Below are 288,358 nucleotides of genomic sequence, written 5' to 3'. Positions count from 1 at the left end.
AAAACATCAGGGGTTGGTGGGGGGATTCTGGCTAACCCACCTTAACAGGATTCTTGCCAAGGGCAGGCCGGGGTGATCAGATATTGCCTGGGGGTGGTGAAGGATGAGGATCCTGGTCAGATATTGAGGGTGATCAGATATGGAGGGCGGGGGATTCTAGCTAAACCAAATCAGCAGGATTCTTGCTAAAACTGGACAATGCAGAGATGAAGATGGAAGTCCTAAAGTTGAAGCCTGGAAAAGCTCAGGGGAGCCTGGGTAGGGTTTAAGCAAGGAGGGATCTTTGTCCGGATGTTTTCTCAAACTGTCTTGAGAAGCCCCAGGGGTTCTGAGGAGAGGCCTTGGGACTGTGGGTTGCAAGAGGGTGGAGCTGAAGGCCAGAGCAGACAGCCCTAGCCTCTCGCCCAGCCCCGCAGTTCCACTCGTACCTGTGTGATATACTGGGCTCTAGCCACAATTCCTTAATGAAGTCAGTAGAATGAAGAGCATTAATCTAGAAGATGTGTGAAGACCCTTGCAGACACATAGGATTTGGAGTCAGCCTCCAGCAAGCTAAGTACTTACTTTTCTCCCTAACAGACATCCCAGGGAACTTTGCATGAAAGGGAGAGAGGCTTTCTATGAGTTACAGAAACTCACGATGCTCAGCCTGCCCCTTCCTTCTGTCACACGCATCAAGGACAGACCCTTCTGAAGCACGTTGACACAGCCAGCACCGAAACTCTCTCGCTTCCCAGGGATAAGCGTTCATCGCTGCTCCTGACTTGCATTTTAGGGCATCCGTCCTCTGCGGGAGGCCCTGATTATTCATCCATTTCCACAGCACATGCTGTAGTATGATTTAGCGCCTGTTCTGCAGAAGAGGAAACTGGGACACAGAAGGGATGAACAACTGACCTCAAATAGCACGGATTGTTTCCCGGGGTGGAGGGCGCTTCCCCAAACCAGTTCCCTTCCTGCTAAATGCCACCCTGCTGTGGAGAGACTCATTTCTCTTTTCTCTTGATGGAACCCGGAGTCTTCTCTCATTTTATTTTCTTCCCCTGGGAAACCAGCCAATCACAGTTTGGCCACAGTGGCCAAGGAGACAGCCTCTGGGCTTGGAAGGCAGGACTCAGAGCTGAAAGACGCACCTTCTAGAGCTCTGGGAGAGCGATGACACCTCTCCCGTGTGGCTGAATAAAAGGAGGAGAGGGTCAGTGAGGTTTGGCCATGTTGCCCCACCCTGACCTCATCTTTCAGTGCCATGGGGATAGTCATGGGCTGCAACGCAAGGACATCATGGAATAACCTGGAGACAACCTAGCTGTTGACTGAGTCTCAAATAACATTTAAACTCATCATCATCATTCATGACTTGAAAGCCCAGGCCCATTTCATTTGCAAGAGCTGAGTTTTTGTTTTGTTTTTAAAGGGAAAGGATTCTAGACTTCCAAAAGTTTAACTTTTAATGAAGAGGCAAAGCCCAAAGAACTCAAAGAACAAGGGTTATACCATAAGAGCTTCCTCAACGTTTCCATTTTGTGGCACACATAGAAAACTATATAATACCATGTTTGTAGAGTATACTGGGCAATGCAACTGGCCACCAACTCAGGGTGACAGTCCACCTCGAGCTCCACCTGGCCACCGAGAGGCAGAGGGATCGACATCCTGTCCCACCCGTAAAGAAAAGAATGTTGCCTGCCATTCCAGTTCTGCAAGGATCAAGCCATTAGCCACTGCAGTGCGCCCTGGGAGGATTTCAGGATGTGAAAACCCAGGAAGCATTCTGTGCTTTGATGACACGGCCCCTAGATAGTTAAGATGCATATCTAAGGAAAATTTTTGATGCCCTTGGATTGTTGCGTCTTCCTGAATATAGAAAAGCACTAAAATCATTAACTTGAGGTATCTGGGGGTTTTTTGTGTGTGATTAGCAGGAATCTTTTACCAAGATGTATGTTCGACTATATGTATTTCCAGCCAAAAAAATTTGTACATATCCTGACTCCTCCTCTACCTCTTCAAAGCAGCTCCTCAGAGCTGTCTGAGAGGCTGTCCCCAGGGCTATAGTCCTCAGTTTAAGGTCCCCAGGCAAAACTTAACTCACCACTTTTACATTGCGCATTTCTCTCTCAGTCAACACACCCATCCTGGTAACAGCCCACCATCAGGAAGCTCTGCCAGATAAACAGGAGTTGGGGACAATCGTGATGTGCCCGTGACATTTCCCATTAAAAAAAAAGACATAAAAATAACATCTAGACAGCAAAGAATAGACTGAGACTCTGATGTGGATACCCTGGACAGGGCTTTCCCTGGGGGAGTCTTGAGGGGACTGGAAGTAAATTTTTTAAAATTCAGGATAGGACCACGGGGAGGCGGGGAGGGGGGGCATCACCTCACACCCATTAAGGTGGTTGCTTAAAAAAGAAAAACATAAAATAAAAAGTGTTGGGCTTCCCTGGTGGCGCAGTGGTTGAGAGTCCGCCTGCCGATGCAGGGGACACGGGTTCGTGCCCCGGTCCGGGAGGATCCCACATGCCGCGAAGTGGCTGGGCCCGTGAGCCACAGCCGCTGAGCCTGCACGTCCGGAGCCTGTGCTCCACAGTGGGAGAGGCCACAGCAGTGAGAGGCCCGCATACCGCAAAAAAAAAAAAAAAAAAAAAAAAAGTGTTCCTGAGGGTGTGGAGAAATTGGAACCCTTGTGGACTGTTGGTGGGAATGTAAAATGGTGCAGCCAGTGTGGAAAACAGTATGGTGGCTCCTCAAAAAGTTAAAAATAGAACTACCCTGTGATTCAGCAATTGAACTTCTGGGAATACAGCCAAAAGAATTATAAGCAGAGTCTTGAAGAGATATTTGTACACCATGTTCATAGCAGCATTATTCACAATAGCCAAAAGGTGGTAACAAACCAAGTGTCCATTGACAGATGAATGGATAAGCAAAATGGGATGTATACACATGGTGCAATACTATTCAGACTTAAAAAGGAAAAAAAATCCTGACACATGGTACAACATGGATGAACTTTGAGGACATTATGCAAAGTGAAATAAGCCAGTCCCTAGAAGACAGACACTGCACAATTCCACTTACATGCGGTACCAAGAGTAGTCAAATTCATAGAGACAGAAAGTAGAATGAGGGTTGCCAAGGGCTGGGGGAAGGGGGGTGAGTGGAAAGTTGCTGTTTAAAGGGTGTCAAGTTTCAATTTTTCAAGATGAGAAGAGTTCTGGAGATGGATGGTGGTGATGGTGTCACAACAACATGATTGTACTTAATGCCACTGGACTGCACACTTAGAAATGGTTTAAGACAGTCAATTTTATGTCACATGTATTTCAGCACAACTTAAGAAAAAATTCAACATATGGGATTAAAAAAACCAAGATAAGTTTGGGAGGATCTCAGACAGAAAGGGCTTGTGTCTTGATTTTCTAGAAAAGCCCAAGGAGGCTACAAGCCTTGGAGAGAAGTCACCTTTACTAAAGCAAGTGACATCTCTGCAGAGGCTCATAGGACAGAAGGTGGCCCCTTCTCTATCCCCCTACATCTTCTGGCCTAAGGACCTCCCCTGGAGAGGTGGAGAGAAGCAGGAGCAGGAAAACCCCGATGTGACTGACCCAGAGCGACTGGGAAGTCGTTGAATTGACTCAGGTCGCCTGGAATTGACTAGATCAGTTTCCGCTATGAAGACAGAAATGATGCTATAGAAACATATAGAAAGCACATCCTTCCACATTCGAGGTCATGATCCTAAAACACACAGAACAAAACAGAAGAACGTATGCCAGGAAAAAATAGGACCGTGGCTGGATTTGCCCCGGAGCTCTCAGCCATCTGGCCTTGACTGTAATGGTATCTGTCACATCCTTTCCTTCGTGTGGTCTTACCCAGGCGAACTTCCTCAGTAGAGGTGACTGGTAAAAAGGGGCCCAATGTGAGTTATCATCTGAGTCACCCATGGGTACAGAACCCTTTCCCATTTTACAGGGTCCAAGAGTGGTTGCTGTGTGTGGTCGATCCTGATAGAAAGTTTTAGATTTTGTGAACTTTTGTCAGAGCGTAGCAAATTTTTTAAAGATTATGTTTGACTGTTTTGTCACAACCGGTATGCCCCAAACGTCACCAAAGGGTCAGCCTCATACACATTCATGCTTATGCTGCAGTAGGGCTGTGCTTTTATCTTGCTTTTCTAGAAGAACTTCTTTCCTAGGGTTTCCCCCTGAGCATTTCTGGGCCTTTCCAAGGATCTGTGCTGGCTGGCCCACTTCCCCGGGCCTCGTGCAGGACTCTGAGGTGGGTCCCAGCCACTGCCACTACGGTTGCCTCCTCTTCCTGTGCAGGTTTCTAGAACAAGGAATTCCCTCCGCCTTCCACCCAAGGTGCGCACGAACTCTTCCCTTGCCCCCCTCCGCCAAAGTGACAGCTCGAGTCAGGTTGTCACTTTGGCAAGACTCTATTTTTAAGAGAGTATAACACAGAGTAATATCGGGATGGTGACAGGCACAGGGCGCGGAGTAGATATTGGTGGAATAAATGAATTATGCTCACAGCCTGTGGCAGAATGCAACCTGCCCTTGAACCAATCCTGACCCCCTGGTCTGGGCCCAGCTTTCTCCTTCAAGGGACCCGAAGGAGGAAGCTGTTTCTCCAGCTCTCCCTCCCTCCTTCTGGGCTGCTTCCAGGGTGATGGGCAGTGAGTGTGCCCACCCCTTACTCATGGGGGGGCCAGGGTTTTGCCCATTGGCCACCAAGGGGATGCAGTGGCCCAAACCCAGCCCCTTCTGAGTCTTCAATCTTGGACAACCTGGTGGCTTTCACAGCCTCTCCTTTCCTACCCCACTAAGAATAAACAACTCACAAATACAACAGCAACAAAAACACCACACATTCCAACCAAAGGATAAGCAGTAGTTCCTGTAAAACAACCTCTCAACCTATTAGCATTGCTCTCCAGTCACCATTTGTTGGTTCCAACCACCCCTTTCCCAATCAGTGGGAGGAAACGAAAGTTCTTAGCATTCTTTCCCTTTTCTGGACATCCTTTCCCACCTCCTTGTGCGCTCTCTCTGAGGTTGGGCTCGCTGCGTCAGGCGGAGGCCTTGATGCCTCTTTTGTGTCAAAAAGGAGAGAGGGAGTGTCTGCTGTGGAGGTGCTTAGGTCAAGGCCCTGGGAAGCCTTTTCCTTTGGCCCCTACCGGTCCCTGGCGCTGGGCCAGTGCTGCTCTGAGGGGCAGGGGTGGGGACGCTGGGTAGAGAGGTGGCCCCTCAGACGGCTGGACGGGGGGTGCCTGGAGCACAGACGTTCCCCCCTTGTTCCCAGCGCCAGCGGGGCCTCTGTCCCCTCACGTCCGGTCATGCCAGCTCCGTTTATGAAAGGACTTCTTCATTTGGGGCCAAGTAGCCTCCGCTCCACCCATCCTGGCTCCCCAGACCAGGCCATGACTGTGGGACCAGGTAATCACCCTGTGGTCTGGGGTGAATTTTAAGGCAAGTTTGCTGGGGGAGGGGGGATGGAGCCTGGGTTTCTGGCTACGTTTGTTCCTTCAGTTGACATCCCTACTCAGACCTGGAGCCAGGTGTCAGGCTAAGGCCAGCCTTTTGGGCCCTCTCTTTGGGGGCCAAACAGAGATGCCAGAAGGCGTCCCAGATTTTCCGGGCCATACGTCATAATGTCCCAGGCCGTTCAGGTACTGGGACGCAGGCCACTGTGGTAGCAATGGTTTTGCCTCTTTACTTCCTAAAACTCCTCCTTCCTAAGTTCAAACCCCAGTAGGAATCTTTTCCAACCAAGATCTTAAAGTTTATCAAAAGCATCTATAAGTTCTCCCTCCGCTGCATCCAGCAGTCGATGTGTAATGGATTCTGTGACCTCATGCAAGTGCTGAATGAGGGTATATGGAAGATCCAGAAGGTAAGGGAGCAGCGTGGGGTGCCCTAGCCTCGGTCCGCGGCAAACCGCCCGGAGAGCATCCTCTCGGTTGAACTTCCCTAGGCTTCCTTTTCCTCAGGCGCGATCGCAGTCTGGCGGATTCTTCTCGGCGTGTGAGTGGACGTTGGTGTGTGTGAACGTGTGGGCAGCCTTTTGTCTGGGTTGCCAGGCCCACTCAGGCCTTCCTCCCGCTAGCATTTGGGTAGGAGGACAAACAGACTCACTCCTGGCCGAGACTTCATACAGATGTCTCGTTTGCTCCTCGAGATGTCACGCCAGCGCGGTGCCTCGTCTGGCTTTTGTATAATGCCCTGAGTTCCGGAAACACAGACACCTACACCACAGCAGGCTTCCCAGAGCAGCTGGGTGTCTGTGGATGCCCCAAATAGCTATTTCTCAAACAAATAAAGCAAGGATGGAGTGATGTTTTAAAGGGGACTTTTCATCAGGAAAGAAAACATAAGTTGATGTTTCTACTGATTCGATGACAGAGATACTTCCATGCAAAGTGAAAAAATACAGGCATGGCGGGTCCCGCACATTTGGAAGGATGCAAGGTGGGGAGGAAGTGATGGGCTGCTGAGGGAAGGCCAGCAGGTACTGAAGAGAGTTAATGCTTTCCCTTGAGGAGGGAGGACCCTCATGTGCTTCTTATTCTGCTGGAGCAGCGCCGGGTATCTGGAAAGGGACAGGGGCCGAATGCAGAGAAGACAGTCGAGGCTGAATTCTAGTTGTTTCTGTTCAGAGATCTCCCTAAGATGTTCCCGACGTTCTCTCTCCAGCTGTGGTTCAAAATGCAGCCAGGTGACCCAGAGTGGGTGTGAGGTTCCACAGCGGCCCCCTCTCCCTACACCTGCCTTTCCTTTCTGGAGGTCAGAATGCCCCCTCATTACCATTGCTCATCCCCGCAGAAAAGCGAGTGGGAGAGAGGGTGTGACTGCCGAATTCCAGGGGGTCTCTGTTAGGAATCAGCCATACTCCCAACACTTTCTTACACAGTGAACAGTTTTCCTCCCAGCTGGCATGGCTTTGGGTGATCAAGGAGTCCTATTTCTAGAAGCTCCACATCTGTTCAGCAGGGCAAGGTTCTGCAGCTTCTTTTCCTCCCTCTAATGGCCTTTTCTCCCCCTATGAATAACAACAACGATCATTAAGATTATTCACTCAATCAGTGAATGTTTACAGGCACCTGATTATACTGGGCACTGTTCTCTGGGGAGATGCCTGTCATAGAACCCGACTCGTGCATAGCGCTTTACAGTTTACAGAGTGCGTTCAGTTCAGATTAGATCACCTGATCTTTTCTTTTCTTTATGCATTTTAAACATTCTGGTAAAGGACACATAACACAATTTACCATCTTCACCATTTTTAAGGGTATAATTCCGTAGGTGTGAAGTATATTCACGTTGTTGTGAAACTGATCTCCAGAACTTTTTCACTTTGCAAAACTGAAACTCTACCCATTAAACAAGAACTCTCCTTTGCCCCTCCCTCCAGCCCCTATCAACTGTCTGCTTTCTGTCCCTATGAATTCGATGGCTCTTGGTTCGTCATATAAGTGGAATCACTCAGTATTTGTCCTTTTGTGTCTGGCTTGTTTCACTTTGCATCATGTCCTCAGGGTCGTTCATGTTGTAGCCTGTGCCCTGATCTTTTCTAAACCTCTATAGCAACCCTTCCAGTTGGGGTTCCATGCTTCACAGGTGAGGAAATGGAGCCTCAAAGCAATTAAGCGATTGCTTGGGGCCACATAGGTAGTGTAGTGGGCTGAATAATGTCTCCCAAAAAGCTGTGTCCAAGCCCTAACCTGCAAATGTGACCTTACTTGGAAATAAAGATGCTTGTAGGGTCTTTGCAGATGTCATCAAGTTATGGATCTCGGGTTGAGATCATCTTGCATTTTGGGTTGGGCCCTGAGTCTAATGACTGATGTCCCTATAAGAGCAGGGAGAGGAGGACTGAGATACACAAAAACAGAAACACAGGGAAGAAGGCCAGGTAAGTGAGGGGCTGGTCACAGCTCTCCTGCAGCCCCGGCCTTCCCTACCCTACTCTCTGCTGCAGGGGGCTGACCTGTATGAACTGATCCACAGGCTCTCCTGTCCCCTGGCTTCCAGGTGGGGGTGAGGCAGGTGAGGTCAGCAGGCTTATCCCCCTGCTTGGCTCTCCTCCCACGAGGTCACTGCCCCTCCGAGCCTCTCTTCCTGGAGTCCGGCATGAAGTCCCTCCCTCCTCTGTCTGGTCGCCACTGTACCTCTTCTCCCTGGCCCCCGATCACACCTTTGAGCTAATCCTTTAGTGATCAAACCCTAATCACCCTTCTGGGCCACGTGACAGCTGTCTCCTCTTGGAACCCTAAGCAACACAAACCACTAGAATGTGAACTTCATGGGGGCGCCTGTTTCTTACCTAGTTTTGTGCTGTATCCCAGGAGCCTCGACTCGTTCCTGGTAAACCTTTCAGCAGGAAATCTTTGCTGAATGAACTGGATGTGGAATACTCAGGTAGGTGCCAGGCCTATCTGCACTGTCAGTTCCCAGCGTTTATTTTCTCCTTTATAGAGAGAACACTTTTAGGCAACTTCAGATTTTAAATATGACTTAAGCAGTATTGTTAATAAAGCTTATGGTCATTTTTGGGCCCCCTCACCCACCGTCCTGCATTTGGCTGGAAGAGCAGGGCCTACGGAGATCTGATGGGTCCACGATCGTGTGGCTGGAGAACACTGATGTTCCTTCTGCTATTACAATAGTCTGAACATGACCTGCCGCCCCACTGGCTTCCACACGTGTCTTATTTCCCTGCAGACTCTTAGATGGAGCGCCTGACACCAGCCATGTTTGTCTCCTCTCCATCCTCCCCTGCTAGGGCCTCCAATGTCCCTCCCTCGCTGGCACTAGGCTTCTCTTCCTGATGGTCCTGGACACCACCTTTATTTAAGGAGCCAAAGGTCTCTCTCCATGTCTCTTTCTCTGAGCTTTGTGTTACCCTTGACCTACTCTAGCTTGTCCTCTCTCTTCTGATGAGCTTTCTCCTCTCTCAGCTGTGGTCCTTTCAGTTTCCTTCTGCTCTTTCTGCATGAGAAGTCGTTGCCTTGAGGGCCAGGGTGCAGCCGCTGTTGCCCTGCACGCCCACAGCCCTCCAGCCAGGAGATGTTCATTTGTTCTGATTCTTCTCCATCCACCTGGTGTCTGTCCTTCTTTTTTTTTTTTTTAAAGGGCATATCCTTTTTTTTTAAAAAAAATTTATTTATTTATTTGGCTGTGTCGGGTCTCAGTTGTGGCACGCGGTATCTTAGTAGCGGCATGAGGGATCTTTCGTTGCGGCGCGTGGGCTTCTCTCTAGTTGTGACGCATGGGCTCAGTAGTTGCAGTGCATGGGCTCCAGAGCACGCGGGGCTCAGTTGTTGTGGCACACGGGCTCTCAAGAACGTGGCTTAGTTGCCCCACAGCATGTGGGATCTTAGTTCCCCGACCAGGGATCAAACCCGCGTCCCCTGCATTGGAAGGCAGATTCTTAAGCACTGGACCACCAGGGAAGTCCCATGGTGTCTGCCCTTCTTGCTCCTGGTTTCACGTGGATGTGGGCTGGCCCCACCACTGAGTCCTGTTCCCTCTGCTGTGTTCTAGATCTTGTGCAAAACTGAATCTTCCCAGGCAAGAGGGTCTGTTACCCTTGATGTTGTCCCTTAATGGGTACTTGGATTCCTCAAGCAATAGTTACCACTTGGTGTATTAGTCAGGGTTCTCCAGAGAAACAGAACCAGTAGGATCTATCTATCTATCTATCTATCTATCTATCAAAAGATTTATTATGTGGGATTGGCTTATGCAATTACAGAGGACGAGAAGTCCCACAATTTGCTCTCTTAAAGCTGGAGACCCAGGAAAGCCGATGGTTGTTCCTGTCCAAGTCTGAAGGCTCAGAGATAGAACCAGGAGTGTTGATGTCCAAGGGCAGGAGAAGACTGTTATCCCAATTCAGTCGGGCAGAGTGTGAATTTTCCCTTGCCTTTTTGTTCTATTCAGGACTTCAATGGATTGGATGAAGCCCACTGCATTGGGGAGGGGGGATCTTCTTTACTCAGGCCACCAATTCAAATGCTAATCTCTTCCGGAAACGCCCTCACAGACACACCCAGAAATAACCAGATATCTGAGCGTTGCTTGGCCCAGTCAAGTTGATGCATAAAAGTAAGCTTCCGACTGGAATATCTGCCTTTCTCCTCCACCTTGACTGAGAGTCAGACCCTGCCCTGGACTAGAATTCACAGTGGATACTGATTTCACTTTCTTCGGAAAAATTTTCTGCTTCCTTGGAAGAGGCACCTTTACTACTGTAGAAGCCAAATGATGGTGCTTCTGATTTCCAAGAGTCCTGGATTCTGAAGATCTATCTGACCTGAGAATGAAGGCTTGGGGATGATGGCAATATATTTATTTCTCTGATGGCAGAAGGGACCGTGAGTCAAATTTCTTTTTATCTCTCATAAAGAAACCATGTTCTGTTCTCTCTGGGACAGGGCTGCAGGAGGCATCAGAACCTTTTAAACTTGGGGCAGTCTGTGTGCCGCAGCACGGCACAGTTGTCTCCCCAGGTGTGCCCTTGTGATCTGGACAGTCTAGCTCCTCAGAGGGCCATCTCTCAAGAAGAGGGTTCCAGGCTCCACTAGGTCTGGGAAATGCTAAGTGAAAGCAAAGTTATATAGGTTGCTTTATTGCAGAACTTCTCAGAGTCCTTAATTTGCTAAATCAGCCATTGAGTCAGTACCTACCTCTCTACCACCCACTGTGTGTATGATGTCGTAGGTGGTGCTGGAAACCTGGGGATGAGAAGGTTGGTATGAAACTTACATGCCAGTAGCAGCTAGACAGGAAATGACTACCTCTCCACTGAGAATGCGGTTGTGATGACCGATAAGCGCCATAAAGGAGAAAAGCCCGCTGCTGTGAGAGCGCTTATCTCTAGGTCCTAATCGGTCTGGGGAATCCTGGAGCGCCTTTTCTGGGGAAATGACGTTCAAGATAAGACCTGAAGAAGGAAAGGCTGTGGACCAGGAGGAAGCCGTCTGGGTGCAAAGACTTTTAGACAGGAGGGCGGTTTATGCAAATGTCTTGAGTAGGAAAGGGCTGGGCGTCTAGGCCTTGTTTTGAAAACAAATCAGATCTCAAATCAGGGAACTCCTCCCTCTGCACCGCTTTCCACCCTCCCGTGTGTTGTGGGATCAGCACTTGGCTTTGGTTTTATAGAAGGATCCCTAGCAGGGGTTCGGGAGGCTCGGGCTGCGGTTGCCACCAGTCAGTAATTGGCAGAGAGACGGTGCCCTAACTTCGCTGAGCCTTGTGTTTCTTGCCAATAAATTCAGGGGTGGACAGCGTGATTCTGAAGATCCCTTCCAGCTGCGGTGTGCTGTGATTTCTTGGGAATGTGCCTCATTTTCTTAGGGTAGAGAGAGAAGGGCAGTCGAGCTCATATTAAACAGGGGAACTTTGAGGCTAGGAGGGAAATCGTTCAGTACTGTGGAGGGTGAGATAGAAAAATGCAGCATGGTGACCGTCCTAAGGCCTGAGGTGACCCAGTCAGGACGTTCTCTAGTCACTGGGGCCTCACTGTGCTTTTATCATTCATCAAAGAGCTGCTATTTACCAAGTGCTCTGGGGCATGCGGGGCCTTGCTGTGAGTCCAGAGGGCAGCCTGGAAGAGGTGTCCTCACCCCACGTGCTTTCTTCCTTCAAAGGCAGGATTGCCAGGGACATGAAGCCTCAAGGGCTCTACTGGGGACAAAGGACTCTGATGGACACTGAACAGGCCAGAGGGCTGCCCAGGAGAGACTAGCATCTTTTCCTGCCAGCCCAGCCCCCATTCTGGGAGACCCTGGGGTGGGAACAGTGACCCAGAATCTGGGAGAACCCAGCAGGAGACTTTCAGAGGAGCATTTATTTTACAAAGTAAGAGACGCGCTCCGAATGCCAACCCAGTCCTATTTTCGAGCTCCTGCAGGTCAGAAAAGAAGACGCCTTCTGTAGCACCAGCCTAGAAGTTAAGAACAAATAAGGAATGAAAACCATGATCTCCCAGGATCCCTGTTTCTCTCTTTTTCCACTTTCAATCTCTCTCTCCCCCCTCCCCCACCCCGCCCCTCCACACTTTTCTGCTTCTCGGAGTCAGATGCTTCGTTCCATCCTTCCTCCCTGTCCCAGAAAACAGACACTGGCTTTGCTGCTGCTCTCAGATTTCTTCACTGCAAGAACTTGGTGTGAAAAGCTTTCTCCCTGCTTGGAGGGAATTAGAGCACTAGTCTTCTCTTTGAGCTGTGGCTGGGAACATTCTGGGTGCCCACACCCACCCTGCCCCAGGCCCACGGCAGATACACGTCCTGCAAAGGTCCCTTTCTCCGTGGGGCCGGTGTGTTCATTTACTAGGGCCTCTGTCACAAAGTACCACACACTCTGTGGCTTACACACCAGACAGCTATGGTTTCACGGTTCTGGAGCCTGCAAGTCTGAGCTCAAGGTACCAGCAGGGTTGGTTCCTTCTGGGGGCGGTGAAGGAAGTGTCTTTTCCAGGCTCTCTTCTTAGCTTGTCCACGGCCGTCTTCTCTGTGTCTCTTCATATCGTTTTCCATGTGCGTGTCTGTGTCCACATTTCCCTTTCTTATAAGGCCACCAGTCACATAGGACTAGGGCCCACCCTAATGACCTCGTTTTGACTTGATTACCTCTTTGAAGACCTCATCTCCAAGAAAGGTCCCATTCTGAGGTACTGGGAGTTGGGACTCCAACATATGAATTTGCAGGAGATACAATTCAACCCATAACAGCCAGTACGTTTTTTTTTTTAATTAATTAACTTATTTATTTATTTTTGGCTGCGTTGGGTCTTTGTTGCTGTGCGTGGGCTTTCTTTAGTTGTGGTGAACGGGGGCTACTCTTCGTTGCGGTGTGCGGGCTTCTCGCTGTGGTGGCTTCTCTTGTTGCAGAGCATGGGCTGTAGGCGTGCGGGCTCAGTAGTTGTGGCTCGCTCTAGAGCACAGGCTCAGTAGTTGTGGCGCATGGGCTTAGATGCTCCGTGGCATGTGGGATCTTCCCGGACCCGGGGCTCAAACCTGTGTCCCCTGCATTGGCAGGCGGATTCTTAACCACAAGTTTAAGCCAGGAAGTCTTAAACTTCAGTGTACCTATGGCTTCCCTGGTGGCTTATTAAAAATTGGATTGCCAGGACTTCCCTGGTGGTCCAGCGTTTAAGATTCTGTGCTTCCAATGCAGCTTCCAATCGGGGGATGTGGGTTCGGTCCTCGGACGGGGAACTAAGATCCTGCATGCTGCGTGGTGTGGCCAAAAAGAAAAGAAAAGAAAAGAAAAAATAACAAAAAAATGGAAGTGTTAGTGACAGCCCCACAGATTCTAATTTGATAGAACTGGGGTGGAGTTCTGGACTCTGTTTTCACAGCCCCCTGGGATAAGTGTGTTGTGCCCCCTCTTCCCATAAACCCCTCCCAGATTTCATACCATGAACTCAGCACTTCGCTTACTGAGGGCTTATGACGGTGTTGTACCCACCACCTCAAGCTGCAAAGAAATGACTTTCTTTTCTCTCTAGCTTTTCCTAAGTCTCTACTGCAGGGCCAGGCCCCACTCACATGTCACCACACACCCTCTTTCATTTTCCGCCCTTGTCACATCTGGAGGCTGCCAAGCCCACTTTGATGGCCATCATCCTCTTACTGGTGGGTGGATGGTGTGACTTGGGCTTGGGACTTTGGGGCCCAGCTCTCCTGCTTATTGACTGGTTGATCCCTGGGCCTCTCTGAGGCTGAGTTTATGCACATCTGCACTGAGAAACTTCCTTGTCCATCCCAGAGGGCCCCTGACTGGATCGAAGGAAACAATGTTTGCAAAAGGCGGGGTACCTGGTATGTAGAGAGGGCAGAGTGGATACTGGTTACTATTATAATCCTCTTCCCGCTTCAGATGGCAAAATCCGATTTAACACATATCTGCAAGCCACATGTGCTATAAGGCAACAAGGAGAAAGTCTATCCCGGAGACCTCAGAGGCTGTCAGCTCTGGAAATGAAGATGGAGCCTCTCCTTCGAATGTAGCATCCAGTGTTGGCACGTGAGATCTGCAAGGTGTGCTCTGAAAACCTGGTTTGGAAATCCACTGCCTGATGACTTCTCGCCTGAAAAAAACCTGCCCCTCATCTCCAAACTGGAGGTATAATGGTTATACCAGGATGGCATAATGGTTACAAGCATAGGGTCTGGAGCCTACCTGGTTTCAAGGGGCCAGTACCATCATCTCCTAGTTGTGCCACCTTTTGCAAGTCACTTAACTTCTCTGTGCCTTGGTTTCTTCATTTGGGGAAAAGATTAGCACTTGAATAGGTAGACTGAGCAGAGAAGATCGCCTTCACCCACGCAGGGGGGCCTCACTCAAGCTGCTGAGGTCTGAACGGAGTAAGCAGGCAGAGGATGGGCGCGTTCACTCTCCCTCCTTGAGCTAGGCTGTCCATCTGCTCCTGCCCTGGGACATTGGGGCTCCTGGTTCTTGGGCCTTTGGACTTGGACTAGGACTTACACCGTCTGTCCCCTGATTCTCGGGTCTTCAGGGTTGAACTGGAACCACACCACGGGCGTTCCTGGGTCTCCAGCGTACAGAGAACAGGTTGTAGGACTTCTCAGCCTCCATCATCAAGTGAGCCAATCCCTCATAATATCTGTCTATCTATCTATCTATCACCTATTGGTTGTGTTTCTCTGGAGAACTCTGACTAATACGATTACCTTCCTCACTGTATTCATTGTGTTTTCCTGCTATATGACAAATGACCACAAAGGTGGTGACACCCAGTCATAATTCTGCAGGTCAGAAGTCAGGCAGGCTCAGTGGGACCCTCTGCTTAGGGGCTCATAGGCTGGAATCAAGACTGTTATCTGGAGGCTCTGGGGGTGAATCCACTTCCAGGCTTACTCAGATTGTTGGCAGAATTTGGTTCCCTGCAACTGGAGGACGGAAGTCCCTGTTCTGGGTTTACTGTCAGTCCAGGGCCTCTCTGGAGCGGGTTGAGTCAATGAGTGCATTGACTCATTCTTGTGCTTTGCAATTCTGAGACTTCCTCTTCTGCCCCTCATCTTAAGGGCTTATGTGGTTATATCGGGTCCACCCAGATCATCCAGGAGAATCTATTTTAAGGTCAACTGATCACATCTGCAAAGTCCCTTTGTCATGTACGGTACCACATTCATGGACAAGATAGCATACTCATAATCTCAGGAATTAGTGCGTGGAATCTCTTGGGGCGCCATAATTCTGCCTACGACAGGGTATTCCTTAAAGACTTTCCCCCTGGATCAGAGGTCAAGGTGTATTTTACATACATACAATTTCACCTGCAACACGTGCTGTAATATGTTTTGTTTTCTCTGCTCTTCAGCACAATCCACATCCGACTTGTGGATGCAGTGGATGGTGAAGCTGACCCCGAATCATCTATGTCAGCCTGCCTCTGTGGCTCAGTTCTTGCAAGGCAGTGCGTGGTTTGGGTGGAGTGGCTGTTCTACCACCCCGCTCCAGCTCCAGAAATGGGTCCTTGTTTTCTAAGGTAGTCCCACCCTACCCCCAGGCACACTGATTAGTTCAGAGATGGGCATGTGGTCCCTATCAGAAGGATGCTTAGGCTCTCTGATCCAGTTGGGGGAAGGTATTCTCTTCTTGCTCTGTGGGATGGAGGCGGCTTATCCCAGGAGATGCTCGTGACCATCTTGTAACCAAAGAGGACAGAGCCCTTGGTTGAAACCAATACCAGGAAGACAAACAGGGACAAGAAATGGAAAGAAATATTGGTTTTTGGTGGCATTGTTGAACTGCTGGATCAACCCCTGCCTGAAGCCCACTCCACATTTGGGCTTTTCATTTATGTGAACCAATAAGTTCTTACTGTTAAAACCACTTTGAGTTAGATTGGCTCTTACTTGCCACCAAAAGTACCCCAACAGACAGAACTTTTTTAACAATACGGTGATTTTACAGATTGGAGTAACAGATGGGGCCACCAAGAGAGGTGGGGTCTTCTGGGTTTTTCCTCCCCCCACCGCACCGCAGGGACTGCAGCCACGGGTCCCTCTGAGTTGTGGTCGACAGTGGGGTGAGGAGTGGCCCTGGCAGAGCAGGAGGAATGCCCAGCTGGAGAGGCAGTGGTCAGACGGGGCTCTGGACCCCATGCGGGCAAACCACCTCCTTCTGCTGTCACGCCTGCCCAAATACACCAGAGGGAGTGACACTGAAGAGGGAAGGAAAGGCCGGTACCTGATTAATGTGAGTGACGTGCTGGGCAGGGCCTGGCACGTGTAGCCCTGGGACAGAGCCACACACCCCGTGTCCTCTGAGGTGGATGGGGCACCAGAGCAGGGGGTGAGTCACCAGAGAATAGATGTTTGCTTTTTCTCTTCTTCAGCAAGATCTGTGTCTAAAAACCACCTCCTTGTTATGGGCTGAATTGTACCCCCTCAGAATTCCTATGTTGAAGCCCTAACACCCCGAACCTCAGAAGGTGACTGCATTTGGAGATAAGGCCTTTACAGAAGGGATTAAGGTTAAATGAGGCCAGCGGATGGGCCTCTCATCCAACATGACAGGTAACCGTATAAGAAGAGGCGATGTGGACACACAGAGACACACCAGGGATATGCCCACAGAGGAAGGACCATGCAAAGACACTGTAAGAAGGTGGCCGTCTGCAAGCCAAGGAGAGAGGCCTCTGGAGAAACCAACCTTGCTGACACCTTGATCTTGGACTTCCAGCCTCCAGAACTGTGAGAACATAAATGTCTGTTGTTTCAGCCACCAAGTCCTTGGTATTTTTTACGGCAACCTGAGCTGACTAATACACCTGGATTGAATGGTGCTCCCCTGAAAGATATGTCCAGCAGAACCTGTGAATATCACCTTATTCAGAAAAAGTATCTTTGCAGATGTAATTAGGTTAAGGATTTCGAGATGAAAACATTCCAGATTAACCAAGTGGGCCATAAATCCAATGACAGAAGAGCAGAGGCGAAACACAGAGACGGCCGCGTGAAGGAGGTGGAGATCGGAATCACGCAGCTGCCAGCCAAGGATTGCTGGCGGCCCCCAGAAGCTAGGAGAGAGGCATGGAAAGGGTTCACCCTCAGAACCCCAGAAAGACCAACCTGCCAACACCTTGATTTCACGCTTCCATCCTCCAAAACTGTGAGAGAGTAATTTCCATTGTTTTAAGCCACCCAGTTTGTGGTCATTCGTTATGGCAGTGCTAGGAAACCAATACACAGGGGGACTCACGTTTGGGGCCCTCCGGGCTAGATTTAGTCCCGAGGAAGTGGCTGACCCCACCTCTAAGAGCCAAGCCTCTTGTGCACAGCTCTTGCCAGGTGGTGGACGGAGATGGCTGGTGGAATCAAGCAGGAACGGTTTCCAGCAGCGGTGCTCGGTGGCCTTCAGATGCAAAGACATTTTAGACTTGATGTTTTTCTCTGCTCAGATGGTGTGGACCTCTTGGGGTGAGGAGGGAGAGGGAGAGCCCCATGAAGGAGATAAATGGGTTTCCTGACAGTTAGACAAAGTCTGAGTATTAATGGCAAAAGTAGAAGGGATGTGACCATATGTATGTGCACACTGATTGGAGCACTATTTACTGGTCACCCAGGGCTGGACTTGCCCCCGTAGGTCTGCTCTGGGCTGTCCTTTTGAACATGGAGATTCCTTACATCTCTATTTCTGCGATCCCTTCTCCAAAAAATGTAATTACAATTCAGGAATTCGATGTTTGAAAGAAAACAACTATTATTGGTTAAGCCAGAGACGGGGTGCTGGAAAACAGTGGGCACCCTTCCCCTCCCCCTGCTCCCTCTGTGCCAAACCCTGGACCCCACAAACCACACAGGCAGAGCCAGATAGCTCCATGGCACTGCCAGGGAGGGGAATCACCGCTTGTTACAGGAGCATCTGTGGCCAGGAATCAGGTGAGGAATTCCTAACATCTCTGGCAGACATGTGGGTGGGTTTACCAAATAGTGGCTCTCCTTCTTGCCAGATGCCTCCTCCGGCTGCAGGATGCTGGCAGCGCTCAGCTCTGGGTACCCTCATCTTCTCTCTGTTTGACAAATTCTTCCTTGGCTTTCTCTGTGCCCTGGTCCACTTCACACACTGTGTGGGTGTAAGTTAAGGAAATACATGATCACGGCCCATGGGGGTGGGGGAACCTGGTGCCGGGAGAGGCTGGAACTGACCTAAGGGCTTGGAGTCAACCAGGAGCCTTCCTGGGATAAGGTGAAGCCCAAATCAGGGCAGGGCGTTTGGGCTTTGCCACTGGAGGCCAAATGTTAGAGGGAGCAGATTTTTGAAATAATGGTTTTAAAAGACTGTAAAGTTGAAAGCTGGTGACTTTTTAAAAACATTTTTTAATTTTTTTGGCTCCGCGGCAAGTGGGATCTTAGTTCCCCTACCAGGGATTGAACCGGTGTCCCCTGTGTGGGAAGCATGGAGTCTTAACCACTGGACCACCAGGGAAGTCCCTTAAGCTGGTAACTCTTGAGGAAGCGCCCTACCATACTCCTTGCCTCTCCCATCCCCACCCGAGGGCAGCTCTCTGGCTGGGGTGGCCAGGTGACCCCTGTCCCTGTGTCAGCTACGGTGGACACAGGGGTGCAGAGAGGAGGCTTTGTCTATGTAGGGAGCACTCTCCCCTCGCCATCGGGCATATGGTTGTTCCATTGACCTGAGGGCACTTTTCACACTTTGATCTTCTACTGCCAAAATGGCTACTAGAGCTAGCTATAAACTTGGGGAGAGATTCTCTTTGGAGGAAGACGGACTCCTGTGCACCTGGAGAAGGACCAGGCAGAGGGATCGGAGAATGTGGATCCTAGACAAGGTCCTGCTGAGGTACCGGCCACAGAGGCCATCTCTCAGCTTTGAGGGTGGAGGCTCCTAACAGAAACGAAAGGCTTTCTTTTTCTCAGATGTCAGCTCAGTTGAAAGCAGGTCCCTGTTTTCTTGGCTCTGGTTGTGGCCAAGAGGATGTCCGTCTCCAGGTGGGGACTAAGGGCTGTCAGAGGTATTGTGGGGAGGGTGCCGGGGCCACCGTCCCAGAGCCACCACAGCCTGGGGGCCTGTTCTGTTCTCTGCTGCCCACACCCTGCTCTGTGGAACGCTGGTCTGTAATTTCATGGACCTGCATTTCCCAAGAATAAAGTCAGACCACAACTCTCTCACTCCCGAGAGCTTAATGAGATCAACAGGACGTGGTCGTGTCTAGCCCCAAACCCCACTGTCGGTCGGTGCTCAGACACAGAAAAGAATACAATCCCATACTGTAAACTTTGAAAAGTGGTCCCTGAGGAAAGAAACATGATATACTAAGCAGCTCCTAACTCCAGCTTCACCCCCTGCAAACATCCCCTGAAAGCAAAATATAAAAAGGAAGATTAATCAATAAAATCAGGAACATTCTCTAGTGAATGAAACAGTTTGACAATATTGATAGGGAAACTGCATGAGAACAAAAACTCTTACCCCGCCCCTCCACCCCCAAGCTCTCAGGATCTTAGCCCCTTTCCAGAACTCCACAAAATTTGGAGGAATGACCCTAAGACCTGAGGAATCCACACAGCAGTTAGAAATACTCATAATGAGGTAGTGTGAAACCTAGGACATTCCACACCATCTCAGAAGAGAAAGCTTGCCAGCAAAGGCTGCTCGGAACCCCACAGAAACCCTCCTCTGTCTCTTCCCTGCCAAGTGACCAGATACAGAAAGTGGCTATGACTGCAAACCCCCCGTCAAAACTATAGCTCAGAAGGGGAGACATAAGCGATCCGATAAGGAATGAAGTATGTCCCAGGGAATTCAACCACACTCTAAGAGAGAGAAACGGAAGCCTGGAACAGCAGACATGCAAAAATAATCAAGAAAGCAAAGGCAGGAATAAATAAACAGCCGTAAAGATGATGGACGAAGAAACCAGTCTGGAAAAAAAACCTCATCAAAGGAACACAAGTAGATTGGAATCCGTGTTTCCGGCTGTAATAGACACAGGTGGATCCCCAGACCGCCTCCAATAGGCCACGTTGGCTGCCAACAGCTAGCCCTTAGCTGCCCTTCTGCCCAGGACGCTATGCAGCCTCCCCAGCCCCAGGGCAGCTGGAAGCCAAGGCTGCCTGATGAGGAAAGGCTGGCCTCCTCGCCTTAAGGTGGACCAACCCCGTGTTCAGGCTCCAGGGTGCTGACTCGTGGGGCCCACAGCTCTACCCACGACTGTGTGGGCGGTGCTCGAGAAGCATGTGAAGGAGACAGTTCACACCAATTGGGACTCATGGCTCATCTATTTCTCAATGAGCACAGAAAGCCTTATTCTTTCCCCACCCAAGAAGAAACAGTTCTAAGCCCTTGATGTGGCTGTAAAGGGAGGATTTTCTGCCCAGAAACTGGGTTTCACTGAGGCTTTTCCTGGGCCTGGCATCCGAGCCCAGCGTCAGCAGGCTGTGGGCCGTGAGCAGGTGTAACTGGTTCTCTGGGCAATGACGGTAATGAGGTCACCAAGGAGCCATCCCTCCTGTGTGTTTAAATGGCACAAGCCCAGAATACCTGAGTTTCTCCTGGGGTGAAAAGGAAGGGACACACCTGGGGCCAGTCAGACTGCTGATGCCATTTTCTGTATCCAGATACTTTCCTCAACCCTGTGTATGAAGCCCCTTTGTAGAGAAGATCTTCTCCTCTGGGAGACAGAGCCCCTGTCCCCCAGCATGGAGCACTACTGAGGCCACACCAGATAGAGCTGGCAGCACCTGGGTCACTCTTGTCCCCTGGTTAAGTAGCCTATCAAAGGTGGTTTCTCCTGAACAACTGGTCTACCCCGTAGTACCTGGCCTCGTCCTGTGTGTGGCTCACGTCGGTGACACCTCCTCAGTGTGACTTCAGAGCTTCTCTGTGATGTTCCTCCCTACCCCTCATCTTCCCCCATACCTCCTGTTCCTTCTGACACCTGAAATTCCAGTTAGACCATATTCCTCTTTGTATTAAGTCAGGCCTCTCCAGAGAAACAGGACAAATAGGATATATAGAGATAGACAGATATACAAAGGAGATTTATTGTGAGGGATTGGCTCATGCAATTTTGGAGCCGGAGAAGTCCCCCAATCTGCCCTCTGTAAGCTGGAGGCCCAGGAAAGCCAGGAGTGTAGTTCCAGTCCAGACCTGAAGGCCTGAGAACCAGGGGGCTAGTGGGTAAGTCCTGGTCCAGGTCTGAGGGGGTGCTAATGTCTAAAGTCAGGAGAAGGTGGACATCCCAGCTCAAGCAGACAGAGCGAGTTCCTCTTTCCTCTGCCTTTCTGTTCTATTCAGGCTCTCCATGGATTGGATGATGCCCACACACATCAGAGAGGGAACTCTTTACTCACTCTACCAATTCAAATGCTTCTGAAAACGTCCTCACAGGCATGCCCAGAAATAATATTTTACCAGCTACTTGGGCATCCCTTGGCCGAGTCATATTAACAATTAAATGACCCAGCAAGAACACAGATGCTGCTCAGAGAGGCGATGGCTCAGCTGCCAGAGGTCAGCCATTGACATCTTGATGAAAGACCATCACATTTTCCCTTAAAACCTAAGGTTTAGGAGAACATAGGGCTGGGCTGGGACCTGCAAGAAGAAGGAAAGGAGTGAGGTAGACACTAGGGTGGGCAGGTGGAGGAAGCTGAAGATTCCTTTGTCTACTTTTACAGTTTGCCTGTGGGCTGGTCCAGCTTTGGGTCAGGTGTGGGAGAGAGGGCCATGGGGTACGGAAGTCCACCAGGACCCTACGTACTTCTTCCCAGACCTGTGCCAAAGCTCACCTTGCTTGAAAAATAAGATCAATGCACTGGTGAACCATGGTGAGCTCTGGGGACTGTGGAGGAACCCAGCCTTGCCTCCCCAACCTGTCCAGTTACAAACGAGGAGGAACCTGGGAGCACAGCCACCATTGGCTTCATGCTCTACGGAGCTGCCTAACGACTGAGGACTTCTCCTCTGAGTCGGGTTTGTTACCACGTTTCGCTCCTGGAATGCATTGTTTTCTTTCCTTTTTAAGACATTTGAAGTCGTTTGATGAGCTGACGTTTATATTTCATGTTCTCTCATGCCAAATGGGCACTTATTATTATCTAGAATTACAAAAGCATTTGGTGTTTTCCAAGCTTAGCTACCTTCAGATTCCAAGAATATCTTGCTTTTAATACAATATAGGGGGTCTGAAACAGTTGTATGTAAATCAGATTTCTGACAATGTAGTAATGTTGAAAATTCACTAGTGGCCAAAAGGAAACTTCTGATGGATCTGGGGGTGGTGCAAAATAAAATAATTATCATTCTGTAATGATTACAGTTGCCTCTGTGCTAGACAATGGAAGTATCGTAAGTTGAGATTCTGGGTTGGCGTTTTTTACAGGAAGGCATCCTGTAATATAAACGCTTACTTGTCTTATATCCTCTCTGTAGTTATCCCGTCTTTTCCTTCATTTTTTTTTCCTCCTCCACTTTTACTTTAATTGGGCTGTGACTCACATAACAAGTCTAGCCAGACCAAGACATTCAGGGATAGTCCCAAGAACCCTGGGGCTGGCAGGCACCCCAGCTCCAGGGGAAGCCATCCGTTTCCTCAACTGGTCCACCTGGCAGAAGATAATGACCGTTTGTGGTGCTTGTTAAAGCAGCTGGTGGAGTGAGAGCAGGTTGGGCTGCCCCTTTGCGCCCCAAACAAATGAAACACCTGCTGTTCACAGCCCCATCCTAGGTGTTGGTGCAATCGCCTTCCCTGGATTCCCAAGACGTCAGCCTTGAACATGAGTCCTTGCTGCCTTGAAGGCACATAGGCGGGTCCTGCCTGGAAGTAGGGGGGCGCAGAGGGGGGTCTCCTCCAGACCTGGCCCCAGGGTCCCCCTCAGCCTGGAGTTCTCTGATGGCAGCGGGAGCCCCAGAGTTCTGGTGACTTGGCAGGGAGGAAGCGTGACTCGTCAGGCTAGTTGCGATTCTAAGGTGTGAAGCCGCGGCTCACTTAAAGGAAATGCAGCCTTCTCCTCTCCCTTCCGAGAGGGAGCCGCCAGAGCCCTGGTTTAACACGAGTTAAACAGGTGCCAGAAAGAACAAAGAACTCTCGGCCTGCTGATCTGGTTTGAAAGCTGCTGTGCAAGCGGCCAGGGCAGGGCTGTCCCAGTGTCTCTCAGCCCAGCCCTCCCGGCTGCCCTGAGGTGGCCGTGCGTTCTGGGGTGAGGCCAGTGGCCAGCAAGGGTACGCTTATCTCTGTGATCGAGCAGGCCTGGGATCTAAGAGGCAGACTCTTTCCCTTCTTGTTCCAGACCTCTGTGTGTGTGTGTGTGTGTGTGTGTGTGTGTGTGTGTGTGTGTGTGTGTGTGTGTGTGTGTGTGAAATTGCAGGGGAAGGGGGGAGCCTGCAGGGCATAGAACAGCATCTCTCATGCCAGGTGCCCCGTCTGTTCCCCTCACGTTGGAGCTGGGCAGAGCAAGAGGCTGAAGTCGATGTTACTCCACTAACAAAGACAGAAGCTTTGAAACAGACCTCCATGATGGGAGGCCTCCATGATGGGAGGCAGAGGTTCTGAAAGGAGCCTGGTGGGAAAGTTGCTGTTTCACTTGGCTCAGTGGTGTGGGACAGAGAGGAGGGGAGATGCACCCTCGGGAGCTGGCTCTGCAAAGTGGAGATAGGACGAGGGCAGGTGGGCTTTTGCAGCTTTGTGCCTTTTTAGGAGGTCGCGCTATAACTGCTCAGTGCGTTCTCCAAGAAGCAGGCTGGGGAGAGCATCTCAGTTGCCTGGGTTGGGCATGGGACAGGGCATGGAGTGCCGGCAGCCATTTGGGGGGAAGTCAAAGCACAAGGCAAGGCCAGGCCAGGCCAGGATGGCGGGCTGGTTTCACCTTGTGAGCCAACTCTGACCCCAGGGTGCTGTGTTGAGAAGGATCCTAAGTCTCTATCTCAACGGTCTTTCATGTTCCACCAAGGCTGTCAGGGGCGCAGGAGGTCCTTAACCAGCAGACTGCCCAGCTCGTGGAGCTGTGCACCTTTCCTCATCTCTGACGTGCATGTGACCCAGGTCACACAGAACTCTGATTCCTGGGATGTGGGAGCCCTTTCTTTATGAGGCCAGACATATCTGGGCTGGGAGGCAGGGGCAGGCCAGGGCCTGGGAGGCTGAGCCCCGATCTCTTCCTGGTCGGTGAACTAAAGAGCTGGTAGCTGAATGAGGGACCCCTTCTCCTGAAACTCTGGCAGGTTGGGGCAGTTTTTTGACCATTGCCCTGGGGACAGGGGCTTACACATGGTGGGTGCACTCCTCCCAGAAAGGCCCGAAGTCCAGAATAGAGGGTGGTCTCTGGACACCTGACCTGCTGGCTGCCTTGCACAGAGCCTGGAGGAGTTTTGTGTGGGATTAAATAAATTGAAGCACATCAATTAGGCTGGTGCTGATATACACTAGGTGCTCCATGAATATAAATTCACTTTTCCTTTCTCTCTTTTACAAAAAATGTGGTAAAAATGTGCATAATGTGAAATTTACCATTTTAACCTTTTTTTAAAAAAAATAATTAATTAATTTTTGGCTGCATTGGGTCTTTGTTGCTGTGCGTGGGCTTTCTCTAGTTGTGGCGAGCGGGGGCTACTCTTCGTTGCGGTGCGCTGTCTTCTCACTGTGGTGGCTTCTCTTGTTGCGGAGCACAGGCTCTAGTCTTGCGGGCTTCAATAGTTGTGGCTCGCAGGCTCTAGAGCGCAGGCTCAGTAGTTGTGGAGCACGGGCTTAGTTGCTCCGTGGCATGTGGGATCTTCCCAGACCAGGACATGAACCTGTGTCCCTTGCATTGGCAGGCAGATTCTTAACCACTGCACCACCAGGGAAGTCCTGATGTGTCCTTTTGTGACTGGTTTATTTCACTTAGCATAGTGTCCTCAAGGTTCATCCATGTTGTAGCAAGTGTCCGAATTTCCTTCCTTTTTGAGGCTGAATAATATTCCATTGAATGTATATGTACCACATTGCTTTTATCCTTTCACCCATCAGTGGACAGTTGGGTTGTTCCCACCCTAGGCTATTGTGACAAATGCTGCTATGGACATGGTATACGTGTGTCCATTTGAGTCCCGTTCATTGAGTCCATTTCAGTGCTGTTCTGGGCACACACAGAGGTGGATCCTTTCTCCTTTGAAACACCTTTAGCAAATTTGATTTTCAAAAACTTGAATAGATATCATGGAAGTTGGAGTCGGCCAGCTGTTGTCTGTAGCACTGTCAGATGGCTTCTCACCCTGTGTTCGTCTTGGGGCCCAGAGATGAGGCCATCAGCCCAACTGGCTCCTGGCTCTGTATGGGTCCTCTCTCACCCCCGAAGAGCCTTTTAATCTCTCTAGGCCACTGTCCCTTCCAGTCTATAGCACTGATGGATCAGCCTAAAACCTGCACTTCACAAGTCCTCCCTGGAGCATGAGCCGTAGCAACAGCATCCCACCTGTCCTGATCCTGCAAGTCCATCTTTTCCATTGGCCCTAGTGTCATCCACTTGCTGTGCACATCTCACCCCAACACCTTCCACTGCCTGCAGGATACAGGTGAGGTCTTCCCTGACCATGCCTCCCCACTTTTTGCAATTTATACCATAGTTGCTCATAGTTTTGCACCTTCTATGCCTTTGCTCGTGTGGTCCCCTCTGAATGCCATCCACCTATTACGCCCAACCCATCCTTCGAATATCTACCTGATCCAATTTATCTTTGAAGACTCAGCTCAAGGATTGGCTCTTCCAGAAGGCCTTCCTTGTGAGGCCTGGCAGAGTAGGAATTCAGAACTGTCTGATGAATTGACGAGGGAATGGCATCCCCAGCGATCTCCCTCCAGGTGAAATGCGAGCGTCCTTTTAATTTTTGCTTTAGAGGTGGGGTCACGCCTATAAAGGGTGTGGGCTCCAGTAAGTCCCACTGGGCTTCCATCCCTTCCCTGGTTGGACAGTTCTATAAAGTTGAAGGTTAAGAGAAACACCAAGGGCTCTTTGAAAGGAAGAAGCCGCTAAAGGACACGATATAATTGGAAGTTGTACATGGAGCATAGTGGGTGATGGCGGCTCTTTAAGGATTCATTGTACAAACTTACACGCATAGATCTATGTGTGAGTCTGATGTGTAGACCTAGCTCTACAGGAGTCTTAGCGCTTTGTCAGTAGCCATGAAGACCACTGCCTCTCTGATTTGTCCCCTGGCCCCCGGGGTCCCCTAGAGTGGGGGAGCCAGAGCAGGGCTAAGCTTTGCTCTGTCCTGGGAACGTTGCTTGTTCCATCTAGGTTGTGACTTAGATATTAATAACTCCGTTTCTTGCTGTCCTCAATCTGGTAGGCTAGCCCTCCCCCATGGGATGCTTGCCCTACATGTAAGCACATTCTTCCTTGTTCTCTGCAATAGTTCAGGCTTAAATATCACCCTTTGCAGAAAATGTAAATGCTAGGGCGAGAAAGTACAGAGTTCAACTGGTTGTAGGTTATAGGTAGTGATTATACCCCTTTCTCGGTAATGCCTGCACGGTGATTAGCCCCGTGTATGTATTATACCCTATATATGGGGGCTGCTGAAATCTCCTTGGTAGAGGCAGACTTCAAATGCAGCTGCACTGGTTTTAAAACAACATCAGTTTAATGTGTGAGAGCCCATTCTGTCACCAGGAAGCCAAAGTCATTGCGACATGGATTGAACCACTTAACCTTGGAGTCATTGCAACAGGGGTTGAACCACTGAACGTTGTGGTGGCAGCAGCCTGTGTCTGATGGATATATTCCTGTCTTTGGGATGTTAAAAAAAAAAAAAAGTCACACAAAGCCCTGTGTGAGGAGGATAGAACTTCCCTTCAATTTTTACCCTCTCTCTGAGGCTGGGAAGGGACCAGAGAGAGCTCTCCAAAAATGGCTTCCATGCGTGCGCCAGCCCTGCTGTGGTCCTTGCCCTGTTCTCATTTTGTTGAAAGTCCCATCCTAGCTGGGATTCCATTCCCAACATGGGTCACCCCTCAACCTGTGGGATGTGCCTAGAGAATCCCCTCCAAGTTATACACAACGACTGTTCCCACAATATTTCTTCCCTCCACTCTTTATTCTACCTGGTCTCTGCCCTCAGGAAGTTTGCAGACACATAATAGATCGTTGTGGCATTGGGAGAGACGAATGCTGGGATGCTGGGGTTCCAGGAGAGCCAGATGAAGGCCCTCAGCCCAGCCCAGGGGAGGGGAGCAGAGCGGGCATTTAAAGGAGGTGACTTTGGGGGTGGGGGGCGCAGTCGGGAATGCTTCTTTTCAACTCCTGGTGTTTCCTTCCATGAAGAGGAAGCTTCATTAGTGTAATGCTTCTGGTCTCCTTCTGCCATGTTGCTTCCTAGAGGAAGAGGAATTCCTTACATTTGGAAAGAGAAACTGGGTTTGCAGAGTCCAGATATGTCCTCTCCTTTTCTTGGCGAGCCAGCCTACCTGCAGAGAGTGCAGGTCTGCTCTGCCCTCTACCCCGCCCCCGGCCCCACGGTAAATATTCCAGGGGCAAGGCATGGAGGTGTGCTCTGACACAGCACAGCCTGTTGCTGGGTGGGCAGCTTTATTTGAAGCTGGGGTTAGTGTCCAGAAGCTCCTTGTTTGCAGATAACATAAGCCACGTTCTCCAATGTCTATTTTGTCAGTCATGAAGATGATGTTTTGGTTTCCAACTGCCTGGCTCCTTTCACTTATCTCTCAAGGACTCAGAACTTGGATAGAGAAGAAGGCTGCCATTTGGGGGACCATGCTGCATTCCAGCAGTGACAGTCAGCTCAGCCCCAAACCCTGATCATTTAAAGAAAAAGGAGGTTGGGAACATGCTCTATCTCCAAAGTGGCTGCCTGTGAAGTATGTGGAGGTAAACTGTACAGACACAGGGAAGAGAAAACACAGAGCTCAGAGTGGGAAGGATTAGCGTCCAAAGACTGAAACACACCAGTGTGGATGGAACATTGTGACTGAGGAAGGAGTGATTGAGAAAAGCCTCGAGAAATCACCAGACCAGACCATGCAGGCTTTGCAGGCTAAGGAAGAAGAGTTTGAATTTTATTTTAAGAGTGATGGTAAGTCAGTGAAGGTCTTAACAGGGCAGTGATATGGTCTCATTTACGCTTCAAGAAGTCATTCTTTTGACCCTGGTAGAGAATGGTCTGTGGGCTGGGTGATGACAATAGGAGAATTGGGGATGAATCCTAAATCTGCCTTGATGCGTGGATGGAAGGCTATTTACAGAGTTGGTGAAGACCAGGAGGAGGATGGGGAAGGTAATTGAATTTCAGATGCTCCAAGACTTCCCAGTGGCAATGTTAGGTAAGCAGTTGGGTATGGGTTCTGGGACTCAGAGGGTCTGGAGGAATCCCAACCTTTAGAGGAGTGTGTATGTGCGTGTGTATGTGTGCGTGTGTGTGTGAGTGACCACGCAAAGGAGACAAATGAACACATCCCTGGCCAGTCCATATCACCCTGCCTGGACAGTCACTGACTAGAGAACACTAGCAAAACACTTTTTTTTTTTTAATTTAAATTTTTATTTAGCAAAGTTTGGGGCTGAATGATACCAACAATTTCCTTTGGAAAAACCCGTACAGAATACCTAGCCTTATAAAGAACTATCATATGATCTTATTTGGGGGAAATTTTCATAACTTCCAGGATATTTTTCTCTACACAATAACTAGTTGTCAATCATTTTCCTGTTGAGGGCAAAGAATGCAAGAGACTTTTCATTCATTACAATTGATGTCTTTTGCAAAAGGACCCCTCAATTAATGTTTATGCAGGGCACATAGCTTTTTCAAAGACATCCGGCCCTCCCTAACACACACAGCTGTGTTTGAGAGCCTGCTTTTTCACCCAGCCAAAGGACCCCGCAGGGATCCACTCTTCATCTCAACCTCTGCCTCTCCACATTTTTCATAGTGGAACCACTTTCCTGCAATGCTCCTGCTGGCTGAATTGCATTCATCGCCATGAAAGGGGCTGCCGATATTTAAAGTTCATTTCAGGAAGGTTTCATAATAAGAACTGGGGAAAATAACATAATCTCATTTTAAAACATTTCCTTCCTCTGTTCTGCTGATAGAATCAAACAATTCAGAGTTCCATCTGTCCTGTAACAGGTCCAGGTTGCATGATGTGGTTTTTGAAGTTATTTGTTTGCTTTGTTTCAGGGCACCTCTGGTGGGATTCCCTCCCCTCCTGGCTGCATTCAGCCAGTGCCATTTGATCCTTGGATTTGCAATTCCGGGAGCAAAAATAATGAGCTAGCATTGTAGGAAAATGTCACTCAGCCCCAACACAATCAGAACCTAGGTCTGGGGAGGGATGTCAAGCTCTAAAAGGCAGAGTGGAGTTTTGCTTAAAGGAACATTTTTAAAGTCAGTATAAAAACACACAAGCATGGAATCAGACAACAGCAATAATAATCCAAATGTGAGTCTATATGTAATGTGCTGACAGGCTCCGTGGTATGTTAATCTTTTTTCCCCTCCCTGGGCCTCTGAACAACCAAGGCATTTTATGGTGCTAAGTGCTACACTGAGAGACCCTTCCCTGATGTGATCTCAGTCCCAGATGAAGGTGGAAGGGGACCACCTTCTGCAGCTTTGCCTGACTTTTCCTTTCCTGGGTTTCCAACCTGCCCATCCCATTCCCTGTGGCTTCTAGTTTGAGGGCCGGCAAACCTTTTCTGTAAAGGGCCATGTCTTACTGGTTTAGGCAACTATAACAAAATACCACAGACTGGTGTCTTGGAAACAGAAATTTGCTTCTTACAGTTCTGGATACTGGGATATTCAAGATCAGGTGTCTGGTGAAGGCCCACTTCTCAGACTGTGCCTTCTAGCTGTAACTTAGTGTAACAGAGGGGTGAGAGCTCTCTGGGGTCTCTTTCATAAGGGCACTGATCCCATTCATGAAGGCTCCACATCCTAATACCATCACAGTGGGTGTTAGGTTTCAACATATGAATTTTGGAGAGATGTAAACATTTAGACCAATGCAGGCCAGATGGTAAATATTTTAGGCCTTGTGGATCACACATCTCTTCCACAACGACTCAGTTCTGTCACAGAGCATGGGAGCAGCCACAGACAACATGTAAACAACAAGAGTGGCTGTGATCCAACAAAACTATTTATGGACATTGAAATTCGAATTTCAAATAAATTTCACATGTCATAAAATAGTATTCTTTTGATTTGTTTTTAAACCATTTAAAAATGTAGAAGGCATTTTTGGCCCATGTGTTGTTCAAAAAAAGGCCGTGGGCAGGACAGATTTGGCCCATGGGCTGTAGTTTGCAGCTCTTGTGCTAGGTTATTGCTTTTGTGCTAATGTTCCTCCTGGCCACTAGGGGCACATGACTTCCTCTTGACCACACATCAAAATTCTTTCTCTACCAAAGCAAGGATGAGAGTAAAAGTTTCTATCAGATTGCAGTTGAAAAGTGAAAGGATCCTTCTTATTTTCATCTTTTTAATTCTTTTTTTCTCACTTTCCCCTCACTGCTCTCTCTGCTCACCTCTTCACCTAAGTGTTGATCTCCTAAGCTTTCATTCTCTTCCATTCCCCCTTCTCCATTATGTGCTCAATTCTCTTCCAGGACTTTCTCATTAAATTTCACAGTTTGTGTTACCCTTGTGTCTTAAGCCCATGCTGGGCAAATGCAAAACAGACGGCCTGTGACACAAATTTCACAGGTGTGCAGCCAAATGAGACAAAAGGCGATGATGGAGGGAGGTTTTCATATAAATTGATTTGATTTAAAGGAGTCTCCTTTCCTCTGATGGCTTTCATACTTTTTTTTGGAATTACAGTGTCTGGTCTTTTTTGAAGTGGTGGTACAGTAGATGATAATATATAACAAACAAAAAAATTAGCTATGTGAACTGCCCCCTTTTTTTTCTGAGAAATTTTACCAAAATTTGAAATTCAAAGATTGACAACAAATATAAATATGATTCCTACCCCAGCCTCTCTCCTGGGTTCCAGACCCATAAATCCGAACTGCTCACTGGACATCTTACCTTGAAATACTGCAGGCACCTCCAATTCAACATGTCTAACTTGAAATGTTTTACCTTCCCTCTCCTCCTTCTTCCATCCCTCTTTACCACCCTTCCCCGAAATGAACTCAGATTTTCCTTCTTCCTGAATCTTCTATCATGGTCAGGGCATCACTCTCCCCTTAATAACTCAGGTTAGAAATGTGCAGTTATATCTTACTCCTCCCCCTTCCTCCCCCTCCACGGCTGATCAGTTGCTAAATTCTGTTGATGTCACCTGAGATAAGTCTCCTGAATTGGTTCCCTCCAGCATCTCCAATGCCTCCTCCCCTTTCAGCCCTTAATGGTTTCTTGGTTTCCTACCAATTGCCCCCTGCTCCATGAGTCTTCTCTCCAGCTACCAAAATACTGTCATTAACAATCATCTTTCTAAAACAGATCTGATTGTGTGATTCACCTGCTCAAAGAAACCATCAAGTTCTTCTTATTAGGTACAAAATAAAGTCTTGGATTTCCTACAGCTGTTACTCAAGACTGATTTGTCCGCAGCCACCTTGCTAGCTTCATTATATATTTACCTTATAAATGTATTTATTTATTTAAATTTTCTATTCTCTGGTCAAAATGACTTAGTCACTTGACTTCCCATCTTTATTCCTTTGCTGATAGCATTCCTTCCATTTGGGATGCCCTTTACTCTTCTCCAAATAACTAAATCCTGCTCAATCTTCAAGACCTAACTAAAATGTCACTTTTTCTATGGAGCTTTTCCTTGTCTTTTTTCTTTTCTAATTAATTAATTTATTTTTGGCTGTGTTGGGTCTTGGTTGCTGTGCGTGGGCTTTCTCTAGTTGTAGCGAGTGGGGGCTACTCTTCGTTGCGGTGTGTGGACTTCTCATGGCGGTGGCTTCTCTTGTCGCGGAGCACGGGCTCTAGGCACACAGGCTTCAGTGGTTGTGGCGCGCAGGCTTCAGTAGTTGTGGCTCGTGGACTCTAGAGCACAGGCTTAGTAGATGTGGTGCGTGGGCCTAGTTGCTCCACGGCATGTGGGATCTTCCCGGACTGGGGCTCGAACCTGTGTCCCCTGCATTGGCAGGCGGATTCTTAACCACTGTGCCACCAGCGAAGTCCCAGCTTTTCCTTGTCTTTGTTCCTGCCTATCTCTTCCCTACATAGCAATCAAAGCAACCTCTTCCCAATATTAATCAGAGTATTTCTTTCCCTTTTTTGAAGCCCTTTAATAGCTACCCATTGCTCTTAGGATAAAGATCAAACTCTTAGCATTGCTGACAAGGCCCCTGAACATCTGCCCCACATCTGGCATTCCAGCTTCATTCCTCACCATCCCTGTGGTGGTTAATTTTATGTGTCAACTTGACTGGGCCATGGGGTGCCCAGATATTTAGTCAAACATTATTCTGGGTGTTTCTGTGAGGGTGTTTTGGATGAGATTAACATTTAAATGGGTAGGTTGAGTAAAGCAGATTGTCCTTCATAATGTGGTGAGCCTTGTCTGATCAGTTCAAGGCCTGAAGAGAACAAAAAGCTGATCTCCCCTGGGCATGGAGATTTCCTCCTGCCTGACAACCTTTGGACTGGGACATTGGGTTTTTTCCTCCCTTTGGACTCAAACTAAATCTTTTTTTTTTTTTTGCGGTACGCGGGCCTCTCACTGTTGTGGCCTCTCCTGCTGCGAGCACAGCCTCCGGACGCGCAGGCTCAGTGGCCATGGCCCACGGGCCCAGCTGCTCCACGGCATGTGGGATCTTCCCGGACCAGGGCACGAACCCATGTCCCCTGCACCGGCAGGCAGACTCCCAACCACTGCACCACCAGGGTAGCCCCTCAAACTAAATCTTTGACTCTTCCTGGGTCTTGAGTCTAATGGACTTGAGACTGGATGACACCATCCACTCCCTTGGGTCTCAGGCCTTCAGTCTTGGACTGGAATTACCCTCTTGGCTCTCCTGGGTCTTCAGCTTGCTGACTCACCCTGCAGATACTAGGACAGGCCCACTTCCATGAAGACAGGGACCTATCCCTTATAATAAATCGCTCTCTGTATATATCAATGCATCCTATTGGTTCTGTTTCTCTGGAGAACCATGACTAATACAATCCCTTCCCACCCTGATTATCTGCAGCAACCTAATCTTTCAGTTCCTTGAAAGCACTAAGTCCCTTCTCTCTGTGGGGACCCTCCATCCCTCCTTCATGTCCTGGCTAAAGCCAAATCCACCTCAAGCCTCAGCTTAAGCATCACTTCCTTAAGAAAGCCTGACCCCTCTGCATCCCCACCCCCACGGCTAGGCCAACTCCCTCTAAACTTCTTTCCTAATACTTACCATAACTGTAATTTAAATGTTTATTTGTGAATTTACTTGTTTAATGCCTGTGTTCCTCCCAGGACAGGGCGCTTCCTGAGGGCAGGGGCCACACCTGTCTTGTTCAACACTGTGGTCCCAGCACGTGGCACACGGCCATGCATGAATGGATGAATGATTGTGTGGACCCTTGTGCCCATGGCTGGTATTATACCAGAAGTGATTACGTTCTGCAAAAGACAACAAAAGTGTTAGGGCAAGATAAAGTAATAAACAACCTGCCTGCCTTCATCTGTGTCAAGAAGTGTAAATCCCAAAGAGAAAGACTGTTTTTCTTGTAGTTAGTAATATCACTATTGCTCTGTCATAGCTAAGATAAAAATCAATCTAATTAAAGCAACAAGGTGTTTTCTGGTTGGGTAATTTTGCTTGTTGTGGTTTTTAAAGTGTGTGTAGAGCTGGATGGTAATAAATGACTAAGAGTCAGGACAGATGAAATTTTAATTTTTGTTTCTTCACTTTTATCCTTCTCCCACTTTCCATAATGACTTCCGTATGGGGATAAACATGACTCATAACTTGTGTTTTTAAGTTAAAAATGTATAAATTGTAGCTCCCCGGTCTGCCTCATTATGTTCACTTTGCAGAGACTTCCTATTAAGCCAGGTTGTCCTTGGTCACTGAGCCCTCCCTGGACGCTGGGCAAAATGAAGCTGAACTCCCTGATGCTGGGTTTCCCACGGGCAGGCCCACCTTTGCTTCTGAAAGACCTTGCAATTCTCTTCTTCCATCTCTTCTGGCTCTTGTTTCCCTTCTTCCTCCCCCACACAGACTTGGCCAGTTTCCATCAGAGGTTTGGAGTAGGGTATTTCTTTTATTCCCCTATCGTGTGCTAAATTCTATTTACAATTCTCCAAAGGAAACAACATGCAATCAACGGAAGAAAAAGTTTCCAAAATAATGGTGAAGATTTTGAGACGTGGGTGGCCATCAATGAACAAATCAGTTGACAGAGATATTTTTTAAAAAATTTTATTGAAGTAGAGTTGATTTACAAGGTTGTATTAATTTCTGCTGTACAGCAAAGTGATTCAGTTATATACATATATTCTTTTTCATATTCTTTTCCATTATGGTTTATCCCAGGATATTGAATATAATTCCCTGTGCTATGCAATAGGACCTTGTTTTTCATCCATCCTATATATAATAGTTTGCATCCGCTAATCCCAAACTCCCAATCCTTCCCTCCTCTACCCTCCTCCCCCTTGGCAACCACAAGTCTGTTCTCTATGAACAGACATGTTTTGAGAGTCTTCTTTGAGATCCGTGCTGTAGTAAATGATTGAGAACTACAAAAGTATACCATTATCTATTTGTTCCCTACCTAATTAGTATTTATTGAATATTTGTCTTATGCAACTTGGAAGATAGTGTTGGAGCTGGAAAGCCCCATGTGCTACAGTGGGGCATGTCCAGAGGAAAGGAAAGGAGGAAGTCAGTTAGGAAATGTGTCCTCTGGTGTGAGATGTTGAGTGCCCACACCTGAGAGGTGATAAAGCCTCATGAGGCTCATACCTGATTGATTCCCTCTGCATGGCTGCCCTGAATGCTGTTTCTCTAAGTATCTTCATGGCCAACTCCCTCACCTTCTTCAACTGTTTCTGCAAATGTCACTGTCTCAATGAAACTTCTTTATCTGTTATGTTCTGATTTTTGTATTTGGTGTCTCCCCCAGAATTTATATGTTGAATCCCTAACCAGTAATGTGATGGTATTAGGAGGTGGGGCCTTTGGGAGGTGATGAGGTCATGAGGGTGGGGCCCTCATGAGTGGGATTAGTGCCCTTATGAAAGAGACCCTGCAGTTCTCCCTCATCCCTTCCTCCAGGTGAGGACACAGCAAGGAGACAGCCATCTGTCTATGAACTTGGAAGTATGTGCTCACCAGACACTGAATCTGCTGGTGCATTGAACTTGGCCTTCCAGCCTCCAGAACCATGAGAAATACGTTTCTGTTTATAAGCTCCCCCAGTCTGTGGTATTCTGTTCTAGCAGCCTGAAGAGACTAAGACACTCACCGTGCTATTTAAAATTGCACACCCTGTTCCCTCTGCAACGTTCCCCTGCCTTGTACTCTCAAATTCCCTTTAACCTTTCCAACTTTTTCTTCTTTTCGTAGCATTTGCCATCTTCCGATATACTATATAACACCCATATTTATTTTGTACATTAGTTATGTTTGCACACCGCCCCCCCCCCCCCCCCCCTGCCGACTATCCATTCCATGAGGGCTTATCTGTTTTATTCATTGGTGTATCTTAAGTACCTAGAAAAGTGCCTGCATATGGTAGATGCTCAATCGGTATGTTTTGAACAAATGACAGGGTCACATATTCTTAGCGAGTTTGCTTTTGTGTTCCTCTAGAACATCACTGCATTGAAATTGATAAATAATTTACCTTCCAACACCTGTTAGTTGATGTTTATTGCTTTTGTTTCCTGGTTTTTAAGTAGCTGAGAGGGAATCACGGAGGTGGTAATTTTATTGAGAATGGAGATGCTAAATTTGCATCCAAGGTGCAGGTGTGTACTCTTTCTGGATGTTTACGGTTCAGACTCCAGGCACTAAAGACAAGGAATGAGTGGGGGCAGCAAGACTTAGGCTGGGACTAGAATAGCTGGAACTTAGATCAGTGAAGGTCGTAGGAAGCACCTTCCTGGCATGATGCCCCAGGGGCACAGATGCAGGAGAAAACAGAGCGTTGGTGAGAAGACCAGCCTGTGGGATGATGGGGACTCAGGTAAAACAGGAAGGGAGGGGCCGGATGCTGAGAACCAGAAAAGCTGGGCAGAGGAGTTTTGACGTTTTGTGATGAGCCACGAGGAGATAGGAAGTGGCCCGATGAGAGCTTGTTTTAGCAGACTCTTGTAGCTGCTCTAAACAGGCTGGCCTGCATAGTGGAGCCGGAGAAGGTCAGAGCAACCTGCCTTGATGTTGTTACCCACGAGCCAGCCAAGGTCTGAACAGGTGGTAAGGGGTCATCTCAGAGATTTTGAAAGAAGCAACTGAAGTTCTTCTGATTTTTATTATGAAAAATTTCAAACATACAGAAACATTTGTAATATATTACTCTACATATATATGTACACACACACAAACATTGCCTGGATCCAACAACCAAAACAACAGAATTTTAAGTGGGTTTTATTTCATTTATCAAGAGTCTACAGATGGGTTACAGTATGGACATTATATACACGGAAGAATATTTTTCCAGTTATTGCAGTAAGGCCTCAGATTCACCATATGATCATGTTTTCTCATTATAGTTTCAATGGAGTCAAGACGGTAATGCCAGTTTTAGGATACTTAGTTCTCGAACGCAAACCTCCATGTGAGGTCACAGTTCATTAGATGAATGAGGAAGGCAAAGGGATGCTGTTTGGCTGACCGCATCTGTGATTGTAATCTCTGCCAGCAAAGTAGTTTTTAAATGTTCCTGTTAGTTGGGTTGAGATGGAAAATATTGTTTTGTTCCCCTCTAAAGAAAATAAAAGCTTGTGCGGTTACTTTTTGTTGTTGTTGCTGTTTTGCCAAGCATTCTCTGAGGATAAAGAGCTCATTCATGCTTCACCATCTTCACCTCTCGTGTGGGGGGAAAGAAAGTAAAAAAGTGACGTTTGAAGGTGAAAATACTGATGAAAATAAGACTTAGCAGCTTGACATATACTGTTTTTTTTTTTTTTTCTTTTTCCAGGTTTCTTCCTTTCCCCAGTCTTCTGTTTTAGGTTGTTTTCGTTGCTGTGTGTTTTCTTCAGCCTTTTTGGTCTGACCCAGTGTTACTTTCTGTGTCCATCAATTCATAGGTCACCGTTGTCACTCGCCAGTTCTTTCGTGGGTGACTTGTTAAAATTCCAGTTCAGTACCTTCAAACTGGTCCGCTGTATCTGTTTTAAAACCACAGATACTGCAGACTCACTGAGGTTGAGTAGTGCGATAGTGAGGGACTTTGAATTCTCTGTGTAATAAAGAAAACCCCCCTGGATGGGGTTCAAGGGAAATGGTCTGACGGTGAGTTTTGGAACTGTAGGTTATCGCATTCCAGCGAGGTTCCTAACTGTTAAGTTCCCACAACGATGGTTCTCAGGCCTGTGTCTTCCTCATTCTGTGGGGGATGAGGTAGTGGTTTGGGTACCACACTGCTTCAGAATAGAGTGCTGGGGCCACCCAGCCCGTAGAGATGGATGGGACCGTGTGCCAAACGTCCAGTCAACTCTGGAGGGAATGGGGGAGGGAGAGAAGGAGGTGGGTACTTTGCTTCGTTCCCTGGGAAGAAGTTCCACCCTTCTCAGTGGTCGACTCTATTTATTTGCCTGGCTTATGAAGACAGATGCTTTTGTTCCTTCTCCTCATTCTTTTTTTGCTTTTGTGTAAAAAATTTTTTTGTATTGAAATATAGTTTGATTTTACAATGTTGTGTTAGTTTCAGGTATACAGCAAAGTGATTCAGATATATATATACATACACATATATATACATATGTATATGTATTCTTTTTTTAAGATTCTTTTCTCTTCTTGGTTATTACAAGATATAGAGTATAGTTCTCTGTGCTATACAGTAGGTGCTTATTGGTTATCTATTTTATATATAGTAGTATGAATATTTTAATCCCAAACTCCTAATTTATCCCTCCCTGCCCTCTTTCCCCTTTGGTAACCATAAGTTTGTTTTCTATATCTGAGTCTATTTCTGTGTTGTAAATAAGTTCGTTTGTGTCCCTCATTCTTTTAAAATCCATTTTGACTTTCACAAGTAACACATGAATACATTCTCTTTGTAAAATACAGATAAAGACAAAAAGCTCCCTGAATTCCTCAATACCCAACCTACTTCCTCCCCCAGACGTAATTGCTAGTATCATTTTGGTATAAATGTGTCCAGATTTTCTTGTTTGCATTTGAGTGGCCATATGTACATAGAGAAATACATAGTTTTGTGTGTGTATTTACATGAATGGTGTTACGCTTTCTGTAGCCTTCTGCAACTTCAGCTTTCAGTGAACAGTATGCCTTTGAAATCTTCCCATCGATCATTGATGTGGTCTTTTCCATCTGAATTTACTTCATTCCTTCTTCTACTGCTACATTGTATTCCATGCATGTGCCAAAATTTAACCAGGCTCTCTAATGATGGTTTTTAAGTTGTTTCCTTTTTTTTTTTTAAACACTGCTGTAATAAACATTCTTTGCTTCTTTGTACATACACTTGAGTAATTCTCTAAGACAGATGGAAACCGGGACAGACATCCAGAAGTGATTGCTAGCTGAAAGGCACAGGCATTTCATAAAGATAGATCCTGACAAAATCCCACCCCGCAAAAGTGTTATCAGAGTACCGCCGGTGAATAGAAGACAAGTTATTTCTCCACCTTGTCTATGGGCAATCTTGACTCTTTATCGCTCTGCTTTGCAAAAACATAGTATCTCACTGTCGTAATTATAAATGGTATTTTATGAGAATTAGTGGCCATTGAGCACATTTATTAGCTACATGCCCTCCATCTTTTTTCCTCATTAAAATGCCTTAGATGTTTCTTTTAACAAATGTGCGTAATGACAGAAAGATGTGCGTTATTTGAGGGGGTTGAAATGGAAATGCTTCGATCTAGGACCTGGCCCCCCTCACCGGGTACAATATCTGCGTTTGGGGTCTGGACTGTGGTGGGACCAGGGATCCTGCCTCTTGTCTAAAATGACTTGGAAAGCTTACAGTTATTAGCTTACAGTTAACTATCTCTAGTTACAGCGAGCGGGGGCTACTCTTCGTTGCAGTGTGCGGACTTCTCATTGCAGCGGCTTCTCTTGTGGAGCACAGGCTCTAGGCGTGCGGGCTTCAGTAGTTGTAGCACATGGGCTCAGTAGTTGTGGCTCGTGGGCCCTAGAGGGCAGACTCAGTAGTTGTGGCACACGGGCTTAGTTGCTCCGCGGCATGTGGGATCTTCCTGGACCAGGGCTTGAACCCGTGCCCCCTGCGTTGGCAGGCAGATTCTTAACCACTGTGCCAGCAGTGAAGCCCGATCTGGCGGCTTTTAAAGAAAGAATTCTCTTTTACTTTGGAGGCTTAGTGACGCCGAGTCAGGTTTTACGGCTCACCCATATCCTTTGACGAGGCTTGATTCTAAACTACAGTCAGCTGGTCAACTGAAATGCTCTGGCCCGTTCATCCCCTTCTGAGTGGTTTTCATTCATCCACAGAAATACCAAGGGTTTTCTGGGGTCTTCTCATCCCCAAGAGCAGATCTGAAGACATCATTCTCCTAGTACGTTCGATCTTGTCACTTATCAGGACAGGGTCCCTCTGAGCAGGACATTTTCATGCCCTTCACTCCTTGACTCCAATCTACCTTTTTTTTTTTTTTTTTTTTTGCGGTACGCGGGCCTTTCACTGTTGGGGCCTCTCCCGTTGCGGAGCACAGGCTCCGGACGCGCAGGCTCAGCGGCCATGGCTCACGGGCCCAGCCGCTCCGCGGCATGTGGGATCTTCCCGGACCGGGGCACGAACCCGCATCCCCTGCATCGGCAGGCAGACTCTCAACCACTGCGCCACCAGGGAAGCCCCAATCTACCTTTTTAACCTCATCTAGACCCTCCTCTTCCCCACTCCCACCAATCACAAGCATTCTAGAATCCACCTGAGGTTTCTGAGCCCAGTGAAAGTCTTGAGAAACGCCTTGGACCCGAAGGCAGGGGTGGGGCTGCCAGCGGCTGCTGTTCTGTTGTGCTCCCTTCGCCTATCCCCTCAGAAGAGCTGTCTCTGCTTCGCTGTTCTCGGCTGGCCACACCCTCGCTGCTTGCCCTCTGCCCCTCCTCCTCCAGCCCAGCTGTTTACCCCCAACTTCTTCCCTCCTGCAGCCTTCTCTGACTACCAGGAGGACTTGGCCTCTTCCAAGAGGTGTGAGCGGTGTCTGCAATTGAACCTAAGGTCCCTGGGAAACTCAACAGCTACTCACTGCCATGTCCTGGCTCACCACCCAAGCAATGCACTGACAGGGACCAGATGAATGCTTCGGCTGGCAGCCACCGGTATGGTTTCAAGTTCCCACCTGCTGTCATTTTGTCCTACCTGTTTGTCCAGGTGAATGCTGTCTACCTTAGAAGGTAAGATCTTGGAAACAAGAGAGCAGTTCTATGCAATTCCTTCTGTACAGTGCTGAGCTCAGAAAAACAAGCAATTAGGTACTTAATAAGTGCTTCCTGGTGGTAGAACACTACAGGAAATCATTTCTTTAATTATGTATTTCTTAGACTTTCTTGGACTTATCTCTTGAACTAGGTGGAAAGTGGGTGGAGTGGGGTTAGAATGGTGGTGATTATTTTTTAAAACTTTCCAGGGCTTGAACTTCTAATTTGCATATGTGTGATTCCCTAGAGGGTCTGATCTGATGCATAATTCTGGAAACATAAAGCATATTTACAAAGCCAGGTCCCCAAATGAGCTGCCACACGCAGATCTGAACAAACGTGAGTGAGATCATCCCATTCTTGGCCTCGAGTTATTGCAGTTCTGCTTTGGAGGCTTGTCCCAAACCAAATAAAACACGAAGGGCAAAGGGTGTTTCCCCGTTGCCGTGACCCGCCCCAGATGCTCTAGAGTCTATGCAGCCAGGGCACCTTGCTTTATGCCCGCTTTTTCATTTTTAAATAGAACATTTCTACAATTTAAAGAATTGTTTAAACTTACCCAATTTAAATTTTAAGTGTAACTTGCTTGTTGGGGAGGGATGTGGGTGTATCATTTTATTTGAAGACTAGATAAATTAAAAGAGGTATATAGGATTGGAATCAGAAAAAGCTACAAATTTTTATTTTTTGTTGTCTGTTTTAGTTTAGCCAACCTGACCTTTCTAAGCTTCAGATCTCTTACAATAAGACAGGTGTAATAACATTTTAAAAAACATGTGAGTAGACTATTATACTATCTCTTATAGCTTTAAGTTCTTCCTCACGAGGCATTATCGGAATACCACCCCAACGATTGTCCTGGGCCTCTTTGGTAAGACTTAGGTCTGGGGACTGAGGCCTTCTAATCCTGGCTGGACCCAGTGACTCACTTTGTGATAGGGAGATGGTCGGTTTCCCTGTACAAGTTTCAGAGTAGTGAGATGGGAGCCCTAACAGCAGCTAGGATGCTGTCTGCCACTGTCTGCAACCCAGAGCTACTAAGAAGCAAAAGTTGCTACGTGGATGCAGAATAGAAAGTGACCCCGTGTTGAAAGGACTTGCCCCCAGACTGCATGTCACGGCTAAAAACAAGAGCTCTGGACTTCCTGCCTCATGGTCTAGTGCCCGGGCCAGATGTTTGGTGAGAGAGGAAGTAGAAGGGACCAGCTCCAAAACTCTGTCTGCTTTCGCCAGCTCCCAGTTGGCCTGGCATCCCGGCTACTGTGTGAAGATGGTTTCTACCTGGCTCCATCCATGAATAACCTTCTGGTGAGGACCAGGGACACTGCTGCTCAGAAGTTGGATGTTGGTGGAAGCTCGTGCCATCTCCCTGCTCACACCCCTGTGTGTGTCCCCGAGGCCTGCAACTTCCTGGGCTTGTCCATCAGAGCCAGGCACAGGGTTTGCTGGGAAGGACCCGTTTGAGGGATGGGAAGGGACAGGGCCCCACTTGAGCCTGTTGTGAACAGAGCTGGGATAGGAAATCCAACTGGCAGAGAAGGAGAGAAAGAAGGAGAGCAAGAGGGAGAGGTGTGTGCGTAGTAGAGGGGATGAAAAAGAGAAAAAAGAGGCCAGAAGACAGAAAGTGGGCTCTCTTGTCTCATTCAACTTAATTTTCATTTCAAAATTCTTTTCCTGTCTCTCTGCTCTGGGCTGTCTTGTCCACTCTGCTTCCTGATGTTCTGACTCTCAGCTTTGCTGTGTCTCATCTGCGGTCAGCCTGGCCCTCTGTTTGTTTCCCACTTGATCCAGGCATTTTTTCACTTTTTTTCCTTCTACAGTTTCCAGAACACACTTTAGAGAAAGCACACTTCTCAGGAATTGGGTGAAAAACTCTATTTTTATAAGAACATACTTTTTTCTTCCTCCTAAAAACCCTCTCTTTTTTTTTTTTTTTATAGTTTTTTGTTTTTTTTTGGCTGCGTTGGCTTTTTGTTGCTACACGCAGGCTTTCTCTAGTTGCGGCGAGCAGGGGGCTACTCTTCGTTGCGGTGCGTGGCCTTCTCATTGTAGTGGCTTCTCTTGTTGCGGAGCATGGGCTCTACGTGCTCGGGCTTCAGTAGTTGTGGCACGGGGGCTCAGTAGCTGTGGCTCGCGGGTTTTAGAGCACAGGCTCACTAGTTGTGGCGCATGGGCTTAGTGGCTCCGTGGCATGTGGGATCTTCCCGGACCAGGGCTTGAACCTGTGTCCCCTGTATTGGCAGGCAGATTCTTAACCACTGCACCACCAGGGATGCCTCTAAAAACCCTCTTGATCCCCCTCTGATTTCTCTCAGCCTCACAGTTCATTTCCTCCTACACTGACTTCTTCTTCTTCCTCCTTTCTCCTCACTGTGGGTTGTGTTTTGATAACAGCTTTATTGAGATACAATTCACACATCTTACAATTCGCCCACTTAAAACGTACAACACAGTGGTTTTTAGCATAGTCACAGAATTGCGCACACATCACCGCAAGCCACTGCAGATCATTTCCATCACTCCCCCAAAGAAACCCTGCACCCACCAGCAGTCACTCCCCACCCCCCTCCCCACCCAGCCCGTGGCAACCAGTATTCTAATTTCTGTCTCTGTGAATTTGCCTATTCTGGACATGCTGTACAAATAGAATCACCATAGAGTATTGTCCTTTGTGACTGGCTTCTTGCACTTAGCCCAGTGTTTCCAAGGTTCATCCCTGTAATAGCATGTGTCAATTCCTTGTTCTTCTTTATTGCTGATACCCGGAGATTTCGTGTGTCCATGTGGCATGGACAAGGCTGGGGCAAGAGTCAGATGTGATGATACGAACATGCGTTGCGAGGAAAAGAATGCAAAGTGATGGATTATTGAAATACAGTGTGGAGCTTTTGCCAGAAATAGTGCTGAAATTATATTAAGGACCATCAAATAACCCTGGCAGAAGATACGACAAACCCTCCAGAATTCGTGAGGGGTCCAGCCTAGAAAATCCTTTCCACGTACATCTCAATGCTCCCAAACTCCCTCCTCTTGTCCCTTTCTCCCTTTTTCCCTCTAGTCTTTTTGTTCAGAGGAGCAGCATCCCCCCACTTGGAATTGTGTGCCCATGAGGTTGTACCCATACCTGGGAATTTCAGTTCCAGTCTTGGTCAGGAAGGAGGGAAATGATTTCTTTCTTGGGAATTTGGATGGGCTCAAATGAGAAAGATCAATAGATAGGTTGAGTTGGCTTTTTAAAGGAGGAGATAAAACCGGCCCAAGATACTGATAGACAAGAGCTTGGAGACTAATTATCATTGACGTCTGATGTCATAACAAGACCACGTGAGAGCCAGCAGCACAGGAGCAGGGAGTAAATTTTGGTAGGTGTGGGTGGAGGGAATCAAGGAAATGGTGTCTTGAATTTCCTTCATTCTCCTGGCAGAGGTTGGAAAGCTTCCTGCAGCCTCCAGCAGGAAGGCTGTTCTCATACACAGAAACAGCTGGCCACGTTTAAAGTCAAGGAGTTAATAGGAACCGTAAGCTAAGAAAGGAATATAGGAGCAGGACGGGAAAGCTCTCCCCTTGGAAAAATATCTCAAAAATTATATTAATAGTTACAAAATCCATTAAAGGTAAATATCACGAACTTGATTCGTGTGGCTCCAAAACATTAATGCACAAAAAGAGACCATTTTAAAGCTCTGGGATGGCTGGCAGTAGGATATTTTGAGGTTGGGTTGGAAAGAAAGCAGAGAAGTCAGGGTATGATTTACCCTGTTCCACTGTCGGGTGATACGCTGCTGTGCACTCTGAAATTCTGAGACTCAAGACCATCCCAGACAGCCTTCATCCATCTGCCATGTTCTCTAAAGGGCCCAAGTGGTGCTGCTTATGCCCCTGGAGTTTTACAGAGTTCACAGAGACAGTTATTCTATTTATAATCTCCTGTGACCCCAGGACCCAGACGTGCCTCCCCAGAGCTGGGCAGGAACAGATGTGCTAACCACCACCACACAGTATTCCGAATTCATTCTCTCACTCAAGTAGGGAACAAACAGGTATTAGTACTACTGCCAGTGTAGTAAGCTGGGTGCTGGGGACAGAGCCATGAATAAAATAATCATGGTCCTGGTTATGAACTGAATGTGCTCACCCTCAGTGTGGTGGTGGGGTCTCTGGGAGGTGATGAGGTCATGAGGGTGGAGCCCTCATGATAGGATTAGTGCCCTTATCAAAGGGACCCCAGAGAGCTCCCTCACCCCTTCCACCATGGGAGGACAACTGTCTATGAAGCGAGAAGACAACTGTCTTTGAAGAAGAAAGTGGGTCCTTACTTGCCACTGAATCTGCATGTGCCTTTAAATTAAAAAAAAATTTTATACAGTTTTAAAGGTTACTTTCCATTTATAGTTATTACAAAATATTGGTTACATTCCCCGTGTTGTACAACACATCCTTTTGCCTTCCTTATACCCAAGTTTGTACCTTCCAATCCCTCACCCCCTCCCCACTGGTAACCACTAATTTGCTCTCTATCTGTGAGTCTGCTTCTTTTATGTTATATTCACTAGTTCGTTGTATGTTTTAGATTCCACATGTAAGTGATATCATACAGCATTTGTCTTTCTCTGTCTGACTCATTTCACTTAGCATAATATCCTTCAAGTCCATTCATGTCACTGCAAATGGCAAAACTTCATTCTTCTTTTATGGGTGAGTAGTGTTCTATTGTATATATACCACATCTTCTTTATCCATTCATTTGTTTATGGACACTTAGGTTGCCTGGCAATTGTAAATAATGCTGCTATGAACATTGGGGTGCACGTATCTTTTTGAATTAGAGTTTTTGTGTTTTTTGGATAGATACCCAGGATTGGCATTTCTGGGTCATATGGTAGTTCTATTTTTAGTTTTTTGAGAAACTTCCATACTGTTTTCCACAGTGGCTGCTCCAATTTACATTCCCACCAACAGAGTACAAGTGTTCCCTTTTCTCCACATCCTCGCCAACATTTGTTATTTGTGTTCTTTTTGGTGATAGCCATCCTGACAGGTGTGAGGTAATATCTTGTGGTTTTGATTTGCATTTCCCTGATGATTAGAGATGTTGAGCATCTTTTCATGTGCCTGTTGGCCATCTGTATTTCCTGTTTGGAAAAATGTCTGTTCAGTTCTTCTGCCCATTTTTTAATCAAGTTTTTTGTTTTTTGATGTTGAGTTGCATGAGCTGTTTATAGATGTTGGATATTAATTCCTTATTGATCATATCATTTGCAAATATTTTCTCCCACTCAGTAGGTTGTCTTTTCATTTTGTTGATGGTTCCTTTGCTGTGCAGAAACGTTAAAGTCTAATTAGGTCCCATTTGTTTATTTTTGCTTTTATTTCCTTTAGGAGATAGATCCAAAAAAACATTGCCTTGATTTATGTCAAAGAGTGTTCTGCCTATGTTTTCCTCTAGGAGTTAGATAGTATCTGGCCTTACACTTATGTCTTTTATCCACTCTGAGTTTATTTTTGTATATGGTGTTATAAAATGATTTAATTTATTCTTTTAGATGTAGCTGTCCAGTTTTCCCAGCACCACTTATTGAAGAGACTATCTTTTCTCCATTGTATATTCTTGCTTCCTTTGTTGTAGATTAATTGACCATAAGTGTGTGAGTTTATTTCTGGCCTCTCTACTCTGTCGCCCTGATCTATGTGTCTGTGTTTGTGCCAGCACCATATTGTTTTTATTACTGTAGCTTTATAGTATAGTCTGATGTCAGGGAGTGTGTGAATCTGAAAATGCCTTGATCTTGGATTTCCCAGCCTCCAGAACTGTGAGAAATAAATGTCTGTTGTTTATAAGACCCCCAGTTTATGGTGGTCTGTTACAGCAGCCCGCATGAACTAAGACAAGTGTACTCATGCAGCTTTGAGTGAGTGGAAGCAACAGGCATTAAACATGTCTTTAGCTATAACTGCAGGAAGGGCTATGAAGACGCTAAAAGTGAGGGTGTATTGCAGGGGACACTCCCTGAATTGGAAAATTGCTTTTCCCCTGTGCTGAGCCAGACTGTGTTTCTGGGTCAGCTTCCTGCTGCCTGGGTCTTTCTTCCTTTACAATGAGTTCCCAGCCCTCTTGCAAATGAACTTCTCTCAGGCCACCCCAACATTTTCCGAAACTTGCCTAGGTATATCCCACCACAGAACATGGTTACAGTCTAAACTCAAGCTGAGGTCCCTATCGTGTATGTGAACTTTAAAAGTCTTCTGTTTCTTTTTTTAAAATGGTGGTTAAAAAAAATGCATGACATGAAAGTTACCATCTTAACCATTTTTACATGTAGGTTCAGTACCATTAAGTACCTTCATATCGTTGTTCAACTATCACCACCATCCATCTCCAGAACTTTTCCATCTTTCTGAGTGGAAACTCTGTGCCCATTAAACAAAACTCCATACTTCCCTTTCCCCCAGCCTCTGGCAACACCATTCTACTGTCTGTCTCTATGCATTTGACTATGCTAAGAACCTCATATAGTGAAATCATATAGTATTTGTCTTTTCATGTCTGGCTTATTTCACTTAGCATAATGTTTTCAAGGTTCATCCATGTTGTAGCATGTGTCAGAAGTGTGTGTGTGTGTGTTTAATTCTAAGTATTATTGATGCCCCATTCCCACTGTGTTGTCAGGGTCCCCTGACATGGTTTTGGATAGGGACACGGATACTGAGCAAAATTTAATAAAGGAGCTATTTATAAGGGTGTGGGTTTAAGGAAACCAACAAGGCGTGGTGAAGCACCCCCCCCCCCCCAACAGAGCTAACAACCACTGGGGGCTGTTAACACTCCAAGGCCTGAAGGGCAATGGGGGTAATGATTACCAGAACCTGGAGAGACTATTGTAGCTGGAGACAGGGCCACCAGTCAGGAGCTGAAGACTTGGGGAGAAGGGAGAAGAGACCCCCACTTCCCTCATCCCCCACCCCCCAATCTTCTTCCTGTGCTTTACACTACCCAACCCAACCAGGAGCCAGAGGGTAAGACTGGCTTTCCCAGGCACAGAGCATGGGGGGCAAGGATGGAGACTGGACCTAGAGGAGCAAACAGTATATCCAGCCTACCACCTTCTACAAGGAGTTAAGTGTGGGGTGAAAGGGGAGGCAAGATGAGAAGCTAGCAACACGAGTGGGCTGAGTTCCTCTAAAAGAGAAAGGGTGTGGGAGATACTCAGAGGGGAAAACAGTCTGAAAGGAGAGAGAAACAGCCAGAGAGAGAAAATGAAGAGAAAGTAGAGAGATTTGACAGTTCCAATGAGAGACACTGGGAAGAAACCTTAGGAAGAAGAGATGTCCAAAAGGGATTTACTGTGTGAAGACCTAAAACTCCCCTTTCAGTGTTTCAAGGGACCTTTAGTAAAGATCACTTTATTTTCAAGGCTTTTGTAGAATTTTGAATGTGACACTAAGTTGGACCAGAGTTAGGAACAGGGAAGACCAGTTATATTTGGCATGGAAGGCAGAATAACGGGCCCCAAAAATGTCTGCATCTCAATTCCCAGAGCCCATGAATATGTTAGGTCATGGAAATGGGAATTGTTTGCAGATAGAATTAAGGTTGCTAATCAGCTGACTTTGAAATAAGAAGATTATCCTGGGTGGGGCCAGTGTAATCATGAGATCTTAACTGGGGAAGAGGGAGGCAGAGGAGTCAGTGTCAGAGTGACATGATGTGAGAAAGAATTGATTGGCCATCACTGGCTTTGAAGATGGAAGGAAGCCACAAGCCAGGGAAGTGGCAGCCTCTGGCAGCTGGAAAAGCCCTTCCAACAACCTGACCTCCAGAACTTAAGATAGTATATTTGTGCTATTTAAGCCACTGTGTTTGTGGTAATTTGTTACAGCAGCAATAGGAAACGAATACACTTGGGTTTTATGGGTGTGGAGTATAGGTAGCTAAATTTTGGATTGAAAATGTGAAGCTGCTTATAATTACCGTAAATACTGTATGTAAATTTATAGCTATGAATTTTACTGATAAGAGCTTTGATTAAACTCCTTAACTTCCTCACACTAGGTGAAAACACGCTAGCTAAAGTAGACTTGTCCTTTATACTTGCTTTCAGTGCTGTAGTTAATCTTGGTTCTTGTGTAGCTGCTCTCATCCTGATTCCTTGATCAGTGGAGTGTCTGGATTCTCAGTTTGTGGCTTCCTTGGTCTCCTTTGAGAGACCAGTGCTGTGCCCACTTCTGAGCCCCCACAGTCTGTTTTTAGGGTTCTCCATACAGGTGGTTTAATGTCCAATCCGTCATGAAAAGGTTTTGCTCTTCTTTGTAGCCTCCTTGTTGCTGGCATGAGCTTTCACTTCCATCTTGTTGGACACACAAACACAGCAGACTTGTGGTGGGAAGGTTTAAAAGACCAGCTTTCTGGTGATGACAATACCCACAGAATAAACCCTCCACTCTCAGGCACCTGCACCAGATAAGCTTCTCTATGTCAGCATTTCCACAGCTGAAAGAGGTACTTTCAGGCATTGCTGGCAAGAGTTCAAAGCAGCTTAATGACTGAGGAGGAGGACTTAGCAATATTTAATAAACCAACATCAATGGATCCCACCGAATTGAAATCAGGGTGTCAGCAGGGCTGCATTCTCTTTGATCCAGCAATTCAGCTTAGATTAATTTATTCTGAAGAAACAACCCCCAAAATGAAAAACAACGTATGAAAAAGGTTATTGATTGTGGAATTTCTTATAATAGCAAAACATTGAAAGCACAACCAAAGTTCTTGTCCATAAAAGACTGGTTGAATCCATCAAGGAACAGTCAAGTCATGGAATATTATACAGCCATAAAAAAGAATGACTGAATCACTACGAACTGATGTGTGAGGATTTCCAAGCTATATTATTAAGTGAAAAAAGCAATGTGGAAAAGAATATATAAAGCCCATTACCATTTGTGTAAAAAAAGGTTGCAGGGGGATGAGAATGTGTGTGTGTGCGTGCATGCTTGTTTTCACAAGAATCACAGGAAAGGTAAACCAGAAATAAATGAAAATGATTACCTGTAGGGTGTAGGTGTGAATGGAGTGGAAGGAATACAGATGAGGGTGATAGTTTTCACTTCTCTGAGTGTTCCTTTTAGGCAGTTTGGAATTCTGAATCATGTAAACGTTTTAAGTATTAAAAAATTACATTAAATCTAAGAGGAGTTAAAAAAAAAAGAAACCTTGAAGTTGAATGCAAACAGAAACAAAGGAATGTATGTGGTTAGCAAATTGATGGCATAACAACACAGAAATAAGAACTACATGTAGTTTTTTTTTGTTTTGTTTTTTGTTTTTTTGCGGTACGCGGGCCTCTCACTGCTGTGGCCTCTCCCGTTGCGGAGCACAGGCTCCGGACGCGCAGGCTCAGCGGCCATGGCTCACGGGCCCAGCCGCTCCGCGGCATGTGGGATCCTCCCGGACCGTGGCACGAACCCACGTCCCCTACACCGGCAGGCAGACTCTCAACCACTGCAGGGAAGCCATACATGTAGCTTTTAAACCCTGTGGTTTTGACTAGTGGGATATATTCTAAGGGGAAAAAATCGGCAGGAGGCTTATGAATTAGGCTAGTAATTGAGACTAATATTAGGGTCATCATGCAAACCTCTCTTGTGTATGTTGTAGGATACAGCAAATGAGTCAATATATTAATTGTGTGTGGGTGACCTAAGGCCCTCACTGTAGCAGGGGGGAGGTAATATAGAATGGAGGTAAATACGGAATGGTAATATGATCCTGCAATGAGAAGTGGGGTATAAGAATGAATTCATGATGTTCCAGTTCTATCCACTGTTAAAGACAAAGTGGGACATTAGTTAAAGCTGTGAAAACACATTTTATTCAGTAACTAGTGACAGTAGGGAAAAGAGCTGAGCTCTGTTCTGATTTGCACAGAGTGACTGGGTGTTTTAACGGGAGAAGGAAGGAGTCAGGAGCGGGACAGAGTAGGGCTCAAGTAAGTGATTACCCTGGGTCGGTCAGTGTAGATGTGATTAGGTCAGCTGTGTCTGTTAGCTGGCAATCACGGAAGTGAGAATTCTTCACCCCACAGAGATTAGGAAACAGAGGTACCTATACTTCTTGATGATTACATTTCAAAGGAATGGCTGTTAGGACCTTGAAAATGACACTCTTGGGTTGTAGGAGATACACATCTCAAAGGGACAGAGTAAAGATTCACAACTGTAGGTAAGTTTTAGTGAATGCACTAAGAAAGGCTGGTGAGGGGCCTGTCCTCAGGTGTTGGCTGGAACAAACAGTAAATTCTCCTGGCACTGTTGAGTTTTCCAGGCAGGTGTTGAAGGGAGGGACTGGGGTCATCCTACGGACATGGCCTTATGCTGTTTGAAGCCATGCTAGAGTTTAGTTGTCTTGGTGCAGAGGTTTCGATGGAGTTGTTACATGCAGTTCTCACCATTGAACGTGCCTTGAAGCAGTGACACCCCAGGACCAATAGACACAGTAGTACTCAGATCTTGGTTTCTAAATACCATTTCCCTCTAAAAGGAACAAGCCTCCTTGAATAAATTGTCTGACTATGAATCAGGGACAGGGAAGCTATAATGTGTTTGGAATGTCTTCTTGTGCCAGAAATCAATGGGTGGGACCAGCTACATAATTTGCAGGGCCCAGTGCAAAATGAAAATGCAGGGCCTCTTGTTGAAAAACTACTAAGAATGTCAAGAGAGAACCACATAGAAGGCTTTGTAAGAGCAGGGTCACAGGCCCACGAAGCCGGCCCTATTAATGGAAGATGTGTTAAAAGTTCAGAAGAGCCAGCTTGAAGGGGCTCTTGCTGGTGAATTTTGGGACAATTTGAGCACAAAAAAAAAAAAGAATAGTAATAACAGTGGATTATAAAACACAGAATTAAAGAAGAACCAATTTTGACTTCCCTGGTGGCGCAGTGGTTAAGAATCCACCTGCCAACGCAGGGAACACCGGTTCAAGACGTGGTTCGGGAAGATCCCACATGCCACGGAGCAACTAAGTCCATGTGCCACAACTACTGAAGCCTGCACTCTAGAACCTGTGCTCCACAACAAGAGAAGCCACCACAATAAGAAGCCCGCACACTGCAAGGAAGAGTAGCTCCCGCTCGCCGCAACGAGAGAAAGCCCACGTGCAGCAACGAAGACCCAACAAAGCCAAATAAATAAATGAAAGAAAGAAAGAAAGAAATTTATTTAACAAAAGCACCATGAATTTATAGTGATACTGAAAATGAGTATCACTATACTCCCTTGCACAGAAGGGAAAACTTTATGAGGAATGCCAGCCAATAAATGTAGACAGAATAATATAATTAGAAAATTTACCATTTTTACCACCAACAATGTAATAATGATACTAAAACATTGGGTTAAAGATTGTTGGGAAACAGGATATTCACACAATTTATGAAGTCTCCCCTTATCACCCAATAGATTACTTATTAATTACAAATGGGAAAAGATGCCTCTGTGATAGAGAGCTCTGAGAGAGCTCTTACCCAAGTGATCAGCTTAGCATGAGTGATAATGAGACAATGTTATCATGCATCTCTCAATGTGATGCAATGAAAAGTACATGTGTAGTATTTTGCTCAAAATGTTTAACCTGAATCTAAGCATGAAGAAACAAACAAATATGGACTGTGGGACATTCTACAAGGCAACTGGCCTAAGCCCTTAAAAAAAATGTCATGAAAGAAAAAAAAATCAGGGGGAGCTGTTGTAGATAAAAGGAGGGTAAAGAGACTTGAGAACCAAGTGAATTGTATGACCATTGATTGTCCTAGATTGAAAAAGAGCTATGGGAGACATTTAGGGCACAACTCTGGAAATTGGGATTTTGGACTGTAGATAATACTATTGTATCAATGTGAAATTTCTTGAGTGTGATGATGGTGTTGGTTATGGAGGAGAATGTTTTTATTTTTAGAAGATACATGCAAAAGACTTAATGCCCCAGTGTCTGCAACTTATTTGCAAACAAAAGGGAGAGAGAAAGGGAAAGGGAAAGAGGAAGGGGGAGTGGGAGGGGGAAGAGGGAGAGAGAGGGCAAAGGTGACAAAATGCTAATGACTGTTTGAATCTGGGTGATGAGTAAACAGCTATTCTTATACTATTCTTTCCCTTGGCTATAGGAGAGATATTTTTAAAATAAAAACTTGGGGGGAAAAGTTTTCCTAGCTAAAGTCATGTCTCAAGGAGGAACACGGTAGCATATCAAGGGCAGAAAGACTCTCTAGGTTGGTTGGCAGGACCCTGAGGCAGCAGACGTGCCACCTGGTACTTCAGCATCATTCACGTGCCTCCCAGTCTGTGTGCCCAGTATAGTCATGGTGAGCAGAGCAGAGCTGACAGCAGACAGTGGTGTGAGATGGGCACCTGTTCCCAGTGCGGGCTAACAAGAGCCAGGACCAGACCGGTAGACCAGCTAGTCAAGGGCTGAGGTTCCTTCTGTGCCGTGAGAAAGCAGGAAGTCTAGTGCCAGTTCAGGCTCGGACAACTTCTTTGGGTCTTATTGGAAAACTGGGGAGAATATACCCTCTTACTTATGCAACAGAGATCAAATAAGATCTTGTACGAGGCAAAACAGTCTTCATAGATTTTCTTATTATCTTATTTTCTAGATGATCTCATTTTATTTTATAGATTTTAATTCTGGAAATATAGATAGCTTTTTGTCACATATGAGCCGTTACAGATGTACTTGCTGTTGGTAGTTCTATTACAGTTTGTGTCCTATATGTACAGAATTTATGATCTTTCTATTTTATACAATTCCCACCAAAAAAAGAAAAAAAGAAGCAGTGCATCTAGAAGGGTCTCTGCTGCGTTACTGAGTCCTCCTAACTATTCAGGAGTCAGAAGCAGAGGACTTCTTTTCTGACTGGGGTTCATTGAGAACAGATTGCAAATTTCAAACTTGTTTTTCTTTCACTACCAGTATCCTTTCAGGACTGAGTGCAGTAGGACACATGTCACATCATGACATGCTTTCCAGGTGAATCAGCCTAATGGACAGTAAGGAATATTCCTGAAAGCCATTCCTGCACCAGGGTGGCTAGCAACAAGCGTACACCCAAGTAACTGTGAACCACATGGATATATCCCGCCAAACCCAATAAAATGCATCCCTAACTCAACTTCCCTTTGGCTAGAGTCCAAAATGCCATAGCCATTCCAGTGGTATCTGTGCAAGGGGAAGGAGGATGGAGAGAAAATCCAAGAGGAAAGAGACAATGGTTTTAATTGATTATAGTTGAAATATCTTACTTTAGGGCTTCCCTGGTGGCGCAGTAGTTGAAGGTCCGCCTGCCGATGCAGGGGACACGGGTTCGTGCCCCGGTTCGGGAAGATCCCACATGCTGCGGAGCGGCTGGGCCTGTGAGCCATGGCCGCTGAGCCTGCGCGTCCGGAGCCTGTGCTCCACAACGGGAGAGACCACAACAGTGAGAGGCCCACGTACCGGAAAATAAAAAAAAAATCTTACTTTAAAAAAAAAAGGAGAGAAAAGGAGAGGCAGAGACAGGGAGAGGGACAGACAGGGAGAATCTCTTAGTGTTACGTTAAACAGGAAATGGAGAGGTCCACTGGGCAGTCAGAAATGTGGGTTTGAAGAGATGATGGATGGTAATGTAGAGATTAGGGATGTCATTTCACAATCATAGCTGCATGGGTGGATGAATTCCCCCAAATGGAAGAAAAGAGGACAGAGGACAGAATCTTGGGTAATGCCTATATTTCATTGTGCGGTAGGGGAGATGGCTATAAAATGAGATGGCTATAAAATTTTAGACCAAAACACTGATTACAGCCCGGATATGAAGAATGAACCCAATCAGGTCGATCTGGGTTTTTGTCATTCATAACAGAAAGATTTTTGATAATACATACATTTAAATATTTAAAACCAGCTATAAACCTATGTTTATAGCTCTTATACAATTATAAAATCAAAACATATTAAGTACTAACAAAACTACAAAACTCATAAAAATAGAAATTGGCATTCGGTTTGACAGACGGTACTGCTTTGCTGAAATAAAATCACTGCTATTGACGTTAATAGTAGAAAATCTATTTATGTGGTTGAGATTTCACTTGCTGGTTTGGTTATTTTGATTTTGAGTGTATTTCCCATCATTTGAGTAATTGTCATGATCTCTGGTGATATTTTTCCTTGTGGACAGAATTTATTTTATATCCCCTATCCATTATTTAGAAGAGACCGTCTAATGGTGCATCTCAAATATGATGGCAAAAATATCAGTTAACAAAGTTTATTCACAGATTGTTCACTGTACCCACTAATGATCTGTTGTAAGCTGGTGTGTGTTTTCATCATGGACTTCTTACTCTAAATCACTTGCCATGTGAGCATGGAGCTGAGCTCTGGGACACACTCTTGAGTTCTGTATGCTTACACCACCATGTGTATTTTGATGACTTAATTCTCCCACCATTTTTCCCCAATCAAACTACTACAATACTTTCATCTCTATAGCATGGCTTCCGATGGCCTACAAATACTTCACCATATAAAGAAAAGAACTGAAAAATATATAATCAACTAAAATTGCATGGTGGAGGGAAGCAAGGGAGGGGGGAGAAAGGAGAGAGATACTAATTCACCATTGCTCAAAATAAGGTGTTAATACTGTCAAAAGAATGTTCACACCAACCTTTCCACGTCAAAGCCTTTATGGGAGTCAGTGTACCAGAAGCATGGGAGTAGGAGTTAGACAACTCTGAATCTGGTGATGGTCTTACCAGCTTTGACATTGGTAAGTTACTCAATCACTTGGTTTTCTCATCTGTAGAGAAGTGTTATGATGATTAAATGAGGTCATGTAACTAAAATGCCTCAAACTGCCTGATCCACAGTTGGTGTTCAATGATAGTAGTTATTATCAGTTTTTGACACTTAGCAGGGCTAGGATAAATGTGGAACTTAAAATGCTGGTAGATTAGGTAAGTAAGGCTCAGAGGTCTGATAGGTCTGGACCCACCAAGCTAAGGGCGGGCGTTGGCTCTTAGGACTATTTAGAGTCTGTATCCAGGTTATTGCTGGTTCTAAATGTTTACGATGTGATGTCCTGCTGTGTTTGTGTCAAGTTAGTGCACCTGTCCCCCAACTGTCCAAAAACCCAGTGTCACTTACTCATCACATCTTTGTGTAAATTTCATTATCAATTTGGGGAAAGGCTTTGGTACACAGTCCATTCCTGGGGGTTAAAATGATTATTTCCTTCATCTTTGAGGATGATAATTCTTTCAGTTTTCTTTGGAGCTTCTCCTTTTAGTCTTTCTTAAAGAACTAATTTCTGTTCTTTTTCATTGCTGTTGTTAGTATGAAGAATTCAGTCCTAATCACTGCAGGAGCAGAGGTTACGTTCAAGCAGACCTGGTTCCATCCTGGCTGTCACTTAGCTATTGCCTGATCTTTTTGAGCATGAGTTTCCTCTGCTGGCAGATGAGGAACAATAATGCTCACCTCCTGGATTGTTAGGAGGATTAAATGAGAAATGGCTCTGAAACCCTGGACATATCATCACTGTTCACATCTTCCCAGCTTCTCCCACCCCAGTTAAAGAGCTCTTTGCAAGATTAGCAGTTCTTTGGCATACAAAAAAAGTATTTAGTTCCTGCTTGGAAAATATTAAAAACTACAGCACCAGGCTGAGTCTTAACCACACTTGAGAAAAGTTGGAGAGGAGTTTTAAATTGGAAGCTTACTTTATTCAGGATGAAGAAATACTGAAATCAAGGGGGAAAAAAATCTGCTGTTAACTTAAATACGTGATTATTATCATAATTTCTTTTTTTTTTTAACTGAGGAGTACAGCTAAAACACAAATGATTTCCAAAGATTATCTGCAAATGCATTTAGTGCGAGGCAGTGTGGTGCAGAGGTGATGCTAATGAGCTCTGCTAATGAGCTCTACGGTATCTGCAAGTCACCCCCTCTCTCTCGCCTCAGTTTCCTCACCATAAAATGGGGTGATTGTGCTTAACTGGGGGAGGGGAGGGAGGTTGAGGGGTTGTGTGAGATGCTTCTGCTCTCACAGTGGTGATAGATATATGGTAGCCATCTTCCCAGAGGGCCCCCAATGACCCCTAATTTTGCGGTTCCCACCGCTGTAGACCCCTCCTCCCCAATATTGCATCAAGGTTGGTCTGTGTGACCCATAGAAGTCTTCAAAAGTGAGGGCCAGCCATTCGAGATAAGGTTAGAAAAGGCACCGCAGCTTCCGTCTTGGGCTCCTTCTCCCACGCCTCCCCCTCCCTTTCTCTCTGTTTTTCTCTCTCTCTCCCTCTCCTGCTCCTTTTCTGTCTCTCTCTCTCTCACCATTTGCTCTGTGGAAAGCCCTGCTGTGAGCAGCCCTGTGGAGAGGCCACATGATGAGAAACTGAAGCCTTCTGCAAACCAGCCAGATGCGTGAAGTTGGAAGCCAGCCCTCCAGACCCAGTCAGGTCTCAGAGGACTGCAGCCCCAGCTCATACCTTGACGGCAGGCTCGTGAGAGACCCTGAGCCTGGACCATCCAGCTAAGCTGCTCCCAGATTCTTGACCTACAGAAACTGTGAGATAATAAATGGTTATTGTTTTAGGATGCTAAGTTGGGAATAATTTGTTTTGCAGCAATTGATAACTAATACAGGATGCTACTGGCTTTTAATTAGCAGAGTCAGGATGCTAAACATCCTGCAGTCTGTGGGACAGTCCTGCTCCCAAAATTCATGCATTGGAACCTCATCCCCAATGTGATGGTATTTGGAGGTGGGGCCTTTGGAAGGTGATTAGCTCATGAGGGTGGAGCCCTCCATAAGTGGAATTAGTGCCCTTAAAAAGGGACCCCAGAGAGCTCCCTCACTCCTCCTGCCATGTGAGGACACAGGGAGAAGACAGCTGTCTATGAACCAGGAAGTTGGCTCTCACCAGACACTGAATCTGCCAGTGCCTTGATCTTGGACTTCCCAGCCTCCATAGCTGTGAGAAATAATTGTTTAGTGTTTAAGTCACACAGTCTATGGTATTTTTGTTAAAGCAACATTAATGGACTTAGACATACCCCCACTGTGGAGATCAGACCTCTCCCAACATTGGCACGATCTCTCCCAGCTTGAAATATGTATGATTGTCTTTTGCAAGTTAAAAGCATAAGGTCAAAAACAAAAGGTGTCCATAAATTGCTGTCTAATTCTACGCACATTGAAATGCAGGTATCCAATAGCCCAGTGATTCTTCTTTGAATCTGTCCTGCAGAAATCCTGGCAGATGTGCACAAAATTATGTACAAGGATGTCTCTTGCCCCTTTGTTTGCAATACCCAGACACTGCCAATAACCTAAATGTCCACCAATAGAAGATTAGTCAAATAAGTTGTAGTACATCCGAAATATTACACAACTCCTAACAAAAATGAAGTCAGTCTATATATAACGGCATAAAATGAACTCTAAAGTGTATTGTTAAATGAAAATCTAAATCACAGAATAATATAAATGGTATACTGTTCAGGTTTTAAAAACAGTATGCTGTGTGTGTGTGCACATGTATGTAAATGCATGTAAATAGATAAGATATGGACTGATTCACCTCAAACTCTTATCAGTAAATTTCTCTGCGGGAAGGAGCTGTGTGAAGTGGAACTTTGACTTTTGTTCTCCAAAACACTGTTCTGTTTGAATTTTTTACAAAAAACATTAGTTTTGTGATTATAGAATGTTCTAGATTATTATATTCAGTGATATTGGTAATGTCCTGTGTACTTTGGGTGCCACTGAGGTTGGCAGTGTAACAGGAATGGGGACGTTGCCATGGAGCGTATTTCACATCTCAGCCCCCTCAGCCCTGTGAACTCCGCAGTCCCCAAAGGACCCATCACCAGCTGGTCTGGAAACATTGGAAGCCGCTCCAAGTCCAGAGATGGAATTGGGGACACTTAAACTCAGAACATCCTGGAAACCCTCAGTTTCCCTTTGGCTCCTATAAAATGGAAGCTGTGCTTCTTCCATCATTTCCGATTTCAAAGCGGAGTCAAAGATCTCAAGTAAGGAGTATGACTTTACATAGGTTGGACTGGAATGCATCGACTCCTTTGCTCCCAGTACACCTCCCCTTATTCATTGACTGGCTGCATTCTTACCTCTGTAGGTCTTTGCCAGATAAAACACATGCTAATAGAGTAGACTTCACTCATTATCAACAAACGAAAGCTTGGTGTTATGTATCCAAAATCCAAAAAGGTACAAACAATGAGATGAAAATGAGAGCAATAAATATGACTAAGGAAACGGAAAGTTTGATTTATCTGTGAAGATAAAACAGTAAAGATAAACAGTACAGGGACTTCCCTGGCAGTCCAGCAGTTAAGACTCTGTGCTCCCAATGCAGCGGGTGCAGGTTCAATCCCTGGTCAGGGAACTAAGAGCCCGCATGCCATGTGGTGTGGCCAAAAAGTAAAGAAAAACAAAAATAAACAGTACAGACATCTTAGCCAATGACAAATAAGATCCAAAGACAAGAGATAGGGAAACAACAAAATAAAAAAAAAAAGAGAGAAAAGAAGTACAGTTTTAAAGGCTTGGTTGATCATTGCTTGACCACCACCACCACCACCACCACCACCACCACCACCACCAATTTATTTATTTATGGCTGCATTGGGTCTTTGTTGCCGCACGCGGGCTTTCTCTAGCTGCGGCAAGTGGGGGCTACTATTCATTGCGGTGCACGGGTTCTCATTGTGGTGGCTTCTTGTTTTGGAGCACGGGCTCTAGGTGCACAGGCTTCAGTAGTTATGGCACCCGGGCTCAGTAGTTGTGGCTCGTGGGCTCTAGAGCTCAGGCTCAGTAGTTGTGGCACATGGGCTTAGTTGCTCCACGGCATGTGGGATCTTTCCCGACTAGGGATTGAACCCGTGTTCTCTGTGTTGGCAGGCGGATTCTTAACCACTGTGCCACCAGGGAAGTCCCTTGACCACCATCATAGGAAAATAGAAAATCGCATAGTCTGGTTGAACAAAAACTCAAAGGACTCCCCAGATGCCCTTTTCCCCGGGGTTTGTTACAAAGAATACTTGTTCAAGACCTGTAGAGTCAGAGATGTTGTTTTTCCCCACAATCCACAAACCCCTTACTCAGGACAGGAAATGTACATTCAGTGAATGCCTATGTCAAAAACACAATAAAAGCATGGGAAAACCTTACTTTTTTCCTTTGTATGGAATTAAATTGTTGGAAGGAAGCCAAGGAAATGACACATCTCACCTCTGTTTCTGGCTAAACAACCATTTAATCATTGATAGTTCTTAATCAAATTGGGGTCTTAGATACTGTAGGTTAATGAATTTATTTTCCAGCAACCAATTTTGATTTTTTCGTATTTCCATGAGGAAATGAGATATGGTATCTTAATGTAGATTATAAATCTATACTACTTTTTAAATTAAAACTAGTGGAAAATTATCCTTTGTACCATCTGCCTGAGTAATAGTTTGGTTACTTGCATGTACAGGTTTGTGTTGATTTTTAATATCTTTATTTAAGTAACTTCTCTCCAACCAAGTCAAAGCAGAGATTAAATCTTTTATTCCCTTCATGTTTTTCTGAATATACTTGACTTTTCACTTCACCTCACAGAGTCTTAGTTTCCTCATCTGTACAAGTAAGAAAGTGGTCAATAAAAGGCTGTAAAGTGTAAACTGTATTAAGGAAAAATTTGGTGGGAAAGGAAATGTGATATTAAAGGGGGAAAGAAACCATATAAAATGCCATCTGTTAAAAAAGAGGTTGTTCAAATATTTTAAAATATGACGATAGTGGGTTATAACAAATCACCATGCTTCATAGATTCCATTAGATTTATTTAGAAGAATCATATAACAGTTTCATTTGAAAATATTCGTCTTTACACTGTATTAGAAAACTCATTCTTGTAGCTATTTAGACTTAAGATAACATTTTTAATATGCCAACTTAAAAAGGTACAGGGAGAGTGTATAATCTTTCAAAATACTTTTAGGAAGAAAAAAGGAAAAAAACACATTGATTTAGGGATGGGCAGAACAAAGAGGACTAAGAAAGAATAGTCAGAGAGAAAGAAAAAAACTCAGTGAGCACGTTCACAAAATTCAAAGGAGGAGAGACTTTGGAGGAGAGAGTTTGTTCTAGGCCTCAGAGAGCTGGAGCAAGGCAAGTGCCACGAGATAATCTACTGAGGCTTCAGTTCATGAGAACACAGATCCCTGGGAGACAGTTCACCCTTCCCCTGCCCAAGGGGGCTTTTGAGTTTGGAGATCAAGGATTTCCTTGTCCCCTGAGGGGCTCACAAGGAGTTGAATTCTTTGAGAGCAGAGGAAGCGCTCCAAGGATACTGCAAAATTGAGAATGGACTGTTTAGTGAGGACGGTGTCCTAAGGGATTGGGAATGAGTTGAAGCCCGTGGACTCTCAGAGCAGTGGGGCCCAAGGCCTTCCCCCTTAGGAACCCGGGGCATGGGGCAGGGGCAGTGTCCACCTAGGGGGGAACGAGGTTATCTAGTCTAGACAGCACCCCCTGTGCCCAGCTTAGAACAGAAGCAGGGGAGCTATTCATCCCCGATGGAAGCATAGGGGATGGACAAGAAGCAGGTCACTCCAGACTCTTGGGAACCAAAGATCCCACCCCCAGTGTTGTGTGCTGTGTAAAACCCTTTGGAATCTTGCATGACCCAGATCCCAGGAAGGGAACCCCAATAATGGCAGAGATTGGATTTCTTCCCTACCTAGTGGGAAAGGGAGCTTAGAAACAGATTAATTTTTAGAGGGGGAAACATATAAATAGAACATTTCTTTAAGTCTGTGTGTTATTGCATATTCAAAGCCACTCCATAAGGACTGAAAAATATTTGGTTGCATCTGACAGCTAGGAGGTAGGTCATAGGTGCAGTTTCAGCAGAGTGTGGGGCAAGATCTAGATTTTATGGAAGGAGGAATGAGTGGGAGGTGAGGAAGTGGAGGAAACACATGCAGACTGCTGTTCCTAGAAACTTGGCTATGAATAGAAAGTGAGATGAAGGGTGCAAGCTTGAGAGGATGCAGAGGAGAGGATTCTGCTGTGAGGCCCCGATAGCAGCTTCGGAACATCATTCTAGCTGACTGCGGTCCTCCTGTCCAGCTTCCTCAGGCATCTTTTTGTTATCTCCTTGGTCTTTATAAAGGAATGTATTATCATAATAAAGGTATTTAACAACGAGGTCCTACTGTATAGCCCAGGGAACTATATTCACTATCCTGTGATAAACCATAATGGAAAAGAAAAAGAATGTATATATATGTATAACTGAATCACTTTGCTGTACAGTAGAAATTAATGCAACATTTTAAATCAACTATACTTCAACAAAATAAATTTTGAAAAATTCTAAGGAAAATAGTGGCAGACCAAATTCAATAATAATAATAATAAAAGGTATTTATTGTAAGGTCAAGTGAGCTGCTTCAATAAATGAACTCCCAAGTCTCAGTGGCTTAACACAATAAGGTTTTGTTTCTCATGAAGTCAAAACCCAATTGGGTATTCCTACTGGGACCCAAGCTCATTCGATCCATGTCATCTTCCATGCGTGGCTTCCAGAGTTGCTCTGGAAAGGGAAACTAGAATAGAGAATTGCCTGTGGGAGGTTTCTGTGGGCCACGACTGCAGGAGATGAGCATCACCTCTGCACACTTATAGGAGAGTGCATTTATGTGACCACATGTAACTGCAGAGTGGCTGGAAATGGAATGTGAGTCCATGTAGAGGCAAGGCTGATGAACGTGCACTAGTCTCCACCACGTTATTCACCCACTCACTACTATGACCCACTTAGGCTGTATCTTAGCCTCTCAGGACCCCACCCTCAGGTGAGCCTGGTATCCCGACTAGGGTACTGCTCAGATTCCTGTCTTAACCTATTTCCAGGCTGATACATTTAAGTCTCAGAGTTTCTTATAGAGACAGTAAGGGAATCATCCCTGCTTAGAAGTGAAGTCACAAACCCCGTATTCTTGACTTGGGAAGTATCAGAGGGGAAGGCTTAGGTGTCTGGGGGCGGAAGAGGCAGCAGGACCAAACACCCTCCCTCGAAACATGGGCCTTTCACTTTCCCTTGAGAATCTCTACTGTGATGACCACTGTCACCACCATGGCCACAGATACTTTCTCTATGAACGTCCTACCCCCAATGTAAAAAACCCCGTCTTCACCGAGTTGAGACAAGATGGCATTTTCAAAGAGACTTTACTGCATTCTAAGAGAGGACAAATGGAAATAAACGAAGCTTCACCAGCTCTTCCTCGTGAGCATCCTCGTTAGCCTACCTTTTGCCTCCAGCTGTTATCCTCAGTCTCAGGGAGCTGCAACATTAAACAGTTGCCTCTAAGTGTTTTTGACAAATGGCCCAGGGAAAAGGCTGTTCTCACTGGGTGAGCTCCGAGTCATGTCAAAGACAGCCTTGCAAGTGGAGTCTTCTAGGTCGGCCAGACTGGTCAAATAATGACAATTCTCTGGTAATGAGGTGTTGAAGGAGCTCCGACCCTATTCTCCCCTTTTCAGTGGCTCTCTGGCTGCTGGGTTGTTTTTTTTTTAAGGCTACCATGGAGCTGTAGAGAGGGGATTGAAACAGGAAAAGTTAAAACACCTCAAGAATGTTAAAACATTCTGAGCAGAATTCTGCAATTTTTCTTGATTAAACACTTCCCAGATGGCTGTAAGCCTTGGATTAATTTCCAGAGTTTTGAAAATGCTGATTCTGTCAGTTTTTGCCAATTCTCTCATTGCTCTTTTGGAAGGAAGCATTTTCATAGGTCTTTACCCCACACCATTTCTGCTGACATCACCCTGTATTTATTCTTATTAGCCTCACGATCCTTAGAATGGAAAAGTTCAATCCTATTTGGAGCTGTTACACCCTGCGTCTAGCATATCAACTCCCTCATTCAATCATCCATTCATTCTTTTAAGAAAAAGTTGTCGGGTTCCTGATATTTGTTAAAGCTTTGTGTGTGGTATTGACGATGCAACAGTGAACAAGGCAGACCTACTTCCTGCCTCAATGGAGCTTATATTCCAGCGGGGGCAAAAATTCGGTGCTAGGGTGAGGGGTGTTGAGGATAGGGTGAGAAACGTGTAATAGAAAATAAGACTACAGTGTGATAAGTGCTACGATAAGAACGTACTGGGTTCTGTTGGGGGGCTTGTGGGAGAGGCATCCAACTTGAACTTGTCAGGGAAATCTGAGAAAGTTAAAGAATTCGTCATGGGCTTCCCTGGCGGCGCAGTGGTTGAGAGTCCGCCTGCTGATGCAGGGGACACGGCTTCGTGCCCCGATCCGGGAGGATCCCACATGCCGCGGTGCAGCTGGGCCCGTGAGCCATGGCCGCTGAGCCTGCGCGTCCGGAGCCTGTGCTCCGCAACGGGAGAGGCCACAACAGTGAGAGGCCCGCGTACCGCAAAAAAAAAAAAAAAAAAAAAAATGGGCAGAGGACAAATAGTCTACAAAGCAGATGGAGGGGAGATAAAGAGGGGGAGAAAAATCAGGAGAGGGAGGCATATTGGTTTTTAAATTTAAAAAATTTAATTGTGGTCAAAAACATAAGATTTGTCATCTTAACCATTTCTGAGTGTACATACATTTCAGTAGCGTTAAGTATATTTATATTGTTGTGCAACCAATCTCCAGAACATTTTCATCTCGCAAAACTGAAACTTCATACCAATTAAACAACAGCACCTCCAACCCCCAGCCCCTGCCAGCCACCATTCTACTTTCCACTTCTGTGGATTTGACTTCTCTAGGTACTTCATATAGGTGGAATCATGCTGTATTTGGGAGTGGCTTATTTCACTTAGCATTATGGCCTCAAGTTTCATCCACTGTAGCATGTTTGGTACATTGTTTTATAACCAAGAAAAGCCACAGGTATTTTCAGGGGGAAACAGTTTTAGAAAAAAGGTGAATATCTGTAGAAAAATTAGAATCACTGAGAAAAACTTTTGCACAAAGGCATTCTGGTAGTTATACCATAAAATTTACAACCAAACTATGTGAAGCGTGAGCGTTACTCTTAAAATGTAATTTTCATCGCCTTAATTTCTCCCATACATTTGTTTAGTTCCAAAAATATGTTCTTCCCTATGGTAGCAAATATGACATAAACATTCAAATTCATGAGAAATGTGCATTAAAGGTCTATACTCAGCTGTTCTATAAATTAAGTATAGGTTTAAAAATTCAAGTAACAGTGGCTTAGACAAGATAAAATGTTATTTTCTCTCACATATTATAAAAAACAAAGGAGGCAGGTCCAGGGAAGTATGGTGCCAGTGTCATAAACGTCCTCCTTGGAGACACAATATGGCTGCTGTAGAACTTATCAATGCATTGCTATCTGGATTTCTGGTAGGAAGGAAGGAGATGGGAAAAGAACAGAGTAAGCTGAAGCCTGAATCAATGATTTCTGCATGCTTTTCATAGGCTACTCCAATTGTAAGGAGGGTTGGAAAATGTGTTGTTTCAACTGGGTATAGTGTTACCCCAACAGTGTACGGAAGGAGGAAGTGGGGAATGAACAGCATGTGATGACCAGCTGTCTTTGACTCAGACCATTTTCAGTGAGCTCTCAGCTAACATCCAACTAAAATTGAGAACACTTTCCCTGTTAATGAACAGCTAATTGATGTCTCAGTGTTATGTAAAACAAATGGACCTATTTAATCAATGACATTTTGCCAGATAAGCAGTGTTTATGGCATGTGGGTACACATATGCTTTTTCATATACTTTTAAACTTCCTATGTTGGAGCATTCTAGCCTCTGGGAAAAAAAAAGTTTATGTTTTCTTTTGAAAAACAGAAAACTCTCATTGGATACATCATTGAGGGTTTCTTTTCTCTTGAAATCAGAAGTTGTCCTGGGGACTTTTGTCTCTGTTTCTGCATTGGTTATATGACTATAGGCATGTGACCCACATGCTTATACTGAAGGGAATCTCAGGGCAATAGCTCATCTCTGTGTGACAATTTTCTGGTCTTCACGCAAGATGGGGACTGTTTCCCTGGCCTCCTGTCAGTATTATGACTTAACACCCAGTGGGCTGCAGAGGGGGAATTTCTTTCTCGATTTCACCATAAAAGTGTGAAGTTCTATAGGCAGGAGCTGCTGGCCAATGGGATTGGGAGCTCTGGCCTTGTACATGGAACTAGATCAGGAGCTGGAAAGTAAGGAACTTAGGGGCCACCAGGGAATGTGTCAGCTCCTCAGGGTTAGAGTTTAGATATTGTAAGAGAGGGGGTGCAGTAGGGTCTGTGAATCCCAGGAGGAGCTACTTGTGTGGGGTCAGACCCCTCTACTTTGAGAACAACCTTTTTTGATAATAACAATTTATATATGTATTCTTATCATCTGAATTTAGTCATGGCAAAACACCAAGCTCATCTGAATTGAGAGATCTGTCTACAAAATAACAAGCCTGTGGTCTTAAAAAAATGTTAACGTTACAAAAGATAAAGAAAGACTAAGGAACTACGTCAGATTAAAGAGACAGATGTGCTAAGTGCAAGGTGTGGTTATGGACTGAATCCTGAGTTAGGGAAAATTTTGCTATGAGACATTATTGAGATCATTGATAAAATTTCAATATGAACTGTATATTCAATAGCACATTGTTTCTTGATTTTGATAATTGTCCTGTGATTATGTTAAAGCATGTTCTTATTCTTAGAAAATTCACATTTAAGTATTTGAAAGTAAAGGAACATGATATTTATACGTTATTCTCAAATGGTTCAAAATGGGTGTGTGTGTGTGTGTGTGTGTGTGTGTGTGTATGCGTGTGACTGATAATGAGAAAATAAATGTAAAATGTTAAAAACAGTGAATTTGAGTGAAGCATATACAAGAGTTCTTTGTACTTTTTTTTTCAAATTTGCTATACATTTGAGATTTTTATCAAAACAAAAAGTTAAAAAACAATCTTTACAGAGGATCTACTCTATGCCAGACATTGTTCTAAGCATTGAGATATAGCAGTTATCAAAAGAAAAATTCTTGTCTTCATGGAGTTTCCATCCAAAATGGGGAGACAGAATAAACTAAATAAGTATACTATATTGCATTTGGATGGTGGTAAGTGAAATGGAGGAAAATAAGCAGGGGAGAAGGATAATAAATTCCAGGGTGAGGTATTTGCGATTTTATGTAGGTGGTGGGTTAGGTATCTCCTTTTGTGCCACTTCAGATCTCTTGTGTGGGATCTCTGACCATCCTAACCCAGGTGCAATCTGGTAGCACCACCTTCACCTTGTCTCCCATTGTGGGGCTGCTCTATTGATGACAAGGTGTGGGACATGTCTCTCAGTGCCCATGGCCACGCATGCATGACCATGGACACTAAATCTCCCCATGGGGACTTCCTTGGTGGTCCAGTGGTTGGGACTCTGTGCTTCCATTGCAGGGGGCACAGGTTCGATCCCTGGTAGGGGAACTGAGTTCCTGCATGCTGAAAGGTATGGCCAAAAAAAAAAAAAAAAGTAGGATCTGTATAAAACATCGCCAAAACAATAATTCTATAAAAAAAGAAAGAAAGAAAGAAAGAAAATCTCCTCCTGGAGTTAACCTTTGACCAGTGTGGGACAGGAGCTGATAGCTACATGCTTCCTCCTTTCTCCTCCACCCCAGATGGCTGTAGAAGTCCCATAGGACCAAGTAACAAGTCACCAACTTCATAATGCAACCTTGCATCTTTGTGTTGGCTCTCCCCTCTGCCCTGCTTTCCTCCTTCCTCCCTTCCTATTTTGATCCCTGGGGTCACAATCCCCAACGAAGTACGCATACAAAAGCATCTTTCTCAGATTCTGTTTTCTGTGGGAACCTAAGCTATGACAATGGGTGAGGAAGCCCCCCCACCCCAGCCCCGCTGAGAAGGTATCTTTTTTTAAATAGGAATTTATTGAGCATTTAAAACAATCCAATGAGATAGGTTCTGTTATTATCATCTCTCATTTCATTGTTGAGGAACCTGAGGCTTGGGGAGGTGATGTAACTTGTCCAAGATCCTACAGCATAGCAGTGGCAGAACCCAGTTAGCTTGTCTCATGGCTCATGCTCTGAGCCTTTGTGTTGTGCCCCTTCTTTTCCCCCATTGTATTTATTAATGCCATTTCAAAAGTTCCAGTGTTTTATCAGCTAAGTCAACAGAAACCTAAGAAAGAGTTTTTGTCAATGTGGGGTTCTCGGGTTAAGGGAAAATTAATAATGAGGGTAAGGGCGTTAGTGATAGTAATAAGCTCACTGTGATTAGTCAGGATAGGCTAGACTTGGCTGCACTAACAAATAACTCCAAAATTCCCAGGGCTAAAACTAAGATTTAGTTCTTGCTCATGCTACACTCCTACTGCTGGACGACTGGGGGTTCCACTCTGCATTTGTTGTAAGTCAGGCTGATGGGGCAGCCAGCATCTGGAACATTGCTTTGCTGGTTGTTGTGGCAGAGGGAACGCGTGCTGTGGAGGGTCTCACACCAGCAATCACGTGTTTCACACAGAAGTTACATATGTCACATTCTGTTCACAACTCATTAGCCAGAATGACCCCACTCAACCCAAGGGGGCTAGGAAGCAATCCTACCATATGTCTGGGAGGCAGAGGGCCAGAAATATTTGTTAAGCATCACTAACGACTGTCACACCCACTGAGCAAACCCCAAGTGGAAGTGAAACTCAGGTGCAGAGGCAAGTTCTCCATTGTCAGCATCTTGTCCTCATAAGGAGCATCTTCTCTCAGAGATTAGGGAGACAGAAATCCCTTACATTTGTGTTTTTAAAAAATATATATATTTTAAAAATTGTATTCCAAGTGTTTGGCTTAAAATGCCTTTTTAGATTATTTTTACTATTATTATTTTTTTGAGGAAGGATAGCAAAGCCTCCAATATTAAATACACAAGCTTCCCTGCTGCTGAAACAAGGGACGACATTCTCTTTAACCTCAACATAGTTATGTCTTATTAATAGTTTTATTTGTATATCCTCTATTTAGTCAAAGACACTCACAGTTTATACCCAAATACATAAACAGTGTAGAAGGATTATCACTGGTCATTGTCTATAACATCAGCTACCACTCTGAGTCTGTCTACCAGAGCAAATTTTGTTATATTTTGGCCACTGATGTAACGAAAATGAAAAGAGGGTTTCTGTATCTATTTGCTTCTTGGTCCTAGATCTTGCAATGTTGGAAAAGGTGGATCTTAACATTTTCTTTGTCAAAGAGAGTATATTTGGTATTCTTTGAGAAGTGGCTTTATGCTGGTATCACAATATATATACATCTGTCATTAGCCATTCTTTGAGCTGCATCTTCCCAGTTTCTTGAGGATAATGCCACGTTGGAATCTTTATTGAAGAAAGGTGCTGTGGATCAGCGGTCCCCAACCTTTTTGGCATCAGGGACTGGTTACATGGAAGACAATTTTTCCATGGACGGGGGATGGGGGGGGATGGTTCAAGCAGTAATGTGAGTGAAAGGGAGCGATGGGGAGCAGCAGATGAAGCTTCGCTTGCTCGATGCTCACCTCCTGCTGTGCTGCCCGGTTCCACAGGCCTCGGACCACTACCCGGGGTTGGGGACCCCTGCTGTAGATTATAGACATGGTTCCTCCTTATCAGTGAACCCTCCACTTCATCCTAGAAGGAAATGAAATTGCCCTTGCATGGTTTGCTCTGTTCAAAGCTCTCTTCTTTTATACTTTTCTCTGCTCCTCAGTACTTTTTCTGGTTCATGTTCCTCCTTTTACTTGGAAATGCATTTTATTTCATAGTTGATCTTAGTATCTCCCAGGTAGCAAACATATAAATGCATGATATGTAATTCCCAAAGCTGTCTTTTATTTTTCCACTTTTTTTAAAAAATAAAATTTATTTGTTTTTGGCTGTGCTGGGTCTTTGTTGGTAAGCACGAGCTTTCTCTAGTTGCGGCAAGCGGGGGCTACTCTTCGTTGTGGTGCGCAGGTTTCTCATTGCAGTGGCTTCTCTTGTTGCGGAGCACGGGCTCTAGGCGCGTGGGCTTCAGTAGTTGTGGCACTTGGGCTCAGTAGTTGTGGCCTGCAGGCTCCAGAGCGCAGACTCAGTAGTTGTGGTGCATGCGCTTAGTTGCTCCGTGGCATGTGGGATCTTCCAGGACCAGGGCTCGAACCCGTGTCCCCTGCACTGGCAGGCGGATTCTTAACCACTGCGCCACCAGGGAAGCCCTCCACTTTTCAAAAGGACTTTTTTTCAGTTGTAGGTACTATGGGCCTTCCATTATATCCACCCAATAATTGTCATGACCACATAATATACTGCAGGGCTCCCCTTGTACTTCCTGCTGAAGAGTAAAAAATGAACAACTAACATGTAACAAAACTTGGGAAGAACATTAACAGGCAAGGGATACCTGTTTTGAGTCTTTGCCTGGATACCAACAGGGATTAGTTATTATAATAAAGGATTAGTAGTGCAAATTTATCCCAGAGGAGGAAAAGGTTGACCATCTTGCTCTAAGCTGAGTCATTCCTTTATTCAGTCAGTCTGTCAATCATTTACTGAGTGTTCACCGTGCGCTTTGTTTTGGAGCTCTGAACGGGCAGGTAAGTGACATGGTCAGATTTAAATTATAGGCAAATCATGCTGTTAGCAGTGTGAGGCATAGCTATGTGGGACGGAGTGAAGAATGGATGGAAGGTAAAGAAGAGATTTGTATTAATCCAAACACAAATTGATGAGAGATTGAATCAAAATGGTGGTGGTGGGAATAGATGAGGAGGAAATAGATTCAGCAGTTATCTGAAGATGGAATCTACACTTGTTGACTTGTTGGAAATGGGGACAGATGAGAAGGAGCAGTAAGGAGGATGCCCAGGTGGTTGGCTTTGACAATTAGGTGGATGGTGGAGCCATTTATTGAATATGAATACAAAGGAAGAATGGTGTATGTGTCTGTGTGTTTGTGTATGTGCATGTATGTGTGTGATTAAGTTAGTAGTAGACGGGTTGCTGCGAGGGATATGATGGGTTAGTTATGTGGGTCTGGCGGTCAGCAGAAAGTTTCATTTATTTAATAAATTACTGTGTGCCTGGGCTCCAGCTACAAGTGTGGCAATTGGATCATTCCCATACAGGTAGTAGTTAAAACCACGGTGTGGATGAGATCGCATTAGACTGTGAGTGGAATAAGAAGAGCCCCTTCTCTCCTGTATCATCAACCCCTCTCCTGTTCCTGGATGCTTTTATCAGCAGTGAAACATGCTCTTAGGTTTCCCACTTTGGAAAATCCTCTCTGGACTCCTCCTCCCTTCGGACCTGGCTTCGCCCCTCTCCTGAGCTGACTCTTGCTAAGGCATACGGGTTTTCCATGTTGCCACATCTAAGGAACACTCCAGTTTTCTGGCCTCGCAATATTAGGATATTCCCATAGGCCCTCACTGCTCCTCTGGCTGCTCTGAATGGAGGAGAATGACTCTTTGCCTTACTCAGGGTCACCTGCCATGTACCCTATCTGGGCATTGAAGTAATACTGTTTATGCCTCTTTGTCTCACAGTGTTCCCTGGGAAAACATCCCTTTCAGTCCTTGCTTGCAGCCTCTCTTGCCATTAAGCTCAGCCCTAATCTGGGAGTCTGAGCTGTAGGTTAGACCTTGACTGTCCTCTTCCTCCAGCTTCTCCATGCCCCCCATCTTCTCCCCATAGAGCCGTTCCCAAACTGCCTTAGACACTGTTCCTTTAGTGAAAATTCTCATGCAAATAGGTGTAACATGTCCAGATGTTTATTTCACAAAATGCAGAGTTTTAGAGGGGAAAGGATTTTGAAAGTAATACAAGCTCGCTGTAGATATTATTCAGGAAATGTAAAAATGTATAAACACAAGAAAATTTCCAGTAATTATTACCCAGAAATTACCACTCAACGTTTTCAACAATTTCCTTCCCACTTTGGTCTATGTGTCTCACACATTTTATTCAAAAATAAATTAGTCCAGTGGTGAAGACTCCACACTTCCAATGTAGGGGGTGCAGGTTTGATTCCTGGTTGGGGAACTAAGATCCCACGTGCCGTGCGGTGCGGCCAAAAATAAAAGTATACTGTATATGTAGTTTAAAAAAGTCAGTGAAAGGTATATTTCCATTGTTAATAAATATAGATGGACATAATTTTTTAAAAATTTATTTTATTGAAGTATGGTTGATTTACAATATTGTATTAATTTCTGGTATATAGCAAAGTGACTCAGTTATACATACATATTCTTTTTCATATTCTTTTCCATTATGGTTTATTACTGGGTATTGAATATAGTTCTCTGTACTATACAGTAGGAACTTATTGTTTATCCATTCTGTATATAATAGTTTGCATCTGCTAATCCCAAATTCCCAATCCATCCCTCCCCCACTCCCCCTCCCCCTGGCAACCACAAGTCTGTAGATGGACATAGTTTTTAATGGAATTGCCTTCCGTTAGATGGGTTGCTCTATTTTAACCACTTCTTTATTGGCATGGAGGTGGCTTCCAATTTTTTTATATTGTAAACAAGGCTGTGATAAACCACCTCCTTATACATGGATCTTTGTGGGTCCTTTTTGTATGTGAGTTATTTCCTTAAAAAATATGCCTAGAAAGTAAATTACTGGACCACTGTATTTACATTACAAAATCTAATACATATTGCCACAGTGCCCTTTAGTTAAATCCTACCAGTTTACATTCCTACCAACCCATATCACCAGATTCTCAACATATTCTGGGTGTTTTAAAATCTTTGCCAATATGATAGATGAATAATTACATTCTACTGGCCTCAATTTAGGTTTGATTACTTGTGAAGCAGAACAGGTGGTTATTCATTATCTGTGTTTATTTCTCATAAACTTCTTTGCCATGTACCTTGGTGGTTGCCCAGTTTTCTATTGGCACCTTCGTATCGACTCTTACTACAGGACAGGATAACAGCAATGATTACCATCATTATTTAGAGTAAAATTGACCACTGAATCTGATTAACACATTAATATAAGTTCTGTGAGGGGAGGAACCATGTGTGTCTTGTTGATTTTTGATACTATAATGTGTTGTACAGTACTTGGCACATCTAGGTGCTTAAGAAGTATGGGTTGAATTAGTAAACTCCCCTTTTTTTCATTGCTTTTTAAAAAATAGACTTTATCTTTTAGAGCAGTTTTAAGTTCACAGCAAAATTGAATGGAGGGTGCAGAGATTTCCCATATGCCCCCTGCTCCTACCCAGACACACTGCCTCTCCCAAGATCAACATCCCTCACCGGATGGTACATTTGTTACAATTGGTGAACCTACATGGACACGGCATCCTCACTAAGAGTCCATAGTTTACATTAAGGTTCACTCCTGGTGTTGTACATTCTGTGGGTTTGAACAAATGTATAATGTCACGTATCCATTATTAAAGAATCATACAGCATTTTCACTGCCCTAAAAATCCTCTGTGTTCCACCTATTCATGCCTCCCTACTCCTAGCTGCTGGCAACCACCGATCGTTTAACTGTTGCCATAGTTTTGCCTTTTCCAGAATGTCTTAGAGTTGCAATCGTACAGTACGTGGTCTTTCAATGTTTTATATACATTCTCCTTTAAATGTAAACTTGACTTCTAATAGCAAACTTAAGTTGGGCAGTTTCACTTCTGGACCAAGGCAAGCTACATTTTCTGGGTTGGAAAGAGAATCGTTTTAATTTCACATGCATCCTTCCCAGCTCAGGTAACATAGGGAAGAAAGGAGTGACACATACTAGAGGATGGGGAGTGGGCAGGTAAGGGACTTTGGTAACTGTTGTTCTCAAGTCCTGCCTCTTTGTAAGTGCTCAATAAGTGCTGTTGAAAAAAGGGAGGAAGGATGGGAGAGAGAAAAGAAGGAAACTTCCAAGTACATTATGGGTAATTTAACTTAATTATCCAGTCTCTGCTTTGATTTTAACATGACAGTATTTAGGTTTACAAGGCGGTAAAGCAAAAGTCACCTATTTTTTGAGTGAGTCTGTTGGGCTTGAGGTATAGAAGACCTTTAGGCGTAGCTCCTGTCCTTTCACCCAATTAGGGCTAAAGAGTGGCCTCTCTGTAGTGAAGTATTAACCAGACTCAGAAGACTCACAATAGGAATGGATTAACTTGGCAAGGGACATGGAGATTTTGAGAACATTGTTGGTCTCTCAGCTACCCCCGGTCAGGTGTGTTAACTATGATTTGAATGCTTTCTTACCTTGCTTTCCACTGGCTGTGAGTGATTCAGTGACTGTAACTCTCTTCTGGCCCAGAAGAGAGTTTAACCAATGTTTTTCAAAGGCAGATGAGACATTAGAATCTGATGACAGAATTTAACCAATGCTTTTCAAAGGCAGATGAGACATTAGAATCTGATGACATGATGATATCATGTATAAATTCTCCATTGGCTTATGACCGCCACAAGGGTGATGCTCTGTTTTTTTATCATTGAATCACCAGCTCTTGGCATCACAGTGCCCAGCACGCATTAGGGACTCAACAAATATTTGTCGATTGAATGAGTGAATGAATGATTTTCCATAAATGAATAGCTTATCAAATACCAAGTCCTAGCATTAAAATGAATTTTTCTAAATTCTTTCTTTTTTTTCTATTTTTTGGCCGTGTTGGGCAGCATGCGGAATCTTAGTTCCCTGACCAGGGATCCAACCTGTGCCCCTGAAGTGGAAGTAAGGAGTCCTAAACACTGGACTGCCAGGGAATTCCCTTTAACATTTTTTTTTAATTTTTAATTTTTTAAAGATAAATTCTTTCATCTCTATACAGGTTTAATTAGAGAAATTTTTGGGGGGGAAAATAGGTGTCCTTCCCCCCCGCCCCCACCCTTTTTGCTGCCTAATGAATTAAGTCTAGACTTCTTAGGCAGGTATTTGGAGTCCTCCATAATGATATGCTTTCAAGTTATGCTCCTAGGATTACTAATTTTCACCTAACACCAGTGGTCCAGCTAAAATGGATGATTATTCTTTATTTTTAAAAATGGACCTCCAAAAAAAAAAAAATGGACCTCCAAACTCTTCTGCTATTAGATTCCCTCTGACCAGGTCAAATCCCATCTCCTCTGTTATGACGCCTGTAAGATTACCTGAACGTTTACATGATTACATGAACGTTGTGATGACCCCCCCAAAGCCATTCCTCTTTTCTTTCTCACTGGCCCAGTTTTCCATGTGAAAACCATACCTTCCCCATGTGGGAAGAAGCCTAACTCCATATATAGATATATATATTTCTCCTATAGATATCTGTACAATCTGTACAATATCTGTACAATGACTTGTCTATAGTCATGGCTAAACAAACCCATTTATTAAAGAAACAAATGAGTCTTTTAAGGCTGAGTAAATTTCAGTGGTTATAGAGTTAATTTTGGTCAAAGGATTTACCTTATTTCTATGAAAAATTTATAGTGTGGTTTAAAATTCTTTTATAAATATAAAAACTCAAACATAAAACTCTTAGAAGAAAACATAAGGGTAAATATCCATGACCTTGAATTAGGCACTAGGACACTAAAAGCAGAACAGTAAGACAAAAAAATAGATAAATTGGACTTCATCAAAACTGAAGACTTTTGTCCATCAAAGGATATTATCAATTAAGTGAAAAGGCAATCTACAGAATGGGAGAAAGTATTTGCAAATCATATATCTGAGAAGGATCAGAGTACATAAAGAACTCTTACAGTTCCAAGATAAAAAGAGAAACAACCCAATTTTTTAAATGGGCAAAGCGATTGAGTAAGCTTTTCTCCAAAGAAGATTTACAAATGGCCAACGAGCACATGAAGAGATGCTCAGAATCATTAGTCGTTAGGGAAATGCAAGTCAAAACCACGAGACACCACTTCATACTCACCAGGATGGCTATAATCACAAAAGTAGAAAACAGGTGTTGGCAGGGATACGGAGAAATTGGAATACCTGTGCATTGCTGTGGGAGTATAAAAGTATATATCTAAAATAATGGAAAAGTAGGTACTGAAACAAATACATGTACACACATGTTTATAGCAGCACTATGTACAAGTCAAAAAGTAGAGACCACCCAAATGTCTATCAGTGGATGAATGGGGGTATATCCCTACAGTGGAATGTTATTCAGCCATAAAAAGGAATGAAGTAGTGACACATGCTATAACATGTATGAACCTCATACTAAGTGAAAGAAGACAGAGACAAAGCTCATGTATTGTATGATTCCATTCCATTTATAGGAAATATCTGGTGTAAATCCATAGAGAAAGCAGATTAGTGGTTGCTGGGGGCTGGGAAGACAACAAATGGAGAGTAACTGCTTAATGGGTACTGAGTTTCTTTTTGGGGTGATGGAAACATTTTGGAACTACATAGAGGTGGTGATTGTACAACATTGTTAGTGCACTAAATGTTACTAAATTGTTCACTTTAAAATGGTTAATTTTATGTTATGTGAATTTCATCTCAACCACATCCAAAAATCTTATATGAGTGAGTCAGTAGGAGCAAAACATACTGACATGCATTTAATACTCAGCTATGAAGTAGTTTTCAAAATTGAATAAATAAATACCTGGATTCTCAGCTAAACTTTCAGTATTGATATGGCAGAAGGCAGTGTTACCCAAAGTGTGGGTTGTGTTCTATTGATGGCAGGTAAGACGGACAAGGCTTTAAATAACATTGCCTTGCATAGTGAGAAATTTAATTTCTTTACTGAGATTTCAGTCACCTTTTAGTCCATGTGAATGTATCAATGACAGTCTCAATTTGGTGCTAGGATGTTTGCTGTTAGTACATTTAATGTCTCTAATACAAGCTAATCTCCCTTTACAACAAAGAGAGAGCAGGCTTCAGGCTCAGAGCCCTCTGGGCAATGTTATTCTGGCGGTTTTAATATCATTGTTTTCAGTGTGTTCTCTTTTACTTTTATCTTCTGTTTATGTCATGTGACATCTGTTTTCTACTTTAGTGACTTTCATTCTACTTTACATAGTGATGCAAAATTTCCTCTTTAGATTGATTTAAGTAGAAATGTGAGTCAGTAATAATATAAATGGTATGAAGATTTAAGGGATAAAGTAGAACCCAGATGATAAATAGGACACAACAGCATAAAGACACATTCTCTAGATTTCGAATTTAAGGACCTGAGTCTCTCCCTACCCAGGCAACTCCAGACACATCACTTAGCCCCTGTGCTACTGTTCCTGCCTGCCTCAGAGAGCTTTTATGGCAAGTGCTTTACAAATGTAAATTATTGTTATTAAATTACTGTTTATGTTGGGTATTGCCTGATCTCAGGGCTGCATTTCCCAGAATCCTTTGCCAGCAAGTTCTGATAAGGTTTAGGTTCTGCCAGTGAGATGCACTCGGGATTTGGACAGCATAAGGATGGTGCCATTCTTCCTCCAGGAGTGGCTGACACGAGGGTTTGATAGACATAAATTTTTGCAGTGAAGCCAGGCACCAAAGAGTGTCCCTGACAGTCACCAGCTTCTAAGCTGCAGGGCAGCTGTGACATTGGCCATGGTTTCCTGTCATTTCCTGCAAGTTCTGATCTCTGGGTGCAGCAGCTTCCTGACATTGGGTCCACAGCTGATGTGGAATAACCTGAAAGTTAGTGGAGGGTCACTCTCAACCTTCACCCATGCACTCCTTCCAAAGCCTTTGTACACATCTGATTTCATGGGTTAAATATTCAATATCTTTCTGCTGGTAATACCTTGAGTAGTTTCTTTTTCCCTCACTGAATCCTAACTGAGATATTATTTATTTCATTGAATTTATGAAAAGCTTACGTTTAATAATAATACAATAAGAGTGAACATTTTTTGAGTGTTTACTGCTAGTCATTGGGCTAAGCATTCTGCATGCATAATCTCACTTAGTCCTCTAAGTCAACACTATGAGGTAGTTTCTATTGCTGTCCTCATTCTGCAGGGGAGAAAACTGAGGCAGAGGGTTGCACACTAATCCAGGTCTCAGAGGTGGCCAGTGGTGGAGTTGGGGTTTGAACTCGGACTGTCTGAATCCAGAGATTCCTCAATGACTCTGCGGTAGACTGCCCTTCCCCCTGCAAAAAAAGTTTACTTTATGTCGTCAGTAAAGTCAACTTCAGGTCTGAAACAAGAAGTTTCCATTTCAAGGGTGACACAGCACATATACTGCATGTTACTTGAGGGGGGCAGCATAAGCGGGGTCTGGGACGGGACCTTGTAATCAAACACACTAATTGTTCTGTGATGAAGTGAGTGTTCATATGAAATAGGGTAAAGACCATCATAAATAGCCAAAGGAAAGTTCAGTTGCTACCCAATGAGTTTAGATGGCAAATTATTTAGGAAAAATACTTTTGGTTTTCAGAGCTTTGTGGATTTCAAAATTACAGATTAGGAATTACGGACCTGAATTTTTTTTTTTTGGCTGCCCCATGCGGCTTGTGGGATCTCAGTTCCCTGACCAGGGATTGAACCCGGGCCCTCAGCAGGGAAAGCGTGGAATCCTAACCACTGGACTGCTAGAGAATTCCCCTGGACCTGCATTTTTAATAAAGTATTACCAATAGAAAACATAAACTGAGCAGATAAAAAAAATTTTTTTTCCATCTATTGTCTTATTTTAAATGAGTCTTTGGTCTGGCTCCTTGTGACCACTCCTTCTTTCCTTTTTTTAGCCAAAGCATGTGGACAAAGACTATTGCATATCTATTTAAGTCAAATGTAATTGTGAGTATATTTACTTTGCAGACACCAGAAGGTTAAGGTCACTGTGTTCTTTCACAGCACCCAGCAACATGACCCCACTTCAAAGGAAAGAACCAGACAAAATCAGCAACTTAGTAGTGAAAAGCGTGCTCGGAATACGTTAGGATCTCTTCCAGCTCCCCTCATTCTTCTACAACTGGACCTTCTAATACAGCATTTCTACTAATCTTGATAAAGTTATTTACTTATTAAGGTTTTAGCTAAAGTATATCTAAGTATAGCTTTCACATTTTATTTTTAATCAATTTATTCCAGTTATCTGTAAGTGGGTAAAAAACCACCCTAAACTCAATGGCTTAAAATAATTCATTATTGCTCTCCTGGTTCTATGGGTTCTGTGGGTTGACTGAGATGTCCTCATTTGGGGTTTCTCATGGGGTTGCACAGTTGGGGCTCAAGACATCTTGAAGGCTTGACTGTGCTGGATGTCCAAGATGGGGCACCCACGTGACTAGCAGTCGATGCTGGGGGCTCAGCCAGAGTTGTCATTAAGACCACCTATGTGTGGCCTCTCCGTGTGGCTTGGGCTTCTTTCAGCATGATGGCTGAGCTAGGAGGGAGCCCATCAAAGATCAATATTCCAGAGACCCAGGTGGAAGCAGTAAGACATCTTATGATCTAGCCTTAGAAATCACTTAACATCACTTCCACCTGATTATTTTTGTCAACAGTGAGTCACAGGTCCAGCCCAGATTCAAGAGGAGGATAGTATAAAAGGATGTGGATAGCGGAGGCATTTTTCATTGGGGGGTCATCTTTGAAATCCAGCTCTCAGACAGTGTATATAGATTTATGTGTACAGAGTTTAAAAGTAAATTCAAAAATCACAGACACAGAGGCAAAAGTTTTATCGCCCTGCAACGGAGACAAAAATGCCTTGAAATTGTACTTCAATTTTTTTCAATATCTTAGAATACTTTTTAACACAACTCTTCTTGATGAGACAAATAAAAAACAAATAAATGTCATGAATGATATCTAAAAGGTGGTCAAACAGAGAGTTGAAGTATGGAAACTCTAAGTTGAGCAGACAGAAGAAATTCTCTAAAGCTATAAAAACATAAGGAGATGCTTTTCAAATGCTATGACATCATTATCGGTCTCTGGCAAACCATGACAGCCATTCTGGTGTGTAATCAGGAGCAGGTTGGCTTGTGAACCAAAGAGCAGAGGAGATAATGAGAGGCAGCCTTTGTAGTTGAAAACAAATCATTCCTACATTTTTTCCCCTTTGAGTCACAGACCCTTTGGAGCACATGGAAAAGTTAGGAAATATTTTGCCCAGAAAATAAATGTATTTTTTAAAATTGAAGTATAGGTGATGTACAATATTATATAGGAAAAATGTATATTTGTATACCTTTGTTCCTTCCTTCATTCTTTCCTCCCTCTCTCCCTTCCCCCTTTCCTCCTTCCCTTCCTTCATTCCTTCTACAATTATTTAGAGAAAGCTCATTCTGTATCAGACACTGATTTGGACTAAGGGATAAAGTAGGGAAGAAGACAGATCCATTCCCCAGTCTCACAGCATGTCCATTTTTAAGATAGACAGAAAAAACCCAAGTATACCAGTAAAAAAACAAGACGACCCCAGATAGTTATAAGGAACAAACTGTGTACACAGCAACTTGCATACAATTTTATGGGGTTCACAGTCGTGCCATGGACTCTCCTTCCTTGCTGTGCAATCAATAACTTCTCTTTTAAACCAAAGGATAACTTTTCAGTATGAGCATTGTGGATGTGGTTGTTGATTAGTCGTTGCTTTTTCACTTATACTGGGTACACAGGTGTTGACTGGCCTGAGTTGTGTTCAACAATGAAGCACAATTATGCACAGTGTCACTGGAGCTGACTTTCCTAACCAATGGGAGAGCATTGGCTCCTTATGAGATTTCAGAAAGTACTACTGCTGGTGAGCATGACAGTGTGCACTGCAAGGCTTTCCACAGGTTTACTAAAAAAAAAAAAAAACTCCCCCCACTAAGGAGCTATCTGCTCTCCCTTATTTTAAAAAAATTAAATGGACCCAATAGCCATGGATTCACATTTCAAATTCTCAATTTACAGGAGACTCTAGGAACGCACTCTTTCATCCATATTCTGATGATAGTGAAGGACGTATGATTTGTTTTGGAGATTTTTTTCCCTCTATGTCCTATGTTCTTCTGTTCTCACCACAAATTGTACTTCTGGCCTTAGTTACTATGGCATCCTGAGGATTTAAACATATACTTTTACCTTTGGCAACATTTTAAGTTTTTTTCATTAGCATAATGCATAACTTTTGCAAAAATGAAATGCAAATATCCATCTATCTTATTCCATCATAATGTGTGAGACATAGTTCTAAACCTTTGTTTTTTGTTTTTGCAGTATGCGGGCCTCTCACTGTTGTGGCCTCTCCCGTTGCAGAGCACAGGTTCCGGACGCACAGGCTCAGCGGCCATGGCTCACGGGCCCAGCTGCTCCACGGCATGTGGGATCTTCCCGGACGGGGCACGAACCCGTGTCCCCTGTATCGGCAGGCAGACTCTCAACTACTGCGCCACCAGGGAAGCCCCTAAACCTTTGTTATTTTTGAAATATTTTAATTGGTAACATAAACTGTTACTCCATACTTTTTTTTTTAAACTTTTTGGTGCTTTATGGATATCAAGCTTTTACACTTTCTTCAGTTAATATCTGAAATTTTATTGGAATGAATATAAAAGTGGAGTGAGCATAATCTAAATATAATTTTTAGGGGGTTGGTAAAGTATGCCCTGTGGGTCAAAGCCGCCTATTTCCATGATAAATTTCTAGTGGAATACAGGCACACTTATTCTTTTACATATTGTCTATGGCTGCTCTCATGTTCATTATCTTTCCCCTTTAAGAAAAAGTTTGCCCATCCCTCATTTAGAGGAAAAATGATTCTATCTTTATTTGCTTGCTAATCATTGACATAAATTCTATATATTTATCATATGCCATAGATAAGTGAATTTGCGTGCCTACCGCGTGTCAAGCACTATGCTGGGGATATAAAGACAAAACTTTGTGTTTACTGTTTAACAATAGCTCCAAGACGGTTAATAAAAAAAAATTCTGGGAAGCCCCTAAAGGTATACCTAAGAACAAATACAGGTTTTATACTGAGGTGACACAATTCATTGGTGACACCTTGACTTGGGGAAAATGTGGGTTTTTCTTAACCTTAATCATGCTATTATTGTAGTATAAAATTGAGTCAGTGGTGCTCATAATTAGGTCCAAAGTAAAGTTTTCAAAAAATTACCCATAAAATTTATGGAAAAACATATCTGAAATTTCCACTTCGTTTTGCCAAATAAGCCTGGGGCTGAGGTTGTTCATCCAAAATCCCATTAACTCATTAACTAGTAACTCCGGGTTCTTGTTTATGATGTTTGCGAGGATGTCCCTTGAAGAACATCTCTTGCGTGTCTCTGTGGTCCCCAAGGCCTCCTGAAATGATGAGAGCACAGCCACAAATATGGTGATTTAATTCAATAAATGTTTATTGAGGGCCTACCATATGTAAAGCAATCTGCTGGTCCAGTGGGGGCTAAAAGGCTGTATGAGAGGGGGCTCCTGCCTTTCAGAAATTCAAAATTTCCCAAGCTGGGGGATGGCTAATCAGAGCATTCCATAACCTTTGGAGAAGTGTCTTGAGTGTTGAAAAAGTTACCAATGTCCTGCTGTCCCGCCAGCTCCTGATCTGTTTTTACTCCAGTTCATTTCATGTATCAAGCTATTTATGGCTTTGTTTTGTTTGCTTTTTGTTTTTGCCTGCACCGTGCGGGATGCGGGATCTTATCAATAGTTTCCTGACCAGGGATCGAACTCGTGCTCCCTGCAGTGGAAGCGTGGAGTCTTAACCACTGGACCGCCATGGAAGTCCCACTATTTTTGGATCAGGATCATTAAACACTGGTCTTCACAAATCTGGCTTAAATGTATGTAGGAAGACCCAAAGGGAAGTATATACATTGTATTTTCTTAAAGAGTGTACAAAGATCACAACATTTGTGAGCTAGAAGGAGAAGCCTTAGAGACCATTTGAGACCTAAACTTATGCAAGGTTCTCAAGGTTGCATCCTTTGGAAGAGGCCGTGACCCCGCCTCCTTCCTCCCCTCCTCTCCCATAGTGCACACAGCTCCCAGTTTCTTGGTGTCAGTTTTCAGCAGCTGGAAAGAGAGATAATAGCCACCATGCAGAGTTGCCAGCTTTAGTAATTCTAGTTCCTGGAATCAAGGACAGGAAGCCTTTTAGTTATTTGCACACCCTAACTTTGCTAGCTTCTAGTGAATAAATCATTTAACTGCCAGCTAATTACAGTATTGGAAAGTTTACATCATTCATCTTTTTATGGAACCTCTTGATGGACGATTCTGGAGATTAAAACTCTTGACAATTTCCATGATCTAAAAAAGGAAAGCTGACCTAGAGAAATATGGGACAAAAGATCAGCATTTCAGAAGTCTCAAGCAGCAATGGGATCTTACACAGTAGCCTATTTAAAGTGGTGCTGATTTGAACACTTAGATTAAGTTCCTGGAAAAAGACAGAAATGTGACTTTTGTCAGAAGCAGTGCCATTTTATTGAATGAATGATAATTTTGCACTTTCTAAGTACCATGCACTTGCTTCCAGGTAACAACCCTATGAGGCAGGTACTATTGTTATGCCGCTTTACAGATGAAGAAACTGAAGAAAGTGAGGCATAGGGAAAAAGTGTCCAAGGTCCTGACAGCTGGTCAGTAGTTGAGCCAGGAACGAAACACGTCCATCCCTCGACCTGCCAGTTGACACCAGCTGAAGCCGGTCGTTTTCGTGCAATGCCTCGAAGCCCCGTTCCAGGTCCTGGCTCTCCAGTGCCGCCCGGGCCGGCCCTCCCTCCCTCTGGGTTCCAGACGACGCTTCTGGCCGCGCATCCGGGGGAACGGCGCCCGCACCCGGCAGCCCTGGCAGCGCGCCCCCGCGGCCGGCGGGAACGCGGGAGCTGCGCGCACGTGCCGCTGGGAAGAGGCCGACCGGGCCGCCCCAAGATGGCGGCGGCCGCGGCCGCAGCGGCGTCGGTTGGCAGCGGCCCGTGAGGCGGGCGGGGCCGGTGGCGCGGAGGCGGGGTCCCGGGCGAGCCGCCCTGGGAGGCGGGGGCCGTTTCCATAGCGGCGGCAGGAGGTGTCGCGCCGGGCAACTTCCTGGTTCCAGGGCTCGGCTTCGCCGGGATCCTCTTGGAAGGGAAACAATGGGGCGGAGGGCACTGCGGTAGCCGCCGCCGCGCCGGGACCTCCTGGGCCCCCGGGACTCCCCCTGCTGCCTCCGCCGACGGGACCGTCCGGAGGTAAGTTCATTTTCTCCTCTCCCCCCGCCAGAGGCCGGCGGCGGTGGGGCTCGGCGCGTTTCCTCCAGGCAGGGACTCGGAGTTGGCCCCGGGGAGCCGGACGCCGCCATTCCCGGCCCCGGGGGAGGTGGACGGAGCAGCGCTCCCCGTCCCCGCCCTCCAGGGGGACTGGCTCCGGAAACGAGCGCGGCCTGGAACCCCCTGGAACCTGGACGGCAGGGTGCTGCGGGTGTGATTGGCAGGTTGGCGGGCGCGATTGGCAGGTTGGCGGGCGCGGGGTAGGGGCGCAGGGGGGCGTGCGGGGAGGGTTTGGCGGGGCCGGCGCGGGAGGGGACCTGCCGACCGGTGAAGGGGGTCTCTGGAAGGGTCGGAGGTCGGCCAGGTCCGCGGGGAGGGGAGACCCACAGCCTCTCCCTCCCCGCGAGCAAGTTTCGGTCCCCGGGAGACGTGTCTCCCTTGCAAGTTTCAGTTGCGTCCTCCAGAGTCCAAGTGGGCAGGACTGAGGCAAACTTCGTTCTTTTAAATTATTGCCTTCCTGCCGCGGGACTTCGTTTCGACTAGGCAAGGGGAGGATGGGGTGAATGAGGGCTTTGGAGAAGCTGGAAATCTCTGCGCCTTTGCAGAGTTTGCAAAATAGTTTGGAGCTCACAGCCGGGTGTTGGTGCGGCAGTTGTGATGCGGCAGAATGGTTACTCGCAGGTATTTTAATGCCAAGAAATGTGAAGAGTCTATGAATCCACGGGTGGACATTTCTAGAAATTGAAGATTAAAGTCTGCCCGCGCCCCCCTTCATTTTAATCCACGGATGCTTTTTAGTCTGTAGATTTCAACCTGAGTTAAATGAGTCCCTTACGGGACTGGGAAGGAGTTTTGAATTGGGGCAATACCCAGTCATTGGAAATAAGGTGACACATAGAAAAAAAGTGGGGACATGGTCTTAAATATTTTGTTTGTTGGAAGAAAGTGATTTCAAGCCTGTATTAATTCATTTATAAATAGAAGTAAGTCTTTGGGATAGATATTTAATGTTTCGTAGCACAGAGAAGTTGGACAAAACTTTAGATATCACCCTGGCCAACTCCCTCACATGTTGAATCTATGAGAAGTTCTGTTACAGGGAAGTCAGGGTACTTTTTTCTTTTGTGCAGTCATCTTAACAAGAATCAAATTAGCCAGCATCAAATGGACAGTGGTTTATTTGCTTTTATTTCTCACTCTGTCAGACCCGAAAATTAAGAAAAACGTTTCTGGGCTTGCTGTTTTTTTTATAGTAAAGTCTGTAAACATAGTCTAGTTTATTACTTAAAGTGGATGTTGTTGACCTATGTTATATTCCACATAGGTAACTGAAATATGTCAAAATATGAGAAAAAAGCTACACTAATAAAGGTATAAATTAATTTAAAAAGGAAAACCAGAGCCTTAATTCCAAGTACAGGTATTCTGAGTTAAGAGAAATTCCTTTGCTGATTACCTATTTAAAGAATCACTGAGGTGTCACAAGGGCATTCAAAGAAGCATCATTTCCCAAACATTAAGAACTTGGGCCCTGAGCCTTGCTGTTGGTGCCTACTTACTGTTTTTAGCTAGTCTGTCTGACTCTCTGGCATCCTTGTTTCTGGTGAGAATAGCTCATTACCAGTTGTAACATTGTTTTGACGTGAAATAGCTCCTCTGGAGGACAGCTGCCATTGGTTAAACAAGCCAGTAAGTAGAAGTGTCGGCTTTGGCACCATCTGTTTTTTTTAAACATCTTTATTGGAGTATAATTGCTTTACAGTGGTGTGTTAGTTTCTACTGTATAAAAAAGTGAATCAACTATACATATATCCCCATATCTTGGCACCATCTGTTAATTGGCTGGTCATCCTTGGGAACCAAGACAACTTCCTGGCATGGCAGATCCAAGTTGGACTTCCAGTGCCAGGCAGAGGTTGTGTGTCAGGCTTTGCCTTCATGTTGCATCTCTCTCAGGTTACTGTTACCTTTTGTAGCTAGTGAAGATGGGTGAAAAAGAGGCCAGTAAATTTAAGCTAGTGGCAAGTTGTAATGAAACAAAATTACTTTGATTTGTAAATGCTAGGAATGTTAAGGCAGTTTGAAGCTGGCAAAAAAACTTAGCCACAATACCAAAACTTTAGGAATTGCTGCTTCAGTTAGAAAGTGGCAAGTGATTACATTTTCTGGTTTATGTTTGCAATTTCACTTCAACCATCCTTGTTTCGCTTTAGCACAATGGTATTGTTACACCAACAATACTCAGACCATTTATTCCCAGAAAGGTATAGTTTGTCCCTTCAGTGTGATTTTTGAAAGGCATATTGCATTGTTAGATATGATTTCCTTATATTTAGTGTCTCATTTTTTTTCCTTTAGAAAGTGTCTCAATTTTTACAGTGGAAGTCAATACAAAAATAATATACATTTGAAAGAAATCTGACTTCTAGTACACTTCCTTATAGTACATGGGCATTAGAGCACGGGAATTAGAGTCATAAACTTGGAGTCTCAGCTGGTCTGGTCTCTGCCATTTCCAGGTTATGGTATTTCATGCAGATAACTTAATTTTTTAAAGCTTGTTTCTTTGTAAAATCGGGGGGGGGGGATCATAAATTCACACTTGTTTGTTTATTCAACAAATATTTCTTGAGTGCCTTATTGTACCCATGACCTTGTGTTAGGTACCTTGTTTTCAACAACAGGAGGGATCAGTCCTTTGAAGTAAAGTACAGGGAGCTATAAAACCTGTCACCAGGGAACCTAACTTGATTGGGAGTGGCAGGGCAAGCTGTCCTGAGGAAGTGGCTGGTAAGACCTGAAGGATGAGGAGAAGATGGCAGGTGGAAAGGGCAAGTGGGAGGGTGGGACACTTTGAGTATGAGAGAGAGCGCGTACACGGTCCCTGAAGAGAATGCTTGTGTGTTAGTTCCCTCTGTGGCACATACGCCACCACTGTTAGTTGTGGAGGGAAGGTAGGCTCTTGGCCCCGTGCTCGCATCATCTAAACCAGGTGAGAACAGAGGTGGCTCAGCCTTTGTAGAAAGGGAGTTAGTCTAGATGACTCTCACCTCGCTAGACTGGAGATGAGTCTGCACACTTTGTGTCTACTTTTATAACTCTGGCACCGGTTACTTGATAGTTCTTATATCTGTTAAGTGGTAAATAAAAGGTTCTTTGATTTCTTTAGCGAGATGCTGTATAATATGAGGGTAGTGTTTTGATTTAATTTTGATAGTATTTTCCCTTGGAAGAGCTTAGACCCCCCTTATTTTTTTTTTTTTTTTTTTTTTGCGGTACGCGGGCCTCTCACTGTTGTGGCCTCTCCCGTTGCTGAGCACAGGCTCCGGACGCGCAGGCTCAGCGGCCATGGCTCACGGGCCCAGCCGCTCCGCGGCATGTGGGATCCTCCCCGACCGGGGCACGAACCCGTATCCCCTGCATCGGCAGGCGGACTCTCAACCACTGCGCCACCAGGGAAGCCCAGACCCCCCTTATTTAAAATATCTCCTCCTCACAAAATGCAAGTAGCAATCCACTGTAAAATTAAAAAAAAAATTAGTAAGTGGCAGGTAATTTCATTTGCTTATAGGACGCTCAAGAGTGACTCTGGAGTTTTATAGCTTGTTTGGTTAAGTATCTTTGGCTCTAAAGAGATTATTTAGTTATTCTCTGATAGAGGTATATGTTGCACCTGTGTCTTGCTGACATTGATACTAGTGTAGAAAAAGTTTTAATTTTATCCTGGGATTTCCCTTCACTGAATTAACAAGTGAATTAAAAAATATTAGAGCAATGTTTTTCATGAAATAAGTGAAAGAATATCATTTTAAGCTTCTTAATACATTAATTTTGGTTAGTACTATTATATAGATCAGTAATGGCAAATTAGTATTTTACTGCGGAATTAATGCAGCATTTATAAGCCAGTTGGTTCTCTGGATTTTTTGTTCCTGTTTCTTTTTGTTTGGCTTTTGGATGTTTTAATGCTTGTTAGCATATCTGCAGTTACATAAGAAAAGATAAGGTGAAATAAGACTTTGAAAAGTCAGTGACAATGGAAAAAAATGGAATAGATGTGGAGGTTAAAATTTACAAAGTTTAGGTATGTGAGTGGGGGCTAGATATTTCTGTGTATTTTGCTGATGGTTCATAAAAATGAATTGGCAGATAACTTGATATTAATGGTTAAAAATTAAGCATCTCACCTGTTCCATGTTCCTTTTCTCTTTCTAGATTTGTTTTGGATTGATTTTAAAAAATAATTATTCCATTTCCTCCTTTTTTATTAGCTTGGGATTATATATTCTTTTACTCTTTAGTATTTGCCTAAGAAACTCTAATCTTTTCTCTACTTATCAAAGTGTAGCATTAATTGAGACTTTCACCCTTTTTCCAGATAATGTTAAGGCCTTTAAAAACATGTAAGTCAATTTCTTTCCTATTTTTTAAACCTATTTCATTGTTATCATGTTTTTAAATGCATATATGTATTATACCCCAAAGACCTATTTCTGTTGTTTTGTACCATTATTATTCAGTTAGACTTAACTGTCTTTCTTTTCCTTTATTCCTTCTTGTGATACTGACCTGCCTTCTGAAACAATTTTCCATCTGCCTACAGAATACCCTTTAGTATTTTCTTTAGAGTGGCTTTAGTGTTGAAAAATTTTCAGTCTCTTAGTTTGTCTAAGAATGTTTTTATTTCACCTACATTCTTGAAAGATACATTTTGCTAGGTATAGAATTATAGATTGGAGATACATACATACATATATTTGTATATTAGTTCTTTGAAGAAGAGATTATTCTATAATCCTTATTTCTGTTGAGAAGCAGCTGCAGTTTATCACTTTGTTGGTAATTTGTTTCTTTCTCAGGCTATTTTTAAGATTTTCTTTTTGTCTTTCAGATTTTATTTAAGATGATGTCCTCTCCCTCCCCCGCCCCTGACCCCCCCCCCTTCCTTTTCTTGCTTGGGCGTATACGTGTTAATGCTGTTACCTGATGTCTTTCATCAGTCTTGGGTAGTTTTCAGCTGTCATCTCTTAATATATTGCTTCTCCCCATTTCTCATGCTTAATCTTTCTGGGACTTCGGTTCCAGTGTTAGGTCTCACTGACTCCACTGTGTATTTCACCTGTCTTCTAGGTTTTCTATTTTTTTCTTTTTTTCTGGACATTTTCTTCTGGCCTATCTTCCGGTTTACTAAGTTAGTCTTCATCTCTGTCTAATTTGGTCTTAAATGTGTTCATTCTCTGGGTTCTTAATTTTGGTTATTGTGTTTTTCATTCTAGAATATCAGTTTGGTTCTTTTTAAAATCTGCTATGCCGCTTTTATAGTTACTAATTCCCTATCAAAATGTTCAAGCTTTGCATATATCTCTGTGGACAGAGTAAGCATGTAACTCTGTCCCAGAGTCCTGCTGGTTTTTTCTGTCGTCTGGTATTTCTCAAGGAGTCTCATCTCCTTGTATGCCTGCTCATCTTTGATTGTGTACTGTTCATTGTATTTGAAAAATTATTTCTAGAAGTAATTATAGATTTAGATAAGGATTTTTCTGTTGCTTTTGCCAGGCACTTAGGATCACCTTGATCCAAATTGAGATTTTTTTTTAGCGTCTGTGCAAAGGCTGGTTTAGTTTACCTTTGTGTTACTCTTTCTTCTGGAATTCAGCTTTTTGAAGTCTTACTCCAAAGCACGGGATGGCTCCCTTGGTGGCTCTTGTACTCTGACATGTTGTCTTCCTAGGTTGCAAGGCTGCCTAAGTGCATTTTAGCCTCTCAGGCACCTCCCTTGATTGGGCAAACACTTCCGGAAGGAAAGAAGCCCCAGGGTACCATGGTCCCCATTTTGGATTCCTCTTCTTAGACTGTGGCTGGTAATTCCTCATTATCTTGTTAGCTCTTTGATCGCCCCACCTCTCCCCACCTTTTAAAAATTAAGGTGTAATATACATATAATAATATGCACTAATCTTAAATGTATACCCTGAAGAATTTTTATAAATGTAATTAAGTATATAATCACACCCAGTTTAACGTATAGAATATTTTTGCCACTGCGGTAGGCTCTGTCACACTCCTTCCCAATCCATGCCACCTTCCTCCCTTACCTCAAGTAACAACTACTCAGTTTTCTCTCACCATAGAAGTTTTCTAGTTTTTCGTCAAAATGGTATCATACAATATGTACTCTCTTGTCTGGCTTGTTTCATTCAACATAGTATTTTATCAGTGAGATGCAGCTATGTTGTTGCAAGTGGCAGTAGTGTTTCTTTTTTATTGCTCTGCACTTTTTCTAGTTTACTGTGGCCTCAAAAAAAATTGCTTCAAAACTCAGTGACTTAAACAATGACAACATTTATGTTTGTCACAAAACTGCAGTTTGGGCAACGCTTGTCTCTGCTTCATTTAGTTTCAAGTAGGGCAGCTGGAAAGCTGGGCCTAACGTTATTTGAACGTTTGCTCCCACAGCTGGTGGTTGATATAGAGCATCTTAGGTGGCCTGAGTTTGTCACTGGGTGGTGGCCGGTTGCCAGGGCGGTCGTCCTGCACAGGCAGCCCAGGGAGGGGGGGATGTGGAGAGCCAGATGGACGCTAGATCACCTGTTAGGAACCGACCCAGGTTTAGAGAGAGCAGAAACCTGTTGATGAGAGATGCAAGGTTCTGGAACAACATGTGAGTTGAGAAATATTACAGTGACTGTTATTGGAAAATACTGTCTGTCATAGTAGTAACCTAACATACGAATGTATCACAATTTATTTCTCCATTCTACTTTTAATAGGCATTTGCATTATTTCCAGCTTTGGGCTGTTATAATAAAGCTGCTGTGAACATTCTTATACATGTATTTTGTTGGACGTATGGACTCCTTTCTTTTGGAAGTATCCCTAGAAATGGAATTGTTGAGTAATAGGTAGATAAATATTTAGCTCTTGGAGTTATTACCAGTTTTTCAAAGTTGTTGTACCAATTTTTACCCTCTAATATTTTTAATAATTAATAAATATACTTTATATATACATTTATATATATATATATTTTGGTCTAGGTTTTTGTCTTTAAGGTTGGTGTGTAATATGTGGTTTACTTTTGTCGGAAATGCAGGTCCCTTATTTTGTCTTTTATGTAACTTTCGTGTGTTTGTGTTTTACTTTCCCAGCTGATGATTAGTTATTGGAAAATAGAGGCTAAGTAGAATAATGTGGTTGTGAAGTAATAGACTCATTTTGAAAGCAGCATTTTAGAATATGTATTCAAATTAGTTACCATTAGTAGACTACATTAGTTGCTGAAGAGAAATTTCTTTTTAGAAATTGCTTTTTAGAGATATGAAACCCTATTCATCATCAATTTATATCACATTTTATTATCAGTTTGAATTCTAAGCTCCTTCACCAGACTTGCTTGGGAAATATTTTTCTTTTCTTTTTTTTTTTTTTTTAAGAAATATGCCCTTCCAGACATTTCACTATTTTAAAAAAATTAATTTATTTGTTTTAATTTTTGGCTGCGTTGGGTCTTCGTTGCTGCGCGCGGGGGCTACTCTTCGTTGCGGTGTGCGGGATACTCATTGCAGCGGCGTCTCTTGTTGCAGGGCACAGGCTCTAGGCGCGCTGGCTTCAGCAGTTGTGGATTGCGGGCTCCAGAGCACAGGTTCAGTAGTTGTGGTGCACAGGCTTAGTTGCTCCACGGCATGTGGGATCTTCGCGGACCAGGGCTTGAACCCATGTCCCCTGCATTGGCAGGCAGACTCTTAACCACTGCGCCACCAGGGAAGCCCAATATTTTTCTTTTACAAAAACTTTTTCCTACAAAGTTGATGATCTGCCATCACTGAGGATTGCCAAAAGAATATCATCTGGATTCTCCCTTTGAATTTAGAATTACCTTTGATTACTTCACTGTTAGTAGTCATCTTGACTTTCTTCCAAGTGCCCTTTGAATCTGCCATCCCCCCCGCTTTTTAAAACATAACCAACATTTTAGACCAGTTTTTTTCAGCTCATACTTGGTTTATTGCAATAATTTATTAATTGAGTCTACTTATAATGCTGAGGAAGTTAGAACCTTTCTTAGTTATCCATTGATCTAAAATTAGTTTTTAGGTCACAAACCTTACAGTGCTAGAAAGAGAACTTAAAAATTATGTTTCAATTCCTTTATTTTATAATAAGACCAAAAATGGATCCATGCTCATGCATGTGTCAAATATATGAGATATTTAGTTTATGAAAGCATTTTTTTTGTCATGCATAATCCCTTGACAGTCTTGAGTGGTAGCCAGGTTGAAAAAGCTAACTTCTCATTTTATGGATAAAGGAACCAAGGCTCAGAGAAGTGAAGTGACTTGATCTGCATTCCTAGAGCTGGTTAATGGCAGAGCTGGACCACTTTCATCTTGGACTTGCTGTATGTTGAGTGATTTTCTTACATTCTGCCATCAGCTTGCTGAATTCCAATTTTATTGACATCTTACATGAATTTTCCTCTTTTTACCTGTATACATTTACATTTTTTTGCCCATACATTTACTCATTTTAACTCAGTATAGGGCCTTTGCATGAGCTGAAGCCCTTGACTCCCATCTTCTTTAGGACTTTTGTCCTGACTATGTTCTGTTAACGGCAGGGTGGCTGGGATCAGGTTTGTCTCGATTGCTGTATCTCAAGCCCTTTGAGAAGTTTTTACGTGTTGTAGAGCTGAATTAGTATTTATTGAATGGATGGATGGATACATTCTTGTGTTTAGAATCCAACTAGATGTAAATTCCTTAAAGTTGAGCCTGGAATCCTGTCTACTTTTTAGTCCTCATAGTGTCTGCAGCAGTGCTTATATTATACTTAGCTGTATGTAATTTTTAATTGACTTTTTAAATGAAGCCAGGCCCCTGAAAATCAGAGATACTGTACCCTTCATTCTAGCTTTTATCTGTAGACCTCAGGCATTATGCTTAGTTCTGGTAGGATGTATCAAGTACGTTAGGCAAATGTGACATGTAAGCAAATTATAAGCTGCTTTTGAAAGGCCCTGCGTCTCTGTAGCTGAGATAGGAAAGGAAGCCTTGGGAAGGACATTTGTTTTCCTGAATACCTAGAAGTTGACGCGTTGACCAGTGTAAAGCTACTAGAATTCGATAAGTCCTTCTGGAAACCTAACTTAAATTCTACCTGTAGAGGGGGAAATCAGACCTGGTTCTTATCTGATGCTTCATTAACATACACGTGTAAACAAGCCTAGGAAACCGAAGGATTTCTCATTTTGCCCATCTCCTTCTCTGATCTTATTAGCAGGAAGTACTTTGTTGATTGAGTGAGTGGGGTAAATAAACCTTCTACTCTACCTGGGATAGAAGATTTGCTTTACTTCTCTTGAGCAGGGAAAATACTGAAAGCCATGGGAATTCAGCATTGTGTTTCAGGGGGTGTAAACTGCAGAAAGAGCATTCTTTATAGAAAGCTCAAGAATTGTGAAAGTACAGTGGTGAGACCATCCATGTCAATGAATAATGACTTTAAATATTAACTAAAGTTTTCTTTATCTGGCATGAGAAGACAGTACCCTGGAATCTGCCCTGACATATTTATTTGAACTAATGAACTGTACATCTGAATTAAGAAGGGAAGGTACTAGAATTGCTAGGGTGTGAGTTCCATGAGGTTGGGGTATTTGTTTTGTTCGTGGCTGTGTATGCAGAGCCTAGAACGCTGTCTGGCTCATAATAGCTGCTCAGTAAATATTTATTGAATGAATAGTAAATTTTTATATTATCTGTTCATTTTAAATTTAAAAATTGAACATTAATCACTTTAAGTATTGGTTTATAAGCCTTTGGGGAAATACATTTAAGTTGGTTGAGGCATCATTTCTGATACTTCTTGCTGATTGTGAGAAAGTGGCACAAAGCACATTGGAGAGCATTCATTCACTCACTGTCATTAAATTTCTTTGCGATGTTTTTTAAATGGATGCATGAGACTCCATTACATATAAATTAACAATTCATTTAGTCAGTCCCTTATTATTGCACATTTAAGTTGTTTATACTTTTTTTTTTCTGTTACAAATAATGCTTCAATTAAGACAATTTTCTTAAGCTTTTTCTTGGGATGGTAGTTCAATGCATGGCAATTCAGCAAAACAGGACCTAGGAATTTCTACTAGAAAATGAACTTGTATTATACAGCTGTGAAGGTGAGATCAGAATCTTCAGTGATCAGATAGCTAAGAGCAGATGCACAAATGACACAGCTCTTTGGGAAGGCTAGCTGCTTCTACGTTTGGTTAATGTATAATCATCAGTTTTTTCATGTAAATTCCCTCTTGCATTTTATAGTGGACCTGGCTATCACTTGTATTTGTCTCTTTCTCTTAAAGAATAAGTGAGTCAGGGCTTCCCTGGTGGTACAGTGTTAAGAATCCGCCTGCCAAGGCAGGGGACACGGGTTTGAGCCCTGGTCCGGGAAGTTCCCACATGCCGCGGAGCAACTAAGCCCGTGTGCCGTAACTACTGAGCCTGCGCTCTAGAGCCTGCGAGCCACAACTACTGAAGCCCACGTGCCACAACTACTGAAGCCCACGCACCTAGAGCCCGTGCTCCGCAACAAGAGAAGCCACTGCAATGAGAAGCCCACACACCTCAACGAAGAGTAGCGCCCACTCACCACAACTAGAGAAAGGCCATGCGCAGCAATGAAGACCCAACGCAGCCAAAAATAAATAAAATAAAAAATAAATTAATTAATTAAAAAAAAAGAATGTGAGTCACTACAACTCTTTCCGTCTCTTAATTATGACTTAAAGATTATAAATGCATTTAACTCTTTTATACATGTGATTACTTAACATATGTTGTCAGTTTTATTTATAATCATTTCATTTCTGAATTTTGTTGGAAAAGTTTTGCTTTTTCATAATAAAATATATATTCATACGAAGGACTATATGTAATGTTATGTAAGGTCTAATAGAATGATATTTGTACTGTCCCCTCCCTCAGGTTAAGTGGTAGAATGCTAGCACTACCGTCTTGGCTCACACCTCCCTACAACTCCTCCTCTATCTTACTCCTGTCCCCAGAAACTCTGGGATCCAGCATTCTCTTGCTTTTCTTCTTCTTTTTTTTTTTTTTTTTTTTTTTTTTTTTTGGCGGTACATGGGCCTCACTGCTGTGGCCTCTCCCGTTGCGGAGCACAGGCTCCGGATGCGTAGGCTCAGCGGCCATGGCTCACGAGACCAGCCGCTCTGCGGCATGTGGGATCTTCCCGGACCGGGGCACGAACCCGTGTGCCCTGCATCGGCAGGCAGACTCTCAACCACTGCGCCACCAGGGAAGCCCCACCCTCTTTTTAAAAAAAAATCGTGAATTATATACTTATTTCTGTTGTATCTTGCTTATTATCCTTAGTTTTACAATTTGAACTTGTTTTTATGGTAACTTTATCTGTGGAAATTCTTACGAGACCTGGGTTAAGAGTGCTTTCTCCCAGAGAAGAATTGCAATTGAGGACACTGTCAACCCAGGGCCACTTAATTTCTAGGCTTGAGATTTTCACAATGTACAAGTAGTATGGATTTGAACTTGGTACCTGTGTGAAGGTTGGTTTTGGTTGCAAACTTCCAGGGAATAGTCCCCTTCTCCTCCCAAAACACCAATAAGCCTAGACGCAGGGGAGAATTTTTCTCTAGTCTCTGTTTGCGGTAGATTGTTTTTTCATAGTTTATTCTTTTTTATTGAAGATTTAGTTCTTCAGGGACCAGGCTTTAAGTGCTTATCTTTAGTCTGACTTCCCATGTTGTGTAGTATGAAGCTTTTGCTTTGTCCCATGCATGACTGTTAACACTGAAATCTCTTCAGCATTATCCAATAGAATTTTCCATGATAATGGAAATATTATATATCTGTGCTAATATGATAGCCAGTAGTCACCTTTGAAATGTGGCTAGTGTGACAAAGGAACTGAATTTTAAATTTTAGATGCTTTAAATTAATTTAAAATTAAAAAGCTACATGTGGCTAGTGGCTCAGTATTAGACAGTATAGCTTGGTTATAGGGGATTGTCCGTGCCTCTAGAGCAGTTGCTGGCATCATTGCCCACCTTCCACTCTCTATTTGTGCTCCTGTTTACTTTTTTGGTCTCTGAGGACATCCCTTAGTTGCTTGTGAGCTTTGCTATGCATTCAAAAGGATAATTCTTATATTTTTATCAAGCATTTTTAGGTGTCATGTAGCAAAAGGGTTCTCAAGCCGTTTGGACACAAGAATTGCAGAAAGGGAAGTCTCTTACAGCTTTATTTTATTAGTTAGTGAAGTACTTATCTTTTTTTTTTTTTAAAGAAGATGTTGGGGGTAGGAGTTAGTTTATTTATTTATTTTTGCTGTGTTGGGTCTTCATTGCTGTGCGAGGGCTTTCTCTAGTTGTGGCAAGCAGGGACCACTCTTCATCGCGGTGTGTGGGCCTCTCACTATTGCGGCCTCTCCCGCTGCGGAGCAGAGGCTCCAGACGCGCAGGCTCAGTAGTTGTGGCTCACGGGCCTAGCCGCTCTTCAGCACGCGGAATCCTCCCAGACCAGGACTCGAACCCGTGTCCCCTGCATTAGTAGGCAGACTCTCAACCACTGCGCCACCAGGGAAGCCCTGAAGTACTTATCTTGAATGATAAACATTGGAAAGTTCATAGCAGAGTGGTGGGAATTCTTTAGATAGAAACTGACCGTGAAATTAAAAATTATGAGAAAGAATTAATTAAATAATTACTTTGTCCTTATTCTACAAAATTTTTAAAGATGATAAAAATAGAACTGTGGGTAAAGTTTTTAAAGTCTTACGCATAATCTTCAGCTTCTTGGTGTCAGTGTTTTATGTATACAAGAGTGCATGAATGAAAAAGTATACACGTATTTAGAAGGAAAAATATTTTGAAAATGGATGGAAATAAACCAAATGAGTTTAAGAGATCATAGTGAATGTTGGTATTGGGGGAACAGCTAAATCGTCCTGGATTTAGCAGGAGCGTGTGTTAGTAATTTAGTTGTAGGGATTTTTTAAAAAATCTAAGTAATGAGTCCTAGCTATTTCTCACGTAGACACTTCTTTTTCTCTTATAGCCAAATATTAGAAACATGCAGTTGGTTTTTAGTATTTATGAATTAAAAAGTCTAAATTCTTTGTAATTTCTGTTACTTCAGGATTTGCTTACCCTTTCGAAACCATAGGTAACTGATTCTTTTTTTACGTTTCTATTTCTTATTGTAGTAAAATACACGTAAGATTTACCATTGTAACTATTTTAAAGTGTACAGTTCAGGTACATTAAGTACATTCACATTAATGTGCAGCCATCACCATTCATCTCCAGAACTTTTTTCGTCTTCCCAAAATGAAACTCTTCACCCATTAAACACTAACTCCCCATTTTCCGTTCCTCCAGCCCCTGGCAGCCACCATTCTACTTTCTGTCTGTGTGAATTTGACTTCTCTAGGTCCCTCATACATGTGAAATCATAGAGTACTTGTCCTATTATGACTTGCTTATTTCACTTAGCATAATATCTTCAAGATTAAATTTGATTTTTTAAAATTATAATTTGTGATGAGATTAAAAATGGAGATTACATTAGCTTTTAGTAGAGATTGGGAATCTTTGTGTATTTTCTTTGTAGAAGTTATTGTACAATGAAATAAATTAATGTTAATTTGATCTCCAGACAGAATATCATTAGAAACAATAGAATGTGCTACTGTATGTTGTGGTTTATAATTCTATTAAATTTAAGTTTTAAAATAATTTAAAAGTGGGACTTTTGAGCTAGTTTTAGAATAGATGATCTGGTGTTATAAAACCAGAAATCCTTTTAAATACTTCCGTAGGTTTTAACTGACTAAAAGTGACAGGAGGGACTTCTCTGGTGGCACAGTGGATAAGACTCTGCACTCCCAATGCAGGGGGCCCGGGTTTGATTCCTGGTTGGGGAACTAGATCCCACATGTGTGCCACAACTAAGAGTTCGCATGCCACAACTAAGGAGGCCACGTGCTGCAACTAAGGAGCCGGCAAGCTGCAACTAAGGAGCCTGTGAGTCGCAACTAAGGAGCACCCCTACTGCAGTCAAGACCCAGCGCAACCAAATAAATAAACTAAATAAAAATAAATATTAAAAAAGTGGGCTTCCCTGGTGGCGCAGTGGTTGAGAGTCCGCCTGCCGATGCAGGGAACGAGGGTTCGTGCCCTGGTCCGGGAGGATCCCACATGCCGCGGAGTGGCTGGGCCTGTGGGCCATGGCCGCTGAGCCTGCGTGTCCAGGGCCTGTGTGCTCCGCAATGGGAGAGGCCACAGCAGTGAGAGGCCCGCGTACCGCAAAAAAAAAAAACCCCAAAAAACAAAACAAAACAATAAAAAAAGTGACAGGGATTATTTTTAGGTCATGTTTAGTGCCTGCAGTAAAGAAAAGGATATGGTGGAGTTTCTTTCCTTTAACTGGTCCTTGAGTTCCCTGTCAGGATGGGTGTCAGCGGGCCTAAGGAGGCCTGCTGTAGCATTACCACTTGTGCATATCAAGTGTTATCACAAAAGTTGGAGGAACCACTTGAAAGAACCCATAGTAGGTTAGCATGAGGATAAATTCTTTGCTGAAAATAAACAGCAGTGGCTCAAGTTCCTGGAAAGTGCGTTGAAAAGCCAGATTTTGCAGAAATATCCCAATAATGCCTTTTACGTGAAACTCTGGATTTAAGACAGACTCTTTCCCTCTTAGACGGTGTGAAAAACAACAAGTAAGATTTTTCTTCTTTCTTCTTCGTATGTCCAGGTTGGTAGCATTTTGAGGAGGAGGAAGGGAATCTGAAAGTTTTATCATTTGTGCTTCTGAACTGCCCCATTGCTGAAAAGAATTGGTGACCACCTACTTGGGGATGGAGGGTCTGCATTTCAAAGCTGTGATTAGCATAAAGAATCTTGAACATAGGACTTCAGTTATAAGTAATTTAAAAATGTGTTTTCTAAGAACTACTCCATGACATTAATTCCAGCTCATGCATTGTTGCATATTTGTCAAGTACATTTACCACCTCAGATAGTAAGGTTATAAATCCAGTGTTTATAAGTTTTATTATCCTGGTTTTTTGAGGTTACTCTTTTTAGTGCTGAGAAAACTAATATATGAGGAACTTCAATCCTTGAATAAGTTTTTATCTGGCAGTTTATAACTGTGGGTAGGAGGGGTGCATGACTTAGTACAAAGTGCTTTGATGTTGCCATGTAGGAATTTTAAATTAAGATAAAAAACTTGATATAAGCATGAACAAAGAGAGAAGTCCCTGGGCGGAGAGAAGACCTCACAGGTGTGAGCGAGCAGTGCGTGAGCTCCCGGGGCCCCTGTGAGCGGGTAGTCTCCTCTGTGTCTCTGTGACATGGGGCCCTCGTCCTCGGCCACCTGTCAGTTTGCTCCTCTGGGCAGCGTGCGCCACCTCCTAGTCTCCTGGCCGGGAAACAAGTCTAATAGACTCGGCGAAGCACCAGGAAGAAAGTGTATTCATTGTGAGACCCTTTCGTCACGTGGATTATGTGTTGCTTTAGAATTTTCCCTACAGCTTCTCATTTTCTTTGGGATAATTGGGTTATCTGGAAATGGAAATCATTTAATAGTAGCCGCTGCAAGACGAAGAGGAGGGCGTGTGGGGTGGGGGCTAGGTGATTATGCGGTAGCCCGTCGGAGATAGGCCACTACTAATTACAGCGTGTGGACCCTGCTGGGCGTCCAGAATTTCCGTTCGGTGAATTTATCCTTCTTTTGTATATTACACAGTATGAGTAGAGATGTTTTATAGATGGGGCAAGCATTGTTTCTTCAAAAGATGGTTCCTGAACTGAAATCTGTTTCAGAAGCAGAGGTCCTTAGTATTATGCTATTTTCTTAATTGATCTAGAAAGTAATCACCGCTTCTGGTGATTACGAGAAGTAGCTTATCAGTTTATGAAGGCAGCTACACATGACTTAGCACAAATGTAAATTTTATATCGAATCTGATGTTACCTTGTTTGTGGAATTTCATGTATTAGGTTTGGGGAGGCATTTGTGCATCTGTGGTTATGTTTAAATGTAGCATTAGTATTACTTTATGCCTCATTTTGTTTAATATATTATCAAGAGAAGAAGATTTATAATGGAAATCTTGGCAGAGGGTTAAGTTTGTATTTATAATAATGCAGGGTGGTGCTTTACGTTATACTCAAAAGAACCAAATAACAAAATTTTGTATGTAGTATTTATAAAGTGTATTTTTAAAATATGTACAGAAAGTTCCTGGAAAGGAGATATGCCCCACATGGTTGGGTAGATGTAGTGGCATTGTACTGTGAGAGAATTTTTTTTCTTTCTACTTTGCTGCTGTTTCCAGCTTTTTAAAACAATGAAACCATATTACTTTTATAGTGAGGAAGCTGCCCATTATAAGGGAAAGTCCATAGCAATCACTTTGGTAACCTTTATTTGATGGTGTATATAAATCACCTGTGTGCAGTCAGAATACATTTAGCTCGCGTGATATGCTTAATTTACCCCCAATGGAGTGCTTCCTTCCTATGACTTATTTATGTGGGGGTGGGATGGGGAGGGACTGAAGACAAAGGGCACATGTTAATAAGTTTCTGTGTGGTAACTCCTTTAGACATACTATTTGCTTTTGAGGTAATGGCTTACTGAAAAAGGAAAATAGGAGCAGAATCATGATATTCCGAAGATTGGTAATTTTTTATATTTAGATGACGTCATGGGGTTCTTTTAGAAATAGAAAATTTTTATAAGTAAATTATTTTTATTTCCTTTTAGAAAACTTTAAACACTGACCTTTAGAAAATATGATTTCTTTCTCTTTGTTTTCTGACCAGGACATGTATTCCTCTGAGAAACGTTGGACAGCAGATTTGGGTGTAGTGCCTGATCGGGACCACGTACAAAGACATCTCCAGTCATGGGTAAGTGCCCTTCCTCCTGTGTATCATTTCAGTCCTCTTAGGAGCATCTGCGGTGTTGTCCTTAAAGAAAAAAATTGTTACTGAGCAGATTGGAATTGTGTCACTTCATCAGAGATTGGATAATCTGGTTCAGCCCAATACTGTGCACTTGCCTGTATTTAAACGAGGAGATTGATGTTTGATTTATTCTAAGAAGTTAGGTGTGGTGAGGATATCTGTGTCATTAGCTTCTTGGCTGGTTTAGTTCTACTATCTAAACTTTTCTGTTGACTAGCCATTGGAAAGTGACTTTTTGGAAATATGAAGAGGGAAAAAATTGCAGTTGACCATAATTAGCAGAGGTTTTATTGTGTGAAATTTAATCATTGGGTAACATAGGTTAATATTATATTTAAGCAAAAAAAAGAAAGAAATCTCTTTATCAATGTCTTTGATGGATCAAGGAACCAAGTCTATCCTATAGACCTGTCTTGATATAGATTTTATCTGCTCAGTTGTGAGGGGATGGTATGTGTAATATTTTCTGTCATTCCTTTCCACTTCTGTTTGTGAACAGAACTGGATTTTACTATTTTGTGTTGTTTACTTTTAGAGAGTGAGGAAAGAATTAAGATTTAATCCTGACTGGGATCCTATGACAGTTCTGATGTACTTTTAGAGTACAGCTTTTTGATTATGGAAACCTTGGGATGAAGTGAGCATTTTCTTATTGGAATATAATATTAGAGAGTTTAAAATTTTTCACATGTTATTTATATTAATTATATTTACCTTAATAGGAATAGAGTCGCTTTTCTCATCAGTTTGAATAATCAGGCAGTTGATAAGTGAAAATGAAGCTGTTATTGTGACATCTTTGAGTGCTTTCTGCTAAAAGTAATATTGCAGGTAGTGGTCTTTGGTTTTGGAGACTTTTCAGTGGGTTACTTTTTCGGTGGTGTGCTTTGAATAAACAAGGATAGTTGCCAGATGAGTTCAAATACAGATTCGGAAAGAAGCACCTTTGGTTATGTCAGCTCCATTCATATGAAGTTTTGTGAGAATGTTTACCTATCATAGAATGCCAACTCTAGTAAAGATGGTAATATGACTTCATGAACACTAAGAGCATTTTAGTTTAAAAAATGCTTACCTTTTTTGGAAATGTAACTAAATTTTGTTCTGCGTTGTAACCTTAGTGGTCTGGTAGATCACTGTTACAGCTGGCAAGTTCTTTGAGGACAAATACAGGGTGTCTTTGATTTTTGAATCTTGGTGTCTAACACGACTGCCCCCTAAAACTCAGAGCCCTGTGAGCGTGAAAGCAGAGGGAGGGATGGCTTACTAGGCAGCCAAGATACGTATCGGAACCACCAACAATTTATCTATAAATTACAATGGTTATACTTCATTTGCAAGATTAAAATTTTTTTTTTATATCTACTAGTTCATTTCTCATTTCTGCTCGTTTGTATTTAATATTTTTTTGGTTGTTATTTATCTCTTCGAAGATCTCTTACATGCTTATTTTAAAGTCTTTTTCAGATCATTTGATGATTTTTGTCTTGTCTGCAGTGAGTTTATGTGTAGTTGTTGATATTGTTGGTGTTTTCATCATGTTCTGTAATTCTGCAGGCAAGTTCTGATGGGAGTTTCTTTTTTCTTTTTCCTGTGTGTGTGTGTGCGCGTGTGTGTGTCTCTCTGTCTCTTTGTGATTTCCCCTGCTGGTCTAGCAGATTTGCCGTTGTCTCTGCCTGGCTTTGGAGTTCCCAGATCAGAATCAGGTCTGTGTTAGTGGACCAGAGCCCCGGTCCCATGGTGACGTTGGGGATATCACAGATTCAGTCACTGAGGCAGCTGGCATTAGGTCAGCCGCTTCCTAAGCTGTAGCCTGAGTGCAGTTAGCAGAAGTCTTTTTCAGTCTAGTTTCCTATCAAGGAAGAGTGCCAGCCCAGTCCCTGGTTTTGAGCAAAAAGCCTGGCTACTGACCCTCGTAGCCCTTGTGGAGCCCTTGTTACACCACACGATCAACCCATAGTTAATCCCCGAGGATCAGCTGCCTGCTGCCTTTTCCTGCTTTGGGGCCCAGAGCTCAGCAGACCTCCTGGCTTCAGCAAGGCTCACACGTTGTGTTTCTGTTAGATTTCTGATCTGTGGAGACGTTTAACATGTTTGGGGGCATAGGTATGTCCTTTTGGTCATTTGTCTTCATATTTTATCTGTAATTTCTCTGTGTTTGTTGGGAAGAAAGGGAGCTGCAAAGCATGAACAATGCCATTGGGCATTTAACCACTGGGAATACAGTGAAGTCCCCAATCCTTACTTCACATTTAAGATTTAAAAATAAATCAGTTTCTGCTTAGTTCCCTGCTTCCTAGAGTTCCTCCCCGTCGTCCATTACCACTTCACTCGCTAGGTGAGCCCCGTGGGGCTGTGCCTCCAGAGCATGCTGCTTGCCTCACTCTAGTAGCTGTCGTCCTCCAGTAAAATCAGCGGCCTGTTTACTCTGATCTTCGTCTGTTCTGTAAACTCCTTAAGGGCAAAGACTTATTCCTAGTGGTAAGTTCCTGGCACTGAGTAAATGCTCAGTAAATAGTGCATGGATTTGACGGTTCCTAAGTGACATCCTTACTATGTGGTAACTGTAGCTGTTCCATGTGTTATTATTCTTAGGTTGAAATTCGAGCTGCTCCCATGAAAAGAGTGTGTGTGTAGGATAAAGCGTTCCAAGTAGGGGAGCACTGTGAGAAAGGCATGAAGGTTTGACCATACAAGGATGTTACTGAGTAGTTGAACATTCTGGAATATAGAGCTGGGGAGGAGATGAAATCAGGGTCCGGGGGCATGTACATTTCTGAAGGTTTGGACTTCATATCTCAGGGCTTAGGAACTATTGAGGGACTTCAGTTAGGGGAACAACTTAAGATTTTATTCTGGAAAAATTCCTCTGACAAAGAGACATTTTTGTTAGATGTAAATTAAAAAGATGGGTTACAGGCAGTATTTGCTTTGCCTAGTTTTGTTCTTAGTTTTCAGCCCTTTCGTTGCTCGCTTTGAAATAAACTTTGAGTTTCTTTCTTGCCAACTTGATTTTCTGTAGTGATGGAAAGAAATCATTCTCGAGCAGAGAACTGGAACCATGGATTAGGGAGTGTTGTCATGGTCTGAGCCGTGTTGCAGTTTCTATGGGGTTGTAAGTTTTCATAAAGGTGGGAGGGAACTGAGTATATCAGAGTTCCTGTTTTTGTAAAAATTACTGGAGAAGCATGGTACAGGTTAAAAAATAGGAAGACATGTCATTAAAGATAGAATTTCCAAACCTAGATTTGGATGAGATTGACAACTAAAATTTTTTTCAGTATTTCTCTAGAGATTACAAGAAAGGTTGGATACTTGTATGTCTGGATGCGTTTAGCTCTGCAGGATTTCCTAACCCTTCCCATGTCATGAACCATGTAGGACATGGTAGTAGTTGTACAGCATGTGAGATAAACTAATGGAGATGTTTGGGGCTTGGAGGCTACCAGCTCTGACACCTCAGGCCGGGCCGAGGGATCTGTTTCTCTGCACATCCTGACACACAAATTGGGATGCTCCAACTGTAAGACCTAGAGAATTTGTTAGGTGCTTTAAGATGTTTTTCAGCTTTTAGTCTCAATTTTTATGTATTCTGTTAAGTTCTGAGGCCGAATATTGGTCTTGTGGAATATGTGTTATATGATGCTGCTATGCTGTGCATTTCATTGTGAATTGTTAACTTTATTACAATTTGCAAAAAGCCTTTTTCAGTACTTAAATTGACCTTAATTTTCTATAATGCATATTCAGCAATGTTTAGCATTTATCAGATTTGTTAAAGATTTTGTTTTATCAGATGGTGCCAAAGATGCAATAAAGTTGTTATATTTAAAGTCTGGCTGTCATTTAAAATGGATTTTTTAGATCTTTGATGAAGATTATAAAAGCAAGAGTAGTTTGTATAAAGAGCAGTGCTTGGGACTTCCCTGGTGGCACAGTGGTTGAGAATCTGCCTGCTAATGCATAGGGGACACAGGTTCGAGCCCTGGTCTGGGAGGATCCCACGTGCCGCGGAGCAACTAGGCCCGTGAGCCACAACTACTGAGCCTGCGCCTCTGGAGCCTGTGCTCCGCAACAAGAGAGGCCACAATAGTGAGAGGCCTGTGCACCGCGATGAAGAGTGGCCCCTGCTTGCCACAACTAGAGAAAGCCCTCACACAGAAACGAAGACCCAACACAGCAAAAATAAATAAATAAATTACTGAACTCTTACCCCCAACATCTTCTTAAAAAAAAAAGACTCCACCTGCCAATGCAGGCGACACGGGTTCCAGCCCTCGTCCGGGAAGATCCCACATGCCGCGGACCAACTAAGGCCGTGCGCCACAACTACTGAAGCCCACATGCCTAGAGCCCGTGCTCCGCAACGTGAGAAGCCCACGCACCACAAGGAAGAGTAGCCCCCTCTCGCCGCAACTAGAGAAAGACCGCGTGCAGCAACAAAGACCCAACACAGCCAAAAATAAATAAATAAATTTATTAAAAAAAGAAGAGCAGTGCTTAACAACTTCTAGATGATTATTTTGATGGAATATGTTAAAAAAAAAAGCCAGAAAAGCACCAAAAACCAAAAGTGATAATTTAGGGTACTAATTATTTTTCTTTTCCTAAGTTTTAAGTTAAAAAAAATAAAGCTTATCTAATCTATTAAAATTTTTAATCTTTACTTCTGTATTTATTTCATTTTCTTTGGAAAAGTTTTGCTCTGTAAGTAATTATATGAAATGTTTCCTAGGAGAGTCTTTTTGGATGTTGACTGGGCAATCCAGGAGTGAATCTGTTGTGTGGGAGAGTTTGATCCTGCCCTTTGGCCTAAATAGTGGAGTGAGTTTTTTGAGGTTACTTCAGGATATGAAATATTTCTCTTTTCTCTGAGGAAAAAGTAATGGCAGCGAATAATTTGGGATGTGGTGTATTTGTTGCTTTCTAATAAGAGTAGAAGTAAATATCATCATTCATTGGAACGGTAGACTAAGAGATGATGCTGAAGTGAAGAACACTTTAACATTTGTTAGAGCAGATAATGTTACAAATAATTGAGGAGATTACTAAATCCCTGAGTGGTGGGATAAGGATTCTTCTGAGTCTTTTTATTAAATAGAAAAAATCATGCAACGAGTAAGATAGGACTTTCCCTAAGTACTGGCTACATCTTCTCTCTATAACAATAGCCTATCTAGATGTATATCCTGTTTTATGGAATAGCTGTGTACCTCAGAAGTTGGGCAGAAGTTAAAGAAAAGAAAATTTAAGTTGAATTGCATTTTAAATACTGGCGTGTCTGCATTTAATGAAATCTGGAGAGAAATCCCCTTGAAAAGGACATTAATTTCAGAAAATAGAGTTTGAGTTTTACAATTTTTTCTTGAATTCATTTTATTATAACTGATGTACTGGTTTGAAAAATTTCCTATCTCTTTAACAAAAACTTCTCTAAAAACAAGAACTTCTCTAGTATATTCTATATGAAAATATTATAGGTATGACTTTTAGTATTTCTCATTCATCAAAAGACATATAATGGAAAACAACTTGTAAGTGATATTTGTTATATGGTCTACAACTAGTTTATCTACATATAATTAACATCAGTTTCTTTTTTTAAAATAGTGTCTGGACAGCTGTATATTATCACTTTTTGCATTTAGTCAAATAGACATTTTCTATTAAGAGAATTTGAGCCTGTCAGTGTATATGATGGATATCATTGTATAGTTGTCTTCTCATTTCCCAGATATGTGAAATTGATGTTAAAAATTTCCTAGCCTCGATCTTTCTCCCTTAAAACTGATCTAAAATGATATTTTGGTGTTACTTTTTTTTTCTTTTTTGGAGAGAGACAAGTGATTATGTAATAATTCTTTCTAGCCTCTCTTTAAAGCCTTGGGCTGAAAGGATGAAGAATATAGCGAGAACGTCTTCCCAGTTTCCCTTACCCCAGTCTCCCACTCCCACTTCCAGCACTGAGCCATAGTTAGTTATTTTTTTTAAAAAAAGGAAATGTTGTATAGGTTTCTATCATGATTGTGGTCCAGAAGTTAGGAGGGCAAATGGAACTGAAAACTTTTTATATGAGTTATCTCTTATTTAGCTTCAAAGATGGTGGTCATCGTATAGGCAGATGGTAGTGGAGTGCTATTTTCCCCCCTAAATTCAGAAGCTGACTTCTGCTGGCATTACCTAGGTACCCCTGGAATTGCAACAGTTTTCTTTCTGCTTACACATTTGGAGCATTCAGGTGTTAAACTTTAAACAGTGGGATGTAAAAAGATTATGGTCAGATACTAACATACACTCATATACATCTTATATTAAATTGTGGGGCATTTGGAATTGCAATGTCTTTTTAAAAGTACAGTTGCCTGTTTCAGATTCTAGAAGAATGGAACAGAACTGGAATTTATTGGATGCACTGATAAAAGCTTTCGACACTATATAGTAAAGTACTGTGATCTCCTCACTGGTTAACCTTGTTATATTCTAACAAATGCAAAGTAAGGCAAAATATGTTTGCTTGACTATAACTTAAAAGAAATTTGAAAAGCAAACATGTATTAAGTTTTTATGTAAACCTACAGTAGTTGGTCTTTTGTATTTTCCTTAGGTAATAACTTTCTGTTCTTTCCTTCTGTGATACGTAGATATAGATCAAGTAAGTGTATGTACCAGGAAAGGAGGAACTAGGTATTACCAGTGTTGGAAGAATATTACAAACTTGTTTCCTTGTGACAATTATGGCACAACAAAATTTGAATTTGATTTTTCAACCTGCTTGAATTTATTGTTTTAACTGCAGTAATACAAGGTTATATGCCAAATGATTGATTCAGACTGTTAGAATATGATTGCCAAGATATATTAATATTTCATTGGCATGCTTTATTATAAAAAATGTTGTTTCTGGTGGTAGAAGTAACCTAGAAGCTATATGAAAGGGGGTTTCCTTACTGCTAACTAAAGAGAAAGCTTCTTTTTTGTACCCTCTTTTGGGTTAGGAAAGATCCTTCTCTGTTGCCATGAAGGATGCACATGGTCTTGATCCATATTACCACACATGGAGGCCATAGGGCCATTGTGATTAAAAAAAAAAAATCAGCCTTAGACCTTTCATGGAACTTTGTACCTATATGTACCTATGGGTATATGTACCTATATGTACAGGGAACTTTGCCCAGGACCGGAGAAAAACCCCGCCCCAACTTTTTAGGTACCCAAACTGACTTTGTTAAAAGGAACTTGGATCTCAAATGATTACTTAGTAGAAGTAACTCTCCACTTAAGAAAGGTATACTTAAAAATGTTGACTTGTGTTTTAAAAGTGGAGTCATTATTCTCTTTTCCCCTAAAATGTGATGTAAAAAATTTTTAGCTATCAGGTTTTAGTCTAACCTTAAAGCTATGCTTTCTTAGCTCAGCGCTGAGCTGCATTCTGATGAACAATAATAACTTCTAGGTCTGCAGAATTTTCCTTCTTAAGTTATTTTTTTCTGTTTAGTGCCTATCTGTTCTCAGCAGGTGAAATTCTACCTCTGATATAGTGAAATTCTATCCTTCCTTCCCACCCAGTCCAACTTTATTTTTTCCATGGGATCAATACTTTATTTTATTTTTAAATATCTGAATGTGTATTTTAAAAATACACGTTATTTATTTTTGGAACCATTTGAGAATAGGTTGCATATATCGTGTATTTTGATGTGTAGTTCTGAAGAATAAGGATACTCTCTTACATGACTGCAGTAAAACTATCAAAAAGATAAATTATGTTTATCTGGTCTACAATCCTTATTTCATTGCTGACAGTTTCCCCAATAATGTCCTTTATGACAATTCTGTCCTTCCAGTGACGGGTCCAGCTGAGTATCGTTCACGCCTTGCGTTTAGTGTGAAGTCTCTTTAGTCTCCTCTAATCTGGAAGGTTCTTCAGATGTTCTTTTTTTTTTTTTTTTTTCTTTTGCGGTTTGTGGGCCTCTCACTGTTGTGGCCTCTCCCGTTGCGGAGCACAGGCTCTGGACGCGCAGGCTCAGTGGCCATGGCTCACAGGCCCAGCCGCTCCGCGGCATGTGGGATCCTCCCAGACCGGGGCACAAACCCGTGTCCCCTGCATCAGCAGGCGGACTCTCAACCACTGCGCCACCAGGGAAGCCCTCTCCTAAGATGTTCTTTATCTCACATGATGTGGTATTTTAGAAGAATACAGACCAGTTCTTTCACGAGTGTCCCTGAGGTTAGGACTGTCTGAGGCTCCTCTCCCGGGATCCGTCCTGGCATGTGTGACTGGTCTGGGGGCATTCCTTCAGGAAGCTGTCTGGAAGGGACAGGAGGACTGCGTGGTGATCTCTCCATTTCCTTCCGATTTGGTTCTTTCACAGAAAAATTTCCCATTTCTTCTTTAATTGAAATAGGATTCAAATCTCTTATATAAGAACAGGATTTATTATTCTACTGGTTTCTGTTTTGCTTTTATTGCAAAGACTTGAGAAAAATGGTAATGAAATATTTTCTAGAATGTGAGATGACCTTGAAAGGAGACATTTGGCTTTTATCAAGAGAAATTCCTTTCCGTATGATTCCTGTTTTGAATTACATTGACGAAAATCTCAAGATGCTCTTGAATAAGTACTATGAAGGTGTAAGGTATAGCGCTGTTGAATTTAGTTTTTTTTTAATAACAATAAAGCAGCTGCAGCTCTTCATATATAAATTGAATTTGCTTCACTAAAGGTTAGCCCTTCCCATAACTTGGTGCTTCTTTGTCTTTGTCCTAATAAATTTTCTTTAGCTAAAAATAGAATAGGTGAACGTATCAAGACTTTGATTCTCATTGGGTTTTTATGGGTTATATTAAATTTAATGTGAAATGGTCAGGATACTTACTATCTGTAGTTATAATTCTTAAAAGTTTAATAATTGAAAGGTATATTGGAAGCTAGAAAATTGACAGAATATTGCAAAGTATGAGAGATTCAAAACTTGTTTTTAGACAACATTGAGACAGACGATGCTATAAATTAATTTCTTAAAATGTTTTAAGAGTTGTGGTGTATGAGTCTGATTTTAAAACAAATTTTAAGGAAGAGAATGTATGATTTAGAATAAATATTAATAATGTTTTCTTTTTAGTACTAACATATTTAGTGAGCACCTCCCCGTGTACTGCTGCTATGTTGGTCTTTGGGGATATAGACAAGGACAAGACTAACATGGCCCTGGGCCTCATGGAGCACAGAACTAGTGGGGAGGAAAGATACCACAGCGTTGTTAATGCAAAAAGGGAAGCTGGTGTCTGCAGGAGCCAGGGAACCTCCTTCTGGGAGGGCAGGAAGACTACCCTTAGGAAATCATATTCTAGATGAGGCCTGGCTAAGTGAAGAGGAAGGGGGAGAGGGTTCTAAACAGAAGGAACATGTGTGAAGATCTGGAATTAAGAGGTTGAGATTAAGATTAAGAAATTAAGGAAAATTTAGCATTGGTAGAAGTAGGTGTTTGGAGGGGATTAAGTTGGTAACTTCAGTTTAGATAAACACCCTACTGTTGCCTCCATTTTATACTTAATTTTACCTAATCTCATCTAAACTAATCTGTTCTCTTCATTTTCTCTAATCCCCTTTTGTTGTTTTAAAGTATAACTGTAACATTAAAATAAATACATTTGGGAATGGGGGGGAAGTCATTGGTAACCCCACTTGTTTGCTTTTTTGCATATGGTCCTCTGGTATTGTCCAGATAGTATATATTTTGATGTAATTGGGTTCTTGGTGTATATGCAATTTTATATTTGGATTTCTAACATTGAATTGTGTTTAGATAGTTATCATATTTCCATAATTATTTTTATACTTAGAATTCATAATTATATTCCTTAAAGGTAATGATGCATAGTAACTTATTTAACTACGTCCCTATTTTTTTTTTTATTTATGATGGTTCATTTTTTAAAAAATGTTTGTAAAATGAATATCATTGATGACTTTGCCCTATTTCTTAAAAAAAACAACTATAATTCTTTAGGCTAGATTTATAGTATTGAAATGTTTTTGTAGATTTGTAGTATTGAAATGTTCTTCCTGTCTTTCTTAAAAGACTACATCAATTTACAGTGACTCTGGTAATTGGTGTACAAGGATACCAGTTTCACCATGACTAGCTCAGTAGGCTCAAAATGACATTATACTGTTGCTTTCAGTTGCATATTTGATTTTTAGACAGGATAACTTTCCAAAAAATTTGTGGTAAATATCCATAATGTAAAATTTGCCATCTTAACCACTTTTAAGTGTACAGTTCAGTAGCATTAAGTATATTCACATTGTTGTGCAGCCAATCTCCGGAACTCTTTTTACCTTGCAAAACTGAAACTCCGTATTCATTAAACAACTTCATATTCCCCTCCCCACATCTTTTGGCAACCACCATTCTACTTTCTGTCTCTGTGAATATGACTACTCTGGATACCTCATGTAAGGGGGAGCATACAATATTTGTCTTTTTGTGACTGGCTTATTTCATTTAGCATAATGTCCTCAAAGTTCAGACATGTTGTAGCATATATCAGAATTTCCTTACCTTTTAAGGCTGAATGATATTCTACTATATGGATTACATTTTGTGTATTCATCTGTTGATGGACACTTGGTTTGCGTCCACCTTTTGGCTATTGTGAATAATGCTGCTATGAACCTAGGTGTACAAATATCTCTTTGAGATTCTGCTTTCTGTTCTTTTGAGTATATACTCAGAAATGGAACTGCTGGATCATATGGCAATTCTATGTTTAATTTTTTGAGGAACTGCCATACTGCTTTTCACAGTGGCCACGCCATTTTGCATTGTACTAGAGTTCCAATTTCTCCACATCCTTGTCAACACTTGTTATTTTCTATTTTTGGATAGCAGCCATCCTAATAGGTGTTCAGGAGGTATAGCATTGTTAGGATATCTTTTTCATGTGCTCACTATTTACATTTTCTGTTGCATCATATCCTTCTAAAATAGTCTTTTCTTCCAAAATGCTTATTGAAAAATCACAGATTTTTAACCTTGGATGATGCTTTTTTGTCTCTCCAAAAATTTATTACGAAACAATATAGTTTTTTGTTTTTTTGTTTTTTTTTTTGCAGTACGTGGGCCTCTCACTGTTGTGGCCTCTCCCGTTGCGGAGCACAGGCTCCAGACGCGCAGGCTCAGCGGCCATGGCTCACAGGCCCAGCCGCTCTGTGGCATGTGGGATCTTCCCGGACCGTGGCACGAACCCGTGTCCCCTACATTGGCAGGCGGACTCTCAACCACTGCGCCACCAGGGAAGCCCAACAATATAGTTTTTATATGTTTATTGGAACATAGGTAATTTTGTGATGGTCGGAGGAGAGAGAATGCGCAGTATACAGAAAAGGCAGAGATGGAAAAAGGTTTCAGAAAGGGAGGAAGAGCAGAGAATGATAGGTACCATGGATCAGTTTTGCTCAATGTATTGTTCTGTCAAGGACTCTCTTAATGGTCTTCCTTCCCTGTTGTGGTTAATGTGTTATGGTGATTACAGATTTTATATTGAGGAAACGCTGGAAAGACCTTTCTGAATGTTGAAGAGACTGCTGTGTTTATGTACACAAGCACTTTTATGAACTCTATAGAAATCCCTATGTCTTTATGTTTGTATGTTATGTGTGTGTGTATATATATCTCCCCACATAGGACTGTTTGATCTTAAATGTGATGTTATAATGAATTATGATTTATTCCAAATTGAGTTATGATTTATTTTGAGATAAACATATACTTAAATGATTTTTAATATGTGTTTTTTTTTAATAGAGCATTAAATTTATTTCAGTTGTATCCTGATGTTCTTTTTTTTTTTAAAATATCTTTATTGGAGTATAATTACTTTATAATGGTGTGTTGGTTTCTCCTTTATAACAAAGTGCATCAGTTATACATATGCATATGTTCCCATATCTCTTCCCTCTTGCGTCTCCCTCCCTCCCACCCTCCCTATCCCACCCCTCCAGGCAGTCACAAAGCAACAGCTGATCTCCCTGTGCTATGCAGCTGCTTCCCACTAGCTATCTACCTTACGTTTGGTAGTGTATATATGCCCATGCCTCTCTCTCGCTTTGTCACAGCTTACCCTTCCCCCTCCCCATATCCTCAAGTCCATTCTCTAATAGGTCTGTGTCTTTATTCCCGTCTTGCCCCTAGGTTCTCATGACCACATATTTTTAATATGTGTTTTTTAATGGTAATGAATTTTTTAAAACTAATTATGTTATTTCATAGCTTTGTTAAAATCTGGAGTAGGTCAGATTGCCTGGATACTGTGTTTTCTTTGAATTCTTGATTTTGAAAATAAAGTCATATTTAAATTTCCTTATTATGACTAGAAAGTCTCTTTTCCTTCCATATCTGTGCATTCATCTGCATGTAGCTTGGGAAAGTCAAAAGAGAGGTCATTTCTGCACAAAGGAAAGCTTACTTTAAAAATTTAAAATGTGGTAATTCAGAAATTGGAATATGTTCAGTTATAATGTACTATGTATGGCCTTTAATTCACACCGTTTTTCCACTTAACGGCACATGCTCCAGTCATCCAGTGCTTACTCGCGGTAGTCATCTCAGTTGTAATTCAGTAATGAATTGTGTAATTATGTGTTTAATGCCAGTTTCTCTTGGAAGAATGAAAGGAGGTTGATCACACACCTGTAATAACCAGCACTGGCATTGTATCTACTAGGTACCTGCTAGGTATTGTACATACATATTAGATGCGTAATATATTTTGTATGGATGAACAGGATTTTATTGCCTTTAACATGCACTTCGGTGTACAATCAGTACATTAAGAATTTGTGAAGATGTATTGGGATAACATGTTTGTATTTCCCTTGCTTGTAAAGCATATTTTATACACATTTATGACAGTTTCCACTGAGCTACACAGTTGAGCAGTTTCTTGGTTGCTTTTTATAAGTAAAATGAATTGCCCTTTGGTAAAATATTTTTAAAAACTGGTTTTAGGGCTTCCCTGATGACGCAGTGGTTGAGAGTCTGCCTGCCGATGCAGGGGACACAGGTTCGTGCCCCGGTCCGGGAAGATCCCACATGCTGCGGAGAGGCTAGGCCCGTGAGCCATGGCCGCTAAGCCTGCGCGTCCAGAGCCTGTGCTCCGCAACGGGAGAGGCCGCAGCAGTGAGAGGCCCGCGTACCGCAAAAAAAAAAAAAAAAACAAAAAACAAAACTGGTTTTGAAAGAATTGCTAACTTAATTACATTAATACAGATACTTTGTTCATAAACAGTTACTGTATCTAATATACTTGGAGATTATGTAAAAGAAGGATAATATCAACATCCATAAACATATTCTGTGGCTCTTTCCACATCCTACAATTTCAGGACATTTACCTTCATATCTTCTTTATTTTGTTTTACTTTTTTTCTATGAAAATCTGTGAAGATAGTTGATGAGCTTTTGATAATGTTAATTTTTAAATACCCAGTGTGAATTATTAGGAACACTATTTGGACAGAAAACAGTATAGATTTTTAGGTATAGAAAAAATGTAAAACTTTTATTTTTTATAAACAGTATATGTTGTATTTTCTATTGATGAGTTTGTAGAGATTGATTTTCAGAATTCTAGAACAAAGTGACTATATTTCAGCCTTACAGTTAAAGTAGAATGACAAAGAAGTGAAGTGTATTAACTGGTTTATTAAACCAAGAGGAAACCAGTTGGAAGTGGTTTATAGCTTAATATTCAATAGTGTTTTTCTGTCTGCAGGCCGACTGACATCTGGAATATTTACAGATTATTTTTGTCACAAGAAGTGTGGCCTCTCACATTTTTTCTTCTCACTTATCTACATGTTCTGAAAAAAGAATGACAGTAGTTTAATTCTGAAATATATTTCCAGGAAAACCAAAGAAGTTTTCTGAAAATTGGGTAGAAAAAATCTAAATCATTGGCAAGAATGAAAAGATGCTGGGTTGTTATTCATTTGATCCAAAAATTTTGTGGACAGAGCACAGTGCAAATATCCTGGTCTGTGTTTATTTTATGAAAGAGATGATGAAATATTCAGAAGTGTGAAAACACATATCAATTCTAAAAGAGTATGCGTACTGTTATCTCATTTTTGTAAAATCAGCAAGCAAAAAGTACATGAAAAGTCTGAAAGGTTGTTGGGAGTGCTTATCTCTGTATAATGGGCCTAAGAGAGATTTTTATTTTCTTTTGGCTTATTTTTGGATATTTTTTTCTACAGTGAACATGCATTCTTTTTGTAAAGAGAAAAACTATTAAAGATGTAAATTGAAAAAAAGAAGCAAGCAGAAACCTTGTTAAATTAATTTGCAGTTCTTTAAGATTCTAAGGAGTTGGTTTGAAGTATCTATAACACTATTTTTATGGATAGTAATATAATTCTGCTTTAGAATATATGGCTTCTCTTGTACTTGTTTTCACTTAGGGCCAAGAAAGATGCTCCAGTGAACTTGTTCATGGTTTTATTAAATGAATGAGGGAAAGAATACAAATGAGATCAAATTCAATCTTGTTCTTTCTCTCTTCCTGTTTCTTTTCTTTCTTTCTTTTTTTTTTTTTTTTTTTCGGTGAGTGAGGAATGGTGGGAAAAGATTTCTTTCCTCTGCTGAGCTGTTTTATCTTTATGTCATTTGTCATACAGTTCCTGTTCTTGATCCCTTTTCATCTGAAACAAGTTGATTTTTGCCTTGTATTCTCCTCTGGAGAAAGGAAAATGGCACAAATTGAAATATCCAAACAGGAGTAGAGAGTGCTGTATTTCTCTCTTTGTCATGTCTTTCTTGTTCTCTCACGGGTTTTCTCCCTTGTGTCTGCTCTGGGAATGCTGGATTTGGAAGTGATGGGAAGGAAAAGTAAATCAGCGGTTTTGGGGCTTAGCCAAAAGTTAGTGGTTTTGGGGGTGGCTATGTATAACAAAAATACAAATGTAGGAAACAAGATTGAGGTAAGAATTTTTCTGTTAAAAAAAGAAGTAGCTCACAACTGTTTGCAGGCAGCCCATTGCAAGGGCAACTATAATAATATTCCTTGTCCTCCAGGCCACATGGATCTCTCATGTATGTAGGCAATTAGGATTTTTGTTTTAAGCACGCTCTCTCTTGTTAAACTCTGTCCTCTTTGGATTTATCTTTGTATTAAAGTCTGAAGAGTGGGATGTGGATTAAATATGTGTTAAATATAGATTTCCTTCGTAATTTTTTATAAAGACTATTATTTTCAGAACAGTTTTAGGTTTACAGAAAAATTGAGCGGAAAGTACCAAGAGTTCCCTCATAGCCCTGTTATTAACATCTTACACCAGTGTGGTACATTTACTGCAATTGATGAGCCAATATTGAAGCATTATTGTTAACTAAAGTCCATAGTTTACATTAGGGTTCACTCATTGAGTCATATGTTATATGAGTTTTGCCAAATGTATAATGACATGTATCTGTCATTACGATACCATACAGAGTAGTTTTCACTGCCCTAAAAAATCCACATATTCATTCTTCTCTCCTTCTTCCCAAATTCCTGACAACTACTGATCATTTTATTGTCTCCATAGTTTTGCCTTTTCCAGAATGTCATGTGGTTGGAATCATATACTATGCAGCTTATTTCAGATTGACTTCTTTCACTTAGCAATATGCATTTAAGATTCCTCCATGTATTTTTGTGTTTGATAGCTCATTTCCTTTTATTGCTGAATAGTATTCCATTGCCTGGATGTAGCACAGTTTATCCAGAATTCACCTACTGAAGAATGTCTTGGTTGCTTCCAAGTTTTGGCAATTATAAAGGTTTTTGTGTGGACATAAGTTTTCAGCTCATTTGGGTAAATACCAGGGAGCACAATTGGTAGATCATATTAGTATATTATATTAGTATATTTAGTTTTGTAAGAAACCAGCAAATTGTGTTCCAAAGTGGCTGCACCATTTTGCATTCCCGTTAGCAGTAGATGAGAGTTCCTGTTGCTGCACATCCTTGCCAGCATTTGATGTTGTCAGTGTATTGGATTTTAGCCATTCAGAGAGATGTGCAGTGGTATCTGATTGTCTTAGTTTGAAATTCCCTAATGACATAGGATATTGAGCCTCTGTTCGTATACTTGTTTTCTATATATATCTTTTTTGGTGATGTGATATAGACTTTTAAAAGAACCAAAATGTAATTCCCTTTAAAAAAAAAGTACTGATAGTATAATGTGTTCTCTTAGAAAAGTATAGCAAAAGGAGACAGTAAATATTTATAATGCCACCATTCAGAGGAAAAATCATTGGTAACATTTTGATAGTTTCCTTCATACACCCATCTCTCTCTTTCCCCTCATGTATGTATAAATAAATGGCAATAGGGCATTCATTAACATTTTGTACTTTTCATGTTTACTTATCCACATATAGTTAGCTTTTCCTGTGTCATTCTTCTGGAATAGTGGTTCTTAACCTTGGCTGAATGTTAGGATCATTTGGGGGAGCTTTTAAAATTTATGGTGTTCAGGCTGCACCGTAGGACAGGGAAGTCAAAATCTCTGTGGATGGACCCAGGCATCATACTTTAAAATATTTCCCAGGTAATTTCAGTGTGTATTGAAGATTGAGAACCACTGGTCTAGAATGTAATAGAATTACTTTTAAGAAAAAATATAATTCCCCAAACATCACATAAAATATGATGCCCTTTTTATAAAGTTCAGAACAACCAAACAGCAACACAAGGATTGTGTGTGTGTGTGTTTAATAAAATATAGATAGACATAAAGGAAATCAATGGAATGATAACTACTGGATTCAGGATGATTCTTACTTTGGGGTGAAAGCAGGGAGCTGAGTTGGTGTTTGGGGGCACTATAGGTTAAATGTAGATTATTGTTAACGTCCTAGTTTTTGTCTGGGTGGTTGCTTTGTGGCATTTATTAAATTATTGAAAATGATTAAATAATTAAGTGGATAATTAAAACTGGGCCATGCATGGACCAATGATAAGAGCTAAGGACTATGATTAAACCAATTCTTTGTGCCAGAGGCCCAATGAAGAAAAATATTAAGTAGATGAAAACTGTTACATCCCTCTTGTAAGTGTATACAGTAGGGTTTAAATATCTCAGTGGTTTGATACCCAGTGTCATCCATCTATAAAAACGAACAGGCTATTCCTTAGTAGCTAGAGATTTTACATACTTTCCTTTTTTTCTGAAAGTATACATTAATTCCACTTTCCTCCCAGAGTTTCATCCTAATGTAGTTGGTCAAAAACAACAAACGTGATAAAATTTGATATTCACTATAAACAAATACCTTATTAGAAACTCATGTATCTTAATCAGTTGCATGAGCTGATGTTACTTCTTGTGCCTTGATCAAAGGAGCTGCTGAATTTTCTGTGTCCCCCACCTGCCATGTTTTTACCCTTTGGAGCTCTGCACCATAGTAAGATGGGTGAGGGTTGGCCTTTTTCTCGTAAAATGGGAGAAGGGAGATTGTGTAAAGGGGTAGGAGTGGAGGACCGCTGCTTCAGGCATCTCCTCCAGCAGATCAGTTTTAGTGGCAAAGTTAATTCTTTTAAGCCTAACCATGCCAGAGTAAGCCCAAACTTGCCTTACAGGAGGGTTCAGAATGATCTCTGGGGTGAAGGAAGCAAGTATGAAAATGCACGTGCAAGCTAGGTAAATGTGTACATACATACATAGAGTTAACTGAAACACAGCCTATATACAAATGTGTAATTCTTATATTACTTATCTCCTCATCATTTTAAATTACTGTTTTGTATGATTTAAACATATATAAATATGAACACATACATATCTTTTTTAAACAATAAAATAATGCATATATTGGGATATGTAGTCAGAATTTAACTTATTTTGAAATAGTTTCAGACTTAGGAAAATGTTGCAAGAGTAACATAAACAGTTCTCATCTTCTCTTACCTGGATTTCCCAAATGTTAACATTTTACCACATTTGCTTTCTCATTCTAATAAATATTATTTTTGCCCCATCAGAGAGTAAATTAATGTATTGATATTTACCCTTAAGTACTGCAGGGTGTATTTCCTAACATCCAGGATATTCTGTCACATAACTGCCATGGAACGGTCATAGTCAGGAAATGAATACTGATGATCTATAGATTGTATTCACATTTTGCCAGTTGTCTCAAAATGTCATATTTTTTCCTTTATCCCTTTCTGGTCCAGTATCTAATCCGGAATTGTGTGTTCCATTTAGTTATCCCGACTCTTTACTCTCCTCTAGTCTGTAACTGTTCCTCAGTCTGTCTTTGTATTTCGTGATCTTGACATTTTAGAGTACAGCTCAGTTCCATATATTAGAATATATGCTCATATTTTTACTGATGTAATGTGTGATAAAAACATGAGAAGCGAATGAGAGAAACAAGAAGAAACTATTGGTAGGTTAGCAGAAGTTAAGGGCTAAAAGTGGTGAACCAGCGTGTTCAAACTGATCATTATATGATTTTCATTTTCAAAACCAATACTGATATCAGTGAGAATAGGGAGTTATGATACTTGAAATTTATGGAAACACGAATACAGATATTCCTCTCTTCACTGATCAGATATGGAAGATAGAGTTGACTGAGAGGATGGTGTCCTGTATATCCCCTTCCTTGCATGGAAAGAGAAAAATTATGAGAGAAAGCAAAGCTACCAGAAAGTACTTTTCACAAACATCATTTCTTTCCCAGAAAAGTGGAAGTAATTTCTCAGGAGCTGGACATGCAAAGGACTGGAAAATAAAGCCAGTAGATACTTAATACCTGTTTCATGTTCAGAACTGCCCTAGGAAATGGGGCAAGGGCTAGAAAGAATTAGGGGAACTTGATTTGAAGGGTTTGACTTAAATGTTGATTTGTCTATTTCAGGTCTTCAAAGGGATTCATTGAAAAACAGTTTTGATTTGAGGTTTAAAACTTGGTCTTTGACCCACCTGAACTCTTGATTTGGTTTGCAAGTACAAACTCTTTAAAATAATAGGTAGTTAGGATAATTGCTGTGTTTTGTCTTCATTTGCAAATATTTTCTCACCATCATGGATTTGTAGCACTTATGTCTTCAATTAACACCCGTATGGAGAATACATTATGGGCAGATATATATGCGCATGTTACAGCACCTCTTCTTTGAAGAGCTGACAACTTTACCCTGAATTTCAAAACTGTACATTTTTACAGAAGAGACTTGGTGTCATAGAAGGCAGAAGCCTTTGGGTTTTGGATCCTGTGTTTTGCTTCCAACCATAGTTGATTCACCATGTACCTCAGTTGTCCAACTGAAAAATGGGAAAATAACAAGCAAGCCTTTAACTGTGTGGAGGCAAAGGAACTGCCTTTGATTTGCTCTGGGATCTATTATTTTATGATACATTAAGAATATCAGTAAATGGGAAGGAAAGAAAACTAGGAAAGTCAGCAGTACAGTAAGAGGAACAGTTTGCTGGTGAAGAAATCACTTTAGTAAATGTAACATTTGACAATGTGAACCTGAAGCTCATTTTTCTCTTTTAATTAACTCTGTAGGTTTACTTTGAAAAGGGCTGCTATGTGCTAACTAGAACACATGACAAAAGTATTAAATATTAATTGAGCATGGTTGCAGCTTGGCTGTTAAAAATCATATGGTTATACTTGATTTGAAAGTCTCTGGCCCACGCCTCTGATGGTGAGACCAATGCATTTACAGCCCTTCTGGGGATTTCCAGTGTGCGGCAGGACCGAGACCTCTCTTCAGGGGCTAGAACCTCAGGGGCATGTGTGAGGAGGAGGGCAGGGAATCCTTAGGATATTTTTTGAGGGACCATTTCTTCTGTGCAGATCTGGGAGCTTGGAGTTAGCAAGATAAAGTTGTATTTTTATCCACATTTTATTTTCTGTATTTCAAATATGAGATTTTTGAGAAATTGGAAAAAAGTATCAGGGCTTTGACAGTGCAGGGTATTTTGGTTGACTGCTTCCGAGTGTGTTTTTAAAAACTTGCACACAGCATCTGCAACCCACTATATGAGAATTTATAGCGTAGCACTTTATTTTTCCTGTCGTGACTTTTGTCAGAAAATGTTTTCGCTGTGCTTAGTGCTTTAACAGACGATTACTCATGTTTTGTTTTGCTTTGTTTATAACTTGTTAATGCTCTGCAAAGTCATACATTTTGGACTTTGAGGACGGTGGTTTTCACATGTGCAAAAATCACTTTGAATCCATCATTTCAAGAAGATGCAGCCCATCCTTTTGTTGTTTCTTATTAACTGCTTCAGAGCCTTCAGGGAGAGCTAAGCAGAGCATGTACTTCTCTGGAGTTGAACCGTGCTTGTGCCTGAGCTTCCTGAAAGCAGAGATGCAGTGAGCTCGCGGTGATGAAACCTGTTGGATTCCTGGAGGAAGCAGCTGGAGCCTTTGGCTTGTTAACTAGCAATGATTCACGTCTTGCAGATTGTAAAGGAGCTGGTGACACCATCCAGGCAAAAAGCAGCCAGAGTGAAGGAAGGTAGGAACAGCATCAGGATGAACAATCAGAGCACTTTAAGGCACTTAGAGATTTTTACGAATATCGACCTAAAGAGCAGCTATAGCTGGTTTGAGTTATAGAGTTTAGAGTTATCCTGTGTGCTTTTGCTCTTCTGATATATTACGGTATCAGAGGAGGATCAGCTAATGACATAATTGTGAACATGCCTCATTATTACTGTTTTTAAACCACAAATTAGAAGCATTTCATTTTATTACAAGGTACGAAGAGTGAGGAGAGGTTATGACATATCTGCTGCGGCAGTACTTTTCATGCTGTAACGATCCTCTCGCATTATTTATTTTGGAGGTAGAAGAATAATCTGTATAATCCTCTTCTCTTTTAACTTTAAAATATAAATTTTCATGGCAGAAATCAGAAGAGAACAAGCTAGGATTCTGCCTATAGCAGAGCAAAAGAATTAGATGGTTCTTATTTATGTGAATAAGTGATAAATAATAGTAATAAATATGAATTTAGTCAAAGAAGGTAGATTTTATTGCCTTTTTCAGTGAATAATTGCTTTTTTCTGTCCATGATATATGCTTAATCAGCACTGTTTATATTTAAAATAGTCCTATATTTATAGCCTGTGACAGTTTGGGATATGCTGGAATACATTTTCAAAATCTTTTTAATTGCATGCCTGACTTACAGATCTTAAAACGAACTAATGCAGATACATCTTTGAAGAAATACTTGTATATTTTCTTTTTAAGCATTTGAAATAGTAAATCTCCAAAATAACAGGAATTAATTTAAGAAATGTAGGCCATCAGCTAAGTTTATAATACTGGCAATTTCACTAATTTAATCTAGGGTTTAAAATCAGTCAGTTGATAAATTTATATACCAGCTTTTTCATATGAAAGATATAGCTTTCTGTCTTTATATGATTAGCGTAATATGATAGCGTAATATGATTACCTCAGATGATATAAAATATAGAGTACTTTCGATTTTTTTAAAAACTTGGTATGATCTGTGTTTAAGGTGAAGCTTATGAGATTCCTCAAGTCCTATGTAAAATGATTTAGGGTAATGGTATTAAATAATATTGTAACATGTATACGGAACATTACAGCTGAAAGAAACCTTAGAAATCTTCTTGTCTGTTCTGATTTTATGGAAGAACATGGTATTTAAATGGACAAAAATGCATCTCACAAAGCAAAGAAACTTGTCATTTACCTTTGAAAATGTGTTAGTCTTATTTAGGATATTTTACAATTATTTACCTCCTGTTTTCTCCTTCACTTTCTTCTGAAGCAAAAGATTGTTTCTATCTCTGAATAGCAGGATTCTAACAATTAGGCATTTTTAAAAAAGCTTTTCGCTTTTACTATTTCAAGAGAATATAAATCAGTTAATTTAATCCCAATCTGTTTGAAAATGTCAGATTCATACAGTTTGACCTTTACAGACAGTCAGAATTTTTTTTTTATTGGAATGTTTCTTCTAGTTTGTATGTTTTCAGTCATAATCATAGTTACTTGGAATATACCTGGGGAAAGAATAATAATATTCTTCTTGCCTTTCATAATGCTTACACACACACACACAAGTAAATAATGTAATCATATTGACAGGAAATGCCTTATGAATATAGGAAAAATAGTACTAAAAGATACTAACTAACGTAGTAGAATGGTTTTTGCTCTTAGGTTTTTTCCCCTATATTTCAGACAGAATTTTCCATGACCAGGGAAAACAGAGGCAGCTTATACATAGACATTTTTCTTAGAAGCTTGTTTTTTTCAAACCCATTCTCATGGTGTTTTTAATCATTTAGCAAAAACATATTTACTGTTAGTTTTGTCTTCTTGCAAAATAATGTTATATTTTACCAATTTTTAACATCGATAAACTGCTTGAGAAAGGTAAAGTCCTACAGACAAGTATAAAACAATGGCCCATAGGAAGAGAGTTTTTAACTCAATTATTTAAAATATAGTATGAATTTGGATGGCTGCAGAGAGAGCAACATTTCAAAGTATTGTATTCACATTAGTATTAGTAAATAGTATGGAAAAATTGATTTGTGAGGGGAAGTATCAAAATTGAGGATGAAATAATTATGATAAATAGTTTGAGAAGTTTTCATCAGTTTTCCTTGGTATGAGATAGTAAACAAACTTAATATATTTTAAGTAAGATGCAAGGGTATGACTAAGAATTATTTTGGGGAAAGAGAGAAATTATGGAATACTCATGAATATTTTCTCCAAAATTTTCAAAATATTTGCCAAATCATTGCTTTGTCACTTAGTAGAAACATTAATCAAGTATCCCAACCTTCCAGAACTTAGTGAAATACAGTGCTAAGAGTTCATGCTAATGCTCTTTAAAGAACTTAGAATTTTGCAACAGTTAGCACTATAAGAAAGGGAGAGAACTAGTAACACTATTTGAAGGATAATTTTTGTGGATCCACACTCTATTCTGCTGATGTTGTGGTAACTGCTGGAAGTGATTGATGTTTGTGAGTAGTTGAAGTGGATAGGAAGAGATATTTTGTAGTACAGCCTTGGAAGACTAGGCAAAGGATAACTGGTCTTTGGAAAAGTTATGGGATGGAGGGTCAAATATGCATGTATATGTATTCATTCATTTGTTCATTCATCATTCTCATTTGTTCACCTTTATCAGGTGTCCACTATTTGGAAGACACTTTGCTAATCACTGGGGATACAAAATAAAATATAATCTCTGCCCATACCTGGGATATAGTAGATCCCAGCTATTTACTGAGTGAAGGAATGAATGGAAGAATATACATTTGTTAATACAGTCTAGTCTAAGAGGTGTTTGTATAGTCAGGGCAGTATAGTGAGTTGTTTGTTTTGCCGTGAGGTCATCATGTGCAGAGTTAAAGCAACTTAGTCTTGTGGACTAGGGAAAGGAATGGGATAAGTGATTCTGTGCTAAATGGAAAAATAAACTGTAACAGTTTTCGTCTTGAATGACCTGGTTAGCCTGCATCTCCAGGGCCAAGTTTGACTAGATTGGGAAGGAACCACCTCACTGAGTAGACACAGAGGTAAAACCCTACCGTCTATTCAGATGTACATAAGGCACAAATGTAATCATCGTAACTTTGTATTAGTAAGAAGCCTGGTTTTCTCCTTTAAAGGCCTCGTGTTTATTTGGACAAAAATGTTTTGAAAATATGACATGTTCTTCTATCTGGCTAAATAGAAGTATGCTAAATATAAATTAATCGTTTCTTAATGATTCAGGTTCTTTATTGAAACAATTTTTTTGTAGGTTACAAAACCTGATGACCATGTTTATCAAAATTATTTTAAAAATAAGAGTAGATTAAGAATGAAGCCCTGAAAGTCTGTCCTGTTAGTAAAACATATGAGCTTTGGCATCTGTCCTAACCTTTTCATTCCCACTTTCATGCCTTAGCACCTCTCCTCTAGATTATTAAAATAGCCTCATTTATTTTATTTGATAAACATGCATTGAACACTTACTGCATCTTAGATGAAAGGGTACAGAGATGTATCCTCAAGGAACTCATATGGGGGTGGTAAGAGACAAAAGTCAATGATTACAATAGTATGAGAGGTGTTGTAGTAGACGAGGTGTCGTGGGAACCCAAAGGGGGAACTGGCCCTGATTTGGTAATTAGGAGAGTGAAGGGATTAAACTCTTTGGTGAACTGACAGATGCCCTCATTTGAGCTAAGTATCAAAGGATGCATAAAAGCTAGGGGGAAAAGAAGAGAGTGTATAAGCATCTCAAGCAAAATAAATAGTGGAGGAGAGCTCAGGTGCCAAACATGTGAAGAAGTTTGGAAATATTCTTAAGGTGATAGTGGGAGAAGATGAGAAGACTGGTCAGTGGTATGTGGTCCTTTAACTCTCTATTCCATCCTTCCATTGCTGTCTGAGATCATTTTGTGAAATAATTTGCCATAAAACCTGGAATTGGGACTTCACCTATATTTCTAGCTGTGATGATCACTAACTAGATCTCCCCATGCACCCTCTATGCCAGCGACACCAGAATGCTTGCTGTTTCCCAGATGTGCTGCTCCATCAGGACGGCAAGTCCTTCCCTTCCTTCTCCAGTGACTATAGTCCTTACAGATCAGCCTCCAAGGCTCAAAAGCCACCCCGACCAAAAAGCATTCCCTGATCTTTTTCTCCTCTTGCCCTTTTAGGTCAGAATTAATCATTCCTTTCTTTTTATTCTCTTAGTATTTTGCTTTTGCCTCTATTACTACACGTTTAAAATTCTACTGTACCTTATGATTATATTTATTAAATTAACCAGTAAATGTTAATTGAAATAATGTTTTGGCTTACTGAACATTTTTGTTTCCATTCTGTTTTTTAGCTGTGTTTTAGATAGTTGAGATTGTCATAAACTGATTGTTAGATAAGTGAAATATTATAGCTAATAACCTAACAATGGACAGAGAAATGTGTGATTCCCCTTTAAGATATTTTGTAATGGTTTGATAGAAAATGGTGTTCAGCTTATGTTTAAACTATACCCATATTTTGCTTCATGTTGACTGTTTAAGCTTGAGAAACTGAAGTCGTAGCATCTAGTGTACTTTATTTAGTTGTTTGACTTACTGCTAGACTTCTTGGTTTATTACTCACGGTCAAAGCAATCCTCAGTAGTATGGTATCCAATGTGGTTAAAAAAAAAGTGTCTTTTAAAGGCACCTCAGACACCATTACAGTGTACTTTGTTCGGTGCTGGGGTTGGGCAGTCTTAATGAGGAGCAGCCTATATCCCAAGTTAAAACAGACATGTGGCCATTACAATAATATGGTGGCAGGACATTGATGATTTGGGAGCCAGAAAACCTGTGATCTGGTCATACCACCATGCAACTTTGGGCAGGTCAGTGAGTGTCTTTGTGTCACAGGGTTTTCCATCTATTATATGATGAGTTGTTCCCTAAGACCTCATATAGCCCTGACATTCATACTCTACTGGTTTTCTTAAAGCCATTTTTGTTTTTCCGTGGTAGCCTCTTAGATTAAAACATCAAATTCATAATGCCTGCCTGCCTACATCTACTCTTTCTGAACAAACACATACACAGAGTAGATTGGGTTGTGTAATTGGCTTAATTGTGAAGAGCTTTTAGAGATTTCCCACAATTTACTGCTCTGTGAGTAGCTGCAGCACGGGGAGCCTGATTGAGAACAGGATACCCAGTCGGGCTGATTGGGTCTCAGCCCTGGATTTGCTACTCACTTACTTATTAGCTGTGTGACCTTTGGCAAGTTACTTAACCTCCCTGTGCAACAGATTCTTTATCTGAAAAGTAGGGATAATAATAGTATGTACTTCACAGGAGTGTTGTGAGGATTGAGATAAGGCATAGGAAGGACCCTGCACAGTGGCTGGCACCTAGTAAGGGCTAAATGTAAGCTGCTGTTAATATTTTTGTTGGTTTTGTTATCTTTATTATTGTTATTATTGTTGATGCTGCAGTCCTGATCACTTAGATGGCTGATAGCTTGTTTGTAGGTGTTTATGTCTGAGACAGTGTACAGGGTTCTGTGGACAATGGTCAGATTCAATATACTGATGTTTATTAATATTTATTGTAGTGTTGGTTCATTTGTACTTGGAAAACTTTAAGCAGTGAATTTATTCTTTACATTTAGCTCTGTAATATTGGACGTCAAAGTTGTACGTGTCTTGTGGGCAAAGTTAATTGAGAAAAGTTTTATCAGAACTTTGTTTTAGGGAAATATACTTGTATGTACAGATCTTAATAACCTTGTTTTAAATATTATTTTAAAGAAAAATGGGTCCATTTTATTTAGCTCATAGACCCCGTGTATCTTTGTCTTAACTTTGGCGAAGAGTTTAAAAAGTAAAGAGTGAATTTTGCAATCACTTGTTGCTTGAAACTAAATTATTGGAAAGGTTTTCTTTGAATTGTTTAAACTTTAAAAATTGAATGCAGTGGACTCCCTGACTAGCATTCCTCTCTTGCTTGTCAGTAATGCAGTGCTCTGCTGTAATGAAGCGCAGAGTCTGAACTCCGTCCAGTGTGCTACACTAGCCACTAATATGTGGTTCTTTAAACTTAAATAATTAAAATTAAGTAAAATAAGACATTCGGTACCTCAGTCACGCTAGCCGCATCCTGAGTGCTCGACAGCCACATCACAGAAAGTCCTGTTAGACAGCGCTGGAGAGATTGTAGAGCCAGGCTGCTGGGTTCATTTCCTCAATAGCCATGTGACCTTGGGCAAGTTAGTTCATTTTCCTGTGCCTCAGTTTCCTCATATGTAGACTTGGACAGAAGTTCTCCTGTGGTTGTTAATGTGGATTAAGTGAGTCAACATTTGTAAAGTGCTGAGAACAGCACCAGGCACGTAGTATGTGTTTGTCAAATAAACAAATGTTCATCGTGTTCAGATTTATTACGCTTCATAGCTTATTAATGTGTAGTGTTTATCTTTTTGTCTTTTATGTATGTTTTATTGCCCTTTTGAGAAAAAATTTATATATACCAACCTGCTTGGATAAGTTTTTGTATTTGAGTTTTTATATTTAGCCGCAATTTACAGTAATGTCTCTGTCATGCACTCTGGCTTAAAAATTCATTGGGAGTGCTGCTCACTGCTTTCAGGGTGAAGCACGGTTTCCTTTGTCAGGCATTTTGGGAATTCCAGCCTGCCCTTCCCAACTCATTTTCACTGCCATCCAATTCTAGCCCTTTGTTCCATTTTTCAGTTAATCACTGCCTTTGTTGTTAAAAATATTTAATGGTGGTGGTTTCATCTCTTCAAATGGTATATAAGCCCTCCCAGAACGTGTAGCAGTATTATCCGTGCATTTAGTAAATGCTCAGGATATGTTCAGGTTGAGTAAAAGAATCTTGTTTTTGAAATGCAATCAGTATTTCTTTTAATATCAAAACTTAGTTATTCAAGTCATCTCTGAAGTGAAGGGACTTCAAAACCCATTCCACCATCTGTGATGTCAGCATCAGAAAGGTGCTCCATCTCTTAAGACTCTGCTACTGGGCTGTACTTGTCTCAGTGGGGAGGGGTCTGGACAGTGGTTCTCACCATGGTAGTCACTACCCTGCAGCATGGTGGTGCCGTGTAAAGCACCATTTGGTGACGAATTTGGTGATTTTCTCGATGACGTTTTCTAAAAGGATGATGATTTTATCTTGGTTTACTCATTTCTTTGGGTTATCTCCCATATTCTTTGGTCTGCTGTTCGTTGCTTCTTTCTGTGTTTTTCCTGATTATACGCAAATGCTTATCACATGAATGTAACAATGGGAAAAAAAGTCACTCAAAAGGAAAAAAAGTACCATGTATTATAAAAAGCAAAACTTAGTTTTTATGTTTCTATAATAATGACATTTAGGTACAATTAGGTATTTTTTCACTTTAAACAGGTTATTTTCTCCATATGAGGAAAAAAGTGTAAAAACTAAACCTCTTACCATAGAGTGGTGTGTGCTTGTGGTCTAAGGTCATACAGAATTCCCATTTGTTACTACAAGTTGCTTAATATATAACATCAGCGGCAAATCCATAATTATCTATGGATAGCTGCATTTTGGACTGCATGTACGGTATTGCATATATTGCATTTATGTTGTGCAAGTTGCCTTGTATTATGTTGATGGAGAAAAGAGTGGATATTGTAAAGCCAGTAATGTGAATAAAATTCATACATAAATGGTCTTGCATTATAACTGGAGATAACTCAGACATCTTTGAGACTTTGATTTATTATCCTGTGTTGTGGTCTTGGGTTTTTTGGAGGGGGCCTGGGGGATAGTTGGGAACTGTAGGACAGAGGCCCCAGGTTCTACTTGGGAATGATTTAGAGTCTCCCTCTGCATATATCACTACTTGTTACCCTATAACATGGTACTTCTGGTTACTTTTCAAAGTGCTGTGGCTTCATTACACTGTGAGCTTCTTGAGGACAAGGACCACAGTTCATTTATCATTTTGGAGAAAAGTGAGTTCTGAAGAATGCAGTGGTTTGTGAGCTTGTCTGGTATTTGTTTCTCTGTAGCTTACCATCAAAGTGATGAATACACCTATGGGTAATAGGTAATTGGTATACTTAATCAGTTACCTAATTATTGAGAGGACTCAATTCTCGCTTTATATTATTTTATTACTGAAACAGACTGCCCAGTAGATTTTTTAAAAAATAAACTTATGTATTTATTTATTTTTGGCTGCGTTGGGTCCTCATTCCTGCGCGCAGGCTTTCTTTAGTTGCAGTGAGCGGGGACCACTCTTCATTGCAGTACGCGGGCTTCTCACTGCGGTGGCTTCTCTTGTTGCAGAGCGCGGGCTTCAGCAGTTGTGGCACATGGGCTTAGTTGCTCCGTGGCTTGTGAGATCTTCCTGTACCAGGGCTTGAACCCATGTCCCCTGTGTTGGCAGGCGGATTCCCAACCACTGCGCCACCAGGGAAGCCCCCAGTAAATATTATAAACATTCTCTAGAGAACAATTAGGTTTACAGTGACTTATTATGCTTAGAATGCTACTTGGAATTAACTGTTTGTAACACTGTCTTGATATAATTTAGATGTAATTTAGAAGTGCTGCAATATCTTCATTCAGATAACTTGTTACTCTTTAAAAATTGGCTGCTTAAGTATTGTTTCTCTCCCATTTGGCAGACACCAGATGCAGTGATTAATAAAGGTCATTATGTTGCTTAGTTATGGAGAGCTTTTAATGACTATTACCTGAACATCTGCTGTTTTCATCACTGCAGTTACCCAGAAAACATCTGATACAATATAGAAGCTGTACTTTGAAAATGTGACTTAGGCTAATCTAATAAATTACTACTTTAGAACATTTAAATATTCCTTTACATTTTAAATAATTGTGAGAAAGCCCTTATCTTTCTGTAAAGTGAGCAATAAAAAGTATCAAGGACAGACTTTCGGAATGGTTGTACTGGATAGTCCTGGAGTCCCATGGGCTGAATTCTCAGCATCTAGGAGTTGTCTGTGTACAGAATTGGGTGGGAGAAGCAGTGACTTTCTCGTGCATTCTGACTGTCATGTGAAACCTTGACTGAAAATGAGGGGCTTGGAGTGGAATTGAAAGGAAGGAAAAAGGTTACCCAGACTCTGCTGGGAGAACATTGAAAAGTGAGAAAGGGTTTATTGATTATGGGGTTTTCAAAAATAGGACCAAATACTTTTAAAGTTTTGAAACAATTACAGTGCTTGCTTCAGCAGCATGTATACTAAAATTGAAATAACTACAGATTCCCAGGAAGTTGCAAAACAGAGTACTGAGAGGTCCCGTGTACCTTTCACCCAGTTTCCTCCAATGGTAAAACGTTACAGAATGATAGTCGAATATCAAAACCAAAATACTGACATTGATGCAACCCACAGACTTTATTCCGATTTCACAAGTTTTATATGCACTTGTGTGTGTGTGTGTGTGTGTGTGTGTGTGTGTGTGTGGTGTATAGTTTATGCAGTTTTACCACATATATAGGATCCTTGTAACCACCATCACCATTAAGATACAGAATCGTTCTGTCACTTACAAAGCTACCCCTTTATAGTCAGTCCTACTCCCTTCACCTTCCCTGCCCTTCTCTAACCCCTTGCAACCACTAATTTGTTTCTTGTCTCTATAATTTGGTCATTTTGAGAATATTATATAAATGTAATAATATATTATGTTACTTTTGGGGATTGGCTCCCCACCCCCTCCCAGTATCCATGTAAACTGTTTCATATCAATTATTTGTTTCTTTTTATTGCTGAGTAGTATCCCATAGTATGGATGTACCAGAGTTTGTTTAACCATTTATCCATTGAAGGATATTTGGATTTTTTCAAGATTTTGACCAACACAAGTAAAGCTGCTATGGGCATTCATATACAGTTTTTTTGTGTGTGGACATAAGTTTTCATTTCTCTGAGGTAAATATCCAGAATATGATTGGTGGATTGAATGATAACTAGATGTCTAGTTTTTCAGGGAACTACCAAAAGACCAATACTTTTATTTCTCCAAAACTTACTTACTAATGCCTAATAAAACTGAGACACTGAGAAATTAGTTCCCATATGGTTGTGTTCTATAAAATTCTGTGTCTACAGATCAAGAGACAACCAAATGGACATTTAGTAGATATAACAGACAAGTTATGGAAGAAGTACAAATGGCTATTAACATATGAAAGGATTTTGAATGTCACTGATAATCAGACAACTATTGTTAGAATTATGTTTAGATGCAAGTAATTTAAAAGCAGGCAGAATGGCTGGAACAGTCCAGGGTGGCTATATGGCAGGTACAGTGGGCAAGAAATGCCTTGAGCAACCCAGATCTTTTCATTTTTCTCCTCAGTCACACACAATCTTTGTCCTCATATTGGCAAGATAACTGCTGCTTCTCCATATTTGGGTGCAAGAGCCAGGCCAGAAGAAAAAGGAAAGGGGGAAATCCAGAATGAGTGTCACTTGCAGAAGGGAAGCAAAAACTTTTCCTTAAACCGTCAGCTAGAATTATGTCACGTGCTACCAGCAGCCGCAAAGGGGCCTGGGAAGCAAGTAGTTTTTTACTTGAAACATTCTTGCTGAAAAGATATGGGGTTCTCTTAGTAAGGAAGATGTGGAAATATTGCATAGGCAACTAGCAAAATTTGTTGGAGAGTGCAGATATGAAGTGTCATGTGTGCCTAAGACCCTGAAATTAAAAAATATGAATAATGCCCTGTGTTATGTAAAAGGTACTAACACATTGTTTGTAAGAGAACAAATTGGTATACTTTTTTTGATGGGCAATGTGATATTCTTTATCAAAATTAAAGGTTGTGTTTTATCTGGCCCATCAGTACAAATCTATGACTCTATTCTGTAGAAATGCTGTCCCTGCATATGTGCAGAAAGATCTTCGCTGTAGCGTTGTTTACACAATATCAAACCACTAGAAATTATCTGTCTGTCAGTGGGAGAAAGGCTCATACATCATGATATATCCATACAGTGGAGTACAGTACAGGCAGCCAGTAAAAATAATAAGCTTGATTTATGTAAACAGACCTGGAAAACAGCCATGAAATATAAAACTGCAGAACATTATGCATAATATGGTTCTACTGCCCGCCCTCCAATACATATGTATGTGTTTTTGTATGTGTTCTTGTGCATGTGTGTATGTGTGTGGTGTGATTATATCTGTTTTGGCCTATGCAGAAGAGAAAGACTATTGAAAAACACTGAAAACAGTTAACAGTGGGAAGTGGGTTTGGGAAGGGAGAATGTAGGAGGAGGTTTCACTTTTCTTTATATACATCTGTATTGCTTGAATAGTTTACAAGCCTGTAATAACTGTTCAATTAGGAAATGAAGTATTGTATAATGTGATTTTTTTTGGATGCTTGAAGCACATACTTTTATATTTTAACCATTCTGGATGAAACTGCATAACATCTTGTTTTGCCATTTTATGCATATAGTATACTAAATATTTTTTCTTAGTCACTCAAGGCCTAATGAGATAGTCAGGGCTGCTTAAATATACTCAAAATAGATTTAGATTAAATGAGTTTTAACGCTTCCTTATAAATGTTTAAACTTTGACTTCTTAGGCAGGCCGTACTTTTTGTGTATATCAATGTATCTGCCTCTAACAGTTCTTCCTATTTCTAATTTCTGCTGTAATCTTCTTTGACTTGGGAATGAAGCAACCAGCAACCTGGTTTAATTGTGTCTAAAAATAGTTCTGAATAAAAACAAGATAAATTAGTTCCGAATGAAGGTTTTGAGAGACTTTGTGGGTAAAGTACATGAACTTTAGCTTACTGCTATTTGAACATCTTTTTTTTTTTTTTTACTGTTTAGAGCTCTTTTTTTCTTCTTTGTTTACCTTTGTTTTCAGCTGTGTTTTAGTTGTTTGAGATGGCTTGATACATGAAGTTTGCCAAACCTAGGGATGTTTAAAAAGCAGATAACCCGTCAGTGTCGCTCTTTTAGAGAAACTTATTACAGCAGTAAGGAAAGGAGATAGGGTGTTTTAGGACAGGGTTATATAGGAAAAAAGCCCCTGAGCATCTGCATTTTCTTTCTGTTCCTTAATGGTAAGATGATTCTTGTCTTTGTTGACAAGTTAATAATTAACCCCATGTAACATAGTGTGCAGTGCATACACATCAGGCTGGGGTTTGAATCCTGGCTCTGTCATGTACTTAGCTAAGTGACCTTCCTGATCCTCAGTTTTCTTACATTTAAAGGCTTATTTTGCTTAATATTAGTACATATTTTATATAAATGCCTAGTTGACACATTCATAGATTAAGTGGAGAAAATTTGTGTAATGTATCTGGCCCACAGTATTCAAATAGTGACTTATTATGGAGGATAATGTGAAATTTGAGATTTGTATAATGTATTATACTTTTTTATAACAAAACATTTTATTTTTTCCTTTTATTTTTATAGAATTATTATCCTTAATGCGGAAAACTTGACGAACACACAAGGGGAAAATTTTTTTTAAAAATCCTCTATAATTTCCTTACTCAGGAAAGGTCTCTTAATATTTTATAGGTCTGTCATTCAGTCTTTTTGCCATGTTCAAATACTACTTGCTTTATATCAATAGACTCAATATTAAATCCTTCAAACAACCTTACAGGCATGGTGGTGTCTCAGTCTTCCCTTACTGGAAATGAGGCTGAGAGAGGTTAAGATCGAATTGCTGGTCAGTGGTGGAGCTGGTGTTCATGATCGGGAGTGAGAAGGGGCTCCCCTCCCCACCCAGTTGGAAGCAGTCATCTCTCTTCATAATCAGTTTGCAATAATCTGTGATTATAAGATGTTTGATTAAGATTGCAAAGTAGATTTGGGCTTAATGCATGGTATTTCCGTGTATTATTGTAGTATAACGTTACTTAGGTGATATGCATGTTTGTAGCTCCGTAAACATTAAACTCTAATACTTGAGGTCAAAATGAGACTTTGTATTTCTCCAGCGTGAGCCTAACTCTCTAAGCTGTAGAAAATCTGACTGTGGTGCTTGGAATACACTATGTGTTCACTTTGGATGTTGGATTCCTGAGTGGTGTGGAAAATGATCTTAAAGTTGCTGTTTTATTGTACTCAGAAAAGGACTAAATCAGCCATATCCTTATTTTTATGATATTTTTGAAATTGTAATTTCCGATCATGTGTTTTTAAGATAAGAAGTTATTATTTGGGTCAGTAAATGTTGCCTTTAATTTAAACATCCTGGAGCTTCCCTGATGGTGCAATGGTTAAGAATCCGCCTGCTAATGCAGGGGACACGGGTTCGAGCCCTGGTCCGGGAAGATCCCACATGCTGCGGAGCAACTAAGCCCATGCGCCACAACTACTGAGCCTACACTCTGGAGCCCGCGAGCTACAACTACTGAGCCCATGCGCTGCAACTACTGAAGCCCGTGTGCCTAGAACCTGCGCTTCGCAACAAGAGAAGCCACCGCAATGAGAAGCCCGCGCACTGCAATCAAGAGTAGCCCCTGCTCGCCGCAAGTAGAGAAAGCCCATGTGCAGCAATGAAGACCCAACATGGCCCCCAAAAATTAATTAATTAAAAAAAAATCCTAAAGCATTTACAGATTTATTTATAATCTTTAGAAACTCCCTGAAAAACTAGTTTGTATATTGTACTATATATACTGCCTATACAGTACCTGTAGGTACACACACACATAAATCTATTTCTTCGGGGGACTTTATCCTTTGTTACACTGTCATACTTGGACCTTTAGCTTAGGGATTTGGCAGCCTGTTATTTCAGATATTTTGAAAATTGTACTGTCATGATTATAAGTATGTAATGAAGCTTGACTTCATGTTTTTTTGTATTGCTTTTTCATGATTTTTTTCCGAAGTAGGTTAAAAAAAATAATGTTAGTAGTTGACCTGAATATATCATCTAGACAGTTACAAAACATGTACCAATATTAAGCAAAATATTGTTTGAATTTAGACATTGTTAAAAAAGAATTTGAATTTAGACATTGTTTGAATTTAGACATTGTTAAAAAAGAATTCCAGAAGAAATTCACTGTATTTGCTCTGTATTTGTAGCTGAGGGGCGTAGATCTTTTTGAGTTCTTTAGGTGTTTATATATAACTTCAGTATGCTGTAACTTTCAACTTGTTTAGGATTAAGTGGCTATAGTTTATATAAAGTTAATGAGGTGAATTAGATGTGATAATCTTAGAGGTGTGGAGTTGTTAAAGAGCTGGATGTGTTTGGAGAAGAAATACAGTGTGCCTTGATTATGGAGTCCGTGGATGGGCAGTGGTTTAAGGAGATGTGTTTGGAATTCCACAATCACAGATGAGGACCAGACTGTCAAGGGTTATTTTAGATACATTGGGATTTATCCTGTAGGTATCCAGTGTAGACATCCGGAAAGCATCAGGATAGGAGTTTAGCATCTAGGTGGTACCGGGGAGAGCGACATAGACAGAGGATTCATCATTTTGGGAAAGGATGTGATCACTCATGGGAGAACTTGATGACAGAGGGAGCGAAGACAAGGAGAGAGACCCAAGGGAACCCTGTTGGTAAAGGAGACCCTGAGATGGTGGTGTTCCTCTGTACAGGGGCTCTAGTGCTTATCCCTGTAGAAGAGGAATTTAGGCAGGGGCGGGGGGGTGGGTGAGGGGGTGGCAGGGGAAGAGGGGAAGAAGAGTCCAGGGCTTCAGAGTGTTTTTGGTGGCTGATCTGACCTCTTCCCAATAGGCTCTAGCCAGCTTTACACCCACTTTGCTTATACCCGGGCAGCTGGATGTGGCTGGAGAGTACACCACCTCTGAATAGTTGTACTTTAAATTCCTGATCATGAACTTTAGGTGGGCTTTTAATGCTGCCTGGCAGTCATACCATATTATTCCTACTTCCTTCATATCGGTGACTCTCTCAGTTCCCCTGCCTTTCTCAAACCTTCAGCATCTGTTTACCATATCAGTTCTCAGCTGATTACCATCTCCTTTTTTAACTGAGAAACTTGAAGCATATTGCTTCCACGGACTAACAGACTCACTGTCAGTTCCTCCATCACATCAGCTGAACGCATGACCTCTGCCTGTTCCTGCCACACGTGAGCTATCTGCTCCCATGTAAAGCTAGCCCCCTCCTTGTGCACTAAGCTCTCTCTCCTCATACGCTCATAAACATTGCTCACTCAGCTCTCTGTTCTTTCCCTTGTCCTCAGTTTTCTTCCTCTAATGCATCATTCCCATCATTATACCATGTGCTGTTATTTCTCTCATCAGATGAAACAATACTTCATTTGACTCTGCTCCTCTTGTCGGCAGCTGTTCCATTTCTCTCTTCCCTTTTGCAGTAAATCTCCTCCAAGGAGTTGTCTGTACTCACTGTCTTCAATTTCTCCTCTTCCACTTTTCTTTTAAATTCACTGTAGTCAGACTTTCAGCCCCATGACTTCAATTTAACATTGGCAGAAAGTCAATTTAAAATTTGCTTTTAAAATCATAAGTTTTATTTGAAGCGGAGTGTTATTCACAGCACTTTAATTTCCTTTGCTAAGTATAATATATTTAGAGAAATGTGTAGATTTACCATCCATCCATAGTTGCTATGGTTATATCATAAAGAGGTATTAAAATGGTAACAAATTTTAATTGCTGCTGTATCATATTGGGTACCATACTTGCTGGCTTTGTACTGTTGGGCTCCATATGTCTTTTTTGGTGACTGTTCCTTAATCTTTCCTACTACTAAGAAGTTGTCTAGTTTTGACCAAGCAGATGGTTTCAAGTTTCTCTCTAATATGTTGAATGAAGTTGTGAATGAATAACTGAGCTGAGTGAGCATGAAGACAGTTAGCATGCAGGAAGTTTAATGTAGAAGGACAATAAACTATTCAGCAAAGTTAATGTGGTGTATAATTAGTGATATCCATAATTGATAATGAGTTATATGCTTTAGCTTTAGTTGTCTGTTAAAAGTTCTTCTGAGGATATGGAGTTGCACTAGAATTCTTTTAAAATTCTCTAATTATGATCCCTCAAGGCCACCTTCTTTCATGCAAGGATTATAAAAAATCTAGGTCTTCAGTTGGTTATACCTATGAAACTGAGAGCCAGATTAGTTTGCTCAAAAATATTGAATATGATCAACTTGTTGTTGTTTTTCAGTCTTTTATATAATTGTAACATATATAATAAGAGACATTCACCTGAGTGAGTAGTCTTGTGGACAGGTTATTGGTTATATCTGACATAGTTGCCCAAATGCCATCACTTTATTTCCGGCACAAGGAAACATGGAAATCCAAGTTAGCCAGAGGAATGTTACTACAGGGAGAGATTTGAATTCAGGTGTTGTTATGCTTGGCAAGTTACTTATGACATACCTACCAAATGATCCCAATAGACCATACTCAGGAATTACTGGACATTGTCTTGTAACAGCATATTCTTTCCATTCAACAAATATAATTCCACGAACAAAATATGGTTGTAGACTAATGTGGTAGCGGGGGAAATGAAAAAAGCAAGGAATGATTGAAAAACAATATTCAGAAATTAGTGAGAAATTACATGTAGAGGGGTGAAAGAAAAAGAAACGTGAAAAATGACTCTAAGCTTTTGAACTTAGGGTCTGGCATGGTGATGCTATTGGTGGAAATAGGTAAATTAGGAAGCGTTTCTTGAAAGAAAAAAAATGTTTCATTACTTTAAGGTTAAGAATATGTTTAATCGGCATGCTTCCTCTTGGTGTGAATGAATTCTCTGCATAATGTGAATTGTATTACACCAACATAAAAGAATTTCTTTATCGTATTCCCACCCTAAAGGATATTACCAAACTTTACCAAACCTATGGTTGCTATTGTATCCTCATATATTCCATTTTATACTCCCTGCCTGCCCCTCTCCATAGATGGTATTTCAGGAACTAGTCTTAAAACCATGTACAATTCTAATGTAGGTGGCAAAACTCTAACCCCATTGAAAACAGGAATTCAACATAAAGTAGCATTATTTCCTTATTTTGACAGAGATTATAATTAGCATTTTAGGACTTACGGTAGTATCTGTTGACAGTTCTGAGGTATACACTTAAGAATGACTCACTATCCTGACTCACTTGTTCAACTTCACTGTCATTCAGAAGCCCTTTTATTCTGCTGTTCTTTTTCTGGCTTTTATTTTTTTCCTGATGAATAGAATTATTGTAGTAAGTCTCACATTGCTGAATATAACCTTTGTTTTCTCTTAATTGGTGTGTATATGCCACGCCTCTAGGCATAGTCAAGTCTTTTGCTTACGATGGCTGGCATTTTGTTGTTTAGTCTCGGCAGGAAGTACGGTAGGGTGAGAGTTGGTAGTGTGTAAGAGCCGTGAGACAGCAAGGTCTGTGGTTAATAGGGTGAATGTGTAAATACTGTATCATTTACTTCAGTGAAAATATGCACCTATTGTTTGGGAATGTACTATAACTTTAGTTGTACCCAATTAAAGCCTGTTCCAGGAAGTACCATCAAGTCTCATAAATATTTCTGCTCAACAATTGAGCTGGCCCATTTATTTCAAAGAATATTTGATCAAACAAAATTCCAGGGAAGTAAATAGTCCTTGAGTTTGTGATAGGAGCTGACCAGTAGCTTAAGACTAGATGAATAGACCTAAACAATCCATTATAGAACTACTTACAGATGTTAACATACAGTTAGATGCCCAAGATTTGGAGACTGAGAGGCCTGGGTGTGATTTGTGGCACCACCACCTTATGGCTGTGTAATGGCCAGTGCCACCCTCGCTAAGTCTGCAGTGGTTCCTATGTCACTAGGGTTTTGATTAGGATTAAATTAGGAAGTTCTCGTTCGTTCATTTAGTCATTCAGTAAGTTTAGTGAGCATCAGTTTGGTGTCAGGCACTGTATCGCCACTGGTTTACAGTGGAAAATAAAATGACATGGACTGACCTCTGGGTCCAGTGGAGAAGACAGAAAGCAAGCAAACAAACAGATAATTTACAGTTGCGGTATTTCTGTCAGGAAGATATCAAGGCACCGTAAGAGGATCACTGAAGGGGCAGCTTCTAGATTGACAAGGGAAGAGTGGCAGGAGTCAGCCAGCCAGTCAGCATAGAGGGGAGAGCTCCGGCTGGAGCGAACAGAATATTCCATGGTCCTGACGCAAAAAACAGAGGTGGGGTGGTGGCGGTGTTACTAGGAACTGAAAGAAGGCCTGCGTGGGTTGGAGTATTGCTTGCAGATGGTGAAGAGTGGGATAGCTGTGGCTGACCTGTGTGGTGCCTGGCCCAGGGGGCGTGATTAGTGTCAGCTGCTATCATTGTTCTTACTATAATGATCCTTTACTTTATGTAGAGGTTACGTTATGGGCTGTCAGTTAAAGCCTTGAAGGAAGCTAATAACTTCCCAAGTAGATGCCGTGAAGTCAGTGCATTAAACTTGTGTATGCTGTTTAGAGAGGGCTCAGGCCCTCACTCAGAGCTTGTTGGTGATGATTTTTCATACTGTTCACATAAATTTAGTTACTTGAGTTTTATAACAGCCTAGAAGTAACAAATTGGGGCATGAATTTAGAGGTTCTCCAAAAGACAGAAAGCAGTTACAGTGTAATAAAAATAAAATTTAAAGTGATTAGTGATGGTTAAAAATGTGAGATGATGAAATCTTTTTTCAGATTTATTGAGGTATTGTTTCCATACAGTGTAATGAATCCACTTGCAGCATAGCTTGATGAATTTTCATAATTATATATAGTCACATAGCCAACCATATCCTGCTATAGAAAAGTTCCATCAAGAATCCTAAAAATTCTTATTTTCTTGTGTTTCTCTGCCGTGGCCACCAGCCTCAAGCAGCCACTAATCTGCTTTCTGTCACTATAGTTTTGTGTTTTCTAGAATTTCGTGTAAATGGAGTTGTACACTATGAAGTCTTTTGGTTTGACTTCCTTTTGTTCATGTTATTGCATGTATTAGCAATGTGTTCCTTTGTATCATTTTGTCGACTGAAGAAAAATTGCACAACCTAAAAGTGGAGAACTATGTTTTATTCAGTGGACATACTGAGGACTTCAGCCTGGGAGACAGGCTCTCAGGTCGCTCTGAGGGACTCTTCCGAAGAGGTAAGTGAGGAGCCAGGATATGTAGGAGTTTTGAAGCAAACCAGGTATTTGGACATCAAAAGCTTTCAGCTAATTAAAGAAAAAACAAGCACCTCAAGTTAATGAATTTAGCCAGTCTGGGCTTCTTGAAGTCATTCCTTTGATATGCACCTTAACTAGCTAGGGCCAGTGTCCTGTTTTTCTCCATCCTGAATTCCCTCAGGGTACACAGTTGGGGGCTGCTGCAGTGGCTGATGGCTTGATGGCCGCAACATCCTTCATTTACTGATAAATCAGGACATTCTTTGCTGACAGTTTAGTAGTATTCCAAAGTAGAGATTAACCACAATTTGTTTATCCATTCACCAACTTATGGACATTTGGGTTGTTTCTCATTATTGGCTATTATGAATAACACTTGTATGAACATTCACATAAAAGTTTTTATGACTGTATGCTTTCGTTTTGGGTAAATACCTTTTGGGTAAATAACCAGGAATTGGATTACTGGGTCATATGGTAAAGTTAATGTTTAACTTTTAGAAGCTGCTTCTACTCTTTCCTAATGGGGCTGTACCATTCTGTATTCTCACAGCCCTGTGTGAGGGTTCTAGGTGCTCCACACCCTCTGCGAGCTTGATATTGTTCATCTTTTTAGCTTTAGCTGTGGTGGATCTCAGTGTGATTTTAATTTGCATTTCTCTGATAACTAGTGATGTTGAGCATCTTTTTATATGCTTATTGGCCCTTCGAATATCTTTTTTGTTAAGATACCTGCTTGGTATTTTAAGAGTCTGTTAAATCTTTTGCCCATTTAAAAAACGTGCTGTTTATCTTCTTATTTAGTTGTAAGAATTCTTTTTATATTCTGGGCACAAGCTCTTTGTCAGATACTTTACAAGTATTTTCGCTATCTGTGGCTTGCATTTCGTTTTCTTAACTATATTTTTTGAAGTTGAGATTTTAGCTTTGATGCTCTATTTTAATTTTAATAAGATCTATTTTATAAATATTTCTTTTATAGTTTGTGCTTATTTTAGTTAAAAGAAATCTTGTCTAACCCAGTGTCACAAAGATTTTCTCCTGTGTTTTCTTCTAGAAGTCCCATAGTTTTTGCTGTACGTATAGATCTGTGATTTATTTCAAGTTAATTTTTGTGTACTGTTCGAGGTAAGGGCCAAAGTTTATTAATTTCTCCCCATATAGATACCTAGTTATTCCAGCACCATTTATTGAAAAGACTGTCTTTTCCCCATTGAATCATTTAGACTATGAGACTTTGCTATCATTTGTAACCATCTTCTTTCACCAAGAATTTAAGCTTGACAACAGTGCTTATTCAAATATAAATAAATCCATCTTGTATTCTTACTGGTAAGTATATATTTTAGGATGTTATAAGAACAATGAAGGGAACTGCTTTTCAGGGCTAATTCAAACTAATGAGGGGGTGTTTGTTGGTAATGTAGAAGTGATGGTAACTTCTTAGAATCTGTCAAGTTCTAAGGAAGAAAGTTCAGTAACCAGTTATGATATATAGGAAAGTGATTTAGAAAAATATTAGTGTGAAGGTGGGCTTGCTTATATTCACAGACTCTAAAAGGAGACCTGAATCAATAAAAGAAAAATCTACAATGGCTACTGATTTTAATGAGAAAGAAAAGATAAAGGAATTTACACAAAATGAAGTAGCTGCTTAAAGGTGCTCTTTGAGTTCAAGGGCTTGAATGAAAGGTAGAAGAAAAGATTTGTAACCAGTGAATGAAAAGAGTAGTAGGTACTTACAAAACCAGTGTCAGGAAGGATCAAGCGCAGATGAATTGACATCTGTGAATAGTGTGGAGCATGTCAAAAACATCTTAAGAAGCATAATTTGGTACCTGAAGGTCACTAATGACCAGATAGGCCTGCTGTTCAGGGCAGGTCATGTTGTGTAAACGTGAGAGTGAGAGAGAGAGAGAGAGAGAGAGAGCGAGCGCATCTGAGTCCCAGACTCTTTTGCATCCAACTGCTTTTCTGTTTTGTCAAAGCAAAGTTATCTTCAAACAGATAAGGGAATGGACAGAAATGAGACGTAGTTGAAGCCCAGTGTAGGTTAGAAGGTGGTAATACCCTTTAAGTCAGGACTTTAGGTTAAGTCGAGTAATATAGTCTTGGACGGTTTTGTAGTAATTGTGAATAGTCTTGTAAGGGTAATAAAACATGGAGAAAGTACCTGAAGAATGGACTCAGAGAGGAGAAAGGGGAGACTCTGGTAATTAGAAATGATTGAGTTTCATGATAATTTGAATCAGAATTCTAGCTTGATTTTATTAAATAATGGCTTATGAATGCATTTAAAAGGAAGCGATCTTTAGGAGCTTTTCTGGGTATAATAAGAATAAACTAATGCAACCTCCTTCTTTGTTGTTGTCACTGAATAGACCACCTAAGGAAATGTTAGAGATAGGTTTTATTTGGGTGTTAGAAAGGTATGTGATAAAGTCTTCTAAGATGCCACCATAGACTAGAAGTAATTGGTCATGTAAGGATTTTATAATGATTGATGGATCATGTTTAAAGTAATTTATTTATATCAGAGTGAAGGTCTTTGCCAGTGTGTCCTAGGTTCTTAGCTTATTCAACAGCTTTTCGGTGGCTAGAATAAAAACTCAGTTATAATCATTGGATTTATGATGGAAGGAGGAGGGTACAGAGTTGACGAAGCTTATAAGATTATGAAATGGAGATTTACAAAGATCTTACAGGCTAGAATAGTGGACCAAAATGAAAAAAAGCTTGGCTAAAAAAGATAAAATGTCAACCTCTACATAGCAATTGAGACAGCTCCTAAGAGGAGGTTGAGAGATGTTACATATATGCTAAATTGGAGCGCATTACGTTGACTTGCCAGCCTGGTTTGGTTGCAGATCAAGGGCGGTTAATAGAGCTGTTGTTCTCCTCACCTCAGACTTTTTCTGGGCTGTCATGTTGGATTTAGGTGTCACATTTCAAAGGGGACTTTAATAAAATGTCATGTGTGCAGTGTGAATATATCAGTGATTTGTATTTATGGGTTGTCATGTGCAAAAGCCCAATTTTGTTTAGAACTAAAAGGAAAACATTTCTAATAATAATTAGAACGTTTTAAGATGGAAGGGGATGACTTGTGAGCTTGTGAGAGTTCATCTCTGGAAGCATTGAAGGTCACTGCATTTAGAGTGACCACTTATTAAGAATGTTATAGAGGGAAGGTCATCATTTGGGGAGGTTGAGCTGGATACATTTTGAGGTTCCTTTTAACTTTTCTTTTTAATTTTGATTTTTACTTAGGTACCTACACAATCAATTTTATCAATCTTAAAGACTTTATTCATAATTAGTGTCTTATGTTTATATGGCACTTAAAAGTTCTGGAATACTTTTATGAGCCTGATTAAATGGGATGTTTACAAGAATTCTACAGGTTGGACAGGAGATTTTTACAATTTTTAGGCAGCTGTATCTTAATTTAGAATATGGCTTCTGGGTTCTCGACAGTCTGGGCTCTGGCACCTGGCACCTGGCTGCGAGACCTTTGGAAATTTCTGAATGCCTTTGTTTTCCTCATCTGTAATTTGGTGATAATAATAGTGACTACACCGTAGGGTTGTTTGAGTTTACATATGATCATTGCTTGAGAATATACGCCTAGAACATTATGCTTAGCTTAGAGCAGTACCTGACACGTTGTAGACGTTTAGTAAATGTTAGCTAAGCGCTTGTTCTTATCACCGTGTATCTCTTGTACAGGTAAGGAGACTGAAGCTCACACAGGTTGTGGCCCAAGTTTACATCAATAATAAGTGGTAGAGAAGTTATTAAGAATTCTGTTGAATTGGATTTAAAAAATGGGGTAAAATTACTGGTATATGGACAAATTTGTGAAACAATATTGATTTCACTTTAATTTATTAAGACTTTTGTGAAATTATTGACCGTAGATTTTAGGAAAGCTAGGGTTTTTGTGGGTGTTTACGTATATACACACATTCCAGACATAATTCAGTAGGAAGGCCTTTTCTAAAGCATATTATAAATAAAGATAACCACATTTCCCACAAGATTTATGGTGCTTGATAGGGTTTGAAGGGAAGTAGGCAATTAACTTTGGTTTCTATTGGCTTTCCTAGTGCCAAGCAGCTTGAGCTTCTGATTTCTAGATGTGCTTAGATTTCTCGAGGAACATAAGTCAAACTGAAGGCATCTCCTAGAAGAAAAATCCACATCGGCTCTCATTTATAATATTGAAGTAAACAGAAGAATGATCTCACCAAAACTCTGTTCTATCTTTAGATAATCACCTCTTAGAATTAGTTCATTAAATGCTATGTAGTTTTCTGGTCTAGTTAGAAACAGTTTAAGTTGTGTAGTAACACATCTCTTAGGGTAAGGATACTTTTATTCATTTACAGGGTTGTAAACATCTTGAGGGCAGATACTGTGTTTCAGTATTCTATGCTCCTCAGTACTTGCAAAGAGCTTTGCACATAGTGAGTCTGTGAAGTTGTCAAAGCATTGATGGCTTTATTGGAAACCAAAGAACCCATTAAATTGGTTGTATTAAAAATGGTCAGTTAAAGTAACTTGCCATTCACAGTGATCTGTTGCCATTCACAACAGATTATAAATGTAATCTATTTGTCAGCAAGTTTATTAAAGTTATGTTCTTGAAAAGGACTGCAGTTGGCAAAAAAAGCAGTTGGCAAGATCAGTGTCATAAGGAAGATATGAGTTTAAATGAAAAAAATACCCTCTAAAGGGCTTTAAGGGCATTTCAAAAACATTATAAACACAAGTTTATAATGTTTTGTGGAAGAGAATTTTTCCCCGGCCGGGTGGAGGGGGGAGGGGGATGGTTCAGGCAGTAATGCGAGCCACGGGGGCAGCAGGTGAAGCTTCCCTTGCTTGCCGGCTGCTCACCTCCTGCTGAGCGGCCCGGCTCCTAACTGGCCGCAGACAGTCCACGGGGGCGGGGCGGGTTGGGGACCCCCTGGTGTAAGACATCCATTAAAAAACCACCCAGATTTGTCAGCAATAAAAATCCCCTCTGGTAAGTAACTGATAGGAAAGTTGTAGTGTGAGTTGCTGAGGCAGATTCTCCTGTCAGTTTTGTTGTTTGGCTTGTGCTTATTTTTAAAGTATGTGAACCAGCCCTAAATAGCATAAAATATAATGTATTATCCTTTGTTTAATTTTTGCAGTTCTCAGTAAAGCGCTGATCCTTTTACAGATTATTGTGGTAGAGGGCCTAGTCTTCTAGCCATATACCGAGAAAATAGAATATAGACCCTTAATCTCCTCTTCCTGCGCTGACACAGACCCCCTGCCTGCATGGGCTGCTGGAGGTGAAAGTATTCATTGGTTTTCATTTGGTCACAGGAAAGAAGAAGTTTTGCATTTGACAATAGTTTCTATCTCTTTGAATTTCTGTTCTTCCTTTCCTTCCTTTAGAGCAGTAAAGACAACTGGAAGGTGAATCCATTCCATCAGGAAAAGCTGAGGTGGCCTTGCACTTGAGAGGTCTCTGGAGACTAAAATAAGGGACCATCTGCTTGTGCAGAAGCAGCTATGTTGGAGCAGTAGTAAATCTTCAACCTTTTCCTGAGAAAGGATTTTTCTCCTATTAATTATCTTTACAGTTCTTAAAACTTTTATGTGTTATGTTTTGATAAGGTGGCACATGTACATGGTAAACAATTCAAGGTGTACTGAAGGTTATCCAGTGAGAGATAAGTGTCCTTTCCACTCATCTCCCCCAGGACAACCGCCGTTAACTTTGTGTATTTATGTACATCCCTGACCCCAGTAGTATGTTATACACACTGTTCTGAGCCTTGCCTTTTTTCTCCCCTCTAGTATACCTTGGAGATGAATCCAAATCAAATCAGTACAGAATATTGCTTCATGATTTTTAACAGCTGAATTGATGAACATTTATGTCGTTTCCAATCTTTTTTGCTGCATTGTGAAGTTGGTCATGCTTATTTACTCATAAAAGAGGAATTTGGTTTACTGTTCTAAATGCATTCTGTAATTTCAGATAGTTTACTCAATGAGTAGGTAATAGTGCTTTCTAAGAAATACTTTCCACAATGAGAAGGATGGCAGGTCTTTTATGTAAAATGTATTTTTATAGTCAGTCTCCTGGAGTATGTGGAAATTGGCATAACTCATCAAGTACAGTATTCTGGAAGAGGCTTTGTCCCATTTAATGACTCTTAAAAGAGTTTTATTCTTTGGCTGCTGTGTAAAAAAAATGACTTTGAACCTGTATATAAGTTTTTGAGGTAAATTGAGGGTGAGGCATTGGAGTGGGAATGGGATTTATAGGTTACTGTCAAGAAACCTTAAATGTAAATTTTCAGGATCTCCAGACAAGGTGTTAACTGGAGCCTAATGGCAGCCCTTTCCCCTTTTCTCTCATCAGTCAGTTGCATTTAAGACTTGTTTTGTTTTTGTCTTTAAATCTTGAATGTAATGGTGCAAGTTTCTTTTGGAAATCTATACGCTACTACTGCTATTTTTCTCAAATATGTTATATTCATTATTAGGAAATTAATGAATACATTATATAGGCACTTCATAATATTAAAGGAAAATATATTTGGATGTGATTAGACTTGTTTTTAAAATTTGTGTTTTGAGCAGAATTTTACATCATTAATAAAAGACTTACAATTACCATTCTCTTAGTCATTCAATTCTGAATGACCCAGGTAGTAATGAATGAATACCTCGGTAATAATGATATGTTAATGTATCAAAAGATGAGTTGTTGGTAAGTTTATTTCATTTTATTTATGGCCTCAAACTAATTTTTAATCCCCAAATCTTTTCCTTTGCTTATTTTCCTGTGTACGCTTAACTTTTGCACCAAGAGATTACCTTCTGTTCCAGTGGATGGGTGGGATATTATGAAAAGAGAAGGGGAAGGAAAAACGATAAAAGTTAAAAGACCTGTCTTCCCTGCCCAACATGACTGTTGCCATAGGTGCTATTGAAATAGCTGTACTGTCACCATGGACTCCAGCTTTTTATTAGAACGTCACGGCTTTCTCCACTTGTCCAAATGGTGAGTTTCCACCATTCTTGTAAGACCTGGGTCACATGTTGCCTTGTAGGTAAAGTCTTTTTCTGACTTTGCTTTTTTCCTGTTGGCTTCTCTGTAGCATTTAAAAAAGATATCTATTGAGGGGCATTTATCACATTATTTACAGTTGATTATTTTTCTGACTCAGAAAACTGATTTTTAAAAATAAATTTATTTATTTATGGCTGCGTTGGGTCTTTGTTGCTGCACGTGGGCTTTCTCTAGTTGCGGTGAGCGGGGGCTACTCTTTGTTGTGGTGCGCAGGCTTCTCATTGCGGTGGCCTCTTTTGTTGCAGAGCACGGGCTCTAGGTGCACGGGCTTCAGTAGTTGTGGCACATGGGCTCAGTAGTTGTGGCTCGCGGGCTCTAGAACGCAGGCTAAGTAGCTGTGGCACACGGGCTTAGTTGCTCCGCGGCATGTGGGATCTTCCCGGACCAGGGCTTGAACCTGTGTCCCCTGCATTGGCAGGCGGATTCTTAATCACTGCGCCACCAGGGAAGTCCTGAAAACTGTGATCTTTTTGAAGAATTATGTTTTATCCATATGTATTCACAGTGCAATGGCAATAAATTATGCTCAGTAATTTTTGAATTAATACATATTGGAAGACTTAATCCACCTCATTTTTCCAAGGGAAAGCTGGTATTTATATTCTTAATCTGACCTTCATTCACTTACATGACTGATTATTAGATATTTCAAATGGAATTTTTAGGTATCCATAGAGATACAGCAGAGTCATTTTGATGACTGTAGATGACTCTCTTCAAAAACTGTTTCATAGCTTTTCATCTAAAACCTCATAAAAAAGACTGAGGAGCAAGTCTTTTCTAGTCAGCATACTCTTTTATTAAAAAACTTAAAATGTGTTTGGAAAATTAAAAAAAATTTTTTTCTAACATATATAAATATTATATTTTTTATAAAAGCATATTTTATAATAAAAGTAGTATATGCCTATTATTGACCATTCAAAAAATACAAAAGTGCAAAGAAAAAAATAAAATTACTCATATTTCTTCCTTTCAGAGGTTAAAATGTTACCATTTTGGTGCATTTCATTTCAGTCTTTTTTTCTGTTCATGGTGTTTTTGTTTGTTTGTTTGTTGATGATTTGGTGCTTGGTGTTGGGATAACTGTAGGCTTCCGCTGGCACACTTCTGGTGAGATCCATCAGTTAAGACCTCTGTGGGTCACCTCTAGAGGGGCTCATGCTGTGTTACTGTAGCAGGCCCCTCAATTCAGAAGTACTTCCAAAATATTGCCAGGTTGTTTTCTTTTTGAAGCCATTCAATTTTTTGTTTTGCTCAGTTTTTCTTCACCCCCCTCCCCCCGCCCCATTTGATTTGGTGCGTTGGTGACAGTGCATAGGGACAGGCGCCGGCCAGGCAGTGGGGCTCCCTCTGCGGCAGGTGACCAGCTCTCTCACTCACACACGGGCTGGTTCACACTCACACCTCAGGGACCTGCTGGTAGTTATATGCCGTGGCCTTTAGGATAACTTGCTCCAGTATTGAAACTGAAATGTTAAAAACTGACGAATGCCAAGGATGAGCTGGGGCAAATCCTAGACAGCAAATCCTGAGGAACCTTGTCTTCGAAGAGTAGACAGAAGGGAAGGAATTAACACAAAATACTGAGAAAAAGTAGCAAGGGAGGAAGAAGAAGAACCGAGGGCAAGGTGTACAATGTAGGCAGAGTTTCAAGACCAGGGAAATATTTTGCATTGTTCAGTCCAGCTGAGCTGTCACAGGAACGATCCCCTCCTCTTTCAGGCCTTCCTCGACTCACTCAGCCAGCCTCGATTGCTCTCTCTGTTTTGCTCTCACAGCGCATGGCGTGTCCTTCTCCTGCAGCCTTTGTCGCCATGTGGCATGAGTCCCCCGCTGCTTGCCAGGCTCCCCGAGCGGCTCGCTCTGCGCCATGGTCCTGGGCACCTGGCTGGCCCTCCATCAACGCTGCTGAATAAACACATGGCTACATACACTGTGCCTACTTTCCCAATTTTTCAAATTTTGTCCAAGGGTAAAGCTAAGGAAACTTTATTACCTACTCTGCTGGTAGCCAACAAAATGCCAAAAATGAAGAAGATTTGTTTCTTGGTCCTAGATGGTTATTTATTGAAGATAGGGTAATATTAGTGTACTACTGTGCTGATGTTTCTCTAACTCAGCTTGAAAATGCTTTTACTTATATTTTGGTACTTGTATAAGTCAAGAGTTAAGAATTTGTGAAGGTGTTTGATCTTTCTTTAAATTATGCACATTTATGTTCCAAGATGATATTCAGATTGGATTGATAGAATGCTTTTAGTAAGTGGATGTTTTGTGAAGCATCTGTGCCACCATTGAAACAATGATGTGAGAACTTCACTGCCCATTCCTTTAGCTTTGGTGAACAATGTCTATTTTGTTTTATTAAGGTGTCTTTGTCAGGGAAATACTGAAATCTTTGTACAATGTTTATATACTACCAAATGCCAGTAGGAGATGTGTTGGGAATATTATTTTTTAAAGTTTGGTATACTTTAGAGCTAATGAATCTTTACTCTGAAGAACATCATGTGTTGTATATAGAAAAAAATAAAGACGTGGTTGAAAGGGTTTGTAAAAAAGAAAAAAAGTGTAGGACTGGATTATAGTGAGTAGACGGTATGAACGAAAAACCATGTAAGATGCGACTGGTGTGGAGCCCCTGCTTCCTTGTTTCCTGCCCAGGGTCTGGCAGTTGGTAACTAGTAAAGCATTAAAAAAAAAAAAAAAAAAAAAAAGCTTAATTGTATAATTGTATCTAGTTGTATATGAAAACAATAGTTAGCTGCCTCAATTTAAACTTTAGAAAAACTTGCTTCCTTGTTTATAATAATCAGATACTGTGAAAATGCATTTTATATCCTTAAAACTCTATGGCAGCTTTATGGAATCAGTGAAGTGAAACCTTGGAAGCTTGGGTATCTAAAAGTGTACAGGAATAAGTAACTTTGGAAAGTAATCATTTTCAGATCTAGGAAGACTTTTCTTTTTATTGGAGTAGGATATTCACTGTGGAAACACAAGAACAGTAGTTTCGAGCACACTGGAGTCAACTAACCCACTTCCTGGTGACTGTGCACCAGTTTCTAGGTAGTGTAGACCTTATTAGTTTAGACACACCACACACACACACACACACACACACACACACACACACACACATTTTCTCTCTCTCTCTCTCTCTCTCTCTCTCTGGCATAATGGGCAGGTGGACACAGACTTTGGAGCCTTTCAGATGTGGGTTTGAGTTGAGCTCTGATGATAATTTAGCCTTGGACAAGTTGCTTGACCTCTACGTTTCATTTTTGTCATCTGCAAAATGTAAATGATAATAGGGTTGTTTGAATATTAAATGAGGTTTTCTGTACACCTAGCACAGGTTTAATAGGTATTAAAAGCTCAGCAAACAAGTGTGCATTGGTAACAGGCAGGATAAACTGTTCTTCCTTCCTGAGTGATCTTCATTTTCTCCACAGCTTTTCTGGCCTCTTTTCTCTTCAGAAACACATTGGCTTCCTATTGACTGTAGGGTATTTCCTTGGCCTCTTGCCCTTGTTTAATGCTATTTTGATGATACCTGTTGACAAATCCTCTTGATAAACCTTTGTTCATTTGCTTGCTATTTTATTTATTCAAAGACCATGTGGAGTGATTAAGAGCGCTCTGAAGCCTTATTGTCTTGGTCTGAATGCCAATTCTCCAACTTCAAAGCTGTGTGATCCTTGCAAGTTCATTAACCTAACAATTTTCTTGTCTCTTAAATGAATGATAATGATACCTACCTCGTAGTTTAGATGTGAAGACATTAAATGAAATAATATACATAAGACTTTTAGATTGTGCAGAATAAGTGCTAGCTATTACTTATGAGCCTGGCTCTTTGTTGGTACTTAATGCATCTAGACTCCTGATCAATGACTACCCCTGTATGTATAGCAGTTTTGATGTTTGTTGTGTAATATGTATAGATCACGTTGCTAGGATTTGTTAGGTGAAGTGTGTTGTATGTTGTGAGAGTTACGTGGTGTTGTGTCAGAGTTTAGAGCTCTGTCTCTTTTTTTAAAAAAAATAGATTTATTTATTTATTGGCTGTGTTGGGCCTTCGTTGCTGTGTGCGGCTTTCTCTGGTTGCGGCGAGCGGGGGCTGCTCTTTGTTGCAGTGCGAGGGCTTCTCATTGCGGTGGTTTCTCTTGTGGAGCACAGGCTCTAGGCGTGTGGGCTTCAGTAGTTGTGGTATGCGGGCTTCAGTAGCTGTGGCTCGCGGGCTCTAGAGCACAGGCTCGATAGTTGTGGCACACGGGCTTAGTTGCTCCAAGGCATGTGGGATCTTCCTGGATCAAGGCTCGAACCCGTGTCCCCTGTGTTGGCAGGTGGATTCTCAACCACTGTGCCACCAGGGAAGCCCTGTCTCTCTTTTTAATGATTGTATGAATGACAGCTTCAGTGTGATATGAGCACTTACATTTATTGTATCCCACATTGCTGGCTTTTGATGGCCTTATGTTCCAATTTGAACCTAAGGGCCATTTGGGGACCAAATACTTGCATAGCTTATACTTTTGTTTATGTATTAATGCAGTTCTTCCTGTTTACTACTCAGTTGTTATAGGTAGTACTTAGTTCTTGTTTTCATGTGTCATTTTGGGCACAATTTGGTTTTTGCATATTTGCATTTTTGATTTAAAGAGTAGAAAAGTTACCTTTGGGTTTAGAATAAGGCTTGCCAAACTATCTGTGGAATTAGTTATTTGCTATTAGGGTGAGCAGTCTGTGAATTCTCTTTGTCTTATATCTGGTCTACAAGAATTTGCTGTAATTGCATCATTTGTTATTAATACCCATTGGGCTGAATTCAACACAAAGTTTTTTTGTAATTAATAAAACTCTACATGCTTACAATTCCGAATGAGCTGAAAGAGTTGTGAAAGTTAAGGAAATGAAGTGGATTCAACAGAATTCTTTCTGTAATCATGGAAATTAATCGTGAAGACATTTGATTTAGTATCTACTAAAACCATAAAGTATTTTAGTAAAGTTAGCTTCAGTAATTTGGTGATTATCCTGTCAATTTTTTTGGCCTGTTTCTTGATCATTTCCTGTTACTATCCTAAAGTATTGATACACCACTTAAAATGTAATAGAGGAGGTTATGATCACAAAGAATATTTTATATAAATGGTTCTTGGATTCTACACAACACCATTGGTCTCCATTTTGCACAAATAATTGACAATTTAGTGTGATAAGATTGGAAGGCTACTGGAACCCAGAAAACAACTGTTAAAATTCATAGGAATCACAAATAGATTTGTTTCTAAGAAAAGAAATGTAAGGACTAGCAGAGGTGAGAAGAAATAGAAAAAGATCACTCACTTATACTTTAACAAATAGTGTGGCGGTTAGAAACAGGGCTTTGAAGTCAGACAGCCAGACTCTGCTCTGCCACTTACTTCCTGTAGGACCTGAATCACTTCGCCTCTTCGAACATCACGCTCCCTGTGTGTAAACTAGGGAGGGTCATAAAGCTGACGGAGTAGGTTGCTGTGAGGTTTATGTGAGTTTATGCATAGTAAATGCATGGTAAATGTCTGGTACGTATTAAACCTGCACTAAGCAGGTTATAAAGTATCCACAAGCAAGGAGTTGTCACACACCAGTCTTGTGTCATCTGTTACTACAATCATGCTCTCATGCTGCTAGAAAAACTGCTAAGGTGTAGTCTTGAGTTTGCCAGCAATTGTAGGCAGGTTGAAGTGAGTAAAATGACTCATATGCTTGTCTTGGTTCTAGGTATCTGTTGTTGGCAATTTTGTCATTCAACCCTGCTGCCAAATGTGGAAATTAAACTCACATTCAACAAGTAATAATTATGTTTCTCATTAGTAGTAATGGTATTTAAACATTGTTACATCACTTCATATCCTTTTTCTCTGTGAATCATCTTACACATAAACGTTGGAGTTACTAGTCTGATTTTGGGAGTTCTAGGGAACCAGTAGTAATGCTCTTTCTTTTTGAGAAGTAACACAGGAGACATTGACAGATGGAGAGCAAAATCTTTTGGCTGATTGGAGGGCACGTTAGATCTGAAGTGGAAAGGGCTTATTAGCCTCTCTTGACTTAGATTTACCCACCGGGTGACTAGCACAGCCAAGCAACCCCAGGCCTCCCATCAGGGCAGGTGCTTTCCTGCATAGAGAGGATATCAGAAGGGATGTGCCCTTCTGATGGGGTGGCTGGGTGAGAAAGCGAGGAGCTCGGCCAAGCCCATCCCCAACTCCTCTGCTCCCGAGAGAGGAGTGAAGGAAGCGTGGGAGGGAGTTGGGAGTGTTTCTCTGGCTGAAGGCCCTCCATGTGAGCTTGAAGCATGATGGGGGCACACGGAGCTGAGTGAGCTGGAGCTTCCAGTAAAGGAAGTGAGACAGTGATGGTCTGTGAGTAGGTTGGGGAGCTGGAAAAAGGGGAAGTGTGAGGTTGGAACACAGACATAACAAACAAGTCTCTGGTTTCTTTCATCTTCCAGTAGCCACATAGTACCTACATACACTTATTCATGAATGTATTCATTCATTCCTTAATGAATATGAAGGTCTTGCAAATAATCAGAAGTGCTCATCAGAAATAGATTGTGACTTCTCATGTCTGAGTCCTAATAATATTTCAAATGCTACCTTGAAATAGACTTTACAAAAAAACAATAAAATGTATGAAAAAGGTAAGAGTCTTTAGCAGAAGCATATATTTTCTTTTTTTTTTTTTTTGCAGTAAAGCTATATCTGGAAAACAGCTTATAAATCTAATTTTTAAAATAAGTTGATATATTGTGTTTACCTGGTTGAATAATTCACATTAGTAACTAATTTTGAGTAATTTTTCAAAAGAAATACTTAGTGAGCAACTACTGTGTGCTGGGCACTGTGATGGATATAAGAGATACCAAGATGAATGAGATACTGTCTTTTGTTCATGGAGATTACAGTTTAATAGAAGTGACATGGAAGTAAGTATATTCAGTAAATTGTTGTGGGTAACAGATGGTAAATACAGTAGATCTAAAGGCCAGTTCTACCAGTAACCAATTCTACCTTTATGGCAATGGGCATTGGTAAGGTGGATCTTCTAGTAGGTCTGTAGTCATGATTAAATTTTAGGGAAAAAAATTATCCTGTTATAATGAGTCCTTGTCAGTAATTGTAGGACTTTAAAATTATTTTGTTTCTCATCTTTCTAGAATTCAGGAAGCAAGTAATAGAAGCCTTCCCTGGAATTGTTGTTAAAATTATGATTTAAAATATTTTATTAGTTTTAGAAATATTAAATATCTACCTCATGCTGGGTGCTCCGTGTTTAAAATATTGGAGATGTGTCCTGTTCTTACAGGTCTTAAAATATATATGCTTACAAACAAAACAACATACAGACAACCTACCAATTATAAAATGTTAATCTTTTTATTTGTAGAAGCAAGAGAAGGGCCTGGAGAATTGAGAGGACTCTATGAAAGGGAGGTGGCGATGGCAGTTGGGAAACTGTTGGAAGAGAACTCGTTTGAGCAGTAGATGACAAACGTGCTAACACGAGGACTTTGCTTTATCTCTCCTCAACCCCATCACTCTCCTTGCTTGAAAGTTGGGCTTCTATATAAGAATTTGTTTGAAGAAATGTGTTGTGCACACTGAATGAAAAATTTAAAAATGAAAACATGATATAATAGAAAATGCTGATATCATGCTACTAGTGAGATAATAGAAATATTTTGAATGGAAAGGTATAAATCATATTTACACTGACAGTTAAAAGCTAAAATTGAAGAGCACTTAGGCTTATTGTTTGAACACTTTTATTGTATCAGACAGTGCTTATTACCAGAGGAGTATGAAGATGTACGTGGAAGCTTGTGTGGCTCTTTTGAAGTGGAAAGTGGGGCATTTCTGAGGACTTTTGGGTTTATGGCATTGGTTCTTTCCTGTATTTAACTTTCAGCCTTTGGCTGTCCCTTCCTTGATCATGATTAGTTACACTATTTTTATAATTGCAGCTGTGATCAGAGTCTTGTTGTTGTGTTGTTTCCAAGTTAACATGGACAGAGGGAAGGAAGCCAAATGATTTTTCTGAGATTACTACTCGAGTGGGGGAAGGAAGAAGGAGAGAAATGGGTTTTTGAGGTTGTACATTTTTGATACGACACTTGTTTAAGGTGGAGTTAGCTGAGCTGTGAGAGGTGGAGGTGGGACTGTGCTGGAGGGCGCAGGAGCATGGATTAGGGTAAAAGGGACAGGAGATTTGGGATCAGTGCTCACAGGACCACCAGGTTGAGCTTTTGGCTAAGGATGTGAAGCTCTCCCAGGATGCTACCCAGTAATAAACTTTGTTGTGGGGAGAGTAGGTATACGTCACTTTTAAGTGTCCGTATTGAATTTCATCTCTCACAGAATAACTAGTTAAAATAAGTGGTATTTCAGGTTCTCTTGTGACTGGTGTGCCTTCCTTTATTTTGTTTTTAGTTGTGTTTTGATGTTGATCTGTTTAACTCGGCTTATTTCTCCTCTGAGCGTTCCCTTCAGCCTTGGATCTAGAGCATGGCAAAATAAATGCTGACGTTTTTAGCAATGGTGCCTTTTAAGATTTTATCATTAGAAGAATCTTTATAATTGGTGTATCTTAGTCCAGAGTATTCTACGAAAGCGATCACAAATAACTGAAACATTGTTTAGGCACCATCGATACTTAGGGCCTCTTTTGGTTGAAAGCTGAGATGGAATTAAAGAACTCAGATTATAGACGTGGGTAATTCACTCAGATCATTTCAGGAGAAGGCATTTGCTTTGTGTACATGCATTGAGCAGGAGAGGAGAGCCAGCAACCGCAGCAGCAGCTCAGAGGCGGGCTAGACTCTCTCTTTCTTTTTTTAGGCTAAAAGGTCTCTCTGATGGTGACTCTGCTTTGCTCTGCGTATTGGGTACCGTTTTCCTCTCTGAAGCATCTTTTTCTCAGCTTACTGGTAGTTTCTGCTTCCTCTTTTTTTTCAGCTTGCCTTTGGTTACAGTAACCTATTAAGCTCTTTACCTCATAATGTTTCACCTTTAACTCTCATTACAAATTGACTCTCTAGTTTATCCTAGTTTGAATTCCTAAGAAAGGACTAGTTGAATAAATTATGTTCGTGCATTGGGAAACTTTACAGCTGTGAAAAAGGTTGAGGTAGATCCACTGGTATATTGGACCCAGCCTGAACTATGCGTCTGGTGACATCACACTGGTACCTTGGTAAGTGGCTGCCACAGTGGGAATATTCGCAGCATAGAAATTGGCAGATGCCACAAACCAGGGCTCACAGCCTAAACTTCTTCCCTGCAGGAACTGGTTGCTAAGGCTTTATTGGTGTTGATATGCATAAGCTCGAAGATGTACTGTTAAGCAAAAAAGAGTAAGATCTAGAATTATTTATAGAATGGTTCTAGTTTTTAAATAGAAAAGGGACATTTAAATATATGTGTATGTGCATACATACATGCAGATTCTTGTATAGTGTGGAGAATAGTTTTGGGAGATAACGGTGGCTGCTTCTAGGAAGGGGGGACTTAGGTTTGGAGTGGGGTGTGTGGAAGTGTGCAGATCAGAGTTCAATTTTAGATGCTTTGTGTATAGTTGATTATGAACATTAAAAGCCAATAAAATCCTTATATAATCACAGTGTCAGTAGTCAATATAATTTACTTCAATCTCAAACATTATGATGAAGTATGTAGGAAGGAAATATAATCCTAATGTTGAAAGTGTCAAGGTCAGATGAATTCACTTTTCCCATATGTATCAAATTCATAGCCATGCCCCTTAGTACATTGCTTCATATTTGACCATGACTTTTATCACTCTCTACTTTGTTCTGAATTTTCTAATAGTCTTCTTATCCTCTTTTTGGTGTCTTTCATATGTAAGCTTTCACTGTATCGCTAATAATATCTGTGATCTACATGTTGCCTAGAATCCGCTTTCTTCTTGAAGACACCTTGTATTCCCTATTCTAATGCAGGGTGGTCACTCTCTAGGCAACTACACAGTTAGCTTCCTGAGATTGCATGGATCCTGTGTCTACCCCTTTTTTTGATTCTGTTAAAAAATTTTTCTGACACTTATTAAAACAATAAAGAAATCCCTATAAATAAGAGATTTATAGTCAGTCAGTCAAGTGAGGGCTTTGGTGGATAGAAAATTACTAAGAGGAGACTTCAAGGATGGGATTCTTGCTAAACCAACTTAACAGGATTTTTGGTAGAGGCAGGCCAGTGTTACCAGATATCAAGGGTCGGGGATGAGGAATCTGACCAGATATCAAGAGCAAAGAGATGTCAAGGGTGGAGGGACTCTCACTGAACTGACTTAGCAGGATTTTTGCTACAGCTGGGCTAGGCAGGCCAAAACAGGACTCAAGGCCTAGTAAAGAAGATGGTTAAAAGTTTGGACAAGGAGAGAGTCTTTGTCAAAGAAACATTGTTTAGGCAGTGAACTCTGAATCATTGTATTAGTTTCCTCTTGCTGCTGTAACAAACTATGACAAACTTGGTGGCTTAAAACAACAAGATTGATTCTCTTACTGTGCTGGAGGCCAGAAGTCTGAAATCAGTTCCACTGGGCTGAAGTCAGCAGGGCTGATTCCTTCTGGAGCCACTAGGGGAGAATGGGCATCCTTGCCTTTCTGAGCTTCTGGAGGCTGCCTCCTTTCCTTGGCTCATGGCCCCTTCTTTCCTCACATCACTCCAGCCTCTTGCCTTCATCCTCACACCTACTTCCTCCTCTGACCTTCTTGACTGCCTTTCATAAGATTCCTGTGATTGCGTTGTGCCCACCTTCACGATACAGGGTCACCTTCCCACCTCAAGATCCTTACTTAATTACATCCGCAAATTCCTTTTGCCATATTAGGTACATCCACAAGTTCCAGAGATTAGGATGTGGACATATTTTGGGGAGTCATTCTTCAGCTCACCCCACCTTGTAATATCTGTAAACGTTTTTACTTTTTCCTCATACCGAATCAGTTGTTTAGCTTGGTATAGAATTCCAAGCTCATGATAATTTTTTTTTTCTCAGAACTTTGAAAATAAGTGCTTCATTACCTTCTAGTTGATAAGAAATTTGATGCCAGTCTGATTCTCATTCCTTGGTTTATGATTTGAACTTTTTCCCTCTCTCTAAGCTTCTGACATCTTTTACCTGTATTGAATGTTACACCTGGCTTAAGCTGAGTGTAAACGTAATTCACTAGTGTCCAGTTAAGTGTAATTAATGTTCATAATCATGCCTCTAAGGTGGCTGTCACTTTTGCAAAGTACTTTCCATATTGTAGGTCCCAACCCTTTAAAAAAAAAAAAAAAAAAGAAAGAAGGAAACAGTGAAGGGAAGAAGGAAAGAATAAATAGGACATTTCACAGTGCCACCCTGCAGTAAGCTATGCGTTTTGTTTCATGAAACATTTATTTCACTTGTATATGTGTGGTGTGTTAAATATTTCCAAAACCCTCCAGAATTTAGTATGCATTTGCTTAGTGTCTGAAACAGGGGCTGAAGCTTTCACATTAAAAAGTATCATTAAAATTAAGTTATAAAATGTACTCGAGAAGAGTATTCCTACTTAGCTTTAGTATAATGTTTTAAATACAACTTTTCTTTATTGCTCCAAGACAAGTTTTATTAAAAGTAATAAGACTGTGGCTAATTTTGAAGTGCAAGATTAAGGCATATTCAAAGCCCCTGTTTGTTACTAGATGGAATGCTGGGTGTAGGCTGGTGTGGTTCATACTTGGGATCTAGCCTGAAAGGCATGTTTTTACCCTCAACAAACATCATCTTTGTTTGAATATCTGTAGTGCGTGTAACCACAGCAAGGTCTTTTTTTCCCCCTTAGAATATATCTCAGACCTTTTCTTTCTTGTGCCTGTTTCACAAATAGTTTAAAGTAGAGCTGCCTTCCGCTTTTCTGTTTCAGTTTGTTGCAGAATGTGTGAGGGACCACCTAACACTCTTGGTGTGCTTGCAAACTATAAAGCAGTAATGGAATCTTGGAAGAGATAAGTTTACTCTATGAGGACTGAAGCTGTTGTTAATTCCCAAAGCCAGACTGGTTATCTAACAAAGGGTAAAGTACTTTTTAAATTGAAATATATATTTATTTACATTCATCTGTCAAAATGTATACTAGGAAAAATGGTCTGTCAATTTTGTTTCATTGAATTTAAAATTTAGTAACTTTGAATGAATTGTTCATTACAATTTGGGGCTAACTTAGTGATACTAAGTTACAATCCAGGTGGATACTTGATTCTTTAAAGTTTTTGTGTTTAAATGGAATTAGAGGTCTTCTTAAAATGCTCTAGTTGTCATTTTCTTCTGTTCGTTTGTGCCCAGAGATGTTTTCTGTATACTTGAGTATTTAATCCAAATGCCTTTCTATCCTTACTACTTAAAATGTGCCTCTTGTACTTTGAAACATTGTTACATTAGATGTAAAGTCAATTAAGATAATTTGATTTAATTTGGCTTGAATACTGTGATATTTGAATACTGTGTTTGATAATGACAAGTGCCCAGGAACACAGCCTGGAAGTCAGTGCACACTTGCATAGACACAGACAGCTGCCGATACCTTCTGTGGTCAGTGTTTATAGGGCAAACTCTTTGTTCTGCAGCGGAATTTCTAAATAAGCAATCAGAACAAAACCAAAGGGAGTATTCTACTATAATTCTTAATAAACTTCTCAACTGTAGATCAGACAGTATGAAATATAATTTAACTATAGTGAATTCTGCATAAGGACACTGCTTCTTACTGGAAAGATGCTTGCTTCACAACGCGGATTAGTAAACAATGTCTCTAAACTTGGTGTTGGGAAAGATTGGCATTTCTATTTAGTCTCTTCAAAGAAGCAGGTTTGGCTATATTTTATAAAATTAGTTTGACCTTAACTCTGTTCTCTTTTACATTCATTAACATTACAAAATTTTCTCCGCATCAGGAAATACAAGGATAAGAACTTTCTAAAGGAATGTAAAGATTAGTACTGACTTGATTTGGAGTCAACTATTCTAATCATGTTAATCATTTTATTCCCATAAAATTAGGTACAGTTTCATCCAATTCCAGTACAACCCCTATTACTTGGCTAGGTCTCCTTTCTGGAAATCTCTAGATTGGAGGCGACCCATGTAAAGCGTTGTAGCTTACAGTTTGCCACAATGATGTTTTCTTGGGATACTTTGCATCTTCACTTCCGAACTCTATACTGTTTCCAGTTCTTGCCTTTACACTTTTAAACTTTTCATTGTTAAGTTGGAAATATAGTTGAGACTCCTAGGACTAGTAGCAGGAATAAAGGACTAGTATAAAATACTTCAAAGAAAGCACTCATTTATTGGATTTGGCCTAATCACCATAGAAATTCATGCTTAGCTGTTCTGGTAATGGAAATAGAATTTACTAAGTAGCCAAGTTTCCTAGTTTGAGTTTAATTTCTGTTAATTTGCTTTCCCTACCCTTTTGTAGAAATGTAATGTGTTAAAGCTGGGTAACAGGAGAGGGAAAAAGGAATTGATGAAGGCTCATACGTCTAAAATAGGATAATAAATATGTGTATAATTGAGTTGAGTATCCCAGACTTCTGATTGTATAAGTTAACTGTGAAAATCTGAACAACTAACCTGTATTTTTGTTATTTTATTGAACCATTTGTTATTTATTCACATTTCCCTCAAAGGATAGTATATTGACACTTTGTAGTCTGAGAAAAGCAGTGGCAGAAACATTTTTTTCCCAAATAAGCTTTAAGAAATTCACATATTCCATTCTGCTATTTTTACTATTATAAACAACCTTGTGCTTATTTGATTATCTCATTATCATAAATTCCTAGAGGTGGAATTATTGGGTAAAGGAGATGCCTGTTTTAAGATTTTAAAAAATTTTTATTGTTTTCTTTACTTTAGAAAACTTTTCTTGTCTTTTGTCCTTAATACTATTTAACATATAGACAGCACTTTGCTATTATGTGGGTATTTATTGGACTATAGTCTCTACCTATTAAGGTTTTTTTCTTTTTAATATTTATTTATTTATTTGGTTGTGCCGGGTCTTAAGTTGCGGCAGGCAGGCTCCTTAGTTGCAGCTCGTGGGCTCTTTAGTCGCAGCTCGCTGGCTCCTTAGTTGCGGCATGCATGTGGGATCTAGTTCCCTGACCAGAGATTGAACCTGGGCCCCCTACATTGGGAGTGCAGAGACTTAACCACTGTGCCAACCAGGGAAGGCCCTGTTTTTAAGATTTTTGATACATATTATCAAGTTGCTTTCCAGAAAGATTTTATACATTTGTAAGTCTACCCACAGCATAAGTAATGGCAGATTTCCCCACACTATATCAAGACTGAGTAATACCAGTGCATTTCTTGGTCAGTGTGAGATAGGTGCAAAGTGGTATTTTATTTATTTATTTTTATTTTTAGCTGTGTTGGGTCTTCGTCGCTGCGTGCGGGCTTTCTCTAGTTGCGGCGAGGGGGCTACTCTTCGTTGTGGTGCGTGGGCTTCTCATTGCGGTGGCTACTCTTGTTGTGGAGCATGGACTTTAGGTACACGGGCTTCATTAGTTGTGGCACACGGGCTCAGTAGTTGTGGTGCATGGGCTTAGTTGCTCCACAGCATGTGGGATCTTCCTGGACCAGCGATCAAAACCATGTCCCCTGCATTCGCAGGTGGATTCTTAACCACTGTGCCACCAGGGAAGTCCCTTTATTTTATTTTATTTATTTTTTACATCTTTATTGGAGTATAATTGCTTTACAATGTTCTGTTAGTTTCTGCTGTATAACAAAGTGAATCAGCTATATGCATACATATATCCCCATATACCCTCTCTCTTGCGTCTCCCTCCCACCCTCCCTATCCCACCTGTCTAGGTGGTCACAAAGCACCGAGCTGATCTCCGTGTGCTATGCAGCTGCTTCCCACTAGCTATCTATTTTACATTTGGTAGTGTATCTATGTCCATGCCACTCTCTCACTTCGTCCCAGCTTACCCTTCCTCCTCCCCATGTCCTCAAGTCCATTCTCTACGTCTGCATCTTTATTCCTGTCCTGCCTCTAGGTTCATGAGAAACATTTTTTTTTTTTTTTAGATTCCATAGTTAACGTATGGTATTTGTTTTTCTCTTTCTGACTTACTTCACTCTGTATGACAGACTCTAGGTCCATCCCCCTCCAAAGTGGTATTTTAAAATTTGTATTTCCTTAGTTTCTGATGACTTGAGTTTTTTCCCCCCATGTCTTGGCTTTTAAAATTAGCTTTTATTTTTATCAGAGCTGTACTTGGTGTAAAGATTCAGCAGCCTGTAAAACTTATTTTGAAAAATAAGCTGACTTCCACACCCCTCCCTCCGGGCTGCCCACCCCAAAGAAGTAATCACTCTCCACTCCCAGCTGGTTCATTATCCGTTTACTTGCAAAGCGCTAGATACCATGCCTATATTGCCGCTTCCTGTTCTGCAGATTTAGTCATTATCTCATGGTTTCCTGCTTTGGAGGGTGAGGATTTGGTTTTCTTCCCTGCACTCACTCAACCTCTTACATACACACACGCATCCCTTCAACTCTCGGGACTTGACTTCTTTAATCAACTCCCTGTTTTTAACCCCACCCTCACCTCTTCTCTGGAACCTCCATTTGCTGGGCCACCGAGGGCAAGGATTTAAAGAATCCCTATATTGTCGTTTTAGTGGGGTTTTAGGAGGAATGGATATAAAAGTGTGTGTTCCATCTGCCATCTTTAACTGGACATCCTTTTTCGTGTCTTTAGTGATCTTTTTTATAAAGTAGTGGTTAAAATTATGGACTGTGGAGTCAATACTGTCTGGATTTGAATCTGTCTTTGCTGTTTACTAGCTTTGTGACCTTAGACAAGTTGGTTAAAATCTCTAAACCTCATTTTTTTTCCATCTGTGTAATAGAATTAATACAGTAAAGTGCCATTGTGAGAATTAAGTGTGATAAGGCATGTGAAGTGCTTTCCCGCAGTATCTGGATGCTGACAGTATCTTATTATCTGCAGGTCACTCTGTGCAGAACACAGAGTTGTCACTGCTGTTGTTACTCCTGTGAATTTCTTGCATATGACCTTTGCCCAGTTTCCACTGGAATGCTTGTCTTTCTTCTTGATCAGAGGTGCCTTTTATACAGTCATTGATCTTTTATTTTTATTTATGGTAGTTGGGGTGTGTAATCATATCCACACTATTTCATGTTTTGACCTTTACTTGTTATCAGACTTAATGATTTTGAAAGATAACCTGGTGGTAATAAGAAAGAAAACTTTATTTGTGGTTGTATTGTGGTAAAAAACTGGAGATTATAATAGTCGTTGGGGCAGTTGATAAGGGAGACCTGAGAGGCTAAATGAAGAAATGATTATATTCATCATGTCAGAGAAATATTTTTTTTAACTCCTGAAGTCTATCTTGCACTGATTTATTTTGCGAGCAAATTACCTAAAATTTTAAAAGCCTTCTTGAATGCTCTTCTCATCATCTACCCAAGTGGATTTCATCTGAAAACTTAGAGCTCTCAGTTCCAGTTTCTACTTTAATATTTATTTCTATGAAACTAGATCCAAAATTAACTCTTGAGGGATAAGATTTACCATATCCCCTAAGTTAATGCTGTGTTAACAAATTTGCTTTCTTTTGAGTATGGTATTGTAATATTGAAATGGTAGATATGTTGATATTTCAAAGTTATAATTACGGATACTTTATTCGATTTTGCTGGTTTGTCATTTTAGGCAGCATTGATTTACTGTTTTATTTTCATTTGTTTTATCTTAGTTTTATAATTAATTAACTTTATAAATCTTTAAATAACAGTTCATTGAAACTTGATCTCTCCACAGATTCAAACCAGGATGTAGCAATCAAACTTGCCCAGGAGCGAGCTGAAATAGTTGCTAAATATGACAGAGTAAGTATTCATATTTACTCTTTGAGTAATTTTTATTTACAGAAGTATAAATAGAAATGGAGTTCCTTTTTGGAGAGCTTAAATTACAGCAGCATTTTGTTTACTTCCCGTGACTGTTGAAGTCATCTTATTTCTCTGACTTCATCTCCGTATTTTTTCTTCCTCCTTCCCTGTGCTTTAGCCACTCTGGTCACTTGTTATTCTTCCAACACTTCTTCCAGGCTTGCTCCTGCCTCAGGGCCTTTGCACTGGCTATTTCTTCTTCCTGGAACACTTGTATCCTGGATACCTTCATGCCCTATTGCTTCCTCTTTTTCTTTGCCCAGATGCTACCTCTTAGTGAAATCTTCTCTGACCACACTGTTTAAAAAATACACCCCTCCACCCCCTGGCTCTCTCTGTCCCCTTTCTCTTCTTTACTTTTCACCATAGCATTTAAAGTATCAGCATACTTTATATTATACTTTGTTGTCTGCTCTCCCTCCTAGAATGTAAACTCTCCGAGGGTAAGAATTTCTTTTGTTTGATTTGCTCTTGTATCCTAAATACCTACAATAGTTCTGGCTCATACTAGGTATTCAATAAATATTTTAATATATTAGTATATGGAATTGGATACCCATTTTATTTATAATGGATATGTGATGTTAAAAATTGAACATGGATCTGAAAATTTGAATTTATACATGATGTATAATCTCCATTAGCATTTTATCCTTAAGTTAATTATGGAATCTCTTTTTTTTTTTTTTTTTTTTTTTGCGATATGTGGGCCTCTCACTGTTGTGGCCTCTCCCATTGCGGAGCACAGGCTCTGGAAGTCCAGACTCAGCGGCCATGACTCACGGGCCCAGCCGCTCCGTGGCATGTGGGATCTTCCCGGACCAGGGCACGAACCCGTGTACCCTGCATTAGCAGGCGGACTCTCAACCACTGTGCCACCAGGGAAACCCTGGAATCTCATTTTTGATGCCCTAGAAAATCACAGTTGTTGATGATTTACATATATCCTTATTATTACCTTAGCTCTTGAGATCTACAATGAGTTGTAGCCATGATTTATAAATGTCATGTTTTATATTTATGTCACTTGGGTGTAATTTCGTATCTGTTATTTTTGATTACTTATGAGAATAACAGGAACATGAAATTATAGAAGGCCATCTGGACTGTGCCCTGCTTCCAGGGAGGCATACAGGCAGAGCTCAACTGAACAATCATGTTCCCAAGGTTTCTTTTTAAGTTGGTTGTTTGGAACATCAGACACCGTTTCCCATTATTATGATTAGGTTTTAACGTAGTCCGTGAAAAACCCAATTAATTTATTTAACTGCTTAACTAATTTAAAACCAATAGAACCATCGTTTGTTCATGCTCACGTGCATTTTTTTTTTTCATGCAGTTAACACTTAGTGACCAGGCCAAGTGTCATGCTAGGCATTGGGGTTTCACTGTACAAACGTGAGTTACAAGGGGTCCCTGCCCTCAAGATGCTCACGGCCTACTCAGAAAACACATGAACAGGCAGTTATAAAACATCCACGAGACAGTCGGGTACTAAGTGTGAAACATGAGGGATTAGTGCAGGCTCTTGCCCTGGGGCTCCTGCTCTAATCAGTGCTGCTTCACAGCTCAGGAGGGGAGTGTGACGGGCAGTGGGCTGAGGATGGAGCTCTGGGCACACGGACACTTGGTGGGGGCAGCCCATGAGGAAGCTGTCACAGAAGAGTAGGGGAGGGGCAGGAGAACCAGAGACGATGGTGTCATGAGGTTGGGCAGCACTGACAAGCACAGTGGAAAAGTACACTCGGTGAGGAAGCCAGAGTAGTGTCCACAGGATCTGACGGTGGGAGGCCGGTTTTGACCTTGGCAAGGATAGTATCAGGGCCAGTAGAGCTGGGAGCGAAGAGGAAGAGAGGCAAAGTAGGTAGCCTACTCTTCTGAGAAGTTAGGATGAAAAAGCAAGACATACTTTCTTCTAAGACGTTTTCACTCTAAAACCTTCAAGTTTGGCAGTTCATTCTGTTTTTAAAAAATAAATTTATTTATTTATTTTTGGCTATGTTGGGTCTTCATTGCTGCGCGCGGGCTTTCTCTAGTTGCGGTGAGCGGGGGCTACTCTTCGTTGCGGTGCGTGGGCTTCTCATTGTGGTGGCTTTTCTTGCTGTGGAGCACGGGCTCTAGGAGAGTGGGCTTAAGTAGTTGTGGCACGTGGGCTTAGCAGTTGTGTCTCGCGGGCTCTAGAGCGCAGGCTCAGTAGTTGTGGCACATGCAGCATGTGGGATCTTCCCGGACCAGGGCCCGAACCCATGTCTCCTGCATTGGTAGGCGGATTCTTAACCGCTGCACCACCAGGGAAGCCCTGGCGGTTCATTCTTGAGTGGCTTCTTGTCCTCCATTGCTCCCTCTTTCCCAGTCTGTTTCTCACAGGAACCCAGGTCTGATCACGGCTTAATGTCTTCCAAAGTTTGTATCAAAGAAATAGTGATTATTGCCAGAAAAATTTTTTTAAGTTAATTAGGGTCGATAATGCCTCAGTTCCAGCTCTTATTTTTAGCAAAAAATAAGTCTTGTTTTTTGCTCTTTTTAAGAAATTATTCAGTTTTATATATTCCCAATAACACCCTTCTTTGTCCCCTATTATAGGGACGAGAAGGTGCAGAGATTGAACCTTGGGAAGATGCTGATTACCTTGTTTACAAAGTCACGGATAGATTTGGCTTCTTACAGTAAGTTGCATAGTTTGAAAGCTAACTTTTAAAATTATGTTTCTATGGTCTCCTATTTCGTTGATTTTCTTTATTTTTAATAGCATTGCTCTGAATAAGATTCCAGGATTGATCCTGCAACATGCTTTTTTTATTAAATTCCTGGCATTTTTAACCTGTGTGATTGAAATTGAACTATAGTTAAGAATACAATCTTTAATATTCATTGTGTTTTAGTAAGAACATTAAGTGCAATGAATGTGTTATATTAATAATTTAGCAGAATTAAGTGGAAATCAATAACAACTTGTATTTCAAAAATAATTATAAAACATTTTATTTTATGTAAATGCATTTTAAAAATAATTAGCAGTTAGAACTTTAGTATCGTGCAGCCTGAAAATGAGCAATGAAAAGAAATGCCACTTATCTTCCTTATGGTGGGAAATGTATTCGTGTTATTGCTTCTGAAAATTAATTCCATTTATCCTGAGTATGTTATGTAAGGAGTCGAGAGAGGTCTAGAGCACTATAAAGTAAAGTAGTTAAAGTGATTTTGACTCTTAAAAACATCCTGAAATGATGTGAATTTGCCTGTTTGGTTCTGGCTTTGTTTAGTAAGATTCCCATGGGCTGGAGACTTTTCTGCATCTTTGTAGTTTGTATGGTTCCATACAATTTAGTGATTAGCCTACTACTTATTCACATTTATCCTTTCCCAGTCTCATTTATTATAAAGAGGAAGAAGCCAGGGATTTTTATGTTATGGTACATGATTAAATTTTGAAGGAGGAATACAATTTCTTAGGGAGTTCATAGCAGTAACTTTATAGTACTCAGACCTTCTTTTTCCTTTCTGTTCAGTTTTCTTGCATTTAGAAAGTAGTTTGTTGTATCTTGTTTTTCTCAGGGTGACGCAAGCAAACAGAAACAGTTCTGGGAGTTAGAATGTATGCTCTTCTTCTGGCTTTGCTGGTTTCAGTTAACTATTTCACGCCTTATCTGTGAAACAGAAATCATTAATTGCTCTACATACTTAGGGGTACTTGAAGCTTTGAAGAAATAAAATGATAGAATACTACATACAGGTCTAGACAAACGTAAGGTGTAATTATGCTACCTAATGATATCAGCATATCCGAAATGTTCTGCTGCCTAGTTCTAATTAGAAGACTTTGAATTTCAGCAGACCAACAGAGCAGTGTATAACTCTGATGAAAATACTGTCCCCAAGGGAAACCCCCACTTCGGCTTTTTTTTTTTTTTAAGTAAATCAAACTTGGCCACAAATGTGACAGGAAATGATTTTACGTTTGTGTGGGTTAATGTGCAGATCTGAGGTATGTGAATGCTGTTTGGAAGGACACTTCGAGCATTTAGCACTGTCAAGATCAGTGGGTCCCAAAATCTCCTGCACATTAGAATTAGTTGGAAAATGTTTGTTTGTTTGTTTAAATAGATAGCTGGGTTGTATCCCAGATTCTGATTCAGAAGGTAGGATACAACTCAGCTGATTTTGACCTCCCCAAGTGTTTGTGATAGGCGTGAACCACTACAAAGGATGTTATCATAAAATGGTCTAATACAGGACAAAATACGTATGAAAAATCAGTGCATTCCAGGAGGGTCTAGGAATTAGCTAAATTCTCTTTTCTCATTGCTTGAAACAACTAGGTTCTGGCCCAAGAGCCTAGCCTGTGTCTACAGTCTAAAAATCACACTCAGTTACTCCATGTTTCTTTTTACCTCTGTGCTGAGGTCCATTTGGCTCTAGTGGGAAAAAAAGCCAGTCAGTGATTTACCTTAATAATATTAGCTAATATTTATTGAGCGCTTACTGTGTGCCAGGCACTGTTCTAAGCTCTTAACATGGATTATTTCTCTCAAAACTTCTTTGGGATAGGTACTGTTTTTGTCTTTTTTTAGATGAAACTGAAGCACAAAGAGATCAAGCAACTTGCCCAGGTTGCGCTCGCAGTAAGATTGGGGAACTGACTGTGGCAGCCTCAGGGCAGAGCCTGAGTTCTGACCTTCTGCATTCTATTGCCTCTGTAGTTTTAATAAGAGAAACATCGAAGAAGCTCTTCGAAATGCCTAGAAAGAAAATTCAAGGGGGAAAGAAGAGTGCCTAAGGAGAGGGATCTGTTTGAAATGATCCCACTGGTGAGCTCACCGGTCTTTGAAAACGAAGCCCAACCAGTCCTCATACTGCCCCCCTAAATTTTGTATTAACTCCATGGTGCAATCCTAAAGCAGGCAGCACAAACAAAAATAATGAAGCATAGAAATGGATTTTAGTGTGATGTTAGGCTTTACTGAATTTCACCAAAGGCATTGATTTTTGTTACAGTGCTTCATTTCAGTGAGACACCTTCTCCCAAGGTTGCTGCTGGGTTTTTTTGCGCTATTGAATAAAGTCACCTGGCCTAGGCATTTAGACGTTGCTCCCTGTCACACCTTGATCAAGCGCATTTCTTTCTGCTGTCTTAGTTCTTTGTAATTTCTGATTGGTTCTGTGATAAACATGCGTTTTAAGTGTCAAGGTCAATAAAATGGTACAAAGTAACTTTGCAGCCTTCTCTGAAGGCTGCTGACTTCATACCTAATTACAGTTTTTGTAACTTAAATTACTTGTTATGATATGTGGAGAAGGATGACAGTAATTAACAAATACAGTATAGGACTAACTTGGTTTTATAGCAGATTTCACAATAAATATAAAAACTGTTGCCAAACCAGCCTGGCGTGATGCTGGAACAGGGTCGTCTTTGTTTAGTACGCAGAAATGGGTGGCTGTCCCTAGCTGCATGCCTGTGATGGACTTGTATCTGGAGAATGGAGAAATCGAGCTTATTTAAGAACTTAGAGAACTTTCAGTATTTGAACTTTCAACACTTTTTTCAAAAATAGTCACTGTCAGTCTGCTCGACAAAGAATGCTTGGTATTTGGATAATCATAGATAATGCTTTTAGGCCACAAGTTATTAATAGAAGAATTAGAAGGAAATTGTTTCAAAAATAAAGATAAAATTAATACCAAGCTTCAGATTTTCAACTACTTATCAAAATGTGTATATTTATAAAATTTAGCACATTGTCTGTAGTTTAATGTGACTATATAAATATTTGTAAGCCAGAATAATGGTGTTTTTGTTTTTAAAGAATATCTGTTTTAATGACGAGGCCTTGAGAACTCTTTCTACCCATCCAATAATTTTGACTAGAGTAAATCTAAACTTAGGCAAAATTTGCTACAAAATCAGAAATAAAATTTAGTCAGTATATTGAATAACTGATTTTCACAAGTTAACTTTTATGTTTCCAAATGAAAGTTTATCTCATAGTTACAGAAATACTCCATTTGAGCTATTGAGAAATTACAAGCACATACACTCTAATTAGTAATTCTTTTAAGCTTAATAGCAGATAAAAGAAAATAGATCCGGGTAAGGTCCCTGGGTTTCCAGTGATGACTATGTTGTTGTTTTTACTTTGTGTATTTCTACGAGGCGTAGCTTCTTGCTATCAGCTTGGTGTTTTCTTTAAGCAGTCTCTAGGTGCCTCTTTCCATTAGACGACAAACCTTCGTTTTCTAAAGCAGGGGTAGGAAAACATTTTCTGTAAAGAGGCAGATATTAAATACTTTTTGGCTTTGTGGACCATATGGTTTTTCTTACAGCTATTGAACTCTACCATGGTAGCCTGAAAACAACCATAGACAATATATAAATGAGCATGGTGCTGTTCCAGTAAAACTTCATTTACAGAAACAGGCCGACGGCCAGATTTCATTCAGGGGCTGTAGTTTGCTGATCTAAAGGAACACTGCAGTCACCCAGATTTTGGTCTTCCCTTTCTTCTACTTGGAGGATATTTAGGTGTCACGGTAAGGATGCATACATGAATGCAGGCATGCATTCATCCTTCCCTTCATACATTCATTCAGCAACATTAGTACACTCCTGCAGCATGCCAGCCATGGTGCCTGAGGCTGCCACAGTGTTTCACGTGTGTATGTATACATTGTGTATAGCTCTTGATAAGGCGTAGTTCCCTGTTTTCTCTTTGGAAGGCCGTGAAAGAGTGTATGCCAACACAGACTAGAAGAGGAAAAGTTCTTTGGAGATCAGTGTTGAGCACATAGCAGATTTTGTATGAAAGATTTTAGAAATGGAGCAATAGTGCAAGAAAATTCATGAATGGATCGCATTCTATCTATGAGGTCTTAAGACTTTATAAAGTTCAACATCCATTCAGGATAAAAACTCATAACAAAATGAGTATGGAGTGAATGTACCTCAACATAATACAGGCTACATGACAAGCTTGCAGCTAACATCATATTCAATGATGAAAAACTGAAAGCTTTTCCTCTAAGATGAGGAACAAGACAAGGGTCCCCACTCTCACCACTTTTATTGAACATAATATTGCAAGTCCTAGCCAGAGCAATTAGGCAAGAAAAAGAAATAAAACACATCTAAATTGGAAGGAAAGAAGTAAAACCAGCTCCATTTGCAGATGATATGTCTGTCTATATAGTCTCTGAAGACTCCACTAAATGTTGGAACTAATAAACGGATTCAGTAAAGTTGTAGGATATGCAATCAGCATACAAAAACCAGTTGTATGTCTATACCCTGGTAACAAACTATCAGAAAGAAATTAAGAAAACAGTCTCATTTACAATTGCATCCAAAAGAATAAAATACCTAGGAATCTCAAGTTAACCAAGGAGGTAAAAGACCTGTACACTGAAAACTGTAAGACATTGATGAAATATAAGTAGACACAAATAAATGGAAGGGTATTCCATGCTCATGGATTGGAAGAATTAATATTGTTAAAATGTCCATACTGCCCAAAGCAGCCTACAGATTTAATGCAGTTTTCATCAAAATTCCAGTGGCATGTTTCCCAGAAATAGAACAGTCAATTATAAAATTTGTGTGGAACCACAGAAGCCCCAGAATAGCCACAGCAATCTGGAGAAAGAAGAACAAAGTTGGAGACATCATGCTTCCTGATTTCAAACTCTATTACAAGTTACAGTAATCAAAACAGTATGGTACTGACATGAAAACAGACACGTAGATCTGTTAGAGTCCGTGCATATGTGGTCAATTAATTTATAACAAAGGAACCAAGAATATACAAAGAGGAAAGGACAGTCTCTTCAGTAAATGGTGTTGGGAAAACTGGACAGCTACATGCAAAAGAATGAAATTGGACCACTATGTTATACAATACCCAAAAATCAACTCAAAATGGATTAAAGACTTGAACATAAGACCTGAAACCATGAAACTCCTAGAAGAAAAAGTAGGTGGTAACCTCCTTGTCATTGGTCTTGGTGATGATTTTTTGGATTTGACACCAAAAGCAAAGCCAACAAAAGTAAAAACAAACACAAACAAACAACAAGTGGGGCTATATCAAGCTAAAAAGTTTCTGCATAGCAAAGGAAACCATGAAGAAAATGAAAGGCAGCCTACTGAATGGGAGAAAAGATTTGCAAATCATATATCTGATAAGGCAGGGGTCGCCAACCCCCAGTCTGTGGACTGGTACCAGTCTGTGGCCTGTTAGTAACCGGGCCACCAGCAGGAGGTGAGTGGCAGGCGAGTGAGCAAAGCTTCATCTGCTGCTCCCCATCGCTCACGTTACCACCTGAACCAATCCCCCCACCACCGTCCGTGAAAAATTGTCTTCGACGAAACCAGTACCTGGTGCCAAAAAGGTTGGGGACCACTGTGATAAGGGACTAATATCCAGAATATACAAAGAACTTATACAACTCTAGCCAAACAAACCCTCCAAACAATCCAATAAAAAAATGGGCAGAGGATCTGAATAGGTATTTTTCTAAAGAAGATGGCCAACAGGTACATGAAAATGTGTTCAGCATCACTAATCATCAGGCAAATGCAAATCAAAACCACAGTGAGATATCACCTTGTTCCCGTTAGAATGAATATCATCAAAAAGACAAGAAATAACAAGTTTTGCAAGGATGTGGAGAAAAGGGGACCCTTGTACACTGTTGGTGGGAACGTAAATTGGTATAGCCACTATGGAAAATAGTATGGAGGTTCCTCAAAAAATCAAAAATAGAACTACTGTCTGATCTAGCAGTTTCACTTCTGGGTATGTATCTGAAGGAAATGAAAGCACTAACTCAAAAAGGTATCTGTACCCACCATGTTCATTGCAGCATTATTCGCAGTAGCCAAGACATGAAACAACCTGAGCACCCATCAACGGATGAATGGATATGTGGTGAATATATTCAGGGGAATATTATTCAGCCATAAAAAAGAAGGAAATTCTGCCATTAGTAACAATATGGGTGGACCTTAAAGGCATTATACTAAGTGAAATAAGTCAGGGAAAGACAAATGCTGTGTGATGTCACTTATGTGTGAAATGTAAAAAAAGGAAAACCCAAACTCATACATATTGGGGACATACTGGTGGTTGCCAGAGGCGGGGGTAGGACCTGCCTGGCACAGACCATGTAGCCTGAGCAGATGATTCGCACCACTCCACAGACGTGTGCAGAACTTGGTTCTGATTCAGTGTTGAGAACAGGCACAGTTAGGTCTGTTAGTCTTGTTTAGTGAATAGGAGGACACTGAAGAGCTTGTCCTCTGGTGGCAGCCAGAGTTGGCACTTCATGTGCAGTTAGGAATGTTCAGTGTTCAGTGTTAGGTCAGGATCTGCTCAAATCAGCTGCACAGAAGGTTGCTCTTGCCCAGAGCAGCCCAACCCACTCACCCCAGAAATACCATTGTTGGTGCACACAGAGGTTGCCAGATGTTCTTATTCTTTCAAGATGTCCTTGCTGACCTCATCACCTAGCAAGTACATTCCAGTAGTGTTGACAGGCCTTCTTCTGCCAGTAAATGAAGAATGGATGGGTGCCATTCATGCATCACTGGTAATTCATGCATTACTAGTAATCAGGATTACAAATCAGCAGGGAAAGTTAGACTAAGAGCCTAACAAAAGCTATTTAAAAAAAAAAAAGGTGAGTAGGCACTTCAAAAAAAAAAACAACTTATATTTAATCCTCATATTCTTTTTCTTGAGAATTGGTTTCTTAGCCTGTTTTTCATATACTCTTGCACAATCTGAAGATAGATACTTATCTAAGTTTGAACCCACTGGGTTAGATAGTGCTGAACATGTCTGTACGAGGATGAGTGATGGTGTCTGAGTGAAAATGTTAGTTTTCTTATCTGTGAAATGAGGGAGTTGGACTATCTCTCTGAGATCTCTTTTGGCTCTTACACCTTTTGGTCAGTTTCATTGCTGTAGCTTCACGCTTCACCTAAGGACTCTCCAGAGTAGCAAAAGAGTGCTTTTGAAAACGTTGGACTCTTGAATACTAACATATTGTACTCTTAAAAGTGTTATTATCTGGTGTCAATAGAAACTAAGGGAAGAATATGGATAGTTCTTGTCAAAACATCAGTACTACTGATAGAGCAACTCAGAGTACATAGCACTGTTTACAGATAGTACATGGTTTTCATATTACTGACAATTAATTCAAGAGTCTCAGAATGTTTTATATTGCAGGTGGTATCACAAAATTACTGTATCAGAGAAATGGATTTGATCTTTTATTATATTTACATTTTTAAAAATTATTCCCATTGAAGTTTCGACAAATGAAGCTTTCCTTATTTACAGAATAAAAATTGAAGTTTTCTTTTTAATTCATAAATCCATGGGAGGCAGTTTTATTTCCTTATACTAATTTTTTTGAACAATCATTTGTTACAGGCTGTAGTTGAAGACAGAAAGTGGAGGTGATGGTCTAGGGTAGAGGTTGGCAAACTATGGCCTATAGGCCAAATCCAGCTCACCACCTATTTTTGTAAACGTTTCATGGGAACAAAACCACACTCTATTTACATGCTGTCAGTATCTGCTTTCACAGTACGACATCAAAGTTGAGTATTATGAAAAACACTGTGGGGCCCACAAAGCCTAAAATATTTACAATTCAACATTTACCTTTGCAGGAAAAGGTTGTTGACTCCTGGACTAGAGCAGTGTTGTCCAGTAGAACTTTCTGCAGTGGTGCAAGTGTTCTCACTGTATCTGCATTGTTCAGTATGGTAGCTGAACCATGGCTAATGAGGCTTATAACTGAAATTTTAATTTTATTTCATTTACATTTACATTTAAAATTAAACAGCCACCTGTGACAGTAGATGACTGGATTGGACAGAGTGTGTCTAGAGATTTGAAGACAGGGGACGTGGTTACAGAATAGCTCATTGTTTTATGTTAAATTCGGTGGAGTGGAAGCTTACGTAGCTCTTGAGATGATAAATAAATGGTTGTACATCATGTTTACCTACAGGTTTATAATGTTTTAAAAGTTTGCTCTGGTTTCAACTATTTCACATCCACTGTTTTTCCTCTGCAGCGAAGAGGAGCTCCCATATCATAATGCAGCTATGGAACGGGTAAGTCCAACTCTGCGTTTGTTTACAGTTACCGGGGAATTACATTCATCAGAGGAATAAAACCTGCTACCGTTGAGATTGTGAGTGCCGTGTTATATATGTCAGTGCTGTAGTCATCGTTAGAATTTGACCCTCATGTTTCTTACTGTAAGAAAGTAATTAAATTAATGGTGAAATAATTTTAGATTTTATGGAACTTCTGATAGGTACTTGGAAAAAAGGAGAGGTAGGCGTTAGCAGAGAGTGCATTGTGCGCGGGTAGTTCTCCATCGAGGATGCCTCAGGACTCGGGCCTGGTGAGAGCACAGAGCTTGGGAGCAGCGAGAGCCTGGGCCCCTAAAGTGTACAAGTTTCACGGGTGCCTCTAAAGCACCATGCGGCTCCTAAAGCCGTGGTCCAGACCAGCAGCTCTTCGGAACATAACTGTGCCGTGAGCTTTTAATCACATTTTCCACAGACAACAACAAAAAGAGTTTGCTGTAGTCAAATAAGTACATGTGCATTTTAAAGACTTAGAAGTCTTACATATAGTAAACTCATCAGGTTTTTTGTAGCTCAGTGGTTCCCCTTTCTTCATTGCACTTGGCTGGGGAGCTGACTCCATAGCTGGGTGTGCATGAGAACCAGCGACTGAATGTTTAAGGTTGCTCAGAGCCTCCCTCCCCCTCTCCATTGTTTTATGTACCTAAAAATGAATTGTAGAATTTATGATTTGAGAGGGAGGCTATTGATCGGGGGGATTATTCTCAGTTTGTTTATGTTTGATGGGGGAAGGAGGCTGGGTTTCAGACAATGGAGGTAAAATTGGAATTGGAATTTGAAAAATATTTTAGAAAAGCTTTCTAAAATAAAAAATTTCCTGAAAATTAGAACCGTAGCATAACTCTGGATAAAAAGTGCCATTTTACATATACCGTGTAGAGAGCCCTACGGGTACTTCCTGCGGTTAAATTCTCTTGTGACTGCCTGATTCTGTGTCATAACCTTGATGTTTGGGCAAAGAAGTTTCTTTCTCTTAATAAAGCTCTATTACTGCTTAGCAACTATATATCAAGCACGGGTCTAGAATCGAGGCCATAGCCTGGAACATCAGGATCAAATACGGCATAGTTTCTGCTCTGAGAGGCTGGCTGTTCATCCAGTGACTAGAGGCAGGTCAGGTGAGACAATAGTGGGAAATGATAGTGGCTTTCAGGGGCATGGTGTGTGCAGCGTGTCGTGGCAGTGGTGCTGGTGGAGAAGGCGGGCCCCTGCGGCCCAGGGATGCAGGAGAAGGAAGTGACGGCGCTTTCTACCAATTCTGCCCCTGGTGAACTTCTACCAGACCACTTGGAAGTGGGCACACAGGGATTTGCTTGTGTCCACGTTCCGGCCATTCTCTCTCTGTTAGTGCCCTGACTTGGCTAATCCGTGGACCCTCTGGATCCCACAACTGTTATGTCTTCATTCCCCTCTCTTCCCAGCTCAGCTCTGCCACAGGCTGGGACCGCCCCCTCCCCCCTCCTGCCCACTTCTCCTGGGCTGAACTTTGTGCCTCTGCAGCGCCTGCACCTGAGCGGCTCAGTGCAACTGGGAAAAGACTCTCAACTGGGATGACTGGTTTTACTTTACATCCATGTTCACAAACCTCAGCTGGATGTTTATGCTGCCTGGACATCATACCGCTTCCTCCTAGCGAATTTCTGCTCCCATTTTAACTAGTGCAGCTTCCCATTCCCTCTCAAACCTCCAGTACCTCCTTCTCTGGCCTTGCCCAGCCGATGTGCTTGCTTCGTGTTTCCTATTTCTTATCTCTGCACTGTCACACCAAGTAGTCAGTTCCCAGTGACCCACCCACGCGTGTGATTGGTTGCTTAGCCTCACTCTCACACGTTCCCACTTCTTGGCCTTCAGAACCCCCTACTCTCCACATATTCTTCTTTCCTCACTGGCTGCTCTTTCTCCATTTCCTCCACTTGTTCCTTCTCGTCTCATGACTTTATCCTGAGCCCATGGCTCAGGCCTGGAACTTCTCTTTCCTGTCTGGATCTCCTCCTCGGTCATCTCATCTAGTCTTTTGGCTTTAAACGCCAGCCCCCAGACTGTGTGTGCATTTCAGTGTCTAGACTTAGTGTCTGGCTTACTCCATACACTCAGATGTCTTAAAAATGTCCAAACTGGGGTTTCTGTTATTCTCTTCAAATCCATCTGTGAACAAGCTTCCCATCTCAACCAGTGGGAGCGCCACCCTTCCAGGTTTCAGTCTAAAAACTTCTGAGTTGTGATTGACCATCCCCACACCTCATGTGTCAGCTCGGCCTTCAGTGTGTGTCCACAGTCTGATGACTTCTCAGCATCCGCGCTTCTGCTGCCTGGTCTGCTGGAACCTCTCTTCTGGGGCTTCCAGCTCCTTTCTTCTGCTAGTGTCCACTGTCTGTTCACCACAAGAGCCGGAATGATCCTGTTAAAATAAGAGAGAGCGTGTCACTCTTGATGGGAACATCCTGCCTGCTCTCCAGCTTATCCACAGTAAAAGGGAAGGTCCTTAGAATGATCTCAGAACCCCTTGTGACTGGTTTCCATGAGTCTCTCCTCTCCTGCTCCCATCTCTTGCTCACCCACCGACCTCCTCAGTGTTCCCCGACCAGCCCACCATGTTCCCTCTTTCAGGCTTTTGCCTGGCTGCCTCCTCTCCTGGGGAGCCCCTCCTCCTACCCCCAAGAGCTACAGGGCATGGTCCCTCATCTCCTCCAGGTATTTACTGTATGACGCCACCTTCGGAATAAGGCCCTCCCTGGCATCTCAGCTCTTACGTTGGGAACTCCCTCCCCCCTGCATTTCAACTATCCCCCTCGGTCCTTTGTTTCTCTCTTTAGTACTCACACTGTTTCACTTACTCAGTATTTTACTTATATCTTTATTTTGTCTGTTTCCTCACTAGGATGTAATCTCTAGGAGGGGGGTTTCATCTGCTTTGTTCACTTGTATCCCCAGAACCTAGAGCAGGGCACATAGTACGTGCTTAATAAATGGTGGCTGAGTGAACGACCAGGTGAACATAAAGACTGTGTTATGTCATTAAACAGGTGAATTTAAAGTTTGGCGGAGCTTGTCCTTTCAAATGTTGACAGTGTGCTTTATTTGAGAAATGAGGGAGAAAAGAGTTGGAAGGTACCTTATCCATATTTGGCAGAATAAAAATCTGGCAACCCACTGTTGACTTTTCTCTCCAATGCCACCTCTCTTCCCCTTTCAAAACGAATTCCTGGTCCAGAAAATTTAGACATGTGGGAACCAGTAGCGTAGATGATTCAAGAAATGTGACAGTAAAGGAAAGAAGAAATATGAGACAAAACCTGGTTGGAGAATGCGTGCTTGAGGGAGGTTGTTTTTAATTTTGTTTTTAAAGAGATTTGCCTGTACAGTAAAAGACCTCTTATCCAATGCAGTTAAAGTTATAATTAATGGATTGTTTGCTCTAAACAGTTTAATATAACAGGGAATCACTATGAAATGATACGCACACCTTAAAAATTTAACGTAAGACATAGTTTTATATTCCCTTGTCAGGCTTTTACTGGGAGTGGGGGTTCTGAGGCTGCCGACTGAGACTCCGTCCTCCCCTTGTCTATAAACTGCACTCATATCGTGTGGCCCAGTTGGTTTCTTTAAAGTGGAATGAGAACTTTAGACACATGCAGAGCAGTCTGAGGCTGGAAGCTTTTTAGTTTATCAGGATTTCCCCCAATTTTTCTAGTTTCAGTTTAGTTCATATGTTCTTCAGTGATTGCCTAGTCCTAATGGCCAAGGTCTGCCATTTCTAGGAAATTAATAAAAAATTCTGCATATTCATATGCGGCAATAAAATCAGTGGAAAGGATAGCCTTGTGGAAGCGTACAAGTGTTCATCAGTCTTCACAAAGCATCCACTTGCAACGTGTACTTCCTGCCTGCCGTTCGGGAAGACTTGTACACTGATGCATAGTCAGGTCATCGGGGCTTTTGTTCCAACTTTGCCAGTGTACTCCTTTTACATAAGGTAATTCTCTGTTTAAAATAGGGTGTGGAAGGCAGGCAGTCCCTCGTAAGAGGAGGGGTGTTGGTGTTTGCAGACTGCTTTGGATTCCCCCTGACAGTCACTGAAGCAAATAAACACACACACTTATTATATTTACTCTGCAGAGAACACTATTAATAATGGATTATATTGTTTCTTTGAGCTTATTGATGTTTTTAATAAGGAGGAAAGGATATGTAAAGCTATGAATTTTCATGGATTCAGCTACTCCTTTTTGCAGTGCAGTATTTTGCTTGGCTTAACAGAATATTGGAGCCTTTTCAGTCTTTAAAAATTATATTTTAATTTTATGAGGTGTGAAATCTTGCTCAAAATACATGACTTTTCAATATCATTATTCTATCAAAACACGACTCTTTGCTTCTTACACTCCTTATCCTCTCCTGACCTCTGCTGGTGAGGTCTAGTTGTGCGTGCCTTGGGTCAGCTTTATCCTCAGCCACACATCCTAATATTCAAAAAAACATCTGAAGACTCGAACTTCAGTAGAGTTCTGAGCCTTCTTATTCTAGAAGAGAAGGCTATTTAATATCCATCCATGCACTGTGTATATGGGTAGCCTTTACTACCTATCTTATAAATCATTGTTGCTAGTGGGAGGAACATTGGACCCAATGCAAGGCAACTTCATACTGTGTGGGTGCTGCAGCAGTTGTTAAATACTTCCTATTCAATTGGTCCTGTATAGGATTAAGGTATAGTCTCAGACCACTAGAGGTTGAATGATCTCAACCAAGAAGATATTGGTCCCATTTTTAATCGTTATACCCTCCTTACCCCAATAGGAGGGGCCAGTCCTGATTCAGAGGGGATGTGAATTTAAGATGATCAGGTATCAGGTTGCAAACTTCAAATGGAAGTTTAGTCCTTTCCTGAAAACAGCTCCTGGGGAAGAGTATACAACACCGTACCATTTCCTAATCAGTGGAGGTAATGGAGAGATAACAAAGGGAATATAGGATGGAGATTAAGACCTCTGCATCATTTTCCTTTTGATATATGTTGTTCTGACATTCTCAGGGGAGTAGAATTTTCTTATACTAGGGTCTCCTATATGATTTAAAAAATTTCAGTGATGAGCATATCTAGTACCCAGATCTGTCTAGTACCCAGATCTTAGTTTTGGAATACCATTCCCCATTAAAAAGAACCACTGTTTCTTTAAAGAAATGGATGATCTAGGTCTAGGATAGAAAAAAGTATCAAGTGAGCCTGAATTACATTGTGCCAGATGAGTCATGTCTAAAGGATCTGCCTGAAGAGGGGAAATCTCCAAGCAGGTAAGAGGCAGTCCAGCCAAATTGGGGGCAATTTGAGCTTCAAAAAGAATAATGATGATGATAATAATGGATTTTAACACATTGAATAAAATAGTCCTTTATACCTTAGTGATATTAAAAATGGGGAGGGACTTGAAAGGAAAAACTGTTTAATAGAAAAATATCAGTTAATAATATAGACAGAATCATAAGGAAAAAAAAATCCACCATACCATTTTACCACCATCAGAATCAGAATTGACTCAGACAGAGATTATAGTGGATGAGAAGACCACTGAGTAGAGCTATTAAGGAACAGGATGTCCGTACTATCTCAAAGTGCACCACCCACATTACTTATCAGTTACACAAAGGAATTTCTCTATTAGTTAGTGGGAAAATTGGGCAAATACCACTTAACCAAGGGATCAAAAGTTGTATCATTGATAATGGTACAAATCAGCATGATCTGTCGCTGGATGTGATGCCGTAAGAAGGACACAATCACCTGTGTAATAGTCCCACCAAAATCTAGGGGAAACAGTTAGCAAAGCCAGATAGTGTGGACTAGACTCTTCAAGAGTCAACATCATGAAAGACAAACAAAGGCCAGGGGACTGTTCTAGAGCAAAGGGAACTTAAGAGATGTGCCAGTAAAGGCAATGTATGTTCCAGGGTTGGATTCTGAATTCCCCTCCCCAACCCACCTAAAGGAAACAGCCTTAAAGAACGATTTTGGGACAAGTGGGGAGTTTGGTATATGGACCGTTTATTACCAAGTAACGGACCAATTTTAAATTTCTTGAAAGGGTGTAATAGTTGTACTGTGATTATGTAGGATAATGTGTCTTGTTCTTTGGTGTTACATACTTGAAATATTTAGAGTGTTCACGACGTCTGAGATTTTCTAATAGATCAGCGCCCCCCACCCCCCTGCAAAAAAAAGCCCTAATATAAATAGATTAAATCTGGCAAAATGTTAATAATTGATGGATTTTGGTGAAGCATATATAAGTATATGGTGCATTGGTCTTCCACTTTTCTGTAGGCTTGAAATATTTCAATAAAAATTGGGAGAAGTAAGATGTCAGTGTATAAAGGCAACAGAGTTATTTAATATCAGCTTTGTATAGATTCCTAACATCAGTAGTTTCACATTTTAGCAGCACTTTGAAAAGCATTGCCAACATGATGGAATGATCCATATCTTTATTATGCTACATTAGAGATACTGTTGTACTTATGTTTACTTCTGTATTATAGTGATCGAACTGCTATCAAAAGTACTTAGGATTTTGGTCGGTCTAGTCATATTCATTCTCCTTCCCACCCCTCTGCTTCCAAGACCACAAAATGCTATTACATAATTGCTTCATAGTATTGTTTGCTTGTCTCTCCTGATGTAAATTATGTTTAAAAATGTTTATTTAACTTTTCTTATACACCAGTCACAGTTTTAGGTGATGAAATTAAGAGTATATGAAATGGTTCCTGTACTCAAAGGAGTTCATCCTTTAATAATAATAATAATAAATTTGGGCATTTAGACCAACTAGAACACAAGTGGTGTTAGGTGCTATAACAATAATCATAATAATCCTCATTTTATAGATAAGGAAACTAAGATACAGAAAGATTACGTAACTCGTCCCAAATGAAACAGATAAGAAGGGGCAGAACTCAGGCCACCTGAGTCCTTAGTCCATGCCATGAAATGCTGAAGAAATAGTTTATTTTGCCTGGAGGATGGAGGAATTTGGAAAAGGTTTTGGACATTTGACTGGGTCTTGAGAGGATGCATAGGGTTTTGCCAGATGATGGTGAGGAAGAGCATCACAGGCAGATGAAAAGCAAACACTGGTCAGAGAGGCATGAAAATACATTGTGTGTTGGGAATGACAAATAGTTCAAGGTGGCCAGATCATAAAAGTAGCAGGGGGGAAAAAAAAAGTAGCAGGAAGTGAAACTAGAAGGTGAGTTTGGGCCATATTGTGAAGGGCCAACTGTGTAGAGATTTGAACTTTATTTGTAGCTACTGAAAGATTTTAAGCTGGGACTCACTTTTTAAAGGTCATAGCAGCGTGGAGGCTGGCTTGAAGCTATCCAGGGCTACCTGTGAGGAGTTACTGCCCTCATCTAGGGATGAGGATTGGCAGAAAAAGGGCAGAGGGTGTGATGGAAGCGGAAGTGGATGGGACCAGCAGAGTGTAGGTTGGGTGTGGAAAGAAGATACAAGGAAGACTGAAGACAACCTAAGCTTCTAGGTTGATTGACTTAGTGGGTGGTGATGCTCTTAATTCGTAGTAGGAAAGGGAGGGGTAATTAGCAGCATGTTTAGGGAAATCGTTTTGGGTGTGCTGAGTTTGAAGTATCTGCTGAACTTCTGGGTGAGATTCTAACTTGCTGTTATATTCTAGTCTGTTTTGGTGTTACTGAGTCCATGGCAAGATGATGTTCCTTAGCCTATTTTTCTAGAGCATTTAAGTTTACATTTGTCACATGTGTTTTCAGTTACTCCTTACCTCAGAATAAATTCTGGAGTTGTTAAGCTATAGCATGTTTGCTGATAAAGTATATTGTATCCATTTATTATAGATGCATGAGTGCATGCAAGTCTGGTGTAGTTGATCGGGCAGAGTTATGGAGTTAACACTGAAACCCGATTGAACTACTGATGTATAATTTAAAAATCCTACAGCCTGGGAGCTTTACCGAAGTGTATTTTTTTCCTTTTTTTTTTTTGCTGTAGGGGAAAGAAATGTATACTTAATGATTCTGAAAATTGTGTGCGTCTTTTTTATCCTTGCATATGAGAATGTGTAGCATTTAAAATAACCTCTCTATATATATGATGAGCATTAGAATACAAAAATGTGCCTTTAAAGAAAAGAATAGCTATTTCTTAAAGTGATTTATTGACAATTTAATAGTCATAAGAATGAAAGATAGCAAAAGACTTGCTAGATCTCAGCAGGGTTTTTCCTGGCAAAGTGTATGTTATTGTACTCTTGGATGGGCTTGAATCATTTGGTGTTTTCCTGTTGGTGGAGAAAGGGATTGTGGTTTGAAGAAGTCATGGGGGGAAGTGCAGAAGAACAAGAAAGTACCAAATGGCATCTTAGATCAATCTTAATTTTTCACAGCTTGGCTTTCTGTAAAGTAACATTTAGCAGAAACATTAATTAGATTTCAGAGCCCCACTGAGTTTTAAAATTAAACGTATTTCTGGAACCATCTGTAAGATTTTATTACTAATAATATAATGAAGAATATGCTTAATCTTTTGAAAAATGAGAATCATAACAGGGTATCTTTTGCTCACAAGTGATCATCTTTGGTTATGAAAAAACCATCAAAATTTTTAAGAGTAAAGAAGTAATTAAAGAGTTTTAAGGATATGCCTAAAAATAAAATTTCATAAAATTATTCTGATTGGTGAGAATCTTTTCCTAAATTCAGGACTTTCTTTGGGATTTTATGCTTCTTTTGAATCTAAAAATATCGACGGTGGGCCCATGCCATCTGCCTGTTTGAGGCTGGATTGAAGACCGTCGATGAGGAACTATTGCTTCTATCCAGGAACTGTGATCCCCGACGAGAGCAGGGACATGATGGAGGCAAGAGCGTAGGATATGGCGGCCTAGAGCGCAGGTCCTGGGGCCACGCTGCCTGGCCTTGAACTCACCAGTTGCGGGAACTTGGAGAAGTTGATTAGACCCTTTGTGCCTCTGTTTCCTTATTTGTAAAATGGGGGTGATTGGGCTTCCCTGGTGGCGCAGTGGTTGAGAGTCCGCCTGCCGTTGCAGGGGACACGGGTTCGTGCCCCGGTCCGGGAAGATCCCACGTGCCGAGGAGCGGCTGGGCCCGTGAGCCGTGGCCGTTAAGCCTGCGTGCCCGGAGCCTGCGCTCCGCAACGGGAGAGGCCACAACAGTGAGAGGCCCACGTTACGCAAAAAAAAAAAAAAAAAATGGGGGTGATTATACCTACCTCATAAGGGTATAACAAGCATACTTTTTTTTTTTTTTTTTTTTTTTGCGGTATGCGGGCCTCTCACTGCTGTGGCCTCTCCCATTGTGGAGCACAGGCTCCGGATGCGCAGGCCCAGCGGCCACGGCCCACGGGCCCAGCCGCTCCGCGGCATGTGGGATCCCCCCAGACCGGGGCACGAACCCATGTCCCCTGCATCGGCAGGCGGACTCTCAACCACTGCGCCACCAGGGAAGCCCATGAGCATACATTTTTGAGCATAAAATGTATCCTCAGAACCATTTTCTTTCCTGTGTAGTCTTCCATTTCATTTACTTTTTAGATGCACTTAATACACTTAGGCCTTCTGAAAAGACAATGCTGGGATTGAGGAGAATTAACAAAATAGCAGAATCTCAGCTCACTCATAAGAAAGAATTCTGTTGAGTTTTGTTCTCATGAAAAGGTCATCATTAGTAGTGGACCCTGCCGGGCTCTGTTCTAGGCAGTGGGGAAGCAGCGAACATCTCGGCCTTCGTAGATGGAGTAGTCAGGGGGGAGGAGGTTAGGTGTGCGGCAGCGAGGGGCCTCCTAGGCTGCGCCCCCAGAGGAGAGGACTTGCTCACCTGGTCATGGGCACAGGGGTCACCCAGACTTCTTGGCTGAAGAGGATGTTTTTCCTGCCTGAAAGGACAGAGTACACATGGATTTTCTGAGGGTAGCTGGGCTCCCAAAGTAAAGGGACAGAGGGCTGTGCACACCCAGTTTTTTCTAAATGTATGAATCAAGTAAGTCACTCTACCACCATAGGAGTGAATAAGAGATTGGAGAGCCCACCCGAGTACTTAGGAAAAATGCCCCTTCTCCTTGAGACCAAAGAAGTGCGGAAGAAGCCTTTTCTCTGCCACCTTCCCCGTTTCCAACTTTGCCCCAAATCTTAATTTAGTGTGACAGCCAAGACCCCCACCTGTGTGTTCAGCCTCAGCTCCGGATGGTTCCTTTTTTACCCCCTACACTGCTGCATTGTCGAAGAAGTACATCTGTCCATGCTTCTCGGAATGTTCTTTCCCATGTTGCACTTGATAAAAACCCTAACCCTCTTCCAGTCCTTCATTTATACTCGCCTCCTCTGACGCCCCTGGGTGGGTTCGACTGCTCCCTCCACAGGACTTGAGTCACCATCTCTGCCTCTAGGTGACAACACTGCATATTCCATGTCGGGTACCCTTAGCAGGCGGTGAACTTGCCTTGGGACAGCAACTATTACTTATTTTTGTACAGTTTTTCACTAACGTAGTGCTAGTTATATGATGATCTCCCCCCAGTAATACCCAATTCTCCTTTACAAAACCACCTTTGTCACCGAAAACATTAAGATGCCAGAAATCGGTAAAATGTGAAAGAAGAGAATGGAATTTTGAAGTTGTGTTTTTGATGCTTCATAAAAATATTTCAGACTGTTTTAAAATTTCTTTTTGGCTTAAATTTGTAGAGTAGCCAGCGTTTTCAGTGATTAAAATGTTAGAAAATTTAAGTGATCCCTTTCTCTTTACCTGTCCCAATGGAGCACCTCCTACGTGTCTTAACGTCGGCGGGGGGATACTGTAGACACAAATGTCATCAATTATACAACTTTAAAAAAAAGTTAGGATATTTGCTGTCCAATATAGCATAACTTTTTTAGTAGTCCTTTTTCAGCAGCATTTTCCTTGACAGTTTTTTGTAATTTGTAAGTAAAAGAAGCCTGAAACAAACAGTAACAATGAATTTCAATTTTATTTTTAGCAAAAGCACCTGGAAATTGAAAGAACTACTAAATGGTTGAAAATGCTAAAAGGATGGGAAAAATACAAGAACACTGAAAAGGTAATTAAAAATGTTACTTCCTTATGAAACTATACAAATTCAATGTGGATTTGCCCAGTAAAAGTTCCTCTTTAATTATAAGAGTATTATGTTCATATTCTTAAAAAATTTTTAAGTGTAATTTAATTGAGTGGAATGCCTCAAATTAGGAGTCTTTGTGCTGTCACAGAATAGCCAGTTCAGATGGGTTGCAGGAATTGAGAGGATGTGGCGGACAGTCCAGAGGCCAGCTGGCTTTCGGGGATGATTGAATTCCGCCGCTTGGTTATGTTGTCTGTGATTTCGTTTCTTTCCGTCTGTCTTCTCTGCCTACTTCAGTGTCGGCTTCCTGCTGAGCTTGGCTTCCCTTTGGGATCAGGATTATTGCCGTCATTCCAGGCTTTGTATCCCCCTGTCTCTCTGCTCAGAAGGAGAGAGGCCTGGCCTCTGAAAGCTTTCCGTGAAGCAGGAGCGTCTCCTTGTCTAAAGCTTCTAGCAGACCACCCTCGCACCCCGCCCCAGATCTTTTTACCCCGCATTGACTCTGTGCTGTTTTGAATCAATTTGTAAAAATGCATATATCTATTAATATTCCTACTAATCTAATCAGTAGGAATTCCTACTAATTCCTACTATTCTTCCTTAAATATTGGGAAGCTGTGAAGTTCCTAGTGGTGTAAGTTTTCCAAAATTCTAACTTTTGCTTGAAAGGGCAGATGTTATCAGGGGCAAAAATACTGTCAGGTATTTTCCTTAAAGTGGCTTACTTCATTTATTTTTGAGAAGAATGTCTGCTAAGTACCCAGTGTCAACAACCACGATTGGCTGGTCAGTCGTTCTTTCAAGTAATGACGGTGTCCGTGACCAAAGCAGTTGGTTCAGATCGCGATTCATACAATTTCATAAATGCTCTTTCTTGAGGCCGACACTCTGCTCTGTGTGCGTTCCACCTCATCTCTCAGAATATTAATAAGACGTGTGTGTATTCAGGATTGAGATTGAATGAAATTAATAGTTTCTACTGCTTCGTCAAGGGCATTCCTAGGCGAACTGACCTCTTTTTTAAACTGTGAGGAAAGAATGCAGTGACTGCCAGCACAGTGCTTCCTCTGCCTTAGTTTGTGTTGAGGTGCCAGGGGCTTCACCACCATGGCTTTTGTGCTCCCAGTGCCAAAGTCAACATAGGGAAAGAGGCAAATAATGGTTTAGTATCATTACAAAAATAGTCTTGACCTCATGGCCCATGCCTTGAGAACAGCTGACATCTAAGCCTCGGTTTCCTCATCTATAAAGTGGAGATAACAATACCCATTTCAAAGAGATGAAGATTTAATGATTTCATGCATATAAAGCACTTGGCATTGCACCTTGCATATAATAAGCATTCAATAGGGTTGATTACTGCTATCAGTTTTTTGAAAGAAGGTTGGGCAGTAAAAAATATTTAAAGGGAAAAAAGAAATCTTCCATAATCCTACAGCAAAACACTGAGCTGTTAGGATTTTTGTCTGTTTCCTCACACTTTTTTTCCATGCATTATGTATTTTTTCCTTTTTACATAGATATAAACTGTTGTGTGTCAGCCTTTACCAACAAGAATTCCAGGGAGCAGCAGTTCCTTGGGGTCTAACGGGTATTACACAAAAGCATTGTTGCCTAATGGTTAAGCAATAGACTATCCTAGGTTCAATCCCTAGCTCTGCCACATTACTAGTAGTATGACCTGGAGGAAGGTATTTAACCTTTTTCTGCCTTAGTTTACTTGTCTGTAAAATGGGGGTAATCACAATCCCTCCTTCACAGAGTCATTTTGAGAATTAAATAAGTTAATTCATGTAAAGCACAAAGAATAGTGCCTGATACTTAATATGCAGTCAGTAAGTGTTGTTTATTATTACATGAGAAAGGGGCTCTCTGGTTAAATAAAGTTGGGATAAGGCTGAACCGAGGTAAGCAGGTTTCTTTACTACAGGATGCCTCATCAACTTTAATATTATAACGTGGTAGAAATTTTCAAGAGGGACCTTAAATTGCATGACACTTATTCAGCCATGGAAATCTTTTTGTCATGGGGTATCTCACAGGAATAAGGTCACTCTTCTTTTTGAGCATCCTAAATATCCCTATTTAAATTCCATTAGACTCTTACTATTTTATTTCATCAGGAGTAAGTTCATTTCTGGGTTGCTGATTTCATTAAGGTGCTTCAAGAAGAATCCGTTCAGAGTAGGATGTTGGTCATGACCCCTGTGCTCTTGTTTAACACTCTGCTTCTCAGACTGGCCTAAAACTGACAACTACTTCACCTGACATCTTTGTGGAAAGGTCTCTCAAGCGCTAATTACAGGATCAGTTTTGATGTGTTGCACCTACACTTTCGTCTCAGCTTCAGTTCAATAAAATATTTGTAGAATTGTGTGGCTTTATACATATGTCTGAAAGTATATAAGCCTCTGTAAAAATGAACATTCTACTGGGCTGTTACGCTCACAGCAACTCTGGCTAACATACTTCCCAGTAAGAGGGATTTTAGTAGAGCTCTTCCTTTCATGAATAATTTTAAAGTATTTTCCCACAGCTATAATGCTAGTTATTTGATGATATATATGGTCCAATCTGGTATGAGGTAGAATGTACCTTCTAAAAGAATGCTGCTCTCAGTTCATACCCAGTTTTAAGTTGCATTGAAGTTAAAAAGTAGTATATATTTTTCTTCTCTTCCAAAGGGAGGTATAAGTTTTCTCTCAACAGACTCCTTACTTATGTAGTAATGGTACAAAGAAGTATCTAAAAATATCTTGAAATAAAAATATATAGCTCTGATAAGAATATTTGGATTTTTAGAATATAAGATTTAATGAAAAATAGTTGCCATTACGGTTGCCTGTGTTTTCACAGTGACTGCCCCCTATGTACAGTCATAGTGTATTTTTAAAATACAATCTATTAAATGAAGAGGTGAAGTTATCTCTGCTAAGTAGAGGCCATTCTGATTTAACTAGCCATTATTAATTGTGTCTAAGCTCTGTCACAGCAGAGTTCCTACTACAGATACACATTTTTTTTTCTGGTTAAATAACTGAATGGACCTTTGTTCGTCAGGTAACTAACAGACTCATATTAGCCAACATTTGATTGTACTGATGTGAAAATGGAGGCACGATGTTTAGAAATAAATTTCTCAAGGCCATTATTAGTGACAAGCAAGAGATGCTACGTCCAGATACCATCTGTTTGCTAGCTCTCCCTTTCGGTGTTTGTCAGTAAAAGGCCGGAAGGAAATAGAAAGTGGTTGTAAGAGGCATTAGGGCCTTGTGGATTCTAAAGCTTTCAGATCCAGACTCAGGAGACGTGGGCCTATTTGGAGACAGAGACGAAGGGACCAACGGAGCAGGGGCGACTGATGGAAATGAAGCCAATGAAGAGCACAGGCAGCTCAGAGAGTAAACTTTTGTCTCCTGGAGTTCACTTGCAGTTTTGATAGTCCCACCAAACTGAGCCAAACTTGCTGGGCTGAAAAGTTTACTCCCTCGCAGCCATGCTGGCACGCACTGCACATTTATCACTATTTTGAAACCAGTAAGGTTAGAAAGACGTGTTGAAAACATTAGGTCAATTGATGGAAAAAAAAAATTGTTTTTTTTTAGTTGATGGATTTTTAAATTTATCTGTGTGACTGAAATAGACCGCTTGATTTTATTGGCAGGTGAACAGAGATCATACCCATAAAATAAAATTGTAACAGAATTTTAAAGGTAGTACTTTTCAAATTGGAATATTAAAATCCAACATATAAAAGTTCTATATATATCATGATTGTTCAGACTATGATCTATGAAATCTGACTACTTGAATTTCAGTTCTTCTTCCACAGTGTATTAGTTATGTGACTGAGCTTATTACTAAACCTTTCTACACCTGATTTTCTCATCTGTAAAATGGACATGATAAGCACTGTACCTACCTCTTTAGGAATGTAAAAATACTACGAGGAATACTTTGATCTAGAAACATATCTCAGCTCCTAATAATCATAAAATGTTAGTTAGTGTAACTGGTGTTACTAACATTGCTATTACTGTTTGATTTATCACTATCTTTACCCTCGTCCCCATCCTCATTTCTCCTTCCTGGAAAATTCCTGCATATCCTTTATGTTGAGTTTGTTGTCATCCTCTCTAAAGGAAATCTTTCCTTACTCTCTCCCGCAGAACTCACCCCCCTTCCTCCATTATAGTATCTCTGGTATAGTCTCGGGATGAGAGCCCCGGTGTTGGACCAATAAAGAAGTGACCATCACAGCAGATACACTGCCCCTGCCCCCAACACCTTTATCCCTAAACTGCTTCTGGTTCCCCTTAGAATCTCGTGTCTATTCCGTAAGGGCCAGCTGCCCCCAAAATCACTCCCCCAGATTAGACAGCGTGGCGCCTGCCATTCTCCCATTACCACCCAGGCCCACCTCTGGTGGGGGTGATGTCTATCACGACTTGCCCCTCAGGGTGTGATACTCAGCTCTGATAGGAATTAACATATGTGACCTTATTACAAAGGATTATGTTTATAATTATATGATTCTATGATTATCTTCCCCACTACACTGTGAACTCCACAGAACTTTTTCAAGTTTGTATCCATAGTACCTAGTAAGCATTGGCCACAAAGCAGAAAGTCATTACAGTTTCTGTTTACAATGAATGAACGAATGTTGTTCACTTTTGAGTTGGGATGACCAGCTGTCCCCTTCTACTGATAAATTCTACTACTTTAATAAAGTTGTGATCTCTAAGGGGCAGTGTGATTTGGCAGAAATATCCTGAAGCAGGAGCAGGAAGATGGAATTCTTGGCCTAGGCAGGCCACTTCTTTGTCCCTTGATTCCCTTCCTTTTAAACTGGAGTAGCACCTGCCCTGCCGACATTACAGAGCTGTCCTAGAAGGTGTGAGATACTGCTTTGTCAATTGACAGATTCTCAACAAATGAAAACTGTGCTACTGTTCTGGAGAATAAGCAGATTTTATTATAATTGTTGTGCTTTGATACGATTCCTACTTTGTTTTACAAAATTTCCAGAATTTCTACAATAGTTGAAAATTTGTGAGGAAAGATCTGTAACCACAGTGTCAGTCTGTCATGTAACAGTAGAAGTATTTGAAAAATAGTAACTATAATTTAAAATGCTTATTTTAAGATCTCATAATTTGATTCTTTTTCTACTGTATCTTACTTTGTATACATGTTTCATCTCTTTACCTTTCACAGCTTGAATCCAGATACATCCCTTTTTATATTCCTTTTGGGTTTTGATTATAATTTTATTTTATTTTACAATTTTATAATTTTATTTTTAATGCTTTCTGCTCTTCAATTTCATTAATATTTTCCATTCCATGTATTTTAGTAAGTCCAGTTAAGCAGGACAGTAGATATACTACATAACACCATGGTTTTAGAAAGATGGTCTTTGCTTTTTATAAAATATAAAATCAGTATCTTCTACTAACTGGTAACATCTTCTGTGTGTCTTTGGGCAAGTTACTGAATCTTTTTGTGATTCACTGTCAGCATTTGTAAAATTGGGGTAATAATATCTCATAGAATTATTAATATCATTGAATGAGACAACATATGTAAATAGTTTTAAACAGTTTCCTGTACATAGTAAATGCTCAGTAAAAGTTGGTTTTAACTGTTACTGTTGATGATGATAATGACAGTGCATCAGAGTTTCTTTTTGAGCCTTTTCTAGACATGCCTCATTTTTCGTTTTATCCCTGGAATAACACTAGGACCATTAATTTTTTATTTCTACCTGAAATCTTTCTATTATTTCTTCTTCATTGAATCATGGCAATTTAATGTTTTGTTTTTCTAAATCTAGATTTAACTTTAGGATAAACAATGAACGGTAATTTTTGTACAGTTGGTGAATACAGAATTGAATGAAAGCAGTAAATAATGTCCAAAACCTTTGTAAGTGATACAGTATAAGAAATGCATGTGGTTCCTATCTTACTCATTGAAAAACATCCATCTAATGGACATTCAGGTCCATCAAAGTTTATCTGTTTACCTGCCATCATGTTTTACTTGACTATCAAAATTTCACTTTTCACATTTGCAATAATTCCCACATTCTGCTATTCATATTAATTGCTTTCAGTTTAACATCCTTACTCTAGAAATTCAGGAGATAATTTGAAGTTACTTTTAGTGGATGATATTCCTTTAAAAAGTTAAGTTTAGGGGCTTCCCTGGTGGCGCAGTGGTTGAGAATCCGCCTGCCAATGCAGGGGACACAGGTTCGTGCCCCGGTTCGGGGAGATCCCACATGCCGCGGAGTGGCTGGGCCCGTGAGCCATGGCCGCTGAGCCTACGGGTTCGGAGCCTGTGCTCCACAATGGGAGAGGCCACAACAGTGAGAGGCCCGCGTACCGCAAAAAAAAAAAAAAAAGTTTATCATAATTTTGAAATGAATATAGATGATAAACTTTCTTTGGAAAGTAAATCTTAAATTCACTTTTTTTTAAACCACACTGTTTGCAGTTAATGGTGGTAAATGTTTAGTACATGGGAAATGTTGAAGAAGCAGAGTCCAGTTTATACAAAGCCTTTCTGTACATATTCTTCCAGTTACATCTACCGCATAAGTTAAAACTTCAGTGTTTCTAATCACTGTCTGCTGGAATTTCAAATTTGAGACTTACTGTGTTTATACCAAGAGAACAAAACTGAGATTATGTATGTAATTATCTGATTGAATCAACTTCACAGTATTCAGTGTTTCACAGGAAAAGTTATTCTATAGTGTCACTGATTTAAAATCACAGTTTCTGGGGCTTCCCTGGTGGCGCAGTGGTTGAGAGTCCGCCTGCCGATGCAGGGGACGCGGGTTCGTGCCCCGGTCCGGGAAGATCCCACATGCCGCGGAGCGGCTGCGCCTGTGAGCCATGACCGCTGAGCCTGCGCGTCCGGAGCCTGTGCTTCGCGACGGGAGAGGCCACAGCGGTGAGAGGCCCGCGTACCGCAAAAAAAAAAAAAAAAAAAATAAAAATAAAATCACAGTTTCTTAAAGCTACATCATAATTTAGTTACTAAAGGTTTCATTTTTAAAAATCTAGTATAATTGTAGAAGTTGAAGCTCTGCTTATTAGTTCATAGCTCGTCAACATCTCAATTATTAGAACTTGCATCTTATTTTCTTGGCCGTACTACTTCAATATATTATTTTGATCATAAAGGTAACTATGTACTTATTCTTACCTCGCTCCTGAAGTTTCTGCCGTAATTTGTTTAATCATTTCCTTTTAAGTTTCATCTACTTTTAAGTTTCAAAGTTTCCTTATGCACAACTTTGTAACGAGCATAATAGGTTTATATGTTATTTTGAGTATGTAATTAGCCTTGAGAAAAAAGATATAATTACAAGAAGATGGAGAGGTATGGTGAGTCTTAAGATTCTTAGAGTGATGGCAGTGTACTTTCAAGGACCCAGAGTGTTAATGATGCTGATGATTTATACCTGATTTCATTCAAAGATGATGATGCTCCTTCTTGATGGAAATTTATCACTATTTTTGTCTGGTCAGATAGGATCAATGTCATTAAGAAGAGGACAGAGGTTTTCCTGAAGAAACGCTCCAGAATTGGGAAGAGGAGAGGGAAGAGGGAGAGAGTGTGTGTTTGGGGGGTGGAGGTGGACTTGAATGAAGACTGTAGGTCACATTGAGTTATGAGAAGGTTCTAGAGAGACTCTACCCTCCTTGAAGGCACTTTGACACAAGAGAACCCTTTTGCTATTTGGAACCTTTTAGATGTAGGAGGGAAAAAGAAGAAAATGTGTATCTAGTTAGTTATATCAATGGGGAGTGTGTAAGTCAGATGTTCACAACTTAAAGAACACTGATTGTGGTCTCGTGCCACTGAAGGAACACCTTTGCAGTGTATGAAAATAACTAATGTACTGGGCATACTTAACATTTTCTTGTTTATTCTGTGCTTTCTCTGTATATGCCTCCCTGTTTGGATCTGAAAAGTAGAGATGAGAGGATCCAAATGTGCCATGTTAAATTGTATCAATTATGAGGAATCCTTTGAAAAGACAAGACTAACAAATATTCATTAGTTTGATTTAAGGGACTAGTCTAAGCTTTGTCAGTTTGTAACTTTCAATTTATGTTTCTTTTAATAAGTTTCATAGGAGAATTTACAAAGGAATCCCACTCCAGCTCAGAGGGGAAGTCTGGGCCCTCCTCCTGGAGATCCCGAAAATGAAGGAAGAAACCAGAGACCTATATAGTGTGAGTACCGAGAGCCAGCCTGTTATTTTGCAACTATCATTCAATGTTGGGGCATATTTGTAAGGAAAATTGACTAACACCTGGTTGTAGCTACTCATTTGCAATGTAGTATTAATAATAAAGAGATTTACAATGTCACTTTTAGAGTTTTTGGGAAAATAACAGCAGAATTCAGTTTATCCAATGGCTGCCTGTGTATGATTGACTGTTTTCTTCTTCTTTCCCCTAAGATTGTTACAGTATTCTAGGTTTTATTTTTTATTTATAAAAAGTTAAACGTTTCACTCAGTGATCAGTAATGCTTTCTGTATATTAGTCAGGGCATTAAATTTACCTCCTTGTCATCTCAGCTATACCCTTTCTAAACCTAAATTTTATATTAACCTTTGAAAGGAATAAGAAACATATATCTAAAAATAACTTTGTGCCTTAGAAAAAGTGTTCAATGTCACTAATAAAAAAGGAAATGTAAATTTAAAAAAATTAAAAATAAAAATAACTTTGAAATCTCAGAAAATGTATATAAATAGAATAAATTAAGATAGAATAACTGAAATAAAGACAAATTATAATAAAAATAACTTTGAAATCTGTTCCTCAGAAATTGTATATAAATAGAATAAGACCGAATAACTGAAATAAAGACAAATTATTTGTCATTTAAACCCAACACCAATTATAAAAGGGGCTTTGGAATGCTCTTTTGATATTTTCATATTTATGTATAAATAAGCAAAATTTCATCAAGATGTAAGGTAATAGGGCTTCCCTGGTGGCACAGTGGTTGAGAATCCGCCTGCCCATACAGTGGACACAGGTTCGAGGCCTGGTCTGGGAAGATCCCACGTGCCACGGAGCAACTAAGCCCGTGCACCACAACTACTGAGCCTGTGCTCTAGAGCCCGTGAGCCGCAACTACTGAGCCCGCGTGCTGCAACTACTGAAGCCCGTGCACCTAGAGCCCGTGCTCCGCAACAAGAGAAGCCACTGCAGTGAGAAGCCCACGCACCGCAACAAAGAGTAGCCCCCGCTCACCGCAACTGGAGAAAGCCCGCGCGCAGCAACAAAGACCCAATGCAGCCAAAAATAAATAAATTAAATAAATAAATTTTAAAAAAGATGTAATAAATATTGGTTAATTTAAACAGTTACTTGTTTTTTATGATGTAAAGAGTTTTTAAATTAGTTGTTTGGACCCTGCACAGAATATAAGTTTTGTCTCAGGATTTTAGAGTTTCAAATTATTTTAGATGGTTGATTAGATATTTGCCTTTAATGTCATAGTTTTAGAACCAGTATTGAAAAATGATATCTGAGAGAAATATTTAAAATCTAACCCCAGCCCCTAGTATAGTGTGCCTCTCATAGGGTGGGTGCTCAGTAAATAATTTATTTAATTAATAAAGAAGAAAATTTTACTTAGCATGCTGTTTTGGTTTCCTGGGGCTGCCATGACAAAGTCCCACAAACGGAGTGGCTGAAAACAACAAACATTTATTCTCCTGCAGTTCCGGAGGATAGAAGTCTGAGATCAGGGCGTCAGCAGGGCCATGCTCCATCCCAAGGCTTTAGGGAAGAACCTTTCCTTGACTCTTCCTAGATCCTGGAGTTGCCGGCATCCCGGGTGTTCTTTGGCTTGAGGCTACGTCACTCCAGTCTCTCCCTCTGTCCTCAAGTGGCCTTTCCTTGTGTGTGTCTCTGTCTCACCTTCTAAGGACTCTAGTCATTGGATTTAGGGTCGACCCTAATCTAGTATGACCTCCTCTTAACTTGACTACATCTGTAAAGACCCTATTTCCAAATCAGGTCATAGGCCCAGGTTCTAGGTAGACAGGAATTTGGGGTGGATGCTATTCAACCCAGTACATATGCTAATATTAGAACTGTGGTTCAGGCTTTTTCTACATAGAATAAAATTATCCAGTTACTGTATATCCAGTATACAGTAACAAGAAAAGAAATGACTTGCCCACCAATCATTTCAAGCTTGTAATTTTCAGCGCTATCATAAGCATTATTTTTACTACTTGAGATTCCTCTAGCATTTAACCAAGTCTTCCTTTCCCAGTTATTTTCTTTTACTCTCTCTTTGCAAAAGTAGTATAAATTGCTGTCCTGAAATGGGAAATTCAATGGGAATAAAACTACTTTTTCTTAATCTATTGATACTAAGATTTTTCTCAAATGGTGGAATTGTCCTGATTCCTGAGCCAGTGCTCTTATCTGCTATTTCTCCTGTTCTTTTAATTGTATCTCATTGTTATCTGTCTCTCTGGGGTATAGTGCTCTCTCTCACAGGTGGCAGAGGTCCAGTGACAGTGGATAACAACCTCACCTGCAGCCTTAGCAAGACTTAGTAATCTTGTTGGCCAAACCCACAGTGAAATTGCTAGTTTTTCATCCAGATACTTTCCACTGTACTTCTGCTCTCAGGTTTATAGGTTCATTACATTCCTATTTCTTTTAAGTAAAATGTTTATTCTTTATTATTGTGACACTCATGGATCTTAACCCACCCAATCTCAGAGTAACCTTAGAAGTTGCTTACACCTCCTTTCATTAAGATAAGAAATATGCTTGATTTCCTATATTCTGCACATTGGCTTGTAACCATTCTAGGACATAAATAATCTTTCTGCTCTATTATTTTTTACCTGCTTAACTGGGCTTTGTTTCTGTTATGAGGTCTTATGTTGAATTTTCTTGTCCTCTAGAGTAATTTTTTTTAATAGATCTTTATTGGAGTATAATTGCTTCACAGTACTGTGTTAGTTTCTGTTGCACAACCAAGCAGATCAGCCATATGCATACACATGTCCCCATATCCCCTCCCTCTAGGTAGCCTCCCTCCCATCCTCCCTATCCCATCCCTCTAGGTCATCATCACAAAGCACTGAGCCGATATTCCTGTGCTGTGCTGCTGCTTCCCACCAGCCAACTGTTTTACATTCAGTAGTGTATATATGTCGATGCTACTCTCACTTCGTCCCAGCTTCGCCCTCCCACCCGTGTCCTCAAGTCCATTCTCTATGTCTACCTCTTTATTCCTGCCCTGCAACTAGGTTCATCAGTACCATTTTTTTTTCTTTAGATTCTATATACATGCGTTAGCATATGGTATTAATTTTCTCTTTCTGACTTACTTCACTCTGTATGACAGACTCTAGGTCCATCCACCTCACTACAAGTAACTCAGTTTTGTTTCTTTTTATGGCTGAGTAATATTCCATTGTATATATGTGCCACATCTTCTTTATCCATTCATCTGTCAGTGGACATTTAGGTTGGTTCCGTGTCTTGGCTGTTGTAAATAGTGCTGCAGTGAACATTGTGGTACATGTCTCTTTGAATTATCGTTTTCTCAGGGTATATGCCCAGTAGTGGGATTGCTGGGTCATATGGTAGTTCTGTTTTTAGTTTAAGGAACCTCCATACTGTTTTCCATAGTGGTATTATCAATTTACATTCCCATGAACAGTGCAGGAGGGTTCCCTTTTCACCACACCCTTTCCAGCATTTATAGTTTCTAGATTTTTTGATAATGGCCATTCTGACCAGTGTGAAGTGATACCTCATTGTAGGTTTGATTTGCATTTCTCTAATAATTAGTGATGTTGAGCATCTTTTCATGTGCCTCTTGGCTATCTGTATGTCTTCCTTGGTGAAATGTCTATTTAGGTCTTCCACCCATTTTTTAACTGGATTGTTCATTTTTTGATATTGAGCTTCATGAGCAGTTTATATATTTTGGAGATTAATCCTTTGTTGTTGCATTTGCAAATATTTTCTCCTGTTCTGAGGTTGTCTTTTTGTCTTGTTTATGGTTTCCTTTTCTGTGTAAAAGCTTTTAAGTTTAATTAAGTCCTATTTGTTTATTTTTGTTTTTATTTCCGTTACTCTAGGAGGTGGGTCAAAAAAGATCCTGCTGTGGTTTATGTCAAAGAGCATTTTTCCTGTGTTTTCCTCTAAGAGTTTTATAGTGTCTGGTCTTACATGTAAGTCTTTAATCCATTTGGAGTTTATTTTTGTGTATGGTGTTAGGTAGTGTTCTAATTTCATTCTTTTATATGTAGCTATCCAGTTTTCCCAGCACCACTTATTGAAGAGGCTGTCTTTTCTCCACTATATGTTCTTGCCTCCTTTGTCGTAAATTAGGTGCCCATATGTGCGTAGGTTTATCTCTGGGCATTCTGTCCTGTACCATTGATCCATATTTCTGTTTCTGTGCCAGTACCATACTGTCTTGATTACGGTAGCTTTGTGGTATAGTTTGAAGTCAGGGAGCCTGATTCCTCCAACTCCGTTTTTCTTTCTCAAGATTGCTTTGTCTATTTGGGGTCTTCTCTGTTTCCATACGAATTTTAAACTTTTTTGTTCTAATTCTGTGAAGACTGCCATTGATAGTTTGATAGAGATTGCATTGAATCTGTAGATTGCTTTGGGTAGTATAGTCATTTTCACAGTATTGATTCTTCCAATCCAAGACCATGGTATATTTCTCCATCTGTTTGTCATCTTTGATTTCTCTCATCAGTGTTTTATAGTTTTCTGAGTACAAGTCTTTCGCCTCCTTAGGCAGGTTTATTCCTAGGTGTTTTATTCTTTTTGTTGCAGTGGTAAATGGGAGTGTTTCCTTAATTTCTCTTTCTGGTTTTTCGTTGTTGGTGTGTAGGGATGCCAGAGATTTCTGTGCATTAATTTTGTATCCTGCAACCTTACCAGATTCATTGATTAGTTCTAGTAGTTTTCTGGTGGCATCTTTAGGATTTTCTATGTATAGTATTATGTCATCAGCAAACAGTAACAGTTTTACTTCTTCTTTTCCAATTTTTATGCCTTTTATTTCTTTTTCTTCTCTGATTACTGTGTCCAGGACTTCCAAAACTATGTTGAATAAGAGTGGTGAGAGTGGACATCCTTGTCTTGTTCCTGATCTTAGTGGAAATGCTTTCAGTTTTTCACCATTGAGTATGATGCTTGCTGTGGGTTTGTCATTTATGGCCTTTATTATGTTGAGGTAGGTTCCCTCTGTGCCCTTTTTCTGGAGAGTTTTTATCATAAATGGGTGTTGAATTTTGTCAAAAGCTTTTTCTACATCTATTGAGATGATCATATGGTTTTTATTACTTAATTTGTTAATATGGTGTATCACCCTGATTGATTTGTATATATTGAAGAATCCTTGCAAAAAAAAGAATAACAAAGTAAAAAAATAAAATTAGTCTACAAAACTAACAGATATGTTAGAAGGAATATAAAAATAAAAGTACAGATAAATCAACAACCAGAAGGTACGTCAGTACCACAATAGTAAAAAAAAAAAAAAAAAAAAGAGGAGGAGGGAAAAGAAAAAACAATAAAAGAGGGGGTTGGGAAGGCCTTGGCTGTGGAGGGCAGGGCCTAAGCAAGGGTGAGGTTTGGGCAGTGGGCGGGGCCAATGCTCAGGACCCACAGGGCTGGAAAAGGCTGTGAGGGGTGAGGCTTAGGCTCAAGGAACAGAAGGGGCCCAGGCGTGCCCCCCGCCCCTGGTCTCAGCTGTCAGGGGACCTCACCTGGGAGCCCAGCAGGCTCCCCGTGCCTGAGTGGGCGGGGCAATCGCCCTCCGCTCCTCTCCTGCTCCTCCCGGAGGGCCCCTCCCACCTGCCTCTCCTGATCTCCCCGGCCTCCCTCCTATACCCCCAGCACCCACGCGGCCTGGAGGGGGCTTTGGAGCGGGGGATACCGGCTTGGGAGCTCAGCAGGCTCCCCGGCCCGTTTGGGCCAGGCGATCGCCCTCCGCTTCTCTCCCCTCCCGGTCTTCCTGGAGAGTCCCTCCCAGCTGCCTCTCCTGATCTCCCCGGCCTCGGGGGTGCCAATCCTGTCTGGCCTCCACTTCTCCTCCCGCCTCAGTCCCCCTATGTCCTACTGGTTCACTTTGGGGTTCCTCCCGTCTCCTTGGGTGTCAGAGCCCCCCACCAGCGGCCGGCAGGTGCTTTAGTGGGGAGGTGCTAACTCCGCGTCTTCCCACACCGCCATCTTCAGGAGAAGTTTTCTAGAGTAATTGACATTATAGATGTCTTTGGGTGTTTTTCTCCCTTTCAGCTAAATTTTATTTTAAAGCATATTTTATCATGTCTTGTCAAACATTTTCTTTCTGTGTTTTGATACCTCATCTTTTACCAGGGGGCCTGCGGAACAATAATTGAAACCTCTTTGCTTGCCGACTACCTTATTTTTTTTTAAAGATATTTAAAGAACAAATATGTAAAGATTATTATTTTTAAAGCTAAATTTTTGTAATGTCTCTTGGACCAACTTTTATCAGAAATAGCATACAATACTATTTTAGTGGTTGTACGGTTCTCTAGTACAATAGTATAAATATCTTCCTTGGTCTTCAGAACTCTGAAGTGTTTTAAAACACTGTGGAAGTGCTCATGTTTTTAAAAGCTGCAGAAGCTGCCCTTCTCTGAGTTCCTACCTCAAGACACAAAACCCACATACTCACAAAACATTTAACATACAAACATATATTCCAGGAAGCCTTGTTTTTTCCACTTTTAGCTTAAGTCAGGAATTAACAGTTATATATATTTACTAGAATTGGTTTTAACAGAAATATATATTTCCAGTACATGGTAAATAGGTCAATATAACACATGTATATAGATGTTTAATTACAATTAAATCTGGTTAAGTATAAATTAATATAAATTTTAATCTCCCACCTGGTTAAACATACTCATTTTGTTCTTTTCCCCCTGAAATGCTGCTTAATTGACAGCAGAGAGGGTTTTTTAAACAGACAAAAACTGCAAGGAATAAGAAAATGGGAGAAGAGGTAACCCCTGCCAATGTTTGGAGACCAGAATTCAGACAAACATTTAGTAATTTTAGCAACCCTGAGAAAACTGGAGGAGGACCTGATTTATGTCTCAGAATCCCCAGCAGGCTTCATAATTGCCAGCTCCAGGTACCTCTGGAAGTGGAAGTGAAACTAAAAACAGTAGAAGTGCTTGAAAGTCTGTTGCAGAAGTAGTTAGAGTCCCTGAGTTCCCCCACCTGCTCCCCACCCCTGCACGAGACGGGGGCAGGGTGTGGGTTACTGTTTGGAGAGGATGAAACAGAAGGCCGGTGGGCTGGAGTGGACACAGACCTGCGGAGGAAAGCACAGAGGGAGTGAATGTCCTGAATTTGGGGCAGCCCCGCCTTTCCCTCCGCTCAAAAACACCGGCATCCGGAAGCTTGTCCTCCTGACAGGAGCTCAGAAGAGTCTTCTCTAGGAATCTGACCAGCCCAAGAAAATACCCCCAAACTCCTGACTTCAAGGGAAGCCCAGTGAAACCAGCCAGATCACTCTACAGTGAAGACAGAGCTTGAAGCCCCACGTCTGCACATAGCGCTTTCCATCAGCTTTCTCATGTCTTCTTTCAAATATGAGTGAGGAGAAGAGCTAGGAGATAACATGGAAAATAAGAACAAGTAGAGAAAGCAATTTGTGAGAAACAAGACTATACAGCAAGAAGAAAACGGAAGAGCTATTGCTGGGGTCTTCAGAGGGATAAAAAGAGATATTGTGTCCATAAAACAAGTATAGGATGCTATAAAAGGAACATTAGAGAACAATAGAGCTTATGAATATAAAAAATGATAATAGAAATGAAAAGTACTAGAGGAGGGTTTGAAAATAACAAGTGAAGGAATTTCCCAGAAAATAGATTGTGAAGTCAAAACTCAAATCAATGAGTTTTTACGATTGAAAATATCCATCAAGTGCCCAAACCTGTGGCTAAAAATAGATCCAAGCCAAGCACAGAAATTGCAAGTTTCAAAACTTGAAGATAGAAGCTCCTATAAGCTTCTAGAGAGGACAAAATAGATTTCATATAAAGAAGAAAGAATTAGAATGGCAACACTGGAAGCTAGAAAACAGTGAAAGCGGTGCCTTTTGAGCAAAAATATTTTCTGACTTAGAATTCTAAAATAGCCAAATAGCTAAGAAAGAAGATAGATTTATCAGACATTCAAAGTGTCACAAAATTTATCTCCCACACGCCCTTTCACAGGAGCTACTGGAGGACAAGCTCCTCCAGAACAAGGGAATAAGCCAAGAAAGATGTGAGATGCAGGAGAGAGGGGACCCAAGCAAAGGAAGGCCTAGCCGATGGTGAAGGGAGACCCCCGAGACCCCCGCTGAGTAGCGGGTCCAAAAGCTCTGGAAGCCAGGTCTGCAGGGAGGGTGCCGGTTCTGTTAGAATAGCACCAGGAGAGGTTGATGCAACTTAAAGTGAGTTTGGATTGAATTAGTGACACATATGTAGAAAATGAAGCAAATCAAGAAACAAGGCAATGATAAGCCCCAAGGAAAACAAGAACATTGTGCTAGAAAGAAGAAAGGGAGCATAGTGAACTGCATGGCTCAGCTGTGAAGAGTCTTAGGAACACAAACTCCAAAACGCTCTCCATCCAAAATGAAAGTCTAACTGTACTGGCAGGATGGGAAGGAGAGGAGGGGGTGGGAGGAGGGAGAGGAGGGGTTGTGGATGGAGAGAAACCTTTCATTGCACACCTTTTCATATTGTTTTCATTTTTGAACCATGGAAATGGCTTTCCTAAGTCAAAAGTTTTTTAAAGAGAATTATTTTACCATTTGTCATAGGCTTTTTGACAACCGATTTCCATAAAAATGTGCTTTCTTCCCCTCTTTTTCCTCTTCAGAAATTAAAACACAGAGCACGGGGTTGTTCACCTGATATCAGACAAATAGACCTTGATGTCAACCGCACCTTTAGGGACCATATCATGTTTAGAGACAGATATGGTGTGAAGTAAGTAAAGTTTAGTATTATGAACTATGAATAGCATGTACAAATAGTCTTTATCAATTTGAAATGTCAATGTTTGGAATGTCTTGTATAGACGATAATTTTGATTCCAATTCTAAGGGTTTAAGTTTTGGTGGATCATTTGTTCCATATTGTGTACAATTCAGGAGCTAATTTAACTTAAATTTTTAACCTTTGACATAGTAGGTGCTATAAAATTGCTATAAATCATTTTATGATCTGGGAATTCTTAAATATATGGTAGATACTTTTATTAAAAGTGTTATCAAAGAAATGAGAGATTGTGTTACTTTTTGAGAGCCATGTCAGCAATAAATATATTCTTAGACCCTTGACTCCATGCAAAGGTGAAACTAAAAAAATGGAAAATACGCAAATGAAATGACTGTGGCAGTTTAGGAATGAAAGGTACAGTTTTGCTGACCTCCTATCAGTTAAGGTTCAACCAGAGAAAAAGAAACCAGTAAGAGATGTAAACTAAGGGATTTATCGTGGGGAATTGGCTTACACAGTTGCAGGGACTGACTAGGCAAGTTCAAGATCTGTAGGGCGGGCCGTCAGGAAGGGCAGCTGGAGCTCTCGGGTGGGCGCGAGTGAAACCGCGGTCCACAGGAGGAGTCCCTCCTTCAGGGAACCCTCGGATCTGCTCTTCCAGCCTTTTGACTGCTCGACCCAGGGCTTCCCAGATCATCTAGGATACTCTCCCCTACTTCAAGTCAATTGACTGTGTACTTTAATGACATTTACAAAGCACCTACATTAGGGTTTGAATAACTGGGGGTTGTAGCCCGGCCAAGTGGACACGTAAAGCTAACCATCACAGTCCACCCTCGTCAACTTAATTTCCGCATAAAGACGATAAAGGCATGCTCTGCCTGACATGGTACAGCTATTCTACTTACGACTGAAAATATGCTAACCCCCTCTGCACGAAAAGATGCAGCGCCCTTGGGCAGTGTTTACTCTTTTTGCGTTGATATGTGTAACCTAACTTCTGTGATAAAAAGTCAGCTATTATTAAACATTATGTTAGATGATAAGGAAAAGAGAAGGAAGAAGACACATTAAAATATATACACAAACATATTGATATCAAAATAAGGAAATGCTCAAAACAGATATAGTCAGCAGTTCTGCGACTGGGCATGTGGTCACTGCTGGTTGGTTACTTACCTTCCCACTGCCTACCCCATATTCCCTTTGCCCTCAGCAAGTGCCTCGGCTGGCTGTGGTTCTTTGCCTGGTGGGGGGACCTAAACCTTTATTCCTGAAGAGTCTGGACCATTAGCAGTCCTGCCTGAATTTGCTTGTGGAGGTTATCCGTTGACTTTAATCACAGGGTTTGGTTATACTCAGAGGCACCTTAAGTGTCTCCTGTGTTCTAGACGTGCTCCTGCTTACGTCCACTGTGTCCTAGCACCCCCTTCCCCTAGTGGTCGGGAGCAGTCCCTCCAGCCGGTACAGGCACCTCCTTCTTTGCCTGTTGATTTGGAGGCATGAGGAGCCCAGAGTGGCCGGGTGGCCGTCTCGGCTTCCAGTTCAGTGGAATCATTGTGTCTCCTGGTGGGGACATTCCTCTCTTTGGAGCCAGGACCTCTAGAGCAGCAGAGCCAAGCATGTTGTTAGTGGACCCAAGAGGTAACGGTGTGTGGAGCCACTCCCGTTCCCACCCCTGGATCCTGGGAGAGGCAGCGCTGGTGCTGGAGGCTGATTTCGGGTGTATATACTGCCTCCTGGGGGACATGCCCCCCGCCCCCCGCAAGGTACTTTTTGGAGCTGGCAGTGTGAGTGAGTCTTCAGAAGGCCGGTCTGCAGCTCCGTCCAGCCGGCTCCTTCTATGGGGATGATTCTATAGTGAGAGTAGTTCAGTGAAAGAGGGGAACAAATTGAAGAAACTGTGAAGCCCTTCGTGGTTTTTGCTATAAATCCTTTCTGTCAAATTTAGCCTCAAGTTTAGACTGTATTGTTTAAATTTGAGCTCGGGGATCATTTCCTTATAGTAGTAGTTTTATCTGCATTATCTGTTTATCTTCAAACTGTTGTTTTTTTAAGTTTATAATTTTAAAAATATGTGAAAAAAACTAAATTGTGTTCAATGTAAATTTCTTTTTCTAGGCAGCAATCCCTGTTCCACGTTCTTGCTGCATATTCTATCTACAATACAGTAAGTTGGAGCACGCCTGCCCACAGCTTTTTGAGTTGTGCTCTGAGCACCTGGAGGAGATCTTTGGGCCTCCCTCCTGACAAGACCCTTTTGGCCTGCATTGCTTCATCTCAGGACTGGATGGTCTCCAGGTCTCTCTGGATCTTCCTGAGGCTCCCGTGGCCCCCCTGGCATCTTAGAGCAGAGCTGGTTGGGAAGTGGAAAAACCACAGTATGACAGCGAAGCTCACTTTCCCCCTCTTTCTCCAGACTGTTTTGTTACGTTTTGTGTTGTTGTTTGTCTTGTTTTTATTTTAAGCAGATAGGACTGGAATGAGCAGGCTAGGAGGACAGGAAGTGGTAGCTAGGTTAATTTCCGCCTGACTCGTGGTGACTCCTCATTGCCCTGGGAGGTTGCCTTTCAGGATCACCTTTCGTTTATTCAGTGAGGTCCAGGTGGGAGACCATATGTACCTACTTGCTGTCTCCTGGAGTGGGCCAAAACGAAGCTTTTAGGTATTAGAACATGTTATTCTTAAGGCATTGATTACTCTGGGGGGAGAACGATTTGGGGGGAAAGATCAACTAGTGTCGAAACCAGTGTAGATGCCAAATAAATGCTTGTCGACTAGATTCCAGGAAGGACACCTTGAACCTTGGGGTATATCATTTCTGTTACAGTCAAAACCTTTAAGTTACAAGGGACAGAAATTCACTCAAACAAGGGCAAGTTAAAAAGGGATTGATTAAAGGGACTTCTCACAGAAATGAAGCTCAGGGGGGTTGGAGCTGGAGAGTGAGAAGCCTCCAGTGAGTAGAGCTTCCCTTTCTCTCTCTTCCACTCTGTGGCCATGTGGTAACTCTAATTGTCTCTGGGAACTGTTCGTTCCACTGCTTCTCTTTCCAGATTGCTTTCTTTATCTGCTTATCTGTTTTTCCAAGGCTAGTATTGCACCCATGGACTCACCATGACCATTCTGTTCAAGCACATACCACCATCGGATTGCAGTCTCTGTGGCTTTATTCAGTTTTCTTAGAGAAATTAGTAAATTAGTCTTGCAGCCAGTTAATGGTTCCCTGGGGCCAGGTGTCCTCTGCTCCAGCAGCTTTGGTTCACGTGGCACAGACATGAATCTCTAAGGCCATGTTATAAGCAGGGATTATGGGGAGAGTGGGCAGTTCGCAGGGAAGGAGCATAGGCTGGATAGTACCCCGCAATGTGTCCGTATAAGGGTCCGGAAGTGTAGAGGAGAAAAGACAGCAAATTTGGGAACTATATGAGGAGAGAAATTTGCCAGCATCTGAGCAGAGAAGAGGACTATTGAGCTGAGAATCACACACAAAACAGAAAAATAAACAGCCTTTACAGAAGGTGTAATGGTACTTACTGAACAGGGCTCAGTAAAATCCACGTAGGTTAGGCTTGCCTGTACTTCTTCGTTTATTCTCCAATACCAGGTGCATTCTTTGATAGTTTGTGGCTCAGTGCTGTTGAGATTGTAACATTTCTCTATAGAATTGCCATTAAATAATGCGTTTAGGCATTTTCTGATTATTTTCTACATCAGTTTTTTATATGTGCATGTACATGTAGTTCGATCTGAAAACCCCCAGTTTCTCTGTTCTCGTTTTCTCTTTAGGAAGTTGGATACTGTCAGGGGATGAGCCAGATCACAGCCTTACTCCTCATGTATATGAATGAAGAAGACGCCTTCTGGGCCCTGGTCAAACTGTTCTCGGGCCCCAAACATGCTATGCATGGTAAGAAAACCCCATAGTTGATCATCAGCAACAAACAAGGGAGGGAGAAAAAGGCAAATTCAAACAAAGTCAGACTTTGGAAGATGATCGGTAGGGTTAAGTACAAAAAAATGTTTAGGGGCTTCTTTAATTCATTAGTGTTTGTTACTAGTTTCTCATTTAATTCTTCTCTATTTCTAAACTTTTCTGTTCACGTTTATATTCCTTCGTGTTTACTACAAAGTATACTGTTGACATTTTAAAACTCTTTCCTTACTTGGCCCAGTCAGGAGAAACTAATTTAGGTTTAGAAGAATTTAGGAAAAACTGAATTATTGAGAGCTTTTGTTCAGAACTTTTGGACAGTCGTGCATTCAGTGAGATGTCTCCTATTGACTGGATGTTGTGATGTCTGCTTCTTTGTCAAAGAGTATTAATTGAGAAATGACACTTAGGTGTTTAAAGGAAAGGTACACCATAATTAAGTAGTTTTGTATTTCATGTGTGTGTTTCAGTTGTTTCAGCCGTAAAGTTGAGTCCATTTTACAGTAAAAAGGCTGATAACATATTCTGGCCACTTTATTATTTAATATTTCAAAACTTGCATAATTTTTTGGTTTTCAAGTTAGAAGGAGGTTTTTAATAACGTTCTCGTTATATTTGCCAAGCATATGCAGTAAACTTTACTTGCAAGAGTTTGGATTGCAGCTTCTCTTGGAAATGAAAGTGGCATTTGTCCGTATAATGCAAAATTATTTTCCCAGTGCCACTGCGTGTGATAATACTAAATTAAAAACAATTTTAACACTAATCACTCTGAGAATGGACCATCTTAGTTCTGTTTGTGAATGTTAAAGCTTTACGTGGTAGGGAACCTGCCACATATTAAAGTAATATTTTAAATTTTCAAAAGTATGACCTTCCATAGACTATAGTTTATTAAATCTCACATTCTTACCATGTGGTTATTGTGGGGACATTGTGTGTGTGTGTGTGTGTGTGTGTGTGTGTGTGTGTGTGTGTGTGTGTGTGTGTGTGTCTGTCTCTCTGTCTGTCTGTCTGTTTCTCCCTCAGTGTTCCCTGTGAATCTTTTAAAAAATAAATACTATCTGCATGATAACTGTTTCTGGTCACTTTGCATCCCATAAAGAGACTCCAGTAGTAAGACACATTATATTGAGCTGCCATCCAATAGACAGTATCATTTCAAAAGACATCTTGAAGAAGAATAACTCTTCTTTATCAGTCTTCATTTTGCTTTACCCTGAGATGGTGTTGCTGATATATCTTGAAGTACAGTGGAATGTTACGGTTTAAGTAGTATGTAATTATGTGGAATACCGCCCAATTTTAGAAAATTCATTCTTTTAAACAAACCTGATAGCTTGCTTTCAGTAATTATTGTCACCAGTCTAATCTATAAAGCAGTATTAATTTTACTATCCTAACATTTACATTACCAAAGCAGTTTAGGTCATTATTATGGGTAGGTTTGTACTTAGAGGTATTTGTTTCAGGGTCTGCCTGTGAAATTATGTAACTGAAGGTTGCCTCAGTTCTTTGCATTTCCTGTATGACAGTGGTATCACTTACAAATGTGTAGAATAAAGTGAGGGCTGAAGAAAGTGAGATTTGAAACATCAAGTCTGGGACGCCACTGAAAAGTGAAGCAGAGTCGGGTATCTTAGCACCCTTGGGCACTTGTGTATTACTGAAGGGATTGCCTTTTTCAAAATCAGACTTTTTATTGAAATTCTTCCAACTCCCATTCCTATCAAATTGACCATGAAAGTGGCACAGAAAGAGAGACATGGATTTTTTATGGACTCACTTCACTGGACAGTGTTACGAAGGGAGGAAGTTGCTGTCTGGGAAGTTCTACACGCGCCTTAGAAAGCGGAGAATTAGCTAAGAAGTAGCCCTTCCCTGAAGATTATAAAGCTGTGTTTCCCAGCAGTGTGTTCTTTGGGTTCTTGGAGGGACGTAGTTTCACTTTTTGGAAACAGGTGTGCTGTGCGGAAAAATGGACTCCAAGAGCCAGTAAGGCTGGGAGATGAGCTAAACGAAGAAAACCAGGTTTCTTTAGTCCATAAAGCAACTTAGAAACATTCAGAAGTTCATATGCCTCATGAACATAGGCAAGAAGGGTACATATAACACACAGTATTTCTCCTGGATTCTTTCAAAAACAGAACATTTAGTAACATCTTTTGAAGTTAAGTAGAACCCAGGTTGGAAAACACTAATGTGGATAAATGATAAATTCATTGTGTGTGCATCCTTTTTAACAGATTATATAGAATATCTGAAAGGAAATTTTTGAATGAAAATAGATGTAAAGTTCCATGACTTAAATACACAAAATGAATACTAACTTCCCATTTACAGTTACTTCCTAGAAATCTTATAGATTATATTGTATAATCAGTTGGGATAGAATATATTAACATCGATCATATAGTGGCTGTATGTTTTAGCTGATGTTAAGTATCACTTATAGAAAGGATTAAAAAGTGGTAATAACCTTGGCATGGTATTGGAGTAAGCCTGAAAAGGGTAATAAAATGTTTGTTATGTAATGTATTAATGGTAAAACAAAATAAATAATCAAGATTAGAATAACTTATAAAAATGTATACATATAAGACATGACCCAGTACTTCAAGGGAACAGATAATTTTGATAAATGGCCTCAGTTTCCGTTTTTTCTTAGTTTCCCTTTTAATTCAGAAATATTCTGTCCTCTTTTATACTTTTACAAGGATATAGGAGATCCTTAGCAAACACATACTAGACTGTAAGTTTCATTAACCAATGCTTATACACAATTGTTTCCTTGGAGGGGAGGAAAAATATTGGGGTGATTACTGGATTCGTTGTTCTTGTTGTTGTTGACAGTTAAAAGATGAAAGAAGTATGTTGCACTTTAAAATAGAGATTTCTGTTGGTATTGTTTATGAAGTATTGTTTTTATGTTTATATTCTAGGATTTTTTGTCCATGGTTTTCCCAAACTCTTGAGGTTTCAAGAACATCATGAAAAAATACTGAATAAATTTTTGTCCAAGCTTAAGCAGCACTTGGTAGGTAGATGTGACATTGACTTACACCCACCTACACCAAGAATAAAGCTAGAGGACTTGAGTGCAGCCATTGGTCCCAATTACCCTATTGATTTATAGTCTTGTCCATGTCATCTACTGAGCAGTTGCAATTCCCAGTTGTTCAGAGGACGTTAGATTTGTGAAATTTAGTATGGATGAACTATCACAGCCCTAACTCATAGGATCAAACTTTGAAGCTGATATATACGAACAATATAGTTTTTAAGGATGTGTGATTTCTCAGTGATTTGGGAGGTTTTTTAATCACACTGAAGTATTTTAAGAGTCCTACAAACTCATCCTCAGTGAACCATATACATGCTGTCCTGTAAAACACAGTAATTTAGTAAAGCAAGGATACATCCCTTTAGAATATATTAAAGAGAAGCAAAGTGTTGTATTACAGTCCTATCTTATGAAGGGTTTATTCTCAGGGTGATTTTCAAAAGTAAAATTGAGGGAGAAGAGGGAGTCAGGAGAGAAGAAGTGGAACTACTCCAGCACGAAAGAGATTTGTAATGAATGGTTTTGTTTAGCTGTGACAGCTACCTCCAAAAACCTGCCTAACTTTTAGTATTATATTGTCATATTTTGTGTGCTGCAATCCAGAAGTTGTGAAGTCTTTGTTTTTTCCAGGATTCTCAAGAAATCTACACAAGTTTTTACACAATGAAATGGTTTTTTCAATGTTTCCTTGATCGGGTGAGTATTTATTTACAAAGCCCAATGATAAAATTACAAATTCCAGCCAAGGGCAAACTGTTAATCTTATTTCTGTTTTGTTTTAATTGTAGACTCCCTTTACACTAAACCTCAGAATATGGGACATCTATATCTTTGAAGGAGAACGAATTCTTACTGCTATGTCTTACACAATCTTAAAATTACACAGAAGTAAGAAAATGTTTTAATTATAAAGATTTCACAAAAACCTAGCCTTGTTTTAACTTTGATTTCTCATTACCCACCCAAATTCAAATTCATTTTCTTTCAGTAATGAGTTTAAAAAATTCTTGGGAATCAGTGAAATTATCTTCAGTTGGCACTTTACTTTCATTGGTTCTTCCTCATGACCAGAAGCTTACTACATTGGAAAACGTCTTTGATTTTTTTCTCTATGTCATTTTCATCTTCACACTTCAGTAGAATGCAGTGTATATGTTTCACTAATAATAATATTCTTGTTAGTTATTTGTTTCCAGGGGGGATCCCTTATTTCTTTTCATTGGTCGGAATCTCAGGTTTGTAGTAGGAAAAGGGAGAGACTAAAGAAGCCAGGCCCCTTAGCTAAAAGGGCTAGTGAGGACGTTTTCCTTTACTGTGTCCTTCACCCAGGAAAAAAGCATCCAGCCCCACGCCGTAGACCAGAGTTGGGGAACCTCCAGCTCATCTCCCTGTTTGGCTGCTTTGCGGCCTCTGAAGCAAGTACAGTCCATGTCCACAGTTGCCCAAATGTAACGCAAGGCTTTTAAAAGCCTTCAATTGCAATATTTCAAGGGCTCTGTATATTTGATATGCCGTGCCTTAAGTCAAGGAATTCCTTAAGTCAAGGAATGAGAGTTTCTCTTTATGAATATGAAGAACGTTTTTTGTCTTAAAGTCTCAACCCAACCTTAAAACTTTGGTGACTCGTCTTGTAACAATGCAGAGAAGAGAGTCACTGGAAGCTTTGGAACCTCACACAACACTTCCAGCCTAGGGCACAGCCTAGGTTCACGTTCATTGTATACTCTGCATCCTATCTTGAATGATCATCTCTTCAGTTGCCCCCATAACTTATAAGCTAATTGAGTGCTTGGGGTCATGTTTTATAGTTTTTCTCCCTGCTGTGCTTGGCTTTGTTCTAAGAATGTGTTAGGTGCTTTGATATGAGATTGCTTACTTGAAAAGCGTGGCCTTCAGGAGCATCAGATTATCCAAATTCTAGGTTGGAATGAAACTTTGAAATCACGACTGTATACTTTACTCTGAAAGAAGAGGATTCAGAAGTGTTGTGGTCCATTTCCCTCCCTCCCCCAACACGCAAACCACAACACCAAGATGAAACAATTTGGCAATGAATTATCTCCCAAGACTCAGGGTCTGTCGTAACCACAGGAAATCAATCAATCAGTCTCTCCTCTCACCCCCTTTACTTCTTTTCTCTCTTTCTAGATTATGAACTGACAAAAATGTAGAGCAAAAGTATACTCTTAGTATACTAAACATCATTAGTTTACATTAGTTAGTTTAAACATTATTAGTTTAATGTTCCCTAAGCAGTGAGAAAGTAAAAACATGATGTTATATTTCCCTGTAGCTGTCTTCCTCCTCTTAAATTATGTTTTACTTCAGACTCTTACTTAACTTTGACAAGTAAAAAGTTTCTCTACCTTTTGTAAATAAACTTTAAGCATAACAGTTAGTTTATATCCTACCATGTCATTAGATTAAATAAGCTGTGGAAAACCTTTGTCTGCTGCTGTGTATTTTTTCTTGTTAGGAAGACACAGCTCAAGGACTTTCATGAAGTTCCTTCACCATATAAACCTTCAAAATCTGGACCAATAGTTAGCTGAAGCTCGTAAGATTTTTTTCTTGTTTTTTTCCCTGATGGCCTTACCAATATTTAGAGACATTGTTACTAATAAAAAAAAAAAAAAAAATCACACAGTGATTTTAAACAGTAAAAAAAAATTAGAAGCAACCTAAATGCCCAATATTAGAAGACCAATTAAGTAAAGTATAGAGCGTACAATACAATGGACTCTTATATAGTTAATGATGGTGGTATAAAATGTTTGTTGAAGTGAGAGGTATCAGTGATGTACGCCATCGAGTGGGGGAAAAACAAGGAGGTGAATAACATGGAGGGTATCATTTATTTTTGTAAATTGATACACATGTACATACATCTGCTTGTAGGTCATTGGCTAGTGGATCTTAGCTGATTTTTACTTTCTGCTTTGTATCTGTAATTTGAATTTTTTCATAAGTAGAAATACAAATAAAATTAATAATCCAGATTTTTGAGAAATTCTGAGACAGTTAAAATACAGGCCTAGAAGTGGATGTGCCTATAACAGTTGGAGCTCCGTATCAGTGAAACAGAAAGCGCACATGTCATCCTGGGTGGCTCTGGGGGAATATTAATACCCAGGTCCGGTTATTCTTACACCAACGAGAACGTATTTAGCAGCATTCGCCTCTCCCCAAGCCCCCAGGAGTACCTGCTTTTCTCTGTGACTGCTTTAATATCAGAAAAGATGTTCGTCTTACTCAGTTTCGGTGAAATTCACAAGGCCATGTATAAATTGTATGCTGTGCCCTTTTAAAAACATACATCACAATAGAATACATTATATTCTCAACCTAAAGTAGCTGTTGTTTACCTTTTCCTCCTTTCTCAGAACATCTTATGAAATTGTCTATGGAAGAACTTGTGGAATTTCTTCAGGAGACCTTGGCAAAGGATTTTTTCTTCGAAGACGACTTTGTAATAGAGCAGCTCCAGATTTCTATGGTAGAACTAAAGCGGGCAAAGTTAGACCTTCCAGAACCTGGTAAGGAAATAGCCAGACTCTTTATGTGTAACTTACAATTAAGATTGGAAGACACGGTGCAGTTAACATGGGCCATTTCTGTTTGAAAACAGCAGCATACTTGTGATGACATCATGTAAATCAGATTTCTTAAAATCTTCGATTTTAAGAAAAATTGAATAAACACATTAATTAAATCTGCCTCTCCTAATAGAGTCCCTACTTAAATTTAGGAAGTTTGATATACAAATAATGTTATTTCAACAGAAGTGACCATGGTGCTTTAAGCTACCATAACAGTAAGCGCTTTTTACTTTCGTCATCTCGTTTTGTGGAACCATACGCAGTAACAGAGCAAGTAAAAGTCCCATTTTCTAGAAGAGGAAACTGATACTAAAATGCTAACTCTGAAGCTGCAGAACCTGCAGACACAGCATTACTGCTGCCACTAGAGTCAGAGTTTCCTGACTGCTGATCCAGGGCTCTTGGCAGTATGTTGCAGTATATATATATATATATATATATATATATATTTTTTTTTTTTTTTTTTTTTGCGGTACGCGGGCCTCTCACTGCTGTGGCCTCTCCGGTCGCGGAGCACAGGCTCCGGATGCGCAGGCCCAGCGGCCATGGCTCACGGGCCCAGCTGCTCCGCGGCACGCAGGATCCCCCCGGACCGGGGCATGAGCCCGTGTCCCCTGCATTGGCAGGCGGAGTCCCAACCACTGTGCCACCAGGGAAGCCCTAAATAATATATTTTATTCATTTATTTCAAAACATCTTCCAGGACCACCTGTTAGGTTTTCTGCTAGGTGCTCTGTTGGGGATTTAACTGAAAAGAATGACGTGCTTCTTGCTCTCAGGGTGCACGGAGGAGAGACAGAATTTACACAATAATAGAGTGTGAATAGGGTCATAATAGAGCTAGAAACAGGATAAATGGGGGAAGATGGTTGGAGGGTGATACCGGGTGAGTGGAAGAGAAAAAAAGAAAATGTGGAGAGAGCACAGTAGAAAGAAGTTTTAAGAGCACACCTTCGCTGAAAACCGAGATGCTCTGCTTTTAGTTATTTAATTGCAAGGGGTCTAATCCGTGTTCTCTGAGGTTTGTTCTGGGTCTTCAGGATTCACTAGAAAACAAGCCGTCACAGCAATAATGGAGTGTGGGGCTGGGCCCTGTGAGACCATCACCTGTGCTCTGGAAGGTCACCCCTCCCTGGTGCAGTGTGATGATGTCCCTTTTCTACTAATCCTTTCCTGTAGCAGGGAATGCATTTGGAACAGCAGTTATTAACTATATTCTTGCTATTTCAACATTTATTTTTAAATGTCTTGCCTACTTTTAAAAAGAGTTTAAGACAAGTTTTAGTAAAAGACACATAAAGAAAAAAATATATGTATGTAATAGAACTATTTGAACACGAGAATAAAATCTCAAAACCTGTGTAATGGAATGGGATGATTTAGCATCTAACTAGCAGCTAGTATGTATTGAATGCTTGCTGTCTGCCACATACCACACGCACTGTCTCATTTAATCCTTAAAATAACGCTAAGAAAAAGTACTCGTCCTCATTTTACACATGAGGAAACCTGGTAGCAGTCGTTCGTAAGATCTTTTACTAGGAAGTGGTAGAAAGGGGATGGAGAGTAGTGTGGGGATAAAAGGAGAGGGGTGGATAAATAACAACAGGAACACTGGTTGATGTTGCTCTGCTCATGCTGGCGGTTAAGGGGGAACGTGGTGAGGGGGCTCCGCACCACCCGGGCCTCTGACCCGGTCCACCCTGCTGAGTGCACACGGCTTGGCTTAAGCCTTGTCTCCTTCCTGAAGACTCGGCCAGTCCCCCACCTCCCCAAAGCCACAGAGTTTGGTCACCGGTATTTTGTGCTGGAAACGTGCGTGCCCCGTGTGTGCATCTGTCCCCACACTCACTGGGCGTCACCCCCGTGCCAGTTAGTTTGATGTCTGCACTAGACAGTAAGTTCCTGGAGGACCGTGACCGTGTCTTCGTGTCTCCAGCACCTAGGGCAGTGCCTGGCATAGAGTAGGCATTCAATCGATATTTTTTAATGAACAAATGAAGCTATAATGTATTTTTTAGGATATAAAAACCTATCGTCTACAAAAGGTTAGTGGGAGGCAGTTTTTGGAGGTGATGGAATCTTTCTGTATCTCGATTGCACACGCAGACAAGTCAGTTTAGTTATGTGTTCTGTCTCAAGTTTTGAGGGTTTGAGTGCGTTTTCACTTCTATTTGTTTGTATAGTGGAAACTGATGTTACACATGCACAGCAGTTTGTACTGTGTTTGTGACTTGAAACCCTAGGAAACACACAGCACAGGTTTTAAAAATTATTTCACAGAGATCTATTTAATTTATGTGGCATTAAAATAGGTTTATAAAAATAAATGTGTTAAATAATTATGTCCTTTCAGCTTCCCTTATCTTTCAAGTTTAATCTGCTAGAAAGGAAGTCCAGCCTATGAGCCTAACTACAATAAGTTTTTTTGATTTTTTGAAACTATCATAGCTATAATTTTGAAAGCATACTGTATTTCTTTTGATCACCTTGTTGAAAGCTGTAATAGTGTTTGAATTGTATATTCTTCTGGCTTATAGTACATTAAACAGAAATGAAACTGCTCTGTTTTTCAGATATAAATTTGAAATCAGTAATTTTGTGACAATATTTGAAACCTCAAATGGACTTAATTAATCTGGAAAAAGGAATAAGATGATTCTGTCCCAGAAAAATTTTCCTGACAGTGGTCCCCACCATTTATAACTGAAAACTTTTAGAACAGTCAGAGTACATGTATTCTGTTGCTGAAGTTTAAAAGTAGAAAGTTGCTCACAGGGAAGAGCATTGAGAGCACTTTCCTGTAATTACGTATCCTTGGGCGAAGAAAGCTGCTCAGGTCTTCGGAGGCAGTCTGTGAGACTTGTAGTTGCGTGTGGTGTCCACTGGGTGGTGACAGAGACCTGAGTAAGATCAGAGATGGACCAGCCCAAAGGGGCTTGAGACTCTCCCGTATTTCTTTAGGGATGCTTAGGAGTATTCTTTTCGGTGGCTTTTCTTTCTTATTTTTTTTTTTCAAGGAAAAAACTTATTTAAGAAAAAATAATAAGCATTTTTGCGTTTATCCTGAAATATATCAAGCTGTAGTTCCTTTTTTTTTTTTTTGAGCAGAGTAGTCTAATTGTTGGCACTGGCATAAAAATACTCACCATTCACATAATGGAACGCTAGTGAAAAATATCATTTAAACTCCTGGTTTTCAGGGGAAAATGTGCATAATAAATATTAGTACTTATTGCCTGTTTATAGCTATCTCTTTTGACATCAGTTATGCTTGAATCTTTTAGTTACACTCAGTTGCTTAGGGGTGAAAGGAGATACTTAAACCAAACAAAGGCCAAGTATAGCGGTGTGTGTTTTGGGGGACAGGTAGTTCGAGGAGGTTAAGGTGAATCTATGAAGAGATTGTACAAGAATGTTTAATGCTTATTTGGATCTACTTTTGTGGGAAAGGGCAAGGGATATTCATTAGCATATGAAAATATGACGATGGCATACGTACTTCTTGGAGGGTCTGCCTAGTATGGCTTCAGCTCAGGGAAAGTTGAATAACTAATCTTCACGGAAGAATCGCCTTGCAACGAGGTTGGGTAGATTTTTTTCTTGATTTTGTACTTACACACAGAGGTCAGCTCCCCCAGGCGCAGGGCCCTTGGGTTTTGGTGCTGTGGTTGCCAAGACTCAGCCTTGCTCAGTTTTTGAGAAACAGGAACAGGTCCCTGCTCAGACACACGGGCCCCAGCGGCCTCGGGGGGTGGGGGTGGGGCGATGCTCCACCGTGCCCCCCCCCCCCCCCGCCCTGCTGCCCTCCACACTCCTCCCTTCTGTCTCCCGTCCTCTCCCTCCCCTCCTCCTCCCCCCTCTTTCTCTCTTTTCCCCTCTTTTCCCCTCTGGTCCCTCCTTCCCACCCTATTCTCACTCCTCTTGAGAGACAGCCCTTCCCATGGTCACGGTGGCCCTGAGGACCCTTAGAGATGCCAACAGCAAGTGCACATTTGCTCGCTCTTGAATCACCGAGGAGCTGCGCTGTTCAGAGGGGTTGGGTCACTTACAGGAATAAACTGGACGTGGCAGAGTCCGTGTGTCATCAGTCAGCAACTGCTGGTGGCCCTACCCTGCTCCCCGGTCCCAGGTCACTATGGACAGTAGGTGTAGCCTGGCACTGTTCCCAGCACTGCGGCCCGGCCCTGGCACCGGGGAATAAGCTTACCCTTACCAAGCAAGGCCTCCTTGCCTAACTTGCATTACTGTCCTTAAAATTGGGAGGAATTAGGTTTCTTAAGCACTTCCATTTTAGAGAGCTCCTTCTTATATCCTTGTCTGCTGCCTTTTTCAAATTACTTTCCTTTCTTCCATGCTTATTGATAATCTTTATGGGGGCAAAGAGGCCATATCCTCTAAATGTCTTTGTACAGTCGAGGTATTCACCATGCACCTCTTACAGAATCCTAGTTCCTAGTGAGAGATTGACATTCAGAAATTAATTAAGACGCAATGTCCTTTTGTCTGCACTGGATTTTTTTTTTTTCTCCAAACCCTGCTATATCTAGTTTCATAGCTACATAGATCTTGGGTATTTATAACCGTTATGTTTTGGTACTATTTGAATGGTATATCGTTACTCTAATAAGATTAATTACATTTGAATGAGTGGACATTTTGTCAAAACCTTACCTGTAATTCTGTTAATATTTTAGATGCTATAGGAAGGTCTGCAAAATAAGTAAGACTGCACTTTAAGTAGGCTATCTTCTGCTAAGGTGAAAGGGAAATGTATTATGGGCTACCATGAAAGAACTTTAAGAAGCTGCTTTTTTGATATTTTAGAACAGTCACAGATTTTTTTTTTCCCGGTGTGGATTTTGGCCTCTTGACCATTAAGTAAATGGAACATGCTAAAATTTTCTTTTAATTCTAATATAATGTGTAGATGCCTAGAATATTAATGTCTCTTCCTTAGAGAAATTCGTGTATTGACTTGAATATAAAGTAGTGTTAAGTGTAAGGTGAGTACTTTTCTTACCCATTATATTGAAAAATTAAAACTCCCTTGTATGGATGACACGTACCTTTCCATTTTGTTTCAGGCATGAAATTACCACCTCAGTCCATTACTTCCTTCTCACTTTTTTATTCCTTCTCCTGAGAAATATGTGCCTTATTTTTGTAATCCTGCCTTTTACCCTGTGTCCTATTAGTCTTTACTGATACGGACCTTTTATGTATCCAAAGGATTTCAGGATGGAAGTCTATGGACAATAGAATACAGGAACAGGACGTGATGTTCAGTTTTCTCCCCTAGTACCTCTTCCCCCTCACGTTCTCTCTCCCACCACCACTGTAAAGTGTTCTTAAAAAATTTCTTCCATTGCATCAGTCCCTTATTAAACCCCACTGTACTGCATTTCAGTTACTCCAAACCTAGAATATTGCTTAAATTCTGGGTACCACACTTACAAAGATGCCCTTTATCTTTATCAGCATCAGTAAGTAGCTACAGCTGAATGTCTGCGTTTCCATAGGAAATCACAAGAATCTGTGAAGTAACGGAACTCGAGTTACCCCTGTGGGTCTGTTACTGCCTGTGTCCACCCTCCACACTTATTGTGTTCAGTTATCTTTTTGACCTGGTTTTGTAAAATAATTTTTTTTTTCCGGTACGCAGACCTCTCACTGTTGTGGCCTCTCCCGTTGTGGAGCACAGGCTCCGGACGCACAGGCTCAGCGGCCATGGCTCACGGGCCCAGCCGCTCCGCGGCACATGGGATCTTCCCGGACCGGAGCACAAACCCATGTCCCCTGCATCAGCAGGTGGACTCCCAACCACTGCGCCACCAGGGAAGCCCCTAAAATAAGTTTTAATTACTGTAGTTGGTTTCATGACATTGTTGACATTGAAAATGTCCTAGAACCATAAAAGCAGATGATCATAAATAATATGTGAAATATGTGACTTTTCACTAACAGGAAAAGCAATCCATAAAATTTGTGTTTAGTAAAAGCAAATCAGTTTTGAGGTTTAGGATGTAGACTGAAGGGTAGTGTCTTAGTCCGTGCGCGCTGCTACAACAAAAGCGCCACAGACAGTGGCTCAAACAACAGAATTGATTTTCTCATGATTCTGGAGGCTGGAAGTCCAAGATCAAGGTGAGGGCAGGGTTGGTTTCTTCTCCGCTTGGCTTTAGTTGCTACCTTCTCACTGTGTCTTCACGTGGTCCTCCCTCTGTGTGTTTCTCTGTCCACATCGCCTCTTCTTATACTGTCACCTGTCACGTTGGATGAGAGGCCCACTCCGCTGACCTCATTTAACCTTAGTCCCCTCTGTAAAGGCCTTATCTCCAAATGCAGTCACCTTCTGAGGTTCGGGGTGTTAGGGCTTCAACATAGGTATTCTGAGGGGGCACAATTCAGCTCATAACCAGGAGGTGGTTTTTAGACACAGACATTGCTGAGGAAGAGAAAAAGCAAACGTCTATTCTCTGGTGACTCGCCCCCTGCTCTGGTGCCCCGTCCACCTCAGAGGACACAGGGCATGTGGCTCTGTCCCAGGGCTACACGTGCCAGGCCCTGCCCAGCACGTCACTCACATTAATCAGGTACCGGCCTTTCCTTCCCTCTTCAATGTCACCCCCTCTGGTGTATTTGGGCAGGCGTGACAGCAGAAGGAGGTGGGTTGCCCGCGCAGGGTCCGGAACCCCCTGTCTGACTACTGCCTCTCCAGCTGGGCATTCCTCCTGCTCTGCCAGGGCCACTCCTCACCCCACTGTCGACCACAACTCAGAGGGACCCGTGGCTGCAGTCCCTGAGGTGGGGGGGGAGGAAAAACCCAGGAGACCCCAGCTCTCTTGGTGGCCCCGTCCGTTACTCCACTGTGGAAAGGGTGTGAGCACTAATTCCATCACGAGACTGCACCCTGTGACCTGATTACCTCCCAAACCCCATCTCCAAACACCATTACATGGAGGTGACGCTGGGGAGTTTCAACATGGATTTTAGGGGGACACAGACATTCAAACCATAGCAGATAGCTAACCCTCGAAAAACCTAATTTCAAGCAACTGTTTTCGTGACTTGTGAATTGATAAAGACTGAAACCCCAACGCAGGGTCTGGGCCGATAGAAGCAGGTGAGGCTTCCGCTGATTGACGGTGTTCTAGGGAGAAGGCGTGCAACCTGCAGCAGCCGGGCAGCTTGAAATCTGTTCTTCCTTTTTTGTTTTTTTAATACCGCTGTGGAGAATTTTTAGAAACATTTAGAATGATTTCATGGGAAGTAGAGTGTTGGCGGCTCTCTGCAGGCTGCCGGGAGCCATCGAGTGGTGGGGACGTGGGACGGCTTGGAGGGCTCAGCGTGAGGATCTCTACAGCTGATCTGTCTGTCCCTGTAACGTGCGTCTTGCAGGCATGAATTAGCACTCTCTCCAGGAGCCACTGTTTTCCTTTTCTTTTTAATGGTTATGTTTTCCATCAGGTTTCCTACACACCAACCTGAAAAGGCTGATGTTATTATCTGATGGAATATCAATCGGCCAGTCCAGTTACTCTGTTGTGCGCTTAGAGAGTTGTCAGAGTGGAGGCAAAGAGAAAATTCCTGCATTCGGTTTTTCTATCATATCTTCCAGATAATTTGTGTTTGTTGCGGTTATTTTCTTACAGGAAAGAAGGAATTCGTATGTTTCCTTGGGACTAAATGGATAGCTACTTGTAGAGCTGATAAAAACTTGGGGGACACCAGATAGATTTTAATTTTATTTTTATTGTTCGTTTTTTTGTTTTTTTGCGGTATGCGGGCCTCTCACTGCCGTGGCCTCCCCCGCCGTGGAGCACAGGCTCCGGACGCGCAGGCCAAGTGGCCATGGCCCATGGGCCCAGCCGCTCCGTGGCATGCGGGATCCTCCCGGACCGGGGCACAAACCCGCGTCCCCCGCACCGGCAGGCGGACTCTCAACCACTGCGCCACCAGGGAAGCCCCTTATTGTTCGTTTTTAACCTGATAGGCTGAATGACTACTTGTGAATATTCTGGACTAGGGCTGCATTTGCGTCAACTTTCTCACCTCAATTCCAGATATTTCATATGAGGCTAGTCAGGCTGAACTGGAATGCTCCAGACTATTTTACATGCAACATTCATAAACAAAGCTTTTCTCAATGACAAGCATTTTCAAGTTTGGGTTATCGCTTAAAATAGTCTGTCCATATATCATAAAACGTCTTTATTATAGAAAGATGCAAGAACCATGTTGATTATGCCAAGACCACTGAATCAGAAAAGCATAAAGTATCTTTAGCTCAATAATTCTTATTCTGGTAGCTTAACTATTTAAAGGATATCGCATTGCCATCATTCTCTACTCCCTCCCCTCCCAAAGAAAAGCTCATTGAATTATTTTAACATCTTAAAGAAAATTATGGTATGTGGGTAAATAATACAATTATCATCACCTAGACCGTAAGCTACATAAAAATGAGGTGGCGTCCGCCTGCTCACAGCTGGTGGACTCATGGCTTTCCTCAGGAAACATTTGTTAGGTGGGTGGGTGGCGGAGCATTTGAAGAGTGCAATGACTTATTTTTAAGTGAGAATATACGGTTTTGTAGTAATAGAAGACATAAAAAACATATGTCTCAAACCTTGGAATTTTTACAAGTGGAGTCTGTTGTTTTTTTTCAGGATGGTATTTAGTGGAGTCCATATTGTGGATCATTTTAAACACTGTTTACAAAATGCCCAAGTTATTGCATGTTCCTTTAAGTCCTCATTAATTTTCCCATGTTAGTTATTTAAAATGTAAAACCAAAAGTATCTAATATGATTTTCTTTTTTATTCTTTTTCCCTTTTTTTTGCATTTAAAGTAGGACCCTCTTAGAGTAGTAATTTGGAAATAGAGAATGCCGTCTCTTTGTATATGGTGGAAGGTACTTGAGAGAATAATAATAAGCTTTCTGGGGATAACTGGAGACCACAGTTGGTCATCAGTTAACTTTTAAACTTGGCAGACCGGCTTGAGGTTGTTAGGAACCATTTTACTGACATTCCAGAACTGTTTTAGTTGAGGTATGCTTAAGTGGAAGGAATGTAACGGTGAGACACTGAACTACTGACCTGCAGGATTGTTTTAGGGCTAGAAATGAGAATATCAGCTTCTCATTCACGGTAAAGCAGGTAACTATCTTAACAAAATATAAGAATCATATGTTACACGATTGTATGATCCTTACTCATAAGGTTATAAAATTTTCCCATCTGCACATTGCATAAGACTGAGTTTTGGTATGCCTTAGTATGAATCTCTCTAAAACATGCTTCTCCTAAGCCACTAAAATTCTGTGTGTCTGTATGTATGTGCATGTGCTTGAGTGCACACATGAAAAGTAAGCAGTTATTCATGATATAGTTCTTATATTTGATACCATTTATTCATGCACGTATGTCAGTTATGAATTGATCTTTCCCTTTAGGTAAAGAGGATGAATTTCCAAAGAAACCTTTGGGACAACTTCCCCCTGAATCTCAATCAGCTGGCGTCAGTCACCTGAGCAACGGACAGAGAAGTGTGGGCAGGTCAAGTCCGCATCTGGACGGCAGGAGAGAGAGCGGCTCGTCACCTTACAAAGCCCACGAGCATTCCCCTCCCCATCAAAGTAGAACAGGTACCCCCGAGAGGGCGCGGCAGCTGCGGCGGAAGTCGGTGGACGAGGAGACTAAAAAGCTTAAAGATGAGGTGGATTTTCAAAGGAGACTTCCATCGGGTCCACAGGACAATTCCAGGCAGTATAACCACGCAACCGCTAACCAGAATAGCAACGCCACTTCACACATCAGGAAGGAGTTTGTGCCCAAATGGAATAAGCCGTCAGATATCTCAGCTATTGAGAAAACCGCCAAGTATGCCATTGAAGGCCGAAGTCGGGCTGCACACCCCACGCCGAGAGTCACCGTCCCCGGTTCCGCTGATCCGTGGGCCCCCAGCGTCAGGCAGAAGGTGAAGGTTCTGGATGCGGACGAAGGGAAGCGTGGCTCCACAGCCTCGCAGTATGACAACGTACCCGGGGATGGAGCCAGCGCGGCCCTGGAGCAGGCGCTGGAGAGGGCACGCTCCCAGAGCCCCAGGGGCGCGGCCTACCCTCACAGCCCAAGGAGGCACGCTGAGCCCAGCTCCAGTCCATCCAGAGCCCCGAACACGTTTACATTTAAATTACAGCCTCCGAGTTATGCAAAATATCCATCCCAGTTAGACGGGGAGGATCGAGGGACAGCACACCCCCCATCTTACAGTGACCCCCCCACTTACCAGGGCAGTTCTCCAAAGCGCATCCCTGCTGCTAACAGCAGCTTTGTGTCTCCACCGTTTCCCCACGGGACACCAGTGAATCCTTCCCGGAGACCTTACGGTTCTACTCTTTCGACTGATGTTTCTCCAGAGAAATCTTACAGCCGCGCAACTCCTCTGGTCCAGCCGTCCAGTCGAATAGAAGTTCTCCCTGTTGATATTGGTGCTGCGGGATATTCGGGCAATTCAGGGTCACCAAAGAATGGGAAATTCCTCCTTCCTCCAGTGGAATGTTTGCCAGATAATAACGGAAAATGGTCGGAAGTTGGTTACGCATTGAGACCGGAGATGCACGGACAGTCGTGGACTCGTGATGCCAACCGTAGCCACTTAAGCAGTTTACCCAAATACCCCACCTTTCAACACGTCCCCTATCAGGACCACACCCTCCCTGCAGTTTCAGTAGATAGTCCGGTGCGGTATCGAACTTCCCCAGCTCTGGAAGATGCCAGTTCATCTGGGTATCAGTATTCAGGGCCCTCACCTCCAGTATATCACTACAGGAATCGGGATGGACTCTCTATCCAGGAATCAGTATTGCTGTGAGAATTGATCTGTACTTGCTGCAGACGAGAGAATAGAAACCATATGAAACCTACATTGCTATGTTGATAATTGCCAAAGCAGTATTTTATACAGTGTGAACAACTCGCACAGTTCTCATGTATGTCGGTAATAAGAATATATGGAAGTGATTTCATCCCCACCTAGATGCTGCTTAAGATGAGCTTTTAACTTGCATCATCACTGAACCTGTTAAAAAGAATTTAACCTGGAAACATAGCAATAGTATTTAGGGATGCACGCACAGTTTCTCCAAAATCTGAATATTTGTTAGACTCTGTTAGTCCATTCTATTTTGAGTAACGATACAAAGCACTGAAAAACTGTAGAATAGATATTTTAAGGCTATGTGTAGTGTACGTGTCTTTTAATAGATACTATATGCATCTACGCATACACGTTTGAACACAGAACTAAAGAAATGTTAAAAAAAAAAAACAACTACTTTTCATCTAGATCCATGGAATAATTTATTCTTCTTCTTTTCCCTACCTTGTCTTTTGGTCATGTTTTTTTTCCCCCCTTATATTTTTAACGCAGGTCCTAAACTGACTTGAGGGTTTGCCCTGGCTTAATTCAGCATCTCACGGAATGCTCAGCTTTCTCGTTCAATTGCTCATTCAGTTTTCAATCTGAAGATTAAAGACATTGGAGAGAAAGGCTAACCACTTAATGGTGCTTAAAATCGGGGCAGTTTAATTTTATGACCAAAGGTGCAGCACGCAATGTATCCGTGTTCACCAAGAGATCAGCTTTCGTGCGTCTGTGCCCTTTTTTCTGGTCTGACCCTCGCAAAGCTCAGAGCAGAGTGTTCCTTGCCAGATGCCCAGGAAGTACACACAGCCCTCCGGCGGATGCCAGCAGGAGAAGCTGCAAGTTACTGATCATCAAGCACTCACACGGGGCAGCAGAACAAATTCCTTTACATTCATTTGAAAGCAAGATTAACAATATGGTTACTTCTTACTTCTGCCCCTTAAATTACTGTGGAGTCTCCCCGCAAAGGGCCCCGGGGTGGCATTTACATGATCTTTTCCTGGCCCTCTTCTTTAAAGAATGTAGTCAGTGAATATTGCTGCTCGTAGGCCGTTAAATTATCGCTGTGTAAAATTGTAAAAAATGATCCTAATTATTACTAGGAACTTCAGATTTTGGTGGGTTTTTTGTTGTTTTTTTTTAAATAGCGTGACTTTCATACTTTCAAAAGTCTTTTTTTGTTGTTGTTTGTTTCAGTGAAAAATTCAGGTTCATGGTAACAAATCAGCAATGTCTTTCAAAATCATCTGTTACACTACAATGACCAAAACACTGACCAAGTTTTGGGCACTCTAAGAAAGTATGCCTTTGGGTTTCACTGGAGAGCTTGTTTTCAACATTACTTTGATCCTATTTGAACAATAGGGAATAGAAAACCTAACATTGATGGTTCTTCTTGTTGCAAGTTGGGGCTTTAAGCTTTCAAGGTACAGAAGTATGTCTTTTAAAATGAGAGTAACATTTGTTTAGCTAGTGAATGTGACAATGTTTTTATGTATATAATGAGCCTAATATAATTTTAATCAACTTGGTAATGATGTTATTAAATGGCAAAACAAATGCAGTGTATTAGCAGCCAAACGCTGCACGGAAACTCCGATCCACCAGGCTCCTGGTTCAGATCATGTGGAAGCTTAGAAATAAATGTATATAAAATTGTAGCTGGGGATGTGAATTCCAATTTTAAACCATGATTCTGTGACTTGTAATAAACCAAGCTGTACAATTTAGTTTATGATAGCAGCATCAGAGCTGTTCCAAAATATATATATATATCAACAGTGGTAAATACTGTAGATTTATATATATATATATATATATATATATATGCAAAAAATATATGCACACACACTATTTTCTTATGTCACCTATGACTTTTTTATCTGTATACTTCTTTTGATGTGATTGTTTTTAACATGCTAAATAAGTATATTTTGTTTTGTGTCTTTTATGTGCTTTTTTCAGATGGCATCTCTGATTTTTCTAAAGCTAGTTCCTTTCTAACTGAGCAGATACTGCGTAGCGTTTGCCTACATGACTTTATATGTATCACAGTTGTATATGTTTTACTAATTTCCAGTAGTTCTGTATTTAGAACCGCATCACCTGCCCTTTATTTGATTTAATCAGCCATTGTTAATAGTGATAAGGTATTATTTTCAGTCTTCCCCCGTTAGAAAATGTAGATCTGTTAGTTTTTCAAGTAGGAAAATATAACTCAGAGTCATTTTGCCACCGTACAATTTTACTCTTTCAAATTTATCTTTTAATAAAACATAAATAGTGAAATAAGGATAAAATATGAAATAACATTCATAAAGTAGGCGAAGTATATTTATAAAAAACATTTGGTGAGGATCTTCATGGTGCGGAGACTGATTTTGCTTTAACTACATGTACACGAGTAACTATTTTGCCACTATTAAGTCTTTTCTTCGTAACAGTTTTGCCTAACACAGTAAGCGCTTTGATATAGTTTTTATATTTTAATATTTAGTTTGAAAAGTTAAACTTAGACCCAGTGTCTCAAAGGGTTTTAAAACTTCGACTCTTTCAGGTGCTTATGTTGCTTACAGGATTTTTAAAATAGCTTTGAGAGCTGGGAGATAGCCATAGCTGTCAGATCAGACACCCTGGTATTGCAGGGGAGGAAAAAAAATTCTTCTTCCTTCTGCCCTCTAGGTTCTCCACCCAGGCCCTGTAGATTGGACTGACAAAGGACAGACCAACGGGAGAAAAGCAACTGGAAGGTCATTAACACGTGCGTCCTGCATTCACGTGGTATCCGGTTATCAGTCAGTCAAAGGGAGGGTTAGCTTGGGGTCTCTCCACCCAACCTAGTCAAGGCAGGGGTGAGGGTGGTAAGGGGGAGAAAGGGCACTTACGGAAAAGCAGGTGACTTTCTGGAAAATAAATGGGCCTTAAGAGAGCAGGTGGGAGACATGATCGTCTGTGACGGGGTCTGGTGGGGCGCCAGAAGAGGAGGTTATAGAGTTGCCCCAGGAGGGGATTTAGGAGAGTTGTGTTCTTTGGGGGTGCGGGGGGGTGGCGCTCTGCTTTTAGGCAGATAAGGGATATCAGAAACTCAAATGCCTTCAGCTCAAAAATCGTTTTTATTGCCCAGTGGCATATTTTAGGGTAACAGATCCCGATACCCTTCACTGTCAATGACAGAATGTTTCTCAAAAGAAGGAAGAGAGATTCAGGTAATGGGGCATTTCCGGAGAAGAAAAATGGTTGTTTACAGGATGTGATGTGATTGTTTGAACTTTTTTTCATTTTAAGAAGATTCTTATACAAAATTTATGTCATACTCAGTGTCACTTTAACATGGAGTTTTATATTTGTTGTCATTTCAGATCTCTCCCTCAGGGCTCGTTATACTATAAGCACAAAAATGACGCCTAGTCAATACTTTGCTAAGATACGTTTTCTTTTCATTTTCATGATTAGAGAAAAGCATTCCATCTCCACAAATAGGGATTTATTCACAGAGGATCTACAGCTTAATCTTCTGGAAATACTATTCTCAGTTATCTTTATTTATTTATTTATTAGCATCTTTATTGGAGTATAATTGCTTTACAGTGGTGTGTTAGTTTCTGCTGTATAACAAAGTGAATCAGCTATACATATACATCCCCATATCCTCTCCCTCTTGCATCTCCCTCCCACCCTCCCTATCCCACCCCTCTAGGTGGTCACAAAGCACCAGCTGATCTCCCTGTGCTATGCGGCTGTTTCCCACCAGCTATCCATTTTACATTTGGTAGTGTATATAAGTCCATGCCACTCTCTCTCACTTCGTCCCTGCTCAGTTATCTTTTAGATTCACACCTTTGTTTTAGTATGCACTTGATTGTAGGTTAATTGAGACTATGGTTTTGGCAATCTGTTTCTTTGTTTTAATTGTCCTTTAATGGATTTTAAATTTCATTTCTTTTTTTTCTTTTTTTTTTTTTGCGGTATGCGGGCCTCTCACTGTTGTGGCCTCTCCCATTGCGGGGCACAGGCTCCGTGGCCATGGCTCACGGGCCTAGCCGCTCCGCGGCATGTGGAATCTTCCTGGACTGGGGCACGAACCCGTGTCCCCTGCATCGGCAGGCAGACTCTCAACCACTGCACCACCAGGGAAGCCCTAAATTTCATTTCTAATATTGATATTAACACTTACTGACCAGATGGTTTTAATAAGTCAGACTTTACTTTTATAATGACCTAAGGTATTGAGAATAGGAAGAAAGGGTTCCATTTAACATTTATGTATGAATTGTACTTTCAGAAGGATTTTCAGTTTCTATAAATCTAAGCATAATTGCCACCATTTTATCAATAAGAACCCTGAAAAATAGAGGAACAAATGTTAGATTTCATAGGACTGGATCTTGACCCCTGCTGCTAGTTAGAACTGGGGAAATTTTTTTAAAAAATTGATTGTGTATTACCACTGTGAGCTGTCTCAAAAATTCTTAACAGGTCAGTTTCAGAGATTAGAAACTGATTTCAGGTAAGTTAAGAAAATTTCCACTGGAAAGACTAACATTACCAGCCATCTCTGTAAATGCTTATGAACTACTAGCAGTTGTGGAAAGTAGCAGTGGCTTCAGCTGAAGGTGGCCTGACCCGGTACTTTCTCTCATTACGTCTTACAGTAGTTCTTCCAAATAGGTAGAGCCTTACGAGGATTTCCATTTTCGTGGACAACCTCTGTCACTTTCCGTAAGTGACAGGCTAAAAAGAGGCTTAAGGGCTTCCCTGGTGGCACAGTGGTTGAGAGTCCGCCTGCCGATGCAGGGGACACGGGTTCGTGCCCCGGTCCGGGAAGATCCCACATGCCGCACAGTGGCTGGGCCCGTGAGCCATGACCGCTGAGCCTGCGTGTCCGGAGCCTGTGCTCCGCAACGGGAGAGGCCACAACAGTGAGAGGCCCGCGTACCACCAAAAAAAAAAAAAAAAAAAAAAAAAAAAAAGAGGCTTAAGCTGTCAGGAAGCCCAAGTGCGTTTTCCCCATGTGAGAAGCTGAGAAGATGCTGCATATCCTGGTCGTCCACTTGACCGCTCAGCATTTTATTGAGCACCTACAGTGTACTAGTTGCCTTGGGGTTGTGCTAGGTTCACACGTCAAGATAAGAGGCACATTTTGTAATCTGTGTCTCAATTCAGTGTTGGGGGCGGGACGTGCACAGGTGACTATTATGGGCACAGAAGGGCCCAACTCAAGAGGGTGAGGGAGGGCCTGTGTGGAGGGTTCTCAGAGTAGATGGACTAAAGGGAGGGGAAGGGGGCGTTTGTACAGAGGGGATGGAACGAGCAACTGCATGGTGCGTGTGGGGAAGTTTCTCGCTTTGGTGTGCGTGTGGGATGGGGTGGGAGGGTCTGCAGAGACCGGGTCCTGGAGGGCCTTTTGTGGCCTGTGGAGGCGGATGCAGGGGTGCAGGCCTGGGGGAAGTTAGGACAATTGCAGCAGGTGTTCTGTCTACAAGGTAGGTGGTCCAGAGCTCAATGCCAGGGAAGAAGTTACGAAGAAAAGGTGATGAACTTGAGAACTATTTACTAAGTAAAATTGGCAAAACTTGATAATTGGTTGAGTGTAACCACAATAATTAAGAAAAGTAGCTAACATTACTGAATGCCTGCTGTGCATCTGGCACTGTGCTAAGCATTTTACCTGTATTAACTCACTTAATTCTCAGAATAACTCTCTGAAGTGTGTACGACCCTAATTCCCAGTTTACAGATGAGAAAACTAAGGCACGAAGAGTTGAAGTAACTTACCCCAGGTGACACGGTAGGTAAGAGACCCCGGACTTGAATCTGAATCTAGGGCCTGTGCTTCCCTCCCCCTCACCGACAGTTTTAAGGAGGTATAACTTACCTACCATAAAATTCACCCATTTTAGTGTACACGTCAGTGATTTTTTGGTAAATTTACAGACTTGTGCAACCATCACAACAGACCAATTTTAGAACCTTTCCATCACCTCAAAAAGATCTCTTGTCCCCATTTGCAATATCCATTCCCACCCCCAGCCTCAGGCAACCACTAATCCACCTTATATCTCTTTGATTTCCCATTTCTGGACATTTCGTATAAATGGAATCAGATAATATGTGGGATTTTTGCATCTGGCTTCTTTTGTACTTAGGCTGATGTTTTTGAGGTTCGTCCATGTATTAGTAACCACTTTTTTATTGCTGAACAGTATTTTGTTGTATGGCTACATCACACTTTGTTTATCTAGTCACCAGTTGATAGACATTTGGATTGTTTTCACGTGGTGCTGTGACCATTTGTGTACAGGTATTTGTGTGGCCTTGTTTTCACTTCCCTTGCATATGTATTTAGCAGTGCTATTGCTGGTTTTTATGATAAGCTTGTGTTTAACTTTTTAAGAAACTCCCACACTCTTCCAAAGTGTCTGTACCATTTACGTTCCCACCAGCAATGTTTGAGGGTTCTGATTTCTCCACATCCTCACCAATACTTGTTGTTTTATATTTTTTGGTTATAGCCGTTCTAGTGAGTGTGAAGTGATATCTCATTGTGGCTTTGATTTGCATTTCTCGAATGGCTAAATGATGTTGAGCGTCTTTTCATCTTTTTATGAATCATTCATGTATATTCTTTGGTGAAATGTCTATTCAGATCTTTTGCTCACTTGTTTAATTGGGTTTTATTTTTGAAAAGTAAGTGTTCTTAAAATACTCTGGATACAAGTCCTTTATAAGACATATTTGCAAATATTTTCTCCCAGTCTGTGACATGTCTTTTCGGTTTCTTAATGGTGTCTTTTGAAGTGTGAGTGTTTCTAATTTTAATGAAGTTCAGTTACTGGTTTTTTCTTTATGGATCATGCTTTTAGTATTGTATCTCTCTGCCTAACCCAGGGTCACAAATGATTTTCTCCTATGTTTGATTTCAGAAGTGTTATAGTTTTAGCTCTTACACTTAGGTCTGTGAGCTGTGTTGAATTATTACCGTGTAAGGTGTGAGGTAAGGATCTAAGTTTACGTGGGTATTCAGTGGTCTCAGCACCATGTGTTTAAAAGCCTGCTTTCCCCAACTGAATTGCCTTGGCACCTCTAACAGAAATCAGTTGACCATATATATAAGTATTTATTTTAAGTTTTGAAATCAGGAAGTGTACATCCTCCAACTTTGTTCTTTTTCAAGTTGTTTTGGCTATTTGGGGTCCTTTGCATTTCTATATAAATTTTAGGATCAACTCGTTAGTTTCTTCAAAAACCAAACCAGACCAAAACAGCAACCTGTTGAATCTATAGATCAACTTGGGAATCTTAAAATGTTGGGTCTTTTGATCCATAAACATAGACTATTTATTTTGATCTTTAATTTTTATTTTTATTTTTTATTTTATTTTTTTTTTGCGGTACGCGGGCCTCTCACTGTTGTGGCCTCTCCCGTTGTGGAGCACAGGCTCCGGACGTGCAGGCTCAGCGGCCATGGCTCACGGGCCCAGCCGCTCCGCGGCATGTGGGATCCTCCCAGACCGGGACACGAACCCGTGTCCCCTGCATCGGCAGGTGGACTCTCAACCACTGCACCACCAGGGAAACCCTTTAATTTTGACTTTTAATTTATTTTTCATTTGGTTTTTAATTTATTTTTCATTCATTTTGATCTTTAATTTCAGCAAGGTTTTGTAGCTTTAGCCTTAACACTTATTTTGTTAAAGGTATTCCTAAGTGTTTTATTTTCCTTGCTCTTGTGAATAGAATTGTGTTCTTGAGAGCCTGTGTGCTTACACATCATTCTGTACTGTTGAGGGGAGAGGAGGCTCAAGGTTGATTTCTTCAGTTCCCAGGTTGGGCGGTGGTGTGGATAGTGGGGTCACAATCTGATGAAAAGAATTCAGGAGACGGAGCAGGTGGAGGCTTGGTGAGGAAACGTGTAGAATCTGAGGAATAGGGGACGGACAGATTGTGCTGTCTGATGGGCAGCCGGGAATTCCAGGGAGATTTGGACTTGCTGGCATGTAAGGATCAAGTCATAGGAGAGCACCTGCCTCGGGAAAAGATGAGCTGAGGACGGGAGAGCCTGGGGGGTCACTGACAGTTAAGAGGTGCCCCAGGGAAGAAGGTGTGAAGCACTCAGAGAGGCAGTCCTGGACTGGTTCCGCAGTACCCACGTGCCCGGTGATTGAAGACGGAGCTTCGGAGTCAGACTGACTCGAGTTTGAAGTCGACATCCACGGAGGCCACTGTTGTTGATTCTGGGAAATCGTGAAGTAGCAGGACGACAGCATCCGTGTCCTCGGGGACCTGATGTGGTCCATTTCCTCCTCTTGTAGCATGGAGATTGTAGCGCTTATTTCATGGAGTTGTGAGGATTAAATGAGTTGACTTGTGCAAAGTATCCAGCGTAGCGTCATCACGCGGTAGTAACGTGGAATGTTACCTGTTGTCACACGGCCCCACGGAGCTGGGCCTTAGAGACCAGGAGGGTGTGGACCCTGACTTCATGGAGCTGAGAGTCTCGCGAGCAGCGCAGAGGCACACACGACACGACACGACACGTGGGGGGAGGGACGGCACAGGGCGATGGGAGAGGAGGGGCCCTGGCTAGGGGGGCAGGGGTCCCAGGAAGGAGGAAATGGTCGGCGACCTCAGTGCAGCAGAAAGGCCCATTGCCTTGACTGAAGAAACAATTGGGGTTTGACAGTTTGGGGGTCGGTGCCGTCATCTGCTGTCTCTCCTAGAGCCACGGCCAGGTTGGCACCCATGGGCGGCGATGCCGGTCTCTCCAGAGAAGGGTGGGTGGAGGGAGGGGCTGGGAGGGGTGGATTTACATGGGGAAATAATGCCAGTTAGAGGGTAGTTCTGACCATTCAACCACTCAGGGACCTCTACCAGCCAGCCTGTGGTTTTATTCCAGTTTGTTACGTTCTGTATTCATGGGGATTAAAGCACCAATGATTGACCTTTCTGTAGTTCAGACTCTCCACTTTAATTTGGAGGAAAATCAGCATAATCTGAAGATAAAGCAGGCTGCGTCAGGAAAGCTCTCATATCCCGCCAGGGACATCCTTGACTCTGGAGAGCAGTTCTCTGAGTTTTGCTGCCACGTGCAGCGCACTAAGGAGGTGTGATCTAGAAGTCGCCGTGCGCGGATGGTGGAGAGGCTCACTGCTCTGAAAGCTAAGCACAAATCAGCGATGAACCGTGGCTCCCAGAAAGCCCAGGCTTGAATGCGGCTGGCAGCTCTGCCAAGATCCCTGGTGTGGCTCCAGGCAGGTCACTGGGCCTCCCCAGGCCTGGGTTCTCTGATCTGCAAACTCTGGGGGTCGGAAGGAGAGTTTGAAAAGGGCTCTGCCTCAGACGCTAAGGGGAGGGTGCCCCGACCCCAGGTGTCTTTGTCTGCTTTGTGCAGGTACCATGTCGGGTGCTAGGAAAACAGTGGTGAGCAAAGACCAGATGGTCCCTGGCATTACGGAGTGGACGGTCGTGTGGGGAAGGCTGGCATTCTTTGTTACCAGCATAAATGAAGACCCACATCTGTGGCAGGGACCAGGAGGGAGGAGGACCCAGTGCGCTCGGGCCCCTGTGATAACGACAAGCACGAAGGTGATGCTTGTGAGAAATGATGCGGCTTGAATTGTACGGGCAGCGAAGTCGGTGCGGTAATGGGCCGAGGAAACCGGCTCATGGCCGTGGGAGATGAGGGGCCCTCGCAGGACAGCCTGGGAGCAGAGGACGCAGAGTAGCAAATATGGCACAGACAGTGCAAGTTGCTAACGTGAAGGCAGTCGTACATTATCAACCGTGTCTGTACCCACGAATAATACATTCGCAGGACCACCTTTGGAAAGGCGGATGACGACGGCCCTGGCTGTCTGCAGTTTGCTGGAGTAGACTGGAGGCCCTCACACCTGCGCTGCAGCCTGAGCTTGCCACTTGTCAGCAGGTGAGCTTGGGCAAGTCACGTTCCCTTTCTGGGCTTCACTTTCTCAGCTCTAAAACGTGAGTGTTCGAGCTAGACAGGGTGGTGGAGATGACCTCGGACAGCGGGTCTCAACCAGCGCTGTGAACGAGAGTCACTCGAGAAGCTGCCAGAAATACTGATGCTCAGTCCCCCCCGAGACCAATAAGTCAGAATCTCCCTGGCTGGGGCCTAGGAATTAGGATTTTTTTAAAAAATTAAACACACAGTCCAATATTTCATGATTCTATAACCTGAGCCTCAGAACTGAACCATGTGATGCAATTGTATAGGAATAAACTGCAAGAAGCCAGAGCCTTGGGCTTGAACTCTTGGTTGAGAAGCCATGAATGACCTGCCTCTCGTAACAAGCAAAGTGTTTGGACCATGAAGAAAGGAGACGTCCTTCCCTTTCCACCTCTACGTCTTTATTGTTCTAGCTCCCACATCATTCTTCTGTTACTATCCGGAGACACCTTAAAATCATGTGAGGGCATGTCTATCTAGAGGGTTTGAATGGTGTGTGGAAAGAACTCAGGCTTGCAGCAAACTTGGAGATGAGTCTTAGCTTTTCCACTAACCCTGCTGGACCTCAGCCTCTTGAGTAAAATAGAGAAAATGAGACCTTCCCTGCAGGGTCGCTCTGAAGATGTACTGAGGTAATGTACGTGTAATACAGTGCCTGGGACAGAGATGCTCCATAAATGTTAAATGATGAATAGAAATGTTTGTATAGGGAAAGGGTTAATATCATTTATATTTAAAGGGCTTGTTTTTCGCCTTGAGACTTACAAAGTACCCCCAAGTGGAATATGGGCAAAGCATAGTAAAAGAAAATGTACAGATAAGTACAAAGCGATTAAACATATCCTCCATCTCCACTAACTAGAGGAACTGAAATTGAAGCAATGATTGACAAACAGTTGGCCAAAAGGATGTCTGTGCCCTGCTGGTGGGAGGAAAATGCATCCCAAATGTGCCACTTCCCATGCTGTGTTATCCATACAGCAACACCACTTCCAAGAGCAGAAATGCATGTGGATGTAAAGGGATGTTTGTTTCACCATTGTTTGTAATAAAGAAGAACTGGAGATAGCCTGAATGTCCATCAACAGAGGATAGGTTAAATTAGAGTGTAACCATATAAAAGGACGCTAACACTGTTCACCCTTTAAAAATACGGAGATGGCCTGATATGTACTGACATGGGAAGATGTCTGATTTATTGCTCAGTGAACAAAGCTACAAACAGTATTCACGTAGCCCTTGGTTGACTTTCCAGCTTCTGCCTCCCCATCAGGCCAGCCTTGAAGCAGACAGCATTGTGGTGTTGAAGGTCATGCATCGGGTGGGGTCGGGGGTCACTCACCATAGGTTTGGGAGGGCCAGGGAAGTTCTATGTACACAAGCTTCGAAGCCTTAAGGACAGACAGACTCTGAAGAAGGTTTTAGAACTGATGGGCAGGCACCTGGGACGTAAGAATGAGCCACGTTGAAGTAAGACAGGGTGATGAAGAGGGATAAAGACCCCTAAAGATGGGGGCATGTCCCAGGTCGGTAGGGATAAGAGGTGAGAGGGAGGCCGGGCAGATACCTCCCGCTTGGGTCACCGTTTAAAGGCTTTAGCCAAGAATGAGACTGACAGGGCTTGCAATGGAACTCAGCAAGTGTCCATCCTCCATGGAGAGGCCCTCAAACTGCCAAGCCCTCCCCTTAAACAGTCCTGCTCCTTCCCTTCCTGTTCTTTCAGCTGGGGAGTTGGCGGAAGAAGAAGGGGCAGGAAATCAAAGAGGTCCCTGGAGCAGCCCTGAAAAGCAGCAGGTGCTCACAGGCCAGGAGCCCCGAGCCCAGAGCACTACTGGAAGCCACACCCTGATTGTCTGAGGCTGGTGTGGCCTGGGGTGAAAGGGCACTTGTTTATTTTCACATCGAAGCTAAAGGCCAAGTGATGCCCAGTGAGTGACAGTTTGAAAAGCAATAATAGTTTTTTTGAAAGGCAGGTAACTCAGAAATATGAAGGCCTTGAAACAAGGGGGAGTCCAATCCCTGCTAGTCTCTTCCGGCTGAGTAAGTCGATGTTGGATTTGCTTCTGTTTCAAAGCCTGTGTGGGAAACTGTCTTCTCTTCCCCGCTGGCCCCATCAGAAACAATGGTGGGTGTTTATTGATTCCAGAAAGAGGTGAGGAGGTTTTAAACCTGGACTTGGCCCATCTTTTTAAAATCACTGGATGTTCCATTCGCCTGGGGTAGCCTATCTTTTGGAGTTCATGGATCAGGAAAATATTCTACAAAGTTTGAGGTACATAGAATTGTCCATTTTTATTTTATCAAATGTGTTTATTAAAAGGAAAATATCTTAAACATTTTAAAAAATATTTGTTTTGGTTGTGCTGGGTCTTAGTTGTGGCAGGTGGGTTCCTTAGTTGTGGCATGCGAGCTCTTAGTTGCGGCATGCATGTGGGATCTAGTTCCTGTGTTGGGAGCAAGAAGTCTCATCACTGCGCCACCAGGGAAGTCCCAAAAGGAAAATATTTTAAAGAATATTGTTACACAGGTGAAAAAGAAGAAAGTAAGAGCATAAATCAGAAAAATGGACAGTCCATTAAACTGAATGTAGTTAGCCTTTTTAAAAATCCACTATATTGACCTTTATTTTCTTTCTTTTTTTAAACACCCACATTGTCATGGCAGACTGGTGGAAACTCGATAAGTGGCTCGGCCGTGGTGCACACATCAGCATTTAAAGGCCACTGACTTCGTGTTTGAGTACCAGATGATAAAATTAGATTGCGTGGTTTGTAGAAAATTAAGTTCTTTAGCTAAACCAGATGCTAAGCTTCTGCCCAGAATCAGTATACTGTTAGAAGTCTGGAAACTAATAAACATACCGTAACTATTAATTTATGGATGGGTTGTTGGCAGATAACTTCAGAGAAGGAATCCAGGCTTGAAACAGCTCTTGTAACACCAGATGGAGTGTGTGAGTTTAATCGAGTCCCGAGAAGGGATATCTGTACAGTGCCTAAAAAAACAAAAACGAAAACAAAAAAAACACTGGGATCTGAGTTAGGCCTGAGATAAGCTGAGAGAAGCAGGGAAAACTAGAACCTAATTGAAACTGATACAAGAAATTAAGAGCCATGCAAAGAAAACCAGATGTTCTTTTATGATGAAGTGCGTTGGAGGGAAGCAGGGACAACTTAACCCACCCAGAATCCAGTCACCTGGCAGCTTCACCCGAGGACAGGAGGCCCGAAGGAACCGGGCTGACTGACCAACTAATGTCCTACATGTAGAGTGGTAGAGCTGGAGCGCTGTGCTCTTGGGGAAACTCTGGATGACAGACCACACCCATTGGACTCAGGCCAGGCAATTCCTGAAGCTCCCTGCATCGTGTGATGAACAGTTTCCAGATGGAGAGACAAGCCCAGAGTTGTCCGGGGACAACTTGCCCAAGGTCTCACGACTGGGCAGGAACCAGACCTCACCTGTCCCTGCTGCTGATCCACCCCAAAGCAGATTGAAGACACAAATCCAGAGGAGGAAGGTGGGCACTGCGGTGACCCCTGCCGTCAGCCGGACAGCCCTCACTCAGCCGGAGAGCGAGAGGAGGATAAAGCCTAGTTACCTGAACAACCAACCAACCAACCCTGGTGCAGATATTCAAGAAATGGCAATATGGGTGAAAGTCCAACAAATCCGAAGTCTTCCCTGCATCACTGTGTAGACTGGCCTGTGTAATGAGGCCCCTGAATCCCACAGCGTTACCGAATGTCTGCTGTGTGCCCATAAGTGTTTATCAGAATAAAGTCATATTTTGTTCACTACACATCCAATTAAAAAACAAAACTTCCTAGTTGAAGTCTTCAGTAACACTTGCTGGATTCCTGCAGTAACATTCTACTCAAAGACACAATCTCAAATCATACCATTAAAGCCCAGCTTGGATTATGTCCTTTTCCTGCTTTAAAAACCTTCGGTGGCTCCCAAAGGCCATCAGATGAAACATCCATCATTCAGCCCCGCTTTCAAGGCTGCCTGTGACATACACTGTGAACTTCCTTTCAGCAGGGTTTTCCCGTGTGTGCTTTCTGGGGCCCCAGGGCCTCTAGAATTGACTCAGGCCGTGGTGGGTTTGGAAGTCATGAAGTTGGATGTCGGCGTAAAAGTCAGGAAGGGGCTTTGCTGGCTGAGGCTCGCTAAAGAGGTACAGCAGGACTCAGCTTCGCTGGTGGCAGGTTTCAGTAGCTTAGTCAGTGTTCCAGGCTCCATGGTGCCCGGCCCTGCAGTGGGGGCACCATCTTCCACGGAGTCCACGAAGGAAGTCGCCCACCGGGCTGTCGGCAGAATTACAAAGCCTGGTTTGCCTTTATGTCCCTCACACCCTTCCTGTTGCTTTGTCCCCCTCCCGTACCTAGGACTCTTCCCACCTGGTATCACTTCTCTTGAGATCCTCAACGTCACATTTATATTTAAATAAAGGTGTCAGATCCCAGTTATGAGTCTACCCAGTGGCCTAGAGTTTTCCGAGGCCTCACTCTTCTTACAGTCCTAAGTTACGCAGAACGTTTGAGGAAAGGGTGAGTTTCAACTGGAGGTTGGGCTGTACCATCCATTACCAGGGTCACCGGTTCCTAAACTTCCATGTGTGTGGAAATCGCCTGGGGAGCTTGTTAAAATGCAGATTTGGTTCCGTGGGTTCCAGGATCTCTATTCCTTTTAAGCTCCTGGGCGATGCCAATGCTGCTAGACTGGGGAGCACGCTGTGAGTGACGAGGATAAAGACCAGATGTCCCTGGAGAGCCGTCCGGGAGAAGCTCAGGTTCCCAGGCTCCGTCACTCCCACGCCAGGGTCTCAGAGGCTGCCGCCTGGCGTAAACACAAGCCATTTGCCTCGGGAGCTCAGGGGCATACATGAGGTAGTGGGGTGTCTGCTTTTCCACGTCTTCGCAGACCTCAGTTATCTCACAGGCCTAGACCGTCAGAAGGCTCTCATCTGGCTGCTGGAGGTGGTCCTTCTCGTCTCCAGAAGGCACTTCAGCAAGTTCTCGAGGGAAAAGGGTAAATGCTGCCTTCGGGGATCTCCTGGAGCAGCTTCCAGCAAGCGGAGGAGGTGCCTGTGGACTTGTTCTCCTTAGCACATCGTTTTTCTTCCTACTGTGTTTACAAACAGGCCGCTTAGCCGTAGGTCTTGGGTGGATGACACCCACTCTCGTTCACTTCTGTGTATGTTACTCTGGAGAGGGAAGATAATGCAGTTTAGCTAAGCCAAGCTGTAGGTTGGAAGTTATAACCCACCTAATTCCTTACAGAAGCTATTGATTAAGGCTGTGTCTCTGCCACCTGCTGTGCCTGGGCCTCCTGCCATGTGGTTGATGGCAACTCTGACAGCCCCGTCCCTGCAGAACCCAGAGCTCCTGCCACGTTTGTTTCCAGCAAGTCTTTAGTGTCTGCTCTCCTGCCTCCTCACCCCCCGCTTCCTTCTAAAGCATGTTTTGAAGTCCACACTGAGACAGGTCACCCAACCCATTTGTCATGTGGTGGGGTTACAGACTGTGGAGTCTGCAGCAGACGTCAGCTGGGCCTTTGGAGGCCTGTCACCTCCCCAAAGAGAACACTCTTGTTGACCATCTGGCACGGGGGCGAACACCTTTCTTGCCCAAGAGGTCCTAGGCTTCACTCCAGGGAGTGGCATGAGGGTTAGAGCTCAGAGAGAAAGAAAAAAGTGGAGTCAGAGACCCAGGAAATGAGGTCCCCGCGGAAGGTAAGAGCCTTTGTAAACGTGCCTTTGTTACCTGGATGGATGTTCAGTAAGCATTTGTTGAATGAATGAGTGAAAACAAGTCAAGAAGGAAAAAGCTATTGCATATGAAGCACGGGTGTCACCACCAAATGTCCTGTTCTGCTTCCCTCCCACCAATTACTTGTAAGGCTCTTGTCCCAAACATGCTGGGGGCCTCATGGAGACATCTGGACGTGTCCTCCTGAGAAGGTGAGCAGTGACTTATTTCATGGGGTTGTGGCAGCTGTGACTGGTCTCCTTCAGGTCATGGAGCTTCTGGACCTGGTTGATAGCAGAGCCTGGACTAAAGCCCATATCCCGTGACCCCCAGCTCAACATGCTTTCTATTCTGTCAAGCTGTTGACCCAGCCAGGAAATGTGCACTATCCGTGTTTACCCCTCTGTGAGCGAGCATGGGAGTGAATTAACTTGGGGACCTGTCACTGACCTCCATAAGGCCAAGGGGCCTCCCAGAAGGCTTGACCTCGAGCCCTGCTCTGTTCTTCACCTTGGGCAAACACTTTTACCCAAAGAAGTTACCTCTTCCCCCATATACAGTGGGGAGGATGCCTAAGGTCAGCAGCAGTGGGGGCCACGAACTAACGGTGACTCGTCTGTGCCGGCACTAAATGAAAGATGAAGGGACAGGTATCCAAGGGGCTGCCGCACTTCCCTTCCCTGCCGAGGAAGTGCAAAGGACTCTCCCTTCCAGTTTAGAACCCAAGCAAGGCTCCACACTTGATCAGCCTGGATTTTTTTTTCTAGGTCGTTGGAGGCAAAGAAGTAGTGCACTGTATCCCCTTCCCTTTTTCCTTCCCTCCCTCCCTTCGGTGAACAATTACTGCCTGTTTGCTGTGTAGTGGGCACTGTTTCTGGGCACTGGGAATAGAGCAGTGAACAACAACCCACAGCCTCGTGGGGCTCACATTCCAGTGGGGGAAACAGCAAGGCAAAGCCAACACGTAAGCGAGGTAGCTGGTGGGGAAACAAAGCATGGAGAGGAGTAGAGTGCTGGGAGGGGTTGTGATATTAATCAGGATGGTCAACGAAGACCCCCCTGGGAAAGTTGACCTTTGAGAATAGACTGAAAGGAGCTGAGGGAGCCAGGCATTTAGGTCTTTGGTGGAGAGTCTTTCAGACAGAAGGAATAGCGAGTGCAAATGTCCTGAGGCTGGAGTGGCCGGTGTATTTGAGGAAGAACAGGAGGGCTGGCGAAGCTGAAGCCAAGAGTGTGTGAGGGGCCGAGAAGTCGACGAGAGAGAAGATCTGGGGCCAGATCATGAGATCACAAGGTCGCTAGAAAGATGGGAAATTACTGCAGGATTTCTCCTGGCTGCTGGTTAAGGAGTGGGTCAGGGCGTGCGGAGGGCGGGTGGCAGCAGGCGGAGGAGTTAGCACCTCTCAGCTGTGAACAAAGGCGGGTGGCGATGAGAACTTGGACAGGGGCAGAGCAGTGAGGGGTGAGAAGTGGTCGATTCTGAATGCATTTTAAAGACAAAACCAAAAATCATTGCCATTGGGTTGCATGTGGGACGTGAGTGAAGGAAAGGAGACGGAATGACGGCAGGTGTTTGGGGTTTCTTTTCGGCTGAGTAGCTCAAAGGATAATGTACCATGAACTGGGATGGGGAACATGTGAGAAGAACAGGGAGAATGTGAGGGCCTCTGCATTGGGCATATTAAACTTGAGATAATATGGAATGAGACTAAGAAGAGCCTACGTTTGCTGAGCTCTTCCTATGTGTCAGGCACTGGGCAAAGCATCTTACAGATATGGTCCCATCTCATCCTTACAACAGCACTCTTACCGTAGAGATAAGACAGCGGGTAGCTGTACCCATTCACAGCCTGACAAGACCTCCTGCAGCAGCAGCAGCAACATAGATCTTTCCTGTCTGATTGTTCTGTCTTAAGTGCACAGCCATGGTTGGTATTGGCTCGCCACACTGTTAATGAAGACGTGAGTCTTCTCCTTGGTCCCGCTGCACGGCGAGATTATCAGCTTTGTTCTGTTCCTGGAGCCTCATGGATGCCGTGTAAACACAGAGTGAGTGAGTGAGTGAGTGAGCTTGTGGAACCTGGAGGCGCCGGCCACAGGCTGGACTGACCATGTTCCTCGCCTGTGAGGGGAGAAGCCAAGGAACGGGACCCAGGGATGGGGTACATCCATCTACCGGGTGCATGGTGGGTACGTGGGAGAGTGAGCTTGAAAACCAGGGGCACGGAGTGTTCAAGGTGAGCAACTTCATAACTAGAAGCATCAAAAATAGAAACGTGAAAACATGAGTCAGCATCTGAGGTGAGCAGCGTAAAGCAAGGTGTGAGTGATGGCGGGGGCAGTGGGGCGGGGGACAGTTCAAGCCTAATCTGTGAGGCCAGGTGTGCTTTGTTGTTCCTTACCAGCTGGGAGAGTCCTACTAGCTGGGAGAGTCCTACTACCTGGTTCAGTCTTGCCAGCTGGGAGAGTCTTACCAGCTGGGAGAGTCCTACTACCTGGGAGAGTCCTACTACCTGGTTCAGTCTTACTAGCTGGGAGAGCCTTACCAGCTGGGAGAGTCTTGCCAGCTGGGAAAGTCTTACCTGCTGAGAGAGCCTTACTAGCTGGGACAGTCTTTCTAGCTGAGAGAGTCTTACCAGCTGGGAGAGTCTTGCCAGCTGGGAGAGTCTTACTAGCTGGGAGCCTTACCAGCTGGGAGAGTCTTGCCAGCTGGGAGAGTCAGTCCTAAGGAGGTCAGTAGTGTGTGCTGAAAAAAAGAGAAGTGGGAAGAGCTGTAACTGTAAGCCATTTGAGATGTTAGCTGCCTCCTTGCTGAGTAACAGATCACCCCAAACTGAGTGACTTATAACAGCCGTGGTGATTTGTGATCTCTCACGATTCAGGAGCAGCCAGCGACGTCTCAGAGGCTCTTCCCTCCCACGTGTGGCGCCTGAGCTGGAGTAGGTGGAGTTCCCTGTCCTCCGGCATTTCTCTCTCTGGGGTCTCCACTCAGGGTCTTTCCAGCATGGTGTCTTCACGACAGTGATACTTCCTATGTGACACCTCAGGGTTCCAAAGCCACGTGTCCCCAGAGAGAGAAACAACCAGGAGGGAGCTCGGGGGACAGACAGCCTCCTCTTTGCTGCAGTCTGATTGTCAGAAGCTAGTGCCCACAGTTGGCCCTTGTTCACGGGACATGAAGTAGACTCCACCTTTTTCTGGGAGGTAAATCCAAGGATTTGCTGGTGTGATTTATAACCACACAGAAGCCTGTGACATGGTCTGGGGACCTCATAATTATACCCTCCTATTATACAAGAGGCGTTCAGTGGAAAGTTTCTCGGTGCCTGCGGTGGTTGGCGATTAATGTCGGACGTGTGAGGGATGATGTGACGTGCAGGCAGGTGGCTACGTTTTCTGAGACTAAATACTGTGTCGATGTCATTACCAGGAAAACCCCCAGGCCTGGAAATACTTTTTTTCTGTGACTCAGGATGGTATATAACAGAGTACATTGTAAAGTAGTTCATGTCACAGGGATACAAAATAGAGCTAGGAGACATAAGGCAAGGAAACAGTAAGGCAGGAAACAGTAAGGAGACTGAGTGGTAGGTAAGAAAGTGACCTTGACTTTGCTGTGCTTTTGATTTGACGCGACAGCAGAAACTTCCAAGTCTTTGAGAGAGAGCAATATTCTGGACCAACTAGATCAGCCAGCTGCCTCCATGACTATTAAAGCCAGTAGTGACACCAGTTCTGGCAAAACCAGACCTCTCGTGCTACTGACCCCAGTGTGAAGGCACTTGGGGTTCTATGTGCGGAAATCGAACTCTAGGTAATTGTTTTGTTAGAGGGGAATTGGGAGTCTTAGTGAATTCAAATCTACTTCCAAGAGGTGTTTGAAAGCCTCCTGCAAGGACATTGATTGCACTGTGGGATGGTTGGCTGATGCCAGCTAATTAGGAAAGCCCATTCTGGGCCTAGCTTGAGTGAGCCCGGGGAAGGATAAACAGTGTTACTATAGCTGGTACCCTGGAGTTCCCAGGATAACCTGTAGTCTCCTTACACTTGATTGAGTTTATTCCACGCACAGACTTCCGCTAAAGGCCACCGTGTCTCAATGTGTGAGGCAGTTGCCAAAATGGAGTAGTGCCAATAGCTGGAGCTCTTGTCTGTTGCTGCCGCTAAACAATTAAAGAGGAACCTGAGTTTCACCGGAAGCAATTCCTTGGACCATTTGGCGCCGTCTACAACTGGGTCCAGGCATTACCACCGCGGGGCCGACTGGCTGGCAAAGGTTCGCCGAGGCTGGGGTACTTTCCACTTTGGGGTCCAGCATTATGACTAACTTCTCAGTGTCTCAGGCTGGGCAGATTCCCATGGGGGCAAACCCCAGCCCCGCATCTCGTAGCGTGTGATGGTGGAATGTAATTTGGCAAATGTTGTACGTATGACGCAAAAATAAATCCATAAGTAAACAAACTTAAAAAGGAGACGAAGAGAAAGTGAGCAAATAAATTTGGAAAACGAGGCTCAATAAAAGTAGTTTTTTCCCTTTTTTGAAACAGGATTTCTCGGAGCCTTTAATACGCCACCACGCCTTGTGAATGTCCAGAATGACAGGTAGCATTTTCACCTCTTATGTGACCATCGGAACCATGTTCCCATGATCACGTTGGGTGACTTCGTTTTCGAGCAACAACTTTGGGATACACTGTCCTAGATCAGAGCTACTTGGAGGGCAGCCTTTGGCCTGATGGTCCCCAGTGGGGTAAGTACGGAAATTGAGAGTAAGCTTTTAGAAAGTTTTCTGGCAGTTGGACAGATTAATTTTTATGTCTGTTGAACCTAATACCAAAGTAGTGGGGCTTATATTTTGTATTTCTTTGCCTGGTATTTCATGTTCGAGTCATTAATTTTTAGGGTACTTTACAAAAAATACCCATCTGCAGCACACTGAAAATTAAAAAAAAAATCACAGTCCTTCCCCTCATCATTTGAGAGCGTCCCCACCAACATCAAACCCCCGATCAGATTTTTCTAGCATCAGGCCATGAGCACAAAGGTTACCCAGATGGACTCCAGACTACCTTCCAGCATCCCCTACCCCTGTAGGGCAGCCAGCCCTGCCTGTTATCATTTCTTCGTGCACCTGTAATTTTGTAGTCTGAGTGCGGAATCTCAGACCCCCGCAGCGGTCCATCCACTCCTTGCTCCGGAACGAGAAGCCCCAGGATGCTACCTTGTCAGGAGGAGAAAAGGCAACAGCCATCACTCTGCCTGACCCGCCCGCCACACTCAGCAGCGCTTACCTCCCACCCTTGGAATATTGCTGACAGCTCTTTGAAAACTTAAAAAGTATGACAGGCTTTCAGGAATGGTGACTTTCCACCAAGGAATGGAGGCATGGGAGCATTTAAGTACCTGGGTTTAAATAATGCTTGCCTTTTGTTCTCCCTAATAGTGCTGGTCATGTGGGTTTTTCTTCCCCACAGCTTTCTGACGTGATCGTTCTCCAATAGAGGACTTCAGTCTTTTAAAAACAGTAATTTTGGTAACAGTGGTAATTGCTTTAATTAGAGTTCTTTAAAGGTAGATCCTTCTCGCCCACCCCCTCTTAAGATGTGACTCATGCTCTGATCTATCGCGTTACCCTGAATCCACGCGGTATTATTTCCTCCTCATACCTGTTAACGGGCATTGTAGGAGAGGAGGTGGAAATCTTCCAGAAGTCGCTATTTTTTCAGTCTAGAATAATTACAAGTAATTTTTCTTTGTTTCCAGGAAATGGTAGATAATCAGCTTTCTGTAGAGAAAAATATGCACGTTGCATGTGACTGCACTTTCCACGGGGGCCTTTCATGGGGACTAGAGCTCTTAACTGCCCACTGGGTTCCATTTGGATCACAAAAGCCTTCTGTGGCTCCCCAGCAGAACTGATTTGCCTCTCGTGTTTCCGGGGACCCAGTCCTGTTATGAAGCGACAGTAGTTGGCCCTGCATAGAGTTTTTTATCCCCAAATAGCCGCATTCTTTCAAATGGCTGTTGGAGCTGCTTGACACACACTAGGGAAGCTGGCAGAATATCATGCCCTTCCCTTCGGGTATGAGAAGCGTGGTGACAAAGAAGCCACCCAGAAGGCCCCACACGGCTGGGTGGGGGGCTCAGGAGAAGCTTGCAGGGACCAGCCTCCCCCTCGGCCCATCCGGATAACCTCCTCCGCTCCGCTCTTCTGTATGTCGGAGGGGACAGAAACGGGCAGCGCTGGCTCTTTGAGTTCTATTTTCTGTTGAGTTTCAATCTCCTGGTTGGTGTTGGGTGAAATTGCTGAGAAAAGTATCCATCACAGATAATCTAGAAAAGGGGAGATTGGAAACCACTGAATTTTGCTTCTAAAACTCCTCTTGGAGTGTGACAAGCAAAAGTAAGTAATTTGTATTCTGGAGTTCCTGTTCACTTATACTTTCATGTCCTTTCTTTGTGCTTGTCTACATTTTAGGAAGATAATAAAAATAAATGTTTCCTCTGCAGTTTTCTTTCTATCTGTCATCTATCCATCCATCCATCCATCCACCCTGTACTTATATCTGTTTATCTATTTATCTATACGTCATTATCTGTCTGTAAGGGAGGACAAATTCTCCTCTACTCTTTAGGTCTCCAGTTGGGTCTAAGAATTAAATGGACAAAGACAGATGAACAAGAGAAAGGCATACACGTTTTAGTAAACTGTTACATGTACGTGGGAGCCTTCATAAGAGAATGAAGACCTGAAGAAGCAACCAGAGCAGAAAGCTTTTATACCTTTTAGACAAAGAAACAATACATTTGTGAAGAATGGACAAGACACAGGGCTTTGGGCCAGAGGTGGTAAATGGTGAAGTAGGATAAGGGTTGGCTGAACAGGGTTTGCTTGTACAGATCTCTCGGCCTCAGATTCCCCATCTCTGGTGATAAGAGTATCTTCCTTTCTCCCGGTACAGGGGGGACACCTTTCACAGGGGAGTTTATCTCCTGCTTTCAGGAAGAAAAAGGAAAGTTAGAGAGCCCTTGTTATACCTGCTATTTTTCAAATGCCTTTAATTCAAAAGAATCAGTATGCCTGAGTGGCATATTTTGGGGGGACATTCTCTGAACTCCTTCACCATCCATTCTATACCTATATCTCCATCTGTCTATACATCAGCTGCCTGCCTATCCATCCATCCGTCTGTCCATCCATCCGTCCGTCCGTCCATCCATCCATCCATCCACCGACCCATCCATCCATCCATCCATCCTATACCTGTCCCTCTACCTGCCTGCCTATCTACCATCATCCATCCTCTGTCTCATTCATCAATAGCCCGCATGGCCAGGTGATCACCAATTAAGCCACACTTCATCTTGCTGTGAATTTCACAGCTACCTGTCAATTTGTGGATTGTTAATCTGGGTCCCTTCCCTGTCCAGCCCCTCAATCCTGAGATCTCTCCAGCGTCCAAATTTGGCATTGTGGTGTCTTATTCATGCTCTGTCACTGAGCTGGGCCACCGTCCCTCCCTGTCAGGCTGCTGCCCTCACCAACACGCTAGCTTTGGCACTCAGCCCTGCGTTTCAGGTACAGAAAAGGCTTTTCCCTTAAATTCTGACACCACAACAGGAACCAGACTGTGTTGACGAGTGTGAGTGAGAGAAGGGGAAGGAGGTACAGCACAGGTAACAGATAACCCTACTGGATGGGACTTCCCTTAGAGCCTCTAGGTGGGTCTGTCCTGGGGGTCCTTTACAGAGCTCCCCCCACACCTGCTGCCAGGTGACCCTCATGGGGAGGAGGGGCCGCTTTCTCCCTGGGAGGGCTTTGTGCTTGTCCCGTCTCTGCATTCAGAGGCCAGCCTCCCTAATCCTCACTTCCTGTCTCAAGAGCAGCCTCTCCCCAGGATGACTGACAACAGAAATGGCCCTTGTGTTTGAGAGATAAACCCGCCCCCACCTTTAGCCTCAGGAATGCTCCCTTGCCTTCTGGTACCTGACAAGAAGGTCCATTAGAACATGATTTTCCAACGTGAGCCTTAAAAAACAAGTGTGTCCAACAGCGTTCCCAAAGGCTGACAGAGACAGCAAACTACCCAGGTCCCTGCTCTGGACTTTCTTCTCTCCTTTATGATAGAATTCTCCAACCCAGCCTGGCCTCCTGCAGGTGTGCCACCTGCAGGCTGCAGGTACAGCTACTGCAAACCCATTCCTTAGCCCCTAGCCCACCAATTACTTCTTTTTCAGGAACAATTCTGTTTCTGCCGTTTACTCCGCATAGAATATGGAGCTTCTCAGCCTCAAACACGCGCATTCAGGCCAACAGACTCAACAAGAAGCATGATGTCTGCTTTATATTTCATAATCAAATGTCCACTTAATAGTTCTTCCCAAAACAAAGACGATGAGTCTGTCCCAAAGGTGAATTCACATTTCTTCTTTTTACTAGGTAAATACTGCTTACATATTTAAGATGATTTTTAAAAGGTAACGAAACAAAACCCCCCAAACCTTAGTTAGGGACTGGGATTCTATTTGGGCATCCTGTTTCTCCCCTTCCGTCTCTACCTGTCCTTCCTACCTACCCTGCCAAAGCTGCTCTGAGACAAGTCTGTATATAGCCCCATGCTGTTTACCCTTGGGAGCTCTCAGCCCATGCTCCACCCCGGCCATATCCGCCCTCTTTACCCATTCATTTCTGTCCCCTCTGAGCAGAGGTGAGGGAGGCCACGTCACACATGCAGTCTCAGCTGGGGTGGCAGCAGCTACCGGGACCCCCTTTCCTTAGAAGCAGTCAGTCAAGTGGGAGTTCCCTTTCTCAGTTCCTGGATCACATCTGCTTATTAAGAAAAAGTATTTAAGACTTGAAAATGAGGCAAAAGGTGATGGCATGTCATTTCAGTGTTAACTCAAAAAGATAACCCCAAAGGTTTCAGTTTATTATTCCCTAGGGCATTAACCAGTTTTGTACTATTTTGTATTAACCTAGCACTCAAATTCTAACAGTCCTTTATGAAATTGCTATAAATATCAAGTTCCCCAAGTGTTCCTGGAATTATATTACTATTTCCATCATTCATTAATGAATTGAATGAAGTATTTGATATGCTCATTTCAATCCTGTAATAGTTATCTATTGCTGGGTAACAAATTATCCCAAATCTTAGTGGCTTAAACAAATAATAAACATTTGTTATGTTACACAGCTTCTGTGGGTTGGGAATTCAAGAGCATTTTAGTAGAATGATCTAGCTTGGGTTCTTTCATGAGATTGTGATCAGCCAGGACTGCAGCCAACTGTAGGAGCCTGGGCGGATCTGCTCCCCAAGATGACTCACTTATGTGGGTGACAAGCCAATGGTCACTGTTGGCAGGAGGCCTCAGTCCTCACCATGGGGACCTCGCCACACACCTGCGTGAGTTTCCTCATGACATGGCAACTGGCTTCCCCCAGAGCAGGTGATCCAGGAGAGAATAGGGGAAAGTCACAGCGTCTGCTAAGACCTAGAAGTTACATCCTGTTGGTCACATTAGTCAGTCCTATTCATTGTGGGAAGAGGTGACACAAGGGCAAGAGTACTGGAGGATGGGGATCATTGGGGGAAGTCTTAGAGGCTGGCTACCAACATCCTCCCTCTGTGCCCCAGTGATTCACGTCCTACCCACACACAAAATGTGCTTAGCCTCTCCCAGGGCCCCCAGTGCAGTAGAGTATCAGTTTGAAGTCCAGAATTTCATTATCCAAATTAGATCCAGATGTTCTTGAGGCTCCTTAGGTGTAGTTCCTTGAATCCTCAAAGCCAGGTCTGAAATTTGTGAACTAGAGAGACAAGTTATCTGCAATAATAGGACAAGCATAGCATAATTACTGAAGACCCTCCTGTTCAACAGAGTTGGAAATTGGGGATGCACGGAAGTCACTGGTTCATAGCAATTCTGAAATCCAGTAGGGTACAAATTGACATTTCCTGGGAATAATTTTCCACAGCTCTTGGATTTACTCTGCAGGCTTTTGGTTTTACCCTCTGAGTCATCCTTCCTTTTCCTGTATTTGTGTAGTTTTCTCAGCCTGCTTCTGCCTTGTACAAGTTTCAGGGTCCAAAGACATCTTTTCAGTTTGTGCTGTCTGTCCCTTTCAGCTCAAGCTGTCAGTGCTTCTTCCAATATAATTCTCTTAAAAACCTTGTGGATGACCTGTGAATCTCACTGCGGGGTGGGGGGCTCACTCCATTAGAGAAAAAAAAAAGCTTCACCTACAAATAGCTCCAATATATGCCCTGAAAGGACAGGGTTGTTGAAGTGCTCAGTCTGTGGCATTTGTTATTTGTATGGCAGCCCGAGCCGACTAAGGCACAGTCACACTCTTGGGTTCATCTTTAGACCAGATTTTCCTGATGGTGCCTGTACTTGATTTTTACCTAAGAGCCCTTTAGATTTAACATCATTTGCCATCTGGAGAAGGTGAGAATTTTCAAAAGCAGGAAGTGCTGCCTCTCTTTTTTTTTAACAGTGCTGCCTTTAGCTCATTTCTCTTGTCTCACTTTTTACCAGAAGCAGCAAGAAGAAATCACTCTTCAGTACTCTGCTTGGACCATCTCCTTTGCTAGACCACCCCATGCCTAAGGTACGTTTTCTATCTTCCTTATAAGGCAACAGTGCTGGTAAAGTTTCTGTCTCTACTACATAACAATTTCCAGTAAGATTTTTCCCTTTTCTTTAATCCCTTACCTGAGGCCACCTCAAAGACAGTCATGCTTCTATAAACAGTTTTTCAAGGCTCTTCAAGTTTTCATGGACACTTTCCTCAAAGTCCTTCCAGCTTTTACTATGAGGTTCCAAAGCCACAAGGAAACTTTCCTCTAATATCCCTAAACTTATCTGGGAATTCCCACACCAAGAGACAGGGGCCCATTCTCAGAAAACCCCCTCTCACTCTTTCCCAGGAATTCCCCCACGCCTCCAACTCTATTCTTTTAATCCTCTCTCTCTCTCAGTAAGGATGGTGTGTGATTAGTTTGTTGGATATACTTTAGTCATGTCTTACAGAGAGATCACAGCTCTTAAACTTTTGGCCAAGAATTGAAGCCCCCGGAGGTCTGTGTCTGATGGGGACCCTGACTAGTGGGAGTGCAGTTGTATTCACACTAATGAACACGTCACACTGTCATTTAGAGCCTTGTGTCATTCTAGGTGCTGCTCCATTTCATTCCTTCAGAACCTTATGAAGTAAGCTCACTGATTGACCAGATGGACCCTGGTGGAGGCATGCAGGGATCAACTCAGGTGTCTCATTTCTGTTCCCATCTGAACCTGAATCCAGGCATTTGCAAGGAGCCTGTGACATGCCAGGGGCAGCGGCTGCTGCTGCCACAGCCATCATCCCTCCATCTCAGGGGCCCTTAGAGCCCCATGGCCTGAGCCACCTTTGTGCATGGCAGCCAGAGGGGCCTGGCGCCACCCCATCACAACCCCTGCTGGAAACAGCTGCCCGCCCTCCTGTTGTTGGGAGGGAGCAGCATTTGCTCCCCGGCACTGTCTCTGAGAGCAGCCTTGGCCAGAGAAAGGTTGGCGGAGTAGAGTTTGTTCATCTGTTCCATCTGCTCCCACCGCCGTGGAAGAGGTCACGACGGCCCACTTATGTGCAGCCAGTAAATCTGTAAGAGTTTTGCTAATACTGGAAGGGGCATACGTGGGCGTGGGAGTTGACTGGATCGTGGCCAGCTGTGTGGCTTTTGGCAGGTGATTTAATCTCTCTGAGCCTCCGTGTCCTCATCCACAAGATGGGATGCCAACCTCTTAGAGGTGTTGTGAGAGTTAAGTATAAAACATTTGGTATAGTGTTGGACAAAGGGGAGACGTTTAAGAATGTAAGTTTTATTATTTAGTAGTAAGGAAAGAGGTTTTCATTTGGGGAAAAATATAAGTGTGAAAAAAATTACATAGCAGGTCTCTATTAGCTTGATGTAGAAAAAGATACTGTAGGACCCCAGACTTCTATGCTACACCCACGAAGAATGAGGAGAGCCCCTTCTGTCTACCATCAGGGGTGCTCAGGCCACGTTGCTTGGTCCATGTTATAGATTGAATGTTTGTGTCCTCCCAAAATCCATCTGTTGAGATCCTAACCCCACAGTGTGATGGTATCAGGAGGTGGGGCCTTTGGGAGGTGATGAGGTCATGAGGGTGGAGCCCTCATGATGGAATTAGTGTCCTTATAAAGAGACCCCAGAGCACTTTCTAGCCCCTTCTGTAATGTGGGGACACAGCAGGAAGGCACCATCTGCAAACCAGGAAGCAGCCCTCACCAGTCACAGAATCAACAGCCTCCACAGCTGTGAGAAATGAGTGTTTGTTGTTTAGGACACCCAGCCTCTGATATATTTGTTCAGCAGCCCGAGCTGACCAGGACAGTCCCATGGCTGATTTGAAGCCAGATGAAATCAGGGGTTTCCAGACACAATACTCCTGTGGTGTAGAAACAGGCACAGACTTACTATTTTTTGGAAATTACATTTAATTCATTGTCTCTGTACCTCGTTTTCTTTATTTGGAAGGTGAAGGATTTGACCGGCCCTCAGACAGGCTCGGAGAATAACGGTCCATCATTCCAAGGGCCTGACTGCCTTCAAACAGCCTCTCAGTCTTTTCTTTGCCCCGAATTGTTTTTCATTGCCCAACATGGCGTCGGCACATAATAAATGCTCAGGCAACCTACGATGGCTGTCTGAGAAGACCATTCCTCACTCTGCCTGATCTTCGTTACATGCCTCCACCACCCGAGGCTGCTGGAACTGAGGTAGAAATTCCTGTTTGCCAAGCTCTGTCTCCTTCAGTGGCTTTAATGGGGCCTCTGTGTGTCCAGTCTCCCCCGAGTCCTGGTTTGTATGTACTTTTTTAGCCCTGGAAAAAATGCGTGTTTGAGCAGTTGATTGGACTCTACTTACAGGTGAAAAGAAAGTAGAAAAAGAACTGCCCCCCCCCCCAAAAAAAAACCCTCAACTCGAATTCTATTGCCAGTCCTCCTCGGAGCTTAACCAAGCTCGCAGCCTTGACACCCAGTCCCGGGAAAGGAGTTGAGTGGTTGTGGTCTGGGTGTCAAGTGTCCTGCCGAGACCCAGCAGGAGGGATGAGTCATATTAATTCTGTCTGACACCAAGGGCCTCGTTGCAATTCTTTTCAGTCCCCGCTCAGAGGTCTGCAGGGAAAAGAATGTTTTTAAATCCAGGACGAAACCTTGGTGCAGGCGGCCTGCCTGGTCTTGGTGGCCGGTTCTCAATAGAGAAATCCAGCGTCCAGAGTCAGGCTCTCCACGTGAAGGGCCCTCCCCACGTCCGTCACTGAATGAGGAGCCTGCACTAGTGGTTCTCTCCGCCCCGGAGCACTCTGTTTGGTGGCTGACTGTAAACTTGGTAACTCGGGGAGTGTGGGTCTGCATCCCCAGACTGATCTGTCCTCTCCCCTCTCAGAGGAGCACATCTGTGGCCTGAGAGTCGTTCGGTGAGATCACTATTCGGTTGACCAACCAGTGGCATCGATTTTGTGTTGCTGTGTAAGCCCCCTGTTCAGCTGGACGGGAGCTGCCGACTTGGCGCAGGGCTGGGGGCCCCGGGGTGCCTGGCGGGCAGCTGCCCCTGGCTCACGTTATATGCTGTGGCCCATGTTTCTTTCCACTAAGTCTGTTCATCAGTGTCCTTCTGGACGTGGCTGTGTCTCCGCGGCAGCTGTGGGTTTTAATTTATTCATGTGTGTGTTCTCAGAGCCCTGCACCACTGCCAAAGGCTTTATGGCCTCTTAAAGTTTCAGAGCCTTTGCTTTTATGGCCACTGTTTGTTGAAGGGAAGTGCTGTTTGGGGAAGTGATCGGTTTACCATCCGACTGGATGATGGATGAAGGATTAGATTTTCCTCTTTTATTTAGCACTTGAACACAACCTGAGCATATGCTGTCCAGCGCCGCGAGTTTTCCCGAACGTCCATTAATTCGTGCGTACGTCCATGGAATCTACTCTGTGCCAGATTCAGTGCTAGGCGTGTGCTAAGTTTGTGTGATCTATCATACTGAATCCGGTGGATCAGGTTCCTCTGAGATCTGCTGCAGCACTGCTGGGATTTGGATGCAAAGCGTGCGTCGTCTAAGTGCAGTGCAAGCACTCTCTAGCCTGGCCTTCGCAAGGCGTGTTAGATTCAAGACTGGGTCTGTCGACAGCGGGTCTACTGAATAGCTGTGGTGACCATCATCAGTATTATCAGGTGAAGAGAGCTCAGGACTGCGCAGACCTGTCTTAGCCTGTTCTGCCTGCCCTGTATCGAGGGGGCGGCCCTCGTACGGAGCACACGGGGAAGCAGGTGCCACTGTAACAGCGGCTGGGCGAGCACAGGTCTCACTGTGCAGGCCTGTCCCACCAAGCTGGCGTGGACTCAGCAGGAGCCTCTCTCCCCTGCAGCCACAACCTTGAGAGGGGATTTTATCCCCTTCTACCCTGGTGCCTCATGCAGGAGAGCAAAGCAAAGCGCACCAGGTACAGCAGCAGGGAAGAGAGACGAGCACGGTGGCCAGGCTCGGCCATCGACCCTGTCCCACCGGAGCCTGAAGAGAAGGGCCCCGGGGTGTCCAGATGAGCAGTGACCTCTCCTCCAGCAGCCACAGCCCAGCCTGAGCTGCACAAAGCCAGGCGAGAACCCCTCTCCCCCACCCTATAGAGGGAGGTGGAGAGCGACAACTCCCTCCTCTGTGTTACTCTGCGAACCCCTCATATTCCTGCAGGATCAGTGCAGTGGGAAGTTCAGCTCGTGTCCCCAAAATAGGTCAGAATGGACATCAGTTAAAGCCAAGAGCACACTGCACATCAGACCCCAAGTCCCCACGCCCAGTTCCATGCCCACCTTCCTAACCAGGGAGAGACCCTGTGATCAGTTGTCCAGACACGAGGCCCAGAACAGGGACCCGCTCCCATTTGTGTTTCACCAGAGAAACGAAAGCCCCAACCAATGAAATCCCCGTTTCAGTTATTAGTTTATCATCTCTCAGCCCCAAATCCATCCTTCTTTGCTCTGCCTGTGACACTGGAGCTGGACCCCAGCTGGCTGGGGGAATATTCTTTTTTGCAGGCTGGAGGAATATTAGGGTTCCTCAACAGAGGGCAACAGATGGACCACGGGGCCAGGAAGACCCTTCCCTTCCGGGTGCCGGCCCTGCATTGCTGTTGTTCCTCAGTGAAGGGCCTAGACAGCTGCCCCACCCCCCGCCCCAGCGAGCTGCTTCTCCAGCTGGCTGCATGCTCCCTGTCGGGCAGGGTCTCCTGAATAGGTGGGAGTCCTAGCCCTGGTTGGGGGTGACCCCCTCCCAGCCCTTGTCCCCTATGTCCACTCTCCCTCCACCAGACAGTGTCAGGCCCTTTTGCACCTGCTACTGCTGGACCCTCTCCAGTCCTCTTATACCCCTTTTAATAGTTTTGGTTAACAGTTCTTAATATTAAATTTCCCCATTCAGATAATCATGGTGGTCGATTTCTTCCAACTAGATCTTGACCAATATTACCCCTCCCTTTTTTGCTGAGAAATGAAAGTCCAAAATAAACTCCCCTCCTTTAAAGAAATTGAACCCTCAAAGAAATCACAGCCCCCAAACTTTTTCTCCCTTATTGCATATTGGGTGTATGTGGAGTTAGCTGATTATTTAGACCACAGGGATATGAAGACAGAACTGGGCTGTGTCCTTCTGCTGGGGTTCTGGGCTGGGAGCACTGGTGTCTGAGGCTGAAGGTTTGTCACCCTGCCTGTCTAGTGGAGGCTGAGGCACATCAGAGACAAGGTGACACAATGATGGAAACCCGCCATTGTACCATTTCAGTCCATCATTTAGCTGAGGCTCTTTCTTCAACTTCACATTTACGTGAGCCAATAAATTCCTCCCTCCCTCCCTCCCTCCCTCTCTTCCTTCCTTCCATGGTTTTTTTAACTGATATTCACGTAAAATAAAAGTAACCACTTTAAAGTGAGCCATCCAGGGGCATTTAGTGCCTTCACCATGTTGTACAACCACCACCTCTATCTAGTTCCAAAACATTTTCATCGCCCCAGAAGGAAACCTCATACCCGTGAAGCAGTTATTCCCTTCCCCTCCCCACCCAGCCGCTGACAATCGATCAGCTTTCTGTGTCTCTGGATTTGCCTGTTCTGGGTACTTCATGTGAATGGAATCATACAGTATGTGACCTTTTGTGTCTGTATTCTCATCACTTGAAAACTCAGTGTTTTCAAGGTTCATCCATGTCGTAGCATGTATCAGTACCTGATCCTTTTTGTGGCTGAATAACGTCCACTGTATGTATATGTCACATTTCGCTCATTCATTCATCCGTTGATGGACACCTGGGTTGTGTCCACCTTTTGGCTAGCGTGACTAATGCTGCTCTGAACATGTGTGTACATGTGTTTGTTTGAACATGTTTATAATTCTCTTGGGTATATGCCTGGGAATGGAATCCTTGGGTCATATGGAAACTCTGTGTTTAACTTTTTGAGGAATTACCAAACTGTTTTCTGACGTGGCATTGGGTTTTCATAGCTTTAAATCAAGAGTCCCAGCAAAAAAAACATATTGTGGCTTTTGGTCTTTATCGTGTCTTAGTCTATTCAAGCTGTCATAGCAAACAAGTCTGTACCACAGGCAGGGTGGCTTATAAACAGCAGAAATTGATTTCTCATAGTCTGGAGGCTGGAAGTCCAAGTGGCAGCATGGTCGGGTGAGGGTCCTCTCCTGGGTCGGCATTTTCTCCCTGCATCCTCACATGGTGTAAGGAGCGAGGGAGCTCTGTGGGGTCCCTTTTATAAGGGCGATAATCCCATCCCTGCAGGCTCCACCCTCATGGCCTCATCACCCCAGAGGCTCCACCTCCTAATACCATCAGCTTGGGGGTTAGGATTTTGACATGTGGATCTCGGGGGGACACAGTCTATAGCAGTCTGGGAGCACTGGGGGGCTGTGGAAGGTTTTTAAGCAGAGAGGTGACAAAATCAGATCTGTGACTTAAACCATGGCTCTGGCTACGCTGTGGTGGGTGGATTCTAGGGAAGAAGCACAGACTCAGGGAGACCGGCGTTGAGGGGAGGGGTTCAGACCATGCAGCCTCAGGGAGGCTAGTGGGCGAGAGAGGAGGGGCGTGTCCCTTTACCCCATTTCTATGCCGGGGGAGAGTAGCCCTCAGATTCCAGAACTGCAGCCACCCTTATGGCTGAAGACTCCTTACTGGGCGGCAGTTAGAACGGGCAGGCCTTATAGTCAGGCTGTGGCTGGACCACATTCTCACCATTTATCAACTGTGGAGTGATAAATGGGACTTGGGGTCCTTCCTAGCTTCTCTGTGTCTCAGTTTTTGCAGCTAGGAATCGGGGAGAGTAGGAAAATCTGGCCATATACAAGTGAGGTAATGTATGTAAAGTACTCGGCACGATGGGGAAGGCAGAAGGGCCTCCCCGCAAAGATGTCCACGTCCTAATCCCTGGAACCTGTAACTGGGTTGTGTTCTATGGCAGAAGAGGCTTTGCAGGTATCATTAAGGTTATAGACCTTAAGATCGCAAGATTATCCTGGATTATCTGGGTGGGGCCAGTGTAATCACATGAGTCGTGTTATGGGCTGAACTGTGTCCCCCCACCCCCCGCCAAATTCATATGTTGAAGTCCCCAGAATGTGATTGTTTTTGGAAAGAGGGTCTTCAAAGAGGCAACTGAGGTTAACTTAGGTCAGCATGGTGGGCCCTATTACATATGACTGGGGTCCTTATGAGAAGAAGACAGACACAGGGACGACCATGTGAGCCCACAGGAGAAGGCGGCCATCCACAAGCCAAGGAGAGAAGCCTCAGGAGAAACACCTTGCCCACACCTTGATCTGGGACTTCCAGCCTCCAGGACGGGGAGACAATAAGTGTCTGTTGTTTAAGCCCCCCAGGCTTATACTGGGACTTTGGTATAGCAGCCCTAGCAGTCTAATACACCTGTGGTTCCCTTTTTAATTTTGTTTTCAATTTTAAAGGTGAAAAGAAACAAAGGACTCGAATCGACATTGCCAAGGCCCACAGATGGAACTTCATGAGTCAGGTCTTCTCCTCATGTGCGTCACCCACCAGAATCAAAAACACCTTTGCTGGTCCCAGGAGAGATCTCTCTTCCCACCAAGGACAGAGGCCCCCAGCTCAGTTGGACCTCACTAAGGTGGGTCTGCTCTTCTGCTACGCCCCTTGGTGGTCGTGCTGGCAGCTGGAGGTCTGAACACAGGGCCCGGCCGCAGCCCACACCGTCCATACAACATTCATCCCAAATGCTCGTGCCGGGGCACCCCCTCCTCTGCCTGCTGAAGCGTCTCCAACAGAGACCCAGTGCCCCACGTCTAGACGTGGCCGCCAGAGGAAGTAGCAGTGATGGGGGTGCCCATGGCCGCAGGCAAAAGGAAGACAGAGGGAACCAGCAGGCTGGGGCATCCTGGCCCAGCTCGCCCACTGGGCAGCGTGAAGGGAGAGGATGCCACCCCGCTTAGAACGGCCATCCTGCTGCTGGTAAACCTGCCCTGTCGGCGCCCTGGAGCCTGGCTGCCTGGTGAGCACCCTGCTGTGGTGGCGGAAGGGAGTCCGGGTGAATGTCCTGTGATATAGGGGAGTGGCATGGAAGCGGGGACTCCAAGGCAAGATACCCCGTCAGCTTCACCGTCAAAAGTCAGTTAAATGGGATTAATGATAACGCTGCCCTGACCCCTTCGGAGGTTATTATTATGAAAACCATCATTCGTGTCTATGATTATGCCACATCCATTCCAGGTCCTTTTCCCACCGTTTTTCTTAAAGCTCAGGAATCGGTGCTGAATAGGCTGCCGGAACCAGGCAGTATTGAGGATTTCTTCAAAATAATCCACTCAGGCCCCGTTCAGATGTGTTCTGCGTACACAGAGCTCCTCTGGCCTGTGGCACCGCCTAGTGGATGCTTCAGGGGTGGCTGGACGGACCCTCCTGTCCCTCTGACAAGGACACCTGGTCGGGGTTGAGTTTTTGGCTCCGGGGAGGGTTCCTCCCACCCAGGGGGCAGATGTTCTGGCTTTGGAATGGGCAGGTCCTTTAACGTCTTTGACATAAAGTCCCATGATTTTCTTTGGATATCAGTCGTCACCCATTTAACCTGGCAGTGACAAAAATCCCTGGGTCAAATTGGAGAATTTCACAGTTTCATCTACCCAGCTTGGGTTTGTATGAGTTTGCCCTACAAAGGAGAGAAGGTGGAGAGAGGAGGTGAGCAGAAATGCTGCTCCTTCAGCTCTAGATTCCTTCAGAGACGGCAGAGTTAGTGGAAAGTATGCCAGGCATGGTGTGTCTCACTCAGAATCGTGTGAAGTTGCAAGGAACAGAAAGCCAGCGTAAGCGGCTTGAACACGTATGCGTATACTTTTCTCATGTAAGCAGGTGTTCAGAGGTAGGGCTTGCTGCCCCTGGTTCCCTTAATCTGTGATGCTCACCCAAGCCTTTCCTTTGCCTCCTGGTTGCAAGACAGACGCTATAGCTCCAGACATCATGTCTGAAGTCAAGGCAGAAAGAAGGGAGGCGAGGAGTCAGACAAGCCATGTCTATCCCTTTAATAGGAAAAGTAAAGTTTTCCCGGAAATGTTCTCAACCTACTTCCATTTGGATCCACTGGCCAGAGTGGATCATAGGGCCACCCCTAGTTGCAAGAGAAGTTGGGAAGTTGGGGAACAGGATTGTCACGGTTATCTGGTGCTGCGCATGTGGCCACCACAGAAAAGAGGAAGAAGGGAGGATGGAGGGTGTGGAGGCTACGACAGTTGCTTTGTCTGACTTATTGTGCAGTCACATCTCCATGCAGAGGACCTCCAATTGAGATTCATTTACGATGCCATCTTGAGCAAACAGGGTCTTTTTACCAGCTGTCTTATGTAGAAAAGCTGTTTCTACAAGTGATATTATTAACATCCCGGCCGAGCAGCCCTGTGGGTTGACCTTCACTTGCCGGTTGAGAGGAGACTGCTGAGTCCTGCATATTTACCAGCTGTTCCGTCGAAAACGGTTGCATATTTGGAAAGGAAATGAAGCAGATTGGTCCGAGGTTTCAGGATGAAGTTAAAAGTATGAAGGAGGGGGCTTCCCTGGCGGCACAGTGGTTGAGAGTCCGCCTGCCAATGCAGGGGACGCGGGTTCGTGTCCCGGTCTGGGAAGATCCCACATGCCGCGGAGTGGCTGGGCCCGTGAGCCATGGCCGCTGAGCCTGCGCGTCCAGAGCCTGTGCTCCGCAACGGGAGAGGCCACAGCAGTGAGAGGCCCGCGTACTGCAAAAAAAAAAAAAAAAAAGGTATGAAGGAGGGACGTCCTTCTTGAACAAAGAAAATCTCTTCAATCCTAGTGAAGCAATGGTTTGTGAGAAGACCTTACAGAGCCAAGGCCGAGTGGCGGTTGCCCTTGGAAACCAAGCGAACTTTCTTCCTGATTGGGTAGCTGGTCATGAAGAGGGTTATGGCAGCCTGGCCTGGCTGCCATGCTTTTTTTTTTTTTTAATTCTTTTTTATTGAAATATAGTTGATTTACAGTGTTGTGTTAGTTTCTGGCATACAGCAAAGTGATTCAGCTATACATGTATATATTTTTTCATATTCTTTTCCATTATGGCTTATTACAAGACATTGAATATAGTTCCCTGTGCTGTACAGTAGGGCCTTGTTCTGGCTGCCATACTTTCACGGAGATTTTTTTTTTTTAATTACGTAAATGGAGAGAAAACAAAGGATAGAGGATAAAAGCCCATAACAGAGGGACTGTTGGTTTTCTCTCAGGAAAGAGACTTCAAAAACCTCCAGCAAAGCTTTGCTAATTATTACTTAGGCAGCCAAAGGGAGGCCTCTCTCCCGTAAGGCTAATGAGAGATCTGATACAAAGTGAGTGTTGCTCCTGAGATTCCTAATTCTGCACAAAATCAGAGAGTTTTTCAACCCAAGACAAGGTTAGGTGGTAGTTTACGAGAGGTTGAGTTCTTAGTGAGTTGACACCACGTTGTTCTTATAAGTGAAACTTACCCTGTTTTTTTTTTTTAATAAATTTATTTATTTTGTTTATTTATTTTTGGCTGCATTGGGTCTTTGTTGCTGCACGTGGGCTTTCTCTACTAGTGGCAAGCGGGGGCTTCTCTTCATTGTGGTGTGCGGGCTTCTCATTGTGGTGGCTTCTCTTGTTGTGGAGCATGGGCTCTAGGTGTGTGGGCTTCAGTAGTTGTGGCACGTGAGCTCAGTAGTTGTGGCTCGCGGGCTCTAGAGCACAGGCTCAGTAGTTGTGGTGCACGGGCTTAGTTGCTCCACGGCATGTGGGATCTTCCTGGGCCAGGGCTTGGACCCGTGTCCCCTGCCTTGGCAGGCGGATTCTTAACTGCTGCGCCACCAGGGAAGCCCAAAATTTAAACTGTTTTAAATAATATATATTTTTATTTATTTATATTTACAAAAACACCTCTGGTCTGGTTCATAGGTTTCCTAATTCAGCTTTCCTGGCTGGAGGGGAGCGTTCCCTCCGACCCCCCAGGCCACCTGGCGGCCACGACGGGTACCGCAGTGTCCAGAGGGGACTCGTTTGTCCCCTAGGGGTGTCCATGCCAAATCCAGTTCCTTTTTAGTGATAGAAAAGACACATGGACTGATTCGCGTCTCAGATGCTGATTTTTTTTTCGGATTGCATCCTCCTGTCTTTGGGTGTGTGTGTGCGTACGTGCGTGTGTGTGTGTCTTATGCTATTATGATTTTTATTATGGTAAAAAACACATAACATAAAATTTACCATCTTTACCATTTTCAACAGTACCATTTATAGTAATACTGAGTATATTCCCATTACTGTGAAACAGATCTCCAAAACTTTTCACCTTGTAGCACTGACACTGTATACCCATTAAGCTTCCACTCTCTGTGATTTCCTCCCTCATCGTCTTTCAGCAGGGGGAGTTTAAGCCTCTGTCGCCCGACGGCTGAGGACCCGGGGCTTCAGTGGAAAGCTGGCAGCTTGTCGCCTGTGAAGCACCCTCTTCACCTCGGATGAGAGCGGGGGTGGGGAATGGAGCTGAAGAAGGTAAAGTGGTTTCCCAACATGGGGCTTGTGGACCAACACGGAAAGGGTGGTGCTGAGCTGGCAGCTTGCGAGACGGCCGTGGGGCAAACGACCTGGGTTCCTTCTCGTGGTCCCGCTCCCTGGAGAGGCGGGGGTGGGGTGGGGGGTGCGTAATCACGTGAGGCGTTCGCAAAGGAAAGAGAGGCTGGTCAGGCCAGCGATCGGTTCAAGGCAGTGGAGCTGAACTGAATCTGTGTCTCTTATGTCGAATTTGCCTTATGTTGGTACACGGAGAAGACTGTATTTTCCTACTGGTTAATGTGAATTAAAGTCGTATTTGCTTCCTTTGACGGAATCATCCCAAAGTGATGGGAAGCGGTCTCCCCGTGCTCGCTGCCCGCTGGTGGCCTCACTGCTGCTTGGGCTCAGCAGGGCCCTTATCTGCGGGGAGGAGATCTGTGATCACAGGTTCCTGTCCACTCCCTGCCATCCCCAGCCACAGGGTAGGACGTCTGTGTGTATATGTGTGTGTGTGAAGATACAGTCTGTTTACATATAAAATGTGCTTCTATTTATAAACTGGAACGATAAACCGAAGACTGCAGGGCTGCAGGACAGGGAGAGATGCTTGGCTTGTCCGTCAGGACTGCCCGTGGGCCTGGGTGCGAGGAGTCCCTGCCCGGGCCTGGGGGGTGAGGACCCCGTGGGCTGAGTTACGGGGAGCCAACACCCTCCTTTCTAGATCACAGGACTCTGGAACTCCCTACCCACGTGGCCCCAAGCCCACTTCGAGGGCCCCGTCTCAGGGTTCATCCTCCTGAAGGCTGACTAGGGCTGGCGTGTCCACATGTGTGTGTGCAAGGCCCCCTGAGCTATGAGGAAGCGGGGGTGGGGGGAATGGGACCAGGAGGGGCAGTGAGCGGCAGGCTGTCCTGTGCCGCCACGTTCCAGCGTGGAGCTCTAAGTAGCCAGGAATTCTACCTGGAAATTGGCCTCCATGTCTGTGAGGAAGTGCTTCTCTGAGAAGAGGATGGGACATATTCTATTTAAGAATTTGTTGGCTTGATTTATTACTTTAAAATACATGTCCACATAGAATGCGGGCCTCTGTCTGTAACCTTGTCCCAGGACCCACACATGTTAAGGTCAGTCTACTAATAAATTCACCTTGTTTTGTATATTTACCTTGGGAATCATGAAAATATTTTACATACCGATGGCAAAAAATTAAATTTCAAGGTGTGCTTCCTAAGTGTTGAGAGCAAAATGAAACAACTGAGCAGAACTGGGTCTTGAACCACTGGCGTAACTATCTAGAAAGGAACTCTTTCAGGTGACTATAAAATGCAATCATTTGACTCTACGTCCCTGGTCGGGCCGTATTCTGAGGAAAAAAGAACTGTAAAACATTTTTAAAAACTAAGGCTACCCTGGTGGCGTAGTGGTTGAGAATCCACCTGCCAATTCAGGGGACACGGGTTCGAGCCCTGGTCCAGGAAGATCCCACATGCTATAGAGCAACTAAGCCCGTGTGCCACAACTACTGAGCCTGCACTCTAGAGCCCGCAAGCCACAACTACTGAGCCCGCGTGCCACAACTACTGAAGCCCGCGTGCCTAGAGCCCACGCTCTGCAACGACAGAAGCCACCGCAATGAGAAGCCCGCGTTTCACAAGAAAGAGGAGTCCCCGCTCACCACAACTAGAGAAAGCCCACGCGCAGCAACAGACCCAACGCGGCCAAAAATAAAAACAATAAATAAATTTATTTAAAAAAAACCACTGTATTCAGTGACTCCTGTTTGTGGTGGTGTTAGGCATTTTTATTCTGGAGCGGTTGTGTGCACGTTGTGGAATAAAGCACAGCAGTTCTTTGGTTGGCATTTTTGAGGACCGGAATATGCGGCATAAAGGAAGAAGTACAGATGTACCATTAATGAGTTAAGTAAAAATCCCATAGTCCTGAATCTGAATTGAAAATTTTAGTATGAACTCATATATCATGATCACGAAATTCAAAGTATTTCATGGTTTTGTCCAATAAAGATGTTTGAAAGCAGTGAACACCCCCAGAACACAAGTATCAGAGTATCTGAATATCTAAAACCAGTTCCTGCCAAAAGGAACCAGAGCTGATTCCAAGTTTGGGAGGCTTATTCCAAGATGAGCTCAGACTATCTAATTTACCGGAAAGTAAGGAGGTTATATCAAAGATGCTGACATCATGCCAAAGGAGCTGAAGGCCCCCACTGCTGCAGGTTGGGGATCTGAGGGCTATTTTAGGGAACGAACCATAATAAATTGCCCCAGACTTAGTAAGCTTTCAGTCTATTTGCTTCTGGTTCATTCCATGGACAAAATAATCTACTCAAAAAATCTCTTTGGGATGCAGACCTTAAGCCTGCTCCTAGGTCTTTTTCTGTTTAAGGGTTTACACTGCCAACCTCCTCTTCCTCATTTTAACAGGGGCTTTCTTGAAGCCACCTGAAATGTTTGAGTGGAAAGCAACATCCCTAATCTGACTGTTGCTTCTAGCCTGGATCCTGTTGTCCGGTTGAAAAGTCTCCACAGGAGGCCTTTGAGAAAGGCTCTCAGCTTGTGCCAGGAGACTCTACTGTTGGTGACAGAAGCAGCTGGCTTTTCCAGCCACTTGGTCAATTTCGATTGCAGGCCACAGGCAGAGTGGCCTGTCTGTCGCAGAGCTGCCTCCCTCCATCTTTGCTTGCAAACACACCTGACTTTATGTCTCTCTTGTGGTCCCTTGTTAAAGGTATCAAGGAACAGCCAGACGATCCATGTTGTGAATGTTCTAAAAGTATTTTTGCTAGAGACACAGGCTCTTTATGTACCTGATCTGCTTCCAAGTTACTGAAGGCAACTGATTTGCCAAATATCTTGCCACATAACAGGGATCACCTGCTTTCCAGCCTGCTGTGTGACTTCCTTACTGTCCGCCACCCCACTGCTAAGACAATGCTGTATCATTTAGTTTTCATTATGGCAGCCCCTCCCTTCCAACACCAATTTCAGGACCAATTAGGATACAGGACAGCCGCTGTAGCAGAAGATCCCAGAAGACAGGTGCTCAAAGAAGCTGAAATCATATCTCCTTCTCCGTAGAAGCTGGGAAGCGGTCCAGGGATACTGCAGCTCTGCTCTTCAAGGTCACCAGGGATAGCGGGTCCTCACCTGTTTTTGCGCATCTCATCCCTGAGGTTGTTTCCTCTGACTGTGGCGTTGAATTTGAATCATTCCATCGTATCTGCATTTTAGTCCATTCAAGGCAGAATAAGAGGAAATGGAGTGCAAAGAATTGCCTTATAAAAGCAACCTGTAACTTGCACAAATCACTCCTGCCCACAGTTCATTGGCCAAAATTTAGCCATATAGTCACCCCTGAATGCAAAAGAGTCTGGGAAATGTAATTTCTAACTAGGATGCCACGTGCCTGGCTGGAATTCAAGGGGTTCTATGACTACAAGGAAGAAGGGGGAAATAGATACTGGGGTACAATTAACCGTCTCTGCCACACCCAGCCTGTCCTTGGGAGTAGAGCTCACCCCAGGGTACTTTTCCTTAAATCTCTGCTGTCTAGGAAATAGCCATTTTCTGTCCCTCAGAATCCCAACACGCAGCTCGTGATTTAGGTCAGACCATTCGTGAGGTGTTGGTTGGAGTGATGACCCTTCTTCTGGGTGGCTGATCTGATGCAGACCCTCAACTGCCCTGACATGAGATAGTAGCAGACAACTACTACTTACTGAACAGCCACTTTGCAATGGTTATTCTTTTAAGTGATTCACATGCATTACCTCATTTCATCTTCACCAAACCCTACGAGACAGGTATTAAAACGCCTGTGTCCTGTGTTAGGAGACTGCGCCCAGGACTGTGATTGCAAGAACTTCTCACCAACCTTCTCACCCCTGCTAGGTGTGCAGCCTGGTCTCCTTCAAGGAGAGGAAGAGCTGGCTGGTCCTGATGCAACAAGGACACCCAGGAGCAGGCTAAGTAACTCTTTATTTTTATTTGTATTCATACAAGAATGTTTATTATGGCATTGTTCCTAGTGACAAAAAATGAGAAGCAAAGTGAACGTTCATGAATGGTTGTATAAATTACCCCCCCCCACACACTACTAAACGTGATATAGCCATTAAATATATAGAACTCATAGAGCAGTATGGATTTGGAGGACTCTTCAAAAGTAGCAAAGGGACTTCCCTAGTAGTCCAGTGGGTAAGATTCCATGCTCCCAATGCAGGGGACCGGGTTCGATCCCTGGTCAGGGAAATAGATCCCGCATGCGTGCTGCAACTAAGAGTTTGCATGCCACAACTAAAGATCCCACATGCTGCAACTAAGACCTGGCACAGCCAAAGTAAATAAATAAATAAACAAACAAATATTTTTGTAAAAAGAGTAGCAAAAGCAACATGTAAGAAATATGTAAGAGATGATGTAATCTCATTTTTAAATATGGGAAAATTGGGCTGTTAATGTGGACTGTTGGGATGGGAGGGTCTCATGGGGGAGGAGAAGAAGCAGAAAGCAGAGATCACAGGGGCTTAAGTAACTTTAATTAACTTGGACTCTGCTGTAGGGTCAGCATGTCTTGGAAACTAGAGATCTCCAAAGTGGGGACCATGCATCTCGGGTGGGGTATGGCGTCAGGATGACTCACTGGAATGCAGGAGGACAATTTTAGAACTTTGCTCTGTACTTATTTTTGTCTAATCCCCTAACATTTCTACTGGGTGTATGCTTTATGAGGTGCACACTGTGATTGGAACAGTAGTAAATATATTTAATTGATAAATAAATACGCAACATGAAGTGCTTATGAGACATTGGAATATGATGAGGTGCAAAGCTTGGGGACCACTGCTGCTCCCACAGCCCTCACAGCCCGCTACACCCACAGCAGAGGGAGGACTCAAGGGATGTGGACATTCAGTGGAAACAGCACTTTTTTCACAGGAGCAGGGGGAGAGTCTGCCTGACATGCAGCAGTAGTGGGGAGGGCATGCTGCTTGACTCTTCCAGGTGGCCAGGCTGTCTCACAACCAATGATGAACCCACGCAGAGCTCACAGAAGACGGAAACCATTTCTCCGGGCTCTCCTGGGGCCTCCTCTCCTGTGTGCAAAACGTGCCTCCCCAGGATCCTTCTCGATCCTTCCGTCCATCTCCTGGAAGTTCCAGCCCTGGCCTCATGCTACTTTTGTAGACTAGCCAGTGAGTCCCATGTGCCTGGACCTCGGATTCTCCTGATGAAAACACCAGCAAACTCCTTCACTGGGCTCATTGTAGTGCCACCCATGGGGCTGTCGTGAAGATTAATGACTTGGTTCTCATGACGGGCTTTTAGTAATGTCACCGTCACTATTCTCTGGCTGCCTGTTCTGGGACCTGGTAGCCCTCTTAGGGCTCCTGGGTAAACGTTTGCCATTTGAGTAAATACATCCTTCACTCCATCCTTTCCTGCTGCCCAACTTCTAATGAAAACACTTCAAAAACAAGGCCTAAAGCACTATCCTCGCCGGATGTTTCCATCTGGGTCTGGTTAGGAGGCAGAAACCACACAATAATTTGAACAAGGGAAGTTAACTCTAAGGGATTATTCCACAGTGATAGGAAAGTGGCTATAAAGATGGAAAGAGAACTCTAAGGGGTGCCCTAGGGCAGGGAGACAGCCAAGAAAGGGCAGACTTGGAAGGGGGTTCACCATGGTCGAAGCAGGTGTGGTTGGGGGTCACTGGCTGGGACAGAAGTCCACTGGTGGCCTTGGCCAGAGCTGGCCCATGTCCCTGGGCAGCAGGAACCTGTGTCTAGAGCACAGGCGAGGGGGGCTTGTAGGTGGGTGCACAGAGGGTTCAAGGCACTGCTGCCCACGTGAGGCTGGGGGAGAACAGCAGTGTCCCCACTGCAGCTGGGTGGTCACCAGCCTGGGCCAAGGCTGCCTGTGTGCTAGGGCAGAGCACCACCGGGCACTCATGCACGTGTGCGTGCATACACACAACTGACAGTGCAATAGAAATGAAAAAGAGCAAACCCCTCACCCTGAAATGTGGGAAGAGAACCTGGCCTTTTCCTGCAATGTCCCTCTCACGCTGTCTTCTGACAAAGTTTTTTTCCTGCAGTGTCCCTCTCACGCTGTCTTCTGACAAAGTTTAGCATTGCTCTTACAGTAAAGTAGAAATGCTGAGAGTACACACAGCCCCTTATCACAGAGCAGGTACTGAAGGGTGAATTTGGATCCAATAGGCAAACAATTGCTATCTGGCACACTGGGTAAAAATCATGGTATTTATCTGCAAGATAGAATTATATGAAGTAATTAAAAATTATGTTTTAGAAGACTATTTAATGCCCTGAGAAAATTCTCATGATATACTAAGTGAAAAAGCAGATTACAAAAGCAATCAATACAGTGTAATCCTAATTTTTAAAAAAAGAGCAAGAAAAAGAGTGAAGATCTTCATTTAAAAAAAGATTCCTGAATGTCTTCTCCTTTTCCCACTGCCTGTCAACCCCCTCCCATCCTTCCCCATGTTTTGATGAGAGTGAGAAAGTGAGTCAGAGGTCAGGCAGTGTATTAGAGAACCAATGATTTTAATTCCCTTCCGGTCATCTGCCTCACCCCTTGCCCAGGAGGAGCTGGGGAAATGTGCAGGGAAAGTATTATGTTACACAGAATCTCAGCCACTTTCCCTCTCCTTTTTGCTTTCAGAATTCCCCCAGTGATATTGGACTGGCCCCTCCTCAGGCCCAGGAGAACTGGAAAGGATTGGACCCCGGCTTCAGGAAAGGGTGTGAGAAAAGATGGTTCCCTTTATCCCGCAGACCAGCAAGGATCAGTGGTCTCATGAAGAAAGGTGGTCCATGGCTGACGGTGCTGGGTAAACCATGCTTAACGTATTTTGCGACAGGGTTTCTCAGGGTCTGTGTGTGCCCTAGAATCTCTAGCTGGTCAGCAGCAGGTCCCAGCTTTTATTTTAATTCGTGTGTGTGTTTTGTGGAACACAGTTTGGAAAATGCTGCTATAGAAATATATTTAAGATGTCCACAAACATTTTTAAAGCTTTAAATACCAAAATGCCCCTGATCTCACAGCATCTTTTTTTATCCTGGTGATTGATTTTGTTACAAATGAAAGTGTGTCCTCATAAAAATATAACTGCCTACATATACATGCACATAATGTACACACAGAAATGCACATAATATGTATACATATAATGCACATATGTATATGTACATATACATGCATACAGTATGCACTCATATACACACCTACACATACATGCGCACTTACACATAATATGCACATACATACACATAATATACACACATAACACATATACATGCACATAATATACATGCACTTATGCATATGCACGTAGACATACACATATAGATACATATATACGCATAATGTGTACACATATATACACACATACTACGCATACACATACGTATACCCATACATCTATGTAGACACATGCATACACATATACAAATAATACACACATATATGTGCATAATATACACACACTTAACATATATACATGCACATAACACATTTCTAGACACACACATGCACACATGTACATGCATATGCCTACACATATACACTACATGCAACATATATATACATGTATATAATATACATACACATGCATAATGTACGTGCACACACACACATATACATGCGTACACATGCACACACACACACACACACACACATTGACAGAGGTCCAAGCAGCTCTCATCTCTTAAGGATGAAATTATGGGCAATTTATTTCATCAGTGTGCTTTTCTGTCATCTCCAAAATTCTTGTGGTTAGTTGTTCCTCTTGTATTAAGGCAGAAACACCCGTGAACAGCCTTCTATTGTGTTTTTACTCTGGTGTTACAACCACTCAGAAGGAGAGCTTGGCTCACACCCCATCAAGGTGACTGCACAGAGGGTGTCTCTCCCATCACATTTCCCGATGCAGCAGCGACATTGCAGATGTCAGTGGGGGCAGGTCCTGTGACCTGCTAATGGGCTGTGTACGATTCTGCAGGGCTTGCTTGCCTTGCAAGGGTCACTCTGTTGTTTTCTCAGCTGCTGGAGCCTGACCCTCTCTGACAATTATTACTTCATGTCAAAAGACTTCCGGGCAAGCTGTCTGGATCTGCCAGGAGAGACGGAGCTGCCCCCATCAAACTCTGGGCTGCCAGGCTCAGGCGGAGGGTGAAAGGTTCTGGAGTTTTCTGTGGAAAGACACCTTGGCCCTGCTCCTGTGCCCCCCCACCCCTGCCCTCCCTAGTAACCCCTCACCAGCCTTCAGCTTCCCTCCAAGCTGGAGCAGAGACCTTAGGCAGTGGCACCATCACGGGGCCAGGGTCTGTGCTGTGAGAAAGTGACAAGAAAGATGGCCCTGGGCTGCTGGCTGACCATCTTCAGGATGGATGAGCTGAGTCTCCTGGAATTTGTTCCAAGAGAAAGTGGAGAGGGCTTCTCTCTCCCTGTAATAACGACCCACTTCAATCCCCAGGTTTCCTGCAGGCGTAACGCAGGAGGGAGCGAGGCCCGTGTTCACAGCCTCCATCATCTCTCACCGGCTCTTGTTCACAAAGTGCCAACCCAGGCTGCATGCTGCTCTGGGCCTTCCTGGAAGGGGTCATTCATCTGGGAGGAAAGTAGGGGTCCCTGAGAATGATGAAGGGCGATGGAGGGCGGACACCAGGGCCTCCTACCTCTGTGTTTCCCAGAAGAAGGTCACAAGATGGCAGGGACCAACCTGGGTCCAGGGAGCACCTCCTCAGGCAGAAGCTGGTGGAACTTCGGGTTCTGACTCCCAAGTTCAATGGCACCAGCGACATGTAGCTCTAACTTGTGACTTCTCCTGCCTCTCTCTGTGTGTGCCCATGGGGGTGGCCTGAGGAAATGCCACTGCTTCCTGGCAGTGCTGAGAGCTGCCCTCTGTTTACATGGATGAATCTAGAATGAAGATGGCTAATCACAACAATGGCTAATACTTTTGGAAGGCTTACCGTGTGCCGGAAAGAAGTGCTTGTAATGGATTATTTCACTTAAAGCAGTCTTTCAACACGTATCCTGTGTGCCGGCAAGGTTCTAGGCACTGCAATGCAGCAGGATGAAAGAGACAAAATCCCACGGATGAACAACATGTGGTCCGTACACACGACGGGACAGTATTCAGCCTTAGAGGAAGGGAATTCAGCCACGTGCTACAACATAGATGAACCTTGAGGACGTTGTGAAGGAAATAAGCCAGATACAAAAGGACAGATACTGCAGGATTCCACTTACATGAGGTACCTGGAGTAGTCAAGTGCATGGGGATAGGAAGCAGAATGGTGGCTGCCGGGGGCTGGTGGGAGTGGGGAGAATGGGGAGTTGTTGTTTAATGGTGTTGACCTGAAACAAATAGACAGCCAGATATTTCTCCAGCAAAGAGGGTTTATTCAGAATCAGCAGAGAACTGCAATTCGGAGTCTGTGACAATGGTGAACACATACAAGTCCCCGCCTGGCAAGGGAAGGAGAACCCTTTTACAGGGGGGATTGCCTGGGGTTTTAAGAACGTGGCCGCACAACCCCTCTTCCCTGGGCTTTTAAAAAAAGTTCCTCAGGTCATTGTCTCGGGCAGCTGGGGCTGAGAATCACTAATTCACAGCCTTGAGTGCACATTTAATCAACCGGGAGCTTTAAAAAAAATACTGGTGTCTGGGTCCCATCCTGAGGTTCTGATGTCATTGTTTGAGTGCCTTGGGCTACAGCGCTTCTGAAAGCTCCCAGGGTGGTCTACTTTACATCCTTGACTGTGAGCCAGACTGGCAGCTCTGAGTCTGGCAACCGTCTGCCATGGCCAAAGCCCCCATGAAGCACTGTGCCTAGGACCCGTGACACTCTCAGGGGCCCGCGACTTTTAGTTTTCATTTCTTTTAAAATCAGAAGCAAAAAGATGAACTTTTAGGTTGAAGAAAATGTTGTCATATATATTATTAATATATTCACCTTTGTACCAACAGAGCCATAAAATGGAATTTTTAAGATTTTTTTGTTGTTGAGGAAGAGCCCACGAAAGTCATGGTGCTGCCCCAATGTCCGCTTTGCTCTTGGCAGCCCCAGGGCCCTGTCCAGAGCTTTGAACCCAGTGGGCGCTGAGTGAATGAGGGAGGAGACTCAAAGGATTAAACAGCTACAAGGAAAATGAAATGCATTACGAGGGGGATGGATGCTCGTGGGACATTCCATGGAACTCATCCCACTGGCAGAGCTTGAAAGATGTGGAGAGATCAGGCTGGAAAAAAAATAAGGAAAGTGAGGTTGAGGAGAAAACTGCCTGAGGATAATGCAAAGGACATCTGGCAGGACCAGGGGCATCTCTGTCTCCCTGTCTCTGTAAGTCTCTGTCTATCTCTGTCCCTCCAGTCTCTTCCCTTTCTTTCTCCACAAGAGCTGCAAGCCTTATTCAATTTGAAGCACAAGAATTTGAGATGGATGTCTGGGGAGACTTCTAGAACCTACAAATTATCCTACACAAGACAGGATTATTTGCAAGCAGAGCAGCGACCAGGGTGCGGCAGGTTAGGTAGTCACCCAAACTGCCCACCTGGGGGTTTTGCCCCGTGAGTTGGGCCCCCGGGATGCCTCACTGCCTCATCCCAGTCACTGCGCTTCTTCCAGGGGTCAGTGTGGCCTGTCCTCGTCGGGGGATGTTTGAGGAGGCAGGTGGCTCTTTCTGGGGCTCTCTGAGCTCACCCTGGGCTGGAAGCAGGGAACGGGTGTGATCATTTGTGAGGTCCATTCCCCAGGATAAGGGCAGCTTTCTCGAGCAGACAGATAAGGGACCTGGCCTTTGGCTCATCTAGAAACAATTGAGGGACTTCCCTGGCGGTCCAGTGGTTAAGACTTTTCCTTCCAGTGCAGGGGGTGCCGGTTCGATCCCTGGTCGGGGAGCTAAGATCCCACATGCCTCGTGGCCAAAAACATAAAACAGAAGCAATGTTGTAACAGATTCAGTAAAAACTTTGAAAATGGTCTTTGGACCAAAAATGGTCCACATCAAAAAAAAATCTTAAAAAAACCAATTGAAATAAAACAGCAAGCTGGCAATAAAGAGTTTCCTGGGACCCCAGCGGGAGTGCCCTGTGCTGACCATTCTGAGCTTGGATTTCCAGCTTCCAGTGGAGAGAGGCGCTCTAAGAATTCTGTGGTCAGAGCCTCCAGGAGGCCTGGCCCGGGGCACCTGCCTCTTGTAGGTAGGTCGGGTGCCTGGGTTGAGAAACCCACTTAAGGCAAGCCATGGAAGGAGAGCCTGCACACATGACCTGTTCCAGAAAGATGCACGAGAACACAGTCTATTCATATGTTAGGAACAGAGAGTGGCTCATAGGGTGTTTTGTAAAGGCTCGTGCACCAGTGTCCGTCTCAATCAGGCTGACCCGTGGAGGGTGGGCAGAGGGTGGGCCAGGGCAGACCTCCCTTAATGAATGTCCTGCAGGCCTGGGGCAGAGCCCACGTTGTCACACCCCCAGCTGCCGCTCCCGTGGCAGGCCTGCGAAGGAAGTGGGCCTGGAATTTTCAAGCCTCTGCTGGAACACAGCCTGGAGCTTTGTGCAGCGCTGTGAAATGTTACTGTGTGACGGCCCTTGGTGGTTACCAAGCTGCTTCACTCTCTGGAAGCCCGCCTTCCTGCTCTCCACGCCCACGAGCACTGGAAGTGGGTTGAGGGCAGGGCAGGGCCACACATCCTCTGGTCCTGAAGAGCCTTTCCCCCAGCGCGGCTGCCTTTAACCAGTGAGCATCTGCAGACCCAGAAGCCTGCCTCTGCTGGGATGTCCCCAAGCGCCCCACCCCTTTCGGGGGAAGTGACACCACACCTTTAACACGCCATTAAACAACCTGAGATTCCATTTTCACTCCCCTGTGGAAAGAGCCCAGCCTCTCCCCGCTCAGTCCAAAGGCCACTTTCCTCTGGAATAATTGGGGGTTGTCTCACTTCTGCCCCAGAGATGGCCACATGCCAGCCTGTTTTCTGACAGCCCTGGACACAGAGCTGCCAGCCTGGGAATTCTGCCCACTTCCTTCATCCCCTGGGGAACATCAGCCCAGGCGTCTTCCTGACAGTTCGGGACAGCAGGGGTGGGTTCATGACAGCTGACAGGCGACCACTGAACATGTGGCCCTTTCTGTCCCAAGGGACCCCCCCCCCCAGCACAGCCAGGCCTTCCAGGAACCTCCTCACTGGCCACTTTCTTCTTGGGGTGCTGGCCAGCCCCTCCCTTCATCACAGGGCTCCCCCTGCCCCTCCAGCCCTCCAGGGAAATTCTGGTTTTATTGCTTAAATTACTGTTGCTTTTTTATGCTGAGGTTTGAACCCTGCTTTGGCTAAACCCCTTTTATCTGGGCAACACCTTTTGAGGGAAGGGGCAGGCGTTTCTTTTAAACCCAGAAGACCCAGGAAAGCCCATGTAGGGCTTCTGCACCCACCCTGGAGCTCCCTTTTGTCTCTCACCTGGAACACGCTTCTTTCATTCTTCACAGCAGTGACTCCGTCCTGGGACAGACTCTGGGGTCCAGGAAGGGCCTGTAGGTGGATACCGCGTGTCACAGCTACCTCTCCGGGTTTTGTGATGCCTTGGCACGATTGGCCAAGTCGATGGGTGGGGTCATCCTGTCTTGGGGTGAGAGGCCATCTTGCTAAGTGTTCTTACTCGCTGCTTCTCCAGAGGCTGGTTCTTCCACTGAAAAATTCTATGCTGAGTTCATCTTTGGTTTCAGATCTGGCTGCCAGATTTGGACAGGGCAGCTTTCTCTGGTCATTTATGGCTCTTCTCCTTGCTCCGGATGGAGTCATAGCTGGTTTGGAAAAGTGAGACCCCCAAGGAGGCCATTACTGGGTCTCTGTTAAAATCAGGGCCCTCCCATGTTCCAGCTGAAATCTGAGGGCAGGCCAGAGCCTCAGGGACTCCCAGTGATTCTGAGTCAGAGAGGACAACAGGGAGCCTGGCTTCCTGCAGGGTGTTGATCACACGCACACGTATACACATGCACACATGTGTGTGCACACATGCACTTACACATGTGCACACATGAATGTGCTAACAAATGCATGCAAGCACGCACACGTGCACACCCATGTATTCACGCACAAGCACACCCTTAAATGGTCCTGCACGCTTACGGTCCCACACCTAGTTGGGGTGCCCAGGGACCTGTGTACACACCAGTCCAGCTTCAGAAACAGCTGTTCTTGAAGTGTATTCTGTCCTAACTTGTAGGTGGCAGGTGCAAATGGCTACGGAAGACTGTAGCCTCCCAACTTGCTTTTGTGGGCAGGCAGACAAGCTTTTGTGGGATGAGAAGAGTATGAGGTCTGAAGGGTTTGGGGAAACAGAAGGACCTGAGTTGGGTCTTCACAGACAGGTAGGGTTTGAATAAGCAGAAGCACGTGGGGCATTTAAGACTGGGGAGTCTGTGTAAATAAAGATTGGTGTGGGAGCTAGTAGCTTGGGTGAGAGCACACTGGCGGGACTGGAGTGGAGGTGGGTGGAGAGAACAGGCATCGAGGGTCAGAGGAAAGGGAGCTTGGAAGTCTGCATGATGGAAGGGGCACTAGGAACCACTAACGTTTCTCAAGAAGAACAAGAAGAAAAGGAAGGAATGTTGACCCGTACTTACTCTTCGCAGAATTCTAAACCAGGTGCTTTACACTTATTTAGTCCTTACCATAATCCTGTAAGGTAAGGTATTATTATTCCTATTTTTACAATTGAGGCAGTTGAGGCTCAGAAGATGATGTAACCAACCAGGGCTGCCTATCTTGTAATTGATGTGGCCAACTTTCAAACCCAGTTCTCCCGAATTCCAAAGGTCCTGTTTGTTGCCTGTATCACACTGTCTCCCAAGAAGAGAAACAGGACTAAAATTAATTTGAGGAAAGATTAATCTAGCTGCAGTGAAGACACAGACAGATTGGAGGTGGGGGTCAGGGGACCTGCTATTGAAATAAACAAGAGTGAGATGAATGTACAAGATGAGCCTGGACCATCCTGTCAGCCCGGAAAGCATGGAAACTATCAGAGTGCACGCAGGAGCGAAAGTCCTAGTAGCCAAAGATGAGGCAATTCAGACATCAGTTACAGTGATAACTGCAAGGGATTGATTGCAATGGATTAAAATACATCAGATATGTTGAAATCGAAGCCTTTATAGCAATGCTAAAAATCAAGCGCTCCTTGGTCACTTTTGGAGAAGGTTAGGGAAGCAATTCAATCTTTGGGAAACTGGTATAAGAAGGGAAAAATCAAGCATTCATTTTGTTTTTCCATGAAGTTTCTCCTTTTTCGAAGCATTCTAGCCAATAAATGCAGGAGTTACAGAATTAGAGCATCACCACGTGACCACCTCTAAGTAATGAACGGATCTGGCATCAGTGTCTGTTAACATCAAGAACGAACTGACCAGATTCTGTGCACCAGCTGATGGAAGGAACACCACTGCCTTTGAAGTTTTTGCCAAAAATAATCACTGAGTCTTTAGGTCTAAATATCCATTTACAGAAAAGTCAAGGGACAGAGGAACATAGCAAATGAAATCTTGGGGATGCAGTCTGAAAAATCCTGACTGTGGGATTGCTGACTGGATATTGGATAATATTCGGAAATTGATATTTTTTAAAGGAACGAGAATGGTCTTGCGGATGTGCTGAGAAAACTCTGATTTTGGGGGGATAATTTCTGTAATAATTACAGATGAAATGGTATGTTGTCTGGGGTGCAGGTTGGGGAAATGGAGCAGGATTATGGATGAAACATGACTGGCCATAAGGTGAAAACTGTTGAATTTAGGTGACAGAGGTGCATTAATTTATCTTCTCTACTTTTATATATGTTTAAAAATGTGCTTCAAGTAGAATGGTAATTTTGGTGCAGTGAGGGTGTAACAGTGGTGCAGGAACAAAGCATTTTTGGAAGGGAAAGATGGGTGAATTGGAGCTGGATTGGGGCAGGAAGGAGTGGGAGGCACGTGTGGAAGCTAAGCCTCTGACACCCCATCAGCGCGCAGCCGGGAACGTGGCCTGGCGTGACCCAGGCTCCCGGGAGCCAGGCCCTGACCGCAGACAAGCTCCTCTGCCTTGGGGAGCTGAGAAGTGTTCCCAGCCCAGCTAGGAGGACTATCTGTCAGTTCTTTTTTTTTTTGCGGTACGCGGGCCTCTCACTGCTGTGGCCTCTCCCGTTGCGGAGCACAGGCTCTGGACACGCAGGCTCAGCAGCCATGGCTCACGGGCCCAGCCACTCGGCGGCATGTGGGATCTTCCTGGAGCGGGGCACGAACCCGTGTCCCCTGCATCGGCAGGGGGACTCTCAACCACTGCACCACCAGGGAAGTCCTTTTTTTAAACTTTTAATTTTATATTGGAGTACAGTTGATTAACACCATTGTGTTAGTTTCAGGTGTACAGCAAAGTGATTCAGTTATACATAAACATGTATCTATTCTGTTTCAAGTTCTTTTCCCATTTAGGTTGTTACATAATACTGAGCAGAGTTCCCTGTGCTATACAGTAGGTCCTTGTTGGTTATCTGTTTTAAATAGAGCAGTGTATACATGCCAATCCCAAACTCCCTATCCCTCCTTGCTACCCCACCCCCACCCCCGGTAACCATTAGTTCATTCTCTAAGTCTGTGAGTCTGTTTCTGTTTTGTAAATGAGTTCGTTTGTATCATCTGCCAGTTCTTTTTTTTTTTTTTTTTTTTTTGCGGTACGCGGGCCCCCCACTGCCGCGGCCTCTCCCGTCGCGGAGCACAGGCTCCGGACGCGCAGGCCCAGCGGCCATGGCCCATGGGCCCAGCCGCTCCGCAGCATGTGGGATCCTCCCGGACTGGGGCACGAACCCACGCCCCCCGCACCGGCAGACGGACTCTCAACCACTGCGCCACCAGGGAAGCCCCATCTGCCCGTTCTTAATGAGTTGCTCAGTGTTCCCAGCTCTGAGGTCACCTCCTCTGTGAAGTCTCTGGCATCTTCTGGGGCAGAATCAGTCATGCCCTCCTCGGGTTCCCCTGCTCCTCTACCTTGATGGGCTTCTGCCTTGCATTCCATAGGTTGTGTTCAGTCTGTTGTTCCCAGTGCCCCATGTCCCAGTGGGGCAGAGCCCAGAGCCCTCCCCACAGGAGGCATTCAAAACCTGTGTATTGGTTATGAAACAGACTGCCCCTCGCTCCCTGGCAGGCAAGGACGCAGAAAGTGTGGGAGTGGGTGAGACCAGGGACCAGGAGGAGGAAGGCCTTAGTCGAGTTTTTTCTCAGTGACCATGCCCCCTTTTTCCCTGCCTGGCAAACCTGTAAGAATCTGCTGGGGTTGGCCCAGGAGGAGAGATGGCCGAGTCACAGGGTCCTCCTGGACCCCAGCTGTGGTCCTTCTGGTTGCCATGGTGATGGCTCGCTCTTGCTCCCCCATCGTGTGACGTGCCTGGGCTGGCCAAAGCCATTGGGTTGTGAAACTGTGGTGTCCCCCATCCCTTTCCTCTTCTGCAGTTGTCTGGGACACTCAAAATGGCAGGTTCTTGGGATTCTTGGCAGTCCCTTTGCAGGTTTCATGACGGATGGGAAGCTGAGAGGGGACTCAGGTGGGCCACTGCATTGCTTGGGGTCTTTAACTGGCCCCAAAGCTTCCTCCCAGTTAAGATTGACAGCAAGAAGCACAGATCTGGGACTACAGTGGAATCTGGCTGAGGAATCCCAATTTTCTTTCCTGATGCCATTCGCCTGTGGGAAATGATTCCCAGCCTGGTGGGCTAGGAAGGCCCTGGAGCCATGATCCCTTTGTTTCCGTTCAATTTAGTGGGAGTGATTTTAACAGGACCAGGTAGAAACCGTTCACTTTCCGTGCACCAGGCACTTGACAACACATTTCATTTGTGGTGATAACCGATCTGCTGTCTTCCTTTAAGGAGCTCTGGTTGGTCCCCACAGAATTAGGGGGCTACTCTTAGCTTTCTTGTGCCTGGAACCCCCAGCTTCAAGTCCTTTTCCTTATTAGGTATCACTTTCTGAAGGTCAGCTGATTTCTAAGCAAGTGAACGTGATTGGAGGCCGGCTGGGGCTCAGGGTCAGACCGCAGGGCGGTAAGGGGCGCTCCCTTTTCTCGTGGCCCCCGGCAGAGGTACCAGTGGAGTCCTGGCCCAGGAAATGCCACACGCTGAATGCTAGGAACATCTTGGACGATTTCCACTGTATTTCCAGTTGTCCAGTCGCTGTCAAATTCTTCAGTGTCCCTGGAGAGCACGTCCTTGTCCAGACCCTGAGGTTCAAGCGGGACAAGTTAGCGCAAACCAGGCACCTCCTAGAGGTGTCACTTTTCCTGGCATGCGGCCCCTGCAGCTTCTGAAGACCTCTTCTGGCTCCAGGGATCTCTCATGCCTCCTTCCTACCAGTGAGACTAGCCATGGAAACTTCTAGAATGACAAATTCCAGAACGCTGGCCATCGGTCACTAGGATGCACGGATGAATGTCTGTTCTGCTTATAACCACCACAACCTCCCAGTGAATCCATTCGTCATGCTGCAGCTCACTCATGGTAGGAAGTTCTTCCAAAACACTAAGAACTTCGGGGCTACAGTCAATGACCGTTTCCTCCCCATTTCTCTTCAGCGAAGTAGCAGAGGGGCTGGTTTGTCTCCTCCACCTGCTCATGCGCCATTAGCAGGAGGAGCTGTTACATTACCTGAGCTCTGATGAGCCCCGTAACTGGAGAAGATGGGCCTTTGGGGGTGATTCAGTTTGAGATTCAATGGCCCGGTTATTCCAAGGGGCTTTATTCCTGACCTCGGGGCCCGCAGAGCGGGGTGTCCGGTCACAGGCACATCTAGGACCTGCAGGGTTGTGGAGGGGGCCCCAGGCAAGGACGGAGGAGGAAAGACCCAGCTCGCTGGAGGTCTGCCCGTTGTTTTTGCTCAGAACAATGGCCCTTAGAATGATCCGGGCCCAGACGACCGTTCTTGCACACTCTGTGGTTTGCAGCTTTAGGGGATTAATCACACTCTTCCAGCTTTTATAGTTAATTCAAAATATTCTGGAGAAAAAATTTGGCTTGTCTGTGGGTAGCTCGATGGCCTACTTCCAGGGGGTAATGGGATGGTTCCTGTCTGCTAGTCTAGATACCGAACCGCCAAGGGGCACAGGTGGCAATTTGAGGACAAATCTTATTTAAAAAAAGAAAAGAGCAGGCCTGATTCATACAGCTGTCGCCAAATGCGTTGGGTATTCACTCTTCACTCCATTCTTCATTAATGCATCCATTCTGTCTACATGCAGAATCCACGCAGAGTCCCTCTACTGCGCGTTTCCCCTGCACACACCTCGGCTGGGATGCCATCGCTGTGACTGCAGGCTCTGATTGCTCTTTGTTTCTTGCTTCATTTGCACTGAGGTGGAAGAATCGCCCCTTTTCTTTCCCAGGGCCGGCGTTCCCACCTGCCTCCTCAGGATCTGATGTTCTTCCTCTACTGGCTCTTTTCCAACATCGTTCAAGTGTGTTTCAACCTTTTCCCTCTAAAAATGTTCCTTTGGGATCCCTAACCTCCCGGCTGTGATTTCTTCCCTCTCCTCGCATCCCCAGCCCAAATATTCCAGGGTTGTCCCGCAACCTCCCCTTCCCATGGACCTTTATCAGCCCTCCACACCCCCGAAACTGCCCTCACTCGGGGCACCGCTGGCCTCCAGATAAATACATCCAGTGGCCACTCCCCATCCTCCCTTGTTGGACGGTTCTGCCCTCCGACCCCTCCCTGCTAGGGGCACTCCGGTCCCCGGCTCTGGTGACCTGACGTTCTTGTGGTTTCCTGGCACCTTTCTGGTTGCTCTTTTCTGCATTCTCTTCATCCTCAAACATCGGTGCTTCCCGGGGCTCTGTTCAGCATTTGCCTGCATCCCGGCATATAGTCACATCCCAGCTACTCCCCAGACCTAGGGGTCTCCTCCAGGCCGAGTCCCCTCCACCTGTCACCTGGACTGTCGGCAGCGCCTGTTCTCCGCGTACGCATCTCGTTCCTCCAATTCATGTTCCACAGTGAAACCAGAATGATCTTTCTAACCGCATTGTCACGTCCCTCTTCCTTCAAGGATCTCAAGGTCACCTTTAAGATCTAAAGTCGGAAGTATTTAACCTGATTTACTAGACGTTTCATGATCATCCTTGCTCTTCTCCAGCTGTGTTTTCTTTCTAGAAGGCTCTTTCCAAGATTGGGCACCTGGCTAGCAGTGATCAGGCAGTAACGGACTGAATTGTGTCCCCGCCGCCCGCCAAACCCCAGGACCTCAGAATGAGACTGTATTTGGCCATAGGATCTTTTTTAAAAAATATTGTATTTATTTATTTATTTATTTATTTAATTTTTGGCTGCTTCGGGTCTTAGTTGCGGCTCACAGGATCTTCACTGTGGCATGTGGGATCTTTCCTGGCCGTGCATGGCCAGGCTCTTCGTTGCGATGCACGGGCTTCTCTCTAGTTGTGGCGTGTGGGTTTTTTTTTTTCTCTCTAGTTGTGGTGCGTGGGCTCCAGAGCACGTGGGCTCTGTACTTTGTGGCACACAGACTCTCTAGTTGAGGCACGCATGCTTAGTTGCCCCCGCCCTCCCCAGCATGTGGGATCTTAGCTCCCTGACCAGGGATCGAACCTGCGTCCCCTGCATTGTAAGGCAGATTTTTTTACCACTGGACCACCAGGGAAGTCCTGGCCATAGGATCTTTAAAGAGATAGTTAAGTTAAAATGAGGTGGTTAGGGTGGGCCCTAATCCAGTATGACCGTGGCCTTTAAAGAGGAGGTTAGGACACAGGCACAGAAGGAAGGCCATGTGGAAGACACAGGGAGAAGATGGGTGCCTGTAAGCCAAAGAGAGAGGCCAACCCCACCAGCATGATAATCTTGAACTTCTGGTCTCCAGAACTGTGAGAAAATAAGTTTTATCGTTTAAGCCACCCATCCTGTGGCACTTTGTTATGGCAGCCCTGGTAAACTAACACATAAGCTGCAAGCCTATATAATTTCACCTAGTCAAGGCGGCGTTCCTTGACTCACCCTCATAAATTCTTCCCATACCCTCGATTTCCCTTTGCAACGCTTCTAATGTGTGGAATTACTCTTCAGTGACTGTTCCTGGCAAGTCATTAAGCTTCTATGAGAGTAGAAACTTGTGTTTGTCCTGTATGGCTGTATCCAGTGTTTAGCACATTATCTGGTATCTAGAAGACATACCAGTAAGTATTGGTTGCATGACCAACTGAATAGTGACAAGTGAACAGATTTTAAAGTATTAATAGGATGATCCTCTGAGCTGGAAGACTGCCCACTTCATGGAAGCTACATTGACCACAGATTTGGAGTGTACCTGTTGGGTGTGAGGAAGGTGATGGGGAATCTTGATTCCTTGGTCTTGTTTACATCCTTTGCATGGCTTCTTGTTTAGGTGTAAAGTGAAATGAAAGCAAATTTTTAAAACATTATTAAATTTTAATTTAAAAATATTATTACAAGAAATGGTGTAGCATTTGGGGAAATAATGAGAGGGCACTAGGGTAAGATGGGAACAGGGAAGATAATTCCGGGAAGGGAGGCAAGGAAGACGGTCTTCACCTTTGACTCATTTTCCACAGGGTCTTCCTGGAATAAGAAGGGATCCAACAGGCTGCTCCTGTTTGGTAGCTATTGAGTGAAGCAAAGACGTAGGGGGAAGGATTCCAGAAGGTTCCATGACACATAACTCAATGTGCCTGTGTCTAGACCCGGTTTCTTCTTGCCCTGACAACTGAGGAGGGAGGCGTCACGCTTCCTGAGAACAGGAGGATAAACAGGTTTCTCTGTCCCTCCTTTCCCACTTTCTGGAGCCTTCCCTCACCTAACCTTTAGGGTGATCCCTCTATCCTAGGAACCCCCATGCTTCTGCCCCAGGGCTGGGCTCTTGCCCACATTTGCATCATGTGACCCCTCTCTGCAGTATTGAACTGAGGTGGGCGTGTGTGAGCCAATCAAATTCTCACCCCAGGGAGGTTGGACTTGGGATTCAGAGATGGCCAGCTGGCTTCTGCACGCGGCTGGGTGTGGGGGACATACATGTATGATCCTAAGAACTGGCAGGTCTTCGTGTGCAGCTTTGAGGGCTGAGAAGTGGAGGGTGCTGGGCTGGAGAGACGGAATGAGGCAGAGGGAGGAGCAGGGTGGGGAGCTGGAAGAGCCTGGGGGTGACATGGGTGCTTGAAGATTTTCTAGGTCCTTGTTCTAGAACTTTCCCAAGGCCCACTTGAGTGGATTCCCATGAATCACCTCTCTGTCTTTATAGTACATCCCTCTTTTTCTCTTAAGTGGCTTGAGATGGTTTACCTTACTGTGACCAAAGGCACCTTGAAATCGTTCCGTCTCTTCATCCTTCTTTTCTCTCTCCTGCCCACTTCTCTCTTCCTCTCCTCTTGCTTCTCTCTTTTTTTCCCCTTCCTTTCTAGTCATTGGGGCTAAATGGAGGGGCAGTGTTGGGAGCAGAAGGCTCCAGGCTGCAGCAATCAGGGTCCTTCTCTCGTCTGAGGCTCTGGGGTTCAGTTCCTCCCAGGTTCAGCCATCAGGTGAGAGGCCTCCAGTCTCCTTTTAGTCACATTCCCAAGTCTAGATCTGTTTCTCTGACCTAATAAACGTATTTTTCTCATGCGTTCTCAAGTTAAAACCATACCCTAGTGATGGAAATGAGCACTTTTTTGTATCTTTATATATATAAATATATATGGGGACATTTTCATTTATATTTTTATATGTATGGCTTTTCCCCAACAGATCCTCAAAGAGATATTAGCTCCTACGGAGGGTCCTATTGTCCTCATTTGGTAGAAGTGACACAGCAGGCGTGTGTGTATCTAGTTTATATACAGAATAGAATCACAGTAGTGCAATTTTAATGAACAGGGAGGAAATAAAACCCTTTAAAACACTTTGCTTGATCAAAATTTCAAGGCCCCATACTTCTTATTTGCTAACCCTCCTGGAAGAAAAGTGCTACAGTAATGACCAAAGCGTGCTGAGTTTGGCCTCTCTTTATTAAAAATGTTGTTGTCATTTAAAGGAGTTTAATTTGAGCATCTAGCAGCAGCCCGTCTCCCTTTAATTACAGCCTTCCGTTTCTGTGGCTAGCTGCACCGCACTCAGGAGAGCCACAGGGCGATGTGACGGCGGGGCACGAGCAGGGGAAGCCTTCTTTCTGGGAGGGTTTCAGTCGCCTTTATCTGGCTTATTTTTGCTTTCTTAGTAAATGTACACTTCGAATACAGGGCGAACAGTTGGATCCCCAGAGCAGTGCTTGGTGTGAAAGCCTATAATTATTTATTTTTCTCCCCTGACAGAACTTCCTTTGAGTCTTTGTCATCTCGGTCTCCTGCCCTCCCCGTGCTCTTGCTTTTTGCCTGCTGAGTTGTGAGAATCAAAGATCATCACACAGACGGAGAAAACAGGGATGCGAGCAGGTGCTGGTGCTGGTGGTTGACCGGTCACAGGGCCAGTGGATTCTATCCCCCGTCCCCTACGGACTCATCCTATCCTCACATCCACCGCCTGCCTCTCCGCAGCCCTGTCTCCTCCTAAAGACTGTCTTCAGGGCACGTCCAGCACAGGTGACTCATGGTCCCTCCACTGGTGCCAGATGTCAGCTGTCCCTCGTCCTCTGGCGCCAGCATTTGTGGGAACGGCCTCTATGTTTATCCTGCATGAACTTGGGAGCAGAACTCAGAAAGCATCCCCTCACGCAAGAGCAGAAGTCTGCGTAGTAGGATTTCCAGAAGCTCTCCCAAGGGAGGCGGTGTGGGCGTTTACATCACAGCAAACTGCTTAAAGTCCATTTCAGGTGTTTCGCTTCTCGAAAAGCTTTTTCTATCTCCCTGTCCCCAGGAAGTGCCCGACCTGGGTGGCGGTCCTCTCCTCCTTCATTACAAGCGGAGCAGCCCTGCCCAGCCTCCACTCCCAAACTTGCAGAAAACTCTGTACAGACCATAGTGAAACAAAGAGTGACGGGGTTAACTAGACCTACTTTCATTTTAAAAGGCCGCTTTATGATCATTTCTCATAATCCTGTCATTCACCATAAGTGACTTATCAAAATATTTTTTTCAAAGAGATGTCTCTGCCTAAGAAAAATAATAATTTTTATTTCACTACTGAGTTTTTAATCGGAGGTTGTAAACGTCGTGTCATATTTAACGCTCATTAGACTCCCTCCCTTTGGATTCCAGTAAACATCACACTGTCCGTTAATGTGCTCAGGAGATCCTGTTTGGATGCCAAGCACTGACCTGGAAAGCTGGCTGGGGCAGGAACTGGTGTGTAGAGGAAGCGTGGAAGAGGGGCCCTTTGGAGGGAGGAAGAGGTGCTACCAGCACACATCTGGATGCTGATTCCACTTCCCTCCTGCCTCCCTTCAGGGCCTTCCCGTTGCTTCCAAGGAAAAGCCCACACCTCTTAGCTAGGTGTGCAAGGCCCCCGCCCACAGTTGAGCATCAATTGGAATTTCAGACCTCACCTCCTATCATTTCTCTGCACCTTAACCAAGCTGAGTATTCCCGTGTAATGCTATTTATTGGGTGTTCTTAATGTGGTCCCTTACACTACTGAGCGCTCTAGGGTCTTGTAACAACTGAGGGCACGCCCTGCTCCTGCAGCCCCATCCCATCCATGGAGGGCAAACCCGTTAAGCTGCGGCAGGCTAGTCTCCTGGGCCCGGATCCCTGAGGCTTCCCCACCAGCACGGTTGCCTTGGAAACCGTGCAACCCTGCCCCCCACACCCTCGGAGGTGGGCGTGAGTAGCAGGGTCAGAAGCCATAGTGTCATTGCGTATTGATTCAACCAGGTTGTGGAAATAATGGGTTAACACTGGACTGGATGAGAATTTGTCCCAGTAACCTGGGCCACGTTGTCAGGCCTTTGAGGTGCAGCATGAGTTCTCTTACCCTCAGGCCATCCCCCGAATTCCTGGCCTGTCACCACGTACCTTGCAGGGGTGTCTGTCCTGGACCTGCGTCAGAGGCCGCACTCTGTTGCGTCCTGCAGTGAAGCCTGGGTTAGATGCTGCTGGGGAAGGACCAGAGGAGAATCATCTTGGGACCTAACCTCTGGCACTGCCAGGTATGTCCCCCTCTCTCTGATACGCACCTGTCTCACCTCCAGCCCTGCCAGCCAGGGAGCTGGGAATGGGAGCTGTGGGGAGCTCTAGCCTCCCCGAGGCCTGGTCCGGCTTGTTCTGACCTGTCACTAACATCTCCTCCAACACCAGAGATATTTCAGAGGCTCTAAACAGCTCACCTTTAATACCACCCTATTCATATGGGAACCAGAAGTGGGAGGGTGGAGCCATGAGTGGGGCCTGGCCCCAGGTCCTGGGGGTGGGTTTGGAGCAGCTGCTAACCTCTCTCCCTGTGACGTTTTCTCTTTTAGTCTCTAAGACTTGAGCTGGCAGTGTTATTCTCTTTCTTCAAAATTCCTGTGGCCTCTCCTTCCTCTTCCCCCACCCAGACTAATCGTGAAGGTTCTGGAAGGCCCGTGGGCACTTCACGAAGCCTGAGGTTTTTGCTGACACCATGAATCTCTCTAGCAAACGCTTGGCTGAGGCACACAGAGGCTCTGGATAAACGTTCCCAGCTTCTCTGCCCCTTCCACTGCTGTCCATGGAGCTCTGCAAACTCACCTCCCACTTAGGGGTCTTTTCACCCCCTTTCTGCCAGGAGGTAAGAAATTTAGCTTGGATTTTCCCAGAACCCTTTCCTCCAACAGACCTGCCTCCCCTTTCTGGGAAGACATCTTTGCTTGAAAATTTGGGGCCGAGAGAAGAGTGCTCACACCCACCTCCCAAGCTGATTCCAGAACCAAGGTTCCAGCTACCCATTCCAAGTCCCTCTCACTCCGAGAGGCTGTTCCCATTGCCATGACCCCATTGCCACACCCCTGGACACCAGAACAG

General features: G+C 42.8%; 1 protein-coding gene across 7 annotated transcripts; it reads left to right on the top strand.

Annotated features, from left to right (window-relative positions):
• The first annotated feature begins 83,376 nt into the window (after positions 1 to 83,376).
• Positions 83,377 to 272,307, top strand: USP6NL (USP6 N-terminal like). Of its 7 annotated transcripts, XM_079912060.1 has the most exons (26): positions 83,377 to 83,737; positions 100,629 to 100,715; positions 159,575 to 159,724; positions 164,517 to 164,584; positions 167,231 to 167,313; positions 175,736 to 175,775; positions 186,844 to 186,924; positions 195,096 to 195,203; positions 203,901 to 204,010; positions 206,144 to 206,192; positions 207,812 to 207,932; positions 210,899 to 210,993; positions 211,651 to 211,716; positions 211,809 to 211,908; positions 214,404 to 214,556; positions 224,081 to 228,302; positions 245,820 to 245,874; positions 245,948 to 246,022; positions 249,511 to 249,684; positions 251,815 to 251,887; positions 252,454 to 252,919; positions 259,300 to 259,478; positions 263,239 to 263,371; positions 267,283 to 267,360; positions 270,082 to 270,250; positions 271,895 to 272,307. In XM_079912060.1, exons 3-16 carry the CDS (start codon positions 159,670 to 159,672, stop codon positions 225,496 to 225,498), a joined length of 2,547 nt encoding a protein of 848 aa, XP_079768186.1. In that variant the 5' UTR covers positions 83,377 to 83,737; positions 100,629 to 100,715; positions 159,575 to 159,669; the 3' UTR covers positions 225,499 to 228,302; positions 245,820 to 245,874; positions 245,948 to 246,022; positions 249,511 to 249,684; positions 251,815 to 251,887; positions 252,454 to 252,919; positions 259,300 to 259,478; positions 263,239 to 263,371; positions 267,283 to 267,360; positions 270,082 to 270,250; positions 271,895 to 272,307. The 7 variants fall into 7 exon arrangements, with proteins under 7 accessions (XP_079768186.1, XP_079768188.1, XP_079768187.1 ...); XM_079912062.1 differs by lacking the exon at positions 249,511 to 249,684 and having other exon boundaries at positions 252,479 to 252,919; XM_079912061.1 differs by lacking the exon at positions 249,511 to 249,684.
• Positions 272,308 to 288,358: the final 16,051 nt, after the last annotated feature.

This window comes from Stenella coeruleoalba, assembly GCF_951394435.1.
Source record: "Stenella coeruleoalba genome assembly, chromosome: 2".
Classification (NCBI taxonomy): Eukaryota; Metazoa; Chordata; class Mammalia; order Artiodactyla; family Delphinidae; genus Stenella; species Stenella coeruleoalba.
Note: the sequence above shows the minus strand (reverse complement) of the source record. Positions and strands in the feature narration are given on the sequence as shown.

Excerpts from the sequence above, each read along its gene's own strand:
- USP6NL (XM_079912065.1), top strand. The coding sequence starts at position 121,239 with ATGATTCACGTCTTGCAGATTGTAAAGGAGCTGGTGACACCATCCAGG. Across the intron at positions 204,011-206,143 it reads AGAGACAGATATGGTGTGAA|GCAGCAATCCCTGTTCCACG; the intron begins GTAAGTAAAGTT and ends TTCTTTTTCTAG. Across the intron at positions 207,933-210,898 it reads CCCCAAACATGCTATGCATG|GATTTTTTGTCCATGGTTTT; the intron begins GTAAGAAAACCC and ends TTTATATTCTAG.